The sequence below is a fragment of the Panthera tigris genome, chromosome B1 (assembly GCF_018350195.1).
Source record: "Panthera tigris isolate Pti1 chromosome B1, P.tigris_Pti1_mat1.1, whole genome shotgun sequence".
Taxonomy (NCBI): Eukaryota; Metazoa; Chordata; class Mammalia; order Carnivora; family Felidae; genus Panthera; species Panthera tigris.
The window spans coordinates 76,785,203-77,073,560 of NC_056663.1; the positions used below are offsets into that span (position 1 = coordinate 76,785,203).

A 288,358-nucleotide genomic window follows, 5' to 3' on the forward strand; every position below is an offset into this window, starting at 1 on the left:
ACCCCATATCAGGTGCTCTGTAGCACTTTGAAAACACACTGCCAGACTGTCTTGTTTTATTGCTTACATAAGGAGTAAGAAAGTGGCAGTGTGCTGTGCTTTGACTTTTTCAATTACAAGTATCTTTAATAAATAGTCATTCTACCCTTTCCTTACATGCAAGTACAGCTGTAAACAGGGGAAGGAGTTCACATCTAGTCAAATTAAAGACCTGTTAAAGCCAAAGTACTCCAAGATGTTACAATATTTCAAATATATGACATTTAAATTCTAATATTGCTTTCTTGTGACAAAAAGTTAAAAGGTAATAGATTGTCACAACATGAATCCATTCTCATGACAATGGATGTAATGAGATTGTCAGAAACACAAACCTAACTGTGGTGCAATCTGGAGACTGTAATCTAGTTTGGTCTTGTCCAAGAGCTAGAAAGCATGTTCTGAGAATTGTATGCTATTTTGAAATTGTAGTATGTTATTATTTTTCCCTCTAGGCAAAATTTCTTTTTGAGACATTGAATTTAGCTACCCACATTCTTCCAACAACTGGATATATTTTCCTGTTTTTTTTTTCAAATATTGTTATGTTTATGTTTAAAACTTTAAATTAAAGGTCAAATATTCTTGTCCTGGAATGCTTCTCCCTCAACCCAACCACCAGTATCACAGACCCTAGGATTTTTGTACATGTGTGGGTTTAGTAGGATTTTTTGTCTCTTCCTCTGTTGTTACAGCCAGCAATACAGGAATGCACAGGAGGCAAATCACTGACCTTTTAGACCAAAGCATTCAAGTCCATTCCCAGTGCTTTGTCATCACTTCGGACAACCGCTATATTCTCATCTGTGGCTTCTGGGATAAGAGTTTCCGAGTCTACTCTACAGACACAGGTAACTTATTTTCATCAGTGAACTAAAGTTAGCTACAAGTAGCATTGAGAGGCTAGAATGTTCTCTCATCTTCTTCCTTCCCCAAATTACAGAATTCTAAAATGTGTAACATAAGGAAGAGACACTGTTTTCCCCGTTTAAGTAAAAATCTATAATATAGTTCACTATTAAGTTAACTTCAGCATGTTTTTAAGAGGCAGTTTGTTATAGTAAGTCTGTCTTCCAAGCCTCATGCCTACGGAATGAATGATTCATTTGAAATCGTATCCTGGCATGTAAGTAACATAATCGTACAGCAGGTGTACATACCTATAGGTGTATTTTCCCACTTTTGTATTATATAAAGGGCTTTTTTTTTCCTTACTGGAATTTCTCATTAATTGTATTTCTTAGTAGTAGATATCTTGCCTCCACTTAATTCTGCATAGAACATTGTTGAAAGCTACACCATCATGAAGGACATTAGCTGACTACTGATTTCATATGTGACAGGGGCTCTTATTAAAATATAAAAGTTTAACTGTATATATTCATTTGCATGTATCTCACTAAGGGACAAACCAAGCTTAACTCATCATTATTACGGAAGATCTATAAATTTTTGTATATAGGAAATTCAGAAGTCTCTATAAAATATTTTAGAAACTGTTATAGGAGGAAATCAATTTATAGTAAATATGTAGTTGAATATTTGAAAGAATTAAAATTAGATATTAATATATCAGAATTTGATAATACCGTGGAAGTAGAAATTTCAACTAAAACAAGGATGTACAAATATCTTACTTGCATGTGAGAATAGGAAATTCTTTTTAATTTCTAGTTAAATGTTTTATAGTAAATCATTTTTCAGTCTTGTTTATAATCTTTATAGAATGTATGAATCCAAGTTTCTGCTTTAGTAAGTATAATATATTGAAAAACTAATTGTTGGTTATTCAAAAATTTTGTCCTAATGCATTTTGATGAATGTATTGTAATATAGCTATGAGAAAGTAGAGGAAAAATAGTTGAATATATACGGTTCATATAATAGACCCTAGAAGTTGTTTTTGCCATGATCTTACTTATTTTTTTATTGAACTGATGATAGTTTTCTTAAAATGTGTATCCTATGTTCTGTAGGTCCAGAAAGAAAATACCATTATTCTAGTCTTTTTCTTTAATTAGGCACTTACTGCATATTGAGGTCTATAAGGTTGATTACTATTGAGCCTAAAACTCCTCTAGAATTCTTAAAAAATCCAATGGAATTGATGTGTTCCTAAAATTATTTATTATTACAGTGACTTTTCTCTGATTTAATAATGGAATTTAAATTTTAACCTCTTCTTTCACTATTATGGTAATGACAACCTTATTAGAATCATTGACCTCAAATTGTGCTCCCCTTTTGCATAAACTTTCAGATTAAAATTGTTACATCCTCTCACAAAATTTTCTTCAACATTCTTTTAGATTGCATATCATTTTTTATACATTTAAAAAATTATTTTATAATTTACATACCATAAAATGAATTCTTTTTGGGTTACAGTTCTATAAGTTTAAGCAGTGTATAGAATTACATAACCACCACAATAAAGATGTAGAGCAGTTCTGTCACCCCCAAAATTCCCTGTGCCTCCCCTTTGCCATCAGCCTCTTCCCCCGCCTCAGCTTTGCACCACTGATCTATTCTTTATCTCTGTAATTTTGCATTTTCCAGAATGTTATATAAGTGGAATCATATATTATGTCAGTCTTTGATTTTGACATTTGAGTATTTTTGAATTTGCTAGCCTTTCATATCACTTTTCAAAAGCATTGACTATTAATATTTGTAATATAATTTGTAATAATCACTTTTATCTAATACTAATATTTAAAATAACTCTTACATTCACACAGAGTTCTTTAGAATTTATAAAATTCTTTCATATACATGATATTGTGTCAGCCTCATAACAGTCCTGTGAGAGACAAGACAGGTATCTTCATCCTTATTTTTCAGATGATGAAAACTGAGGTTTAGAAAGGTTAAGTAACTTTTTTGAAATTTGTATAGATAATGGTAATTGAACTTGGTATTGGAGCCAGCTCTTCTGACTTCAGATGTAGCATTCTTTATCATTACACCATGTTATCTCATATAGGCGTACCCATGAATATTGGTTAATTTTGGAAAATGCTATAATGTATGACACTAAGTTCCTCTGTGTCTGCCATGTTACATTAGACCTGATAAAGTAGACAACATGCCTTCTCTTCTTTCCAAAAACCTTCCACTTTACAGGGGTTTTTTTGGATATGTGAGTGTGTGTGTATGTAAAACATTTTCATAAGTGGTAGATTTATTCTAAGCTTCATTTTAGTGGTACTTACTTAGCTTGTACAATAAAAATATTTACATTTGCTAGAAAAGTTATGAAAAAATCCTGAAATGATAGTCCTAGTATGTTTCTTAATATCTTCTATACAAACAAACTCTGATGCTAGTTTTATTTAAAGTAACTTCAGTTAGAGTAAATATATATTTTATGACAATAGGGATATTAAATAGTTTCTCCTTTAAGTTTACCAGAAAAGCAAGGGGAAAATTATATGATCAATAATATATAATAGCAAAGCTATCACAAGTGTTGAATTCAATTATATTTTCACACATAAGCCAAAAAAAAAAAATCCTTCCGTTATTAGATTCAGGGTGGGGTGGGTGGGGGAGAGAAACTGGTTGTAACGGGAAATTCTTTAAACATAAATCATGTTTTCGGGACACAACCAGAACAGCAGAGGCAACAATAAAACCTTCCCTCGGCAGTGGGAATTATTTTCAGGCCACATTTTAGATTCAGTGGTGTAGAGTCCTGAGCTTGAATTTTTTTTATTTGTAGCACAGCTGTCAAATAAAACATTAACTAGAAAATTTGTTCTGTCAAAAAAAGGATATTCTAGTGCTTGTGGTAATATTTGATATTAGTGTGTGGAGAGGTGGACTGGTATTAAAGGAAACAAAAAATAAAGGTTGAGGAACACTTATGAGATTATCAGAAAATAATTTACCAAAAAGAGCAGCAGGTATTTATATGCTGTGATTTATTTAGGAGGAGTGAACCTCAACCTCATAGTAATAACAACTATTGCTGAGGAAGGCTGCCAGAACAGGAAAAAGTAAACTTAAAAAAATAATGTTTTCCAGAGTTGAGTCCAAAGTATAAATTGTAGAAAATAAAATTAATTGGTATTAAAATATGAAAGGCTTTAGATATAAATATGTAAATGTCACATCACTCCCTCATTTCAATCTTCCTTGATGCCCAATCTAAATTCATTCTACCTTATTATTCTCACTGATCCTACCTTGTTTTTTTCTTTTACAATACTTATCACTATTCATAATTACATATGTTTGTGTTTAATGTCTGTCTGCCCCACTAAACACTAAATATTATAAGGGCAGGCATCATGTCTATTTACCACCAATATACATGTAAGAAGGCCTAATGCTTAGCACTCAGCAAATATTGGTTGAATAAAAAATAATTGTGATAACTTTGGGGGCCAAAATTAAAACACAAGGAAGTTTTAATTAAAGAACCATAGTGACAGAGTATACATTTTTCTAACACTGACATTATAGATACAGAGTGATGACTTACCCTAGAATTAACAAATGGATCTGGGAAGATTCTGCCACTATAGTTAATTTATCCCACTTGTCCAGCGAAATCTTTACACTTTGTTCTCACATGAGTTGGAAATTAGGTAAATTATCAGGAGAATAGCTGCTTTTTTGCAAGGCTCCTGGAAGCACTTGGATTTCCCGTGCCCTGTGTTCCTCTTGTACCATTGATTGTTAATCGTAGTAACTCCTCCTCACTTCTACAACCCACTGGATTGATGGCCATTACATCTTAAATAGGCCTGCCCTAAATAATCTATTTAAATTACTCCTGTAGTTCACATGTTCTCAACATTTAGGTGTAGGCTGAGGCAGAAATAACTGTACATCCTGTTATCAAAAACATAACCAACACAGTATGTTCAGTTGTTTTCAGTGGTTACAACTCACTGACATTGCCTTCAGTTTTCCAATTAGTACTAAGAGTGCATTCAGCTGACTAACTTTGTCTTACCCTTTGTAAGGCCTGCCTTTACTCTGACACCACCCAGTTTACCACTAACCTTCTCCACTTTGTTCTTCATGTAAATTGGAAATGATGTGGAAATGATTATATCTTTTCATATTTAATTTGCTCTTTTCATTTCCATTTTTTTTATTCTAAGAAGGCTTGAATTCTTGATCTTTGTCGATACAATTAATTTTTAAATGAAATGTTTTGATATCCATTTAAAAAGTTGAAGAAATTCAGAAGTACACATTTTTAACTTTAGCAGTTAAAACACCAGCTTTAACTAAAGACTATTCACAGGAGAAAAAAATGCATTTTATTAATTGTGCAATTTGAGCCTGAGATGAATCTGAATTTAAAGTTACTAGTAGTAGGCTCTCTGCAAGAGTGAAAACACTGTATTTGATCTTATACCTGAGTTAAATAAATTATGTTTCAGCATTTTATTTTTAAATTTGCAGCCTTTTTAACAGGTATTAGACTTACTGGGGCGCCTGGGTGGCTCAGTTGGTTAAGCGTCCGACTCTGGCTCGGGTCATGATCTCATGGTTTGTGAGTTCAAGCCCTGCATTGGACTCTGTGCTGACAGCTCCGAGCCTGGAGCCTGCTTCAGATTCTGTGTCTTTCTCTCTCTGCCCCTCCAACCGCCCCCCCCCCCCCACCTCTCAAAAGCAAAATAAACATTAAAAACCTTAAAAAAGTAAGAGACCTATTAAAATGAAGAATTTAAAAAAGTTAACATAAGTACTTTTTTAGTTATATTTATGATTATCTTGAAAAGTTAAATATACTTAGATGCCAATACTTGAGACCTCAAACTTTTGAATAGGTTATGATGTGTTACAAATTAAACACAAACTTTTTAAGGCATATTAATCTTTTTTCAGCTTAGTGGTCTTTCTTCTTGAATATTTGAATTATATGACCCCACTGAAACATTTATTCAAAAATAAAAAAACTTATGCTGAATATTAGAGACAGATATTCTCTGACATTCAACTGTACATTCTGTAAGGATGTTTTTGAAAGGAAAATTTTAGCCAGAAACCATAGGGATGGAGTGGAAGGGCTACTATAGCTATTTAATTCTTTAGACAGTATGTATGAATTATAAATACCATCCTAATTTTTAAACAAAGGTTTTAAAAGTGGGGACTTTACTTTTTTTTCTGGCACTAAAAGTGGGGGCTTTACTCTTTTTTCTGGCACTGTTAGTGAACAAGTCATCCTGTGTCTGAAACCCTAGATCTGTAGTAAGTTTAGTTAGAGTTCCTCCTTTTCACCCCCCAGTCATTAATGTTAGATAAACTGCCATTATCTGAATTTCATCATGAGCCCCCAAGGAATTTTCATCATTCAGACAATTAAAACAGAGATGGAATGACCTGGCTCAAACTGCAATCATAATATATTAGTCTTTTTACCAAAATTTAGTTCATGTAATTCTAATTTGAAAAAAAAAAAAACACAGAAACTCTCCAGAGTGATTTATGTCGTCCTTGTATAGATCACTTAAAAAAAAATACATTAACTCTTTACTAATTCAGAGACAAGTTTGTATTAGTAAAGTCTAAGTTATAAAGTACTTAAAGAAAGGAACCTAAGTTTTATTTTGTTTTGAATCCTACAGAATAACTTAAGAAATTGCTGAAATTGTTGAATTCTCCTGGGTCTGTTTTAATCAGTAGACATGATTTATTTATTATTTATGGTAGCCATGGACATAATGCTATAAGGCATCATGGTCCTCAAATACTATTTGTTGAAACAGTTTTAATATATGTCTTTCAAAACTGTTACTATCACTGCTCAGTTGATTTTTTGTTGTTAATATTCAGAGAAAACTTTTAGGTTAAACCAGATCAAATTTTATTATAAATCCTGAATCATCAGAATCTGAGTTAATATGACTTCATTATCTTGTAAGTTAAATGGTCACTGGAATATTTTCTTATTTTTTTTCATTTCAGCTTTAAAGAAAATTGTTTTGTATTTCAGGAAAATTGATCCAAGTGGTATTTGGCCATTGGGATGTGGTTACTTGCCTCACTCGTTCTGAGTCCTATATCGGGGGAAATTGCTACATTCTCTCAGGGTCACGTGATGCAACCCTTCTGCTCTGGTACTGGAATGGAAAAAGCAGTGGGATTGGAGATAACCCGGGCAGTGAGTACAACTCATTTTATAAGTAAACTATTACAAGTGATGTATAATAACATTCTGCAGTGATGTTTGAAGTTACATTTTTCATCATGGTGAAAGTGAAACTGAATTATTGAGTCGTTTTAATTTCTTAGTTATCATTTAAGGAAGGTCTAGATAGGCTTTCAGTTATTAACAGTTTGTGAACATTGATAATTCACATCCAACTATGGATTTTTCATGTTACAGGTTATGATCTGAACATGGTAGTTCTTCTTTGGAAATGGCTGTCACCAAATAAAAGAGAGGTGTTTCATTCACGAACAAGACAAAACATAAAAGTGCAATCACATATTATCTTGTTTATTGAATTCATATTTTAAGAGGGCAAAAGAAAAATTATAATTTCATGGAAACAAACCAGTCTTTATAAAGAATATGCTTTCATTTACATATTAAAAGATAAAACAGGTCATAAAAGGCCAATATGGAATATTCAAATTGGCTCTTGGTTTTTCATATGGGAAATGAAAATGTTCACCAACAGCCTTAAACATCTTTATGAAACTATGCTGAAGGCAGTAAAACAAAAAATGTGTAACCATTTAAAATTGTAATTCACAGAAGGCAAAAAAGGAAGCAGCTACCATTAAAACCAATCGCACACAGCTGCAGAAAAGAAATGGCTTTAGAAAAACACATTAAGAAGTAGGAAAAAACAATTAAAGGGACCACCTGAAAAATGAGAATTTAATTAAAATGATTATGACAACACTGAAGAGTTCCTGCAAGAATAGCTTTAGATTTTTACTTCATAAAGTAGAGCATTTTAACTGCTCTTAAATATTTACAGTTTCTTAATTTAAAGCAAGCTGCACTACATTTGGTTAAAAGGAAGGACCATTTTGTCCTTGATTGCTTTACCTGAATGCTATGGCACTTACTTCTGTCCCTTAGCTCCAAATTAGGAGACAGTCTGAACATGCTTAATTCCGTCACATTTTGGATTGACTTCTTAAAGCTGTGCTTATTAAATGTTTAATATTTGATTGAAAGTGAAATATGTAAAAATAGTCAAAAGCCAGTGTATAATTTTAAAAGAAGTATATGGGAGATATTTTATCAAAGCTGTTTATGCTTTTCTGTTTTGTGTGATAGGTAGACACGATTTTTATTAAATCCTGTAATGTATATTTCTTATGTTAATTAAATCAGGGATAATTCCCTATACAAATAGAATATGAAAAATAACTTTAAGATTGTGATGCTTTAGATAATATGGTCTTTGTTATCAGGTCAAACTTTAGTGTTTATATGGGAGGGTAATGTGTTCATATGTGTATTTCACATATTTACGGAGACATCTGCATTTTATACATAATTACAATAAAATGTTTAAACATGTAAACTTAAGGGATTTTGTTTTTCACTTTCGTTTGAAAAGTACTTCATGTTCTTATTGGACCCTCACATTCTGCTCCTTCTTCATTTCTGGCCTTTTAGGAGTGTCTCCTTTCAATTTCTTTTTTTCCTGTGTTTATAAACTCAGTTACCGCGATTCAGTAAATTATCTTAGACAAACCTACGTTTAACATAAATAATAAATATATAATTTTTTATTTATCTGAAAATATACAGGAAGAACTTTCTCTTGCCTTAAAGTAATGTGTTTCATTCACATGTAGCAATCCAAACACAAGAAAAAAAAATTTATTTTTACTTCCATGGTCTAATTTGTGTTTTATATGTTATACATGGTCATTACCAGTGTGTACTCCAAGAAGTAGCTAGAGGCTTATTATCTATACTTATATGTAATTGCTGTTACATTTCAGAAATTAAAGTATATTTTCATACTAGAAATATTCAACATTTCCAGAAGGAAGAAATGTATAAATACCTTATAAATCATCCTAGAGATGGTTTTTACATGCATGTCTTCTAGAAAAAAATGAATCCAGTAGCATTGACCAAATCCTGGAGTTTGGAGTAAAACAAATCTAAGTTCTAAGCTTTTCTGTGGTCCTTCTGTCTTGTCTGTAAAATGAAAGCAACAATAGTCACTGACTTAAAGTGTTATCAGAAGCACAGAATGCTTAGAGCAAATAAATCACCATACAAACACCATCTTGTTGGCATTAGAGTATATATTATAATGTTATATTTTTCATAAGGCACTTCATCTATACCCTCTCATTGTCTGCAGTATGGTGGACATTAACTCCTAGTAACGCTGGTAATGAAAAGAAAAAAAAATAAAAGAATAACATAACAGCACATCTCATAAAAATTTTAGAAAATTGTAATGTATCTTGACTAAATTAAATTACCTTTCTCAAAGTGAACCTCATCCTTTCTGGCTCTTTTATAATCTCTGATGTCCCAATCTAATTTTGCTTTAGCTTTGAAGGATGAATCTGGGAGAAAGACAAATAGGCACTTTTTCATATAATGAGAATTTCCACACATTAGAATAGAAAAATGAACAAGCCAGTCTAAGCTTTTCAAAAGAAATGACAAACAAAAACAAAGACATTTTTACCGCGCGTGTAACTGTGTTTTACACATTCATGCAAGCTGGTTCGGATTTTATAAGCCTCTGGCTCCTTGATGGCTCCACGATGCAGCCGCTCAAGTCAGAGCTGTTCACATGAGGAATTTTAGGTTATGCTTATTCCTATATTGTATCTCTTGGATGCAATATACATGCCCTTTAAGAAATGGCCATGCTTTGTTTATACATAATTTCAATCTGGTCTATAAATGCATATAATGTCTCAACTTAAAATTTTGAATATAGACTTTTTCCTTTCATGAAAGGAAAATAGGTAAGTTAAAACTATGCTATGGCTTTTTCTGCATTTTTTAGGTCTCATTCAAGTATTTTGTTTTGTTTTCAAAAATCATGAGAATAAGCTCCCATTTTTACCTGCTAGGGTCATAAGCCTGCACCATTTTCTACAAATTAGTATTAGTGCTATATGTAAAGTTTATAGCTTTATTACTATCTTTTTAAAATCATGTTATCCAGTATTAAAATACACATTGCTTGGGCAAAATCCAGCTAATTCAAACTGGATAAAACCCATATATACTATAACTTGGGCTTTTAAAAGGATGCACATGTTTTATAAACTATGCCTAGATTATGTGCCAAAGGCCTCGTTTTCCTGAATAACAGATAGTTTCTCATCTTTGACTCTTTTGTGATGGTTAGCTCCTGTAGAATGCAGTTTTCTTACCAAGAAGAAAAATTAAGATTCAATTCCATTTAGTTGTAGATTTTTAAATAAAATGAACGAGAACATTTTAAAGAAAGGCATTTTCTACATGGAACCATATCTTCCTTTGCCCTAGTACTCTGTGTTTTAGAGCTGAATTTGTGCACCAGGATGCTTTTCCTGAAACACTCAATTTTCCTTCAGAATAATACTATACAAACTATCCACTTTCAAATTTTGGAGAAAATTACCCCCCCCTTCCCCGTGCACTCAATTGACATTTAAATACTTTAAACTTTGAAATGATCTTATAAGCAAGATGAAAATTTACAAAATAGTTCTTATCCACTATTTTTATATTGTATTACTAGATCATAAACTTTAAATGCTTATTAAGCATTTGAAAGTAAATACTTATTAAATATTTTCAGGTTTCTGAGTAATTTTTTAAAAGCCACAGTTGATTAGCTTTAGAAACAAATGTTTGCCGACTGTGAGGGTGTTGCATAGATTTGTGTATATAGTATTTCAGTAAACTAGTTTTCCATCCTCACATTCTGGTTTTGATTTGATTGAAAGGTGGCATTTTTTTTCCTCTTTGCAATCAGACATGCTAATCTATGTCAGCTTTCTCCTTTATGGGAATGGCGTCTACTGAAAAACGCGCGCGCTCACACACACACACACACACACACACACACACACACACACACACAACTATTTAAGTTTTTCTTCATAACAACAAGATTCTGTTCTTTAAGAATATTTCAGCACCATTAATTAGAAAGAAGGTTTTATTAACCATAAGGCTAGCACTAACAGACCACAGAGCTGTTTTTTAAAGTACTGTATGCCATAGCTGCCCTGCTTTTTCTCTGTCTAAAACTTCATTTTGTTATACTCTCATCAATCACTTAAGTCATTACCGTAAATCCCACTGTTGTTAATTTTACTAGTATCACCCTAATGAGACATTCCTGCTATAATTAAAAATGAATTCTAACTTTAAAGCATTCTAAATTTTTTTTTAATGAATTTAGAATGATCTTGCCATATGACTATAAATACCACTGATATACATAGACTACTCATCAGTCTATAAGAAAAGTAGTATCATTATATGTCCAGGTGTGAATTATTTACTGGTTGCTTCTGTGCACATGTGCTTATGCATATGTATATTTTTGTGCACATATTTAGGAATTATGTTCTTTCTATCATAAAGCCTAATATGTTTTACTGAAGCTACTGATAAATCCTTATTCTTTGTCTTGCCAAAATATAGGTGGATATAACACAAACAGTATTACTCTCTTTAAGTAGGTGTCCTAGAGCACCATCTGCTGGATGTATTTGGGGACTTAATTCGGTAAATTTGAAAATCAGTGTGTGATAAGACAGGTGTACGTTGTTTTTAATTGCCTGTGATATATTATTTATGGGTCACAAATGCCAAGGTATGTACGTTTGTGGTGAACCATATAAGTTTGTAAAAGAAATCACTTTCTTCCTTCTTTTCCTCTACCCTAATGTGGATTTGGAAATTTATAAAAAATACTTTGTTTAAGGAAAAAAAAGTAAGCTCAACGTATGCCTCATGAAACAAAGCATCAGTTTGTCATAAGATAAACTCTTACATTCTTGATTGCAGGTAAGCTGTAGTTGAAGAAAATTGTTCAGATATTTTGACCTTATGTTCACTAGATTCTGAATATGAAAGGAGTGCTTGGCCCAAGTAGCCTTCTTGCACCCGGCATATTTCTCTCGGTCTGATTCTTTGTCTAGAACATGACTTCTTATATTTACCTCATCAAGAGCTTTCCTTGTGGCCTGACTTTTGGCATACACTGTTGTACTAACACTGAGACTGCCCTGTATTTTTCTTTTTTTCTTGAATAATTCATCAAGTTGGGTTTGCAGCAGTATGTTGGCAGTGTTCAAGTTCAGGTGACATTAAACTATGTTTATGAAATTCTCCAGAAGGTCCAGGATGTTTAGTGCTCCATGATGTAATGCAGGCCCGCAAGTTCCAGCAAAACAACTCTGTATTTACTGCTTGTAACTAATAGTAGATGTGGTAAAAGGAATTATATTCATATGGCAAATGAATACAACCTTAATGTGCACCATATGCAGAGTGGTGGGGTGATGTGCCAATATATCACATTTATTTACCTTGTTTAGTTGCAGAGAAAAATGACTATACCATTCAGCCGTAGGCTGTAGTCATATAAATATGAGAAAAGAAGAACTGAAGATTTATGCCCTCAAATTGAAACTGAGTATCTTCATGTGTAGACTTTCATAGTACCACACCAAAGAAAGTTGCTTGTCTAATACTTTATGCTCAGATGGGAAATTTAATTTCAAACAATTGGTAGAACTAATGTAAGAAGAGACAAGTTCCCTCTGGTCAGCTAGGGTTCTCAAAGAAAATTTGGAATGTATCTTTCGTCATTTAATTGAAACTGAATATACCTTGAAATGGCAAGCTATTTCTTCCACCCTTTTTTAAACCTAAAAGCGAGATTCTTGTGCTTTTAGAGTATTGCACGTGTGTGTGTGTAACATTATTGGAGAACCATCATAAGGACACATTTAATCAAGGCCTCCTGGAACAAGCTATGAGACTGACTTTTATCACCTTCCAAAAAGTTCATTTCAGTAGAGAAACTGTATGACAGCTTTGTGCGTGTGTCCCTTATATTGTACTTTAATATTCCTAACAGTTTATTAAAAAAAAAACCATGAAATTAAGTACTTAAATTCCTCTAATGATTCCTTTTACAAAGCAACAATTGCCCTAGTTTTTAAAGTAATTTTGCTCATAAATAGGCTCGGTCAGACTTCAGATTCTAGATTTGAATTATTTCTAGGTAGGGGGGAAAATCTTAGAATTCTTTCTGCCTCCTATGGTGAAGTCTTTATGACTGCTGAACTTTTTAGCTTTTACTCTTGTAGCTTGTAATTTCCTACACCCGAGAGATTGCTATATTTCCCTGGGGTGAGTGGGATCAGGATGTGTCTTTCTTAATTGAGATAAAATGGACATATAACATACTAGCTTCAGGTGTACAACATGACTTGATATATGTATATACTGTGAAATGATCACCACAATTTATTTAGGTAATGTCCATCACCACACAGTTATACATTTTTTTTCCTGTGATGAGGATCTACTCTCTTAGCAACTTTCAAACCTACAATATAGTGTTATTAACTGTAGTCACCATGAGTATACTACGTCCCAGAACTGACTTACTTTGTAACTGAAAGTACCTTTTGACCACCTTTGCCATCTCCCCTACCCCCCAACTACCATGCCAGTCTGTTCTTTGTATCTCTGAGGTCAGTTTGTTTGTTTTGGTTTTTTTTTTTAATTCCACATATAAGTGAAATTAGAAAGTATTTGTCTTTCTCTGGCTTGTTTCACTTAGCATAATACCCTCAAGGTCCATCCATGTTGTGACACATGGCAGGATTTCCTCTTTTTTATTAATGAATAATAATCCACTGGTGTGTGTATACACACACATATACACAACACACACCACATTTTCTTATCCACTCATCCATTGATAGATACAGGATGCACTATATGCAATGCACTATGCATTGATAGATACATAGATACACTCATCCATTGATAGATACATTGATAGATTCCAAGTCTTGGCTATTATACATAATGCTGTCATGACCATGAGGGTGCAGATACCTTTTCAAGGTAGTGTTTTCATGTCCTTCAGATAAATACCCAGAAGTAGAATTGCTGTACCATATGTTTTTTTTTTAATTTTTTGAGGAACCTCATATTGCCTTCCACAGTTACTACCGCAGTCTACATCCCCACCAACAGTGCATGAGGGGTCCCTCTTCTCCACATCCTCTCCAACGCTTGTTATTTATTGTCTTTTTGATGACAGCCATTTGAACAATTGTGATATATTATTGTTGTTTTGATTTGTATTTCCCTGATGATGAGTGATGTTTAGCACCTTTTCACGTACCTGTTGCCCGTTTGTATGTCTTTTTTGGAAAAAAAAAATACCTACTCACATCCTCTGCCTATCGATCTATCTATTTATTGAAAATCAGATTGTTTTACATTTGTTTGTTTACTATTGAGTTGTATGAGCTCTTTATATATTTTGGATATTATCAGATATATGATTTGCAAGTATTTTCTCCCATTACCTAGGTTGCCTTTTGCTTTTGATGTTAAAAGCAGAATGTCTCCAATTAAGCTAAAGGTGTAAAATGTTTTTATCTGTATTCTTTTTTGGAGGCAAAATTTTATAATGTTTATGTTATTAGATACTAGATATACAGCTACAGGAGCTATGAATGAATTTGAGCCAAAAGCAAGCCCCTCTATGGGGGGAATCAACAAATGAAAAGTGTTAAGAAAGAAAAATATGTAATACATAAGTAGAGTCTTGTATGTTCACATAATGAAATACTCTGCAGCCATTACTGTATTACGAATTTGTGGTACTGACACGGATAAATAATGCTGTCTGTATCGTTAAGTGTAAGAGATCACCAAACTACGTGTATAATTTTTAGGTGTCTATGTCTATGTATATACTTTGTGTTCTGTGTATATTCATGCATAGAAAGAAGTCCAGAATGATAGCCAGCAAAATGATTTTTCTTATGTTAGCAATGGTTATTTATAGGTAGTGGAATTTAGAGGCAGTTTTTTCATTTCCTTCATAATTTACTACATTGTCTGAATGTTTTATAATGAGCACGTATTACTTTGATAATAGTAGTGTTATTACTGTACTATTACCTAATGATTATAATGTACCTTCACTTTCTTCTCTAGGCTTCTAGGTATTAGTAGTTTTATCAGAATTTATATGGATTGTTAGGGAAGACTGGAAAGTCTAAGAAAAGGAAGAATGGGAGAAGTCAAAGTTTAATTTTTAGAAGTTAAGAAATAAAAGAATGACAAACAAAAATAATCAGAACCATCTCTAATTTTCATTTATGAAGCATAGGATCAGATATTATACTTTGGCTGAAAGAGCGTCTACAACAGAGAGTGAACATCATTCTACTGTTGTTACTACTACCACTACTACTACTCGGTGATACTTGCTGGGTGCTCACTGCATGCTGAGCACCGCCAAAAGCACTTTACATGGTAACTCATTGAACCTTACAGTGGTCCTATGTGGTAACTACTATCATTATCCTTGTTTTATAGGTGAAGCACAGAGAGATTATAAATATGTCTTTACTTTCTGCCCTGGGCCTTGAAGCTCCTAGATCTTACTGTAAACTATGAGAACATGCCCAAGGAAGATCACATGGCTGGTATTCTAGGCCAGAGGCACCATTCTTGATCACTAAGCTGTACTGCATTTTTCATTTGAGTTAATTGGGCCATCACCTGTAGACGATTTGATGCAACCCTGTCACTAAAGCATGCTTTGTATTTGCAAAGGACAATACAGAGATGATTTTGCTAAACTGAATTCTTTTTTTTTTTAATTTTTTTAACATTTATTTATTTTTGAGACAGAGAGAGACAGAGCATAAATGGGGGAGGGGCAGAGAGAGAGGGAGACACAGAATCGGAAGCAGGCTCCAGGCTCTGAGCCATCAGCCCAGAGCCTGACGCGGGGCTCGAACTCACGGACCGCGAGATCGTGACCTGAGCCGAAGTCGGACGCTCAACCGACTGAGCCACCCAGGCGCCCCAATGAATTCTTATGACAGTATATATCATGTTAGGATTTTGTATTTTTTTAATATTATGACCCAACTTAGGGTTATACTTTATGCAATTGCAGGTACGTACTCACACACATTTTCTATTGTAGTTGTAAGAGAGAGATGCACACACAGAGACAAAGAGGAGGAAGAAGAAAGGTTACAAACCAAGAACCTATAGTTGATTTTTATACCAACATTATCTTGTTTTGCATTAGTAATTCTAATATTATTTACAAGAGGAAGCTATCAAAATTTACTATCTGATGGTTGTCCCACCCTAAATGCAGCTTTGGTTTATTTTCCATAGTCTATATATCTAACCAAATTAACATTTTTTTTTTCACCAAAGAGACTATGATGAGTGGAGAGAAGGAGAAGGGTTGGCGGAGATAGAAGGACTAGAACAAATTTCAAAGAATTCCTCTTTCATAATTAAAATGTAGTGACATTAGGAAGTTAATGGGAAAGGTTTAAGGAACATTTAGTAGCTAACCTCATTTCCGCTTCAGAAAGCCATTTCCTTTCTCGGTTTGCCATTATGGTGAGCCACATAAGAAAGTTCAGTGTACAGTTAACACGTGAATTTTTTTTTCTCAACAAATTGTTGTAGTAATCAAAATGTAATTAAAATGGGACAAAAGGCATGTGCAATACGGAACTTTCCTTCGTTAGGAAATGACTGGCATACGTTGTATAATACTTAGATTATAAAAAATCTCTATATACTTAATAACTTTTATATTTAGGTTCTTAAATATGTGTTTTCTTTCAAAGTGAATACTCTGTTGAAATGATTTTTTTTAACAAAGCCAGGTCTCATATTTTCTTTTACCTCTTGAAGAGGTCAGATGGTTATATTTTAATAATGTGGAAAATTATATCTGTTGTTTTTATTAAAGGACTTCATTAGTTGATGTGAAATACACATTTGGTATAAAAATTCCATTGTAACAGTTTGAACTTCAGTACAGCCTTTTGACCTTTCCCATTATAGGTATTCATAATTATACTTTGCAGGTTTATAGTAAGGTAACAGAACCTGATCCAGTGACCACTTAAAATCAAGTTATTTGACAATAGACTATATTTTATTCCCCTCCTTTTTCCACAGTGCATTGCATATATCCCATAAAGGCTATTAAGTAAATGAAGGAGTAAATGAATGAATGAGAAAGCAAATGGGAAATGTTAACTTTTTGGCCCAAGGAGTCATCTCAACTAAGTATTAATTGAAAGAACTAATTTCATTTCTACGAAACTAGAAATAGGTACATGTAGAACCAAACTTCATTATGAAATGAAGTTAAGTAGTAACTTGTGAAAAAAAAACAGGGAATGAATGAAGGAGATTATCTCTCTGCTAATAACATATTTAAACTGCTAATGAGAATTGTGCAGTACATTTTAAAGTAATTTAATTTTCATAAGACAGAGGAGATGATGCCAAAAATACCAAGAACTTTAGTGAAATTTTAAAATGTAACTCAAGTGTTTGCCAGAAATACACATCTAGTCTGTTTTTACCTGGATTATTAACCCCCCTTGCCTTAATGGAGACATATCTTTTGAAATATTTTTCTCATTGAATATTTATGAACAGGTACTAGAGAAATGACTGTTTTCTCTTCCGTGAGGTATAACTGTAAGTGGTTCAGGGTCCATTTGAGGAGAAATATACTCCGTTATGAGGGCACCAAAGAAACACATTTAACAAAAGCATTTGTTATTCTGCCTAATGGTGTAAAACACGTCACCTAATATTTTAAAACACAGGTCCAATATAAATGCTAAATGGGTACTACGGAGATCTTGTGCTGCTTTAATGCAAGTTGGGTTGTTAGAATAGTGTCTGTAAATTAGTACTGATATTTCCAGTATTATGTACTGAGAAAAGCACATCTGTAAAAACCGGTGTGTCCCGGTATAAGATCTTGGCAGGATTTGGGCTGTCTTTAATCTCCTTTGACTTGTTCATCTTCCTTTAAGGCCATCCATAAAGATGCACTGAGTATCCTTTTCAGCCTTTGGTTAGGATTTGCATCAGTAGTCATAAACCTGCTCTCCGGACAAAGACGCCCTTTCCTTTGAAGTAATTGCTCAAGCTTTTCAAAGCAGTCCAAGAAGTCTATCCTCTTTCTCTTTTTATTTTTCTTTAAGAAGAGTTTGAAGTGTAGCCCCTTAAACTAGCAGCAAGATAAATTTTTCTCTCAGCTTTATGGAAAGCCATGACAATTTTTCAAGCAGTAAGACTTTAAAAGGTTCTTAAAGGAATCTGTTCTGCTTTATGATCTAGCTTTTGGTAGATCCTCCTATCTCGGAAAGCCAAAGTAAAGATTTTTTGTAGCCATTTACTACTGCAAATTTTTATCAAAGAATTAACCTGATATTTTTCAGAAAACTTTTTTCTTCTACTCTTTATTTGGTTTAGAGACTTCAGTGAAAGATGGTGTTATTTGAGCTGATTTTCCCTCCTAAGTATTAACTCTCAGGGCTGGCAAGAGGTTGGGATATGAGTGCTACAATGGCACTGAGTTATATGGTTCCTAGATTTTGTTTCTAGACTTTCCAAACAAATATACACAGATATGTAGCAGTTTTTCCTTTCCTTTCCTTTCTATAGGATGTTATTGCTTGGGCTCTATGATCCAGAATGATGTATAACAGTGTAACTACAGAGAAATAAATAAATTCTGTGAGCCACATATTAAGCCTATGTTCTGCCTGCAGTTTTTCCCTCTGCCCTTAGTAATTTTATTCCAAGCGGTCCCCCAAATATCGGTTGAATTTAAACAGTTTGGACCTGTTGGATTTAAATCCCATATCATATAATTCTATTTGCTGAAGTGAAATTTTAATATTTAAAACATTTGGTTTATTGGAACTTATAAAACCCAACAGGTATTTACTGTGAACAGATTTTTTTGATGAGAAAATTTAAAGAACATGAAATCTGCATAGCAGATAATGAAACGAGAATGCACAGTTCAGGTTTTACACAAGACTGGAAAACAGCCTTTTTAAAGAGGATTTGATAGCTCCTCATATTCTTGTATGTGGATTTTTAGAGGATATTAATGTGCATTTCCTACAGGGGAGGGAAGTCAAATAGCACAGTCCTTTTACTGGAAATCCAATGAATATTTGTGAAACCAGTTACCTGAGAGCAACCCAATGATCATAAGTTTACCCTTATGTTTTTAATTTGTTTTTCTTTTCCTTTCCTTTTCTTTCTTTTTCTTTTTTTCTCCCCCCTGTATTTCCTGAACTGTCTAACCTGCTTCCTGGGTTTGAGGACATCTTGCCAAACTTGAGGCCAAATTCCTAGCATTGAACAGTTCTTTATTTAGAGATCAGGACCTGGGAAAAGAAAAATCTTTTTCAGTTTTGAAATCATTCAGTATGTGTGTGTCTTCTGACTTGTGGAGGGAGAAATGATTGGTATAGTGTGGATCAATGGAAACTCGTATTTTGTAAGTAAAGCATACTTTTGAAAAAAATCCTAAGCATGAGTTTACAAAAAAGAATGATTTTATCTTAACCAATTTTATGGGGTTACTTGTGAGGCTTCCTAAACTGTACAGTCCTAGAAAATTCTGAGTATTTCAACTCTTACGTTAAAGAAAGAAATACAGTTGACAGCAGTTTTCTTCCTTCCTTCCTATGTCCCTGACAAAAAATTCTTAGATCTAGAAAACAAAAAGCATTGCCATGCTCAAGTGACAATGTCTTCTGGATCCACCCTTATCCATCTGTCCTTTGTTTACTTTGGCTTACACTTTAGATTGCTTTCAGCGGCCATCAGTTCTCCTTCAAACTTTCATATCCCACTGAAGAATTCCAAGACAACCCAGGTTAAAACCCAAGTCTCCCCCTCCTCATTCCCCTCCATAAAATGGTAACGTATGAAAACAAAAAAGGAGCAATCACATTAAAAATGTATTCCTTAGATCTTAATTATTTTAATTCTTGATTTTAAAAGGTTGCCAAGTAGATATAATGAAATGTTAATTTCCAAAGTTGTATCTTGTACAGTATTTTTGTAGAATGTAGAACATCTCAGGGAAGGGGGAAACCATGAATCAGGGCTAATTATTGGTAACTTAAAAACATAGTTCTAATTTTAAGCCAAAGCTTATCTCTAATAGAAAGTTAAGTAGTTCAGATTGGCTTACATTATTTGCTGCTTTTCTTAAAATAATTTCCCAAATTTGTGTACTTTTTAAGGAAAAAATGTAGTTGCTCTTCTAACAAATTCTTTCTGGCTTGCAAAAGGTCAAGTGTGAACTTTGTAATTAAGGTGGCTTTCCCTCAGAGTTTACACACTTGGAATCAAAAGAAACCAAGCTCCCTCCTCATTCCACTTATCCTCTCGCCTTTCCATATGTCATTTGAGGTCTCCCTTTGTCATTAAGCATGTAGGCCAGTTCCTGTGTCTGGCTGCATGTGACACAGCCAATGTAGTACAACGTTTGCTACGATGCCCCTTTACTTAAATCTCATTCAGAAGTATATATAGTCACCAAAATCATGAAGGACTCTGTGGGGACACAGCTATGTATTATATACTACAATAAATGCATTGTAATAATTCTTTATAGTGGCTAGACATGAAGTAACTGCAGGCTCCAGCTGAAGTGGGGCAGGAAGCACAGAATCTAGGCCCCTGTCTTCATAGGAGAGACCCTCCTCTGCTTTTGGTCTGGATCTCTGTGCCTTCAGTAAAAGCTATTTTCCTTCCTCCCCTCCCCAACCCCCCCACCCCCCGCCCCCAGAAAAACATAAACAGGGACACTTATTTTGCATGAAATTTCAGAGAAGCCACTGATGCATTGCAAAAACCATTGCTTTGGAGGCTAGTTTAATTTTTTGGACAGCCAGTATTTGCCTTTCCAAGGACAGCAGGTTTCTGCTGGATTTTCCCTGACCGACATGATAGGATCTAACAAGTTGTTCTTTTCCATGAGTTCCACAGCTGGTGCTAGTGACCTTCTTCTGGGCACATGTGCCCCTTTTGGGCTACACAGGATCCTTTATCAATATTCCTGTGAAACCAATCCAAATCAAGGAAATCTAAGCATGCTAATAGAACACTGCCCTTCAGTTCCATTTATAAAGGCTTTTTGTGTCTTTGTCTTTAGAGGCTATAAAAGTAGAGGGCTAGTGTGGTCTTAAAATAGTGTTCTTCAGGCTAAATATGGAGTTCAGTTTATCCTTGCAGTTTGGCATGAATCAAGCCACAAATCAAGCCCATTACTGTCTTCGTTATCTAAGCTGGGGCCGTTTGTGGTGTGGGTTTCTTATTAACCAACTAGTTTTTTTCTTTTCAGTTTGGGACTAGAAAAAAGGATGACTTTTTCTAGTGAAAATATATAGAAGTATCTTCCATTATCTGGATACTGTTTCTCTGCTACCCCTTCCTCACCTTCTTCCCCTAATTTTCAGTCACTATCAGTAGAATTACATGTAAGAGTTTGCTTTATTCCCCCTCTGTTCTTTGAACCATAGAGAAATACACCCTGTGAGGTCTGTATTTCAGAAAAGTACGTAAGATTAGTAAATAGGCATTTAAGAGAGGGGCTGCTTTGAGGTATCAGGTCCTAGTTCAGACTGTCTGCATTATGACAGGGATCTCAGTGAACCACGGAATGGGGGGGGCGTCCTTTCTTTGAAATGGGCATCAAGCCAGAGTTGCTACTTTTATAATCATTAGTCTATAAATCATCTAATCAAGGGGCTTATATTTATATTTGGAAAGTATTCTGAGGCAGATTTTTGTCTTATTTTACTCTGTTTTTAACCATTGTTGTTTGATATAATCATGTAAAGATTCGAAATTTGGCAACTATGGTCCTCATACTCCAGCGTATAGTTTGGATCTAGTCCTAAAATAGAATTTTTGGACAGATTTCCAAACTGTGAACATTATAGGAATGCCTAGGTAGAGGGAGCTGAGTAGAGAGAGGTAATCCCCTGCGTGAACTTGAATTAATTTGTTGTTTTTATCTGTTTGTTCCTAAAGGTGAGCCCACCACTCCCCGGGCCATTTTGACAGGCCATGACTACGAGATCACTTGTGCTGCCGTTTGCGCTGAGCTAGGACTCGTGTTAAGTGGTTCCAAAGGTAAATCTGTGGCACCTTCATAAAGTCACGTGCGTTTTCTAGTGTCTCCTGGTAACGAATCGCCCAAGATGGATTTGGTACTTTTTTCTCTGAGCCATGCCGCCCGTTGTAGTAGCCATTAGCCACATAGGACTGTTTGACTAAAATGTGTAAGTTAACTACATAAAGTTTAAAATTCAGTTTCTTGGTGGTATAAGCCACTTCTCAGGTGTTCACTCTTCACGCATGACCAGTGGTACTGTACTGAACAGCATAAATACAGAACATTGACGTCATTGCAGAAAATTGTATTTCACAGAAGTTCTTTGAAGAGGGAGGCAGGAACAAGGAACATCTTTGTCTATTTATTCTTCTGGACTCTGGGCTGGGTTTCATCTCACACATCAAGAGTTTTCATAGAAACTCTTGACCTAGTCTGTTTTAACTTCCAAATCTTAGAACTAGGCAGGAGCCAGGATGACATTGAGAATGGAGTGGAAAGATACTTAAGTTGGTCTGCTTAGAGTCTGCCCTTGCAGCATCATCATGTATTTAGGCCTTCATGTAAGCGAGCCTTCAGAGAGCACACACAACAAATCAGGATCTGACCAGAAACGGAGTTGTTTCTAATTCATTGCTTATTCCATCTCTGAGGTTTATCTATCTCTTTGGATATGGACCTGAGCTGAGGTCTGAACACACAAAAAAGTACCGTAATCTTATGTCTTTGAAGGTTATCTGATGGGGAGGCATTGAGCATTTGACTCACCTTATCTGCGTCTCAAACTATAATACTTAGTCTAGCTAACAAGACTTATTAAATATTCAAAGGATTGTGTTTAAAAATTTAGTTGGTCAAAGCAATGAAATAATGATGGCAAGAATTCTATGCCTACTGGAGTTTTTCCTTTCTTATACCCAGGAATTTCATATATCCTGAGCAAACAAGTTCTTAGACACTACATGATCCAAATTAGACATAGGGGTGACTGGCTGGCTCAGTCTGTAGAAATGTGACTCTTGATCTTGGGGTTGTGAGTTTGAACCCCACATTGGGTATTGAGATTACTTAAAAATAAAATCTTCAAACAAAATTAGAGATCTAAAATAAACCTATCATATTAAAGGTTATCCTTGTTTTGCATGGTAGTGCAGAGTCATAAAAATGACCATGCAGGCTGAAACCATGAAAAGTGATCATAAGAGCCAATGGGAAAATTTGTGGTTGTTCCATGGCTTTTAAAAATTTTTTGTCACATTAAAAATTCTCATATACAGTTATATGTATATATATATAAGCATGAGAAAAACAGTAAAACTCAGTACACTGTAATTTAAAACATTAGAAACATTGAAAATTATTTTCTTTTTGAAAAACTTATAGTGTTTGCCTCTTTCTCTTGTATAATATAACTTAAGATAACAAGCAAGAATCTTGTCTTTGCCTCGACCAGTTGTCATGCTCCTTTCTAAGTTTGGGTAACTTTCCAACGTTTTATCTTCTGTGCATTCAATGTCATGAAACATCCCCTCAGGTTCCTTTATTTTTTTTTAATGTTTGTTTATATATTTTGAGTGGGGGAAGGGCAGAGAAAGAGGGAGAGGGAGAATCCCAAGCAGGCTCCACAGTGTGCAGAACCTGACACGGGCTCTAGGGCTCTATCTCACAAACCATGAGATCATGACCTGAGCCGAAACCAAGTGTCAGATGCTCAAATGCTCAAATGACTGGGCCACCCAGGCCCCCCACCCCCCAACCTACACTGCCCCCGGCTAGGGTTCCTTTAAAGTGAACGTTTTTGCTGGCATCACTTCTGGGACATAATTTTTGTTACAACCCCTTTTCTAATCTATGTCAATAAGTTCTTCTTCACTAATTTCCTCAGCAGTGTCAACATTTCCAGAATCAGTTCTTTCTTCTGTAACCCTCTTTATGTTCAGTATAAAGTTCACACTCAGGTTTATCACTTTTAATTTCCTTCGTGCAGTTTCACCTTTGTGGCCAGTGTTCTCTTTTAGATTATCCATTTTTGTAAAATGTCACATGGGTTTATCACCAGAGATGAGGAAGCAGCACAACCACAACCACAGTTTGCTCCCTGTGCACGAATGAGTAACAGACGTGCAGTGACCACTCACTGACAGACTTTAAAGGAAATGATGTGCTTGGTCATTCAGGACGCACATCTGTTATTTACATAGTGATTTGTGGACTGAAGAGCTGGTCACAGACGTGAACTTTATGCCATCACTGTGAAAACTGAAGTTTGAACTGTGGTGCTGAGGGACTGGTGTCATTTAGAATGACAATGGACATTCACGAGTGCTGCCGCTGTGTGAAGCAGAGGCTGCTGGTATGTATTTATGCTGAGAACACAGACAACTTACAAACTCCTGAGCGGTCAAGAGAAAACCAAGAACCTTATTTTCAAAAGGCCATGCCCTTAGTAGTCCTGTGGGAAACAGAGATCACAAGTCCCCATAGGCATGAGTAACTTAGCCTGGAGATCAGCAGGCCTTATGCTCATTACTCCTCTTGTCTGACTCACATCTCTTAGAACATACTCATCACACAGGTGGTTTCAGTTACCTACTCCTTCTTAGCTTTGCAGGTGACAGGCGCTCAATAAAAATACAAACTCTCTGCGAAGTATGCACTCACCTGCAGCTCCCGTCCTCCTCAGGCAGCTCAGCCTGGAGGTCAGCCTGGGGGTTGGGAGTGGTTGGTGCCACTCACAGTGGGGGCAGCAGGCAAGTGCACTTGGTTGCAGAAGGATCTCCGTGTGAATTTATGTGTGTGGGTGGCAGGGCGTGGGGAAGCGGAGGATGGGTAAGTGGACCACCAGGGACATTCTTTCATTGTGAAGCAGCAAGCAATGGGAAGGCAGAAGGCTGAGGCCTCCGGAAGCTGCCCTAATGAGCTCTCCCCACACTGGCCCACAGCGCGGCCACTGCTGCTGGGGCCCCTGTGACACACAGGCAAAGCATCACAGTGAGCTCGACGGCAGCCTGTGTTTAATTGTGGCCCAGCCTTCCCGGAAGCTCCTCGAGGAATTGAAATTTGTCCTGTTCCTTTCTGAATGCCTCCTGTTTTTATCATCTCTTAGCATAAATCATTTCATAAAGTAACTTCCTGTCGCTTGAGGAAAAGTGAACTTGAATGTGTATGAGTTGGCTTTCTCCTCTCCCAAGTAGGAGGTGAGATCTGGCCAGCACGCAGAGGACATTTTGTGAAATAACATACGTAAGATAAATAATTTTTAAAGGCTTGCTACAAGCAGCCTTTTGATCCTGTTTGTGCTCAAGATTCATTTTCACATTTGTCATCCTTAAAAAAATTTTGCCTGTTGTTTCTCCTCTTTTCTCAGAAGGACCATGTCTCATACATTCCATGAATGGAGACTTGTTAAGGACTTTGGAAGGTCCTGAAAACTGCCTGAAACCAAAACTCATTCAGGCTTCAAGAGAGGGTCATTGTGTCATATTCTATGAAAATGGCTGCTTCTGTACATTCAGTGTGAATGGGAAACTCCAGGCCACTATGGAAACAGACGATAACATAAGGGTGAGTATGCCACAGACTTTGTCACCATTGTAGATTTTGACCTCCAAGTGTGGCAGGTGAGGAGGGAGAGGGTTCGCTAGAGAGACCTCTGTTTTAGTCACCGAAGGCCTCTTTCCACACCAAAAGAAAATCATCAGGTAGCACGTGCATGAGGCTTATGTATCTCACAGACCACAGCACGTCCTGTTGTGCTGATCGCATTGCTCAGAGAGCCCTGTGCAAGAGATCCCTCTGTGAAGCCCAAGGCGAGCCTTCAGCAGAGAGTTTTCTTACGGTTCTGTGAAGCCAACCTGGGTGGCTTTCCGTGGCCTTGTTTAGCTTTTTTTAGTCTAAGAAAGTTAACTGTACATGGTTGTTGTTTGAGCATCAAAACTGCAGTGGTCCGGGGGCGCCTGGGTGGCGCAGTCGGCTAAGCGTCCGACTTCAGCCAGGTCACGATCTCGCGGTCCGTGAGTTCGAGCCCCGCGTCAGGCTCTGGGCTGATGGCTCAGAGCCTGGAGCCTGTTTCCGATTCTGTGTCTCCCTCTCTCTCTGCCCCTCCCCCGTTCATGCTCTGTCTCTCTCTGTGCCAAAAATAAATAAAAAAAAAAACGTTGAAAAAAAAAAAATTTAAAAAAATAAAAAATAAAAAAAACTGCAGTGGTCCGGTAGACCACACCTAAAACTGGCTCCTCTTCACACCTGGATAGGCTGCTGGCGGGAGTGGTAGGGGATTATGACTATCAGGATTAGTATCTCCTTTCAGACTTCTTTGTGAATAACAAGGCCAACACTTGCCAAGTTAAGGGAGTTGGCTTCCAATTAGGATGTGAGTTAGGCAGACAGTTTTCCCCTTTGGATATTCAAGGAAGGGTAATGTTAGTGGACCTTCTGGAGTCTTGCTTCATTTTCAGGACACGATTCCAAAAGTATTAGAGGTGGAAGGAAACACTGAGGACTGCTCTTTGGAGAGGCTATTTTTTCAAGGTTCTTCTTTTCTCACTCCCAACCTGCTGGTGCAGGTTAAAATAAAGTGAAGCTGAGGTATTCCTGTCATTTTCCGAGATGAGGTTGGAGGTATGTGTGACCTTGTACAGTGAGGGAACCTCAGACATGTTGGGAATGCCTCTGCCCCTGAGTGTGGCTTTTTAGGCTGGCTCTGGACATTTTATTCGTTGCTCCTCCTGACCCGGGGCAGCTTAGATGACATAAATTCTCCCAGTTGCCCACATCTAGCCTGATCACCCCCTTCTCAAGTAAACAGATATAGGATCAGGAAGTATTAAGAAACAACAACCCTAACTATAGATTACGTAGATGAAATGAAGGTCACTTGCTGCTTCTATATCATAGCACTGAATTTTAATTCAGTCAATGTCCTCTCCTTTTCTCTGAGTTTTCTTCATTGTATTTTGACTGCTTCTACCACAAAAGCACGCACTCATACTCAGCTTTTATTTTTCCCTACTTTCCCATAATACTTCATTTAAACCAAGTACACATCAGAGGATTTTCCTTTCCTTTTTTCTTTACAATAATAATGTTGATAATCTGTCACTTTGAGTTACGATTATACTGTCAGCTACACTAATAAATCTGTAAAATAATTTGAAATCCCTTGCTAGCTAAAACAATATCTGTGGCATTTCAGTTAGTACGAAAGGCTCTGGGAAGTTCCTTGAGGCAGTAGGAAGGAGGCTTTCTGCAGACTGTTCATACACACATGCTTTTTCCTCTCTGCCCTGTAGCTATTGTTGTTTTTTTCCCCTGTAATATTTCCCACTGGATTTTAGGCTTAAACAATCCGTTGCCTTTTTCCCAGCACTCCTGCACTTTATCATACTAACTTGGAAGTGGCAACTGTGTGATTAAAACAAGCCTGCCTAAAATGGGCACTACCTGCCCATGGCTCCGGAGACTGACACTTTCACAGCTAACTGCGTTGGGGAGGGAAGGAGGGAGAGAGAGAAAGAGTAAGAGACATCACAGAGCAAAAATCTCCAGCTCCATCCTGCAGGCCCTGCAGTCTGAGCCTTTATCAGGAAAGGAGACCATGGAAACAAATTAGTCATCAGCTCAGACCAGAAATTAAGTTTCTTTGAAATACTGAGAACCCTGCAGGCAGGCAGCCTGGGGAACCTCTGCACTAATCAAGGCTTCCCACCTGTTTTTATTTAGATGCCAGATTGTTCAGTGGCATTTGGTTAACATATCATAGCACATCAACTAGGCAGTGTTTAGATGTCTTAATGAGTAACTTAAATGAAGTGGGCAGCTTTTACAGAGCAGCAAAGTTATTTTACCCTAAACAAAGGACAGCCACCATTTCACCCACAGGAACTCATCTATTTTCTTTTGCTGTGGAAGCTGTGTTTTAGGATGTGATCATGCCCAGCAGACCACTCTGGCTGTAGACACCAGTTCAGCCGTGGCATTGTCCAAGGCACTCTGGATTGCAGAGGAGGATCTAAGCATGTCTCTGGGGTCCTCTTAAACTTGTTAGGCTCAACCCGGCCTGGGTACGGAGGGAGGCGTGTTAGAGTTAAGAACTATGTGAGGGCTGCTTTGAGTAGAAGACAGAGTGCCATTCAGTGAATGTTACCCTGACTCTTGCCTCCAGGGGAACTTGACAGGTTCCTCATGAGAAAGGCCAGCAAAATACTTTTTCACATTGGCAGGCCCCAGGCTCATTAAAATGTTTTGGATGCTGATAAATGTATAATCCTAAAAATCCAGGCTTTAAATTCCAGATAGACTAGGATTAGAGATTCTTTACTAGTGCAAAGAGTTAAAGATTAATAGTTTTAATTTGTATTTTAATATAGCACTTATCCAGCAAAAAGCCTCAAGTATAAAACTCAAATGAACCACAACCATAAGGTTAATGGATTTTCATCAGCTGAATTTTAGAAGTAGAGCAAATAATTGTTTGTCCTCGTTTTTACTGCAGCTCCCGGATACCCCCTAGAGATCGCTATTTGTAAAGTGAATGGGGGGAAAGGATATTGATTTTTACTTATATTGAAAAATCTTACTATTTGTATTAAGATTTAGAGAATATTTCTTACACGTAACTATCTTCCACACGTGGGTTTTTATTTCTTAGATGTATTTTTGTATTCTTGAGAAGAAGCTACATTTAAGAGACCAGTAAAAGTTGGCATTTGCATAAATATGAATTGAATGCCTATGAAACGGCCCTTACTTTTCTATGATTTTTTTAAAAATTTGTCAAAGGGTAGGTTAAAGACTTAAGGCAACTATACTAAAACTGAGTGTAGGACAGTGTAGATATGTTTTTCAGAAGTTAGATTTTTTTTCCTTTCTGGCTTGTTTGCACCATCTGTATTCCCACTTCACTCTCCAGGTGGACACAGGATTACAGGTGTTTACACTTTTTCTGTAAAGGGATAAGTAATAAATACTTTAGGCTTTGCAGGCTCTATATTCTGTTAGTCACTTGCGAAAGTAGCCATAAACAAATGGGCGTGGTTATGTTCCAGTAACCCTTGTTTATGGGTACTGAAATTTGAAATTCATGTAATTTTCACATCATGAAATATCCTGTTGATTTTTCTTCAACCATTAAAAATGTAAAACGTCCTATAAAAACAAGCAGTGGTCCACATTTGGCCCAATTTACGGGATCGAAGAGCAAATTCCATGTGTGTACTTCCTGTTCAGTACTGGCAGGAAGCAGTCAGTCCTGAGGCAAGAAGAAAATGCTTCACCCGGGGTTTAATCACCCTGGAAGCTGTAGTTCTCTACCAGCTTGTCTTCCTAACCTGCTATAAAAATCCAGCAGGCCCAGTGAAGGTACTACAACTGTTGGCCTTCTCCCGTGGGGCTGTAGCCCCAAAGGCAGCAGTGTTTTATTGGCGATATGAGGTCAGCTAGCACTGCCTGCATAGCGTTGGTACAAAATAGGCTTCTTAGCACGTCCACGGTACAAGTGGAGAGGTGCCATGAGGCTCCTCATTTTAGAGCACTGGTTCTAGTCCACCACATACACCATCTAAATAGTATTCACAGAACTGGAGGATTTGGGCACCTCGTCTTTAAAAATCAAAAATTAAAAACACAAAAACAAAGCGTCAGACATTGCCTAACTTTGTCCATTTGACTTTTGAAAAATGGCAGAAGTTTTCTGTAACTCATGATTTCCTAAAAACTCCTTAGGAACACATGCATACAATCTCTCCCTGCATTGCAGTGGCTTCGTGGTGTGGAAATTAAACGGGGTGGGAGGCGGAGTTCTCCTAGGACCACATCTCCACTGAATATTGCTGTGTCTCATAGGCCATCCAGCTGAGCCGAGACGGGCAGTACCTGCTCACAGGAGGAGACAATGGTGTGGTCATGGTCTGGCAGGTGTCTGACCTCAAGCACCTCTTCGCCTATCCGGGCTGTGACGCTGGAATCCGGGCCATGGCCCTGTCTTACGACCAGAGGTAACACTGAAATCATGGTCTACTGATGGTGATATTAAAAACTGGAGGGAATTTATTTAAATGGTCTGATGGACAGACTGGGTTATCGGGGTCACCATGGGTTGTGGGGGTCACCTGGGCAATCAAAAAATCCAGTAAATATTGGGGTTTCCAAGATACTTTTTAAAAAGTGTGATGTTTCTTTTTGATGGCATTGCCACTCTTAGACAAAGGCTGAATTCTCTAGTAATAGATAGGATTTAAGTAACAAAGGCTGTAATTATGTTGCCATAAAGCTTTTTATATTTCTGAGAGTACTTTTTCTTTAAAATAAAAACTAAAAACCGTAAACATGTATAATATAAAAGGCCTGTATGTCCACGAGGATTTTGTGGAGAGATTGGCCTTATTTCCTAAAACCTTCTAAGTGGTAAATTTGGGGAATGTAATCTTTGGCATCTTGCTGCTTCTACACTCATTTAAGTTCTGATTTTTTTTTTTATAGAGGTAACATATACATAAAATTTACCATCATTTTTTTGTGTACAATTCAGTGGCATTAAGTACATTCACACTGTTGTACAACTATGGCCACTGCCCATTTCCAGAAGTTTTTCATCATCCCAAACAGAAGCTCTGTCCCATGAAACACTAACCTCCCATTTTCCCTTCCAGAGCTCCAGCTCAATTCCAGTGTCTGTGAATTTGCTTCTTCTAGGTACTCTGTGTAAGGGGAATCATACAGTATTTGTCCTGTTGTAGCATGTTTCAGAACCTCATTCCTTTTTAAGGCTGAATAGTATATGCCACTTTGTTTATGCATTCATCTGACATTTTGGGTGTTTTCACCTTTTGGCTAATGTGAATAATGTTGCGATGAATATTCGCATACAAATATCTGTTCAGATCCTTGTTTTCACTTCTCTGGGGTGGATACCCAGGAGTGGAATGGTTGAGTCACATAGTAATTCTATGTTTAACTTTGTGACAAACTGCCAAACTCTTCTCTACAGTGGCTGTACCATTTTACATTCCCACCAGCCACACACAAGGGTTCCAGTTTTTCCACATCTTCACCAACACAGGTTATATTTTGGTTGTGGATTTTTTAATAATAGCCATCCTAATAGGTGTGAAGTAGTCTCTTACTGTGGTTTTGATTTGCATTTTCCTAATGACTAGTGGTGTTGACTCTGCACTCTTAATAATGTCCTTTGATGTACAAGTTTTTAATTTTCAACTTTTTTTCCTGTTGTTGTGAATGCTTTAGCAGTATCCAAGAAATTATTGCAAAATCCAATGTTATGAAGCTTTTCCTCTGTGAGTTTTATAGTTTTAACGCTTATGTTTATTTAGCTTTTGATCCAGTTTGAATATCTGTATGACAGTAGATAAGGATCCAGTTTCATTCTTTTGCATGTGGGTATCAAGTTTTCCCAAAACCATTTGTTGAAAAGACTGTCCTTTCTCCCACTGGATTGTCTTGACACCCTGTTAAAAACCATTTGACCATACATGTCAGAGTTTATTTGTGGGTTCTTCATTCTAGTTGTCTATATGTCAGTATCAGACTGTTTTGGTTACTGTAGCTTTGTGGGAAGTTTTGAAAATCATGAAATATAAAACATCTGATTTTGTTCTTTTTTTCAAGAATGTTTTTTGGCTATTTTGGGGTTCCTTGAGAATCCATTATGAATTTTGCAAAAAAAAAATGGATTTTGATAGGGATTGGGTTGACTCTGTTGATTGCTTAGGCTAGCATTATCACTTTAATAATATTAAATCTTCCAGTCCATTAACACAGATGTCTTTACATTTATTTATATTCCTTTCAGCGATATTTTGTGGTTTATAGTGTACAAGTCTTTTGCCTCCTGCATTAAATTATTCTGGAATATTTTATTCAGTTTTGTTGCTATTGTAAATAGAATTGTTAATTTCCTTTTCAGATTTTTCATTGTTCATGTACAGAAATGCAACTTATTTTTATGTGTTGATTTTATATCTTGCAACTTTGTTGCATTTGTTAACTTTTTGTGGACTCCTTAGGATTTCCTAAATATAAGATCTTGTCATCTGTAATAGAAATAATTTTACTTCTTCCTTTCCAATTTAGATGCTTATTTCTTTGCCTCGCCTAATTGGTCTGGCTGGTACTTCCAGTACCATATTGAACTGGTAAAAGTGATTAGCTGTGTCTTGTTTCTGATCACAAAAGATTTGAGTCTTCACCATGAAGTATGATGTTAGCTGTTTTTCATAAATGTCCTTTATTGTGTTTATGTCCTTTCCTTTTTTTTTCCTAGTTTTTTTTCTTTTACTATAAAAGGATGTTGAATTTTGTCAAATGCCTCTTGTGCGTCAATTGAGATGATTATGTAGTTTTTAATTCTATTAATGTGGTAGATTAATTTTTCTGTGTTGAACCATCCTTGCATTCCAGGAATTAATCCATCTTGGTCGTATCTAATGCTTTAAATATGTGCCTGTATTAGGTTTGCTAGCATTTATTGAAGATTTTTGTCAGTATTCATAAGGGATATTGGTAAGTTTTGTTTCTTGTAGCATCTTTCTCGGACTTTCGTATCAGGGTAATGCTGGCCTCATTGAATGACTTAGGAAGTGTTCTCTCCTCTCCTCTCCAGATTTTAGAAGAGTGAGAGTTAAATATTTGGTAGAATTCACCATTGAAGCATCTAGTCCAGGGCTTTTCTTTATTGGGAGGCTTTTGATTACTGACTCAGTCTCCTTAGTACTTGTAAGTCTATTCAGGTTGTCTATTTTTTCATGATTTGGTTTTGGTATAGTGTGTGTTTTTAAGAATTTTTCCATTTCACGGGCACCCGGCTGGCTCAGTTGGTGGAGTATGCAACTCTTGATCTTGGGGTTGTGAGTTCAGGCCCCACACTGGATATAGAGATTACTTAAAATCTTTTTTTTCATTTCCATTTCAATTTGTTTGTATATGATTGTCCCTAGTATTCTCTTACAATCCTCTTTTATTTCTGTAAAGTTGGAAGTAATAGATCTATGATTGTAGTAATTTGAGTCCTTTTTTCTTAATCTAGCTCAAAGTTTGTCAATTCTATTAATCTTTTTAAAGAACCAGGTTTTTGTTTTCTTGATTTTTCCCATGTTTTTCTATCCTTTTATCTCCACTCTAATCTTTATATAATCTCCTTCCTTCCATTAGCTTTGGGTTTAGTTTTCTCTTTTTCATGTTCCTCGAAGTATAGTATTAGGTTCCTGATAGAGATCTTTTTTAAATTCTGTATCTACAGCTATAAATTTCCCTCTTAGCATTGCATTACCTTTTGGTTTATTGTGTTTTAATTTTTCTCGGTGTTTTCTAATTTCTGTTAAGATTTCAACTCATTGGTTAATTTCTATGTGAATTTTCCAGTTTTCCTTCTGTTACTGATTTCTACTTCAGTTCTGTTGTGATTGGAAAAGATACTTTGTATGATTTTTAAATTTAAGACTAGTTTTGTGGCCTAACATGGTTCATCCTGGAGAATGTTCCATGCACACTTGAGAAAAATGTCTATTCTGCTGTTGTTGGGTGTTTGACATATGTATTAGGTCCACTTAGTTTTTCTCCCCCCCCCCCCCCCCTTAGAATTTAAGTAACTTCTACACCCAACACGGGGCATAAACTCATGACCCCAAGACCAAGAGTCACGTGCTCTAAAATCCCCTTGGATTTTAGTATTCTTTAGGTCCTCTTCTTTCTGGTCGTTCTACCCATCATTGAAAGTGGGGTATTGAAGGCTCCAACTATTGTTGTAGAACTGCTTATTTTTCCCTTCAGTTCTTTCAGTTTTGGCTATCTCTTGGGGGCTCAGATATTTGGTGTATTTAAGTTTCTACAGACAGACTTCATTTTATTGTGGTTTACAGATACTGTTTTTACAAATTGAAGTTTTGTGGCAATCCTGTGTTAGGTAAATACATCACTGCCATTTTTCCAACAGCATTCACCCAGTTCATGGTTCTGTCACATTTTGGTAATGCTCCCATTTTAAACGTTCTCCTTACATTTGTTATGGCGATCTGTGATGACAACTTGCAAAAAGCTCAGATAATGGTTAGCAATTTTTAGCATTTTTCATGTATATACACTTTTTTTATACATGCTGTTGTACACTTTAATAGACTACAGTATAGGGGCACCTGAAGTCGGTTAAGCATCTGACTTCAGCTCGGGTCATGATCTCACAGTTGGTGAGTTTGAGCCCTGCATCGGGCTCTGTACTGATAGCTCAGAGCCTGGAGCCTGCTTTGGATTCTGTGTCTCCCTCTCTCTCTGCCCCACCCCACTCACACTCTCTCAAAAATAAAACATACAAATTTTTTAAAAATAGAAATAGACTACAGTGTAAATGTAAACATAACTTTTACATGCACTGGGAAACCAAAAACTCATTTGACTTGCTTTATTGCAATTGTCTAGAACACAGTGTCTCCAAGGTATGCCTGCAATTGCTATATCTTCTTGATAAGTTGACCTTTTAATTGATGTAGTATCTTTGTCTCATAACAGATGTTGACTGATAGCCTATTTTGTCTGATATTAGTATAACCACTCCAGCTCTCATTAATGTATGCATGGAATATCTTCTTCTGTCACTTTCAACCTTTTTGTGTAAAGTGAGTCTCTTGTAGACAGCATATAGTTTGATCTTTTTTTTTTTAATCCATTCTGCCAGTCTCCTTTGATGGGAGAGTTCAGTGCCTTTATAATTAATTACTGATAAGTTTTCTGTATGTCTTAGAGCATTTTTTTGTCTTTCATTCCCTCATTACTGCGTTCTTTTGTGTTTGGTGTTTTGGTAGTGGCATATTTTAATTTCTAATTTTGATAGGAGACAGTAGGAAGGATATTGAAAATGACTTCTAAAGACTGGTTCTAACCAGACCATTCAGAGGAAGATCTAATAGACTCCCTCTAAACCATTCATCTTAGTGAGGCACCTGGGTGGTTCAGTCAGTTAAGCATCCAGCTTTGGCTCAGGTTGTGATCTCCTGGTTCATGAGGTCAAGCCCACATCGGGCTCTCTGCTGTCAGTGCAGAGCCTGCTTCAGATCCTGTGTACCCTGCCCCCTCTCTGCCCCTCCCCAGCTCATGTTCGATTTCTCTCAAAAGTTAAAAATAAACAGTCTTAGGGCTCTCCGTGTTCTCCCTGCACTACCTTCTCAGGGACAGGGAGCAAGTGGTGATAGCTCCTGTCCTCAGTGATCATCTCAGTGAGTTCACGGTTTTAAGAGGACTAAGCCCCTACCCAGATCTTCTGCAGAACATGGCCTGGTCCAAATTACAGTCAACACACTGCTTTCTCACTCTTCATTGACTTTGTACCTGTTAGAGAGCTCTCCATCACTTAACTATGTGCATCCTCCTCCACCAGCAATTACGTTTGAGTTTCTTTTGGTTCTGATACCTCATATAAAAGATAGGAGAAAGATACAGCAGAGGAACAGAGTCAGTGGTCCTGTACTAGCATCATATGGTGACAGATGGTGGCTCCACTTGTGAGAATGGTAATACAGTTGTGGAATGATGATGTACGTCTGAAACTAATGGATCGTCGTGTGTCAACTATGCTTCCATTTTATATATGTAAAAATAAACATCAGGGCTCACTAGCCAGCCCCACATTAGAAATTATCAAGTCTGTCCAGGTTTTAGTGACTTGTCATATTGATCATCAAAAAACATACCTTAATTCTCACAAATTGTTAGGTTTCACTGCCATCTTCTGTATTTACCTTGTAGATTTGGGGAGGGCAGTTATCTCTTTAGTAACAGATCCCTAGGGAAAAAATAGGTTTGTAAACCCCTCCTTCTCTCTGCTTCTCCCAGGTGCATCATTTCTGGCATGGCTTCAGGAAGCATCGTTCTGTTTTACAACGACTTTAACCGGTGGCATCACGAATACCAAACCCGCTACTGACGGTGACAGCTTTATCCACCCCGCCCTCAGCCGAGGCAGGGAAAGGAATGGGCAGCATCTTTCTCTTAGAAATAGCTATCACATCTGAATGTAACTTAAATTTGCTCGAAGAAGCAAAATATTTTTTAAAGTCAATTGCTATTTTTGTAGACTTTGCTTGACTTTTTTGGGGGGGGAATAGCAAAGCAGAAAATTGGCTGCTGGGTTCTGTAGTTTAAAAAAAATCTATATTTTTAGTCATAATGAGAAGTCTATTTTCACCAATTATGGAAACATATCCAGTGGAGCAAGTAAACCCACTTATTCTAGCTACATTATGAAAAAACACTTCCCCTTTATCTGTAATCTTGAGAAATACATGATTTTAAGAAATAGGGTAATGGGTATAGGGAATTTTATGCTGTACTTTGGGTCCTGTATTTTTCCAAGCAATTGTGCTTCTTCAGCACTGAAATTTCTGGGATTTACATAGTAATGTTTAAATTATGGTAAATGTAATTTAAAGCATCTCAGTGAATTATTTCTATCAATATTATTCTTCAGGCATGCTTTAGACCTAGAAAATTATGGTTTGGGGGAGGCTATTTTATTTTATTGTGTGTTTAACATAAAGGATCTCATGTTCTAGCAAGTGTGAAGTATTTACAATGTTTTTTATTTACAATTTTTTCCCGATTCGTCATCTTCATAGCACACCAAAATGACAGGATGGGAATGCTCGTGGGCTCACAACTTTTGCTTTTCTTCTGTAGTAAACACAGGTACCAAAGCTCACCCCTAAGGTTTGACCGTGCCCACTCACTGAGGCAGAGCCATCAGCGAGGGCTCCCCTCCCCCACCCCAGTCTGAGCGCAGAGGCCACCAGGTGCTGTATTAAGCAACACCCATTTCACCTTCTATTTGTTACTGAATATCTTCACCTTCCTTTGAGTAGCAATTTGTACTGAGAAACATGTTATTTTGGTGTATAGTTCTACTTTTCTAGTAGATTGCTGTGTGGAATTCTGTGAAAAATATTTGAGAAAAGGTCTGTATTGCATAAATAAATTCTTTGTAAGTTGTGAACTTTGAGTTGAAACCGACAATCCATCTCTATTTCCCTTGCAGCTTACCTAAAGGGGTCCCTTCCTATTTCCCAACACTCAGCTCTTCGCTAAAAGCAGAGATTTGGAATGGAACAACTCAGTTTGACAGAAAAAATAAAATGGCATTTGTGATTGAATTTTTGGAAAATACTATCTTTTCACTTCTACTTTAAAACAAGGATAATTCTTTGCCAAAAAAAAAAAAAAAAAAAAACCAAACTCTGGTTCAGTCCCAGATTTTGAACCATAACCAGTAAGAGACACTGTTGAATGAAAACAGGAACATGGGCCTTCTTTGGCTCCCTCTTACCAAGACTTCGCTGATGAAAACACTAGATCTATATCTAAGATCCACCACTGTTTTATAAACCATTAAGAAAGAAAGAAAAAAAAGTCAAATGTGAGTACATCATAGGTCAAAGAAATATGCAAATTACAGGTAAATTAAGCATCCTCACCGCCATTACCCTCTGATATTATACTTTAGAAACTTTAGAGAAAATGGTAGGAGAAAATCAGGAATACCTAAGTCCTTATGCCAAGCATTTGATACCTCAACTACCCTATTTTTATAAGCTTAAAGCAAAGTGAATAAAGCAGCTTCCTCTTGGACTCTAAGAGGAAAATTGGTGCCTCCACTGCCTATACTGCTTTTAAAACTTACAACTCTGGAAAAGTAACAGAAACACAAAGTAATACAGAAGCATGACTTAACATGTATCACTTCTGTGTTCCTTTACTCAAACCTAGTTCATGTCAACATAAGGGTTGCTTAATGACAGAATCTGTTTACCATATTTGTTTGGATTTATTCAGCATTCACCTACTTTATCCAGTATTAACTACTTTTTAAAGAAACCATTACACTCCAAATAAATATAAACCAATTAGGAGAAAAAGTCAAAGTTGAGGTGGTTTGGGATGAAAGTGGATGCCCTACAACAGACGGGAAGCGTGGTAAGACATTCGGTACGTGGACGTGGTTCAAAGTGTGGGGTGTTCAGTTTACATACGGTGATTTACAGCTCCTTTTTAAGTGCACTGCCTCAAGAAATTCAGATTTTCCTCCCTAATAGTATTGATTCTTACCGAAAAGTCACCAATCAAGTTCTTGAGGCTCTGTAATTTAAGAAATAGCACTAGGTCTCTGAGAGAAAGTGTACAGGCTTAGCGAATATAGGACATGAAAACTTGACAAGCACAGATACATGCTGATGAATGATTCACTCTTAGATGAGAATCTTATCCCCCAGAGTACACCAGACATCCATAAATAAATCTCATTAATTCAATAAAAAGGAATGATCTTGCCCCCTGGAATGACATCACACTTTAGTTCTACTTAGCATATAGGACATGAAGATTCAAAGGACCCTGCACAGGAACCCCAAGAAGCTGCATGTAGGACGTGAGGTAACATGGAACCTGGGCTCCCCTTTTCCGTTCAGATCCGACAGCAGAGCCCAGGGGCCTGACCATGCACACCTGGTGCCATGTGGCCCCCTCCTCCACCATGCTGGCAGACAGGGTGTGGGCCAAGTTTGCAGGTGATGGCTGGGAATCCCAGGAACAGCCAGACAGCACATCCACTTTGTACTCTTTTCAGCAACTAGAATTCAATTAAGTTAGCATACGACAGATCTACCAGATAGGAATTTTAGGAGAGAGATTTTCACTAGGTATCTGTGACATGTTTTTACTGGATATGATTTCAAGAGCTCCTGGCCATACAAATCACGGGCCTGGTTTGGTCCTTCTTACTGCATTAGTCCTGCCCCTGCTCCACCCCCCATCACTATGAAAGAACACAGCAGACCAAGGATACAGAATCCTTCTGCAACGACACAGTATGAAGGATCCCACCACTGAGCTTGGTGGAGAAGGTCTGCCGGTTTCTCGTATGCGTTATAGATCGTGGAGTAGCAGCCAGCCCCCCAGCCTCACGCCATCATGTGACATCACATCAGGACAGAGCATGTTCACAAATAAAAGAGGAGGAGGACAGGACGTAAATCCCAAAATCTGCATAAACCATGTGTATCAGCAAATATGCCAGGGCCCCAAACTTGGCTATTCTGCCCCACTGCTGGGCAAAGAGTTTTCTACTTCAGTTAGGAGAGCTATCAGCCTAGCTACTCCCCCTTTTTTGTAGCATAAGGAAGCTGGGAAGTTTCACAACTTCCTAAACTAAAAAATGGGAGGAAAAGACCATAAAAACAGCAAACCAATAAAATAAAATACAAAAAACATTTGTTACATTTCCTTTTGTCTCTCCTCTTTCCTCTCAGATGTATGGGAAAATCCTCATTTGTATTTTTCTTTCACACTGAAGAGCTGAATCCATCTTGCACTTTTTGGTCCCTCAAAGTCATAAGATCACTATTTACAAAAATCTAAGCCTATTATTAATGACACTGATACAACACTCCCAGCCCTCCCTGCTACAGACCAAAAATTCAAATTGTTCAAACCAAGGGACGTTTTTTTAATGAAACTGAGTGTGGTTTGGTCTTTCAGCAAGCTGTCTTCCAGAGACAGCCAGACTATCCAATAAGGGAAGACGGCCATCCACAAATGTTCCTATGAATTCTGAGACCTCAGCGGTCATATGCCAGAAACATGAAAAGAATTACTTTTCTGTCTCAAGTTCAGGAATATCTTTCCTTGCCAAAACCACAGTGGGGGGGGGGGGGGGCGGGGCAGCTGGGCAGGCTTGTAATTTCCTCATACCTGGCAGGAAGCAACTGGCTGCTTTGCAGCTTTGGACTTGGGACAATTTGAAAGACATTCCCCAGACTCGACTTCATCCTCGGCACAGACAGGTGCCCAAGCCTCAGAACCCACCAAACTCGGCCCACAGGGTTGAAACCATCCTGAGCACACAAATGAAAGAGGTTTGGGAAAGGGAAGGGCAGGAGCAAAATGCCTGTGTACCAAATACACCCTTTCCTTCCCCTCAGCTGTTCAATGAGAACAACCCCTTCCCACAGCTAACTGCCTTTGAGTTCAAGGCCGTAGGTTTTACCATAAGGTAGCCCTCTTAAAATCCACTGGCCAACGGGGCACCTGTTCATTGTCCAACTCTTGATCTTAGGTCACCATCTCCCAGCTCATGGGTTTGAGCACCGTGTCAGGCTCTGCACTGACAGCATGGAGCCAGCTTAGGATTCTCTCTCCCTCTCTGCCCATCCCCCACTCACACAGGCTCTCAAGCAAACTTAAAAAAAAAATCCACTGGCTATGACTAAGCTAAATTGCATGTATCAGCTTCCTTCTGGAAAAACTACTCTTTCCTCATCTAACAGAACTCACACCCCCCCCCCCCCCCCCCCCCCGCTTGTGATAACCTGTCAGGCCTCCTCAGTTTTCTACCACTTTGCCAGGTGTCTCTGCTAGACCATCCCACCTCTGCCTATGACATAGATGTCCCAGGTAAAGCATCTCTGAGCACCTAGACGACAGCCCAGTCGTAAGGATAGCTTCCTGGGGAACCGAGAGGAGCAAGTCCCAGCTCCAGCATGCCTGGATGAGCTCCTGGTCCTTCTGAGTTTCCTTACTGGTGGAATGTGGACATTAATATCTCTAACAGATGTGGTGTGGCTCAAATGATACAGGATGAAATACTCTGTACACTATAAACTTTTCTGGTGGTTATTAGCAGCTAAGCATTTTCAAGGACTGGCTTGTCACTCCTTCAGAAAGCAGCTAATTCTGTCACTGGACTGCCCTTTGGCTAGAGTCTTAGACTCTGCACTCACGTCTGGCCCTTCGTAACTCCTGCCTGCTAACCTTGGACCACCATCCCTGCTACGGAACAGTTCTTCATTCAGCCCAAGACATCTACCAGATGTGCCTCTGGTCTCCCCTAACTACCACTGTGTGGTGTTTCCCACCAGTCCCTGGCTGCCAGGGCTACGGTCCTCCTCACCTCTCTGGCTGCCCTCTTCCAGGTGATCATTGTTTTATGGGCGCCACCACACACTGGGAGGCCTTCACAACAGACCTACACACACACACACACACACGAGGGCTCAGCTCATGCTGCCCGCAATTTGCACAGACTTCTCACAACACAGTTTAAGGTTCTGACATTTCAGCAGCTCTGTCGGCACCTAATGAATGGTGACCACTGAAGTTCTCCGCTCTCGGGTCTTTCCCATGAAGTCATGGACATCAAGGCCTCAGGCAACAGAATGGCAGGGGCTTCACGCTCTGATTTCACACCACAGGTCCGATCAGTGTTCTCACCTGCTGAGAGAATTTGAAATCCAGCCCATCCCACTTAAAACATGGATAAGCATTCTTTCTAGATGGTTGTTCACATCATATGCAAAAACAAAACAAAAAAAGAACAGGAACAAAGACTGAGAGCTGTCTAGGGCTTTTCTCTCGAGCGGCACGATCCAGTGTGGCCGGTGGAGCCACATGGGCTGTGAAACACTCAACAGGTGCCAGGTCCAAACCAAGATGTGCTGTGCCTGTCAACACACACTAGATTTCAAAGATTAAAAAAAAAAAAATCTCAAAGATTTTTTTTTTTTTTTTACTTTGGTTACATGTGGAAATAATACTGTAGACACGCTGGGTTAAATAAAATATACTACAAAATTAATTTCACCCATTCCTTTTTAATGTGGCACCAGAAAATGTTAAATGAGGCAGCTTACACTGTGTTTCCAGGGGGCAGTGCTGCTCCAGAGGTCTTTCCCCACCAACATCATTAGCTCCCTTTCTCGTCCCATACGGTCTGCTCTCAACGATCCTATTTTCAAATTCACATTTCACAGTTGTATCCATGAAAATATTCTGGAAGTTTTACCGAATGTTTTTAATCCATGTATTCCATATACTTCCATAACACAGCAACCTTTTTGAAGAGAGAGACACGCACTCCCTGACCCCTGGGCAGTTGCTGAGCCCAGCAGGCACCCCATGGTGGCTTCAGCAGGTCACCACTTCTCTTTTTCTACCCCTTCACAGGTCAAATCCTTTAGACACAGATCCCCTGCTGGAGTAAGGGAATGAACATCAAACAAGCACATGCCATTCTCACTGTGCAGGAACAGAGAAACCTAGCAATTACATCCCTATAATTTGGACTCTGAGAACAGAAGAAGAGCTCAACAAATGTTTTCTAAACACGTGGGCAAATGAACAGTTTGCTTGTGGTGTCAGGGCCTTTATTTAGGATCATTACTTAGATGACCCTTCACACCCAGGCCTTGATTTGTCCCCGTGGGACAGGGTTCCTCCAAAGAGCACAGCTTTGGAGATGGAAGAACCTAAAACTGCACAGTGACTCTGTCTCCCACCAATTCTGTGACTTGCGTTGTTATGGTCAACGGCTTGGTTTGCTCCTTCACCGCCACACATCGTTTCTCCAGGTGTTTGTGGGATTCATGTAATTACAGGAGAGCTGCTAGGCTGTGCTGCCCCACCTGCTCATGCTACTTCGTGTCTCCAGGCCATCCTCCCCCACCATGTCCCAGGCCATCTGAGGGTGACACAGAGGATGGGAGCACGTGCTGTCCAGAAGACACTCCTTCGTCTTATCACCAGTGACCAGCACTTCCCTGGCAAATACTTGAAGTTGTCAGCAAATGCCTTTTAACCTCGTTCCAGAGAGGGACCCCGGTTTCAGGCTCTGATCACTGCCAGAGGCCATGCTCCATCACTATTTCCATGTTCTCTTTCCTTTACATTAGCTCTTCTCTTTCATTAACAAAAATATCTCCACTGGGAGCCATGAAAAAGCTTGCTCTTTAACTCATTAGTGAGGCCAGAGACAAGCAAAATGTTCTAGATCTATACATTACAGCTTTTTTGAAACTGCCCTCCTCCTGAAGCCTATACCTGCTGCCTTTGTAGGCCCAGGAGGCAAAATCTGCATTTTGTAACCAGCCGCTGGATCGAATCATGGGTCAGCACCAGCCCAGGGAGAAGGGCCAGTCAGATAGTCTCATTCCTTCAGCAGTGTGAATTAAGAGATCCAGAGTGGAAGTAGATGGTCTCAAGGCCTGGAGTTGGGACAGCCTTGAGAAGTTGGGGACAGAGCAGCACCAGGCTACATCAGAGCTACAGGCAAGCAGGAGTTACGAGAGAACAGAACCAAGAGCCAAAATGCACCCAGAGCAGCAGAGACAGGAGACTGCACAGTCTCGGAGTCAGAGACAGTGACAGACAGAAGGAGACTGGGGAACAGTTGCCCTGCTTCCTATTTCCTGTGAAGCCGGACCTTCCTGCCATTGGCTCCATAAGATTCCTCTGCCATACATTAACAATCCCTATTTATTCCTGAGCTTTTGTTGCAGGTGTGTGCACCTGTTAGCAAATACACTTTGACCAAGATCCATTTTCATGTGTTCTTCCCAAGCATCATTCTCCCTCCCCACTCCTCACCTAAAACTTCATAAAAGGACATGAACCTAGGCCAAGGAAGTGTGCTCTGATCACACATCCTTTGCAAAACAACACCACACAATCCTTTGCCCACCCCCATCACTTTTTTCCTCAAGAAGGGTTTATTGCAGGTTGGGTACACTTATAAGAGGCAAAAGTCTAACAATGAGAATGAACTACAGGGCCCCCCAGTTTAGAAGATGAGCAGGTAAAACAAATACATTGATTATGTACAATTATTAAAAAGGGCAGGGTAGTGGGGGAAAAAAGGAAAAACTGCCAGCAGCCTTCCAGAAGGTTAATAACAGAGGATGTTTGTGGAGCACTTTCCTGCCCCGGTCCTGACTGTGCCTCGGGCTATGTTTCCTCAGTTGTTTCCGGCCAGCTCCAGATGACAAGCAGATGATGAAAGAGACTGCGGTGGCTAGTCAGATGCCTAGTTTACCGTGCTCTGCTAGAAGCCGGCTTGCTGAAGAAGAAACCACTTGGCCTGGGGGGGTGCCGCATGCACCACGCCTTTCATGAAAAAGCCCAAAGGACGATTCCATTAATGTCTCCTAATACATATGTGGGAAGAGTTGGGGGAGAGCACACTGTCTAGGGAAGAAAGTGACATTCCCCTGTGGTCTGTATACAAATAAATATCCAGTGTTGTCTTAGGTGAGCCCAGCGCCCCAGGCTAACGGTGGACTGCTTCCTCGGGCACCTGGAACCACTTTTCAAAGTCTGAATTAGTGTCCGATGACCAGACTGTCCTCTCGGGTGCTCACTTCTTCCATCAGAACGCCAGTCCTCCGAACCCCCTCGGCAGAGGAAGGTGCTATGCCACCTCTCACAGGACACCCACAAAGGGACAAGTGCAGTTCTAAATTGTTTGTAAGAAAAAAAAGGAACGTTCCGAGTTTACTTAAATAGGGAGAGAGCTTGATTCATCCAAAGTGTTTCTATAAAAATGCATTAAATCCCAGATAAAAGTTGCACATTCTCCTGGTGACACTGCAAAAATGTCCACTGAACTGAAAACAATTTAAAACGAGCCGCTCCGAATATCTGTCACGGCAGCTAACACTGCATAGGACACCTCCAGGAACCGGTGGGCAGAGCCCAGATTATGAAAAGAAGCAAATCCCTGGCATCAAGCTCCTGGATCCTGGCAGCCCTCAGAGGTGCCAGCAAACTTCCCAACAGCAGTCAGCAGAGAAAGGCTCTTCAACGAGAGGGCCGCGGCCCAACAAGAGGGGCTTTCCAGCCGCGGCGGGCTCCAGCCTGTCCGCCTGTCTGCCCGGGGTCAGTCGCGGTGGCGGCGCCAGGTCCCTGCCCGCTCGCAGCTTTCGGCAGCAGGAGGACAAGGGGGTGTGGGAGACTCTGGAGGGGCGGGGGCCAGGTCTGCCGGTGCGGACACAGGGGGCTCCTCAGCTGAGGGAGGGACTGGAGAGGTCGGCTCCATCCCGGGTCGGCTGCTGCCCTGACAGTGCTTGCTGCAGAAAATCTGCCCCTCCTTATCTAGAGCCGTGTTCTAAGGAGAAACCAGTGGAGAAATAACACATTAGCCCGGCCCGGGCTTGGGTCATAGCTACCACGACAGGAGCGCACAAGAGCATGCACAGGGCTCAGAAACAGAAGAGGAGAAATAACATCGAGCTTCTCTTCCAATAGAAGCCTAAGAGAAAAGCAACGGCTGAGGATACCCTCTCCCCAACCCCCCAGGCGGTCAGCCACACTTGGCCCCTGCTCCTGGCTTAGTGTCAGCTGGCCCTGGATGGCAGCCTGAGGCAATTATTTTCTGGCTCTGAGCTTGCCTGAGTTCTGAGTGCTTCTTCCCATACCCAGATCTGGAGCCCAGAAGAATCCTGTGACAATGAGCAAACCCTACAAGAACACTAGGGCTTTGACAGCTTTTCTAAGGCAAGTTCTTCATCACAGGTTGAAAAGTTACTCACATGTCATATAAATAAGTAATCCCTATACAACCCAAGTGTCTGCATAATCTACAAAAGTCCTGCAATCTGATCGTGCACCATTACCCCTTTTGACATCCTGCATGGTCACCTGACCTGCTCTCTGGTCTTTCTGGACAGTTTTATCTTGTTATACCCCAAGTTTGTTTTTTTAAGTAAGCTCCATGCCCAACATGGGGCTTGAACTCATGACCCTGAGATCGAGTCGCGTGTTCTACCCAATAAGCCAGCCAGGTGCTTCACCCCTAAAGTTTTTAATCTGCTCAGCGCTTCAAGGAGCACAGAAACAGCCACAACCATGAGGAAATCACCTTGCTTTTCTGACCTTACACTGGGAGGTAAGACCTGATCTTCTTTTCTCCTCCTCTGACTCAGTTTGAACATTTCCTTGCTTGTCCAGTGAGACCCAGCCAAGCTGTCATCTCACTGGGTTTCCAAATGTGCTTTCAGTTCTCAGGCACCTTTAGCTCAAAGGCACAATAATCAGGAGGCGTTTTGTAATCTAACTACCCTGAGGGGAAATGTAGTACAGATTCATTATTTCTTAAAAAAAAAAAAAAAAAAAAGGTCTGGAGAAGATACGAATGAACAACACCTTTTAAGACGGACTTGTGTGGCTGGCTGGCTTGGTGTCAGCTGTAAAACAGGGTTCTCCACAGGCCCTTCCAAGCTCACGCTGAATAGCCAGCAATTTCCAAGGACAATTTCAATTACCTGGGGAGCAGGTAACTGTGGAAAAGCCCCCTCAGAAGCTTAGCATTGCTCTTTAACAAGCTTCCAACTTCCTAGTATGAGAGGAGGCCAAGCCACGCCTCGGTGAACACTCTGAAAATGGGGAGAGGCAGCATTCAACTTGGTTCTACCACAGAGCCCCTCCTGGGTAGCAGAGACAGTAACTCCCCAGTTATTGCTCCTCTTCTGTTCCTGTCAGGAGACCATGTGTGTGTGCAGCGGAACAAAGCATTGCGGTGCGGTTAGTACATACCATTGCCTTGGACCTAGTCAGAGGGAAGCAATGCAGGCAGCGGGAGAGGCAGGAGAAAGCAGGGACAGAAACTAGACTTACTTTAAACAGAAGCAACATGACTGAAACAGTTTTGTCTATCTCAAATTAAACCCAAATCATTCCCAAATTTCCCCCTGAAAGAAACATCATCCCCTCTGAGGGGGAAAGCCCTCCATGTGAATTCATCCTTTCTCAAGTTGGCTACAAGATGCAGCAAATGAGGGTTTCTTGTAATTCCCTTTCCTGCCACAAGATGGCCTCGTCCCTGAGGCTGGGATGTGCCCCCTGGGGGATAAACAAGGAGCCTGCCCCGCAGAGGCACTGTCCTTTAACTATACCAAGTGACAAGTCAAAGAAAATGCAAGTGCTATTCAGAACCACAGGCCTGTCTTAAACCAAAGCCTAATCCAATATAAATCTCTTCTCTTATCCCAAAGGCTCCACACCTGTATTACTGATAAAAATGTATCTTTGGACACGTAGCTGGAGAAAGAGAACAAAAGCCTTCACAGAGTTACTTGTCCTTTGCTGTTGTTCACAAAAAGTTGCTTTTTCACCAAGTGAAAAACAGCACTGAGCCGGAGAGCTGCTGGCGTCCTCCCGCTATGCACTCGCCAGCTCTTGATCTGGGATGACAGGCAGTGGGGCAAGCTGTAAAGTTTTAAGATAAAGTTTTCCAAGGGTATGCTCTGCTGGCTGAGAAGGATGTCAGTACGTACAGGAGACCCGCACCGATAAGAAGCTAAGAGCTGGACGCTGGTGTCAGAAAGTCTGAGACAAGCATGCAGATTTAAGATGGGCTGCAAATTAGAAGTTGCTCTGATTAAGCACAGCATGTTTGAATACCAGAATTCTGCTTCAGGATCCCCCATAGTCTCAACTGGGTTAAGAGTGAAACTCTGAAGTGTCTCTCAAACTGTCAAATCAAACTGTCAAATAAAATGCAGACAATAGCATCAACTTTACTTTCTTTTGCTGTTATTTTCATTCCTATCCTATAATTTTCTCACGGGAGCCTCAGGCACTGACTTTGGGGTGGGGGGCCAAGGCGGAGAGAATGCCAGGCGCAACAACAGACAGTAAGGTTGTATGGGTCACAGGACAGTTATCTGATGATTCGACCTTAGAGCACTGATACACTATTATTTCCACTTCTCTTTGTATCTGCAGGGAACGAGGTTACCCTCACATACTCTACTTATGAGAACGTATGAATACCAGGGAGAGTCATTTGTGGTTAATTGCTCTTAATATAAAAAACACTTAAAACTGTTCCCAAGGGCAGGACACACAGACACACAGTAGCGGTGATGAGGATGACAACACAGAAGCACCACCAGCTGCCCCCACACAACCATGCCCCAGGCCAGGTCCTCAGTTGGGTGAGGATTAGCATGGCGTCCCCATGGAGGCCTTCTTGCCACTGCTTTGGGGAACAAGCCCCGAATTCACAGGCCAGCTTTTTGGCCATTGAGAATCGGTACCTCCAGAGACAAGCTTTACTGATTTCTCCTGTAGGTACTGAATGTGATAATGCCACTCAGCAGCTCCTCAGACCTAACAACCTGCAGAGTTGTGTAGGGAACATGAGGTTAGACAGGACCCTGCCAACATGCTCAAAATCAACTGAACACACAAAAACACCACTTGCACAACCACCACTGGGATTACAGATATAATAAAGGTTGTTCACTCATACAACCATCCAGTTAAAGCTAAGGGGCTTGAAATTTGACTACTGATCTCCTTCATAGCAAATGGGAAATATCATTTGTAAGCCGGAAGATACAGCTTCTGAGAGGCTCTAAATGTCATTATCCAGAACAGAGCCTATACTGGGCCATAAGGTAAAGGGCTGGGTCATTCCAGAGCTTTAGCGGGCCACAGGCGTCGGCCCATGATTCCTGTGTGGGCGCTGAGTCCACAGGTAACCCAGGCAACGATGGCAGAACTCTCCTAAGCCCTGGGCACAGTCCCGTTAAAGGTCCTTCTTCTAGGAGACTCTGAAGCTTAATTAACCTAGCCATTAAATTTTGATCCTAAAAAACACTCTTAAGATTCTTCATTATGTGTCAAGTGTGCCAATTTTCTATGTTTTATTTCCTCTAAATTTTGCAGAAGCCTTACGGTGTCCATGCGACCAGTCTGTAATTTGCCATCCGTCCCACCCATCAGTGCCTGCTCTTGTAGGTGAATCGCTTAAAAATGTTCTCATGCTGTTGAGTCAATCAAGATGGCTCTTTTCAAAGTGTTTAAGCTCTGTGACAACTCTGACTTTCCCGGGCTTTCAGCAGAACGCTGCTAAAATGTTAGGAAAACCACAACTCAAGAGGCCTTCTCATTACTTTGGCACAGAGCACCCCAATGTCCTGTAACATGTCAAAAGACCGAGTCTGCAAGCTCAGGCCTTGTCTGGGGGAGGGAAGCAGTGTGAGAGCACGCTTTCTAGCAGGGAAAGAGTAAAGGAGTTCCGAGGACATACAGAGGGCTTCCAGGTAAATGCAGCCGCTCCAGGGGGAGAAAGGGGAATGGCAGACCATTAGTGGGGCTAAGGTGGTGGATACCCAACAACACATACCACAGTGTTCTGTATTCCCCGTGTTGAGGGTGGGGGTGGGGAGCAGGGAAGGGTTTCCTTCCAGCTTCTATATGGACCCAGAATCTTCTTGAGTAAAGGTTCCTAGACTACACTGTGCCAGAGAGTAAGCAACCGCTTTCCTTCTAGTTGGGTAGAAAACAAGTTGAACCTTTCCAGAGGGTGAGATGCTTGTCCTGAGATAAGAAAGCTGGAAATGTAGAGACAGCCCATCACTGGCTGTCAGGTTCCCAGGGGGCTGTCAGGGGTGGCCAAGCCGCTAACAACTCAGGCACCTGTCCCCTTAGAAAGTCTGATTCCAAAGCCACCCCAGGTCCTGGAGAAGGCAACCCCTCACCTGCTCCCAGATCATGTGAGCGGTATGGGCAGAACAGAGGTCATGGTCCCCAGTGTTGGTGCCACAACAGGAGGGGACATACTCACTGCTGGGCTTCAGGCCCGACTTCAGCAGGAACTCAGGCCAGGACAGCCGGTGTTGAGTGAGCTAACCGCACTTCTAGTTCAATTTTATTCTTTCTGCCTTTATTTACTCTTTTGCTAAATTTACCTTAACGTTTCTTTCCTTACTTTAATGCCACTGTTTATTTGTTGTGTTTATGCATTTAGATAAATTCCCTTAAAATCATTTTGAAAGAAGGGAGACCTAAAAAAAATTATGGGGATCATTGTTACTGACATCTCAAAATCTTTCTAACCCTGAAAACAAAAACACAAATATATATTTTTTGCATTGTTCTGTACTTTTAAAAGCCACAAAGCACGGATTTTTTAAAGGAATTTGTTTAACTTTAGCGGTTTCTTACCCCTGGTCTCAAAGAATAATTCATACCTCACACAGTGTGTTTGTGAAGCCTTGAATAGGCAGGGAGTTCCTTCCTTAGGCTGTAAATCCCAGCCGGGCTTGGGAGGCCCTCTCCGGATGAGAAACAGAGAGGAGAGCAGAAGCAGCTGCCAGGGAGGGCACCGAGCCCGGGAGAAGGGGCCAGCGGCTCCTTGGTGCCGGGACTCATCAGGCTGGCCTTGCTGGTACCTGCACAGCCCCCTACCCCAGAACTCGAGGCCTGGGAGTCGGCCAGATGGGTGCACTCCACGTGCCAAGCCAATCTTGAAAAGCAAAGAGGAACATGGAAGGTGCGGACTTCCATGTGAGGGAACCTCGGCTATTCACTTCTAAAGATTCAAATTCCACCGAGCAGTCAGGCCCGACACTTCAGCTTTCCAAGGGCAGAACAGAGTGCCTTCCACTTACCATGATAACCGAGACCCCGGTGGTGGTGCTGTTCTGTTTGGGGAGCGCATTATTAAAGTGCTGTTTGAGTTTACCTGTTACTTCAGCTTGCATATTATTCTCCTGGGAGGCATCATCCTACAGAAAAGAATCAAATACAATGATTTCAGATTCTCAGGTCTACGTTGGCTTTTCCTGAATAGTCACCCTCACCCCACCATCTCTTCCTAACAGGACTGATTTTCACCACAAGGTTAGGGGAACAATTACTGCTGTTTAGCAGTCCTATGTCCTCAGGAAGACCCCAAGCCATTCCCTTTGCTCCTTAAGCCTCAATCAGGCCAAGTAGAGAGCACCAGTCTCTGAGAACACGAAGAAAGACACTCTTCAGGCTTCTAAGACTCTGTCCCCAAGGCACAAATCCCACAGAGTTTAGTACAGATCCCTCCCATGGAAACACCAAAATTAATGAAGAGTTTATTATTTTGATCAAGAATTCACTTAGTTGTTAGTCTTTATCGCTCATAAAGAAATGTGGCATCTCAGCTACTTGGTCCAAGACCTAAGTCACTTGGCAGGATCCAGAGAGGCTGAACCCTCATGTCAGGATGTGTGGGACCCTGCAGAGATAGTGGAGGGGTGCAAGGAGCCACCACTCCCCCACATGCAGGCAAAAGCCCATGGCTAAGTACATTAACCTCACTCTCATGGAGTCTTTGGGAATAAGGTAAATGCAAACTCTCCCACCAGCACCACTTAATGGATCACATTTACCCTAAACCCAGAGGTACCACCAAGCCCAGACGAACTCTGGTCAACGTCACACCCCCTCTACTAGGCTCCAGAAGGGACTATGTCTCAGCCTCCTTACTCTCAGAAGGAGATCTCCTACTACCATGTGTCATAAAGACATGGGGATCAGCGTCTGAAACATGCTCATCTCTTGGGCAAATCCTGAAAACTCTCAAACCCCGTAAGTACAGAAGGCAAAAGCTGAAAGGCTCCTGAGAGCGCATCCCAACCAATCCTTTCATTTTGTAGATGAGGAAAGTGAGGGACAGAAAGGGACAGTGACTTGCCCAGGTCACTCACAGAGCAGGATCAAATACTCCGAGATCCTCATGCCAAGTGCCTTCTCCCAGAGAGCTACCTTTGTGCTACTTGCTCATGAGAGAAAACAGACATCTCATCTGCCATGGAACTTGGATGCAGAGCTCTGCATGTGCAAAAGCCACGGTGAAGAAGCAGGCTGGTGGTCACAGAACTTACAGATGTTCCTTCCCCAAGAACGTGGGTACTTACTGACACCCAGGGGTGGCTCAGGATTTCTCCCGCGGTACACCGAGCTTCAACGTTTACCTGAAGCATTTGACTGATTAATTCCTGGAACCAAATAAAGAAGAGTATAGAAGAGGCGAGGTGGGGGACTTCCAGCATAAACACAGATATCTGAGCTTGCACTAAGTACTTCAAAGAACCAGCCAACACAGCTGCTCAGCCATTTCACCTTAGAAGCTATTATCACCTACATTCCTACTGCCCTACCAGGCAATCACACAGACACGGCTGCCTCAGGGCAGCACCAGTGTGAGAGAAGAGAAGGTCTCTCCTGGGTCTACATTAAACCAAGATGTTCTCTCCTAAGAGTTCTGGTTATTATCATCATTCCGCAGTGTAAAAACTGCAGTATTGTTCCTTTTGGCAAGTCAGTATGTCTCATTCCCACATTCTGATGGGTGTCCAATACATATTTCTTAAATAAATGAAAGAACTCATGTTTAGGGCTTAGAGGAACGCAGGAGGGTGGCAGGGGCAAATTGGGAAGACAGCCAGTCCAGCTTTCAGAATGTGCCTATGAGTTCCAGAGACTATACTGTGGGATGAACTTAAAGAAGAAACACATTAAAAGTCAAGCCAGACCTGGAGCTCGATTCCAAGAGCTGCAACAGCCTCACACGGCAGACGAGGGCCCCTTGACACAATGTAACCCATGGAAACAAACCCAGATGGGTACCTTTGCTGAGTCTGTGATGTTATCCCAGTAGGGGGCTGGAAACTCTAGCTTCCCAGCCAAGATCTGGTCAAAGAGATCTTCCTGGAGATTGTTCTCACTAAGTCAGTGACAAAGAAATAGAAGAAAAATCAAAGTTACCATGCAGTTTTCAACAAAATGCTCACAGGAAGAATGGGGTGAGGAGTCCAGTCTCTTGGCTTGGGAATTTCATATCTCAATTGTATTTGTTATGACACATTTTTTCCTTTTAGATGATGAGCTAAAGAACATATCCATAGGCCTGGGTATCAGGGAAAGAGAGGACACAAGGTTCAAGAAACTTGTTTCAGCTTGAGAAAAGGCAGTAATTCTGGAGACGGACGGTGGTGATGGCTGCACAATACTATGAATGTACTTCATGCCATTAAAACTGTACATTGAGGGGCACCTGGGTGGCTCAGTCCGCTAAGCTTCCGATTTTGGCTTAGGTCATGATCTCACAGTTAGTGAGTTCAAGCCCCCGCATTGGGCCCTGCCCTGGCAGCTCAGAGCCTGGAGCCTGCTTCAGATTCTGTGTCTCCCTCTGCCCCTCTCCCCACTTGCACTGTTTCTGTCCCTCAAAAATAAGTAAATGTTAAAAAAAAATTGTAAATTTAAAAATGGTTAAAAGGTAATGTATATATTCTGCCAAAGAAAAAAGGACTCAAGAAAAATATGGAATCTACAAATAATGTAAATCCTCATTTCAGGAAAAAAAAAACAATCTCGGCATCTGCCCTCACTTAATCTCTCATGGTGATCAGAGTGGAAAAGTAACAAACCTGAGTCAGCTCTCCTTGCCCTTCCTCTTTCTACTTTTCCAATAAAAGAGCCAAGAGCAGTGAAACAGCCAAGATATGAAAGAGTCATAAGGAGTCCAGAATCTGGATAAAATATTCATGACATAATTAGCTCCCCATTGGAACCTGACTTTCACTTAAACTCAATCTGCAAAAAAAAAAAAAAAAAAAAAAAAAGAGCCCATCCAAGAAGAGCGACTAGAACCACACAGACTGAGGTGAACTGATGCTGCTGCCCTCCCAGGGTGGGCATCCTTCCTCAGCCCGTACCTAACTGTGCTACCCTCAGAGGTGCTCCTGCACATATAGCTGGTGCCTACTGAAACATAACGCCTTGACTTTTGAGAGAAGGTACACAGAAACGTAAAAACACTGCTGGGAAACATTCAGGAAGGTGGATGTCACTGTCTCCTAGAACGCAGAGCCACAGAGCCCCACCTCCCCCTTACTTGGTGGGTGCATCAACGGCTGAGCGAAAACAAAATCATTAGCCTTCTAGGCCACTCATTACAAAGCCCTAGTGGAAACCTCAGGATAAGCTGCTGGAGTCAAGATGAAAATCCAGGAGTGGAAGTCCAGTCTCAGTGTGCACCATCTGCCTTGGAGTTGCCAACAGGCCCCCTGCAGCCTGCTGTGCAGAGGACTCACATGAGACCCCACCCGGCCTTCTAGACGTAAGCCTAGTCATGCTAACTGCTCTCCCAGAGTGAGCAAGTGTGGTGTCCACAGAAACAGGTCACTTGGGGCAGTGCCTAGGGACAAATTCTGGGGCTGTGTGATGTGACTACCCTACACCTTTAATGAAAAAGAGGACAGGCAAACTTCGTTTTATTTCTGCTTCCCTTTACTGTACTTTGCAGATAACTGTACTCTTTTTTTACAAGGTGAAGGTTTGTGGCAACGCTGCAGGGATCACGTCCATCAGTACCATTTTCCAACAGCATCTGCTCACTTTGCGTCTGTTACATTTTGGTAATTCTCGCAATATTTCAAACTGTTTCATCATTAATCTGTTAGTTATGGTGATTTGTGATCCTTGGTTACAACTCACTAAAGCTCAAATGACGGTTAGCATTTTTTAGCAATAAAGTACTTTTTATTTTACTGTTATTATTATTAATTATTATTTTTAAGTAGGCTCCATGCCCAGCCTGGGGCTTAAACTCACAACCCTGAGATCAAGAGTCCCATGCCCCACTAACTGAGCCAGCCAGGGACCTCTACTATTTTTTTTTTTAATAAAGCATTTCTTAATTAACGTATGCACATTGTTTTTTTAGACATAATGCTGCTGCACGCTTAACAGACTACAGTACAGTGTGAACATAACCTTTATTTGTACTGGGAAACCAAAAAATTCATTGGACTTGCTTTTACTGTGGTATTTGCTTTATTGCGGTGGTCTGGAACCACTCTCACAACATCTCCAAGGTAGGCCTGCAGAGTCTGTGGGCTTTTGTGAATACTCAGGACATCTCAACAAGCCCAGCTGAATTGACACCTGCCAGTTCATAAAGTCTGAGTCAAGAGGCACATCGAATGAGTAGCAAAAGTCAGGCCAGACAACCAGGTAAGGCAAGCAATTCCCACCGCCCTCCTGGAAAGTGCTTTTCTATGAGCCTGCACAAACTCTCTCTAGGTTGTCTGATGTTTTCTTTTTCACTGTTATTTCCCTGCTGACTGAACTCAGCTCAACTCTCCAGGAGAAAATGTTAGAAAAAGATGTTAAAAATCACCCAATTCCAGAACCGTTGCTTTTAGCCACCCTGCTCTATTACTCATCATCTTTTTTTTTTCCTGGAATAGCAAATAGCTTATATTTTGTTAACATACAGGACTTTTATTTTGTTCATAAACAGCTAAAAAGTTGGAAGTGTAACTGCAGCAAGTAATTTAGGTTCTTGGCAAAATAGTCTGAGTCAACAAACAAAAGCCTAGGGGGTCCCAGCAATAAGAAGTCACCTAAAGGATCCATGCTGTGAACTGCAAGCACTTTGAGCATTTCAAGCTTCCCTCAGTAGAAGAACAGAAAGCTAATTTATCCTTCTAAGTAGTCACATAGTAAAAGCCACTCTGATTAAATCCACACTGGACTTATTTACACATTTATACTTCCACAATTGGGCTGAGATGTTCAGGGCACTTTAAAATCCTAAACCAATACAGCTCATGGATCAAGGTGCTGTAAGTTTAAAAATGTACATTAAGAAAAACCTGGAAAACAACAGGAGTTTGAGCACATTCCTTCTTTTCAATGCCAAGTTGTTAAACAGTTGTCTGATGAGGTAACATGAAAATGTTGTAAGCTACCTCACAAAATAATGTTTAAACATTTGGCTTATGGGAGGTATAAGTGCATCTTTCAGAAAAACAAAATTATCATGCAAATATTATGTTTTGTCAGTGGCCCCAAGATCAGACTTGCTTAGGCAATAACTAATATCGTGGTTGTAGGACCAGCTTCTGAATATAACATATAAGTCAACAGCTTTCAAAAGGTAGCTTTATTGCTTTTAATTAGCCACATACTTACCTCCAGTTCCCACAAAGAAGCTGCCATGCAGTGAGAAACAAGTCACAATAGATACATACTGTTCAATCTGAGTCTCAGTCTCGCTTTTGGTTAAAAGCAAAAAGCAAAATCAAATAACAAACCCACAGACTGCACTGGCATGTGGAAACACTAGAGGGAGTTGTGAGCACACATTCCTCTAAACTGATCCCTGATAACCCCTTTCCAACTGATCTCAACTTGGGTTAACCAAGGATGGAAACTCTGCTATAACAGGCCCCATGATCACTTGCCAACAAAACTACCCCCTTCACTTGACTAGTTCCCCAAACAAATCATCACTAAAACCAGCCAGAACACAATGGAACTGTAAAAATGACCACAAATTATTCCACTCCATGTACATACCTGCTTAATCTTCTCTCACATTTACTCTATTTGACTTCATTTGGTCAATGGGACATCAATCAGCAAATCTGTGTCAAGTGAACACTTGGAAAGTGGTTGAGCAAAGGAACTTGCCCTCTCTCTGGCTGCTTTTGGGGATCCTGTATCCACCATCATGTGAAACCAAGGTTAGCCCATTGAATGCTGAAAGGCACTTGACCAAGTCTTATCTGTTGTCCCAGCTGACCCTGAGCGAACTACCAGGCGTGTGAGTGATGCCACACTAAACCATCAAGTCCCAATTAGCCAGCCCAGATCAGAAGAACTGCCCCATAAATCCATAGAACTGGCTCTAACCTTTGGAGTAGTTAACTGTTCAGCAAAAGCTGGCCAATAGTGCAGTAATCCTATAGTCTGTGTAACCCACCTAAGCAATGACTTTGAAGGAAGACCATGATTTAATGGCCAGATGGCAAGAGCTTCCCACTTGCAGAAACCCAATCCTAGCCACAAGGACAAGGTCCCACTCAAATGCTCTACCTTTCACTTAAACTTTGTGATTTCCAGCCCTCAAATAAGCATACCCTCATACTCAATTTATTCTTGATCAATATTCTGGTGATGGGTGTCTTTACACCATAAGGCTCTCAAAAGTAGAAACTGACATCTCTGTGTCACTCTTGTATTTACTGTTATGTCAGTAAAAAGAAAACTTGTTCAAATCAATTGAAAATTATCGTTTAAAAAAGATATATCTTTCAACTTTTTTGTAGGTTTGAAAGCTTTATAATAAAATGTTGGGGGAGAGGCAGCAAATTAAATGTATTGAACTTACTGATGAAGTACAACACCATAAATAAGACATCAGAGAATATGCTTTACATTTGATCCCTGACACCTAGAATAGTGCCTGGCACACAGTAGCTACTCAACAGTAGTTGTAAAATGAACAATAACAGAGATTAAAGTGAAAAGAGAGCTCAAGAAGATACATAAGAAAATCAAAGTTGCATCATTAGATGAACTTCTATTCCCAAGTCATTCATTTGCTCCAAAGAGGGAGATGGGACAGATCAAAAGAGGCCCTGTGGCCAAAGCCCTGCACTCTCTCATGTTCACAGTACTGGGTATGCTCTATGCCCGCTGTCACACATTCTGACACCTGTGTGTGGCCACCTCTGCCCCCCCCACCGCCCCAGGTGAGATACGTGATTACCAAGAATCAGTCTCTGTTTGTTCCCAGGCCTATTTATGCTGAAAGAATTTGTAATATTACGTGAACAGATAGAATTAATTTAAATTTCATTAACTATTACGTGAAATATATGAACATATAGAATTAATTTAAATTTCATTAAATATTATGTGAAATACTATGTGAACAGATAGAATTAATTTAAAAAGAAAGAGTTCACTGTTTCTATGAGAACTAGGTTGAAAGCTTTGGAAAGTGAGTTGTTAAAAAAAAAAAAACCCTGCTGTCAAATTAAATAGGAGAAATGACTATTAAGAACTGGAAAAGGAGGCACGTCAGTGGCTCAGTCAGTTAAGTGTCCAACTTCAGCTCAGGTCATGATCTCACAGTTCATGTGTTCGAGCCCCGTGTTGGGCTCTGTGCTGACAGCTCAGAGCCTGGAGTCAGCTTCAGATTCTGTCTCCCTCTCTCTCTGCCCCTCCCGACTCCTGCTTGCTCGCTCGCTCTCAAAAATAAACATTAAAAAAATTGGAAGAAAAAAAAAAAACGGGAAAAGGTTTGTTTACCTAGAAGGATCAGACTGCTTCATAAAGATCTTTAAATCTCACTCCACTTGAAAAAGATTGAGAATGGATATTGTACACATTGGATGATTTGGTGTGTTTTACAGAAGGGTGACAAGAAATTCAGAGGACCATATACCAAGCAAAGGCCTTGACCTCACATCAGAAGTGTGGTCAAGGAATATCCATTAATAGGTTGTAAATTAAGAAAAAAAGTAAAAGGTATGTTTATATAATTTTTAACTGACATTTTTTTTTAGTTTTGTTTTTTTTTTTTTTTTTTTTTTTTTTTTTTAAGTTCATGACCTGAGCTGAAGTCAGCTGCCCAACCAACTGAGCCACCCAGGCACTCCTTAACTGACATTTTTATTGACCAGATTCTGGTCCTGATTGCCAGGATGAGAATGCCTGCTTCCTGACCAAAGGGAGAGTTTACAATTCAGATATTGTTACTCAAAGAGCCACTGACCTTCGGAATGGAGGGAATCCACAGAGAAGTATGTATGTGATCACGCCTGCCGCCCAAATATCCACCTTCAGGCCATAGCTGAGAAAACAAAGTGGGTGGAGGGGAGAAATAATGATATTACTCCCAGGAACCCTCCAAATTACTGGAGTAGTTGCCTTTGTTTGTTATGACGAAGGGCTTCCTCAGTGTCAAACCACTCATTTCACACAAAGGAATTAACTGCCCTTTGGACTGGGACATCTACTCTTCTCCGGAGCTAACCACAATATTGGGAACTGTTGCCATATTTCCAAGACTGGCCCTGGGACAAAAGTCCAGGCCTAGAGCTCTTGGACACAGAAGCACACACCTCAGTTCCTGAGATTAAAGTCATGGTGCAGGTAATAGACTCTCCCACCCTCCACGTTCCCAGGAGGAGTGTGAATACACAGCAGCCGGAGCAGCAAAACATACCTTTTTCCACCGAAGTTCAAGTACTAACCAAAGCCACCAGGAGTCTTACCCGGTTTCAGCAATTATTTCTGGAGCCACGTAAGTTGGTGTGCCACAGACTGTGTATAAAGGGCCTTCCACCACAGTGGCCAGACCAAAGTCTCCCAGCTTCAAGGACTTGGTTCCATCAGGATATTCACACACCTGGAACAGAAACCAGCCAATAATAAGAAGTAGTTTCTTTTCTCAATGATTCCAAAGGGGCCCTTGGAACTAGATAGAAACAACATTGATTAATAAATTAAAAAAAAAATCTCTCCTTGTTGATAATACCATTGTTTACTTCGGATGCTCTAAAGCTCTAAGTTTTCTTTAGAGATTTTGCATGATTGTGTGAAATACAGAAGACAGTATCTTCCATCTTTGTAAAAAGTTCCTTATCTTGGGGCATCTGGGTGGCTCAGTTGGTTAAGTGTCCAACTTCAGCTCAGGGCATGATCTCATGGTTCGTGATTTTGAGCCCTGTGTTGGGCTCTGTGCAGACAGTACAGAGCTTGCTTGGGATTCTCTCTCTCTCTCTCTCTCTCTGTCAAAATAAATAAATAACTTTTTTAAAAAGTTCCTTATCTAGGAGTATAATGAATATGTGTGCATGCTGCCACGGCAGTTAGGGGTGCAGGTAGCTGCTTACCCAGTGTGGCCTAGACAGTAGGAAACGGAACTTGACTACATCCTCACTGAGTGTGAAGTACTTGAGAGACTCCGAAATGGTGTTTATTAACTGTCCTGGAGTTAATCCTCCTAGACTGTGTCCTCCAAACTCCTCCTGGGAAGGTGGAGGGTGGGAGAGTCTATTACCTACACCATGACTTTAATCTCAGTCATGTTTAGAAAATAAAATCAAGACTTGTTCTCTGAACAGTCAAAGATGAATATAAATATCACATAATGAAAAACTTTGGAAGTTTGGAAAGAAAGTAAACTTTGGGATCAAACAGCCTGAGCCTGAATAACCTCTGCCATTTTCTGGTTGAGTGACCTTCAAAAACCACCCTATGCATGTTCTTCACCTGTGAAGTGGGATGAGACTAGTCCCAGGGGTGGTGTCAAGAGACCAAGCTCAGAGCAGGGCTCAGTGAAGGTTCCTTCCTTTTCCTGGAAGGACTGGCTGATGAAATCAACTAATTATACTGGAAACGGTTTAACAATGCTGGTGAAGACGTGCGTGCTTTTTGCTTAAATGGAAGCAATCTTCCTAGAAAACATTTCAGCAACATGTACATTTCTTTAAATTATTTATAAGCCTTGATCCAGTAACTCTACTTCTAAGAACCAACCCTAAGGGAATACAGATGAACCCAAAGGTTACACACAAAGCCACTAATCTCAGAATTTATCTATGTTTTTAAAAACTGGAAGGAACATAAATGGCTAACAGGACAATGACTTCATAAATCATGGAACATTCCTATGATAAAATACTATGCAGTCACTAATAAGCACATTTCAAATAAGTATTAATCCTACGGAAAATATTCACTATATTACATAAAAAGAACATTCAAAATTATATATTCAGTACAACACACCCAAATGTTCAGTTTATTTCTAGGTGGTAACACCAAAGATTACTTCAGCTTTGTTCTTTATACTTTTCACTGGTTTCTAAAATGTTTACAATGAACATGTGTTGGTTCTATAATCAGGAAATTTTATACATAAGCAAATTCTCCTTTGGGGATAAATGTCTGAGAGTCACATTCTAAATAGATGGTTTTTAGATTTAACTATGTAATCTTTAACCTATTCATCTCCTGGATGTCCATTCTGAAAAGAGTGAATTTCAGAGAAGAGCAACTGCAGAGAACTAATCTTTACTAACATAATATCTTTCTCTATTTTTATATTTTAGTCCTATTTAGTTTGCTTTTCTTCACATTTTACTATGAACTGAGGCAGATTCTCACCCAAGCCGCTTACTCACTAAAGGATGAAAAATTTAGAAAATTACGTTTTTTCAAGATAAGCATGTTAACAACATTGTCCATTAATCTGATACTCAATGAGGGGGAGTGATTTATATAGACATCATTAAAAAGCATCAAGCACGTCAGGGCTCCCCCTTGTCAGCGATACCCAATCTGTACAGGCATTTAAAAAGTATGGCACTTAAATACCTTCCTTACCTGTGATGCCCTCATCAGTGAAAGAAGAATGTTTTTCACCATAGTGTTTAATAACTGCTTCCACATTTATGTACTAAGTATACATCCCCAGCATACATCTTTATGACTTTCAAGTTTCATGGGAGTAATGGTGAGGCTCACGGATATTTATCATTCTGAGTCAGCCACAACTCAGCAGAGGCATATTCAAAGCTACTAATGATTTAGCCTAAAGCAACAGAAACCAAGTTCTCAGTCATGCCAGGGTCTAAGGACGACCTTCCATCCATTATGTTTAATGTAAACATTAACGAGAACAATCTGATATAGAGAATTACAGTTAGAATTTATGATGCATTTACTGAAACCCAGACTTCAGAAATTCCCTAAGTAATTGCAGTGATAAGAACATTCTAAGCAACATTATAATTTTAAATGTCTATATCATGAAAGTAAAAAAAAAAGTTTTATTAATGTCACTGTTATTTTGTTTTTGCAAATTCAAAATACACTCATTAGGTACATTTTTTTGAAAAATAGTGTTTACTTTCGACATGCAATTTAGGAATGCCTATGGGTATTTGAGGGTTGCTATAGACACTCAGAAGTCCCTGAAGCCCCATTTCTCATATCCCCTATAAGGAATTCAGAGTCAGATGCAGAAGCATAAACAGAAAGGTACTGAACAGTTTATAATCACTGAATTATGTCTGGGCAACTGGCATCCTATCCTCAGCTAAACATCTAAAGAGAAGTGTCATAAGGAGCAGACAAGCCTGAAAAATATTTCATCTGATTCATTTCTCCCCAATACTTGACACAGAGGCAAATATGTGAAAGATAATATGAGTAAATTTCAAATATTAGCTGGAGGTTCTCTTCAAAGCAGGAAAAAATATCTATAAATCTACACATATAGACACACATTTGTACATTGCTTTAAGAGAATGACACTGACATATAAACACATATGGCTTTCCTTTCAGAGAATGATTTTAAAAAAGAGGTGGACAAATGCATAGGGACCCCAGAGAAAGGCCTTCTGTTCTGGCAGTGTGCTTAGTTCTTTCCCCAGTTACTGACATCCTCACAGAACTCCAGAGATGCCAATATTTTCCCACACGTTATCTCACTGGACCTCAGAGTCACCCCCCTGGGTGATTAGGAAAATAACTGTTACCCGTGTTTTTCAGATGAGGAAACTGAGGCATAGAAAACTCAAGTTTTTAGTAGCTACCAAGTGGGAATTCCAACCAAAACCATTACCATCCCACTACACCATCCTGCAACAGATTCTGTGTCTGAAAGTGAGAGTAGGCCTGGCAGAACCCCGGCTGCAGCCTGCACCCCTATGCAGATTCTGAGTGAATTTAAGCAATCACAACTGTGAGAATTCTAGCCCTGTGGTGTTCAAATGCCCCACCACAAGCTGAGAGATGCTCTGTCAAAAGTTGCGCTCAGAATGCAAAAGTTAAAAATGTGAGGAATGTAGATCCCACATACGGAGTAAACGCTGCACGTTCTCTAAATAAAATGTCAACACAATGATTTAGAAGGGCTTCAAATAGGAGAAACCAACCCTCTTCTCTCCTCGGTCTCCAGAACTCCCGGAAAAGCGGAATTTATCACTGGTCTCTCATAGTTAAGTCTGACAGGGCACCACCAGGCTGTAACTCACAGCATTAATGGCCACCCCAGTGCTCCCTGACACGCCGACCCATACATCTCTGCTGGCAGGGTTTTAAATTATGACACCGCTACCAGAGAAGGGGATGCAAATCAGATGTCTGAATGCTCTGCTGTTTAAAAACAGAATTCATTTTTAGAGTAGGGAGAGGCCGATGGTCACTCTGTGTACTTACTTCTAGTGCCTCGATGGCACTTTCTCATCCTAGGGCAATTCTGACCTGCTGACTCAATCTAGAATCTGCAGAGTGGTCTAGTTCAATTTTCAATGGCAGGTACATATTTTACTTAGATATGTGCAGGTAAGGTTTCCAAAGCCTGACCCTTTTAGAGCACACATTAGCCTCATCCAGATATCCTCCTTCCCTTCCCTTTTGGGTAGCACACTGGGGCTGGTGCAGGTCTTGAAGAGGGGTGAAGACTCATCTAGAGCAAGTTAGACTAGACAACAAAGTTGATTCCAAGTTCTTGGTTATATTCTGAGACACATCATCTTGGAGACACCCATCTCCATCATATTCTCTTCCTTTGATGCGTGATAAAAGGATAAGGTATCAGATTCTGAAATGGTATACACATTGTGAGTAAACGAAGAGAAGACATGGGAGGGGAGAGTGGAATCAATGAGCTGGGAAATGCACATTCCCTGGTTTACAGGCAAGTTCACTAATGCCTCAGTTGCCTTCCTCACAGGGCCTTGACATTCAAAGCTACAGAATGGGCTGGTGCCACAGAAACCAATTGTCCCTAGAGACCTGCAGGTCTGTATTTTCAGAAAACATCAGTACATGCAGCCACCAGCGTGAGGTGGGCCATGGACAGAAGGGAGAAATAAAGGAGGCATCCTCATTAATACCATGGCATTTATGTCTGGCCGCTGCCAGAGAAAGCCCTGTCACCATTGCTTGTGAAGCCCCTGGCCAACCTTTGTCACCTGGGCCTGTAACAGGTGAGAAGGCTGTTTTGAGGGGAGAACACCATATTCTCACTTCTATCCTGAGGCCCAGTCCTCCTTAGAGATCGTAAAATGAAGTCCATCATACATCCTGTTTTACAGAGAAGGGATATTTATTTTCCTAAGAGGAAAATCTAGACATGGAACACAGTTCCTCAAGGTAGAAGACAGGAAGGAAAAAGCTCATATACTTTTAAATGGATACTCAGAAATCATCAAATGATATTACCAAAAGGGGAAAACGGATACTCTGGATTAGCAGAAAGCCCCCAGGATGGCCTTAAATCCTAAACATCAATGCATATTCCTTTCCACAATTATTTGTATAGTACAAGTATGAGACAAGTTATAAAGATCTGTGTTTGAGTGAGTGCTCACTGCTAGCTAAGTGACTGTCAATGGTTAGTCAACAACCATTTACTCCACATCCACCACAGCGTGCTTCCTTGAAACTGTCCAAGGCACTGACGACGTAAAAATAATTAAGATACATACCTTGCCCTTAATGGTGCTTACCTATAGAAGGAGACAGACAAGCACATGATAAACTCACCACATCAGGGCATGCAGAGCAAAACTAGAGGTGGCCATGACTGACTCGGTCCAGGGAGTCAGGAATGACGTCAGAGAGGACATGCCTTTTGCTCACTGCCTTATAAGATGAATACATTTGCTACATTGCTGGGAGAGGCAGCATTTCAAATGTAGACCAGTATGGAAATAAGCAATGATATGTAATGGTATTGATAAAGTTCAGTCTAATGAGTAAGGACAGGAAAACTTGGGTTTGTATTATCATGATATAAAATATTCAGATAACCTCACCTAAGCAGTAATGATGATGATACTCAGCCCTGAAAGGTAGAAAAAGAGGGGAAAAAATGGTCTTGTTTGTGTCTGGGGGGAATGTGTGAAGAAGTCCCTTATCAGCTTCTCTAAAATTTCTCTACAATGTGGACACAAAGATTAGCCCAATTAGTAAGCTGTGTTTATTAAGGCCACCATGGAGGTGTGCTAAATATGACATGAAGGTGAGTGTCACTCTGGCCAGATAGGTGGGGAAGGGTCGGTAACAGAAGAGACTAAAAAGGTAAACTGGGACCAGATTATGGGCCCTCCAAGTGCCACAGACTTTTCTTCTGTAGAACAGTGGGACAAATAAGACTTGTAAACAAGAAAAATCAACATCTGAGTCTCAATTTCTGTACCTGTAAAGCTGAGATAAATGGACTAAATTATTCCTAAGGTTCTGTTCTGCATGTAAACAAACCGTCATATTCTACTTCTACCTCCTATAAGCTTCTCATTCTCTGATTTATTCTTCAGAATTTTTACCTCAAAAATAATTTTCCTTCTCACCTTTCTTTAGTCAGTACCATCAATCAAAACATAGATGTACATGTGGGGTGCCTGGGTAGCTCAGTCCATTAAGCAACCAACACTTGGTTTTGGCTCAAGTCATGATCTCACAGTTCATGGGTTCAAGCCCCACATCAGGTTCTGTGCTGTCAGTGTGGAGCTTGCTTGGGATTCTCTGTCTTCCTCTCTCTCTGCCCCTTTCTTTCTCTCACTTTCTCTCTCAAAATAAATAAACTTAAAAAAAAAAAACGTAAATGGAAACGTGTTTTCTAATGTCTGATAAACAATAAATACAGAAATACATATCAATTCAAGAAATCCACTAATGCTTTATGGTCACTGGTCACTAACTTGAGTCATGCTGAGTCCCTTCATTTAAATTCTCTCAATCCCTTATTGCAGGATTCGTATAGACTCTGAAATGATACTGTTTGCATGAGATCATGTCATTTTAAAGGGAGAGAGGTATGAATTGGAACAAAAACAGCAGAGATGACTTACCAAGAGGTTCTCTGGCTTGATGTCTCTGTGCACAATGCTGAGGCCATGAAGATACCTGAGGGCGTTGGCCAGGTTGTACACCATCGCGCTGCCATCTCTCTCAGTGTACTTGGTTGAAGAGGTAATTGCATCAAAGAGATCCCCACCCTAATGGACACATAAAAAAGAACACAGCAAAATGTCAATAGTGACAATCCCGTGAAGGTAACAAAGAAGGTTCATCAGCCTGGAGCAGATGAAAAAATGACATAAGTGCCATGAAAAATGATGATAAATAATGAAAGTTTCAAGGTAGGAGATCATTTTTTCCAATTAGGTCCTTCAAGAACATGGTTAAGTCTTGGGATTTGGCACCAATGAAATCTCCTGAAATCTCTCCATCCTCTTACTTTGACCAATTCCATCACCAGAAAGAGCTCAGTAGCTGTTTCCATCTCTTCGACCAGCATGATGATATTTGGATGTTTCACCCTGCGCAGGATTGACACTTCATTCTCAATCAGGTGCTCCTGTCAAAGGAAGGGGTTAGAGAGGTGGATCAGACACCACAGAACCATCTGCCTGATTTCTATAACCTGGAGGGTGCATAGTCTGCTGACGGGAAGCATCCCCCTTGGCGCAAAGCAAACCAAACCCTGGCCAAGCTGGTTTCCATAGGGACAGGACAAGTCAGTGTGACGTGTCATTGTCACCAACAAAAAGGAACTGATTATCTTCAAAACGTCCCTTGAAAGGGCTCAATGGTGTTGTCCTGGCACATAAAACATACTGCCTTCTTATCTCTTCAACACCTTAAGAGGTCATGACACTGGCAGCTTGGGCACACAGCACTGTGCTTTGTGATTCATATGGAACCACTTTTTTAATGTGAATGTAACACTCAAAATTAAGATCAAGTATACAAGGAAATTTGCATGTGTATGGAATACAACTTGAGCATTAAATTTTTTGTTGTTTTTAAACCATTACTAATATGAATTTGAGTTTCATGTTGAAATTTACAAAGCGGAAAAAAAAAGTTTTTCCTCTATGGCTGGATATAAAATCATTCCCCAGAAGGATGTTCCTTATTATCTTGTATTTCAGAAATCAGAAAACAGAGTACCATAGGGACCACGGTTCTCATTTTATTTCTAACCACTTGCCTGAAAATACTACTTATCAATCCTTGTGAGTCATGCAGCCAGGATCAGCAACTGTAGCAAAAATGTTTACCCACAGCATTAAGGAATTATTCTCAATATACCAACCATGAATCATGTATAACTATTGCTCTACTTTATTATGAGACATGAAAATATTTCAGGAATATCACATTTGTTGATCCTCAGTAGCTATAATAATGAATTACTTTGAATTTAGGATATGCTCTGTGAAATTAACTAACTGCCCTCTGACACATTCTAGGTTTTCAAATGTAACTTACACCTAAAGCTTACTGTTTAAGAGATATCATTTGTTACCTACATGCACACATATGTATACACCCATATGTGTGTGTATGTCCCTCATATCGTCCCTTTTGCCTTTGCTATCACGAATCTCAGAACCAAATTTAGTGTCCACTGCAATAAGAGAATTATCTCTAGGTCAAGATATCATTTAGGTTCTTGTCTTATCTTCACACATCCATGTGTACATATCATTTTACTCTAAGCCACCTCAAATACTCTGACAATAGATGAAGTACACATTATAACAAAAGAATAGCATCCACAGAATATCTGTGCTAGCTCCCACACATGTGGAGCGTTTCCTGAGCATTGAATGCCCCGTGCTTGTCCAAGTAATCACTCAGTCCGTGTTGGCAAATGACAGTGCAAATGCTAAACAGAAGTAGGAAAAGAAGCAACATTTACTAGGAATCTAGTCACTATTTGTCAGTCGCTTTGCGAAGTACTTGTGTAATGTCTTAACGCTTTATCCTTAGAACAGCCTTTTGAGGTAAATGCAAACCTAGGTTTCTGACATCCAAGCTCACATTTTTTGTGCTACACAACATCACCTTGTTTTTTTTTTTTAATTATTATTATTATTTTAAGTAGACTTCATGCACAGTGCAGAGCCCAAGGTGGGGCTTGAACTCACAACCCTGAGATCAAGACCTGAGCTGAGATCAAGAGTCGGACACTCAACCCACTGAGCCACCCAGCTGCTCCACAATATCTAACCTTTTAAAGAGGAATCCTTCAGTAAAAAGAATTTTTCAAAGTGAAAATGACAGCTGCAAAGCTGAAAATACTTGATTTCTTGAAAAGATAGAAACTAGAGGTGTATTACACTGAGTTGCGGTGTAACTCAGAACCACGCTAGACTTTGTGCAGGGAGGAGAATCTATACCCCTTAATGAGCAGGGGTGGGAAGTCTATGCCCAGCCTGAGACTCAGCAAATGCTCCCAAATCTCCGGGAAGAGCGGCGGTTCTCAGACCCTAGCGCACCATGGCTGGGAGGCTGGGGACAGGGCCACCTACCTGTTTCCAAACTCCTATGTCTAAGTTACAGAGCCACAGCACAAAGCAGCAGACAGTGCCCTGGTCCCTCAGCCAACTCCTTGTGGACACAGAAACAAAGACTCAGCAAACCCTCCACATTTGTTCACTTACTTAGAAGCCTCCTGATCATCTATGCCAGGCTTGTCTTTTATTGCACTAACAAGCAGAGTTAGATGTACTTTTGTGAACATGCAAAGGCGAGCAAATGCACTTAATTCACTCTACATGAAGCCAAGATGACAGGAGTTACTACCACCGCAGTAAAAGAGGCATTTTGTTTTCAGGCTAAATGGATCTATCACTTCAGTTCTCCTCTGAAGTTGGAAGAGTCTGTAAATTTCCCTCTATTCAGAGGCTCTGTTAGTGATGCTAATTTAGAGTGACATATGTAAAGTAATCCCCACTACCAGTACCCCAGGAGCTCTCTCAAACTGGAGCTAAAGTAAGATGTCTACCACCTAAGGAGACTACACCTTCCAAAAGTTATCTTTTTCAGTAAAGGGCTCAAGAGAAAGTCTTCTTGGGAACTTTCTGCATCATGGAACTTCCCCCAGGACCACCGGCAGTGTTACACTGGAAACACTGAGCAGGTCCTGCAACATTTTCTCCACCACTGTGTGTTATCTCAGCTTCAGTACTCTCCTCCACAATGGCTTGTATTCTAAGCACACAGTGAATGTTTCTGTTGGAATGTGGGAGATGGCAGCCTTTGTCTTCCAACCTCTGAACTATGCCTGTAAAATTGTCTAGGAAGGAACAATCCACTTTTTAAACTAATCATTATCGGAAGCAAAACAAAAGTAGTCCATAAAAATCTTTCCAAATGTCATCTTCCTATTTCTTAGGCAACCCACATGTAATCTTTGTTTCTAATATGTAAACTCTATAGATTACATTTGTCAGAAAAAAAATCTCTGAATGCAATATGAACGTCACTTTTATCTTGAACTGCAGTGAACTTACATTATTCAGCCATCTACCATTATTCATGTTAAGTGATTCAGGATTCTAACTCCAAATAATTTACATATGAATCATTTCATGGCAGTGGTCCACGGTTCTGAGTGAGAGTAAATAACAAAGAAAACTGCTAACTTGGCAAAGGATACCACCTTATCTTTGGCTGTGGTGGTTTTTAATGTATAAAAGGGGTAGTGGGGGTGGAGAGAGAAATGGATTAGGGAATAAACAACTCTCCCAAACTACACTCATCATCTTGTCTCCACCCACCCCAGCCCCACAAAGCAGCCCTTTCCTCCTGGCCTTCTGTCTCACTGAATGAACTTGGCTGTCCAAGTCAGACAGGAATCCCCAAGCCCTTCCCTCATCTGCTACCAACAGCCCCTCAATCCCAAATCCCTGCCAGGAGACCTTCTCAACAGCCCCTGAATCCATCCTTTCACCTCTATCCCTATTACCAATCTCTCACTTGGACCTCTAGAAATTTGCAAAAGTTTTCTCTGTCTGGAATTCCCACCCACCTCCTCCACTCCTCGGGGGAACTCCTATGTATTCCTCAGGTCTAGATTGGACCTCTCCTCCTCTAAATAGACTCCCCTACTCAACCATGGCTGAGTGAGGCACTGTTCTTACTTTCCTCAATTCCCACTGTTCCAACCACTGCTCTCATCCTGCTGTCTGGAAGCTTCTGTTCAACCTTGCTCTCCAGCAACGAGCATAGTTGTGAAATGCCTGAGTGAATAAGCACATTGCACATTGCTCTTGGCCAATGGTGACTTTCCAGGTGGTATCCACACTGCTTAATGAGTACTGCTGAGGATAATACAGTAAGAGAGAGAAAATGTTCAGATCACCCCATGTGATTTCCGTGGTAGATGTATGGAGTGGATTGAATGATGGCCACCCACAGATACCAAGGCCTAACCCCTGGAACTTGTAAATAGTACCTTATTTGGAGAAAGGGTCTTTGCAGCTGTGATTAAGGATTCTGCAATGACAAAATAACTCTGGACTATCTGGGTACCATCACAATTGTCCTTATGAAGGGAAACAGAGGGAGATTTCACAAACAGAAGAGGTAAAATAAACACATAGAAGAGAAAGTGATGTGAAGACAAGAGGCAGAGGTTGGAGCGACGTGGCCACAAGCCAAGGAATGCCATCAGCCACCAGAAGCTACTCAAAGAACAGATTTTCCTCTAGAGCACCAAAGGGAGCATGGATTTCAGACTTCTGGCCTCCAGAACTGTGAGAGAATAAATTCCTGCTGTTATAAGCCACCAAGTTTGTGGTAATTTATTCCAACAGTCTCAGGAAGCTAATACAATATACATTTGGGTTTACGTTGCGCTAGGTTCCATTACATGTAGATAATGAATACATAACTGTGGGAAGTGAAGGATGCATCCCCAAGCGAAGGATGCGGCACCATAACAGAAAGCTCAGAGCTTCATACCCTGTGCAAATTTAATAAATAATCATTTAGAATGAGTATTATTTAGACCACTAGATATGGAAGAATTCTTAAATTTACACACATCACAGCCTTCTCAACAGCGTCCATAAATGTGGCCCCACAGCACGGCTTGCAATAACCTCCTACTTAGAAGCACCTAACACATTTTCTATCCTCTGGGCCCTTGCTCAGGCCATGCAGGCCACCTGGAAGGCTTTCCTTGCTTCCTTGCTTTCCTTGTTTTCCTTGCTGCCTATTGAAATCCTCCCCACTGCTCGAGGCCCAGCTCGACTGCTTGCTCTCTGGCATCTTCACCGGTCACCTAACTTCTCTCTCATGTGCTACCTCCAAACTCCCCTAACATTCTCTACAGAACTGGTATTAATTTATATGCTAAATTACACTCTTCCTAGCAGTTTCCTGCACACACGTTACATTTTAGGAACATGAGCAAACCAATCTAACAATGTATATGGAAATTACAGAAAAGCAAACAGAAGGCCAGAAAGGTTAAACACTTTTTTCCCAGGTTCTTATTAAGTGAACAAGTGAATAAATTGAACTTGGATAGGGAACATGGCAGACTGGCTAACGTAATAGGATATGGCACCAACTAGCACAAAATTCCAATCACTGTTCTGCCTCTGTGGGACTTTTGGGAAGCTATTTAATCTGAATCTCTTTTATCAGTGAAACTGGTATATCTTGTTGAGCAAGCCATTAAAGGTAATGTGCAAAATTTTTCTATGTCCAAGCCTGGATAGATTATACATTTTAGTAAAACACAAATATCATTGTCAGCATTATTAATTTTTCTGTGTACAACCCACAAAGCAGAGGTAACTGACAATACCACAGAATATAGCTAATTCCACTATAACACCCTCTAAATTTTGTTTTTAAAGACAAATTATTTATACCATTTTTTTTCTAAAAGTAATATTTAATGGAAAAAGCAACTTATTTGGAACAAAGCAAGGGCTAAAATTATAATTTTAGAGGTGCGTGGGTAGCTCAGTTGGTTAAGCATCTGACTCTTGATTTTGGCTCAGGTTATGATCTCACAGTTCATAGGATCAAGCCACACATTGGGCTCTGCGCTGACAGCATGGAGCCTACTTGGGATTCTCTCACTCTCTCTCTCAAAATAAACTTTTTAAAAAAGTCTAAATAAATAAATAAATAAAATTATAATTTTATATAGTCAATATTGAAATAGTTGCTCAAATAAGCAAAATGTAAGAATGCAAATAGGTATATGATCATGAATTATAAAAATAGAATGACATTTAATAACAAGGAAAAACAGATCCAAATGTTTAAAGTGACCTAATCATTTGCCTCAACACTTAGTGCACCAGATTAAAAGTTTTTGCATATAAAGAGCTTTTTCTCAACTACTAAAACAGCTGCTTAAAGTTTAATCAGGTAAACAATATCCCTACCATAGCAATTATTATTATTATTATCATTATTATTTTACTTTTTTGAGTAATACAGTTGTTTAGAACTGGGCTCCCAAAATTATGACACATTCTGCCTAAAGCACACCACACCAGAAAGAGCAACACTTGCATCTGGGGAAAAGGCTTTGCAGTTAAAAATTTAATAATATTGTTAGAACAAGTAAAAGCACACAGAATTACTTAACAAAAATTAACTGTAAAAAAAACCTTATTCTTCAAAGAAAAGGGGGGGGGGGCATTTTGGATAGCCTCAGCTTCATAAGCTGTCACAGTGTGGCAAAAAAAAAAAAAAAAAAAAAAAAAAAAGATATGACAAATGTGCCTTTTGCTTTTCTGAAACTTCACCATAATAATAATACTTTAAGTTTTTTGTTAAGAATTCACAATTTTATACAAATCCAATTAAGACTAGTTTACGAGTTTCATAAATATAACATTACTATTATCACTTCAAATTCTCCTAATTATAAATTCTGAATTCCTGTGGCATATTAATAATGTTAACAGTTAATATGTGTTAAATTCCTATATACTGATACTTCTCTACATTTTTTCCATATCTTCATTCAGTTAATACTCATGATGACCTTGTGTCTTAGATTTTATTAATAACCACATCTTAGGGATTAAGTAACTTTTCCATGATAACGGAACAAAAAGAGGCATGGAACCAAGACTCAACTTTATACAATATGGCACTAGAACAGCACTGTTCAACAGAAATATAATGTGATCCACACATATCTAAATTTTCTCATATCCCCATTAAGAAATGTAAAAGTAAGCAGATAAAATAACTTATGTAACCCAATTTTTCCAAAGTATTATTGTTTCAACATGCAGTCAAATACAAAAGACATTAATGAGGTACCACATTCTTTTTTTTAAGTCTTCAAAAGTCTACTGTGTATTTTACATCTACATTTCAGTTCAGACTAGCCACATTTCAGATAGCCACATGTGTTACTGAGTTCGAGAGACTTGCTCTCTTAAATGCTATGCTACCAGAAAGTAATCTAAAAAAGTCTTTGTCATCCCTGTTATAGAATATTTTTCAAACATAATTAACTTAGCAATACTCCAGAAGCACTTCATCATTTGATCTTTCCCAGCCCAGCTTGAGAGTGGGACAGGAGAAAAAAGTTCATCTGGTGTTGGGGGGCGGGGAGGACAATTCTTCATGGTGTTTCTGCACATCTTCATCAGCTTTTGTGACAAACTATCTTCCCAAGGGTAGAGTTAGGGTCTCCCTCAGAGGTAGAGGACAGATTTGGTTCCTGACCATGGTAATAAAAATAAAGTTCTCCTCTGGGGCAAGATTTGGACAGGTTTGGCCCCTTCATAAGACTGGGGGTTTATTAAGCTTGAGGACCCTCAACTGTGATGGAAACATCTTGTGTGCACAGCGATTGCCGCAACCCTTCCGCATCACTTTTGTGGGACTTGAGAGCTACGGGGAACCAAAGCCACCTCTTGTGCCATGAGGAATAAAGTCTTCTGTCACTGACCCAGCAACCTGGTATCTTCTGCTAGAATCCATAAAGCTAGCAGGCTGATTTGTTAGTTTGAAAGCAGGGTAAAGTCTTAGACCCATCACGGTTCTTGATATATCTTCTGGGGATTGCTGGGTTTGGAAATAGGCATCTCCCAAAGAAAAGAGCTTACATTTTTGATAGCTAAGACCACATGAACTCAATTTATTGTTTTATGATTAAATTTTTGAAACAATGACAAGACAAAACAAAAACAAACAAAAAACCCCAGCTTCATAGTGCTTCCCCCATTTTTGATCAGTGGCCTATTCCTGTTAAGGCCTTGTCAATGCCCACATAAATTCCAGCAAACACCTCACACCAAGGTTTCTCAGTTTCTTTTATACAACATTTATGTATACTGTACCTTTCCACAACATTTGGCTTTGTCTATAATCTTCAGGGCAAATTCCTTTCCAGTGGACCTATGAAACAAACAGAGAAAGGCAATTTAAAGATACAAATCAAAGATACAATCATTCTTGATTTTCTCTACAGTACAAATTCAGGGAAGAAGGACTGGCTTCCTCCTCTGTACATCAGGAACAATGTTGAGTGGGGTCAGGGAGAAAGGTACCCCCCCAAAAAAAAGAAAAATCCGAAGTCACCCTGTCAATCTTCTTTTATAAATATTAATTATAATATTATTAAATAACTCACATATTAAAAATACTTACATTGTATCAGAGTTGAACAAGGAACTTCTTCCATACTAAAATCTCAAAATAGTTTTCTTAGGAGGCAGAATAAAATTAAGAAAAATGAATCAAAGTAACTGAGAACTTTCTATTACCAATATATCTTTACATTAATCTATTAATGATTAAAAAGCCCTAGACTTTCAATATCTATTTCTCAGCAAAACTCCATCTGGTGTCACTTTATCCATAGCTTTCAAGGCTTATATCTGGTAGTAAAGAGATCAGTCATTTACTCGGACATACAAATGTTGATGTTGTTATTTCACTTTTAATCACCTTTAACATAATTTAATCTGAACACGCCAAAAAATTTCCTGTAGAATAGGAAAACACTTCAACAAAGAATATAGCAGTATTCTTGGAATATATTAGTTCTCTCAAGTCCAGCTGTTTTTGCCACATAGTCAAAGTACACACTGATGAAGCTGACCTTAAAAGAATAACATTTAAATTACTTCTCCATAACATAAACCAAACACGGATTCAGATTTCTTTTTTTTAATATATATTTTACTTATTTGAGAGTGAGAGAGCATGCACACTAGAGCATGTGCAGGGGAGGGGCAGATAGAGAGGGAGAGAAAGAATCCCAAGCAGGCTCCGTGCTGTCAGCGAGAGTCCAATGTGGGGCTCAAACTCAGAAACGACAAGATCATGACCTCAGCTAAAATCAAGACTCGGAGGCTTACCCAGCTGAGCCACCCAGGCGCCCTGGACTCATACTTCTAATGAGTCTTCAGAGGTCATATTTTAGCTGCTTAATTCGTTACCTGGGAGACAAGCTGTGCACCAGGGCTAAGTCAAACAACGTAGAGGGCAGGGAAGCGTCCTCTACAAGGGGCACTGAAGCTTCACTGGAGACTGGCGAAATGGAAAAGCTGTACTTACAACTTTCTGGAAAATTCCCCACAAATAAAAATTACCACTTACAACAGGTCAGACATTGGTCTATAAACAAAAAGACTCTAATCTGAGTCTTTTCCAGTTTTTATATTGTTTAAAAAAGGCCTGGAATTTAAAAGAATGGATTTCTTACCATTTGAGAATTTAGGACTTTAAACAAAATGAAGCTGAATAAGCAAAAATATAATTTTAATACAGGCAAAAGTTGGCTGACTCGGATCTTAATAGAGTCAGAGCTCATGTATCCTGAACTACTAGTATAAACAACTCAGTATTAACTGAGAACAGTGCCTGACACAGGTAAGTGCTATATACATTTATTTTTTAAATGATTAATCTCTCACCTCAACTGCATACAAAGCAACTTCATCTTCTGTGTATATACCTGTATTTTTTCTGGTCAAACTGCCTGTGGGCTTACAAAGCAGCTGATCCTAACAGCAGACTTTTCCAGAAAGGGGGAAATAGAGATTTCCCAGGAAGGTATTTTATTCATACATTCAGGTAAGAATAGACTCTAAGGAAGAAATGTATGTGTAGGTGAACAAATGATTATCCTCACCTGTCCATGCACTCCTTGACTACTGCAAAATTCCCATCACCAATAACCTTCCCAATTTTGTATTTCTCAAGAAGAGTTGATGATTCAGAGCACCTGTTTCCATTCACACCTGCACAAAAGGATAAATGCAAAGTCTAGCAAACACATCAGCATTCATCTAGATTCCTATGTATCTGGGCAATAATAAATTGCAATGCATTCATTTTTAAGTCCATGATGAATCATTAGAAAATTTCTAAGCATATCTTCTGAGAAGAACACCTGAATCACCAATTTGCTTTTAACCTTGCTGTGGAATCTGAAACAAACATAATCAATAAACCTAACAAATTCCCCAAACATCAGCTGAAATAAGTAAAAAGGAAGCTTAACCTAAGCTTTGTAAACTTTTCTGTTAACACTCAAGAAAGGGGAAGGGGACAATGGTGGGGATTTAATCTCATCTTATAAATTTTTAAGATTTCTCCTCAGGATTTTCTAGTAAAGAAAATTCCACCCAGCTGGGATACCTGTGAAGGCTAACTCCTGCCTCCAAGTCTTCTCAAAAAGGGGAAGGGGGAGAGGCAGAAGGACAAAGTGGTTAAAATGACTACTTTTACAATGCATCTCCAGTGCCCAGCACACAGCAGACAACCAATGAAGAAACACAGTTTTGCTACCTAATTGAGAGAAAGTCTGTGTGTAGGACTTGTGAGCAGACTGCCACTAAGGAGAAAAATACGTAAGCCCAAGTGTAAAATCTGAAATTGGGTTAGCTTAATTAGAAGCAAGGAAACTTTATCTATCTTGTAGTGACTCCCACCCACTATAGCTCAATAGGCTAATTGGTGACATGATTACATCCCTGTTTAGGAAGATTGTAATTTAGCATCAAGTGGGTTTGGGTGGCCACCAAGTTCACATGGATAACTTCCTGTATAAAAGAAATCATCAGATTGAGGACTACCTTCAGGACTCATGCAACGACCAAGTTCAGGTCCACCATTTACATTCGAAGAAGATCTGCCATGTGCAGAAATCTGCTGAAAGAAGAGAGTGACCATTACTTATCAGGATAATCCTTAAAGAAAAGAAGATGCTTATACTGTGCAAAAATATAATGATACAAGAAGAGAGGAGGCATCTCTTTCTCATCTCTTCCACACACACACACACACACACACACACACACCATTAACATATCTCTTCCTTAAAGTATTTTCAATTCAGATTGGATGTCAGGAAACTTGACAGTATGTTATTCTCTTTGATACTGTTTTGCTTGTGACCTCAGGGGAATAAAGTAAAGGAAACTATCATGACACCACCGCTGAACAAGGAACTATAGGTAATTCCAAGAAATGTCAGCACGGAGTCCCCAGATCCCACCACCGCCCTGTGGCCGACCCCAGGGGGGGCCCTAAGGGGGAGCCCTTTTCTGAACTCCAGCCCCATGCCCAGCACTGTACCACCTTCCACACCTTCCTGTGGCTTCAGGATCCAGAGTGTAGCCCTGGCTCAACCCTCTTCTTTACTGACCCCAAGACAGCAAGAATTCCTCCTAAGCATGTTAAAAACTTTTACTACTAGGAACCAGAGAGAAATAAAAGATAAAACTAAAAGACAGATTCCAACTCAGTGACACTGCAGTTCCCAGTCACAAAAATATCTGTAATCCTTAAAAGAATTAAAAAACTCATATTAGGGGCGCCTGGGTGGCTCAGTCGGTTAAGTGTCTGGTTTTTGAATATTGATTGGCCCAGGCCATGATCGGGCAGCTTCGTGGGCTCAAGCCCCGTGTCAGGCTCTGTGCCAACAGGCCAGAGCCTGCTTGGGATTTCCTTTCCCTCTCTGTCCCTCCCCTGCTCATGAGAACTGCCTCTCAAAATAAATAAAACTTAAAGAAAAAAAGAAAAACTCGTATTATTCATATCATGTTTACTATTACGTATGCTTAGGGAATTTTTTTCTTTTTTTCTTTATCCCTAAGGGCTCATAGGCTTTTAAACTCAAATTTTCCTCTTTGAACTTTGTCTTTCTTTCTTTAATGATTCCTTTCAGGAGCTTCCAAGGTCAAAGGACTTACCAGATACTGAGAAGCCTCTTTGACATCTTTTGTACTGCTGTGCATACCTGCTTGCCTCGATGCCCAAGCTGTCCTGGTACCTCTGTCCCATAAAGGCTGTGCCTTATTCATCACTGCATCTCCCGTATGCAGCACAGTGCCTGGTATACACAATCCTGATTTAATACTTGCTGATCAAAAACACAAATGACACAGGGCCCACTCCCTTCCTCTGGATGAAGTAAGAACCTTGCTGAGACGGAGTTTGGTTCGAAACCCAGGAAAGCCCAATACTGATTTATACACATTGCTTCGAATAGGATCATCCAGAAGGTCTTCTGGAATAAGATATGAGTCTCAAGAATAAGAGGCATTAAAAATTGGTCTGCTTTCTCAGATCCCATGTAGCCACACCTTGTGTGGACAGTAAAACCAGCAGCAGCATGTCCTGTTGGGAAACCTAAGGCCAAGGGAAGGCAGTTCTGAGAGTCAACCAGTCAGCTCCTGTCCTGAGTGGCAACCATGCTTCTCACAAGTTCTGCCTCCTTCACTCTGACATGGAGAATAACTGTAGCAACGTGTGTACGTGCAGGGTGCCTTTCAGGCCACCCTTTATCTTGAAAACGCTACAGTCAGCTCACACTTCACCATCCACAGACTCCTCGGAGTTCAATCATTTTGTTTCTCACAAGGTAAATGGAGGACAAAGTTTTTCACGTTAGCCTTTTTGTTTTCTCCTGGTTTTGTTTTTTTGTTTTTTTTCCTGCTGAAATGAAAAGCAACTCCAGAATCAGCAGTATTCTATGTTAGAATGTTTAAAAGGTAGATTGTTTAAAACTAAAGCCCAGAGAGGCGGCTTAAAGGGAAGCCGAAAAGAAAACTACAAGGTTCTTCAGTCAGTTCTGTTTCCACAGCTACCCAGCTGGTCCTGGTCCTCCTCGGGCTTCTCCTGGAGCCTCATCAAAAGCCTCCTTAGTTACTTTCAGTTTCAGCCACATTCCACACAGGATTGCCAGGAAACTTCTGCAAGCGTAGTTCTGGTATGACCCCTACGATTGATCTAAAACCTCAGTGGGTCTTTGTGACCAACAGAATAACACCAATAGGATAATCCCATGATTTGTCTCCCTACCTACCTATCCAATTTGTTTCCCACCACTTTTTATCATGCATTTTATACATTAAATGAATCTTTTTTTAAAGTTGCTTAAACTTCTTAAATCTTAATTTTCTACTTTGAATATAGGGGTAGTAGCAGCTCCTAGCTCAAAGATTTGCAAGTAAATTTAAATGAGCTCATACATGTAAACACATTTAGCATGTCAACTCACTGACATGTAATTAAGTCATTATTAGTTATTAGTATACCTTTCCTTAAAATATAGTAAGTACAAAATAATAAATTAGTCATTATTATATTACATATATGTGATATATATTATATATAAGTCATTATTAGTTATTAGTATACCTTTCCTTAAAATATCTAGCATAGAGCCTAGAATCCAGTGACTGAGAATTGTTTTCCAACTACTGAATGTACAATGGCTATAAGAGCTCTTTTGCTACATAATTCATTCCTCTTCTAATCTAACCCTTCGTAGACTGAAAACAGTCAGTCAAGTGAATAAGAGATCCAAATTAAATTCATATTAGCCAGGGGCGCCTGGGTGGCTCAGTCAGTTAGGCATCTGACTTCAGCTCAGGTCATGATCTCAGGGTTTGTGAGTTTAAGCCTCATGTCAGGGTCTGTGCTGACAGCTCAGCTTTGGATTCCGTGTCTCCCTCTCTCTTTCCACCCCTCCCCCACTTGCACACGCGCTGTCTCTCATAAGTGAATAAACATTAAAAAAAACTTTAAAAAATTCATATCAGCCAAATTCTTAATGGAATAAAGACAAGAAGAATGTCATTTTGGAGAAAGTATATCCCAAAAAATAAATGGAAAGATCCCTTTTTATTTTTAAAGTTTATTTATTGGGGTGCCTGGGTGGCTCGGTCAGTTAAATGCCCGACTTTGGCTCAGATCATGATTTCATGGTCTGTGAGTTGGAGCACTGCATCAGACTCTATGCTGACAGCTCAGAACCTTGGTCCTGCTCTGGATTCTGTGTCTCCTCTCTCTGCTCCTCCCCTGCTCGCACTCTGTGTCTTCCTTTCTCTCAAAAATAAACACTAAAAAATTTTTTTAAATGAAGTTTATTTTGAGAGAGACACAGACAGCATGAATGGGAGAGGGGCAGAGAGAGAGAGAGAGAGAGGCAGAGAGAGAATCCCAAGCAGGCTCCACACTTTCAGCACAGAGCCTGATGTGGGGCTCAAACTCACAAACCATGAAATCGTGACCTGAGCTGAAATCAAGAGTCTGACTGAGACACCCATGTGCCCTGGAAAGATCCCTTTTGATCACTGCTCACCCCCAGATTACAGTGATGGGGGAGGGGGACTGTTAATACCTGGAAACAGCAGGGGCAGTGACCATCTTATCTGCATGTCTAAATTTCACAGCCCAGAATGGGGCAGCCCCACACCCTCAGGCCACAGCTGGCTGAGTCAGGCCTGGGTGCTGAGCAGAAACCATCTCTCCTCCAAACACTCTGAGCCTATGGAGGTGTGCAGTATGTAGGCCTCATGGCCACTGCTGAAGTCCTCAGACTTGCCTTTGTGCCTGCCTTCCCCCCACCTGCTTGCTTGCTTAGCTCTCCTGGAAGCAGATAGCTTTCTTCTAATAAGCCCCTTTCTTGAGCTAATTTGAGTACATTTTGGTTCACTGAAAGCTGATGTGTTCTAACTCAAGGCTTCTCTAAGAGGGAACTCTTGGAAGGGACTAAAATGCAGGCATTTTTACCTCCATATACATTTTCACATGGATGAGTGACTCCTCAGAGTGTTTACTAATTGAGTTCCTGTGAAGCACTGTAACTTTCCCAGTGTTTGTTTTGATTAACCCCCCAACACTGACCTATTCTGAATCCCAGGAATTCAGTAACAGTCCAGCAACTGCAAACATGGTTTATGTTGGGATTCAGAGGCAGCAAAGAACAAGGAAAGAGACCAGGAGACAGAGCAGGTGTGGGAACTGGTTCCCTAGTAACTAAAGAGAGCAGGACCTAGGCTGAAGCCTGAGCAGGGGAAGTGCCCGGGGCGGGGGGGGGGGGGGGGGCAATGAAATGATACTTTCAGGAGTACCTGACAAAGGTTTCACTAAATCACCAGGAAGTGTAGACTTCTTAGCAAATACTGATGGCAAGAAGGGCATTTTTCAAAACTCTCAAACTGAAATTTTTTTAAGTGCTAAACCTCAAGCAATTACCAAAACAAAACCAAAAACCTCTGTAGAGTTAACAGGAGTGACATATCTAATTACCTATCCAAATAATGTTCCTTTATTTGAAAATAAAGCTTGGAAAATGAAACCACAAAGGGGAGTCATTTTATTACAGCACATCTGAATAGACAGGGACATGATTTGACACAGCAACAGCTTTCCTTTCCTCCCTCAGCAATAATCTAGGCTGAATTGTTAGAGAATATAAAGATGAAGGGACACGATCATTACCGCCCAGAGGTTTACAATCTTATAAGGAGACACATGTACATGCTTAAAACCTTTCTGGGAAACCTCTTCATTCCAAGAAATGGTTGCTAAGGTTCTGATGATTACAAAGGACTCTGAACACCTGTGAGAGGCAGCCATTTTACTAAGGCATGAATCTGGGCTTGTAATGCTTGAATCACACAGCTAGTGATTAAGTTCACTTGACCCCCCAGCAAAGAAGCTTGGTGCTCCAAGGGTACAAGAAAAGCTGGGTATTCACCAAGATCCCTGGACAGATCCCTGGCAAATGTGAAGTGTCTATTGTGCAGCATAAAGCAAAGCATTCCCAGTGCCCTGAGAGGCATGCAGACAAAGAGCAATGAAAATGCAGGGGATGAAGCTAGGACTACAAAATTCACAGTTTCCCAGGCACAATTTATGTATTTCCCTGTCCCTCTTAAGAATTATTCTCTTATTGAAGCAAGGATTGAATTAGCACCAGAGAGATTAAAATTTGGTGTTCTTGATTAAACCTGTCCCATTCCTATTGTCGAACTAACAATTTTTATTAAAATCTCTTAAAATGCTAATGAGCATTTATGCTTCCATCAGCAACTATGATGCTGAGACAGCACAAAGAAGTGCCTACACGCTTCATGTTAGCGAGATCCTCCTCAATAAAGCCTAAATGGATGGCAGCATCTGGGCTCTTTCAAGATTATCTTCTATAATTACTAACTGGTTCAAAAAGATGTGATTATATTTAGGGGTGGGGAGTCAGGGGGGGCATGTTTCCTAATGAGGCCCTGATTGGTCAAGGAGGGAAGGGGATGTAAAAGACCATGGAGATGTTTCTGAGAACATTATGTGACCAGGCTCCACGGCCCCATCTGGCAGCAGCAGGTCCATTTTTATGAGTAACCAAGGAAAGGAAACACATAAGAACCTGCTTCTGCTAAGAACATTTTTATTTTATTTTATTTTATTTTATCTTATTTTATTTTATTTATTTTTTATTCTATTCTATCTTATCTTTTTATTTTAAGAAAATTCAGTTCCTCAGTTGCACTAGCCATATTTCAGGTGCCTAACAGCCACACATGTCTGGTGACTACTGTATTGGACAATGCGGATACGGACATTTCCCATCATCTCCCATCATCTCAGAATGTTCTACTGAAAAGCACTAGGTTAAGCACTTTAAAGATATATATATGTATATTTATTTTCTTTCTTTTAACTGAAGTATAGTTGATGTGCAACATTACATTAGCTTTATGTGTACAACATAGTGATCTGACATTTATATACATTATAAAATGCTCAATACAATAAGTACAGTTACTATCTGTTATCATACAGAGTTATTACAATATTATTGACTATATTTCCTAGCTTATACTTTACCTCTTAATCTCCTTCACCTATTTCACCATCTCCCAATTCCCTTCCCTTCTGGCAACCACCAGTTTGTTCTCTGTACTTATGAGTCTATTTCTATTTTGTTCAGTTCTGCTGAAAACTTTAAAAGACTTGGGGTACCTCAGTGGCTCAGTTGGTTAAACATCCGACTTCGGCTCAGGTCATGATCTCATAATTCGTATGTTTGAGCCCCATGTCGGGCTCTGTGCTGACAGCTCAGAGCCTGAAGCCTGCTTTGCATTCTGTCTCCCTCTCTCTGCATTACTTCCCAACTTGCACTCTGTTTCTCTCTCTCTCTCTCTCAAACATAAAGATTTTTTTTAAAAATTTTTAAAAACTTGAAAAGACTTGAAAATAGAGCAGAAAAAGTCTAAGGTGTTCTCAACTGCTAGCACCATTAAAAAAAGCATTCATGGCTGACTGAGTAAATGCTAAATCAGTAACATTTCAGCTTTCTACATTTAGGTAAGAAATCAAGTCAGAGTGTCCTACGTTAAATTTCTTTGGTAAGTAGATTGTTACAACTTCCACAAAACTTAAAATTTAAAGAGAAACGTTAGGTACTACACTAAAAATGTAAAGCTTTATTCAAAAATGGGCAATTCTCAAAAAAAAGTAGAAATGACTATATCAATGGATTATAGCATATTGAGTTTCGAGTATAATGCTGGACACTATTTAATTCTGACTTTTAATAAAAGGAAACACTTGAGCAGAATCTAGGAGATATTGTATAATGAGTCGACTTTCTTGATGCATCTTGGGAAATGGCACCCTGATTCAATTTTTAATTGGCCTACTGCAGGGGTCAGATATATTTTCTGCAAAAGGCTAGAGAGTAGGGGTGCCTGGGTAGCTCCGTTGGTTGAGTGTCCAGCTCTTAGCTTTAGCTCAGGTCATGATCTCAAGATTCACAGGTTCAAGCCTCATGTCGAGCCCCACCGTGTCTGGCTCAGCACTGACAGCATGGAGCCTGCTTGGAATTCTCTGCCTTTCTCTCTCCCTGTCCTTCCCTGCTTGTGCATACTCTCTCTCAAAAATAAATAAACAATAAACAAACAAACTTTTAAAAATAAAGGCTACAGAGTAATATTTTAGGCTTTGTGGTATGGTCTGTATCACAATTACTCAGCTCTCCTATTGTAGAATGAAAGCAGCCCCAGACCACATGTAAACGGAGTGTGTGGCTGTGTTCCAGTAAAACTGAATTTAGAAAATCAGGCTGTGGGCCGAATTTAGCCAGCAATAAACTCTTTGTCCGCAAGAACCTTCTTAGGAATCTAATTCTTACACTTTCATACTCTAGAACAGAATAACCCTCAGGGTCTGTCTGTTGCTGTAAAGCAGTGTTTCTCTGGCCTTGGCTGTACATTAGGATCACCTGGGATGATCCAACATCTTCTATTGCTGGGTTGCAACCCAGAGTAAAGAATCCCTGGGGTAGAGTGTGGGTATCTGTATTTTTTTGAGCTCCACAGATGATCTAATGTGTGGCCAAGTTTGAGAACCTCTTTGGAGGAAGGTTCTGGCAGCAACTTTAATTCTTCAGCCACCTTAAGTTCTCTCTGTCACTCATCCAACAATCTAACCATTGCAAGTTATCTACTGCCAAAGAACAACTTTCTCTTTGTAAGAAAAGGAAAGAAGACACTTATTACAGTTTATTGAATGCCTACTTTGTGGCAAGTCCTAAAATGAGTACCTTATATGTTATGAATTAGGTATTATAATCTCCATTGATATGTGAAGAAACCAAAACTCAGAGAGGTTATATAACTTGCCCAAATGCCACAGCAAATGCAGAGTCAGAATCTAAACCCAGATCTGACTCCAGAGCCCAGGAGCTATTTGGCTATTCTCACAATGTCCCCTCCTCTGAGAACACAAAGTCCTCCAAGGCTATTAAATTAATATAGGGATGCCACCCAGTATAAGACCCACTCATTAAAATATTCATTGTGGTATATTTAGAATGTGCTTTCAGATTACAGAACTATAGTCACATCCTTATAATTTATTCAAATAATGTACCAATTCACAGCCTTTCCTCATATAAAGAGAACTTTAGAAAAATTTTTTTTCTTTAAAAAGATAACCTCTGAAATGTATTGAAGATTGTTTTAAGTCAGTATATTAGGTACTACTTGTAAATAGATTTACTTCCATTATCATTTTTGTGGATTTAATATTTTAAAAACATCAATTCCATTAAAAAAGAAAGCCAGTATGAATTACAATAAATGCTAAATTAAAAATGCATTTAATAACATAAATCTTCCAAAGAAGATATACAGATGGCCAATAGACACAAGAAAAGATGTTCAATGTCACTAATCATCAGGGAAATGCAAATCAAAACTGCAATGAAGTATCACCACACACCTATCAGAATGGCTAAAATAAAAAACACAAGAAACAAGTGTTGGTGAGGATGTGGAGAAAAAGTACCCCTCATTCACTGTTGGTAGAAATGCAAGCTGGTGCAGACACTGTGAAAAACAATATAGATATTCCTTAAAAAATTAAAAATAAGGGAACTTAGGTGGCTTAGTCGGTTGACCGCCCAACTTTTGATTTCAGCTGAGGTTGTGATCTCATGATTGTGGGATCAAGCCCTGCATCAGGCTCCACACTGAGCATACAACCTGCTTAATATTCCCTCTCTCTCCCTCTGCCCCTCTCTCCCACTGTCTCTAATAATAATAATAATAATAATAATAACAACAACAACAACAACAACAACAGAATTACTCCATGACCCATTAATTCCACTAGTGGGTATATACCCAAAGAAAACGAAAACACTAAGTCAAAAAGATATACGCATCCTTATGTTTACTGCAGCATTATTAACAACAGCCAAGATATGGAATTAACCCAAGTATCTATGATAAATGAATGGATAAAGAACATGTAGTGTATATATATATATATATACACAATGGAATATTATTCGGTCATAGAATGAAATATTGCCACTCGCAACAATATGGATGGATCTAGAGGGTAAAATGCTAAGTGAGATAAGTCAGAGAAAGACATACCATATGATTTCACTCATAAATGGAATTTAAGAAACAAAACAAATGGAGAAAGAAAGAGACAAAAAAAACCCAGACTCTCAAATAAAGAGAATTGGTGATTACCAAAGGGGAGGCTGGTAGAGGGATGGGTGAAACAGGTAAAGGGGATTAAGAGTAGACTTACTGTGATGAACATTGATTAATGTAATAGAATTATTGACTCATCATATTGTATGCCTGAAACTGATGTAACACCATGTTAATTACATTTGGATTTTAAGAATTAAAATAAAAACAAGAAATCTTTATCACTTTTATACTGGATTTGTGATAATTCACTCTGAAATACTTCATTATTAGTAATGAGATATGAGAACAATTAATGTGAATCAATACCTAAAAGCTAGTAATATACAAAATGTATTCTTATCTGTAGCCATACCTTAGACTTGTTTTCATTTGGCAAAATTAGTGGTGCTTGATATTTGTGATTGGTTAATAGTGGTAAATAGTGAATTGTCCAACTACAGAGAACACACAGCCTGTACATGTACAATTCAACAGTCTCTGAAAGGGGCTGTCTGTTCCTTTGAGTATCCCTGCTATCTCAGTCGACCACACGGTCCACCAAAACCAGCATAGATTCTCTGCATATCCTTACCAGTGAGCCTTTCATACCAATTGTTGCTTACTGGATTTTTAAGCAACAGACATGTGGTAAACCATGCCTACCTGCTAAAAATGTCTGTATGCTTTCACTGTGAGGTCTCACCAATTTCTAGGATGCCAGGGTGCTAGGAGAGGTGCCTGACTCTTCAGCTCAAACTATGGAAATTACCACAGTCAGTCACCAGCACAGACCAATTTAAATGCTACAACGTCTAAGTCTTAATTCCATCCAATTATCTTTAATATACTACCAAGAAGAGTTTCTGATGGCTCACTTTCATGAATAAGGGAGCATTTAAGATTAACACAGGAGTTGCTTATATTCAAATAAAATTCTTAAAATTGATCGTATTTATACACTGATTTGCTTGGCAAACTCTCCCTCCAGCCCCACAAAGGTGGGCTTCAGCCCAGTTGAGCGATTTACCCACCAAATTCCTCTATTTACTGAGCAACCACAATGTGCAAATCGCCGTCCTGAAACAGTGAGATTCTTAATGATGATTTATTTTGTTAGGCCACTGAAGTCTTCAAAACTGCTTAGTCCCTCTTCTGTTTTTGTTTCTGTCTACAAAATCAATTACATTCAGAGATGAAGTCACCACCCAGCATTTCGGGGTAATAAAAAGTATAAAAGTAGTCAGTCTCTCAGTACTGAAGATTATTAACTAGCTTTAAATACCAGAGAAAAACCAAAGCTCCAGGGAAAAGCAAAAACGTCTAAGGTCAGCAGCTACTGTGGATTTACATTTCACAGCTTCGAAAAGAAGTTTTGAAGTTCAGGAGGTCAGAGAGTTGCATTTTAGCTCTGCCAATCAGTATGAGATACTACCAGCCCTTTCATCACACTTCACAAATCTGGAAAATCTTTCACCACCAGCAGACCCAGGAGACATCATCAGATAAAATATCAGCACATCAGACGGTTTATAATCTCAAGATGTTGGATAGTGTTCCAAATGTACTTTTTTTTTTTTTTTCCTTTCTTCTTTCAACCAACAAGAATACTCACAGTAGACAGCCTCTGGGCATACACTTCAGCATCAAAATGTGAGACATTTTATCCCTCAGTGTCCACAGATGTGCCCCTGACTCTGAAGCCTTAAGTTACTACAGCCTTGAAAATCCTAAACTGGGACATGGGTGATGAATGAAATTCCAGGGAAATGCTTTCTTCATCCATCTGGCAGCTGATGACACATTTAGTACTCTTTATTGCCTATCTGTCCCAAAGAAAATGCTGTGATTTAAGCACAGAAAATATTCCCACAGGGAAAGTTATCAGCTAGATCGAAGGGACTGTGAGGAGCTTGGGCAGAGGAAACAGGAGATCATGGGCTGAGGACAAGAGGAAGATGAGGATTAAGAAGAAAACATCAGTGGTGGTGGGATTCTAGAATTTGAAGGGGAGATAAAAGAATGGGCAGGGAGTGATCAGTAGGAACAAAAGACTGGGAGAAGAGAAAAGCAGCAACATTGATACTGAGAGAGACTTTTGTGGCCCTCAAAAAGGAGAATGGACAGAACCTATTGAGGGAACAGGGGAAGCCTAAGAAAGAAATTTTGGGTGGCTGATAAAGAGATGAAAGCAGAGAGAATAGGTGTGGCCTCCAAAATGGTTCCCCTGAGCCTCACCTCCTGATTTTCATGCCCTAATACAGACCCTTCCCATGCAGAACTGAGCTGACAAGTGACTACTAAGCTCTTATGGAAATGATGGCGTCTGACTTCCAAGACTAGGTTAAAGACAGGAGGGCTTCTGCATGGCATTCTCTTTTAGATCATATGCTTTGAAGAAACCCAGCTGCCATGTTCTGAGGATACTCAAGCCAACTTATGGAGAGGTCCACATGGCGAGGAACTGAGGCATCCTGCCAACAGCCAGCACCAACCTGCCACCACATGAGTGAGTCACCTTGGAAGGAGGTCCTCCATTCCCAGCAGGGTCTTCAGGTAACTAGCTCTGGTGCACACCCTGACTACAAGCTCATCAAAGATCTTAAGCCAGAGCCACCTAGTTAAACTGTTCCTGGATTCCTGACCCACAAGAACTATGCAAGATGATAATTTATTTTAATTTTTTTAATGTTTATTTATTTTTGAGAGAGAGAAAGAGAGACACAGAATGTGAGTGGGGGGAAGGACAGAGAGAGAGGGAGACACAGAATCTGAAGCAAGCTCTAGGCTCTGAGCTGTCAGCACAGAGCCCAACATGGGGCTCGAACCCACAAACTGCGAGATCATGACCTGAGCCGAAGTTGACACTTACTTAACCAGTTGTGCCATCCAGGCACCCAGAGACAATAATTTTTTATGGCTATTTTAAGCTGCTAAATTTTGAGATAGCTTGTTACTAAGTTGCCTCACAGAGTACTAATGGAGTCAGACTATATAAAGAGGACAGGAAAACAGAGATGAAGGATAGAGTCAGGAAGGCAATTCATAAGAGAGAAAAGCAGAGGAGGTAATACAATCTGAAGTCTGACTTCTCACTTCTTCTTCCCTTCTTACATATTACTGCTTGTTAAATTTTTTCTTTGTAGGTAAAACTTCCTTCATATGAACGCTGAACCTGGAAATCCCAAGGCTTACAATAAGAAAGAACAGCAAAGCTATTCTAAGCGTTTTCCCTATATTTAATTAATGCCAACCCTGTGTTCTAGGTCCTATTAGTCCTTTTCTCACAGATAAGGGTGATATGACTTACTGGAGATCATACAGCTAGTGAGTGGCCAAGCCAAGATCAAACCCAGAAACTCTAGTTTCAGAGCTCATGCTTTAACCTCTATACTATCTTATGTCCTTCTCCAAATGGAGGCATCTAAGCACAAATGAGCTCTGGGCTTCATTCTTTGATACTGTCCTTCTATGTAACTACATACTATGGGTTGCCGCATCTGCCTTAATCCTCTGGCCTGAGTGGGCAAGAGATTTGTCTTGGTTCCCTTTAGCTTAACTGGTTCAAACTGAAACACTCACAGAAAATTTTAATTATTAAGGAGGACTAAAGAAGAACAAAAGCCTAGTACAACCTGGCATGAATTGGCCTTACTAAAAAGGCCTTTGGGCTTCCCCAAGTGTCTGACTGTAGTAGGTAGCCTGGGGTCAAGATAAAGCCTGATGTGTCATGAAGGCAGCTTGGTTCTGGCCTGCAGAACTACCTCCTTCCCAGGTGACCACCACCACCAGTGGTCTTGTCCTAGGAAAGCCAGTTTCCCTAAATCTATACAAAAGGAAAACCAAGTTCTATTACCTACAGACTAGGTTTTGGGGAAATGGTCTAATAGAGACCTCCTAAGTAGCCCTAGCAACTCATTTTATGACTTTTTGGTCTAACCACGTTGTTTCTAGTCATCTGTTTAATACACTGGCCTTGCTTTCTCACTGCGTCTTTTTAAAAAAAAAAAATTTTTTTTTTTAACATTTTTTATTTTATTTTTGAGACAGGGAGAGACAGAGCATGAATAGGGGAGGGGCAGAGAGAGAGGGAGACACAGAATCTGAAACAGGCTCCAGGCTCTGAGCTGTCAGCACAGAGCCTGACACAGGGCTCGAACTCACGGACTGCGAGATCATGACCTGAGCCGAAGTCGGACGCTTAACCGACTGAGCCACCCAGGCGCCCCTCTCACTGAGTCTTTAGAGGCTAGTAATGGTGATAAGCATGGGCTCTGTTTTCAAACCGCATTTACACTACTATCCTCGCAATGTGGCTTCCATGACAGGACCACCATGTAACATTATCTCATATCCAGGTACCCATGTGTTTGCTGGGCCTGGACTACACTATCTTGTTCCAGCCTATGTCAATCTTGACAATACTCAGCTCGATTTCTGGCTTAAAGAAAACCAATAACCCTAACCTCTTGTGAACTTTGTCATTTTACTACAGCTTCATGGGGTCAAGGTAGAAGTGCTAGGTACTTCTCTATCTTTCTACCTCCCTTCATCTACCTCTCCCCCACCCCAGGACTGCCTCTCCCTTTTCCCCAACCACCCCCACCCCCATTCCTTTTCTGATATCTCAACCCATTTTTATTCAGAGCATTTATGCATGTCTAAACCCAGATACTCAGTAAGAAAGTCATCCCCAGCACTAACCCCTCCTAAAAGACCTGTGCATAGCTTTTCCATAATAATCATACCAACTTCCTCCTGAGATGCCTGGGCTGCAGTCATTCAGGAGGATCCTCCAGTAATGGAGGGAAAGTCAGAGGTTAGAGACAGAGACCCTGAAAGGATCAGAGATCCCAAGGGGCCATTGAGACCCTGAGCATGTTACTTCACATCTCTGAATCTCAGTTTCCCCATCTATAAAATGAAGATGAAACTACAGATCTGAGATTATTTTGTTTTCACATTGTAAGTTTCAGGGAACTAGCAATACCAAAAAAGGATAATCGAAGTACAACTAGTTCTCAGTTACCCTAACATCTTTCAGTTTTAGGTTTAAAAGGACCTCAATTGCTTGGTTGCCACCCTATTTCTTACACTTCCATCCTGAAAAAAAAAATTCACAATTTGGAGAAAGCTTTGCTTCCTCTCTTGGCTTTGGTCCAGCCCTTCAAAGAGCATGATCTTTTATAAATGCACATGAATGGAGCAGAAATGTCTTCCTCAAAGAGTATTACAAGGAAACTGAATAGTTTTTTGTGGAGAGGTGGGTTGCTTCTGTATTTCTCTCCTCTTTTTCAATGAGCAAACAAAAAACAGCCAGGGACACTCTGTGGTCAGAGATTAAACATCACAATATGACTCTATTTTCATTTCCGGTTCATCCAAAGTCCCCACCAAAACACTAAAATGATTCTCAGAAACTGCATAAAGATGGGGAGGTTCTAAGAGAATATCAAATTCTGCTTATCTAGACTTGACTCTGCTTAATTCCCAACTTAGCAAAACCCAGATAAAAAAAAAAAAAAGTTCTGGCAAAAGCTTCATCCTGGCAGATAGAGAGATAGGAGTGACAGCTCCCGCACATGCTGTCCTGGTGTGGTTTGCTTGTTTTTGTCAATTCTGATTCTCTGGAAAAAGATTATCTATCCCCAAAGCCATTAAAGCCTCTAACCAGGATAAATAGTTCCTGCCTATGAAAAACAGTCCTCCATTGTCAGACAATCCCTCTTAATTGATCTTAATAAGCCTTTGTAAATGAAGAGGAAGAAAAAAGCAGAGCACTAACACATGGTAATTATCTGTAATTCTCCATTTGTAATGTCACTGAATAGAGAAAATGCAAACGTGGACAGATGCTGACTAGCGCTTACAGACATTAAAATCAGTGTATTTCGTACAGTAAGTAACATGACTAAGCTGCAGTATTTCAAAGGCAGGTCTTCATGCCTATGACAATATCCAGTACCATAGATCGCTGGGGACAGTCATGACGGAAGGTTTCCACAAGGAATGACCCAGGCGGCAGTTTGGCATTGTGGCCTAAAAGCTGGTCAGTGTGGCAGACACTCCTTTAGCTGCTAACATTTAATGTAAAATTTGGTAATTCTGTATCAGCTTTAAAGTCAGAAGAGAAAGACTCCCCAGCTTCCTAGGTGGGTTTCTTGCCAACTTAAAAGAACTATAATCCTAGCATTTTAGAGGGCATTTAAAATGAAATGTCCTTATTTAACAGATAGAAAGAAAACACAGGGGAGGTCTCAAAGCTGTGAGTGAAGCCCACAGGCCTCAAGTGTAGTGCGAAACAAAGTTGGTTTGGGAGGGATGGGGGTGGGATCATGAAAATGTTACAGAAAAGCCAGATCTGAACAGTGGAAGGAAGGCCAGGACAGAGTCCAAAGTCCTTGACCTGAAGGCAAGGATGGTGATAAACAGGTCACACATCAAAAGCCTGGGACACAACATCCTGACCTTGTGACTTCCAAGACCTTGGGGCTGACCGTTCAAGAGCCACAGGTACCAAGCATGGGCTCTCTTCTTCTGCTTCTGCTCCAGGGTAACCTCTAGACTCATTAAATGGATCTGCATTGCAGGTACTGCCCCCCTCCACAAGAAAGACTGCTATGACCATCCAGATACAAACCTTATAGGGTCAAAAACTCCCCCTCTCAACCTGTAGGAGGAATCCCCAAATGACTGGAAGCAGCCTCCACTAGAGATCACCCGACTGTACACGCCAGCTCTTCCCTGCCCAGAAAGACCCAATAATATCCAATCCCTAAGCAACCTAGGGGCTGGTTCCACCTCACAGAACATGCCTGCACTCTCCCACTTGAGTGTGCCTCCACCTTAATAAACTGCTTTGTGCCTGCTGCTTTCCTTCTGGCTGTGTTCACTGGAGTGCAGGTCCCCAGGTAAATCTCATGGGCAATCCAAGGACGGGGACCTCCTTTCACACAAGGCAGAGGCTCCCAGCAATAACAGAAAGACCACTACTCTTTATCTTACAGATAATCTCCTTTTCCATCTTGGCAGTAACCAATATTTCTCTTATTTTCTTTACCTCTTTAGGTACCAATAAGTAATCCTGAGCAGGGAGCTCTGTGCTAGGTGCTGGGGTTGCTATACCATTTCTGATACATTCAGAGAGATGAGAGCAACTTTAATGTCTCAGCAGAAAAACAACTATGTTTTTAAAATTCCACAAACCTCCACTTCAGAAGTACGAGTGATCTTGTGTGACTTTGTGTGCAAGTGCGTAGGGTGGGTGTGTACTCTGAGCATAAGTGGCACCAATGAAAAGGAACAACCTTAGGCTCACAGCTGAAGATGAGCCAAAAAGAAAGACGGGAGCAAAGGTTACCAACAGATAACAGAAAAAGGGAAATGAATGAAACTCCAGGGAAGCAGAGAATCAGGTACCTGCCAGAGGCTCTGCCCAGAGCCATGGTCTGGGGGAGGACATGACAGCCTTCACATGACTCACTGGAAGCTTGTGTGGGCTCTGCCCTAAGGCTAACAGTTACCAGCACTAGGAGCCACCTGCTTTTATTTTAACACATGACAAAATATGTGGAATTAGAAAAAAGGTGAAAGAACTTTGATTATTTTTACTTTAATTCTCTTGAAAGTTACTCAAATTAAAAACAGTGCACCTCCTATCTATTTGGGGGACAATAAATGGGGGGGGAGTTGAAAATACTTAGCTGATTAGTGATTTTTAATTTATACCACTTTCTCAATTATTAAGAATTCCACTGAAATCATATTATAAGCTGACCTCAGCCAGTTTAGCACCTCAGAATATGCCTGGTTCTTCTGATAAAGAGAAGGAGCTTCCACCACTTGGAGGCAGGTGACAGCTATGTACTCGCTGATCCCAAACTTACTGCTAGCCTTGGTCCAATTTCTGCCAACGCACATAGGCAAGCAGGCACAAAAACAGACAAGCTGTCCTTTTCCAGAAGGAATTTCTCTTTTTGATCTCTGTGACTTACACAAGAATCATGCAGGGTCACTTTGGGTGTTCACACATTCTCAGGGAAGGACAGACAAACCTTAGTTAGCATCAGGTGGAGAATGAGCCCTTCGAGAAGTAGGGGGCCCATGATCCTCACTGCCCTGAAGGCTCAGCAGGTTCTCACCCAGGGGTGGTGGGTGCTTACAATTCATTTTACTAATGAGAAAGATGTTTTCAACATCCTTAAAAGTAAAGAAAACCACTCAGACAATATTTGAAGTGTTTAGGCAAAACCATCTTTGGAGAATGTATTCCTAATGAAGATCTTCCCAATGTCACCAAAGCACCAAGAGAATTAAGTTCACATACGCATACATACAAGGCACTAGGTATACTTCAGTATTCTTAGAGTGCATTACCATGCAGATAATTTGATTGTTTCTACAAAAGGAAACTTTCAATCTTCAACCCAAGTTATTTACTGCTATTTTACCAGGCAAATTTTCTCTTATAAATTTAAATGATTGAAAACCACTAAGGGAAATCAATGTTGTTGAAATTTTGCAAATACGGTTTCATTTATCATTCTTCTCCCTCTCTATTAGACAAAATGTCTATTAACCCAACTGCTGATCATGTTAAGTTACCATTTATATTTTTAGGACCTCACAGTCAAAACCCAAGATTTGTTTCTAACTTCTCATCAAAATGAACGTATCTTTTTATGTTACTACATATGTATATAAGTACCATGCTAGTATTTCGTTCTATTTTAGACTTTTGCAAAGTCAAATTAGGTTAGCTAGCAATATTAAATTCATGATTCAAAATGAGATTGTTAGAAGAATTACAGTGTTCTCCAAGGCTTACCCATTGCAAACCATGTTGATAATAATGGGAAAACTACCATTTATTATACTTTACCACAATATATTCAACCCTAACCACAACCTTATTAGTCCCTTTCTAGTGATGGAAATACTTGAGCTCAGAAGAGTTAAGTGAGATGACCCAGATTACAAGATGAAAAACAAAGGATTCAAAACCTGATCTTCTGGGCTCCAAATCCTAAACTCTTTCCTTTTTGATTTGTTATTACACCCGAGCCCTTGAACACATTAAACTACCAAACTATGCATCTCAAAACAACAAAACCACACAAACATGCCATATATCCTATTTCATACCTTTAATCCTCTGAAACTTCCTGGGCTAGTTGGGGAAGAGCTGGAGGATTTCGTTGATTTAGGAGTAGACAGCTGGCTGCTGGGAGTTCCGTTAACTGACCATAAGACAACAGAGGAGACAGAGGTCATTAAAACCCAAAACAACCCAACTGTGTGCAAAAACACTAAGCACATGCACAACATAGCTCCAGTGAAGCTTTGATTCATTTAAAGCTCCAAGCAGATGGCAAATCAGCAAAAAGCAAAAGTAATGTGTCTTATTGCATTACAAAGTATCAGACAAATAAGGAGTGAAACTAAAATTGTTTTCAGTAATAGTTCTCCAAAAGTGACATAAACAAATATATAAAACATTATGGAATTAGAGATGTGAATGAGAACTTGTCCATACACCCTACCCACTAGCAAGGGTAGAGAAATGAAATGGACGGTATATTTGTAATGCTTTACTATGAAGGTTGCTCTCTAACTTCCAATATCCACTCTCTTGGTATATACCAACCTGAATAACCAAGAAGTTCTTACAGCTCTCCAAACCAATTCCATCATAATAATCCAAACACATTTTCTAAGTATATTATTAATAGAAAGGGAAAGTTACTGGTCATTTTTAACATCTGCTTATTTGTTTGAAGGCCATAAAAGGCACTCTTCATTTTTTCTAAACTAGTCATTTCTAAATTCCTTCTATTTTCTTGTCTTCACAGTTTAATTTCTCCCATTATTTAGTAAATCTTGATGATTTTTTATAGAACCCCCTCCAAACTTCCATACACTTCTTATTGTTGAAATTGCTGAAAGCTCAATTTAGAGCACACCTAGGAAAAGTATGACCACTGCTATTTTCTTTTCTTTTTAAAATGTTTATTTATTTATTTTTGAGAGTGAGAGAGCATGAGCAGGGGAGGGGCAGAGGGAGAGAGAGAGAATTTAGACAGGCTCCACTCTGCCCAGAGCCTGACACAGGGTTCGATTCCACCACCCTGGGATCATGACCTGAGCCAAAATCAAGAGTCGGACTCTTAACCTACTGAGTCACCCAGGCGCCCCTAACCACTGCTGTTTAGAGGAGAAGATAAATTTACGGATTTTATACTACAGAATGCTGGTCAAACATTTCAGCATGGCTCATGCTTATTCCTAATTGTATCAACTGGATCCATTTCTGCTGTAATTTCACAAAGTTGGTAGTAAATGTCTAGGACTGGTGTAATTATTTTTCTAAGAAATGTGTGTAACTTCTTTTATCATTAACCTTCAAAGCTTTGCCTAAAGATAAAAACTACCATTTATCTCTATGGAAAGAAAAACAAAGTCCATCTTTTTCTTTTCTTCTTCTTCATTTTTTAAATATGAGGAAGCAAACAACTATTTTAAATGAAGCTAATGAGTATAAAAAGCAAAATGTAGAGACAAAAGTCCTAAATAGGTGACTCAAAAAAGTGAGCACCCATCCTCGAGTAGGGGCAAAAGTCCTGGATCAACAAGTGTTTGTAATGGGATGTGTTATCTGTAAACCAGGACATCTAGGCCTATGAAGTCATGCTTGTTTGCTGCATTGCTCATTTTTATTTTTACAAATTTTTTTTTAACATTTATTCATTTTTGAGAGTGAGAGAGACAGAGCATGAGTGGGGGAGGGGCAGCAAGAGAGGCAGACATAGAAACCGAAGCAGGCTCCAGGCTCCGAGCTGTCAGCACACGGCTTGATGTGGGGCTTGAACTCACGGACTGTGAGATCATGACCTGAGCTGAGGTCGGATGCTTAACCAACTGAGCCACCCAGGAGCCCCTGCATTGCTCATTTTTAAAAATTGGGTATGGATGAAAAAATTTTCTAGTCACTTTTAACTGACCAAACTTTAATTTTTCTAATTCAAAACCCCTCATGCATAAATAACTATCAGTTATCTATAATTTCTTAATACATGTGCACCTTTAGAGTGCAAGTACAACACGAGGAACTGTGCAGTTAGAAACTTTTAAGAATATTCAGCAGTCCTAGTTATTTCTCAAGTTAAATTTCAATGTTGTTTGTTTTAAAAATTGTCTTTAAATAAAGGGAATAGGTGGCAGGAATTCACATAAAGTAGAGATTATTATGGGCAATGAATGAGTCAACTTGCTGTGAGCTGAGACTGAATTTTATTCCTTTTTTTCTTCATTCCATACAGCAACCTGTCAGGTCACCAATCCCTACTCAATGAGTGCTATTAGCTTCACAGATATTCAGACACCACACTGGTAACAAAGGCTACCTTGGAACGGTGACAGAAAAGGGACTAAAAGAGAAAAATCAATTCCTGCAAATGTAATCTTGACAGCAAACAATCTCCCTAAAAACACACCACCTCCTGCCTAGACATAGTTTCTTAATAAAACTCACTGCCAGGATTTTACTGGTGTTAGTAACTACATGTCTATATCTGTGCTCCCCCCAACTTCCCAGCCAAATAATCTCATTCTAAAGACATACTAAGTCATATGTGGGTCTCTAAGTTTCCCAGAGCATTTGAAAGGTCCTAAAAAGTGTTCCCTAATGAGAAGTCCTTAACTTCATTTATTTGCACATTTCTCCAGAGTCTTAGGGACGGTAAGTGGGACCCAAGACAGTCCCATGTTGTAGCCACGCCCCTCACACTGCTGCCACCAACTGGTAGGCAGGCAGCAAGCCGACAGCACCTTGGTCCTCTTCCTACTCCTTCACTACCCCAGACTCTCTTTCCCAACATAAGGCTATTTATCATGTGCCCTTCCCCTCAACTGTAAGGTAAGAAACAAACTTGAAGCTTTTTTGTTTGTTTGTTTTGAATACTTTCTATCTTGGTAGACTCTGAAAGATTTACAAGCAAGAAAACTAAAGTGAGAATTTTTAGGACTCAAATTATGGTAATATTTACTGAATTATGTTATCTGGATGAATTTCTCTGTTTATTACACACTATTTAACTATTCTGATAGAGTTTTCTTGAAGAATCCAGTCAACCAGAAGACTTCACTTCTGTCCCAACACAGAAAAAGTACAATATTAGGTCTATAAAGTTACTCTAGCTCTGTTTGACACTCCAATTAGTCCCATGGAATTTTCTAAATGTTAACAAGTATAACACAGCTAAAGAGGTCTATAAAAGTGAGTTGTACTTATGGGTACTTGGCTTTTAATAACATAAAGCTGTCAGGTTTCTGTAACTGCAGTATGTGCTAAACATAGTTTTGTTTTTTTTTTAGGATTTATTTTTGAGAGAGAGAGAGAGAGCGAGCGAGCGAGCACGAGCAGGGGAGGGACAGAGAGAGAGGGAGAGACAGAATCGGAAACAGGCTCCAGGCTCTGAGCTGTCAGCACAGAGCCTGACGCAGGGCTTGAACCCACAAGTTTTGAGATCATGACCTGAGCCAAAGTTGAACACTTAAATGACTGAGCCACCCAGGTGCCCTGTGCTGAACATACTTTTAAGTTTAATCTCTCATAAAGAAGCTGTTTGCCCTCTAAAACCTAATTTAAACATCTTACAATTTTTACTTATGAGTTTAAGATCTACTCTACTATCCCAAATGCACATATGGACTTAAACATTGAGGGTACTGCCATGTTAAGATTTTTTGAGTCAACTTGTAAGCATTCCAAATCCAAGTTAAAAAGATTTGAATAAATCTTTCTTTATACAAATATGATTATGAAACATGTTTTTAGTTTAGTATGTACTGGATTCATTATAATACCTGATTCCTGAATCACTCTCCTCACTTCTATTTATTTTACTGTTATGCTAAACCTCTGTAAACCTATGGCTAAAACAAAAGTTAAGAACCTGACAAAAATCTACATTTGACTCTATGGTAAGCTCAGGTAATTGTATTTATGCAAATTTCATGTTATATTAGCTTTCTTTGTGTCTGAGATACTTTACAGAAAGCATAATATGATTTGAAATAAGGTCCACGGTAGAGAAATGCTTTCAGTTAAAAATATTGATATTGTCAATACTTTTAGAAGAGCCTTGGGCCTATTAGCTGTAGGGTGGGGAGGAAGGTAAGACTAGAAGGGGAAGGAGAACAGAAGAATTTAATTGCTTCTATGGCCATTTTCATATTACTTTTTCAATAACAGAGTATTTTCCAAAATTAACTAGAAGATAGGCCCTTGGAGGTGGTGTGCTTCTTCATCGCTTTGTCCTACAAGTACATACAGAGGCATCTGGCAATCTGACAACGACCGGTTTTCTAATAAACATAGGAGGCTGAGGCATCCTAAGCACCGTGAAGCATTCCACAGTGCACACATGTACACTGGTACGAGCCAGATACGTTCATGGAAATGGAGCAAAAGGAAACAGAAATGTGGCAAAAAACAAAAACAAAAAAAACCCAGCAGAGCGACAAAGCCATATTAATCATGGCTCACCTGGGGATCTGGCTGCAGAGTAGGCACTGGAGTGATGGCCACCCCTCTTAACTGTACACATTCAGTGAATACAAGGAGGAGGAGACAGTAAGGAGAGCAGTTATTCAGCAGGTCTGAACACATATACAAAAAAAGGGTAAAACAACCTGACCTAAGTCAAGTGGGATGGGTGCTGAAGGGGAACCAGTGAAAAGCATAATGTCCAAAAAACTCAGTCTTTTATAAAGAGCCTTATGCTAGAGGTAGTTTTTATTGATACTACTTTCATAATGTTCTAGATTTCCCATACGTAAAATCAGGGTTTTTCACAATCCCTTCTTTAATAGTAAATGATATTACAAAATTATTTATAATTACTATAGACAAATCTTATAGAATATATCAAGATATTGATAGATGTTTTTAGCTTTTAAAAAAGTGCACCAAAGCATTCAAAATTAGGACAAATCTACAGGTTTAGAACCTGAAAGAAAATTAATTACAGGTAAATCCGACTCTTAAATAAGTACTAACTCCAATAATAATCTTTGCTACTATTTAATTGCTTAAAGAAGGAAACACCTGTGAAACTCTTCAAGTAAATCCATTTCTGTGTTAGATGTGTCTATGTATGTTTTAAACCAGTAAGAGAAGAAAATATTCACAATCAGATAGCACAAAGTTAAAAATATAGTATGCAGTGGGCACAATGTGAAGAAGCACTTCTAAGTAAATACTAGAAGATTCTAGATAATGACTGTTCTTAAGAAAATATGTCAGGACAAAACAAACAAGTGTCTTGGCACATTTATGACAACTCTGAGAAACAGACTTAAACGTTTGATTCTAAAAGTCATGTCACCTATATGTTGTTTTGGAACCAAGCTGCATACAAACATGGGAAAAACTAGGAGTTCATAATAATCAAAGAATACTGAAAGGAGAATGATTAACCACCTGAAGCTGGTGATTTGCTGCGTCGGGAGGGCCCAGGGCTTTTAGATCCAGAATACTTAACAGCTGAGGAGCGAGAATAAGATGACTTCAAGACACGGCATTCTAGAAAGGAAGGCAAGTGCATTAATTAAGTCTGGTTGAGATACTAACCAAGGGAAGATCACACGTGAACATAAGTCTACTGCTTAGACCCATTCCTGGATCATTTTCCTATTATTGTCAAACAATGTTAATATACAGAGCAACTGTCCCAAAAGTACACCTGAGGTTACCCTTAGTGAAGCACACATCTTGTAGACCACACCTCATTACAGTGGAGTTCTTAATGAACACAGAAATCCCAATGTCCTAACTTGATCACACGGACAGAACCTAATCCAAACATGTGCAACTTCTTTTTTTCGTCAGTAGCATTGAGAGCAAAAGGCTACAATCTTATTATTCTCTCCCAACTCTGATAATCTTATTTTGAAAGGGTATGGAACTCCTTACCATCTTGCTTTCCACTTTCCCTAAGTATGGAGCATCAAAAATGAGGAAATTAGCTAATTTAAACAATAACTTTGGTTTTTCCATAAATTACCCAATAAAATAGCATTTAGAGTACCAGAACTAATTACAGCTAAAATAATCACTGCTAATTTGAATAACTAACAACATGGGTTTTGGAGTCGTGCAGATTTTGAATGACTCACGGATTTGATTTTGCTAACTGGGGGACCTAGGTTAGGTTCTAAGCTTCAGGTTTTTCCCCTATGAGATTGGAATAAGAATAAAATCTGCTTCCTAAACTTGTTATAAAGATTAGATTAGATAACATATTGTCTGTAATTTATGTTAAAATACTTCAATTTATGCAGTAAGATTAAAATCTGGGTTGGGTTTAAATCTATACCTCAGGGGCAATAAATTAACATGTGAAGTACACTAATCAGGAAAATACACACCAGGGGAGGCTAGTTAGCATGTGAAAGACCCTAATCAAAACCTTACTCTGAAGGAGGCTGTGGCAACCTCAGTTTAGTTAATTAGCATTATGGATGTTAAAAAGTACTCCACTGTTGAAAGGAGTGGTGTGTGTGTGTTAGTCAGAATCACCTTAAAGGCACTGCCACTCTTTTATAAGCACAAATGCACATGTAGAGAACCAATAACTAGAACTTCAATGCTACACCCTCATTATAGGACTCTAAGCCCATCCCCGAAGCCAGCTCTTCAAAGGAGTATTTTGTTACTTGGCTAAGACAACATTAGCATTTTATTGAATCTTTAATGCAAGATGTCAGAATCCTAAAAGGAGAGTTAGGACTTTGTTAAGATTAAACACAATCTTTAATTAAGATTAAAATAACTGATTTTAAAAGCAACAACTTTGCCCCCTAATAAATACAACAGTGGCAGAATAGGTCTAATGTTATGGCCTGATGGTGGTGATACAATAATGACATTTACAACAACAGTTAACATAATAGTATGCAATTGTGCATACTATATTACAGGCACTAACTGCTTTACCTATATTAACTCATTTAATCCTCACAAAATCTTATCAAAAAGCCGATTACCCCCAGTATGCAGAAGGTTAAGTAACTGGCGAGGGAAGAAATCAGTAGCTCTCACCCACCTTTCACTATTGGAGGTCATCAGTAGCTAACAACAAAAACTATGAATGATAAAACTGGCTGCGGAAGTTTATAACATACACATAAAGCACAGAGAACAATGACTGCTACGTAGATAGTACGTGCTAAGTGTTTTGTTGTTGTTACCCAAATTAACTTTATAACCTAAAATATATAATGTATTAAAGTGTTTCAGCTTTCTAATTTACTAATATTGATATGAAAGAAATATTACGAAATGGAAATTAAGCTAAAATCAAGGAAGATGTAAAATACAGAGGATAATGCAAACACACAGTTTGTCAACCTTAGTCATCCCTGAGAACAGCGGAAAGTATTAGCACACATAATACAAAAGACATTCCTTGCACGTCTTTCCAGTGGTAGTACCAGTTTAAACCAGGGCCAGTCCAACAGAATATAAAACAGTACAGGAACCCTCAAAGAAATGTGGCAGCAGTGAAAAAATGGAACAAAAACAAAAAAGTATAGATAAATGAGGCCCAAGCACAAAGTAGATGAATTATCCCCAAGGTAACTGACACAGAGTAACAAGAAAGAATTACACAAGGAAATTTGGTACCACAAAATGTATCATCTCAAATTTTAACAAGTTTATGGATCACACTATTTATTTGGTAATACGTTTCTCCAGTTCTGGATGGTCAGAATCACTACAACTGGAAAGAGGATACCATCAGCCTAATTTTTGAAAAGCCAACTTTTCTGATTCATGAAATTCAAGAGTGTTATCTCTAACATCCCTCTCCTATGGGAAATGTTATGTCTGTATGATTTCATTTAAAGAGGAAACTGACTCTCAGCTAAAATAATTAGTATTACTGTAATAGGTTTAAATTAATTCAAGACAACAGGGTAAAGTAATTTTCCAGAATGAATACACTCGAACTCACTGGAGTTATTGCTAAAAAGTTGAAAACTGCATACTCTGGAGAAAGGGGTTTTCTTATTGTATCAATGAAAATAGCTTCATTTTTTTCCTGCAAATATGAACAATGCATGTCATTATTTTTTTTAAGTTGCAAACAGAACGAGATAAAAAAAGAACCTGAGACAATTATTATCAACAATTTAGTTATTATCCTTTTACGTATCCAATTATGCACATGGAAATTCTATCACTAACCATTTCAGATTCAATACAATCCATATATTTATGGTGGCAGAGCCAGCCCCTGTTCTGAAACAGGGCAGGAAATCCATTTCAGAGACAAAAGAATGCAGTAAAAAGAGAACTAAAATGGCTAAAAATTGAAAAGTACTTGAATTCAATTTTTTGTTTTTTACAACTAGGCAAATGCTTTCGTTAGTTCAAAAAGAATACGACCAATGTCCCCTTTCTTCAACATGCCAGACCACCCCAAGCCTCCATTTCAGAGTTATCAAGACAGTCAAAGAATTGCCTTACCACTGTGATCCAGGACAAAGTCATCTTGGGCATAACGGAATTTTTCAGGTCCACAAGCAATAAAAACATCATCATCACCAAAAAAGTCTTGCAGACAAGTAACCTAAAAATTAAAAAAAAAAAAAAATCACATCCAAGAAATAAATCAGAAACATCAGAAGTAAATTAGAAACCTTAGAACTAAAATAAAAAGTCAGCAAAATTCATAGCCTCCCCTATAATACTGAGTTGGAATGAAAATCGATTTCATGTCATACTACATTTCCAAGCACTCTACTCTTCACAAAGCACTTCCACACGCTTTCCCTGACCTCAGAACAACAGAACAAGGAGTTCAGAGCTGGCATCAATATGTCTGTTTCACAAGTCAAGTGGAGGACATACACGCAAGGTGAAGTTTTCCATGTCTCCCTGAATAACCGGTGGCAAGGCTGAGGTTGACGGAGGTCTCTGTTCTCAGTTTAATTTCTTCATTTCTCCCCTTCGTCATTCTTCTAACAACTCCACTTCCCAGCTGTGTGACCCTGGGCATGACTTCTCTGTACCTCTGGTACAGCGTGCCTTAGGTTGTCTTGGGGAATAATGTATGGAAACTGCCTGGAATAGTGCTCAAGGTGTAAATGCTCATCTCCATCACCAACATGATCATTAACATCAGAGGAGGCTTCAGGGCCCTTATCAGGCCCTATACCTAAATGTATAGTCTTAATTTCATATTCTTTTTTCACTCCCTGGCTCGCAACACACACTGTCTCATTTTGAGATTCCACAGAAACTGGATCCCCCACAGGGAGGACATTCATCCGCTGATCCCAGTGTCGAGGACAACTATCCTCCTAGACTTTGGACATAGGTAGGTTCCACTTTTACCTGTTTTTCAACTGGCTACATGAGGGCCTCTTTTTTTAAAAGTACTCTTTTCCCAGTAATAATTATAAAGTTAAAAAAAAAATCATTGCTGGGGCACCTGGATGACTCAGTCAGTTAAGTGTCCAACCTCGGCTCAGGTCAAGATCTCACAGTTCATGGGGTTCTTAGAAGGATTGAGCAATTGATTTTATTACAAGGAAATATTTTATCTGGTACTAAATGTGTTGGTATTTGACTGGAATAAATGCCAAAGTAGACCATTAAGTTCCTTATTATATGGAAAAGAAGTATTTAACAAGTCTAGGGACTATAAGAGATCAAAACAGTGGTTTTATATTATTTAGATCTTCCTAATCAATCTTCTAATGATTTCACCTGTCAGTGTTAAGTTTGGCTTTCCCAAACATGGTTTCCAAGAGATGCCTGCCTCTCTTTGACTCAGTTTCCAGGCAATGAATGCACATTTGGTTAAATAGTTAACCAAATTATATAACTAGCAATTAGGCTCCAATTTGCCTCAAATACTACTCTCAAGGAATGGTCATTATGAAATGAATAAGTGACACAACTGGTTTAAACAAACATGTATTTTGACTCAGGACACGACATACCTCCTAGAGTATTAAATTTGTTTTGAGCATTTATGATGTGCCAGGCACCATTCTAGATGCTATAGAAACATTAGTAAAGAAATAACAAGAGACAAAAATATCTGTCCTTCCAAAGCAAGTGTGAAAAGAAACACAATAAAAACATGTAAGTAAATTTATGCAGTATCAAAAGGCAGTAAGTGCTATGAAGAAAGATAAAGCAAAGAAGGAGAACAGTAAATACATGGATGGGTGTTGCAAAACTAAATAGGGTGGTTGGGGAAGGCCTCGGGCAAAGGTTACATTTGAACACAATATTAAAAGAGACCAAGGGACAAGCACATGGGAAAAGTGATCTAGGCAGACAGCACAGAATGTGTAAAGACCCTGCGGAGAGATCACACTTGGCACATTCACAAGAAAAGTCCTGGCATACAGTAAAAGAGGGGGAAGAGTGGATCAGAGAAGTAAGGGGACACAGAGCAGATGACATGGGGCCCTGTCAGCCATTGGTAAGGGCTCTGCTTTACTCTGAGACATAAAACCATTGGAGGCTTCAGAGCAGAGGACCATCACATGACTTCCCTTTTAATAGGATGACACCATGCTCAGACTAGACTGTAAAAGGGCAAGCATAGACAGCATAGTTGGAGGCTATTGCTACATCAGGCAACAGATGAGAATGGTTTGTGCAAAAGTGTTGGGAGTGGAGGTAGTGAGAAGGGGCTACACTACCCCTTGGATAAGGGGATATGAAAGAAGAGAGAATATGATAGCTCAGCGTTTTTGGTTTGAGCCACTAAGAAGTTGGGATTGTCATGAACTCTAATAGGAGAGAATACAAGATAATGGACAACTTTCATGGTGGAGAGGGTGCTCATGAATTCAGATTTGGAACATTACATGTCAAATGGCTATTAAACATCTAGGTGGAGGTGGTAGGCAGAAAGTTAGACATACACAAATCTGAATTTCATGGTGGAGATAAGGGCTGGAGGTAGAAATTTGGGACTCACCAGCATATGGATGGTATTTAAAATCTTGAGATCAATTATGGCAATGAATGCATCCACCTAAGGAAAAGATCTAAAGCCTGAGCTCTGAAGCACAGTAACATTGTAAGGTCAAACAGAAGAAGCAAAACCAGCAAAGAATATTGAGAAGGAGCAGCCAGAATGGGAGGAAGAAAAACAAGAGTCAGTAGTATGCTGGACAACAAGTCAAGAAAGTGTTTCAAGGATGAGGGAGGAGAGAGGAATCACCTGTGTCAATGTTACCAACAGCTAAGTAAGATGAACCTTGCAAAGTGACCACCAAATCAGCAACACAGAGATTGGTGGGCTCTTAAAGATGAAAACTAGTTTTAGTGGAATGGTTAAAGAGAAGGTCTAATTGCAGCACCTTTAAAAAAGAATAGCAGAGGGTCGTCTGGGTGCTCACTTGGTTAAGTGTCCAACTCTTGATTCTGGCTCAGGTCATGATCTCATAGTCATGAAATCCAGCCCCCCCTGTTGGGTTCTGTGCGGAGTGTGGAGCCTGCCTGAGATTCCTCTGTCTCCTTCTGCCTCTCTCTCCTGCTTGTGCTCTCTCAAAATAAAAAATTAAACATTTTTCTTGAAAAAAACAATAGCAGAAGAACTGGAGACACAGATATAGACAAGGAGCTTGGACTGGAAAAAATGGGAAGATTAGCAGAAGGAGGAAGTGGAGTCTGTGGTTAGCAGAATTTTTTTTTTCTAATTTTTTAAGAAAGAGAATGAGAATAAGAGGGAGAGGGGTTGAGAGAGACAGAGAGAGACAGAAAAAGAGAATCTCAAGCAGGCTCCACACCCAGTGTAGAGCCCAAAGCAGGGCTCAATCTCAAGACCGTGAGATCATAACCAGAGCCAAAATCAAGAGTTGGACACTCAACTGAGTGAGCCACCCAGGCATCGCTGAACTTGCTTTTTAAGATGAGAGAAATAACACAATACTATGCTATTGAAAGGATCTAGTAGGCAGGAGAAAGATGGTGGCACAAGCAAGAAAGGAGAGACCTGCTGGAGCTGTGTCCCTTTGTAAGAGAGAGGGGATGGGAACAGAGTGCAGAAGGGAATGGCCTTGCATGAGACCATGGTCAGTCTTCCCGGTAAAGGAATCCAGGTGGATGCTGCTAGGCGGGAACACATGGTGGGGCTGGCGCACATTTCCTGATTGCTTCCTACTTCACGGAGAAAACTGAAACAAAGTCATCACCTGAAAGTGAGGCTGAGAGAGGATGTACATACAGCAGGTTTGAGGAGGAAGAAAAGGTGTAAAATTGCAATCTGGGATTGTGGGGAATTACTCGTTATTAGTTTAATGAATACCTGTTGCCTCTACTCTGAAAGGGAAAAGGAACAGGTTGGATTTGCTATGTCCTCAGCAAAGGCTCTTATTTAAAGAAACAGTACAGTGTAGTGTCTCTAACTAAAAAAGGAGCCCTGCCCCCATCCGGGTCCTGACCCTAAACCCTCTGCCTACCAGCTCCCCATCACACCCGAATAATGTGGTGCACTGTCCCAAGAGGGAAACAATGATGGCCCCCAAGCAGCATTAAGGGTCCACTTACGATCCCACAGTCTGCATGACAGAAACTCTCGGTTCTGAAACAAAAGAAGTTATCCAGTCCATATATTGTTTTAGAAAAATCAAAACCTTTTTAAAGCTGGAATTCTTACAATTTCATGGGGTTGTATCTGACTAGTCAAGAGAAGAAAATTGATATAAACACAGATGATAGACTGCACTGATAATAAGTAAATAAGGAATGAATGGGAATATTCTCTCCCTCTACTGCTGCTGATTTAAAATACAAGTCTCCATGGGCACCTGAGGGGCTCAGTCAGTTAAGGTCTGACTCTTGATTTCAGCTCAGGTCATGATCCCAAGGTCATGGGATAGGGCCTCAAGATTCTCTCTCCCCTCTGCCTGTCTCCCCACTTTCTCCCTCCCTCCCTCTCCCCCACCTCTAAAAAAATACAAGTCTGTTCACATTTTCCACAATATAGATGTGGACTGTTTGGACTGTCATTACTATGATCAACAAAACTGTAAAGTTAAAACTCACTAGTAAGAGAACACCAGCAGAGAAGTTGATGAGTAAACCAAAACTAACATCCGTGGAAGGAGAATGAGCAGGTTTCAGTTGTTTTCACTTTCACTGTAGAGGAAACTCACCTTATGGTATTAACTAAAAACACAGGAAGCATTTGCTGAGGATAAGCTTTTGTATCATTACACTGCTGAGCCTGAACCTGACCACCTCACCTCCTTTTTTTTTTTTTTTAACATGCAGAAACCTTAAGCAAGATACCAATTTCATCTCATCTTTAAAGACTAAATGTGATCACATGTGAAAGCAGTGGTTATTTCTTCATTTTCATTAATTCATGGCCTCAAATACTGTTTGTTTGTTTTTTTTTAGTTTATTTTGTGGGGCTCCTGGGTGGCTCAGCTGGTTAAGCATCCAACTCTTGATTTTGGCTCAGGTCATGATCTCATAGTTCACGGGATCAAGTCCTCTGTTGGGCTCTGTGCTGACAGAGCAGAGCCTGCTTGGGATGCTCTCCCTCCCTCTTTGCACCTTCCCCACTCACACGTGTTCTCTCTCTCTCAATATAAATAAACATTAAAAATAAACTTTTAAGTTTATTTTGAGAGAGAGCAACTGCATGACAGAGTGCAGGGGAAGGGAGAGAGAGAGAGAGTGGGTGAGAGAATCCCAAACAGGCTCCATGCTGTCAGCACAGAGTCGGATGGGGGACTTGATCTCACTAACTGTGAGATCATGACCTGAATGGAAATCAGGAGTTGGACATTTAACTTACTGAGCCACCCAAGTGCTCCTCTTATTCCAGTAGGCTGATGGTAGAAACTATTCAATATGTACATATAAACATATTTATAAATATTTCACCAGTATATGTATACATGTGTGTATATGTACATTACATGAACCACATTTCTGTATGTAATTTCTGGGAGTTTAAGATATCTTAATTAAAAAAAAGGATATCTGAATTTTTTTGGCTCTAATTGGAGTCCCATGCAGGGCTTGATCCCATCACCCTGGGATCATGACCTGAATTGAAATCCAGGGTCAGGCAATCAACCAACCGAGACACCCAGGCACCGCAAGGTCAACATTTTTAGATAATGCAGAGGAAAAGAGACTGTGAGCATATCATTCCAATTTTATGCTAAAATTATATTTGTGTAATGCTAAGCCTCCATATAATACAGTCATTATTTGCCCATGCTTACATTTTACAAGCATATGGACTACATATTTAATTGTTCCTAGTAGTGTCCCAAACTCAGTCAATACTTTTCAAAGTGAAATATCTGACAAAATGCCAGGGTCGTATGTAAGCTAAAATAAATTTCTCATCAATGATGAAAAATGGTATTTCTCATCAACGGGAATCACATTAATTTATCACTGTACATTCAGTCTAACATTAACCAAGTACCTATAATATGCCAGGCATAAACAAAAGCCAAGAAGCATGCAGTCTACTGGTAGAAATGGACAAGAAAAGTAACAATTATCATTCAAATTACCGTTCAAAATGTTACAATAAGACAATACTATAATGGAAGAGCACCCTGACAGTTACAGGAATAAAGAAGCACAAAAAGAACATCTCATAAAATAAAATACCCAATGCCTTGAGAATATTTCATACATTTGAACACTTACATGATTCTTTTATGTTTTTCAACATATTTCTTGTTCTTTAGCTGTGGTGGTCTCATTCCTTTTATCATAAATTTTAAAAACTGGGATTTAACATTGAGTTATTGGCTGTGTCACTAAATGCGACTCTGAAAAGAACATATCAATACGACGAATAACATCTGAGAATCATTCTTAACAAGGGTGAGGAAAGTGTATCAGTTTAGAAGACCTCTTACTGTCTGCTTCTAAATTTTTCAATGCAAGAAGCTCTTCAGGAATAATGGATGTTATGTGGCTCATGAAAGAAGCTACATAAACCAGGGGGAAGTGATATTTCTGCTAAGGTACAAAATTAAAGCAATCAGTAGGATCTAATGGGGAAACATCCAACTGAGAAATAATATATCTATGGGAGCATATCTAAGCTTTCCAAAGGAATGTGGGCCATTTAAAAACAGTAATTTTTCCTATCCTTTAGGAGACAGATTAATTAGGTCAGGGTGACTGGGTAGCAGCCATAATTTTAGTGCTAGTTCTTAATAGATTACATAGACTAACAGATTCAACTATTTTTTTTTAATTTCCCTATTTGTTCTCCTTTGTTAAAGGAGATAGAAGCAGATACAAAGGCTTGAGGTCTGACAAAGATACGATGCATGTATTAGGAGAATAAAACCTTTCCTTAAAAGAAAAAAGGTAGAGGATACAGAGATGTAATCTTCCTTGAACACTCACTCACATTATGAATGAGAGGAGGTCTATTTATCCTGACCCATTGGCACACTTTGGGAATTTGCATTTCTTCTCCTTTCCAGAGTTACTAAGGTGCTGGTGGTAAAACAGGCTGGATTTCTATAAGATCTCTTCTTACTATAAAATTCTAAAATCCAAATATTTTAGTTTCTAAGAAAAGTTTAGGAGACTGTGTCCAAAAAGTTAAGTGCAGAAAAAAAGGAACCCTATTTTAAATGGGTAAATAGCAACGTCCACTGGGATTTCTGTTTCAGCTTCATACATCCTCAAAGAAATCTTCAACGAAATCTGTTGCTCCTTACAAATCCGGGTGTACCCTTAGTACTCTGTAATTCACCCAACATAGACATTATCATTGAAGTAATTGCCTGGTTTTGTGTCTGGACCTCTCACCAGACTGTGAGCTCCATACATTTAGGGACACAGTCTTGTTTACTTGTGCTATAATTCCAGCACAGTACATAACATCTAATATAAAAGGTTCGTTCAGTACATTTCTGTTGAATTAATGAAATGCCCTGAATCCCATTTCCTCCAAATAGCCCTTCTCTAGAGGCTCCACACTCCTTCAATCAGTCTCTATCAACTCATTATCATGCAAGGTAGTCCTTGTTCCCAGATTTATGATATTGGCTTTCTATGCCAAGATAATCTATAACCTCTTTGAATATACCAGTCAAATCCTATAACTCTTTAAAGAAAATATTCAGGGGTGCCTGGAGGGCTCAGTCTGTTGAGTGTCCGACTTCAGCTCAGGTCATCATCATCTCATGGTTTCTGAGATCAAGCCTTGTGTTGGGCTCTGTGTTGACAGTGTCCTGCTTGGGATTCTCTCTCTCCCTCTCTCTGCCCCTTCCCTGCTTGTGTGCTCTCTCTCAAAAATAAACATTATTTTATTTATTTTTTTTTAAGGGGGCACCTGGGTGGCACAGTTGGTTAAGCATCCAACTCTTGATCTCAGCTCAGGTCATGATCTCACAGTTCCTGAGTTCAAGCACTGCATCTGGCTCTGTGCTGATGGCGTGGAGCCTGATTCAGATTCTGTGTCTCCTTCTCTCTGCCCCTTCCCGGCTTGTGTTCTCTCTCAAAATAAATAAACTAAAAAAAAAAAAAAAAAAAAAAAAAAAAGAAAGAAAGAAAGAAAATATTCAGCTGTTGGTTCAAAACCTTCTTGAGATTGTCCCGGATGAAATCTGAAACTGGCCCCTTGTTTAGTGGTCAGGAAAAAAACAAAGAGGCAGACAACTCCAGGTTGGTCGATGGCAGTTTTAACCAGCAAAGGCAGCTTACACACGAAACTTGTCTTGGGTGGCAGCAAGACAACTGGATCCCCACACTTGCCTGTCAAACCTTCAAAGTTCACATAGAAGTCTTAACTGGATTCAGTCACGTATATCATGCAGATATTCTCAATGCACATAATCTCAAAGCTATGTCTTTGGAGCAGCCCCTGGGAGTGGAGAAGACAAGCAGAACCCACATTCCAAGAACAGGGGAAAGGGTATGGAGCCTCTGACCACCCACATCCCACTCACAGGTCAACCAGTAGTCACGTCTTGATGATCTCCCCCAACATCAGGAAATACTTCATCAAATTTTGGCTCTAGATACCTTAAAATAATTTTTAAAAACTCATTTTAGATCATGCAAGTTCTTTCAAAGAGTACATTCCTTACATCATTATTTCAGGGTTACCTGAGAAAAATTACTTATGAAACCTACTACTGCAACCATCTGGTAGAGGACATTTAAAGCAAAGCAATTTGCTATTAAATCTGCCATTTGGTGCTAGTCAGACTTGAGGATGTATTAAATAAGTGTCTCATGAGATACTTTCCAAAACTATTTTATTGAAAATTTCCAAGACCTGATAAGATAAAAATGCAAAAGAAACATCATTAGGTCTCAGTAAAGGAGTAGTTTAAACTGGCATTAACTTATCTAAATACAGTCCGGGTCACAAATCTCAGCTCCCATGAAATACTCATCTTGCAGAACAAGAACTACATTTCATAGAAGAAATGGGGTTGAGACAGGGAAACTGAGGGTCTCCATGAAACTCTGCTCTTTGCTTCCCTTCCTGTTTCTATTCTTGCTAGGATCTGCACCCCCTGCCATACACATGCCTTAATGTATATCCTCCTTGTAAGGGGTAAGGAGTTAATGATTTCTTTGGAGTCTTCCAGCACAACAGACAACATCTAAGGACTAAGAAGCCATTGTGTCCATATTCCAGATCACTGGCACTAAATATCTCAATGCCAAGACCCCCTGACTCCCAGGAGTGACACCTGGGTCCTTATCTTTGTTCTAACTACCAATTCCAGGATGCCTAAGAGAACACATACATCAGACCATGATCCTCAATAAAAACCCTCAGCCCCAAGCAAAGACAAGACTCCCTCCTTTCCTGAGTCTCCCAAATGCTCTGTACCTGCACTCTCTCTGTACCTTCAATAAACTCTGCTTTCACCTTTTGCTGGCTCGTGTTTGATTTCTTCTACTCTGCGTACAGACAGGGACCCTCTTGGCTGACCCTGTGGGATCCCACTCTGGGTCCTTGGACCTGGCCTGCCAGCACAAGGATGATGAACATCAGGCATATAAAACACGCATTGGAATTTTCTATAGATTGTCTTTAATTTTAACTGTGTGTATGAAAGACACAGAGCAAGATTAGGAACAAAGGTCCACATCTGTTAAAATTAAAGGCTTTCATTATAAGAGTGCAGTTTTAAAAGGCTGTCTCTACTAAAGAGTAAACAAAAAAAATTTTTTTTTCTAACTTACTTCTAAAGAGAATTTGAAAGAGCTCAGAAAAGAAGTCGAGGAAGTGGCTTATATTTGAAATTAAACTTATTATATCAGCTTTTAATGGAACTGCACTGATACCCTTGATTTCTTTCCTAAGAAATGAGCACAAGTCATAAATTGCCAGAAAGGAACTGCATTTAATTTTGAACCGCCAAAGACATTTCTACCATATATAATTTTTCTACCATGTAAACAAATGGAAATACAGGGTTTTTTTAATATGTAAAGAAAATCCAAATGATAATTTTAACATATAATAAAGGATAAACCTAATAACTGCCAAGCCATTATCTTTCTGTGTCTATTGCTAGCATGGGGCACTTTTTGTTGTTAAATACACTGCCTTCATAGATACTTGAAAGCTATAAATTCACCATAACTAATATTATCCCAGCCACAGACCACCACCTTTTGTTTTTTTAAAACCAGTTCTATACTTAGAATATAAATTCTGCTTAACATAAACAGGAAAACCCATATCTGAAATAAAGAAAAGGTAAATTATTTGGATCTTCCAAAATGCTAGGAACAATCACCACAAAAACAAATTCACAAGTCAGTAAGCAGGGACTGGGGTCTCCCCATTTCTTTACCTTCTACCCAGAATACAATCCGCATAAATAGTCTCCTTTGTTCCCAGTAAATGTTGGCTAGCCTACAGTAAGGGAAGGATCCCTTTGTACAGTATAAAGAAAGCTACTTAGAATAGCAATGTTTTTCAGCTTCCTGTAAAACCATTCAGCCAGGCACTAGAGACCCTGTGGTTGCCATGGAAACAGAACTGAAGCTAAGAGAAGACAGTACTTGACAGTAAAGGGCTTCTCAACTGCATCTACAGACAACTCCCGACATTTAGTTTGTTTCCATTAAAAAAAATACTGGACCTAACCTTTCCTTTCCCAGTGGGGCCTCTTCATAATAATGGCTATTCACCAATCACAACTAATCACAGAATCTTGAGATCAAAGATTTGGTTTCAGGAAATACCTCTGTTAACAGGATAAAAATATCTTGAAAAATTCATAGCTATTTGGCTACCAAATGTATTCTGGAGGAGAGACAATGATCACTCTTCCCAGAAATGAGGTAATTTTTAAGCTGATCCTCTGACTGCCCCCACTGAGGATCCCAGTGTTAATTCCTACAGGAAAAAAGTTTCAAATACACTCTAGAGCTTTCCGACACTGGAAGGAGGCTGCCGCAAGAATTTAAAAGAATTCAGGTAAGGAAGTCAGAGGAAACCTATTATGGCAACCATTATGAGCTTTCCTCAAATCCTGGGCAAGCTGGAGCTGCACATTTGCAAGCGGATGTGACTGGAACCAGAGTCCACACTCTCTAGGATTCTACCATCTTCAAATAATAAACACGGATATCAAACCACAGGCGTTACAGAAGGGGAAACTGAGACCCAAAGTAAAAGGAGGAAATTTTTTCATTAATGTTTATTTATACGAGAGAGAGAGAGAGAGAGAGAGAGAGAGAGAGAGAGAACGAACGAACACATCTGAAGCAGACTCTGCAGACAGCAGCAAGCCGTATGCAGGGCTCGAATTCATGAATCACAAGATCATGGCCTGAGCCAGGTCGGATGCTCAACCGACTGAACCACCCAGAGGCCCCAACGGTGACAATTTTCTAATTCAGATTTTTCTGTTTCCAACAGAAAGGAATAGGGAACAAGTATGAAACATCTAATTCTATATACTCTACACAGTGAGTCTCATCTACACATGAATTTCATTAAACCCCCAGAACAACCTTAAGTAGGCACGGGGATTACCATTTTCAACAAAAAGAAACAAAGGCTCAAAGAGGGTAAGTAACTGGCTCAAGGTCAAACAAGCAGAGGAGAAGGAGCTGAGTCTGACCTCTGCCTGTGTGACTCTTTGTACCTGACCACACACTGTGTCACAGCATGATCTACAATTTATGGAAAACAACGTAAGAGAGCTTACTGAGATGAGTCAGGAGAGCTTTTATACATGCCAAAATCCAAATAACCAGACCACTTTTCTAGGTCTTACTTTTATGAAGTAAATGAATGGCAAGCATGTAAACTTATGTTTAGGATTTATCTTTCTTTTTAAGGATCAATTTCTAAGTAATGTCATAAGGTCCATAAAAGTTCAGGCCAACTTTCTGTTATTTAGGGAATACTGAGTATGTTCTGAAATTGATAACTTCAAAAGAATTGGCCAACTCTCTAAAAACAAGTTATAAGCACAAGTTAGAATCATATGGTTTTAGAACAGGACTCCATTTGCTGCCAGACTGGACATGCTAAGGGTATAAACATGTATGAACAAATATTATGACCTTTAAATTTTTAACATGAAGGCAAAACCTGCAATATTTTCCAGAAATTTAGTCTCTGCATATAAAAATCCACCATCAGATTAGTCCACCCTCATGGCATCAGTTCAGCAAATGGTGAGTGCATCCAGGTAGTTAACACCTTTGGAATCAAAACAAAGAGATCCATTAGTTAAGATGGTGTGGAAAAACTTGGTCAGTTAATTCTAGACTTGTTCTGGAAAACACCAGCCACTCAGAACTATGACTACAAACACCATCACTATGCTGTAATATAGTAGGGCTATTTAGGTTTGTAGGAAAATCATCCCTATTAAAAATTTTTTTAAGGAATCGTGTCCACTTTTTATGTTGCTTTCATCTTAATAAAATTATTTTCCTCCTTCCTTGCCATTATGCTCTGAACTTTCACTTGTGTAATTAAAAAGACCACCCAATTTCCCTTTCAGCAGTCCCCCTGCCTACTTCTAGTTTGCTGCATTTAACATCAGTGGGCTGAGGGAGAGATTAGGTTTAGGAAACTGGGTAAGTGCTGGAGGCTTTGTGCCCTAATTTCACACTGTACCCAAACTTCCCTTTACATATTTCCTAGTTTTAAGCTGTTGGGTCCAGCCTGGTGAGTTGACCAGACCTGAGTCCAAAATAAGTGGGGCAGTTTTATGCTGCAGAAAACATAAGATTTTGGTTTCTACAGCTGCATCTATTTTCACATGACAAGGACTCAAAATTTTCATTTTCAAACCAACATAAATCCTACATGAAAAGCAATGAGAACATTTTTTCCCAGTGCAAGCTTCTTAGCAAATGAAAAGTCTCGCTTCCAGGCCAAAGAAATCCTCTGAATAAGTTACATGCCTGTGGCTATTGAGAAACGGAAAGCATGCCATCCATTCGAATTATTTATGACAACATTTTTTAAATGAAAGTGATATTGGCTGAGGCAAATACCACAATTAGATTTTCCTGTTTAAAAGGCACCTGTTCCTGAAACACAGCCAAAACTTGTTACACTAACATATACATAACTGATTTGCAAATTGTTAGAACAGTACTTAGTTTAGGAGAATTCAAAACAAGAGAGCTCAGCAGTTGGATTTATGTGTTTATCAAGACTCACTGTAAATATGCAAATACCCAGAGAGGGTTATATCTATTGATTGTGCACCGCTACTCTGATTTATGTGGAACTTAAGAATAAAGGTATAAAAAGTCTTTTTTTGAGGTTCCCTTTCAAGGTAATTTTATATATTTAAGTAATCTAGGACCAGACCAAAGACTATAGCAAATAATGCCCAGCTTCCAGAGTTAACAAAAGTTATTATGTCATGCTTGCCTCAGATCCCTTTAATATCTGCAAATAAAACATTATAAAGTTAAAATCTCTTTTGTTTCTGGTCCCCAAGCCTCACTGCTCCCTCCCTCCTTACCTTAGGTCTATGCCACCTCAGGAAAATACTGTCAAGTTATTTATCATGGGCCTTCTAAGCCATGTTTTTTGCCCTTATATTATAGATGAATATATCCACAGACAGCCAAAAATATTGTTTAGTATGTCTTTAAATTTTTATATAAGGTGTGATACAACTTGTAACTTATATAAGGTGTGAAACAATTTGTCTTTTGCCTAGCTTTGATTTTGAAACCTCACCAGGTCTTAGTGCTTCTTATTAATTCCCTTTTTCAACTCACTGATCCAGTCCTAAAATTCGATTTATAAGATTTTTTATCATTAACATTAGTCCTTTTGATAAACTGCAAAGAAATTCTGCATACCCTCAATACTTCCAAATTCTTTCAAATAAATGTCTGTTTTCTCAGAATATTCATTTTAGTTTAGATATTATAACCATTATAGTGCCCAAGTTCTCAGATGGCAGAAAAGATGTATGAGTCAATTCTTTCTTTGCCCACAACACTTCATCTCCAATTATGAGAAAGGAATGTACAAGAAATGCTTGACATCTAGGTCTAGAGATTTAGGCATAACTGTTATTCCAAAGAAGGGTTCCTTGACCCAAAGGAGTATAAACCCTGGAAAAAACAAACAATTTTTAAATTACTAAAACTTGAATTTAGCTACATGTAAGCTTTCAGAAGAAAAATCTACAAGGTGACTTCAAATTACTAATTCATAGAAATGGTTCCTTTCAAAAGACAAAGCTAAAGAAAAAAAAAACAACAAAATCACAGGTCAGATTTATTCTACACTATAACACAAGACAGGTTTTAAAGGCACAGGAAACTTCTGTTTCATAGGGAATGCATAAAAGGAATCCCTCCCTAAAGAATTCCATAAGCTGGAAAATACTGATGAACTGTATGCATGCACAATTTCTTATCTTTTTCTTGCATCCAGAGAAATAATATTCTTTCAAAGAAACATCTATTTATTTTTTGCAAATCTCCAGGGGTGTCAATTAAACTGAGACTGGAATCAGCAAGTAAGGGAAGTTGTCTGTAAGCATTTATCATCAAGTTATATGCCTTGCTTAGGGAGCCAGCTGTCTTGAATAACCATCCCCTCCCTGGGGCCACAAGTCTGGGCAAGAATGCTACTCATGTCAGAAACTCATGTCATTAGATTAGATTTGAATGGAAAAGCAAAGGGAACGTGGTCTCTTTGCTCCAGCTGGGATTGATTATTCCCTTCCCAACAAGGAGGCTGTTATTTAGCCTGAAAAGAAGAGCCTCCTTCCTTCTTGGATATTTTCCAATCCATCATGGCACCTGAGTGACTAGTAAGTACCCTGCCTTACAACAACCTTGAAGCCTCTCAGTTTCCCTCCAGGAAGACGTTTTAGTACATTATTTCCCCATCAGTATGAACAGGAGTTACCCTTGGATTCTTGCGATGTGGCAAGGTTAACTTGGGAACCTAAGCAGGTGAGTAAAACCAGAAGGAATATCAAGATGGAGGTTTAGGGAACCTAGGTCAGCACGAGTTTGTAGCAGCTGAGGAGGATGGGGAAAAAACATCCAGCACCTGGAGACTGTGTTCACCTTTTGCCATACTGTAGCCAGAGCACCCTGCACTGTGCCTGAGTGTAGAATACTCAGGGAATATTTACCCATGAATGAATGGATGAATAGCACACAGAAGGGGACTCCAGGTTCAGTGATTCAAAGTATTAGATTCATGGGGGGTAGCTTTTACTACCAGCATATGCAGAGACATGGCTATGGAGAATCAAAGGGCTTAGGCAGAAAACAGATGTGAGACGGAGAAATGGAGGCAGGTCAGCATAGCAGTAAGGATCTGAACACAAGCAGGATCCCAAATGTAAGTAAAGGTTATCACAATATGCCCCATCCACCTATCTTCTACCACAAAAGTGGGTTTGTTACTAGCAATTTAAATAACTTAAAAGGAATACTCCAGCTTACAGCAAGGATAAAGATAAATGGGACCCATGTAGACCTTGTATCAGAAGCACTATGGACAGGAAGGACATGCTTGAAGAATAGGGAAGGAGCTGAAAAGGGAAAGGGTTTCTCCCCCATGTTGAGAGGCAGGAATTCCACTTCACCTTCCTAAAACAAGAAGAAATGCTGAAGGGGGTTATCGTCATCATGATATATTATACACATAGTGCAAAAAATTATTTAAATGCATAGAAATTACAACAACTACATCAATTCATTAGGTAGTAATTTTTTTAAGTTCATTTAAATAAATGAATTAACTTAATTTCTGAGAGGGAGAGTCAGAGAGAGAGAGAGGAGGAAAGAGAATCCCAAGAGGGCTCCACGCTGTGGGGCTTGATCTCACGGTTCCAGAGATCATAACCTGAGTTAAAATCAAGAGTTAGATGCTTAACTGCCTGAGCCACCCAGGTGCCCCCATTAGGTGATAATTTTTAAAGAATAAATATGAATCCTTCATAAATGTGAGGTCTAGGCCAAATGGCCCACAAAGTCCTTGCCACCACCTCCACCAGTTGGTGATAAATCCTGGCAGGGGAAAAAGGATGAATTCCTCCTTCACAGCCTGGTAAAGGACGGCCCTGTTCCTTGTCTCCATTTCTGACATGTTCTGCCTTAGTCTGGCTTGAGTCCCAATTCCCCAGCACAGACATACTCATCTCACTCTCCTCCAGCTCCAGAAGGACTAGCTCATAAACCAAGAAATTAGTTCTATCCTTAATACCACATCTTGAAATGGCAGTTGCCGTTCCTGTTTAGTGTGTGGTGATTTTCTTCAGTACTTCCCAAAAAGTATTCAGAATGTCAGCCAGCGCTGTCTTGGGTAACAGTCTTTGGCTGAAAGACCCTTACAGGCTAAATAGTCTCACCAACAGAGGAATCTGATGAACAAAGTCTGCAGCATATTTTTTTAAGTGCTGTATTCACACTTAAAAACCACACACACACATTATTTCTTGATTTATTCAGAAGAATTGGGTTCTGAAATGATTAGGTTTCTATTTTAATAAACACTCAGGTCCCCCTTCTAAAACGAAGCATGGCCATATAAACAACTAAGAACAAAGTGGCTCATGATTGCATTAATTCACAAACGCGATCCTCAGCTTCTAACAAACACGACTGGGTATGGGTGTGGCATGGGACCCTGTTCTAAAAGAAGTAGTCTTCCCACATTCTCTTCTCCTTGAGAGACCACCCTGGAGATACCGAGGCCAATAAGAGCCTCTTCATGAAGAGGTCTGACAACGGGCACCAACTCCAATCCTTCCACCCCACGACAAACAGGATGCTGAGGGCTACTCAGAATGGGAAATGCCATGCACCTCTTGCCATGCAAGAGGGCTGATAGGAAAGACAACTTGAAAGTGGCTCTGTGGGTGCGCATGCACACACACACACACACACACACACACGCACACGTCTGCGCTTGTCCAGTGTGTCCTTGAGGGAAGCACTATCGTCTATGTAGTGGCCAATGTGGTTCCCGGGGCTCATTTCCTGGGTACTGAAGTGCAGTGTTTGAGGACGGCTACTGCTAACAAGTCATGTTTTGACATACCCACCTTCCTTGCCTTCAGTACAGTGGGATTAATAATCACGGAAGATTCATAACCCTTTCCACTTCACAAGAGTTCGGCAATCCTTCCCTCTTAAATCATCAACATCATTGTGGGATAAATAATTTGAATATAACTCTCATCACTGCCATGAGCTGTACATGTAGCAAACCCCCTTCTGCTCCTTTTGTTTGAATTGGCTTGGCTCTCTTTCCCCTCCCAACCTCACCCAGAAGCAGCACTCCTATTAAAATTCATGATGTTTCCCTCAATGCAAGTGTCTGATTGCAGCTGTCAGTTTCCCAGTTCAAGGATTTTCATACTGCCTGAGAGGACAATGTGAGGCTCGCACTGCTACGGAAATAGGTCAAGCTCAATTTTTCTATTTCAGCTCTGCTGCCAAAAGTGTAAGGCTTTGCCTTCTAGAAAAAAACGTGTCCTCTGGCTAGGCTCAGCACTTAAGAAGAGGTGAAGAGGGCACATTTCTTTCCCTCACCAGGGGGCACCGCCACAGTTTCCTTACACAATGCCTCGGAACCTTTGTTCCATCACTGGCGACTCTCTGGAAGAGCCTTTTTGTTCTTTGTGTTATCATGCTTCACAGACATTGAGACACCAAACGAAATGGACCACAACAAAGACGAACTGAAGATAGAGCATCAGACACCAAAAAGATTCATCCTGTTGAGTTGGTTGGTTTTTTCACCCTGTGCTACCTAGAGAATGAAGGATAGGCGAGTGGAAACCAGAAGGTCTGTTATACACAATAGAGCCCAGAGCCATCTCCCCAACTCCTTTACCCTCTCCTCACTCCTACTCATGCTTACACTCTTCTACGTGGGGCAAATGCTGTGGAAACACTATGTAACAGGGAAGGAAGAGGACAGAACATTCTTAAATTCTCAATAAGTTAATATAATCCAGGGCTACTGCTGAATTATTGGATGTACCTACAAGGGACATAGCAATTTATGTGGCACTAAACCCCAAGCCCACCCCATTTTACAGATGTGGAAACAGAAGCTGGTAAGTGAATTCTTTAAGATACAAATGCAGTGGCAGGGTTAGGAAGAAGCCAGGTACCCTTACTCCGAGGGGCTCTTTCTACTTTACTCCTAAAACAGGAAACAGAGACAGGCATGCCATAGAGAGACAGATAATGAAACATCCTGAATCCAGCTAACTTTTCTTGTACTGTGTAGTGAAGATGAGAAAGAACAAGGCATTCTAAAAAAAGAACACTCACTAGAGAGAGGAGACCTGGATTCTCACACCTACTAAACTTTTTCTGTTCACCTTAAGAAATTTATTAAACATTAGTTCTTTTACTCATAAAACTTATTTATTAACCATTAGTTCTTTTACTCATGAAACTAGGGGCTTGGAACACATGATCTGTAGATTCCTGCCAGTCACACATGAGCATGTCTCCCCACATATATTCGCCATGCTACACGGTCCTGGCACTACATCAAGCACAGAGGGGATTAAAAGAAATGAAAAAGAGAAGACCCCTTTCATCAAAGAGCATTCACATTTCTTTCCCACTATCTGTGAAGTTGAGCCAGGTCTTCAAGCATATAGAACAAAACAACTCGGAAGACATTATGTTTCTGAACACCTACCACTACAAGGCACAAGGCTTGCTACTGGAGGAACAACAACTAGGAATAACAAATGAATGGTCATCTCTTTAAGCAGGAAAGAAGATATATACCCTGTGAAAAGTGAAATAATTTAGCCCATTACAAAATGGACTCGTTTGCCAATTTATCTTCTATCCAGTCAGATCCAAGATGAGTCTGAAAGGCTTTCTTATGAGGTGAAATAAGCAGGCCAGACTAGCCAGAGTGAGGGGTTCAATTCCAATGGTAGAGAAACTGGGGACAAGAAGGGACAGGACAATGGAGATTGTGATAATGCTGACGCTATTTCCAAGCATGAATTATATGCTATAGCCAGTCTGGTCTTCTAGAACATTCCATAATCATTTTTACTTCTGTACCTTTCCATGGGCTTTTTTCCTACCTGCCCTCCCTGCAACCCCAGTTCTCAAACCCTTCTGCCCTCTCAAGGTTGAGATCAACTTCTATTCTTTAGGAAGTTTCACTTCAGTTAAACACTGCTATCCCTTTCTTTACCCCTGATAAGATTACTTTATACATCAAACATATTAAATTTTCATTTAACTTAACTAAGATTATTTTTTGACTAATGTTATAATGATCTATATTTTATTTTTAAAATGTTTTTTATTTTTAAATTTTTTTTTAATTTTATTTATTTTGAGAGAGACACAGAGAGAGCAAGCAGCAGAGGGGCAGAGAGAGAGGGAGAGAGAGAATCCTAAGCAGGCTCTGCGCTATCAGCGTGGAGTATGACATGGGGCTCAAACCCACGAACTGTGAGATCATAACCTGAGCCAAAGTCAGACACTTAACTGACTAAGCCACCCAGGTGCTCTGTTGTTTTATTTATTTTTGAGAAAGAGAGCATAAGTGGGGAGGGGCAGAAAGAAAGGGGGACAGAGGATCCCAAGCAGGCTCTGCACTGATAGCAGTGAGCCCCAAATTCATGAACCGTGAGATCATGGCTTGAGCCAAAGTCAGACACTCAATTAACTGAGCTACCCAGACACCCCGATCTCTATTTTATATGGGTATGTCATATCAACAGGACTGTAAATTCTTTATGAGGCATTCAGACAATACAGATTTTTGAGTCCTAGAGTTAGAAGTTACCAATGAAATCATTAAACCCAAATTCCCTTAGTTTATAGGCAGGGTAAACTGGGATGCTACCTACAAGACTCCAAATAAGTCAGAAATACATGCTGAGAACATTGTGAACCTAGCTACTGTAGAAGGGACAGTGTAGTTACTAAAAGTGGGTAACTGCTGTTTCAATTTCTGTAATAATCACTTTTACACATGAAAGCTCTCTTTAGAAGCCTCCATCATCAAAAGTATATGGTTTTGTTCGATCAGTTCTAAACTTATGGTATGTCAAAGCCAAGGTTCTGCCTCTAAATGATGATGAAAATGTGGTCAGGTAACAGCCTCTTAGTATTTCAGTTCCAAGTTCCTTCTAGAAGGAAAGAAGATACCAAGATTAAGTAATCTATAAAGAACCCTTCCACTGTAATATACAATTTTTCATTTCCCAATATGAGAGGAAACATCTTAGTCTTCTATGATCCATTCCTCTCCTACAGTCTGTGTATTTTCTACCCATTTCCTTCTCATTTTAGCCTAACTTTGAAAAACTCTAGTTTCAGATACACTGAACTGAGGTCAACTTTTCTCACAACTGCAGTTGTCAGAAAACATTTTTATTGATTTCCTCCTTTCCCCCCTCCAGATATAAGCAGAGTTATTTCTTTTCTCTAATTTTCTTCCGACATTACCTGCAACAAGGGTTGCCAGACAAAACACAAGACATCTAGTTAAATTTGAATTTAAGTAAATCAATTCGTAATAAAAGTATGTTCCACACAATTTATTTTCTAAATCTGACAAAACTCTGCTAGCATCCCTTAATGAATGATAGTGTTCTTCAGTCTTATGCAGGAATTTTTAGAAATTAATTTTTATGTTGGAAATATTTCAGTAATTTTCCAAAAGTAAAGACCCTACTTATGGCAGATGAAAAGTCTCTCCCATAAGAATTAGCACTCTTCACCTGCAAGGCCAAGAGTCTTTGCCTTAAGCCAAGAAGCTGAGAAGAAAAATGACAACAAAAGTGAAACCTGACCAACACAAATGCAACAACTTGCAGAAGTGGACCCTTCTGCTACCTTTGCGTAGTAATGGCCAAGCATGCACTTACTGAGCCCTAGGATGCTCCTAACACCTTTTAAACACCACATCTCCAGATCAAACCAGACCATTTCTCTTTGACTTTCAGAAGCAATGTCACCTTGGGGGAAATAAATACTTCGGCTTGGTAATCAGCTCAACAGAATAAACAAAAATCTACACTTGATCAGTGAGAAATGTTGATTAGACATTTCTAGAGCACAAACTGATTACATAAAAGGACACATGGAAACTAAGCTTCCATTAATGGAAGACCATTACAGTCTTAGGACTCCAATAGCTGCCACACACCCAGAGGTATGGATCTTGGTTCCTGTCCTAACAATCTAATGGTAGCACCACACAGAAGTACAGCCCCTTCCCTTTTTTGAGAGGATGAGGAAACCACAAGGTATAATGCTTTTCTAGATTTTCCACTCAAGTATTAAAGTCTTGAAAGTTAAATTCTATAGGTATTAACTGAAGTCTATAGTTTTATTTGACAAATAACTAGCAGACTGGTGCAAGGTCAGAAGGCAGAAGCAAACTACCTTCTGTAATTTTATAGGAAACCTTCCATGAATATTAAATACATGAAAGGAGGCTCCTTCATAGTGACGTGTGTAGCCACAAAGAAGAGTCTGCCCTTCATAAGCCAAGGAAATAACTCCTGCAAAGGCCCAAAGAGCTGCTGTCCACAGACCTGATGCCAGACTTCTGAGATGTTTATATGTCTGTCTCTCTTCCCTCCAGGTGAAATAGACAATTTGGGGGCATTTTTTTTCCTTGAAATGAGAAAAGCACATACTAAATTGCCTTTAACTAATAGTCCTCTGATGAGTGCAATTTATCTCCTGAATATGAAAGAGAATTCCCTCAACCCCACCCCAGTAATGTGCCTCCCAAGAGAATAATGTACCCAGGCAGGCCCACAGAGCTACTCTTTAATCAGAGGCTATTTTACATGATCACAGTCATCATTAGGCAGCGTTCCGCCCACCATTTATCCCTATGACAAGCAAGAACTCTGAAAAGGAGGCAAGGCTCCTGCCATTCAGGGGAATCTGAAAAAAGTCAGAAGCACTGCTCTTTGAAGGTTGTCTCCTAATCAGAAAAGGACCAGCAATCAGCTCAGCCAGGGCCCACCTCTTCTTGACAGTGCACAAAGATTACATGAGCAGAGAGGACTTTTAATCACTGCTTGGAGCAGTGCTTTAATTACAAACTCAGATAAAATATGCATTAACATTTGCATCTTGGGTAGTCATTTGTCACACACAAAAAAACAGGAAAGTGTTTAGTCCTCACACAAGTTGGCATCCAGACCTTCACCCCTTTGGGGATAAAACACCAGGGAAACACTCCATTTCACAAGCAAACAAGAAAGCAAGGAACAAATGGAACTTTGGTGAGATTTTTAAACAAATATTGTATTGGTATTAACATCTGAACTCTCTGCCATGATTAGAATCCAGACTCAAATGCTGGGTAGGCCACTTAAAAGTAACGTAGATAACACCATAAATGTAACTAAAGGATTCAGGGTCGCCTTTTGTTGGTTCTAAACAAGAGACTCAGATACAACATCCAAAGGTTTAAGGCTTCCACTCATGTTTTTACAGGTCAATTTATGTCCTCTCTGAAAAAGGTTTCTCTTCCAAGGAACATCCACTATTTCAACCATAACATGTTTACCATGTGTTCAAACTAATACACAGCATGCAGCTTGCTTATGGCAATAACTGTGGCTAACATGCTGCCCTTCTAGAAGCAATCGTTAGCAATATGCAGCAAATTCCCCAATCTAGCCACCTTTATGTGTGAAGCCAAAAAAAAAAAAAAAAAAAATCTCAATCCTGGGCAACCCAATCAGCAGTGACTGTATATAAAATTGCCACCTAATATGAGCAAACATCCACAGTATTTCTAACAGCTGCTAGACCTATAGAACAGAAATAGTGTTAATGCTCTTAAAGGCAGACAAAGATCAGAAGAAACCACAGAATTAAACACTCAAAGCTCAATGACTCTCCTTTAATTACAAAACCCCATACCCACACTTGTTAAAAGTTAAGTGTCTTTAAACAAGGAAGTTTGTGAAGTTCCTGAAAGTATATTCCATCATTAGAGACAGAAGGAATATTCATTCCCTCAGGGAATTTTTCCTAAAAGTGAAGAACGTGCTTTCTTAGGATGACTGAACCCATTTCTTATCTCCTAAATCAGAGATTACTCATGTAAACCACACAAGTGTTTTCAGAAATCAATATAATCAAAATCTTTAAAAGAGAACAATAGGATCTTAGAATGACAAGAAAAAAATTTTGTTTTCTCTATATAATGTTATTGCAACTCAAAATAAATCATTACCACCCAAAGAGACAGGTTATGGTTAATCTAAATGTGCTGTAGCCAGGTTTCAAATACTTTTAAACTGTATACACTCTTATTGCCTTTTAATTAATAGCTATAAATCTACAGGGTATCTAGAATCGCTGTGATTAGCTGTGAGTTATAGACTTTTAATTTAGGGGTGGGGCTGGGGTAAAGAAAGTCTGTACACTAAAAAGAGTATTTCTCATAGTGGTTTCCAACACGGCTCTTTGGGGTATGGGGTCAGGCATCTGTATTTCATCGATAGGATTCAAAATCCCCGCCACCTCGCCAACCCCCCCCCCACCCCAGGTGATCCTAACATACATCTGGGACTAAGATCCACTGTCTTAGAAAACAGACATTATATCCTAATTTCCAAGGCAAAACTGAAGGCTATCTTGATCTTTACTGAAATAAAACCCAAAAAGAAATGTCAGAATAAATATGACAAAGGGCTGGAAAGGTGGCTTAATGGTTTGGTACTGTCCTTAACAGTTGAGAAAAATTTTTTAAAAATAATCAACCTCCCACAATCGAGAACTCTGGTGATCCCTGACCTTAATCATGGATATTCATTCTTTTATTATAAGGTTCAAGTGGGAGTGCAAGCCAGGACATTTTAAAAACAGAAAAACTGGATACAAATTAAATAAGTTATTTAAATATGTCTCCAACACATTATAGTTGACCCTTGAACAAGATGGGTTTGAACTGTGTGGGTCCACTTATACTGGAGTTTTTATGGCACAGTACTGAGAATGTATTTTCTCTTCCTTTGGATCTTCTTAGCAACATTTTTTTTTTTTCTCTAGCTTACTTTATTGTAAGAATACAGTATTAATATATATAAACACATGTGTATTAATTGGCTGTTTATGTAATAAGGCTTCAGTCAACTGTAAGCTATGAGTAGTTAAGTTTGGAGGAGTCAAAAATTATATAAGGATTTTTCAACTTCAAGGGAGTGGGAGGGTCAGAACCCCTAATCCCCTATATTGTTTCAGGGTTAACTGTATAATCTACTTGAGCCAGCCTATACAATGCTTTGGTTTTTGTTTTGTTGTTTTTTTTTTTTTTTTAGGTAGTAAATATTCTTGACACAAAATTAATAAACCTTTTAGAATCTCTAATACCAACAATTTTATTTGAGCCCAACTTAGGACAGTTGCGCAGGAAACACACTCCTCACAGGGAAGAAAGTGTTCCTGAAAATGAACAGTTTTCACAGGGTTATATGCTTTTTTTTTACATCCTGTAAAAGCTGAAAAGATTTAGATTAGCATATAAGCTAAGAATCACAAATCTGAACATCGAGGAATACAGGGAGTAAGAGCACTGATTGGTATCTTAGGGACAAGATGGCTTTCCTTCAGGCTACTCAGTTGCAAAGCAGGTATACAATATACTTTTAGTGGGCCATGAATCAATCTTGTGATTTAAACAAAGTTTATGTACAGTCATGCCGACTTAGAAAAGTCAGAAAGAACCCTTCCTGAATGTTCTCTGATTTAATCCTCACAGCCAACCTTGAAAAGTGGGCACTGTAACTATCCTTATTGTATAGATAAGGAAAGAATCTCAAGGAAATTAAGTTCCATCGTCAAGTTGCACAGCACAAGAGTAGGAAGTGAGCTAGGATCCCAGGCTCTGAACTAGCATATGTTCTAGCTGTCACTGAATAAAAGAGAAAATTAATGATGATTAAATGGCTGATTTCTAAAGACAGGACTCCGTTTGAGGAGGTAACTGCCCTGTAGAATGATTAAACAATTGTTATTTTGCCAATATTGGAAGAAAGGAAGATGTGTCACACAGCCATAGTTCATTCTCAGACCTACTGCTCTTCAGACAATTCTACTGTCATAATAAATATTAAGGTGAATGATGGGAGCAGGAGGCAGAATACAGGAGTGAAAAAAATATTTTCTGAATTTGAGTCTAAGTTACTGCCGTTTGTGTTACATCTACATCCAGGTTAAACTTACATCAATATCCTAGGAATCAAGAGTATTCACAGCAAGGAAAGCCTTTAAAATAACAGCCCCAGGGAGAAAAAGCTCAGAAGACATTATTAAAAATTATCTGTGCATTTGATTGGAAATTATACCAACTAAAATACTTTGATGTCTAGATACTTACCATGTGTTTTTTTTTAATTTTCTTTTAACATTTATTTATTTTTGAGACAGAGAGAGACAGAGCATGAACGGGGGAGGGGCAGAGAGAGAGGGAGACACAGAATCGGAAGCAGGTTCCAGGTTCTGAGCCATCAGCCCAGAGCCTGATGCGGGGCTCGAACTCACAGACCGCGAGATCGTGACCTGAGCTGAAGTCGGACGCTTAAACGACTGAGCCACCCAGGCGCCCCTAGATACTTACCATGTTAATATTAGCATTCTAATTTTTCATAATATGGACCTGAAATTTAGGAGGGAGGCCACTCATATATGGAAGATAACGCTATTTAATAGATTTAGACCAGCCCTGAATCCCCATCTTTTAAAAAAAAAAAATGCAGCCTAGAGTTGCTCCTTTATCCCTAGTAATTCTACTTTTAATGTGTTTTTTAAAGTCTCAATCAATAAACAGAAGGTGGTGACAGTAAGAAAGTCACAGTAGGAAAAGTAAGGTCTGCTGAGGCTTACGTAAGCTAGGAAGAATCACAAACCATAAGCCCCTGCACAATACAGGACGCAACCTTGAGATACCACCCTACTGCAGAGATAAGGAGTCAGATGTAGTATCTTATTATTTTCAATTTAAATTCCCTAGACAATTCAGCTCTAAAATAACAATTTCACAAATCGAAATCTCTCATCTCCCACTCTCCCAGCCCTTTGTAATTTGCCAATGGAATAGAATACTTACAAATGGAGGTACCTCTCTGTGGATTCTAGGCGCATCTGTGGATACTTTCAAATGTATGTGATCTGGTTTCCTTCCTTTCCTCACCAACTGTTAATATATTAGAAAACCAAACTGATTCCAGAGATCTTTGGTGAGTTATTGTACTGAATTATGGGGCGTTACATTGTCTTTTATCAGTTTCACATCTTATAAATTATCTGATATAATCCAAAGAAGTGGAAAAGATCTTAGACCTTGGGGAACTAAAAAATTTGTTATTTTGTTTCTTTGTAATGCACATCCTAGATATATTACCCTTTGAAAGCACAAACACAGACTGATATCTAGCTCTTGAGGGAAGACCTATCAAGTGGCTCTCTAGGCTTCAGATTCACCAGTATCCATTAATATTTCTAATTTATAGAGGTTAGTTGAAACTGCAAATAGAAAGCACATTTATTACTGTTTTACAAGACCCTTATGAGTTCAAAGATAGCCTACATCTAGGCAATTCTATACTGATTTACATCACAAAAGGGAAACTCCCCTAGTTGCTCCTAAACTAACTTCCCTACATCCTCAGTGACTGATTTTTACAGACCAAGCTCACAATCTGTATAATTTAAAGCTCCTACAGATGTTTTACCTAAATATTGCTTCCCCTCTTTTTCTCATTTCCTTTTAATTCAAATGGTTTTAACTAGCTCAGTAAGGTCTGGATGCTTGTTTTTTAAGGAGTGGGTAGGATTTTTAAAAATAGTGAATTTGGAGTCAGAAGTCTTACCACCAAAATAGCTATGTTGTTTCAGTCAAAACACAGCCTCTCTGGGGGCTCAATTATCTCATCGATAAAACGAAAACACCTCAGTAGAGGATTTCTAGCGTTCCTCCCACCTATGATCACATAACACAAATGTTTCCTTTCCTTTTCCTTCTCTTAGAAATGAGTCCAGTGGGAATAAATGTTCCAGTTGGATGGAATGGTCTGCCCAATTGCACCTTGTCGAGATTCAACTTTGGAGTCTCTGAACACTGTTAGGAACATCAGTCTTGGCTCTATCCCAATTCACTGTGAAATAAAACAAGTCATTTACCTCTTTCATACAGCCATTTCTTCAGCTTTACAATACGCCTGCAGAAGCCTGAGCAAACTATTTAACCTCCTTGGGCTCTGGGTTTTTAATTCCCCAGGAATATCAAGAATCCTAAAATACCTGGATGAAGTTCATGGACATCTTCAGGGCTTCTGAATCAACAGGTGCTAGAATACTGAACATAGATAATCTTAAAAGCTGCAAAAGCAACGCAGGTGATTATCGGGGGTGGGGGGGGTGGGGGGGATATTACTCTTCAAGCACCCTCAATGATGCAAATCATCAGGGAGGGTCTGCAAACAAGAAGGGAAGGAAAAAGGAGACTACACTTGTTGACCATCTTTTTTTTATGTTGTACCACGATGAGTTTTACATGTTTCTCTCTCTCCTAAGTCTCATGCCCAGAGGTTCTTGCTCTTTCTAGTCAGGAAACAAAGAAACATGTTCCTCCTTTAGCCACCACCCTCTATATGTCCCAGTTGCTATCTAATTTAAATCCCATTATGCCACCAGGATTATTCCTCTAAAACACTTTCCTGAGTATATTACTTTCACTGTCATTATCCAATTTAACTTTGTGCAAGGTAGAAAAAGGTTCCCATTCTTCAGTGAAGCTTTTAATTTAGTGTATTATTCCATACTATGAAAGCTCTGTTCAGGGGAGCTGTCACTGGTCATAGCCATGCCTGCACATTTAGAAAACCCACAATCCCATCTGCTCACACCCAGTCCCCCAGATGCCAGGGCACACAAGCCAGAAGTGTACACATTCCATTGGCCCATGCCTCCAAGGTGAGGTGAGTGGATCATGTTCCAAATTGGTAAGAAATGAGTATTAAGTCCCTAAGAGTGGCAGATGTGCAAGAGAAGCCACCTTAGGGAAATTCCAGAATCTACTGCATCCAGTAGTGCAGGAGACACACAAGTGCACTGTTAAGCTTACACATGGATTGTGTATGTTCGTGGACATATGAGCTGGTGGGATTTATGCAGGAGGACCTCTCCTCTACAGCCCCAGGGCTCATCTAAGACCGGAATCTCCACACCAACCACTCTAGTGTTAGTCCATATCTAGGATGTGAACCGTAACTCCTTTGACATGATATCTTTCTAGAGGGCACAAGCATTTTATATGGCCTCCTTCCTGCTTACACTGTTAATTCTTCATTGCTCAAAAAAATAAAAGTCAAATCCCTTAGCCAACTTTTATTCAATATCCTTCAGACTCTGGCTAAACATCTCACCATTTCTTTTCCATCACATTCCGTAAGGTTTCCACAAACCAAAGTATTCACGAGTCCTTCAATAAGCCACGCTCTTTCACTCACTCATGCCGCTCACTGATTCAGCTATTCTTTTGGAATGCCATTTTCTATACTCAAAAATCCAATTCATCCTCCAAGATTCCCCTCAAATGTCACCTTTGCTATGAAGTCTCTCCTTTTTTCTTTCAGTGAAGTTAGTCACTAACACTTTGATTATGCATTCAGCAAACACTTATTTGACATCTTAGTCTGTTAGGAGTGTATCTATTATAGTATTTTAGTTTGTGTGTCTGAAAGTTCTCTGAAGACATATTTATTATATTCCTAGAGACTGGTAAGGTGCCTGACACATATTAGGTGCTCAATAAAGAAATACATCTTTACATCCCCATTACTCAATTTAGTAAGCAAAATCCAGAGTGTTACCAATTAGGATAAAGATTCTATGGGTTCTCAAAAGGGCAATAATGTCCCTAAGCAGGGATGGGAGGGATTATGTACTGATTTGTGTCCTCCCTCACAAATTCACCTGATTAAGCTCTAACCCCCTGTACTTCAGAATGTGACTGTATTTGAAGACAGGGCCTTTAAAGAGGTAAAGTTAAATGAGGTCATATGGATAGGCCCTACTTGAGTCTGACTGGTATTCTTACAAGAAGAAGAAATTTGGAAACACAAGAGACAACAGCCATGTGCATGCACAGAGGAAAGGCCATATGAGAACAAAGCCAGAAGATGGCATTTGCAAGCCAAGGAGAGAGGCCTGAGGAGCACTTGCCTCCAGAACTGTGAGAAAACAAATTTCTGTTATTTAAGCCACCAGACTGTGTAATTTGGTTACAGCAAATTAATACAGGGGGCAAAAGAATCTTAGGCATTATAATGATTAGTGGCCCTCAAAGTTCAACCCTACTTGACAAAACTGTATACCTTAGTATTATTTCACTAAGTAATATTAAAAGTATTTTGAATTAACTAATAAAGGGGTAAAAGGTTAATAATAAAAAAGAGCTGAGAAACACTGAAGCGGCTAATACAGAAATGCATCTATATTATAGTTTTAAAGTCCGGATGGATACATACACACTGGAAAATAGTTAAACTCCCCAGAATGTACATGCATACATATTCTTGGTACCTTCCTTCTTGTTGTAACAGGAGCAGTATCTGCCTCTGTGCTAGTCTAAAACCCACAGCCCTTCTGCCTTGTCAGTACCTGATCAGTTTTTACTTCTTTATGAGATAATTTGCCAGGGCATTTATGTATTTCTCAAGTCTTTCCCACTTCAAAAACAAAAATCTCTACAAATCCCACTTAATCTTCCCCATTTTCCCTCTCCCTTACAGTCAACATTCCTGGAGGACCGACTTCACACAATGTCTCCCTCTGCTGCCCATCTCCAATGTGGCTTCTACCATTTGCTTCACAGAGGCTTCTGATCACCAGCAACCGCCATGCAGCCAAACACAATGGGCATGTTTCAGTTCTCTCACCTCACAGCGACCTCCTGCCAGGATAGGTCCATTTACCTGGAAAGCCTCTACTCCACCTTGGCTTTTATTCCACTCTCATCTGTTTTTCCCCAGCCTCCCATGCTACTCCTCCCTCTGTCCATTACTGCTGGAATGCTTCAGGGCTCAGTCCTAAATCATCTTCCTTCTTCCGGCTCTATACTCTACACAGACGATTCCAGTTCAGCACATCACTACCTTCCTTCAGGGCTGCCACTCTTTCTGAATGCTCCTCTATTCATCCAGCTGCACAACCTTGACTCTACTCTCTTCCCATTATCCCTAGGGTAGAAACTCAAAAACCCTGAATACAGTGTGCAGTGCCCAGTGTAAGAGACTCCCATGGATCACTCAAGGTTTTTCTCCCTGATGCCTGGAAGCCTTGCTTGATATCTGCTGTCAGTAACCAGTCAGCTTCTCTATCTCCCCTTCCCCATTCCTGACCCTCCAGAGGGGCATCCCCATGGCCGTAGTCACCATCCCACACATTTTCAGACATGCTCTAAGTAAGTAAGTTTATTCACTTCTCAGATGCCAGCACAGCAATCCTCTTTCTTTCACAAAGTAGTGCTTTGTTGTATATAAAGACCAAGCCTCTTGAAAAACTATTCCAACCCTAAGAGGACCTGGGTGGATCAGTCAGTTGGTCGTCTGACTCTTGATTTTGGCTCTGGTTGTGGGATCGAGCCCCACATCAGGCTCCACACCGAGCATGGAGCCTTCTTGGGACTCTCTCTCTCTTGCTCCCACTGCCCCTCTCCCCTGCTCACACTTGCACACGCCCTCAAAAAAAAAAAACAACAACAAAAAAAAACTATTCCAAACCTAAAGTTGATATGAGCTAATTACATATCTCAGCTGGTATATAGAAGGAAAACAAATGTCCTGATCCATAAAAAAAAAATTACACAGCATATACTTATGTGTAGGTTGGTGATCCTGGTGAATTCAACCTTGTGAATTCACTTTCTCTTGAAGCACTGTTATTTAAATTAGAATGTGCATTTGCACACATTGTAATTTATGAAAATGAGTTTTCTGACACAACAAAGGCAAAATAAAAAAATAAAAACCCATCACTCCACTTCTGTTTCTGTACCCTTATCTAGTAGAGGTTTCTACAATTAGTTGATTAGCTTCCTTTACATGTTTAAAAACACACAGTAATAACATGAAATCTTGTTTCTACAAAATTCAAAACAAGGAGTACACCCCATTATTCCACATAAAAATTCAAGTTGCAGGGGAAAAAAAGAAAAAAATCAAGTTGTATCTGAAATTGAAATCTCTTTACAGAAATGAAGTGTCCTGATCTGAAGTCCCACCAGGAAAATGGGAGTATCTTCTGACCTCAGTCTCTCTTCAACATAAGTACCTTAAGAGAATAGAGTCCAAACTTGTTTATCTTTGCATCCTTAATACACAGCATGATTCTGATACAAAAAGGCTGTTAACACTAATGAACTGAATAAATACATCCTGGTTTCAAGGAGCTCATAGTCCAGTGGGGAGGGGGAATGTAATTAAAGGATACTTTAATCAGCGAGTATTAGCAAACAAAGAGAGTGACAAATGGATTACTGGAAAGACCCAAGACAAGGAGACCTTTGAACCAAGCCTATCTAGCAAGCTGGGTTTTCTTGCCCAGCATACATGTCTCCACTTTCTAGTAACAGAACATACTTTTCCTCTGGGGAACCATCTCTCTCCATTCCATCCAAGATGGGCTTTGACCAGCGCAATCAGAGCACTGAGTCTCCGGTCATAGTTTGATTCAGAAATTATACCATGGTGACAGAGTTCCTTCCAAGATGCTTACTGGAAGGATGGAGGGGAAACTAGAACTCTGTTAGAATAACCCTGAATAACCCTGAAGCCACAAAGAGAGAAGTACGCATGGCAATGGTGGACTCTTCAAGAGTTGCCAAATTCTCTTTTACTGCTTCACAGCTGAAGTCTTACTCATTCCACTGCCTTATTTAAATGTTCCAATCTTTGAGAGGAGGGAAGGCCTTCTCAGTCAGAATGAGTCATTCCTTTGTTCTCACAGTATTTTGTTTAATATCCTAAAGCATTTACCAAGCTTGTTACTCAACTCTTCTCACTGACAAATGGGTAATATTGGCCTTGAATTTACCCTGTGAACCTGTTCCATTTAAGCACCATTTTAAAGATTCAAATACCAGCAAGACAAGAGTCCCTTGCTCTCCTTCTTTTTTTTAAATAAAAGAGGTGGGTTTTATTTTTTGAATTAGACTTTAAGCAACAATAATGCATACTTTTGGTTTTACCTTAAGCATTAATTATAGTCACTTTCAAAAATTAAATCTAAATCCCAGTTTAGCTATTTTGAGAACAGCATATGGGGGAATTCATTGTTTTTGGTTATCAGGCTTTCATTTTCTTTGAGCTGCACATAGAATTTAAAAAAATCATTTATATCACACAAATGCTTTCAAATTATGTATGCATTTCCCACTCAATTTTGTTATTTAACCAAGGCTGAGATCCTGAAGATTCACAGGATCCAAATCATGTGGTTGCTATGCTCACCATTTCCTCAGATTTTTTTCACTGTTTTTTTTTTTTTAATATGAAATTTATTGCCCAATTGGTTTCCATACTGTTGGTGGGAATGCAAACTGGTGCAGCCACTCTGGAAAACAGTGTGGAAGTTCCTCCAAAAATTAAAAATAGATCTACCCTATGACCCAGCAATAGCACTGCTAGGAATTTACCCAAGGGATACAGGAGTGCTGATGCATAGGGGCACTTGTACCCCAATGTTTATAGCAGTACTTTCAATGATAGCCAAATTATGGAAAGAGCCTAAATGTCCATCAACTGATGAATAGATAAAAGAAATTGTGGTTTATATACACAATGGAACAGTACTTGGCAATGAGAAAGAATGAAATATGGCCTTGTGTAGCAACATGGATGGAACTGGAGAGTGTTATGCTAAGTGAAATAAGTCGTACAGAGAAAGACAGATACCATATGTTTTCACTCTTATGTGGATCCTGAGAAACTTAACCGAAGACCATGGGGGAGGGGAAGGAAAAAAAAAAAGTTAGAGAGGGAGAAAGCCAAACCATAAGAGACTCTTAAAAACTGAGAATTCACTCCTGTTCTTTTAAAATAATATATATGTATATTTGTATCTACATATCTATATATACAAATATTTATATAACTAAAATTTATGTAGATATAAAATATTTATATATACCTACAAAATGTTCTCCACTTCATTGAACAATTTGTGATACATGATTCAAATTGACATAAAATATGTCATTTAAAGAACCTGATATTACAGTAACAACACTAATATTACATATAGCACCTCATTTTATTATCTACATACGTTTTTGTTTTAATTTTTTTTTAACGTTTATTTATTATTGAGAGAGAGAGAGAGAGAGAGAGCGAGCGACACAGAGCATGAGCAGGGGAGGGGCAGAGAGAGGGGGAGACACAGAATCCGAAGCCGGCTCCAGGCTCCGAGCTGTCAGCACAGAGCCTGATGCAGAGCTCGAACTCACAAACTGCGAGATCATGACCTGAGCCGAAGTTGGTGGCTCAATCAGCTGAGCCACCCAGGCGCCCCAATTGTCCATATACATTTTGACCAGAACCACATTTAAAAAAAAAAAAACTTAATTACTGATAAAACTTCACTGGAGCTTTTTAGGTCTCATCTAGAGATACATTTTCCATTTCAAACTTCTTGAGGAATAAAACATTCAAAGTGCTGTTTTCCTGGACTTCCAAAGTAACTAATTCAATAGTCCTTATCTGCAGTAAAATGAAGAGGGAAGGCAGTGGCCTCAGCAAGGAGCTAGGCTGTCCTCATTCAAGTTCATCCCTTTCTGAGCATGCATAGTTTATATGGGACTGTCCAAACATCCAAGTTGAAGATCTTGACTCTTCCATGGAATCAGATATGTTGATTAGGATGCTTCTCCAGGGGTGCCTGGGTGGTTCAGTGGGTTGAGCGTCTGACTCTTGATTTCAGCTCAGATCATAATCCCACAGTCCTGAGATAGAGCCCCATGTCAGGCTCTGTGTTGGGTGTGGAGCCTGCTTGAAATTCTCTTGCTCTCCCTTTCCCTCTGTCCCTCCCCGCTTACACACGTGCTCTCAAAAAAAAAAAAAAAATGCTTCTCCAGATCCCCAAATCATTCAGTCCTCTGCAAATTCTTTACGTTGGCTACTCTTTCCAGAAAGAAAGGTTGCATAAATGTTAATGTTTTCCTTCCTTCCTGTATAGTTGGGGTATGATGTTGGCAAGATGAGAAAATATCAGCAGAGAAGAAACTGTTGGGAACAGTTTCTTCATGATATAGTTGCCCACACTAAAATCAGAACACAGGCAAAATAAAAACAACCTGGGGAGCAGGAGGAGAGCTGCAGACCAGCAGAGCAGCAGAGCAGCGGGTGCTGAGGCACTATGTACCCAAACAGCCCTTCCCCACAAGGGCAGGCACTGGCTACTAGGAGCAGGAAGACTGCAGCCACAATCTCCCTGCTGAGAAGGGTAGAGAGGGAAGGAAAAAGGCCTGGCCAATCTTTCCAGCACTGCCCTCCTTCGTTTTCTTTTTCTCTTTTTTCTTATTTCAATTTTTTACTTAATCTCTAGTTAGTTAACATATATGGTAAAATTGGTTCATGTGTAGAATTTAGTGATTCATCTCTTACGTAACACCCAGTGCTCACTATAACAAATGCCCACCTTAATGCCCATCACCCATCTAGTCCATCTCCCACTCACCACCCCTCCATCAACCCTCAGTTTATTCTCTATAGTTAAGAGTCTCTTATGGTTTGCCTCCTTCTCTTTTTTTCCCTTCCCCTATGCTCGGTTTCATTCCTTAAAGTCCACATATAAGTGAAATCATATGGTATTTGTCTTTCTCTGAGTTGTTTCACTTAACGTAATATACTCTAGCTCCACCCACATCATTGCAAATGGCAATATTTCATTATTTTTGATGGCTGAGTAATATTCCATTATATATACATACATACATACATACACACATACACCATATCTTCTTTATCTATACATCAGTCAATGGACATTTGGGCTCTTTTCATAATTTGGCTATTGTTGATAGTGCTGCTATAAACATTGGGGTGCATGTGCCCCTTTGAATCAGTATTTTTGTGTCTTTTGGGTAAATATCTAGTAGTTCAATTGCTAGGTCATGGGGGAGTTCTATTTTGGTGGGAGTGCAAACTGGTGCAGCCTCTCTGTAAAACAATTTGGAGGTTTGTCAAAAAGATAAAACTAGAACTGCCTTCCTTCGTTTTAGTTAGGAAAGTCCCCACATAGAGCTCCACAGGACTGGTGAGAAAGGTTCACATCTAATTAATGGCCAGCCAAAAAAAGGCCAAGATGAAGGCAACCGGTTATTAGTCTATCACTTAGAAGTTCAGTCTATTTTGGAGTATAAAGCAGGAGATGGGAGGAGACAGGCCTGAAGAATGTGTCCGGAAGTATTCCTACTCAGCAAGAGGGCATTAAACCCTACATAAACAGAAGTGCCAGGTTCAATGGTAAAGGCCTAGAGCAATTGCCTCTGGATTTTTGAAATGATAAATGCCACATTTTTCAAGCATTTACTCTGTACTGAACACAGTGCTAAATGCTTTTAATATGTTATATCTCACTTAATCCTGACACACCTTAGGAGTTGGTATAGTCATTCCCATTTTATGGATGAAAATGCCCTACTTCTATCATTTTACAGATAAAGAAACTAAGGAGTAAAGGCCCTTGCAGACATCACCCAGGCTAGGGGTTGAATTACAGCCTTCTGGCTTCAATTCTAGGGCTCTGTCAATCTACGGCATATCTCCTCTCCTTTAGAGAGTAAAAGAGTATCATATTGACCTTTCTCAAAAGGCGAGAATATGCATGAGTTACAGATATAAAATGTTCTTAAAAAAAAAAAAAAAACAACCAATCTCAAGCACACTTAGCTAAACCTCCCTTTAAACACTGGAACTCTAAGGGAGGGAAAAAACCTCCCTTTGATTATGAGAGGTCAGCATATTACATATACACTCATGTGTACTTCAACTACATTCTTTGTCAAAATGTTCTTTGAACAAAATGCAAAAAAACATTCATTTAAAAACACAAATTAAAAATGTTATTTTCTTCATACTAAAGTTGCATCCCTTGGTTTTACAAGAACTGGATGAACAATTTGGTAGCATTTTAAAAGTCACTAAACTATCTCGTTTCCATCCCCAACCAACCTGTCAAGATCTCTTGTACTGAAGTCCAGAATGAGTGCAGATTTTATGTATTAAACATAATTCCAAAGTGTACATCACAACAGCCCCATGAGAAAAGAAGCTTTTATGTTGTGAAACAGCACATGTTTGGATAACTGTAAGTTAGTCTTCACGAAACATTAAGCAAAAAAAATCCCCCCAAAACCAAAAACAAACACTTCATGCCAGGCATCTTACATCCAGTTGCCAAAATACATGCTACAATAAAAACTTGCTGATTTTCTTTCCATTATGTCCTCCGTTTCTTCTGTGAAACATTCTGGCTAAATGACACACTGAACATTTGGTGCTCACAGGCTACTTTCTGGTACCCCAAATTCATCAGCTTCCACCAGGCAAGATTAATACATAGTAAGTCAGTCCTATTTCTTCCCAAACCTGTTTACACCAGGTGTGCTTGTTAAAATTATATAATTTAATTAACTGTTACATAACTAGGAGAAATATCAGTATGAAAACAAAGCTTTTCAATGGAAATTAATTTGAATGATTTGGAAAAGCTCCATAAAGACAGGTTACTACTGGGGCACCTGGGTGGCTCAGTCGGTTAAGAGTCTGACTTCAGCTCAGGTCATGATCTCACAGTCCGTGAGTTCAAGCCCTGCATCAAGCTCTGTGCTGACAGCTCAGAGCCTGGAGCCTGCTTTGGATTCTGTGTCTCCCTCTCTCTCTGCCCCTCCCCTGATCATGGTCTGTCTCTATCTCAAAAAGAAATAAAAACATTTTAAAAAATTAAAGAAAAAAAAAAAGGGTTACTAAAGGGCACCTGGGTGCCTCATTGGTTAAGTGTCCGACTTTGGCTCAGGTCATGATCTCACGGTTCGTGGGTTTGAGCCCCGCGTTCAGCTCTGTGCTGACAGCTCAGAGCCTGGAGCCTGCTTTGGATTCTGTGTCTCCCTCTCTCTCTGCCCCTCTTCCACTTGTGTGTGCGCATTCTCCCTGTCTCTCTCAAAAATGAACAGTTTTTTTAATTTAAAAAAAAGGTTACTAAAATAAACTTCTATTGAATTAAATGTTCTCAAAACATCTTAGATTTGGGGGATGAGATCTGATAAATGTTTAAATGGATTCTGCCCTCAGATTGATTTACAGGTATCTAAGGTCTCCATCTTAAACCAAAGACCTTATACTAGCATTTACAAACTCTGCATTGTAGATGTGGTTTTATATAAGAGAGATGAGGTAGAACTTTATTCAGCTAATCACAGTCTAAGCAGAGGTTGGCTCTACATCAAGTATCTGGTGAATCAAAGTGTATTCACTTTTTTAAGTTAAAATCTACTATAAAAAGTACTTGTAATTTTTATATTATGGACTTAAGAGGTAAAATTTCCAGTTGTAAATAAGTCATGGGGATAAGAAGTACAGCATAAGGAATATAGTCAATAATATTATAATAACTTTGTATGGTGACAGATGATAATTACACTCACCATGGTGAGAAAAAAAAAGGTATGTGTAATTTATGATCTTTTCAGGTTAAGACTTTTGATTTACCAATAAACTACTAGACGAATTACATTAAAATAAGAGGATTTCTACTGCAGTTCTTATCATGAGCAACTTTTTAACACTGCCAGTTTACCTTCCAGGGCACCCTACTTCCACAACTACCCTACTCATCATTTGATAAAATATTTTTTCAATACTTCACCAATAAATATTGCCCACATTGCAGGGCGCCTGGGTGGCTCAGTCGGCTAAGCATCCGCTCATGATTTCAGCTCAGGGCACTATCTCGCACCTTCTGAGATGGAACCCACATCAGGCTCTGTGCTGACCGTGCGGAGCCTGCTTGGGATTCTCTCTCTGTCCTACTCTTGCTCATGCTCTCTCCCTCTCCCTCAAAATAAATAAACAAACATTAGGAAAAAGAAATAATTGCTTTTAATCTGTTCTTTCACCCAGTTTTACATAGATACGTCAGCTGTAGGTCCCTATACAAAAAGGGCCTTCAGAATATCAGTTCCTACTTTGCTGCCTTACAGTATACAACACAATTTTATATTTATTATTTCAGTTGACCTACAGGAAACTGTATCAGGTGGGCATGACACGTATCATTATCTCCATTTTGCAGATGGGGAAGCTGAGCCTTACATCACTTGCCCAAAGTTAGGCAGCAGATTGGTGGTGGTTAGAATCCAAGCCTTAAAACCCTAATTTCACTACATGACTAATTTTCCTTCCCCAAGACACCCAATCATGCCACATTCTAACCATGTGGACTTTAATCAAGTTAGACAACTCTTACACACACCTAAGGCTTCTTTGACAGTAAACAGCCACCACCTAGGGATGGCTCTCTCTATGGCAGGTATTATGCTGAGCACTAACCATGTATGGTAGCTTCATCATTCCATTGCTAGGGACTTGCCCAAGCTTACACATCTATGTAGGAGAACTGGGACTTGACTCAGGCCCACTCCAAGAAACCAGCTCTCAAATGAACAACTGAGCTTTCAGCTGCTACACCAGAGTGCTCGCTGAGTAGTTTATAAATTCATCTAGGTAAGCAACTATGTTTTTGTATTCTTCTCTTGGGAATTTATAATCAGTACAATGGGCAAAGTAATCTGTTGACAGTTTTCTCTTGCATCGCTTTCTAAAGCAGTGACTCTGAAATCTGTGTGTACAAAGCAGTTGGAGACTTTGGGAAAATGTAGATTCTGATGCAAGAGAGCGGAGGTTGAACCTGAGATTCCAGGTTTGTGAAAACTTCCAAGTGATGCTGATGTTGGTCTTGAAACACACTCTCAAACAAATACTGCTTTTCTCCCATAGGTTAGGCATCTCATCAGTTTTACCTCAGAATGGATCAAGGGCCCTTGGACATCAACTATGGCAGGTAACCAGGTGGCATTCACTAATTGAAGACGAACAGGAAGCTAGGAAGTAGGAATCTTTTTTGCTCAAAGTTTTATTTCCAAATATTTGAATAAATTAATTTTGCGTGTGAAGTTCGTACAAGCTCTTCAGGATCAGAAGTCTCAGAAACTTTGATACTTTCTGCATTTTTGATAGAATATTCTCTTTTGGTAGAATGTTTTGATACTCTGAATTGTTGAATTATTTTTTAAAATTTTATTTTTCATTGAAGTATAGTTAGCGATGTTACATTAGTTTCAGATGTACAACACAGTGACTCAAACAAGTCCACATGTCATGCTGTGCTCACAGGCATAGCTACCATCTGTCACCATACAATGCCACCATAATACCATTGTCTATACTCCCTATGCTTCATCCCTCATCCCTGTGACTTATTCATTCCATAACTGCAAGCCTGCAATACTGTGTATTTTTGAGTCATTTCATAGCTAACTTTGTAAGGTATTATAGAAGAAACTTGAGCTTTTGGAGCAAGAAAAGATGAGGATTTAGCATTCCAGCTCTAACTACGTATTAGCTGAGTGACCCAAGGGAAACTGATGCTCAAAGATGTTAAGTTACTTTGTTATCAATAAAACTGGGCTAAGGCTACCTATATCTCCGTATATGTCATAAGAATTAACTGCAATAACGTATCTAAAGACCACCTAGCCACATGGTAGGTATATCTGTTTTATCATCTCACTTCCCTTAGTATTAAAAAAAAAAATCATTTCCTACAATGCCAGTCTCTCCCGGTTGGCAAAAGTGAATGACAACAACAATTATGTTTGCTAATACTTGGGCTTTACAGGGAAAACAGTGTTAAAGCAATAACAGCTAACACTCCCTAAACACTTATTAGGGCACCACACACTCTCCCAGGATGTTTCCATTATCATCCCTCTTACAAGTAAAACACAGGTTCAGAAAGATTAAGTAACCAGCCCAAGATTTCAGTCCAACACCGCGACTCCCATAACCATAGTCTGTTCCCATAACCACTAACCATTTGCCTCCCAAGTAACCACATACTTGGTGACGCAAAGGAAATCAAAGGCAACCCCAAGGAGAGAGTGAAAATCTGAGTCAGTATGCCTTGAAATGTCTCATCTTAGTGTCTGGAATACTTCCTTCCAAGGCTCTTAAGAAAAACCTTACATAGAATTGGGGGATTTAGTCGTTCTTATTGATGCTGCCTCTTTATACTTATTTTGACAATTCAAACTTAAGTTTATTGAAGTTATGAACCACATCTTAGGGACTTTTGTGTCTGTTAACCATAGAGCTTTGAATCCAGGGGTGCTCAAATACTTGATTTAATAGATTATTTTCCCCTGGAGCTTGGCTCGCTGTTAACTCCAGCATAGATTCTGTAAATAAAATGCTTGAAGTCAATTCTGATGTTGACAAATACCAGAGCAAACGGACTTTCATCTGGAACATGAGTGAGGAAAATGAATGCTATACAAGTTTAGCATGCGAAATCACAATGAAAAGAAACTAAAAACATCCAGGAAGACACTATATTTCTTTCTTCTTTTTTTTTTCAATCTTACATTCTATACAACTGAAAGGGTGCAATGGCTTAGAAACCATTATCTACTATTACCCTTCAGAGAAGGAAGATCTGGGGTCAATTATGACATCTCAAATTACCCAATCATTATCCCTGTTGAGTAATTCAGATGACACCACCTAAGACACTGTGTTAATTATATACAAGATGATGACAGATGTGCTCCTGAAAATTGGTTGCAGATCTAAAGATGGAGTCAGAAGGGAGTGATGAAAGAGATTCAGAGAAGAATATTTGGCAATGCAGGCGATTAAATGGAAACTACACTAAATAATTACTGTGCTTCATTCATGACAGGTTCATAAACTTGTTTCATTACTAATGGGGAAAAAAAACCTCAGACCTTTCATGATCCTCTAAAAGAAAGATTCGAACATAGTTGAACTTAACATAGTATGATTTCATTGTTACAGAAATTTTCCTAAGAGAAGGCTGAAACATTTAACATGTCAAGCATTAAACCTCAAATGAGGGTTTGAGCCAATCCAGCGTGTTATAATTACAGCTGTATGGTTCACCACAATAACTATACTCCCGAGCATGAATTCAAGCTACTCTCTTAGGGAAAGAGTCCTTGTCTTGGAGAACAAAGTTAACAAATCACACAAACAAAAAATATTTCAAAGGCATCCTTCAGACCTTCATAAAGTAGTTTGCATTTGTTGTGATGTCATACTTTCTTTCACATCTTTCTGCCAATAAATGGATATGTATCTCAAATTTATCACTCTCTAAGCCTTAATGTCTTTAGAATTCTTCTTTGTGCCATGATCTGTCTAGATACATTCGATGAGAACTGTATGAAGAGACAATGAATATTCCCAGAGGACTGGTCTCGTAAAGATGCTGATAAAATGGTAAGAGCCAAATGCTAAGAAATGAACAAAACCCTATGCACCAGGTGTCTCGGAATGGTTTCCATCTCATAAGAACCAAAGGCTTATTCTTCTGTTTCAGCACTCCCTTCTAACCCCCTACTTAGATCTGCAAAATGAAACACCAACAGGAACACCTGAGAAATAAAATCTGACCCTGTCATCACACTCACTGCTGGCAGAGACCAAATGAGTATTCGGGGAAACAGCCAAGTGCCAAACTCTAAATATTTCACCTTAACTTACAAAAGCTTTTCCAATACAACTTTAAAAATGAGTCATGATCTGGAGAAGGAAGGCTAGCATGAATCATCCTAGGACTTTTATAAGATCAGATTTCAGAGAAGTTAGTGAAATACTGCCTAGTGTTAAGAATTGGAAATATTATGGAATTAAAATTCTCAGGCTAAGGAGATGCCATGCCAACTTCTGCCACCACAAAAACAGAACATCCAAAGCCACACACAGTTTGTAGTCTGGTTTCAAAACTAAAAATGAAATAGCTGATTAGCTGAATCTGCATGTTTTAAGGGAGAGAATGAGTTAGAGTGGGCATTATTCTTTCCCCTGACCAGGTAGAAGCTTTATAGATAAACACTTTAAAAATCTTAACAGTAAAGAAGTTTCCCATCCAATTTCTCTACACATTCTGCAAAAGTTCTGAAAACCCTTAGGGACACAAATATTACAATGCTTGCTATAATCTAGTATACTTATTTTATTTACTAGTCCTAATCATTTCATTGTTATTATCAATAAATTCTTCTAACCTCCAGGGGTGCCTGGGTGGCTCAGTCAGTTAAGTGTCTGACTCTTGATTTCAGCTCAGGTCATGATCTCCTCGTTTATGAGTACAAGCCCCAGGCTCTGTTAGTGTAGAGATTGCTTGGGATTCTCTGCCCCCTCCCCTGGCTCATGTGTGCTCTCTCAAAATAAATAAACTTAAAGAATATATTTAAAAAATTATTTTAACCTGTTTTAATCTCTTTACAGCATTCCCCATCTTACTATCTGAAAGGATACACTATAACAAAGAACATTAAAAAAAATAATAAAGCAACAGTGCCTTCATGGATTCCTGTGAAAAGCAAACAGGAAAGAACAGGAAGAATAAACAGAATATATTAAATTTCTAACGAGCACCTTATCTTCAACCCTTGAACATATGTCAGTACATATTGCATGGCTCCTGCAAAATCTTTTGTGAAAAAGTCCATTTCTCCCAAGCAGTGTCTTTGTGAGGGACTCTGCCACATTCTCCTGCCTGACACACAGCATTACCAATGCTGACCTCAACCATGTGGTCCCTTTCACTGGCATCGTCACAGTTGCTCTGAGTCCTGGAGACCCCTGGGATTACAGGAGGAGCCTCTATTCTTGCAGGGGGAGGCCTATTACATATTTATTTCCTCTTCAGTTCCAATCAGCTGGGGAGAGCAAGGTGAAAAAGTGGCTTATTTCTTCTGTCAGAGCTTGAATTCTAAGAAATAAAGTACAGCAATATAAAAAAATAGAGAAGATAAACTAACAAATCATCACTTTTCTGTTTAGTCTTAGAATTTGTTTTGAGTTACTTTAATATACTTCATGCAAAAATCTGTTATGTTTACATTTTTTTCTTACAAAGGGAAAATTATACTCTACATTCCTCTCTTTGACTTATTACTAGAGTCCTTGATTCTATTACATACACTAGTTCATTAAAGCTTCATTTTTTTTTTGCCATATTGAGATAAAGACCAATACCCACCTTTACAGTCTATATATGAGGCTAAGCTATAACTAAGCAATGACATTCTATGAGTATTTTCCCTGTTACATTTACCATAAATGTACATACAAGCCATATCACCTGGATAAGAAATAGGCAAACAAAATGAATCTCATATAAACTCTGAAATTACACTTTTAAAAAGACACATTGTGGGGCACCACAATCCATCAGTTGAGCACCTGAGTCTTGATTTCGGCTCAGGTCATGATCCCAGGGTCACGAGACTGAGCCTGGCGTCGGGCTCCACAGTGAGCATGGAGCCTACTTAGGATTCATTCTCCTGTACGCGTGCGTGTTTGGTCTCTCTCCCCTCCCTCTGCCTCTTCCCCTGCTCACACACATGTTCTGTCTCTCTCTCAAATTAAAAAAAAAAATTAAAAAGACAGACTGCAAAGACAGTAATTCTCAAATATAATGGAAAATGCTCTTGGCTCAAAACAGCATTAACTTTACAAATCAAAACCACATTGAGATACCACCTCACGTCGGTCAGGAATTAATAACTCAGGAAACAACAGATGTTGGTGAGGATGTGGAGAAAGGGGAACCCTCTTGCATTATTGGTGGGAATGCAAACTGGTGCAGCCACACTGGAAAACAGTATGGAGGTTCCTCAAAAAATTAAAGATAGAATCACCCTACAACCCAGCAATACGTCTACTAGGAATTTATCCAAAGGGTACAGGAGCGCTAACGCACAGGGGCACATGTACCCCGATGTTTACAGCAGTGCTTTCAACAATAGCCAAATTATGGAAAGAGCCCAAATGTCCACCAACTGATGAATGGATAAAGAAGATGTGGTTTATATATACAATGGAATACTACTTGGCAATGAGAAAGAATGAAATCTTGCCATCTGCAACAACATGGATGGAACTGGAGGATATTATGCTAAGTGAAACAAGTCAGAGAAAGATTCACATTTTCACTCATATGTGGAATTTGAGAAACTTAACAGAAGACCATGGGGGAAGGAAAGGGGAAAAAATAGTTTCAAATAAAGAGGGAGGCAAACCATAAGAGACTCTTAAATACAGAGAACAAATTGAGGGTTGATGGGGCGTGTGGGGGAGAGGGGAAAATGGGTGATGGGCATTGAGGAGGGCACTCCTCATCCATTGGGATGAGCAGTGGGTGTTGTATGTAAGCAATGAATCATGGGAATCTACTCCTGAAGCCAAGAGCACACTGAATACACTGTATGTTAGCTACCTTGACAAATTATATTAAAAATAATAAAAATCATTACCAAGAAAAAAAAAAGAAAATTCACATATAACTTTTGACTCCCCCCAAAACTTTACTTTAACCCACTCTTGACCAGAAGCCTTGCCGATAACATAAACAGTAGATTAACACATATTTTGTATATGTATTATACACTTCATTATACAGAAAAGAAAATGTTATTAAGAGAAAAAGAAAATGTTATTAACAAAGTCATAAGGAAGAGAAAATACATTTATAGTACTGTACTCTATTTTTTTAAAAATCCACGTATGAGTGAACCCGTGCAGTTCAAACCCGTGTTGCTCAACAGTCAGCTATAGGTTAAAAATGGGATGACCGCTGAATCACTGTATTGTACACCTGAAACTAATATTATACTGTATGTTAACTAATTTAAAGCTTAAAAAAAAAAACGGCATTAGCTTTGGCACTGCAGAGCCACCGTACCCTGAATAAGCCAGCTTCTGCCTCTCCCAGCAACAGCCAACACCACCTCGTTGTTAATGATGCATGACTACATTCACTCTGTAAGGAGACCCACAGCATATGCTGACTTAGCTTTTTTCTGCAATCTCCTGCAAAGAAGCCCTTTCAGAGTCTTCAGAAGCACTGTTAACATCAACTACAAAACTCCCCTTCTCCCTTTGCGGATTCTCATTTCCACTGCAAACACCTTGTAAAATCACCACTTAATTCTGCATCCCTGTGTAAGTTCCTACATAACCACACTCTGCTGTGGCTTGCCACTGAGCAGTTGTCTGAATACATGCTTATCAAGTTAAGGATACCATTTCACTGGCACCTGCCCAGTACTCTGGACAGACACTCCTTTTACACACCTAGTCTGCATTGTATCTCTCAGTGCTGGCACCACCTCAAATGTGATCATTTTTGTTTTTTCCAACTACTTGCTAGTTTTTTAAGGTGGAGACCATATCTGAAGTTATTTGCCAGATTTAACACATTCTGTACACGTGGCAGGTCCACCATAAATGTTTGATTTCTTTTTGCAAAATAATTCTCACACTTAAATAAGACTTGAAAAATCCAAAAACAGATACAACTCTTCAAACTTTTCCACTCAGATTCCTAAATTTACCACATATCTTATACTTGCTTTAAAATTGTTAAGCATTTAATTGGTCAAATAGCAACTTTATTTGTATTCCATTTACTGTAGCAAAAAAATATAACCTTTACTGAGCACTTACAATAGGGTCAGGCACAGCGCCCAGCTAAGAGGTTTACATACACCAGACTTCACTGAATCCTCACAATACCTTAGAAGGTAGGCAAGAGTCTTATTTGCTTTTCAAACAAGGAAGAACAGTCATAGGGAGATTACATATCTAGCCCTACATCCCACAACTAGGTGGCAAAGCCAGAAATCAAGCCAGATAATTTGGCTGTGGAGCCCAAAGCTTACTCTCTATGCTCTTAAAGAAACTACTCCTATTACTGGTTTATGATATTGGATAACCTTGAAGCTACTTTCACACACTTATTACGTCTGAAATCAATAATGAACTTGTGAAGGGTAGATATCATTACAAATGAAGAATGGGCAGAGATACAAATCTATTCCATGTTGCCCTAATCAAAGTATCATATATAGTACCCAATTCCTCTATGTTAAAATCCAATGTGCAAGGATTCCCACAGGTTTCCCTGGATATGAAACATCATAATTAGATGGTAGCTGAAAAGGATGTGGTTTAGGGGTTTAATAACACCATTTTATAACATTTTATTATGGAGTGTGACTTTAAGCAATATGGAAAATACAGGTGTTCACATTTTATGAATAGTTTTCCAAAACTCATTTGAAATCCTGTATAAATTTCCCTATGGGGAGGAAAGGTTATAAATGGAGATAAGTTTCCAAAATCCTGGCCCCTAAAATCTTATTTAACTCCTAGAATAACTAATAAATATAATTAATCCTTTTCTGTGGGTAATTCCCGGTCACTTTTCCTTGGCACTTTACCAGTTGAGCCTAAGGTAGAATAGGTCCTTCACAGGCATTTATTTTCATGTGCAGTCATTCAACATTCACTTAGGTCTCAGACTTCTGTGATAGACTGTCCTACATTCTCCATCCCTTGGCCATATGCCACTTTGGTCAACAGAATGAGGCAGATGTAATGTTCTGAATTTAAGCTTCAAGAGGCCATGTGTACTTCCACTTGCTCTCCTGTGCTTCTGGTATACCATGAGGTCGGGGCTAGTTGAAGAAGGATGAGAGACATGTGGAGGAAAGCTGTGGGCTGTTGTCCCGGCCAGTCTCAACCCATTCCCTGCTGTCTTGCAGCTCAGCTGGGATCAGCAGAGCTGCTGTGGCCAACATTTAAAGGGTGAGAAACAAATGCTTACTTCTGAATACCATCGAGTTTGGGGTGATTTATTATGCAACAAAAGATAACTAACACAAGTGTTGAATTTCAGTAACATGCGAGGCAATTTCACCAATTACCTTACCTAATCCCAACAGCTTTGGGAAGTTTTAATTATTAATCCTACCTTCTAACTTCACCAGTTCATGCACTTATTTATACATATTTTAAAATTATTTGTACAGGCCCTACCCCAGGCCTATAAATGAAAATCTCCTAGGGTATGAAGCCTATGAATATTTTTTTTAAGCTTCACAGATGCTTAGATGTGAAGATGCTTAGATCTTCACAGATGCTTGAGATGTAGCTATGGTTAAGAACCCTTAATTGACAGTCCCAAAAGATTAAGGGCCAGGCTATTTAAAGTCCAGATTTTGCCTCACTTTCCCTCTTAGGTAGGCCTTTAAAATCTGTATGAGACTGGGTCTTAAGGCATGTCAAGTTCACAGTGAAGAATGTCAAGAATCAATCTACTCCTGCTGGGATAACAGATTCCAAATATCCCTCCCCACCAAACCCAGTCAATTCCAGGTGCATTTTACAATGACGGTTCCCAGAACCTATGGAAATGCTAATGAGAACCACTACAATTTGTCAGTCAAGTACCATGTGTTAGCCCTGTGCTAAATACTTTAACATAAATCTTCATTCACATTCAGAAAAGAAAACAATAAGGTTAATAAGTACTTTGATGAAGGTCACGCCATTAATAAAAAGTGGCTCCAGGAATCAAATTCATGTCTGTCCAACTACAAAGCCCTCTTTCTTTCTTTCCTTCCTTCTATTGGAGAGGGAGAGAGGGAGAGAGGGGGAGAGAGAGGGAGAGAGAGGGAGAGAGAGGGAGAGAGAGGGAGAGAGAGGGAGAGAGGGAGAGAGAGGGAGAGAGAGGGAGAGAGAGGGAGAGAGAGGGAGAGAGAGGGAGAGAGAGGGAGAGAGAGGGAGAGAGAGGGAGAGAGAGGGAGAGAGAGGGAGAGAGAGGGAGAGAGAGGGAGAGAGAGGGAGAGAGAGAGAGGGAGAGAGAGGGAACGAGCATGAGTGGGGCAGAGAGAAAGAGAGAGAGAGAGAGAGAGAGAGAGAGAGAGAGAGAGAGAATATGAATATCCCAAGCAGGCTACCCTGAGTGTGAGGCTCGATCCTACAACCCTGGAATCATGACCTGAGCAGAAATCAAGAGTTGATTGCTTAACTGAGCCACCCAAGTGCCCCCAAAGCCCTCACTCTTAATCTCTAAAGTACCCAGGTGCCCCCAAAGCCCTCATTCTTAATCTCTAAATTAAACCACTCCAGCACCAGTATCTCTCAGAATGACTCAAAGGAAAATGTATTTGAAGCAATGACCTCTCAAAGGTCTCCACGGGTGAGGTATAGGCTTGGGTTTCCTGCAAAACTTCTAGCCATTGTCAGGACCAAGGCAGGATGGAAGGGACAAGAGGAACCTGACAGGAGTATGGGAACAGGGGGTGGGGAGGTAAACGTGGTCACAGATGGAGATCTGGGAACAATCATTTGGTGAATAAGTTAACTTTTCAAATATAAGATGTCCATAATTCAAAAACTATCTGCATGAAAATCCAGAAGCTTGGTTCATTATGTACTCAACTCCACACAGTAGATACAGTACCAAAAGCACTCATGAAAGAAGTATTTCTTTGGCTGCTTGATGTATTTGTGATTACTTTTTATCTTGTAGCTTTTACATCTCGGCACCTAAGATAAAATGCACTAAGATAAAGTGGCATAGTCAGAAGATTAAGTTTGGTGTCTACCAGTTGCTAACTACATGGAAAAGTCACAGCCTCTTTAGAAACAAGGTCGATCTGTGAAACCACATTCCAGGATCCCTGGAGGCTGCTCCTTGCCCTAGACCCCATTTCCTCTGAGTCAGAGTAAGAAGGAAGCATCTGCTACTGCCCACTCACAGTAACTTTTCCAATCACGTCTCTACCCTTATTTTTTGTCATGCCCTATTCCTTTGAGTCTCTCATCACCTAGTTACACCACTTTGTATTTTCCAGTTCTGGCATTCCTTTGTTCCTCCAAAGGTTTTAGACCTGGGTTCATGGCATCTCCATCCCAAGTATTTCTATTTTCTTGGGTGATATCATGACTAAATTGACAGGACAACCTATTCAGCTCCATTGTGGCCAGTACTGCCACAGTTCTTTGGCCACCCTAGACCACTGCCACATCTTGGACGTTATCATTCAGAGGGACCCACTTATGAATCCTTAAAACATCTCCCATGACCACAAACTTCCTGTTCTTCTCTCCCAGTCCTACTACATGTATCCATTGATCTCTGGAATGTTAGTCCCTTAACCACACTCCTTCCACCTTCTATGGGATTCTTCTAGACTTGGCTTCCTTCCTCATCCAGCTTCTATGGTCCCTGATTGATGGGGTGGGGTCAAAACTCAATGACTCAATTGTTCTCTCAGTGCCCACAAGTGAGAAAACCCAAATTTCTTGTCAACCCAACTTCAGCTACCTTCTTCATCTTCGTCAGAGCACTTTTCAGTATCAAAAATTTTAATTTACTTATTATCTGCCTTCCTCCAATGGTATTCAACCTTCATGAGAACAGAGACCTGATCTTATTCACAGCTGTATCCTCCATTCTAGAAGACATTTTCACAAAATGAATGAACCCTAATGCTTCCTTCAAGTGGCTTTCCCTGCCACATGTGGGTTGGGTACCCCTCTTACATTCTTTCACAGCACCTCATACTTACTCTATCACATTATATTTCATTATTCTTCGCTGCTCTTTTTGAGGACACTGTCACCTGTTGTATGCCTTCCACTTATCCCAGAGACATAGTTAGATACTAACTATATTTGACTAAGTGATAACATCTAAGCGATTGTCTTTAGGGCAGCATTTTATAGAACATTAGTCTAAGGGGATATTAATAGGGTATTCTGCATGAAAAGGTTCCATGACCAAACAATTTGAGAAATGTTCTAGCAGGTTTCTTCACGGCAGGACTTTTCAAATACATTAATGTAATAATATGCACCATGAATCTCCAAGAATTTAGCTTCTCCTAAATATACCCTGAAACTCTGATAGACACATACACACACATACACACACAGTGTGAGTGTATATGGGAGAAGGAGGGAGAGAGGGAGATCGATTTTGATTTTTTTTTCAAACAAATGCTCCAGAAATAAAGAAAAACAGTAGTTTATATAAAACAATCTTCTAAATGAGTCCATAAATTGCTTAAAAGCATTATAAGCAGCCATTTCATTAAAATGAAACTGAGATTTCCTCATAATCAGCAGTCCTACATTATCCTTCAGCTTAGGCAAGTCAGTAAACAATTATTTAGAAAGAGGTACTCACTTAAAGGGCAAAACAGTATCTAAAGGGAGAAGGGGGGTTTTGTTAACCTAGTCTCCTTAGTGAAATGGAAGGCTGCAAGGAGAAAGAACACACTTTCAGGAAACTTCTGTGATGAACAACTACAAACCAATAGCACACCAGGCTGCAAAACACAGTAGAGGTTTTTAGAAGGGAGAAAAAAAAAAGTAAATATTTTAGGGGCACCTGGGTGGCTCAGTTGGTTAAGCATCCGACTTCAGCTCAGGTCATGATCTTGCAGTGAGTTCGAGCCCCGCGTGGGGCTCTGTGCTGACAGCTCACAGCCTGGAGCCTGTTTTGGATTCTGTGTCTCCCTCTCTCTCTGACCCTCCCCCGCTCATGCTCTGTCTCAAAAATAAATAAAACTTAAAAAAAAGTTTTTTAAAAAAAGTAAATATTTTAAACCTTTGCTGAAAGATACCAATAAAACAAAGAACACTGACACACAATCCCTCCCTACACACACACAAAGACAAACTGCTTCTTACAAGTGACTGAAATTTTCATCAGACATTTTCAGTTATCTCGTCAATGTATCAAGCACTGCCTTATCTTATTTCTTTCACACAACTGTCCCTACCACAGGAATGTCTCAAAATATTTTGAACACAATAGTGAAATTCAGAAGAGAATGCTTTGAAAATGTGTGACCTCATTTTGTGAATTTCAACACTGTATCACAAATACTCACTAAATTCTGCTTTCCAATGCAATTCTTTTAATTGTGGAATAGAGAATAAACACTATTTGGGGCCATATCAGTCTCTGCTAACAGCATGCAAAACCCCTTTCCTGTCTGAATTCCTCTCATCTCCTCACCTTGTTACAACCCTTGTTTCAACCCTTGTTTATAGGAGATGACTCAAGAACTGAAACTAATGCAACCTACTATCAGACATTTTATTTCTACACACTGTAATTAGCTGACACTTAATAATTGTTATCAGCACAATCAGTTATCAAGCCCATGACACCTTCTTCACATTCTCTTATAAGAAGCATATGCATTTTAGGTTTAATTTGGGAATGTCTGACACGGAATAACTTTTTCCCCCCATCCTCTGATTCAGCCTTCCCAAATTTTTAAAAACATTGCCTTGGGTTCTCATAGACAAATGTATTACATCCTACTATATCATCCCCTAAAAAATAGAGTAAACTCTTTCTGCCACGTTAATAAATGTTTTTACAACACAGACCTGCTCTCTGTGAGGAATAGCTGAAATTCAAAGTATATTTGATCCTTATCACTCACAGACTCCGTATTTGCAAATCTGCCTACTTCCTAAAATTTATCTTTAGCCCCCAAATCAATACACATGCTGTTTTTGTGGTCATTTGTTGACATGCACACAGTGGTGAAAATTTTCAATTGCCCAACACACACATTCCCGGCTGGGGCTGAACGAAGTGGTGATTTGCCATCTTGTTTCAGTTCGTGCACTTTTTGTCATCTGTTTAGTCCCATGAGTTTGCATTTTTGAGCTTTTTGTTGGTTTTCTGCTTAAAATGGTCCCCAAGCACAGTGCTCAAGTGCCATCTAGCATTCCTAAGTTCAAGAAGGTTGCGATGTGTTTCACAGAGAAAATACAAGTGCTAGATACACTTTACTCAGACATGAATTACAGTGCTGCTGATGGGGAGTTCAACGCACAAGAATCAATAATACATATGTTAAACAAGGTGTCTTTAAACAGAGATATATGTAAAACAAGAGTATGTATTAAATGGTTGACGAAAATTGTGACCATAGGCTCACAGGAACCTGACCTTGTACTTCCCCTAGGGGCAATAGACCAGTATTTGCTAACTGTTCGCAGCAACTTTAGTAATGACAGTGAAAAGCAAATATCAACTCTACCACCCTTGGCACTCATCTTGCTATTGTTCCTTAAAACAAAACCTCTACTTTCCCAGCACTGCTCCCTACATAATGTTCAGCACACAGCCTAGCACTCAAATGCCAGGGCAGTCAACCAGTCATGTAGGAACAATGCTCCTACTAACAAAACCAATCTGATTGAAGAGGGCATGGAGAAGCTACCACTCTCCTTAACACTGGATCATGTGCAGAGGTGTGTGAAGAGAAGGTAGAAGCAGCAGCCAGACTCCTGTGTACTTTCTTCTATCCAGACAGAAAGCTGGACAAGCTTTTCCTATGCCTCACAAGACCCTGAGAGAAGGCCAGGATACTACAGCTTATGCCCACACACAGGGCTGGCTCTATGGGCATGTGACCTGTACAGGTACACAAAGCCTAGGCTTGCTTTAATAGTCTGATGTTGAAATCTTAAATTCTTTATTTTTATTCGGGAGAGAGAGAGAGAGACAGTAAGGGACAGGGGTAGGGGGTGGGGGAGAGGGAGAGGGAGAGAAGGAGGGAGAGGGAGGGAGAGGGGGAGGGAGAGGGAGGGAGAGGGGGAGGAGGAGGGAGAGGGGGAGGAGGAGGGAGAGGGGGAAGAGGAGGGAGAGGGGGAGGGAGAGGGAGGGAGAGGGGGAGGAGGAGGGGGAGGGGGAGGGGGAGGGAGAGGGGGAGGGAGAGGGAGAGAGAGAGAGGGGGAGAGAGAGGGGGAGGGAGAGGGGGAGAGAGAGGGGGAGGGAGAGGGAGAGGGGGAGGGGGAGGGAGAGGGAGAGGGGGAGGGGGAGGGAGAGGGGGAGGGAGAGGGAGAGGGGGAGGGAGAGGGGGAGGGAGAGGGAGAGGGGGAGGGAGAGGGGGAGGGAGAGGGGGAGGGAGAGGGAGAGGGAGAGGGGGAGGGGAGGGGGAGGGGGGAGAGGGGGAGGAGGGGGAGGAGGGGGACGGAGAGGGGGAGGAGGGGGAGGGAGAGGGAGAGGAGGAGGGAGAGGGGGAGGAGGGAGAGGGAGAGGAGGAGGGAGGGAGGGAGGGGGAGGGAGGGAGAGAGGGAGGGAGAGGGAGGGAGGAAGGGAGGGAGAGGGAGGGAGGGAGGGAGGGAGGGAATATCTCAAGCAGGGCTAAGATCCATGACCCTGGGATCATGACCCAAGCCGAAATCAAGAGTCGGACACTAAACCAACTGAGCCACCCAGGCGCCGCAAAGTCTTAAAATTCTTAAATTTTGAACAAGGAGCTTTGAATTGTCACTTTGCACTGGGCCCCACAAATTAAGTAGCTGGTCCTGCCTCCTGGAGTTCCACACCACTACTCAGTGGGTTAGTTCCAAGAAAGGGAGGCTCACTTCTGCCCAGGAGGAGAGGTCATACAAGTTACCTAGAGAAGGGACAGAGAGGTCTCTTAAGGTGCAACAGGGTGACCAGGGTGTAGGAGTGTCCCCCAGCACTCCTACAGCATTTCTATCTCTAATAAAAAGTTTTCTGATGAGAAACAGTGACTCTAGGACCCAGTGCCTCTGGTAACCTAGGATAGTCATAGGCTCAGATAAGGGACCCAGGTAACATTAAAACGGGACCTCAGCTATTTTCTCACAGGATACCTCACAAGCTTATACATATCTTGCAAAATGTGCTCCAGTCACAATATAGTTGTCACTTTTTCTGGAGTCATATCAGCCTAACAGCAAACCAAGGATATATGCTACATAAACTAGGTTTAAGTTTTACTCAGGTAAAAATAATAGTTTATTTTTCTTCACATAATATTTTTTTAAACTTCCACACAAGTGATTTGTGACATGTAATTCCAAAAAAAGAAAAAAACCACATTATTTCTCCCTCAGCCCCAACTTTACAGTGGTTATTTTTTAAAATGAATTTAATTTACTCCTAGATGAAAATGTATCGGACTTTTTCTACCTCAAATATCATAACAAGCTGCCATGCCCCCTTAAACAAAAGATAAAGTTACTGTATAAACCATACTCCCGGTCTTTAATATTTCTGATATTTCTTGATATTTCTTTCTGAATTTATTCCATGCTCTTCAGAGTAAACTTTAAACCTTTAGTGGTCCCTTAGGAAACCAAGAATTTGAAGAGTTTCTGCGGTAGTACTTCATGCCAACTCTATGGTTTGGCAATTGCATAAAGGGCACTGGGGTAGCTCTTCAAATTCTGTGTTGTTCTTAGCACTCTCCAATTTTCCCAGCAGTCCAAGTTAGGGATCTTACACCCAGTCTGTTATCTCTGCTTCACATCTTCTGCCCTTGTCTCCCTTCTACCACGCTACTCTGGACCAGACGGAGACTGTTGATGGGGTTATACAACCCTCCTTCCACCTGAGCATCAGTCCAGAGGCAGACTGACTCCAAAGCACAGTCTTATTACATGGCTGCTTCATCAAAAGCGGACATTCTCCCTCCACACAGGCCTCTGTGCAAACCTTTATCCACTCCCCACTCTAAGTTTCTCCAAATTCATTTCCTACTCTGTCCTGACATTCACCCCATTGCCCTTGGTACTGCCATTTGTTTTCATTCTCGCTTTGCCTGCTGCTGTGTGTGGTTAGTGAGAATAGTCTCTCTAAATGTCTCCCCAGTTAAAGAGCATTTTGCATTCTATTTCTTCATGAACTCTTCCCAATTCCTCTGGTTCCCACTTCTGTCCTTTAGCTGAAAAGCAATATCTATTGGCCTTTTGTCATTGTCTAATTATGGCATGTGTTTTCAATTTCTTTGCCAAATAGAGCAAAAGCACCTCAAGAGTTGGGGCTTTACCTCACCTGCATTCTAGATGAGCTGGCAGTCAGAGGCTCTCAGTGAATACGTGTTAAGCACTTCTGAGCACCACAGATTTGCTTTAGCATTAAAGATTGATTAAGTATAGACTAGCACAGTGGATGTTGACTTAACAAGGAAATTTTTACATATTTTTAATATACATAAAATTTACAGATGACCTATCTATATTTTATATATCTCATTTCCCTATATCAATGTCTAAACTGCTTTAAACATAGTTTGAGGAAGTCGTTAACCAGGAACCATTATACAACATAAATGACACAGAATTTTATGTGTCACTCAATTAATCTAAATATATCAGTACGAAAATTGCAAACACAACTGCATGAAAAGCCAAATCATTAATGGAGATTAGGCACTCCGTCAAAGCAATTTTTTTTTCTTTTAATTTTTTTTTTTTTTAACATTTATTTATTTTTGAGACAGAGAGAGACAGAGCATGAACGGGGGAGGGTCAGAGAGAGGGAGACACAGAATCTGAAACAGGCTCCAGCTTCTGAGAAAGCAATTTCTATTTCCATGAGTAAAGTAGAAAACTTTTTTAAAATGTTTATTTTGAAAGAGTATGCTCAAGAGAGAGCAGGGGAGGGGCAGAGAGACAGAGAGAGAAGGAGAGAGAGAACCCCAAGCAGGCTCCAGGCTGTCAGCACAGAGCCCAACGTGGGGCTCAAACTCATGAACTATGAGATCATGACCTGAGCTGAAATCAAAAGTCAGATGCTTGACTGACTGAGCTGCCAAGGTGCCCCTAAAGAAAATTTTGATTTTAGGAAGAAACATTTTTTATTTTTTCCCCTGTTAAGTGTTTAGGTTTTTTATTAAAAAGTGAAATAGATGGACTTAACCACACAGGTTTTCGAACTTCAGAAAAAGATGACCTCTTCCACTTAATATTTTGGACAAGAAGGGATTTTTTTTTTAGTATAAAATCATCAACTTCATTGCAATACTCTAATCATTACTTTTATTTTTATTTTTTGTTTCAAATTAATTTTTTTTTAATTCCAGTTAACATAGAGTGTAATAATAGTTCAGGAGAATTTAGTGATTCATCACTTACATACAACACCCAATGCTAATCACAAGTGCCCTCCTTAGTACCCATCACCCATCTAGCCCATCTTCCACCCACCTCCCTTCATCAACTCTGTTTGTTCTCTACCATTAAGAGTCTCACGTGGTTTGTTTCCCCTCTCTTCTCTTTTTACCCCTTCCCGTATGTTCATCCATTTTGTTTCATAAATTCCATATGTAAGTGAAGTCATACAGTATTTGTCTTTCTCTGACTTATTTGGCTTAGCATAATATACTTTAGCACCATCCACATGGTTGCAAATGGCAAGATTTCATTCTTTTTGATGGCTAATACTCCATTGTATGTGTGTGTGTGTATGTGTGTATGTATATATATATATATATATATAGATATAGATATAGATATAGATATATAGACATATATATACATACATACACACACACACACACACACACCCCACATCTTCTTTATCCATTCATCAGTCAATGAACATTTGGGCTTTCTCCATAATTTGCTATTGTTGATAATGCTGCTATAAACATCAGGGTGCATGTGCCCCTTCCAAACAGTATTTTTGTATCCTTTAGGTAAATACCTGGTGGTGATTGCTGGATAACAGGGTAGGTCTATTTTTAAGTTTCTGAGGAACCCCCATACTGTTTTCCAGAGTGGTAGAACACTATTGATTTTTAAAATAAAGTAGGGATAATTCTTCAATAAATTACTTTGAACAATATAATTCTGATAACATCTTATTAGCCAAAGCACATGAGCATTTACATTTTTGAAGCTATTAAAATTTATAAAGTATTCCATTAGATCACATCATAATTGACTAATGAAGACTGGACCATTTGTTTTCTATCCCACTATAATAATTTTAAGGAAAAGTATTCTTCTCTTTTTTTCTTTTTAACCAAGAAGCACTTTTGTATTCAGGTTTCCTAGTTATCATAGTGACTATATTTTTAAGTCATTCACAATAAATGTGTTACTGGAGATAGAATACTGCAGAACTTTTCATACTACAACAGATTTTCTCAAATATAAATTTACCTTGTGGTCACAGATCACCTGATCATATCAGGTGTATACTGTGAAAGGAAGGGAAAAAGTAGTCAAAATTCCAGTAAAAATAAGAAAAGGCAGTATTACCTACATTCAGCATTTCTTCTGAATAACAATACTGATATCCATCCTGCCACAAACATCTGAAATGATTTGACAGCATAAAAAACAAAGGAAAATTAATGAATTGCAGTAAAATACCACTTTTTCACACTGTGAAGATTTTCTATAATCTCCAAACACTTTCTGTCCATGGATTTAAGAAACTCCACTACACCAATTTTCCCATTTGCTGCTAAAACCAAACCTTTACTCTCTGAAACTACATAAATTTCTTTAGGAATGTCTGCTTCTTATCTGGAATACAGTTTAGGAACAACCTCCCATGGGCATAAAACATATTACAACAATGAAATAATATTACCTTAAACAACTTCCCACATCCTGGGACAGGGAATCCTTTAGGATTCATCATCTTTCTTAACTCATTTCACACTCTCCAAGTGAACTTTCTAAAATGCAAATCTGATCCTCTTCCAATTCGTCAATGTAGATCCATAGCCCAATTTTTGAGGTTCCCATCCTTTGGAAATACAGTGTATGCTGTGCATAATCTTGCCCTTGACCTAATTTCAAAAACCTATACTCAACCATATATACCTACCTACATCTCTTACACTGGCCACTCCAAAACAACTTGCATTTCCCTCTCAAAATCCCCATATCCTTATATCCCCCTCCTTATATCCATTAAATTAGGCTATCACTTCTTAATCTCTGCACTACTGATGTTTTGAACCAGCTCATTCTTTGCTGTGGAGGGAAGTCCTGTGCACTGTAAGATATGTAGCAGCATCCCTAGCCTCTACCCATTAGATACCAGTACACATTCTACCAGACAGTCACTGGATCTCTAGATGCCTCAATACTCACAAGCCCCTTAAGAACAAAGTTCTCTCAGGGCACCTGGGTGGCTCAGTCAGTTAAGCGTTTGACTTTAGCTCAGGTCATGATCTCACACCTCATGAGTTCAACCCCAGCATTGGGCTCTGTGCTGACAGGTCAGAGTCTGGAGCCTGCTTCAGATTCTGTCTCCATCTCTCTCTGCCCCTCCCTGACTCATGCTGTCTCTCAAAAATGAGTAAAAACATTAAAAAAAAAAAAAAAAAAAAGAGGACACCTGAGAACAGGAGACCTGGAGTAATCACTGGGATACAGAATTGTTATGGTGTTTTTGTTTGCCACAAAGTCTAATCATGACCCTTACTCTCCTATGTATCCTTAAATATGTCAAAAAGACATAGGATCTAACTTGCAAACGGTTCCATAGACCAAATCTAGGACATCTTGAGTTACTAAATGAAAATAAACTCTTCATCATGTGAAGGTGAACAGAAGTTTTGAGAAAAGTCTAAGAAGCTCTTTGGAGCTAAGTCTAAAGATTAAAGTAAATAATCATGCTACATAACTGATTCTGGAAAATCATTAAAAATGATTATACAGTGATAAATCTGATCTTCCTTTGAATCTTGATAACAAGTTCTGAGAGTAAATAGAAAAATGTCTGGAGCAAAGGCAGACATAAATGCTCTATCATATGCAAGATGTCTAACTGACATCAAAGGACTAGAGTTCGTTGGGTATGCAATATAGCATTCCTTGCAGAGATATCACCATATGCCTCCCTCAGGGTGATCACAGAATTAAATGACAACATGTGTAAATAGTCTGCCACAATATTTGGCACTAAGGGTTAGTCCCATCGTTAAAAAAAATCTTTAATGACATTCCCCATTGCTTAAGTGTGAAATTTGTGTCATTCAATATTAGAGTGTGACTGTGTGTCATAGGAAATGAGTATGTTTAAATCAAATTTCAATTTTCATTTTCTGACTCTGATGCACACAATCAGCTCCTCAGGGCACAATCACACTGACCACAACCCTCTTAAATCCTAGAGGCTAAACTAGTGATTAAGACATTGACTGGTGCCGCCTGGGCAGGAATGATCTGGTGGTGAAAATCAATTTTAAAACTTCTAGAAAAGTTTCAAAATTTTATTTTTTATCTACATGTAAAAATCTTGGCTACTATATTAAGTGAAAATGTTAAAATCTGGATTAAGTTGCCTAATGAGACTTCCACAAGTATCCATTTGCACAACTTTTGCTTTCCATTTCACAATGATGTGTCAACCATATTTTACTTCTAAAAATATATACCATAAGTGATACTACAGACTAGGTGTTTAATAAACTTAATCCTTCAGAAACACAACCATGTAACCTAATGTCAGTTTCAATAAGTACCCAGACACAGATATTTAAATACCTTCCATAACTCATATCTTAAATGGCATTTTAATGACTTAGTATGTGGGCAAACAAAGAATGATATTTTCAAATATAATCAAACGTCTTCATGCTCATATTTAGCAAAACTTGCCATAAACCATCACAAAACAAAGAAAATTTTAAATAAAACTTGTATTATTTCAAGTCTTGGGAAAAGCCTGAAATGCGCAAGGAAAAGCAGAATGCTCCTTCTGGGTAAACGCTGCTTCATTGCAACAGTCCTTGGGCTCTGAAAATTAAACTTCTGTGGAGGCGAACCTCTAATGACTATGGAGCTTTCCAACACTCTGTGCTGCGAGTCTGGCAGCTGCATCACACTACAATTAAAATATTCTAAAAATACAACGAGAGAATATTCATGAAAGCTAGTCTTACTGAAGTATGGTGCTCTTCCTTACTTAAAAAAATATTGTAAGAGGTTAACTTTTAAGTCCAGAAAATTGCACAGGATTACAAAACAAGCAAATACAGACTCTAGCCCTATTTTTCTCCATGAAGCAATTTTTAAATTAGATTCAATTAGTTCCTCTTCTATAAGGCATCATCCTAAGAATATGGATGACCAGGGTCAAGCCTAACTTTTGCTCTCTAGAAAAATCCATGGCCATAAGGCTGAAAATAAAAACTTCCCTAAAGTGAAGAGAGTAAAACAGGCCAAAGTAGAGGTTTATGAACTGCTCTGTGGTCTGTAAACAAGCGGATTACAAAGAAAATGTTGATGAGGCTTTAACTGGGAGAGAAGAACCCAAGATTCCAACTGGTTCTCAAAAGGTATCACAAGCCCCCAAAGATTTCTCATCTATAAAATTAGCAGGCTGGACTAAATAATTTCCTAAATAAGCTACACATTCTAACACACTACACTGACTTTGCACCTGTCTTTGTTTTTACCAAAAGGCACGATGAATGACCCTTTGTCAGAATCTAATCAACTGGTAATCATTGGTAGAAATTGTGATTAGCAGATATTCATGATAAATTACAAAAACAACAAAACAAATGCAAAAGTTATCGATGACCACCAAAAGCCAACAATTAACTTTACAAAGCATCTATTTCAAATAATCTCCTTGAGTTAATTCTGAATCAAAATATCACAAAGCAAAAAGTTACATGAATTCACTAAATACTAGAAACATATCCATGGGATTTTTGGCATCTATGCAAAGGTTATAAAGCAAACATTGAATGAAGTGATAGATTTTTTAGTTCAAGATTAAGACAACATAGTACCAAAATAAGGGTTATTAGATTAAAAAGAATAATCTCTCCCTACTAAACTTAACATTTTCCGGACTAGTTGGCCAGCACCTGCCTCTGGTATAAAACTTTATACACAAGTCAACTGGCTTTTCTTGTTAAACTACTTTCCAGAACAGAAAGTATACAAGTTGGAGGTGGAGGCTTTTCCAAGGAATTTGGAAGAACGTGCGTTTTCCATGCAACAAATTAAGTATGTGCATTCAGCTTGGCTGTCATGTCTGGTCTTTTTATAAGTCTCTCCCAGCTACAGAAATACTGGGGCACATGCTGGTGGCATTGCCAACTAGGACAACTGTTTGTCTACAGTTTTGATAGTATCGCGGTCTCTCAAACCCCAAAATACTTGAGCCTCTTCCAGTAACCTACCTCGAGGAATCTACACCAAGGAAAGGAAATGATCCAGAACATGTTAAATCTATAAACAGCAAGATGACTAGAGGATAAAAGAATGAGAAACTGGAAATGATCCAAATGCCTAGCAACAGGTTAAATAAATTATGGTATGTCTAGCCAATTGAATATAATTTAGTCATTTATGTATGAAATATGAAGATTATGTAGCAACATAGAAGAGTATGATCAATAAGTGAAAAAAGCAGGATACATGATTACACGTAAAAAACATGTTATGTAAAAAGTATGTGTACATATGTATTTAAATTGCATTAACAAAACTGGTATTAGTAGTTCGCTTTAGGAAGTAGAGTGAGGCTGGGCAAGAAGGGCAAATGTGAAAAGAAAAGAAACTTTCACTCTGCATTTCTTTCAATTGTTTGTAAAGGAGTTCAAACAAATCACCCCAAAATGTACAACTTTGGCATGAAGATTATTTCCAGCTGAAAACAATCAAGCCCTAAAAGGCTCAGGAAGAAACTTTGACCTTCCCTCCAACATCTGCCTGAAAAAAAATGTAGACCTAGGACCTGCACCAGGAAGGGAATTATCACCCTATGTAACGACAGCATAATATGAACTAGGTATGGTACACAGGAAGGAACCCAGCAAGGCCTGCTTGATCAAAGTCCTCTATATGCCACTGTTTCTAGGTGGCCCAGCAAACATTTGTTTACCAAGCATTGACTCTTTCCATTCTTCCTGTGAATTGCCTTCCTTCCGTTTGAAGCTTGGACTCCTATTCCCTTCTCCTCAGGTCCAGAATGACATTATATATCTCATGTTGCCTGTTTTTGGAATCACATTTTTTTCTTCTTTTTTCTCCCTTTTTTTTTTTAAATTGAGGCGTAAGTTACATAAAGTACAAAAATATTAAGCAAACAACCTGATAAATATTTCCATTTGTGTATCCCTCTGTAACTACCATTCAGATCAAGCTATAAAGCATTTCTAACACCACAGCAGACTCACTTACCCATCCCACTAGCAATAACATCCTGAAAAATAACTATTATTCTCATCTCTATCACAATGGATTAATGTGGGGTTTTTTGGAAGGTAATTTTTTTTTTATTGAAGTATCATTAACATACAGTGTTATATTTCTTAAATTTTTTAATGTTTGTTTATTTTTGAGAGACAGACCATGAGCAGGGGAGGGGCAGAGAGAGAGAGACAGGACAGAATCTGAAGCAGGCTCCAGGCTCTGAGCTGTCAGCACAGACACAGGGCTTGAACTCATGAGCCGTGAGATCATGATCTGAGCCACCCAGGCACCCCAGCATAAAGTGTTAAATTAGTTTCAAGTGTACAACACAATGATTCAACAATTCCATACAGCACTTAGTGCTCATCAAGATAAGCATATTCTTGATTTCCTTTATCTATTGCATCCCTGCCCCCAACTACCTCCTCCCTCCTCTGGCCACCATCAGGTTTGTTCTCTATATTTAACAGTCTGTTTCTTATATTTCTCTTGTTTTAAGTCCCACATAAGAGTGAAGTCATACTGTGTTTGTCTTTCTCTGACTTATTTCATTTAGCCTTATACCCTCTAGGTCCATCCTGAAATCTCATGTCTAAGTGAACTGTCTATATGTACAAAATTAAACATGATTTTCTCCTCCTGTTAATTTGTCTCATGTAAATTTTATTCTTAGAGCAGCCAGAAGAACATTAAAAGAGAAAATTTTTTTCCTCCCCAACATCTGAATTTTCCAATAGAAATGTATGGACTTTACTTGGGTAATTTTCTCTTAAGAAAAAAAAAATGTATATAAAAATATGGGTAGGATACTCAAGGCATTAAAAATAATGTTAAAATGTAAGATTGTACATTTACTTTTCCTATTTTTTCTATATTTTCAGCAATGTCATATTCTTTAATTAAAAAAATTAAATCTATGAAATAACTCTAGAAGTCATCTTTTTGTCAAGCATATAATTATTCCTTAACCTTTTTTTCCATTTTTCAGATCCTATTCAAAGAATAATCTTGTCATATAATCTATAATTACACAGAATGCATTGCAGATAAACCCCAGGTAAAAGTGTATCACTCTAAAACCTAAAAAAAAATTTTTTTAAATCTGAAATAACCTGATTATAGCTTATCAGTTCTTTGTCTTATCCCTCATCTTTATCACTAAAGCCTTTCACAGAGCTTGACCATGGAGGCTTACAGCACAGCAGTGAAGTGTGTATGTTTATGTTGGTGGGGAGGGGCTGGAACATACTTCCTGGGTGTGAATTCTAGCTCCACCACCAGCTGCGTGATTTTGAATGGTTACTTTGTTTTAATTTCTCCAATGTAAAATGGGAATTGTAATACCAAACTCTCAAGGTTGTTGTGAGGACTAGTGGAGAAGACTAATATAAAGCACTAATGCCTGCTGTAGTAAGCTACTAGCTTTAATCTATTAGCTAATTAAGCTGTTAGCTATTATTCTAAGCATTCTAAAATACGAAACAAAATCTATTTTTAACAATTATTATAACCATTGCAAAATACATTTATAACAAAAACACAATGAATCTAACACAATTTTATGATCCATGCATTACTCCAGCTTAGACATCCAAGGATAAAGAAGGAAAGAAAAGAGTTTGCAATGATGACATTTTTATCTCAGCTACACTTTACATTGCATAATTGATTGCAAGCTGAAATTGTTTTCCTTAAACATCTCTTCTTCTCCTGATTTGCAACTGCAGTGACTACTAACAGGATTTTAGTGTTTTCCTCCAGCTTTCCATTAAAAGGGAGAAAATATTATTTAAGGTCAGGGGAAACTGTTTATACAAAGGATACCAGAATGGTAAAACACAAACTTTACTTCAACAAAAAAATAAGAGGGATATCTAAGTGCTTCTTTCTTTCTTCCCGCTGTTTATATCACTCTTTGAAAAGAGGGTTCATTAAATCAAAAACTAAGATTAACCCCCCCGCCCCTCCTTAAAATCTGCTTAGATTCAGGGATCAAAGAACAAATGAATGTTTTCTCTTCCTATGCCTAGACTTCCTCCAGTTCTGGAAAATCCTCCTAGTTACTCTTACTCTATTGATTCCTGATTGGGCTAAATTAAATCAGGGCTACTCACACTGTAGAGATAAAGATGTATCTAATAAGACAAAACACAGTCATCTAGATTTCTATTATCTACAAAAAGAAATGCATGCAGTGGGAGAATTAATACCAAACTCTGTCCTCATCTACTTCAAGGAAAAAATATACCAGGATTAAATGAAGCACAGAAAATATTTAAAAACAGATATCAACCATTTGATTTTTATGTAGCAATTTTTGAGGGAAAAAATGCTGTAAATAAGAATGGTCAGGTTTATTACAAAGAAGTGAACTTTCACTAGAAGCTGTCATGCCAGAAAGGGTACAAAAAGAAGTTATTATTCATATAACTGCATCCATGAAATAATTAAACTTTTTAAAAAGTGATGGCGGAAATCTTCATAAACCCTAAGATGAGTGATAAGAGGAAGGTACTCCAAGGGGTTGTCATGATCCCCAAAGAGGATCTACTGCATGTGTGTAATCCTGACTGGCAGTGGTCCCAAAGTCTGGAAGTATTTTACCCCCAAGCATCAACTGCTAGCAATTTCTGAGTCTGCTTTGCCTCTGCCCATGACAAGAATCAACTTGTTCCAAAATTCTACTAAATATGTTTCTTTTATGTTAAAACTCTGCTGTTTCTGGGAAAGCTAAAAGCTAGAATTTTTTACACATGTGGACAAAAGCTATATTTGGACCTTTCATTCTCTTAACAGAATAAAAACAGTTATAAAGAACTCCCCCCTGCTGCAGTTTATTATAAGAAAGTAACTCTTTTGAAAAAATGTTAAAAGTAAACCTTATTCTCCTATTCAATTCTTTTAACTTAAAAGTTCAAGGTTTTATTTAAAAAATAAGAGTAAAGCATTTAATCTAAATTAACTGCAAGTTTAAAAAAAAACTACTTAAGAGGAAAATAGTCATGACTTCTATTTACAGATAATTTTTTCTAGTCACTTCATCTATAAGCACATACATTGTGCATTTCTTCAAAAAAATCGATAACATCACTTTTAAGTATTAAATACTTAAAATCCCACAAGACTAAATCATTATTTCTTAGATTTCTCTTGAAATACATGTAAAACCATTTGGGACATCTTTATTTAATCCCCTGTGAAACTGTAGTGCCCAACTGCATGTTAGCATCATACAACAAAGACTATAAACCTTATCATGCTGACACACGTGCCTCAACTAGATAAGAAGTAGACAGACTAGCTATGAGAACACCTCTAAGTTCTGAAATAAAGTTTAGCATGTGGCCTAAATGGTAACAAAGGTAACAATCCAACAAGTCTTTCTTTTTGAATCATTTCACTTACTTGACACCATGATTTTTGAATCTTAGCACTATTGACCTCTTGGACCCCAGCAAATTATGCTGTGTGTGTGTGTTCTGTGCAGTGTAAGATGGTTAGCAGCATTCCTGGCCTCTCCCTACTTACTACACGCCAGGGGAATCCTCATCCCCAGGCATGGCATCAAAAAAGGATTCCCATTCAATGAATGGGTGACAGATGGTAATCACTTATTCTGGCGAGTACTGTGTAATGTACTCAATTATCAAATCCCTATGCTGTACACCTGAAACTAATATAAGATTGTACATCAACAGTACTTCAATAGTAAAAATTAAAAAGAAGAAAAGATTCCAGACAGTCTAAATGTCCCCTAGATGAAATTGTATCCAGTTGAGAACTACCAAGAGTTAACATGGATAAAATCCTAAAATATTACTTTATTTGAAGTGATTTTATAAGGAGATATAAAATGCATGAGTTATATGTACTAATCAAGTCTACCTTGTAAATGAAATCACTACTACTAGGAAGATGTGATAATCCATTTTGATGGAAGAGAAGATCCAAGGGACACTGTTTTAACAATAATGCTACTGGCACATGACGCTTTAATCAAGAAAGCCTTCAAGCCCACAAAAGATAACCAGGGCCCGTTAAGACTCTAGCATAGGTATCAGGATGAGATCAGTGGCTGTTCATGATGAACTGCCTATAAATTGTTACTCTATCCTTGTGTTAAATATCAGATCAATGTAAGAAGAAAAAAAACCGCACCTGAGCAGAAGTAACCAGATAAGGCAGACAGCCTAAAATTAAAATTTTGTGTGGGGACAACTTATTAACAGATCTAGGTTCTTTCTCATTCCTTTCCTTTCACCTAAATGAAGCTGTCCTCTTCTTGAAAATGTTCAGAGAACAGATTGTTTTACATGCCCACAGAGAAATCATTTTATCGGTGTGTCTGGGTGGCTCAGTAGGTTAAGCGTCTGACACTGGATTTCAGCTCAGGTCATGATCTTGCTGTTCATGAGATCAAGCCCCATGTCAGGCTCTGTGATGACAGCACGGAGCCTGCTTAGGATTCTCTCTCTTCCTCTCTCTCTGCTCCTTCCCCCTCTCCCCTCTCTTTCAAAATACATACATTTTTAAAAAAGAAATCATTTTATAAAATCAAATCAAAATGAACACTGATCAAAGATTTGCATTAACCTTAAGCGTAAGACAAATTTCCTATGCTATTTCAAAGCAAGAAATAAAAGTTCTCATTATAACACATATCAGCCAAAAATCAGACTTCAAGTTTTAAATAGCAAGTCAACCTATAGCACAGGTGTTGGATCAGCATACCAAGAAAACTATAGCTTTTAAGGATACCTGGAATTCTGAAAATATGACACCTAAAAATTGTGTCTATCAAAAGTAAAATCTATAATTTTTCCAGAGAAGTACTTTATTTGAAAGTTTAAAGATATCTTCTTTCTTTGCACATGGGAAGTAATGTTGTAAGTTCTATATAGTGACAAAAGTGATTCATGTAACATTTTATAGTCATATGCTAAAATTTCAAAGATTAACTCATAATGTTTTCATTTTACAACTGATTGAAATCAGTCTTTGTTTTCCTTCTCAGTGCTTAAGTTTTTGCTTCTAAGCAGACATGAGAAAGTCTGCTTAGAAATCAGAACATCATATACTGGATTTCTGAGGGCAACTATAATCATGTTTCCTTCTGAATTAGTTTTTTAAAAATCTCCCTCTACTTTTCTTTCTTACACAAAATTGAAAACATACTACAGAGGTTTTTTTTCTTGCTTTTTCCACTCAACATTTTCCCAGGTCTTTATAAATATTCCCCCAAATATAATTTTCAATGGCTGCTACATACGAATTCTATGGTATTATTATTTAGCTCTTTTCTACATTAGGGATCTGAAGTTGTTTTGAATCCTTTGCTTTTATTGCTGAAATGAAAATTCTTATGCATAATCATGTTTGCATCTCAGGTTATTTTGGATAAATTCCTAGAAGTTAATTTATTAATTCAAATAGTAAGAACATTGTAAAGTTGTACAAAACAAATTGCCTTCCATAAAGATTATAAAATTTATACTTCCAACATTCTTTGAAAATGCCAATTCACTCCATATTCAAAAAAAGTAAATTTTCTTTTTTAAAAACCTGTCCATTTTAAATATCAAAAATACTATCTCAGTGCTTTAATTCATTTTTTAGTGAGACTGAACTCTTTTATACTCAGTATTTATAATTCTATCTTTTCAAGTTGTTGTCTTTTATCTATCTTGCCATTGCAGTGTTGTTTTTTTCCTATTCAACTACTATAACTCAATACAAAGGATCTAAATCTTGCTAATGACATCTATAAATTTTTATTTTATAAGTTGTCTAGCCAACCTTTCCCCTTGTGATTTTCCCGCAATTTTTATGCTTAGGAACTCCTTTCTCATTTCAACCTAACTATTGACATATTTTCTTTTAGTTCTTTTGTTTCATTTGATGTCTATATTTTTAAAACACTTGGAATTTATTTTTGGTATGGAATCAGGATGATGACTTAATATCTGGTAGCATAAGAGCCCATTAATCATTATTTACAAAATTTTCTGCCTCTTTTTCCAGATTAGCTATTGAAATCACTTGGGTAGTCCTCCCCCCACCAGAAAAAAAATCTCATTTAGGTTCTTACTGAAATTGCAATTAAATTATAAATAAAAAATAGGGAGAATACATAGAAGAATGTTGAATACTGGGGCTGTCAGGCAATTACCTCATACCTATTATAGAAATACTTCCAATATCTCATTTGTTTACCACTACATAAGCTTTTTGTGTCAGGTGGTAGTTTTTAGAAGTGTATTAGAGATTTCACTGTCCATTTTTATTACTGATTTTTTTTATAAGTATTTATTTTTGAGAGAGAGAGAACATGTGGGTATGCATGCAGAGTGGGCAGAGAGAGAGGGATCAGAGGTTCTGAAGCCAGCTCCCCACTTATAGCAGACAGCCCGACACAGGGCTTGAACTCATGAACTGCGAGATCATGACCTGAGCTGAAGTTGGATGCTCAACCAACTGAGCCACCCAGGTGCCCCTATTACTAAATCTTTAGCTAAATATTAATTTTGTATTTTGTCAAATACCTTTACAACCATTTTGGGATTACATGTGCCTTTATGCTTTATCCTCTAGATCTCATGTATAAACAGGTTTCTTAACAGTGATCCATTCTTTAATTCCTGTCATTAAGTCCAGCTCTTAGTAGTGTAGTATTTTTTAATATGTGGGTAATTTGGGGTTGCTTGTGCTTTAGTTAACATTTTTACATACTGATATATCTAGTCTGGAGCCTCTTTGAAGGTAATTTTTTAGATAATTATTAACATTTCAATGATCACCCATTTCAATTAGATGTTCAACTTCCGTATTTCACTTCCATTTTCCCTGAAAAACGTTCATTTGGAGATTTTCAATCTCAATTTTTAAAATCTCATCTGCATTTACTGTTTATATGCCATTCAGGTTTTTTAATTTTGCACATTTATGGTTTTCATTTTTCTTTTTGTTAGGGGTCTTAAATGTTTGTCTCTGTTTCCTGTCTTCCTGTGTCAACCAAGAATTAATTATTTAACTTGCCACATCTTTATTTTACTTTAATTAATTTTCACTCACTTGCAGAATGAGTCTTGTCTTGTGCCATGCTATTAACTCAATTTGTAAAGTGTCTGTTGCCATTCATACTATGAACCTTGGGCAGGCTGCTATGAAAGGTCATGTCTTCTAATCGCCAATTTAATTAATTAGAAAAGTCACTATTAACTCACTATAATCTACTGGAATTTTTAGAACTAGTTTTTAAATTCTGTTAATGTTTCAAGAAAAAAATCAGCTAACTAGGTGTTAGGAATCTGGTGTTAGGAAATTAGAAAACTACCTTCTCACATTTTTTCTAGAAGGCACTGCTCCAATGTTTCATTTTCAGCACTATATGAGCTAAACACTTCAGAATAAATTAAGTGTGCTATAGGGAAAAAACAAAAGGGAAGAAACAAATTTAATGCTGGAAACTATAATGTTCAATAAAATGTAAATACAAACAATTTACCTTTATTGAAATTAGGAAAAAAATATACTTCAGAAGCCACATGTTTCTTTTTAGGAATGATAATCTGATTGTGGCAAAACTCAGTATTCATGCATTCTTCAGATTTGCCCAATTTTTCTTCTTTTTTTAAGTTTATTTATTTTGCGAGAGAGAGCATGCACAGGCAAGAGATGGGCAGAGAGAGAGGAAGAAAGAGAATCCCAAGCTGGCTCCACGCGGTCAGATCCTGATCTCACAAACCATGAGATCATGGCCTGAGCTGAAGAGCTGGATGCTTAACCAACTGAGCCACTTGGGCACCATGCCTAATTTTTCTTCCTTAGCCCATTAGATTTTCTGATATATTGTTACCATAATTTGGCTTTCATTTTCCTGTGTAATTTTTGTTTATTTTTCAGAAATGCTGATTAACTACCTCCATGGTGCTCTATGAAACTCACATAGACATTCCTATCAAAATACTTTTTTGAAATGCATTTTCAACATTATATATAGGTGAGGAGAAAAGGTTTCTCCTTTCTAGGCTTTTCTAACATTTCTAAAAATGTTAAATATCTTTAATTTGGACTCCTACAATTTACCAAACCCATAAATGACTCTACTAGTCAACAGGTGTTCTTATTCTTAGAAAACCTTCCACTTAATATAGGAAGCCTCTTCAACTTCTACTCTTCCCTCAGAAGTTTACATTTCCCTAGCCCCCCAAAAATGATTAATCCAATTAAAAAATGGGCAGAAGACATGAACAGATAACTTTTCCAAAGAAGATGTATAAATGACCAACGGACACATGAAAAAATGCTCAACATCACTCATCATCAGCGAAATACAAATCAAGACCACAATGAGATACCACCTCATACCTGTCAGAATGGCTAAAATTAACAGCACAAGAAACAACAGGTATTGGTAAGGATGCAGAGAAAGAGGAACCTTCCTGCACTGTTGGTGGGAATGCAAACTGGTGCAGCCACTCTGGAAAATAGTATGAAGGGTCCTCATAAAGTTAAAAATAGAACTACCCTATGATTCAGCAATTGTACTACTAGGTATTTACCCAAATACAAAAATACTAATTCAAAGGAATACATGCACCCTGATGTTTAGAGCAGCATTATCAACAGCAGCCAAATACGGAAACAGCTCGTGTCTGTCAATAAATGAATGAATAAAGAAGATATGGTATAAGTATACATATACTTATATACAAATATATATATACATGTAGACATATATATATATACACACACACACAATAAAATATCATTCCACCATAAAAAAGAATGAAATCTTGCCATTTGCAATAACATGGTTAAAGCTAGAGAGTATTATGCTAAGTGAAATAAGCCAGTCAGTGAAAGAAATACCATATGACTCCACATGAGTGAAATCAGAGTCTTCTAGAAGACTCTGGACTACTTATTGTCAAATATGTAACTACCATGATACAGGGAGACTTTAAAAGTAAGACAGAGAGCTGGGGGGGGCTAGTAAACATCTTACCTGCTTTCCGTCCAGCGTGCAGAGCCTCTTGACCACTCCTGAATCTAGTTTAATGGCTTCGGTGATATCTGTCAAGACCTGTTCAAATGAATGAGCAGTCTTCTTATTTAGAAGGATCCTCACGGCTTTTCTAGGCTTCACTCCACTTCGAATCACGGTCACCAATTTCGGTTTGATGAAATCTTTACTTTCCTTCACTTCACTTTTCACCGAGGGGGGAGCAGCCAAGGCTCGGGATGTCCCACCCTTGATGTTCACAGACCAGTTCGGATTAATATTTTTGGTGTAATCAACTTTACGAAATGGTTCATTTGATGCACACACGTAACTCTCACCTAAAAAAGCAAAAACCAGTTTTATTAGCATCATTATCCTCACCACAGAAGCACTGTATCTTAAGAACAAATGGAGACCCATTACGTGAACTCTGAAACCTAACAGGTTCGCTGGAAGGGGATTCACATCCTTTTCCTTTGGCATTCTGTCCACCCTTTCTCTCTATTTAAACATCTAGATTGGTTTTGAGAGAGAGAATAACACACATTACGAAGTGAAAAGCACAGGACAAATGAAACAAGAGAGACTTGGGCTTTATTCTGATCAAATATGTCACCCCGAATAACTCCTCTGCACTTTGGTTCTCAAGATCACTGTCTATAAATTCAAGTTGTTGAATCAAATGAATTCTAGAGTACTTTCTAACTCCAAAAGCTATTAACCATTTTAATTTTTTTTAAATCTCATTCTGGAAGAAATAATATATTCACACAAAGAAATAAAACTATTTTTCTCCTTCCAATTACAGATTTCAGTCTTAACTGAAGAATGATTACTCCATCCTCATATAGCTGTCTAAAATATATTTAGTCATAAGATCATTTACTCAATTAATGAAGTACTGCAAAAACGAAGGAAGAGTTTTGACAGCTCAAAGAAATATACTTCAGGCATTTTTTTTCTTAACTAAAGAATGTGAATTTAGAATAATTAGTTCAAATAGACAGGCTTTTCTATATTCACTTACATGGGAAAGGATATTAAGCATTTTAAAATGATGTGTTCCTTATTCATGCAGCCTTCTGCCTAATTCTTATTAAGTAAAATATAAAAACTATAATATTTGTTGATTAGCTTACCAAGTCAATGTTCATTAATTTTAAGTTCCAAAATTACAGGTTGAAAAATAATTTTTATAATTATATGTTGAAAACCGTAATTCATAATTATATGTTTAAAATCATAATTTTTCTTTCAGGAAACCCAGAAGTCACCCAATCCTTTTATGCTCACCTTTCTGGCATACAAGAGGACTACACTGTAAAATTTTCTCCAATATACCTTCTAACTCAAAAAGAATCCAGTATTTTTTCACATTTTCAGTGTAACAGTCTCACTCTTAAAAATTATATGACATCAGTCTTAACATTCATGCTTAAAACAAAAATAGTCAAAATAGTGAAAGGGAATTCCTGAGAAAAACCTACTAATATAAATATTTAACATCCTATTATTTAGGATGTTCTTAAAATCCTGATTAATGGAGAACTTGAAGACTCCCAAAGGCACACAAACAATTCAGGAACAGATCAGGCATATAAGAAGGGTCTAAAAAGAGGAGTAACATCTTCTATCTAACGGTATAACGAGGCCACTGTCCAACTAGGGAACCAGCGACAGGCTTTAATGCTGCTTCCACACCAGTAGTCTGAAAGCCAGCCCAACCATCTCCATTCAGTTAGAGATTTTTCATCTCTGTAGGTTTATCTAAATCACTTTTCACAGTGTAATCATCTGGGGAAGTGGTATGTAATTTCAAATACACGCATAAATCTCATAAAATAGAACTATATATCACATGCATGTATTTATGAGCAAAAATACTTATGATTTTGCTTTAATTTTGTAGAGAACACAAGTCTCACATTGAAAAGCTCTATTTTTACCAACAATAAAAACTTAATTGTATGTTCTGATTCAAAATATTAAGACGAAGAAAAGGAAATTTCAGCAAGAGACTGTTTTTTTTTTTTTTTTTAAGGGCAGGGAGAAGTCAGCTGGGGAAAAGCCTTTCCCAGTATAAATGAAAAAAACAATGGCAAAGAGAAACAAAACAAGAGCATGTTTAGTATGTCAGATTTCCTTGATCAACCTAGTCCCTGCACAGTTGATGTATCAACCAGGCAAACTGCCTTTGAAATTCGTCTGTATTTTGCCTCTTTACATAGGTTCAGGATGCCAGAATGAAAACAGGTAGAGGAAGTCTGTCTTTTAATTTGTGTATGTGTGGTTACACATACATTTTAATTCCCTCCTTCTCTCCCTTTTTTGCTTCATAATGTTTCAATTAAAAACTTGTAGGGGTACCTGAGTGGCTCAGTCAGTTAAGGGTCTGACTTCAGCTCAGGTCATGATCTCATGGTTTGTGAATTTGAACTCCACATCAGACTCTGCACTGACAGCGCAAAGCCTGCTTTGAATACTGTCTCCCTCTCTCTGCCTCGGTCTCTCTCTCAAAAATAAACATTAAAAAAAACAAAACAAAACTTGTAGATCAGGGGCACCTGGGAGGCTCAGTCAGTCAAGTGTCTGATTCAAGCTCAGCTCAGATCTTGATCTTGAGGTTGTGAGTTCAGGCCCCACATTGGGCTCCACACTGGGCATAGAGCCTATTTAAAAAACAAAGACTTGTAGATCAGTTCTATAATATATAAAGTTTTAAACCAGCAAACGCCTGCTAGACAGAGCCTCATCCCTTCCTTGTACGCATGGCAGACAAATAACAGTCCACAGAGTGTTCTTCAGTTAGGCCTGGACTCTTCCTCATAATATGCAAGGAGTACCTACTATGCACTAGCTCACATGCTAAATGCTGACATAATAAGATACCCACTTTGGCATTCTTGGTATACAACATTTCAGCAGCAAGGTTTAAGACAGGTAAACCTGTGTTTCTGTATACTGGGCACATAAAGCCCTATAGTACAAATGTCATACTTTGATAACAATAGCCACCAAGATACCTAGGCTAGCTTCCCTTGCTATGTCCCCACCCTGATTAAACAATCTCTGATTGTAATTTTTTCACTTCCATATTTGTCTATCAGGAGAGAATATGGTGACAAAAGAATTTAAGATTTTGGCTCCTTGGCCAGTTAGAGCTCTTGCTGTTAACCAAACAATAAATTATGATTCTGTTAGGTACTAAGCACCCACAAGATTGCTTAGAAGCAATCAGCCTCCCCTCAACCAGATTCATGCTACTGTAGAGATTCTGGTTTAAGATTTGTTACCTTCCTGCCAACTTGTCACTTCCCCCTACCTCCCCATCCTGGCAAGGAATATCACTTCCTGCCAAAAGTACTTAGTTAGAAACCTACACACCATTCTTCACTCTTCTGGTTTCCCTACATGTTACATTCTGACATCAAGTTCTGTCCTATTTTCTAAATATTTCTTAAAATGTCCACTCTCTGTGTCCTGACCACCACCTACTTTCTACTTGGATCAGTTCAAGAATCTTGTGTTTTCTGCTGACTCCCCAATAATGTAACAAATGGCAGTACATCTTATGCTATTGATACACCTGAAAAAGTATATCCTGAAATAATGAGTTTTGATATACTGATAAAATACATATTCTGAAAAGGTTTTTTAAAATTTGCCAATACATACTAAAACCACACTTACCCAAACAAGGAAAAGATAAGCATAAGAGTTAAACTAAGATATAAATGTGTATGTATACATATATCATATATGGATATATGAAAAATAAAGAAGTCCCTGAAGTCCACAACAGATGTGACATTAACAGCGACCTTGACATTATTATAAGCTGGTCTGATGCTCACAGACAGACCTATGTTCTTCCCTGGGATATAAGCTCACAGAATATATCAAAGTCACTCAGGCTATGGTAAAGTGACACAAAAACAAGGTCGCTGTGCAACCCACAAAATATGAGACATCCTCCTCTCAACTCAACGAATGACTGCCACTTCTTTACCAATTATAGCTTTTTCCTCAATATACTCTGTGCTCCCTATAAGATTTAATGAATTGATAATAGAATTGAATAGAATATAATGAATAATAGAATTGTCCTTCCTTCTAACAGCACCCAATACAGAGCAAGTCCCTGCTTCTGCAGATGCTCCCTGAGATTATCCGACCTAAGCCCAAATTCTATGATAGGTCTAACACCTTCTTACCAAGATGCCCCATGGTATACTCCAATGTCCATTCTCCTTACTGCAGTGAGTAATAAACTCAACTTGTTTGACTACAGGTATGTTCTTGGTGGACTCTGGTGGTTCTCTCGGAGAACTGAGATACACACACACACACACACACACACAAACACATGCACGCTCTCTCTCTCTCTCTCTCAATTTCTTTCTCTCCCTCCTTCCAATAATAGTTCTGTGACCATAAGAGTTTGGGGGAAAATCATTTTGGAAACTATAATCACGTGAATACTACATACAAAGAAAATTTGCTTTATGTATAGAAAGAAGATGGATAGAAGCATAAGGTGGTTTACAAAACTTAACTGTTTTCAGGTACAAAGAGAAAGTCTTTGAATATCCTTTAAGACTCCACAGTGGCATGGTTATGGCTTCTTACCACTGACATTTGTTCCAAGTCACTTTACTTCATAGTTAGCAGGCTGATAAATTGTCTACAATTGTGTAATACAACCTGGGTATTAACCATTAACTTTCATCCTTACTCAACCCAAGATACAGCCTCTTTAAGAGGCAAGAGGATAGGGGCACCTGGGTGTCAGCTGGTTAAGCATTGGACTCTTCATTTCAGCTCAAGTTATGATCCCAGGATTGTGAGATTGAGCCCCACAGGGGGCTCCACACTGAATTGGAATTCTTTCACTCTCCTCTCTCCCCTTCTGTCCTTCTCCCCCACCCCCCCGCCTCGCTCTAAAAATAACATAAATCTTAAAAAAAAAAAAAAAAAGAGGCAAGAGGATATTACAAGCCAGGAACTCCCCAATTTCTTGTCTCTGAAAACTTTCATTGCCACAAACATATTTCAGACTGTGACAATTTTTCCCACCTTCTCTCCCTTTTCAGTAATAGGACAGCCACCTCCTATTCGATGTTGAGTCGTTCCACCAGGATTTAGATCTTTCTGTCTCCTCACGCTGCAGTTGCAGGGACATTGTTCTTCTCTTCTCCATTTAACTAGGCAGCCCTCTCTCCAGAATTAGATACAAATACCTCCCACCTTAAACACACACAAATCCTCCCTCTCTTCATTCCTCATCCCACTCTACCTAATGTGCTTCTGGCTTCCATTCACCGCTGAGTTAAAAAGCACTCCTCAAATGTTTTTTCACCCACTGTTTGTTCTTCAGCCACTGTGGCATTACTTTTGCTCCCTGCATTCCCCTGGCTGGAACACGCTGATCCCCAAACAGGTCTTTGCCAAATGCAAAGTACACCTTCCAAATCCACTTGGTATCTTCTGAGGGCACTGGACACTAGTCATGGTTCTCTTCTGGAAATCCTTTTTTCCTTAGCTTCCACAACCTGGTATCTTTTGGTTTACACCTCTTACTTCTTTGGTTACTCTTCCTTGGTCTGCTCTTCAGGATCCTCTTCTCCCACGCATCTACTTCATCCTCCTTAGACTGTCTGTGGGCAATTGCATTCACCTCCACAGCTTCAAACACCACCTATATCCTGAGGACATCTCCAGCCTACTCCTGCTAGATAATCTATGGATATTTCACATGCTACTGCCTAAAACTAACTCCACTCTCCATTATGGCCACTCTGACCTCAAACTCTCTTCCTGAATTCCCCAACTTACTGAATGAAATTACTATCTATATGGACACCTACCCAAAAATCAAGACTCCTGCCTCTCTTTTCCCTTTCCCACATTCAACAGAATTGGCAAAACTGTCGACCTTGGTCTAAGTATCTCTGGAATCTATCCTCTTTGACTCTGCCTCCTCTCATTTCTCCTTGGATTAGAGTAGTTAAGTTCTCTATGGGGCCTCATTCCATCTTCCACATAGTTGTCAAGGCAAATTTTTAAAAATGTAGATCTGATATCATCTGCTTGCTTCACTGCCTTTGAAATAAAGACCAAACTCCTTAGTACATCACACACTTCCACCCTCATCTCCCACCACTTTCCCACAGGTTCCTAAGTCAGTGTCATACCAGTATATTTGCAACTTCCTTCCAAACCCATCATACCCTCTTATTTTCTTTGCTTCTTGTATGTCTGAAATAACCTTCCTCCTTCTCCCATCTTGCCTCTTTTTAACTGACCAGTCAAGATTAGACACTCTTGGCAAAGAGGTAAAGCAATAGGAACTATCATATATTGCTGGAAAGATTTTAAATTGGTTCAATTACCTAGGAAAAACACTATCTAATACTAGGTTTACAATATACACATCATATGACCCAGGAATCCACCCCAGAAAAATATCCCAGAAAAACTCATGCACATGGGCACCAGCATGTGTATGTGGAAGTATCGCTCAACAGCCACAGATGAAAAATCAATCCACATGTCCAACAGGAGAATATGCAGATTGTGGTATGGTCATGTCTACCAATAATATAGTAATGAAAATGAACAAGAGCCATATTAACAACCTGGATGGATTTTACAAACAATGGTCAGAAAAAAAGATGACAAAAGAATACACGTAGTAGGATTCAATTTCTCTCCAGTCCACAACAGACAAAACTAACTTGTATCAATTAGGGATGCCCTCATTGGTGGTCGAAATATAGATAAAAGAGTCAGGCTACTGTTACCTTGGGAAGAATTTTAACTAGGAAGGGACACAGGGAGGGCTTCTCAGATTCTGGAAATATTCTGTTTCTTGAAATGGCTGGTAGTCACAAAGGTGCTCACTTCATAACAACTCACTGAGCTGTACATGTATATGAATTTTCCTGAGCTCAGAATGCATCAATTTCTCATAATTATCTATTCTTTCTTTCTCTCTTCCAATGGTTCTTAGTGGAGAATTTTTTTAATCAGGTGACTTTGTTGTATAAGTACAGATGCTCAGATCTCACCACTGTTCCAACTGAATCACTGGAAGGTAGGACCAGAACAAGTAGGCAAGGGTTTTTAATTTCACAAGTGACTATGAAAACAACCTCTCATTACAAACCATTGCCTAGACTGGAAGCTCTTAAAAATACTATCTTTTTTATACTACCCACATCTAGCACAGTACCTGGTATATAACAGGCACTGAAAACATGTTTGTCAAAGTAATGATGGAAATGCAAACTCACACATCTCACAGTTTGGAGTTGCATTAGGTCTGGGTAAAACATTTGCACAGTGTAGCTGTTTATACAGAATGACGCTGGGAGGCTCAGGGTCAGGTTCCTGAAAGACGTTGTACATGACTGGAGACATTCTTAGGTCACGTCAGTCCATTGAAAGGCAACCTAAGGCATATATATGAAGGCTGTCTAGTATCTACCAACATTCCTAATTCATTTCAGACCAAAGCATCAAGAATCCAGGGCACACACTTATTTTTAAAAATTCAAGAATAATTAACATACAGTGGTATACAAATTTCAAGTGTACAGGGCACTTTTTTAGTCTAATAAATGTAATGTGTCTTTCAATCAATGGAATATGCATGTGTGTGTGTATATATATATGTACATGGGTGTGTGTACACATGAATATTTTTAATGGCTAAGTCACAGTAATCTCTCAACACTTAAATGTCAATTTACTGTTAGAAATTACAAATAGTTACTTTGCAAACTTACAGTTGGAAATTCAACAACAGTATGTTTAATTTTTTTTAATGTTTATTTATTTTTGAGAGAGAGAGACAGAGCGTGAGCAGGGGCAGAGAGAAAGGGAGACACAGAATCTGAAGCCGGCTCCAGGCTCTGAGGTGTCAGCACAGAACCCAGTGTGGGGCTCGAACTCACAAACCATGAGATCATGACCTGAGCTGAAGTCAGATGCTTAACTTACTGAGCCACCCAGGCGCCCCTCAACAACAGTAGGTTTAGCTTACTTTTATATCACTTCCTGTAAAGTCTCTCATTCACTTCTGTGAAAATATTTAGATTAACTGCGTAATGCTACTAATTAGTTTGTAATTATAAACTATTTTGATATTCATGGCAGAAAATCAATTCTACAAAATTTGGACATTGAGAGTACACATACCTTGGAATGAAGCAAGCACTGAACTTTATGATACAAGTCTAAAGTGAAAGGGCTCTTCAAGCTTAGAAAAAAGCCCAGCTCCCCCTACACAGATTTAAATATGGTAACATAAAAATAGAAAGACAAAAGGAAAAGATAGCTTGGCTGACTGACACTTTAGGTCTAATATCAGCAATAATCTTAGGAACCTTAATTCTTTGCTAACTTTCAAAACTGAGAAAAAAAAATTGCTCCAAAGGCATATAACCAAGGAAGATAAATCTGGGTATACTGCATCTACAAAATGGTTTGATGTCCTTCATCAAATACAGCCTTTGTGAGACTGTCCTGGGTGAATTAAAATGTGTGCATCTAGGGGCGCCTCGGTGGCTCAGTCGGTTGGGCGTCCGACTTCAGCTCAGGTCACGATCTCGCGGTTCGCGAGTTCGAGCCCCGCATCAGGCTCTGGGCTGATGGCTCAGAGCCTGGAGCCTGCTTCCGATTCTGTGTCTCCCTCTCTCTCTGCTCCTCCCCCGTTCATGCTGTGTTTCTCTCTGTCTCAAAAATAAATAAACGTTAAAATGTGTGCATCTAAAGCACATCAGACATGAGTTCCCACGCCCATCTGGTTAAGAAAAATACAGGCTGAGGAAAAGTAAGGTTGATTTATTATTCTGTTGTGGCAAACAACTTAGTCAGGTTTTTTCACCCTAACTGTACAGTGCCCAGAACTTACGGGGCTCAGCAGAGTTACACACAGTGCACTTCTCTGGCCTGGAAACCTATCCGACTCTGCACTCCTTTGCTGTGTCATGGCGGATTGCTGTTGCATTCGCAAAACAAATATAATGGCATTTCCTGCAGGGCAGGTTGGAGGACACAAAATGGGATATTCCATCTCTAAAACCAATGCTCTTTCAACACATCTGAAGGCAACTGGTTGAACCAAGCCGCATCCTAAAGTCACATCTAGCGGTACAGGCTGTGATACGTTCCACTGAGAAAGGGGTACAAAAGCTACTGTGAACATCTGCATATCTATGAGTAAGTATGCCCAGAAATCCATGCTTCAGCATTGAAATTTCAGAGAAGTTTCACTGAATACCAAAAAAATTAGGTAAAAGTAGAAGAAATAATCCTACCAAAAAAAAAACAAAAACAAAAACAAAAAAAAACAAAAAAACAGCCTACTCACTAGCCAAAAAGCTTTAACACTTTTCTCTAGTCTTCTGGTAGGATGGAACCTACAGATCACATTCACTACCTTTTTGTGCCTTACACCTAGGACAAGCATGTTCCGCGATCTACAAGAGTTCACTATGACAATTTTTTTTTAAATATGAAATTTATTGTCAAATTGGTTTCCATACAACACCCAGTGCTCATCCCAAAAGGTGCCCTCCTCAATACCCATCACCCACCCTGCCCTCCCTCCCCCCCGCCCCCATCAACCCTCAGTTTGTTCTCAGTTTTTAAGAGTCTCTTATGCTTTGGCTCTCTCCCTCTCTAACCTGTTCACTATGACAATTTTAATTCTGTGTTTATTCTGACAAAATTTTAAATGTTTTTATCATTCTATTCTGGAATATGTGAACAACTGCTTCTGAATAAAGTACAGTCAGACCACTCTGTCCACAGTTTTAACTCTTTTGACACCAAGTGGTATAACTATGCTGGGAGCTCATGAGGAAAAAGAGAAGTGGACTTTACATAAAAGATGTGTTTGAAGCAAGTTAAGGCCAGAAGACATAACTGTACTCTGCAGGAATGGAGGCTTGCTAACAGTGCAAGACTGACTCATTACATGGCATTTTGAAATACAGCACACTGAACTCAGCTTTCAGTGCCACGGTCACATTTGGGAACAATTTAGCTTGAACAAATAGTATCTATCTGCAGCTTCATATTTCTATTTTACATTTTTATCGATTATACAGTTCCGTTGGTATTTACGTTATCAAATTGTTTAGGTTGTATTGGTGTATAAGACCTATGGTACAAGTATACCTACCTTTCTATGTATTTAAGTGATGATGTAATTAAAGTAATTAAGGCAATACTGGACTTCTACAAGTTAGCTGTTACATTTTCACATTGTTTTGCATTTTTAAGTGGCCAAAATATTGTAAAAGTTTAAGAAACATACAATGGTTTTCTTTTTTAAAGTTTATTTTGAAAGAGAGCAGGGGGAGGGGCAGAGAAAGAGGGGGACAGAGATCATCCCAAGCAGGCTCCATGCTATCAGCCCGACATGGGGCTCGATCCCACGAAACGTGAGGTCATGACCTGACCTAAAATCAAGAGTCAGATGCTTAACCCACTGAGCCACCCAGGTGCCCTGAGAAATACTATAATCTTAAGGATGCTGAGAAAGAGAGAAAACGTCAAACCACAATGTGCCCAGCTAATACTTCTAAAGCAACTGGGGCATAATGGATCAAGGGTCAGTCCTTCAACTGGCTCACCATCTGAGCAGAGATAAAACTTTCCTTGACAGAGTTTCCCCAACTTCTGGAGAGCTTTGCTTATCACCTTCCTCCTTCATCCCTTAAATCTCACTGTGAGTCTAAGAGGGAGACTTGGCCCCAGTTTTAAGCAAGTGATTGATAGTAACGATGGCTCACAAAGATACAATGCAAGTGATGAAAAACTCAGAAGCCAGATGTTTGCCCCCAAAATAGGTGATGTCTGCAGGACAGAAAGGAAGGTAAATAGTAAAGTATGACCACTGTCTCAAGATGTCTGAAGAACTGCCATGTAAAAGTAGGATAAGTCGTATGTAGCTCCAAAGGGTGTCTCTAGAATACAGCAGGCAAGTTATAAGGGCATAAAATTTGGTTTAAGATGTTAAGGACCACTACCATTTACCAAAGAGCCACTGAATGCTAGGACTCTGCTAAGTGTTTTATATACATCATAGGGTTCACGTGGAGCCTTTCAACTATTGACCTTGATCACTAAACTAGTACGAGATGAGTTCACAGGCTATTTCTCAAGTTCTTTCCTCACAGAGGCTTGATGAACATGAATGTAAACACTAAAATTCCATAACTCCTTTTTTCTTTCCTTGATTCTCTGCCAATGAGGCAAAATACCATTAAGTAAAAAGACCAATATAATGGACAAAGGTACTGGGAAGAAAGCAACAGTCATTACCTTTAAGAAATAATTATATTGTTATTATTCAAACTTAAAGTAATCTTTTTTATTTTAGAGAGCGAGAGAGAGAGCCCAGGGGAGAGGGGCAGAAGGAGACAGAATCTTAAGCAGGCTCCATGCTCAGCCCAGAGCCTGATGTGGGGCTCACCGTCAACTGCAAGATCATGACCTGGTCCCAAATCAAGAGTCAGACACTTAACCGACTAAGCCACCTGGGTGCTGCAAAACTTAAAGTAATCTTAAGTCTGTAAAATATACACAGTGAAGACAGAGATAAATCAGTGAAGATATGTTAAAACTTTTATTGAGAGTATAATTTAATCAACATGTAAACAGCAGATAACGTAGCAGGTCATAATTGTAGATTATTTTAGTCACTTTGAGATGCTTGCAAAGGTTATAGTGTAATCAAAATTACTTAAGTTGATCTCAGAAGTCAATTTTTCCTATTCTTTCAGTCTCTAAAGTAGAGCTTCTGACAAATTACAGTATGCCTACTCTACTGCTTTATTCTACTTCTACAAATCTAGCCAACTGTCTGGCTGGCTGTGGTAACTAAGAAAGGTTTCAAAAACACCTATATCCACCTATTCCCACCTACTAAAAGCTCTTATATATAGCACAAGAGTTAAATAAATCATCAAATATCTTGTGCCCAAAGGTATTTGTTGCATGGGATAAAGAAATGAATAAAATAACTGTGGTCCCAGTCCTCAATAGGTTTGTAATTTTCCCTTTCCTGAGAATGTTTTGTGGAGAAGAGCCTCCAGCAGGTTATTAGGGTTCTAAGAACTCCTTCTAAACATGACCAACATTTTTGTTTTGTTTTTTAAGATTTTATTTTTTAAGTAATCTCTACACCCAACATGGAACTCAAACTCACCACCTCAAGACAACGCTCTACCAACTGAACCAGCCAAGTGCCCCTAAAGCTGGCCACCTTTTAAAAAGTGACATAGAGCCAGATAGAGCCAAGATCATTTCTCTTTCCCACTCCCTAAAGGATTTCCCAAGATCACTGAACTTTAAAGGGGAAAGGGCCTTAGCAATTACCTAACATGTCTTTCATTTTACTGGGGTCAAGCAAGGCAACTATGCAGAACTATGCACAGATCTTACTTTGCAGGTATGTAGCATAGTGCATTTTATTCAGGACCCATACATGAAACATCCTAAATTGTCTTTACACCTACAGTGACTAATGAACTACTGTGATCTTCATTTTCTAAACATAAGTGATTAACATGTTTGGAGTTCTAGACTGCTCATACGCTGCGATCTATGTAAACCTGGGGGGTTGGAATAGACCCCATTTCCTCACAGGTGGTAGTTCAGAATACAGTTCAAAAGCGAAGGACAAAGACTTTGAGCTTCAGCCCCACCTTTTACTCATGGCGTGAGAGGGCAATTTCTTTATCCTCTCTGAGCCTCCCCATCTGTAAAATGGAAAGACAGTGCAGCATATTTCACAAGATATCATAAAAGTTAAATGAGACGAAACATGTAAAGGACTTCACACAATGACTGTAAATAAAACATCTCACATGTACATCAAATGATAAATGGATAAAGACATATACACATTTATATATAGATATATACACATAGATATATACACACACAATGGAATATTGTTCCTGAATATTATTCATTCATAAAAAAGAATGAACTCTGGGGGGCCTAGGTGGCTCAGCCGGTTGAGCGTCTGACTTCGGCTCAGGTCATGATCTCAGGCTCAGGTCATGATCTCATGGTTCGTGAGTTCGAGTCTCGTGTTGGGCTCTGTGCTGACGGCTCAGAGCCTGGAGCCTGCTTTGGATTCTGTGTCTCCCTCTCTCTCTGCTCCTCCCCCGCTCATGCCTGAGGGTTCTCTTTCTCTCAAAAATAAATAAAAAACATTAAATAAAAAAGTTCAGAAAAAAAAAAAGGAATGAAATCTTGCCATTTGCAATGACATGGATGGAGCTAGAGAGTATTATGGTAAATGAAATAAGTCAGAGAAAGACAAACACCATATGATTTCACTCATATGTGGAATTTAAAAAACAAAACAGATGAACACAGCAGAGGGGGGAAAGCAGCAAACCAGAAAACAGACTCTTAACTATAAAGAAAAAACTGCGCTTTGCTAGAGGGGAGGTGGGCAGTGGGATAGGTTAAATGGGTGATGGGTATTAAGGAGGGCACTTGTGATGAGCACTGGGTTTTACATGTAAGTGATAAAATCACTAAGTTCTACCCCTGAATCAAATATTATACTGTATGTTAACTAAATGGAATTTTTTAAAATTTATTTATTCTGAGAGATAGAAAGAGAGAGAGAAAATGTGAGTGGGGGAGGGCAGAGAAAGAGAGAGGGAGAGAGAATCCCAAGTAGGCTCAGCACAGAGCCTGACAGGGGGCTCGAATCCACGAACTGTGAGATCATGACCTGAGCCAAAGTCAGACACTGAACCGACTGAGCCACCCCGGTGCCCCAACTAACTGGAATTTAAATAAAAACTTGAAAAAGGAATGAATGAATGAATGAATGAATGAAATAAAATATCTCACGTGTTTATGGTGAGATGGTGTTAATGTAAGAATCCTGAATCCTCAGAGTAGTGGTTTTTACTACTAGTAGTAAAAACCACTACTAGTAGTGGTTTATCAATAGAAGAAATAAAAAACAGAAGTGGTGGGAGTATAGGCAGGTGGAAATGAGGGGGAAGAGATCCAGACAGGCAGTAGAGACCCACAGCAACTCCTTTAGCCTTCCCAGCAGTGAAGAAAGCAGTCTGACAACCACTGCCCAAGGGAATCTAGTTTATTTTATATCACAAGATCATAAACTATTTCCATAGCTGAAAACCTTATGAAATATTGATATTTTCTTTTAACTACTCAAGTATCACTGTGTCATACTTGAATTCATATGTGGTCTCCTAAATATTCCATTTCTTCCCCTCAACCTTAATAATTCTTTATTCTTCAAATGAAAACTTCTCTTCCCATTACTTCTGGAAAGAACTTATTAGGTGGCTATATTATAGCATATCCAAATTTCCCTATTTTAGGAAATGAGAGGAAGAAAATAATCAGATTTGTAGAAGCAGGTATTCTGGAAAAGTCACTTTCTCCACAATGATGAGTGAGCACAGAATCTTTAATGTATCTAAACATAATCCAATTTTTCAAAGTATGTATTTTTTCACAAATATAGAGGAACAACTCAATTCATACAAAACTTCCCTTGACAACCAAGGGACTTAGAGGTACAATCACTTTCTGGCCTACTTATTCAATGAATTTATTGTGTGTGCAAGAGATCTGACCTCACCATGCTCCCAACCTGATACACCACTAATTACAAAGATCAGTGTTACAATAATAGTGCTAAGGAAAAATGCTGTGAGGTAAGAAAAGGGAAGAGTTCTAAGCTTCACCTCAGACTTTAACTCCAACATCTGTTTCTCAGGAAAGATGTTTTCATCATCCTGCCCCCACCTCATTTCTACTTCATTTACAGCATATGAGCTGGGACCAACTTTGTGTGTGTGTGTGTGTGTGTGTGTGTGTGTGTGTGTGTGTGTACGTTCATTATCTCTCTTCCTCTATGAGCATCTTGAGGAAAGAGACTGTACCCTGGAACAGCACCTGGAACAACAACAAATATACTCTCGATCAACAACTATCTGAGACCAATATCCCTAAGGTCTAGAAAGAGACTTCATAGAGAAGCAGTATTTGAAATGAGTCTTGAAGAACCTAGGAGTCTGCCAGAGAAGGCTTGCACACATAAAATTCAATGTTAAACTGCCACATCTGATCATCATAAATGCCTTAGTGTACTACTTTTGACTTCTATGTGCAAATATCTTATAACTCACAGAGTTTATGTTTCTTTCCTCACCATAACAAGTTTTGAAGAACTCGATTTCTATTATTACTATAAAAAATCTATCTTTGGTCGAGGGGAACCCTTACCCTATAATCTAGGTTCTTATTGAGACTCATTTTTACTTACAAACTCTCTCAGTAACTGTATTTTGGTTTAACACCTTCAAAGAGGTTGACCTAACCAAACAGATTCAATAAAGTAGGCTTACTAGGAGAACCTCAGGAACATCAAGTGCTTGATCACTTTAGAACCTTATTTTTCTTAAATTCAAAAGAATTCAACCTAATTTTCAAGTTCATTTAATGGAAGAATGGAAGTATCACTTACCAAAACAATCAAAATTCTCTCACCAAAAAAAATTCAATGTTTGTTGTTACTGAGGAGTAAAAGATCAAAACAACATAAAACAACATTTTATTTTGGAATGAGAGAGGCAGAGACAGGTGGCTATTAATATTTTTGACTCCTGGCAAATACTTCATCAGACCCTTATACCCACTACTTGCTTGGTAGTAGGACATCTGCAGCCTTAGTAATTTCCTAGAAGACAGGTTCTGGGTAGGGAAAGGCAGCCCAGGGCATCATACACTCAGTAATCACTCAGGAAGGGGAAGGGTATATACTTTCAGTCTAGAAAGGATATTCTTTAGATAATCTGCCAACCTTTCATGCAATAGGAAAAGACCCTAATGCCCAGAGAACAGAGGTGATTTTTCCTTAAATCCAGTCACTAGAACCCAGGGATCCTGACTCAATCAGGCATTGTTTCTACTATCCATGAATCTACTATCCCTCTCTCTTTAGGACATCAAAACTTCACAAATATAGCCAAAATGTTCAGAAGGGGAAAACAGTCATGAAACAAAAACTAAGACTAGAGGAGTGCTTGGCTGGCTCAGTCAGAGGAACATATGACTCTTGATCTATAGGTCATGAGTTCGAGCCCCAGGTTGGCTGTAGAGATTACTTAAATAAACTTAAACACCTAAGATTAGGAATTCTGACTCTTAGCCACAGACATGAGAACTTAAGAACAAGTCATCTGAACATCCTCAGTTGTCTACCATAGATGCTGTAAGTTTGGCTGGATCATGGCTTCAGACAACTGAAACAGATTTTCCCAGGGCTGACTGTTATGACTCACAGTCCTCCTCTGAGAGAATGTGCCCATCTAGTTTCAAAGACTAAACGTAGTACAGGGATGCACAGCACCAACTCAGTGAAATTAATCCAGCAAGGGGAAGTAAACCAAAAGGCTGAAGATGCCTGCTGGTTTAGCATAGTACAGGAGGAGTGCCAGCCAACACCTGAACACTGTTTTCAGTCTCCAGAGACATTCAAGGTCAAAGGCAGAAGAAAAAATCTGGGCCATGCAAATTTCTTTTGTCATCTGAGTTCAACAGGATTGGGGCTCTAAATGAGTGTTCATGCCCAGCTGTCTTGAATCATCACTTTCTATTCTCCACTAAAAGCGTTTTAGAAAAACATTCTAGAAAAGCAGTATCTCCTTGAAACTGGCTCAGGTCATGATCTCATGGTTTCTGGGATTAAGCCCTGCATGGGGTTCTGCACTGATAGCATGGAGACTTCTTGGGATTCCCACTCTCCACCCCTCCCCCACCCACACTCCCCCCCCTTCTCAAAATAAATAAACGTTAAAAAAGAAAACAAATGAACCAGGGGCACCTGTGTGGTTCAGTCAGTTGAGTGTCTCTTGATTTCAGCTCAGGTGATGATCCCAGAGTCATGGGATCAAGTCCCAAGTAGGGCTGTGCGTTGAGCATGGAGCCTGCTTGGGATTCTCTCCCTCCCTCCCTCCCTCTCCCCCCCACCCCCTCCCGCCACTCTCCCCTACCTGCACTCAAAACAGGGAGAGGGAGGGGTACTTGGGTGGCTCACTCAGTCCAACCTTGATTTTAGCTCAGGTCTTGATTTTGGGGTCATGAGTTCAAGCCCCATTTTGGGCTCCTCACTGGGTTCTGCACTGGGCCTGAAGCCTACTTAAAAATAAATAAATAAATAAAATGGCCAAGGGTGCCTGGATGATTCAGCTGGAAAAGCATAGGACCCTCAATCTCAGAATAAGTTCAAGCCCCATGTTGGGTGTAGATATTACTAAAATAATAATACAATTTAAAAATAGTTTTTTAAAAATGATCTAAAATAGTCAATTTTGACTCTATGGGCAACACTATACAGTCTGTGCTCATTTTTACTGATGCAAATAGTAATTTTGCAGATAGCTGGTTAGTTCTTCCTCATGATAAATCTGAACATCTGAGCACACAATTTTAACTAAAAATTTAAACTATTTAAATTCACAAATGACTGATATTAAGCATTTATTTTTTTTCTTGCAAACAGCCTTGAAACAGGGTATTCCACTCATTTTGTTGGAAATTCAAGACCTAGACAAAGATCCATTGTGAGAGAGAATGTCACTATGACAAAAGAAGGGCACAAATTTTCTTCTTTTGCAGTAATTTTATTATATTAAATACTGCTTGAAACAAGTAGGCAATTGGCTAGACCAGGGAAACGCTTCCGTTGTGCAAATTATTTATGTTAATCATTATTTATCCTACGGTAGTAAAATTTGGACTCTACACATTCTTATGGTTCCCCATCCTCCAAATATCAATGAGTACATAATCAGAAGTAAACTTGTCAACTTTCAACTTACAGCTGAAACTATACAGTTTCAGTGGACCATGCAACACCTGGGCAATGACAAACTCAGGGTAAAATATGTGCTTTCATTAACTCATATGCATAATGGTCATCTTGACCACCCCCCCGCCATGATGATATTTATCTTTGGAATACACTAATTTCATGTAGCAAATACACTGTTAAAATTACTTGAGAGTATATTAAAATTTTTGTCCTTCCTCAGACACTATGCACGGTATCCCAAGGGAAGGTGAGAAATGGGTACTTAAGCAATAGGCATTGCCTTCATTTTTCCACAGGGCTGCTAATCTGGCTTGGGTCAGTCAGAAAATGTTACTCAGTTTTGAAATATCTAGGCAAATGCTGCCTTTAAGTATTTCACATGATAAATCAATAAAGCTCTTTTAACAATGTATCACTTTATTTAAACTCCTCTGGCTGTCATCACCTCCTCAGGAGTACTTTAAAACCAAAACGCACAAATGACCAAGTGAACGTGTGAAGTCAAGAATACACACACAAAGGCTGAAGAGACAACTTAATTTGGGCAGGGTCCTCATCTAGCCAAGACAGGGAAAACCTCTGGTAACAATGACGAAGTAGAGAAACTCAACCACTTTCACTACTCCTCAGTATGGCTACATCAATTTATTAGCGGTGAACTGGCGACGAAAGGGCATTATATGCAGGCACTGTGTAACAGGCATGTTGCTCAAGTTTCCTAATGTGTAAGATGGTCAAACTGTCTTCAAACCATAACATAAGAACACGATGAGATAATATAAGAAAAATAGTTGGCTCAAAGTTCAGTTTCCTTTCTGTGCTAAGCCAATATTGTTATCACTACATGGAATGTACCATCTGCATTAAGAAAAATGCATGAGAGGGGTGCCTGGGTGGCTCAGTGGGTTAAGCATCTGACTCTTGATTTCAGCTCAGGTCATGATCTCACAGGTTGTGGGATCAAGCCCCGAGTCGGACTCCAAGCTGACAGTGCAGAGCCTGCTTGGGATTCTCTCTCTCACTCTCTCTGCCCCTCCCCCATCCAAGAATAAGTTTTTTGTTTTTTGCTTTTTTTGTTAAGATGCATGAGAGCAGACAGTATGCAAACATGCAGTCTGCATACACTTGAGTTCTGTCATCTTTATAGGTACTGTTTAGATCTGGAAAGAAGTTCTTAACTACTAGTGATGCCTTTTCCCCTTGAAAGGAAAGAATACATTATTGCAAGAATTCAAGGATGACACAACATACAGCCAAGCAGTCCCTCTGAGTGAAGCATGGTTAACATTCTAGGATTACTAATTCATAATAGGCCCCAACTGCTGACTCCAACAGACTCTATCATCTTAACTAGTTACTTTCAGGAGGGGAGGAGGCAGGAGAGACTGACCTTGATTCACCTCATTACCAGCCAAATGTAGAAAACCCTGTAGCACAGTGGTTTTCAATCTTGTCTGTACATTGCAACCACCTGGGGAGCTTTTAAAACTCCAACTGCCCAGATCACACCCCAAACATCTGAATATCTGGGGGCAGGGTACAGCCATTCATAATTTTTTAAAGTCCCTAGTGATCCAAGATGCTCCCAAGGTTGAGAGCCACTGTCTAGGATCATGCCTTCTGACCTTAAATTACACGCTGAAAGCCAAACTAGGAAAGTCAGCCTAGAGCGTTTCACAACCACAACTTCTGAGTAGAGCAGGTACAACAGGGTCCCAAACGCTGGATCACAGGTGCCTGCACCGAGGTCCACACAGAGGGCCAAACAGAAAGCTTATCATCAAAGCTTATCATCATCAGATCCTCAGCTCAGAGCCACCTTTTTAAACAATTTGCACTAAAAACAAAAACTCCAAGTTCACCAATATTAAGAGATGGCACGAAAGGCCACTGAGATTTCTTTTTTTTTTTTTTTTTTTTTCCTTTTTTAAAGACAAATCTCCGGGAAAGGACACTGTATATGGGAGCGCGCCCCACACACAAAATCTATAAAAAAGCAGGCAGAAACGTACAATTCCCATTGCGGCCTAGAAAACACCCCGTAAACTCCCCTCTGCGCAGCGCAAGCGGGCGCGCGCCGGCCCATGGCCACTGCACCTGCTGTCGCGCTGGGCCGCACCTGCCGCGCGGGGCCCTCTTCTCCTACCTTCCAGCAGCTCGTCCAGGCTGGAGATCTTCCGACTGCCATCGATGGTATAGATGGTGCGGACGCCCTGGGGCAGGTTCACGTTGTCCGACAGGGAGCGGGTGAGCTCGATGAGCAGGGCATCGAAGGACCGGAAGCGGTCGCTGGAGATGGCAAACACCAGGCCCTTGAAGTAGCGGTCCCCATTCCGGTAGAAGCGTGCCTTCTTGGCCTTCTTCTCCGAGCTCAGAGCCTGCAGGGTCCGCGTGCGGTAGAAGCTGCAGTGGGCACTGTGCGCCGGGCTGGGAATGAGCCCGTTCCCCTTGGGGCCCGAACTGCTGCTGCCTCCCGAGGAGCTGGGCGCCCCTCTCCGCGACCCTGGTCGCGGCCTTTTGTCCCGTTCCTCAAAGTGCTCCAGCTCAATACTCCTGGTGCTGGCCATCGCGGCTGCTCCAAGGGCTCCCCACAAAAAACGTCCCAGCCACAACCTCTCTGTAGCCTAACGTCAATGCGAGAATCAAGTACAGGGACGTCTGACCGTGAGGGGCCTCACGGCGCCGGGACACCTGGCTCTGGCATCCCGCCCTCTCCTCGCAGGTGGGGGCCTCTGAGCAGCCGAGGCGCCGACCGGCCCGCGCCCCCACTAAAAGTGGCCACAGCGTCGAGCTGCCCAGCTCATTGTCCAGAGCGGCTCGCTGGATCCCTCCCGCCTACCCGGGAGCCTCACGCCCCCCCGCCCCCCAACCCCGGTTGCCTTCTCCACCAAGCCACGCCTCACAACTCCCGCCTGGGAGCCGGCCAGGAGCCGCAAAGTTGGACCGCCCCAGGCTCGCCCCGGGCCCGCGGGCGCACACAAAGCTCGGGCGCCCGCCGCGGCTCGCGTCCGCCGGCAGCTCCCGGGAGGCTGAGGGGAAGGAAGAGGAGGGGGAGGAGCTGGGAGCGTGGGAGAGGCGCCGCGGGCCCGCAGGGGCGTCGCGCCCGGCCTCGGCCCGCCCACGCGCCCAGCCAGAGGCCGGGGATGCGGCGCCGCCGCCTCGCTCCTCCGCAGGCCCTGCCCTGGGGCGGCGCGCGCGGACTCAGGCTGGGAAGGCAGTGCGGGGCCCCTTCCTCCCCCAGAGCCCGGCCCTAGCGGGAAATAATGCAGCCCGCCTCCCTCTCTGCCGGCCGGCCCAGTCCACCCGCGAGCATCCGCACCCCGACTCCGCGGGGTTGGGAGGGGGCGTTCCTGCCCCCAAAGGGCTGCCAAAACCCGGGAGGGAAGTGGGTGCGCCAGGAGAAGGGGGACGCACGGGTCGGCGCGGAGGCTCTGCGGCGCGAGAGGAGCGGCTCCTCCCGGGTCCTAGGCAGCCCCGCCCGCCTGACAGCTACAAACCCGCGCAGCGCGCTAATGGGCGCAGCCGCGGCGCGCGCTCCTCCGCCTGGGAAACGTAAACGCGCAGGCCAAAAAAACTACAAAGGAAGGAGATTCAAGGGCAGAGATCACATCCCTAACTAATCTCCAAAGGAGGAACCGAGGCCAAACTAGGGCAGAAATTCGAAACATGCCATTGGATTTGGGCACAAAATTTACTTTTTAAGAGGAAATTTGAAGCTTTATTTTAAAAACCTTTAATAAAACAGTTTCCATTGCAGATTTGCTAACATAGGATGCTGAATAACTTTGAATGAATCATCAGAAGTTACTGGGTTTTGAGGGATTTATGTCAACAATTATTTCTTAAGAGCATGCCATGTGCTAGGCATTGTTTCCATCACTGGGGATGCATTAGTAAGGGAAACAAACACCTCCCCTCCCCCACTTGCACTCAAGTGGTATTAAATGTTGTAAATTTAAGCTTCTTATTAAGCAATATGTCTAACATTTGTAAGCACCCATCACATTGGAAATCTTAATTTACTAGCGCTTGGTCAACAGTAAAAACATATCTCCTAAAGGCTTGTGAGAAACATTAGTTACTTCCATTTTGCCATTAGGGAAATATAAAACTAAAAGATGTTTGTTCCTAATCCAGCAGGTTACCCAACCTACCCTGAAACCTTATTTATTCAGCACCTGGTTCTCTGGCCCTAGAAAACAAATCCAAATCGACCTGTAAGTTAGGAAAGCACGGATACTTCTCTTGGAATGATCTGAGTCCTGGAAGAACATGAATATGAGAAGGCAGAAAAATCCGCAGTAGTTCTTAAGCAGGTGTGAAGTTGCCTTGGCCTGGCAATGCCCCAGAAGAATCCTGTTCAGTGCAGCATTGTAGCCCCAGAGCAATCTCAGGGACAGACCCGGACATAGCTGACTTCTAGAATCAGGCCTGGAGCAGGCCAGGAAGTCAGCTGATCTGAGGTTTCAGTGTAGTTTTCAAGGGGAAAATTTCTAAAATAGACCTCAGGGGCGCCTGGGTGGCTTGGTCGGTTAAGCATCCGACTTCGCTCAAGTCATGATCTCACGGTCCGTGGGTTCGAGCCCCGCGTCGGGCTCTGTGCTGACAGCTCAGAGCCTGGAGCCTGTTTCGGATTCTGTGTCTCCCTCTCTCTCTGCTCCTCCCCTGTTCATGCTCTGTCTGTCTCAAAAATAAATAAACGTTAAAAAAATTAAAAAAAAAATATTATAAAATAGACCTCAATCCAGGCCAATTAAATCACAATTTACTGTTGGGCTTCTCCAACAGTAGTTTCTGAAAGTGCTCTTAATGTACATAGCCAGGGTTTCCAACTACAGGCTGTAACATTATCAAACACATAAGTGTTCTCAAACTTCAATGTACTTACATGCAGTGGGGGAATCTCATAAAATGTAGCTTCTGATTCAGTAGGTCTGGGATAGAATTTGAAATTCTACATTCCTAACAAGCTCCCAGGTAATGCCAATGCTGCTGGTCTCGGCACAGCACTTTCAAAAAAAAGGAACTAAATGGCAAATTCCTTGAGATAAGGCCTCATAAGTCCAAGTAATTGCAGAACCAATCAGCTTTGTAAATGACTTAAATGACTTAAAATGTTTTGCTATTACTATTTCTTGGAGGGGGGAAACACACACTTTCTAATCTATTGCTGTAGTAACAAATTATCCCAAATCTTGTGATTTACAGCAATAAGTATTGCTGTAAATTTCTTTATTAACTCAGCAGTTTCTGTGATTCGGAAATCTAGGGGCAGTTTCCCTTGAGTTCTCATTTGATTGCAGTCAAGATGTTGATTGGGGCTGCAGTCCTGTGAAGGTTTGACTGGCACCGGAAGACCCATTTCCAACCTGGCTCACTCACATGGTTGGTAGGAGCTCTCAGTTCCTTGCCATGAACACCTCTCTGTAGGGTCGCTTGAGTGTTGTAACATCTCAGCTGGCTTCCTCTAGAACAAGCATTCATGAGAGAACAAGGTAAAAACCATTATGTCATTCTCATAGCATCCTGTGAGTTACATGGGTCAGCCCTGTTAATGTGGGACAGAAGGGTATGACTACCAGGGGTCAGGGATCATTGGGGTCATCTTGCAGGCTGGTAGTGCAGGCTTCAATCACTCGAGCTTTAGAACACCAAGTACACACATTTTCTCACTCAAAGATCCCTGACAAAAGATTTGGCCTTCTTTCATAGTAAATACAATTATGTAATATGCCATTATTTTAACGTTATTCCCTAACATTATATCCCTAAATTGAAAAAAGATTACTGTTTCTCAACAAGAGTGAAGGGAGAAGAGAAAGAATTTCCACAGCTGTTAGTTAAAATTATTTTGCTTATGCTCTTTGCATTAATTTGTGTAAAGAATTTTATTCCTAACCCTCATATAAGAATTAAGATGTAATCACTTTTCATAAGTTATTTACTTAATATGTGGTATGTATCAAAACCCAGTTTGCCAAAATTTGAATTTTTATTGCGATGGCAAAAAATTAGTTTCAGCATTACAATCTTAATGCAAACAAAATTTGGGGGTCCTAGGTGAGCAACTATTAATTAATTAGGGTTAATTCATAGTAGAAGCAAAGCAAATTCTCTCCTTTTAAGCCACTGCAGAATTTGAAGAGTAGAATGTTTCAACTGGTATTTACTTTGTTGAGATAACTCCTTTTTTTCTAACCAAGAAACACTATCTTTGCTAATCATTCGTCATTACAGAGATGGGTCTAATTCTCCTTGGTGGTTGCAGTTTCTACCAATTCTGTCTGCCAGGTCCTGATTGAAGAGGGCTTCATTAGGCCAGCCCTTGTGTGGAAGCCAGCCTTGACCTTAGCTCTCTGTTGGTGGTGGATTCTCTGTACCTTTTCTCACACCTCTTAATCTAACATTTGTCTGAATAAAAACTTTTGTGCAGACTGCTTTTATTTATTTTTTTTAACGTTTATTCATTTTTAGAGACAGAGAGAGACAGAGCATGAATGGGGGAAGGTCAGAGAGAGAGGCAGACACAGAATCTGAAACAGGCTCCAGGCTCTGAGCTGTCAGCACAGAGCCTGATGCGGGGCTCAAACTCACGGACCGCGAGATCATGACCTGAGCCGAAGTCGCTTGCCCAACCGACTGAGCCACCCAGGCGCCCCAGACTGCTTTTAAAAAAGACTTCATGTCTATGCTACAGAGAATCTAAGAATTTTAATCCAAAAGCTCTTCTCCATTTTTCGCATGATTACAAATGGCCCTTTTCTGCTCTTGATAAACAATAATTTTAAATCACGAAGTATCTGGATGTGAACATTTTCTTGATGATATCCAGGAGGAGTCTTTTAAAAACCATTTGGGGCAGAAAAGCTCAACTGGGCCTGAAGGGAAGGTAATTGTTTTTTGTTCTCAACACTTGTCCTTAGATCACACAGATTAGCAACACGATTTTAGAATTTTGGAGCTGCCTTTTTGCCAAGTGGTAACTCCCTTCCCTCAACCACCTCACCTGCCTACCTCTACCTTGACTAACAAATACAATGCAAATTTTTCTTTAGCATTATTTGTTTAAATGAGTTTTCGTGCCATACTTCTTTATGGAGTTTTACATAATAAAAGTTGCCTTGAACATCTGCTGATTTTGCTTCATGCTACTTTACTTTTCAAATGCGTTGGCTAGTCTTCACTTCTGGCCAGAAACTTTAGCTCTTACAGGCAGTTTTCCAGCTCCATTATTTATTACCTAAAGATGCTTACAAGCCTTTTAGACCGCACTGTGCTAAGACTTTCTGCTGTCTCATGTTTTCATTCCTGTTCACTACGTGCCAAACATTGCTCCCAGAAGCAAAAATGATGAAATGACTATTTTCAGTGAAAGGGCCCGGTGACTATAGACTTGAATTTTTGAAACTGAGCATTATTTTTAATTTCATAATCTTTAATGACTATACATTTTGGTATTTTTGTCTAGTTCTAATAACAAAGGACAAAAAGCAAAATGGTTCAGGGAGAGACTGCCTCCATTTACTCCATAACCTGAACCTAGACCAGAAAAAAGATTCATATAAACTGTTCTCTTATTTGTTGTTTCACCTTGGGAGCCTTGCTGCCCTTTCTGCCATGATTCTTACAGCTTTTTACAAATATATTAATGGCTTCTTTGCAAATGTACACGAGGGAATTATTAAAACTACTTTTTCAGGTTCAGAAAATTCAAACTCAGCTTATTGGTTAAGTCTTTAAAAAATTCCAAGTTTCAGATGCCAGGATGGCTCAGTGGGTTTGTTGAGCATCTGACTCTTGACTTCAGCTCAGGTCATGATCTCCCAGCTGTGGTATTGAGACCTGAGTCCTCCCTGAGTGTGGAGCCTGCTTCGGATTCTCTCTCTCTCTCTCTCTCTCTCTCTCTCTCTCTCTCTCCCTCTGCCGCTCTCCCCTGCTTGTGCTCTCTCTCAAATAAAGTAATTTTTTTAAAACGTGTATTTATTTTTGAGAGAAAGAGCATGAGCAGGGGAGGGGCAGAGAGAGAGGGAGACACAGAATCTGAAGCAGGCTCCAGGCTCTGAGATGTCAGCACAGAGCCTGACACGGGGTTCGAACTCACAAACCGTGAGATCATGACCTGAGCTGCAGTTGGAAGCTTAACCGACTGAACCACCCAGGCACCGCTCAAAATAATTATTTTTAAATTCTAAGGTTAATTTTTTTATAAAAATATCATGAAGAAAATTCAAATATGCATGCTTTAAATGTATATAGCAAACAAATTCTTTCTTTTTTTCTAAGAGAAACTGTGGTTATTATTTCCTCCTATTGGTACATTTCACTTCCACAAAGTGTCTGGGACAAAGATTCTCACTTTTTATGTAAATTCCATCTACATATTCAAAATTATGCTCAGTTATTTCGTGATTTACTAGTTCAGCTACAATAATCGTTCAGATGAAGTAAAAACATTAAAATTATACAGCAACTCTCTTCTTAGAAATTTGAACTTTTTCTCTGAAAGCTTCCTAAGAAACCAATCTGGGCAGGTAGTAGTGTTCCTACTTTCCAGATAAGGGAATGGAGGCACAGACAGTGATTTTCAACAATTATTTTAATAATATCAAAAGTGAAAGACCATGGAAAAGTACCACAGTAGTCTCATTTTGTTTCTATAGAATCAAATTTCCTAAACCCAGTATAAAATTTACTCTTCAAATCTAAGCTTTTTGCTGCATTTAAATTCAAAAAGAATTATCTTAAAATCGATCATGTTTCTAGTGGTTTCCTCTTCTCAGTAGCACATTCCATGTTTATATTAATACTGAATGTGACAAACTGTGTTCATGCACTTGAGAGTAAAATAATGATGTTCATGAGTACTTAAAGGGTAATAAAGCTTTTGTGATGATTAATCAGTAGTTATGACCTAGTTAAAGAAACAGATTATAGATGAGGAAATAAGAAAGATTAAGCAGCAGAGATAGAAATTGACTCCAGGGTATGCTAACTCTAGAAAATGTTCATCTCAAGCTTTCAAAATTCATTAATCATAAAGAAGTCTGTCTCTTTAGGAAGTTATAATTAAAAATTAATGATTTTTATACCTACAGTAGGTTTACAATGCAAATTAGCTGGTTATTTTAAGACAGGTGTTGTGTATCCTGTACACATATTTGAAATATTCAAGAGTAAAAAAAATATGTTTATCATATATATGTTAATAATAATACTACCCACACTTTACCTTTAGTAAATCTATATTCATTTGGCTACAGATTTAGGGTCAAGGGCTTTTCCTTGGTATTTCCCAGAGTCCTATCTGAGACACCTGATATTGACCATGATTTATTGTTTATACAAAAGATCAGATATATGTGTGTGCAATAAGATTACACATATTTTTATTTATTTATTTATTTACTTCAATTTAAAAAAAAAATTTTTTAATGTTTATTTGGTTTCTTAAGAGAAGGAGACAGAGCGTGAGCAGGGGAGGGGCAGAGAGAGAGAGAGAGAGGGAGAAACAGAATCTGAATCAGGCTCCAGGCTCTGAGCTGTCAGCACAGAGCCTGATGCAGGGCTCGAACTCACAAAGCCCAAGATCATGACCTGAGCTGAAGTCGGACGCTTAAACCAACTGAGCCACCCAAGCACCCCATAGTTTATTTATTTACTTTGAGAGAGAGAGAGAAAGAGAGAGACTATGAGCAGGGGAGGGGCAGAGAAAGGGAGAGAGAGAATCCCAACCAGGCTCTGTGCTGTGAGCACAGAGCTAGGTGTGGTGCCCCAATATTATACATCCTAATGTAACCCATATGTTCATTTTTAATTGTTTGCTAACATTATAAAAATTACATTTATTTCAGTACTTAAATTAATTAAAATTAGTTACTATTTATTATTATTACTGTAATAATAATAGTATTTTTTCCCCTATAATTCCTCCCTCTAGTGGTAAGCCCTGAATTCCTGAGGTCTTACCTGGTTCAAAAGCTTAGTCCCATGTCTTCATGAATAGACATCTATGAAATGACTCAGCCCTCCAGGGCCCTCTGTCCCAGCTGTCATTGCTGTGTCAGCGCCTAGCACTGTTTCCTACCTTCTGATGACCCACGTATGAGCTACAACTCTGGGCCTAGCAACAGATTCCAAAAGCATAGAGAAGAACAAATAAAGAAGGAAAAATGTGTTCTCTTGAAACAAAGTCTTGGTGCTAACTTGGAAGAAAGATCTGTTCCAAGGTGACATATTCTTTTCATTAAGACATAAAATGCTTGACTAAATCTAGGTATATAGTTACAAATATGTAGAAAATGGGGTTTGCCCAAGTAATTACAAATAATTTTCCTTTAAATTCTTATTTTTTAACAAGGACTGTCTTAATCTCTTCAGCTTTCTCAGATTCCTTTAATAGACCTGGCAAGGCCTGAATATGTACATGACAGGCCTTGTAACATGATGGAAATTCTGCAAACCACTATAAATTGCCCAATTGTTTCTCTTGAAATGATTCTGAAGCCACCTACCACGTATCATGTAGTTTACCAGTTTGTCACATTTGGTCAGAAATTCTTAAAGTAACTTAGAATGTTAAGAGAAAGGCAGCAGAGAAATGCAGTATGGCGGTCCTGGTATGTGTCTGCACACGACTGCTTCGTTTGTTCATTTTTATTGAGGTAAAATTGACATACAACATTGCAATGTACAATTGCTTTATTTATTTATTTATTTATTTATTTATTTATTTATTTATTTATTTTTCCTTTGAGAGAGAGAGAGACTGAGAGGAGGGGAGGGAGCAGAAGGAGAGAGAGAGAGACAGAGACAGAGAGAGAGAGAGAGAGAGAGAGAGAATCCCAAGCAGGCTCCATGTTGGGAGCTTCCCACGACCCTGGGATCATGACCTGAGTCAGACACTCAACCAACAGAGCCACCCAGACACCCCAACAATCACTTTATATTTTAATGAATCTTAATTCAAACAATGTGTAAGCTTTATATTTTTGAGCTGTTGTTTGAATAGGTGGATAACATTGATCACCTTTTCTTTTATTACTAGTTTGGTCAAAGACTTTCCCTGGGGCAAAAGTTTTACCCCAATGTAAGTTTTGTAAGAGGTGGTATAAACTTGTTTGCTGGGGACACCTGGCTGGCTCAGTCCATGGAGCATGTGACTCTTAATCTCAGGGTTGTGAGTTCAAGCCCCACACTGAGTGTAGAGATTACTCGGAAATGAAATTTTTAAAAAGACAAAACATATATAAATAAACATGTTTGCTACAGTTACTTTGAAGGCCATCACCAAGAAACTGTAAATTCCCAGATTCATTACGGTCTATGTGCCAATGTCAAGATTTTCAGGCAGAAAAGATAAATTTATCCACATTCTATATCAGAAAAATCTTTTATAAAAATTGAAGAAAGTCTTAAAGAGTTACTAATAAGGTTGCTGCTGATATATAATTTTTTAAAACACTGCTTTAGGGGCACCGGGTTGGCTCAGTCAGTTAAGCGTCTGACTCTTGATTTCGGCTCAGGCCATGATCTCATGGTTTGTGAAATCAAGCCCTGCATTGGGTTCAGCACTTTTAGTGCAGAGCCTGCTTGGGATTCTCTAAACAAACAAACAAACAAACAAACATTTTTTTTTTAAATCCTTCTTTTAAAAAAATAAAAAGAAAAGAAAAATAAAACACTGCTTTATTTGGAGCAAATGAGTGATTAAAAAAAAAAAAAACCTCTGAATTATATCACAGACTAAATGGTATCAGCTAGCTCGAAATTATTTTTTCATATTTTAGTTATAATTCTCTCTGGTAGATACAAAATAATCTTTAAGTTTGTGTCATTAAAAAAATTTTTAACAACCTCACAGAAAAGGTACAAATTCAGTACAAAGCATTTTTTTTCTGAATCATTTGAAAATAAATGTTAATTTATTGATAATATAATGTCTTATTATCCTTAAATATTCATCATATTTTTTTTTAATTTTTTTTCAACGTTTTTTATTTATTTTTTTGGGACAGAGAGAGACAGAGCATGAACGGGGGAGGGGCAGAGAGAGAGGGAGACACAGAATCGGAAACAGGCTCCAGGCTCCGAGCCATCAGCCCAGAGCCTGACGCGGGGCTCGAACTCACGGACCGCGAGATCGTGACCTGGCTGAAGTCGGACGCTTAACCGACTGCGCCACCCAGGCGCCCCTCATCATATATTTTTTATAAACAAAAACATTTTCCTACACAGCACAACTCAAGTATCAAAGTTAGGATATTAACTGATAAGTTGCAGCTTCTAATTTTCAGAACCCATTCACATTTTGCCAGATCTCCTGATGATACCCTTTTAAGTAAAAGGATCCAGTTCAGAACCACACCATGTGCTTTGCTGTCATGTCTCTTTAGTCTCCTTTGGCCTAGAACATTTCCACAGTCTTCTCTAGCCTTTCATGACCTTCATACTTGGAAGATTACAGACTAGTTATTTTGTACAGTTCCCCAGTTTGGGGTTTGATTTTTCCTCAGGACTAGAGTTAGACTATGCATTTTGGGCAGGCAGAGAAGTGGTGCTATGCTCTTCTTATTATATCATATCAGATGGGGCTCAGTTTCAATTTGTCTCATCACCCATGATACTCCCTTTGATCACCTGATTGAAGTGGTACCTGCCAATCTTCTTCACTAGAAACTTTTCCCCCCTTTGTAATTAATAAATATTTTGTGAGAAGGCGCTTTGAAGCTCACATAAATATCTTATTCTTCCCTGAACTTTCCATTTATTCATTTATTTTATCAATTTGGACTCATAGTGATAGGATTCAATTACTATCATTTTTTTAAAGTTTATTTATTTTGAGAGAGAGAGAGAGTGTGAGCGCACAACAGGAGGAGGGGCAGAGAGACAGGGAAAGAGAGAGAATCCCAGGCAGGCTCTGAGCCATTAGTGCAGATGCCCGATGCAGGGCTTGAACTCACAAACCACAAGACCATGACCTGACCCAAGATCTAAAGTCAGATGCTTAACTGACTGCACCACCCAGGTGCCCCAATTACTATCATCATTTCCTTTAATTCTCAAGTGACTCCCACTTTGGCCAATGCATTCAAGCTGATTTCTATGTCCTTTTGCTGTCCCCATCCTTTTTGAGGACTTCCTTTCTTTCAGTTATATATTCTGGACTCATGTGGTACTTTCTCTGCCCTAGCCCTGGAATCAGTCATTTTTCTTCCTTTCAGTGGAGAATGATATTTAGGGGAAAAGATCTGTGTAATAGGGGTTTTCATTGCTATGGGTTTTAGCTGCTCCTGGGCCTCTCAGTGGACAGATCTAGGGAGTATAAAATGTGTATGTATACATACATACATGTACCTTGATGGCCATCAGTTCACATGGCACACAGATGTCCTCCTCACCCCACTCAGACCTCAGTGCCCCTTGATGGGCCACCTCCTGCATGTGTGTTCTCCTCTTCCCACTTGGACCTGGATACCCCACACTGGATGGCCTTCCTATACAGATGCTCCTCTTAGGCTCTGACACTCCTCACAGGCCAGTCCTCGTATGTGTTACCCTTCTCACTCCACTCAAGCTCCAACATACAGCACTTGGCTACCACTGCTGTCTCCTTACCTGAATGTCTTTCTCGCCCTTCTCAGGGTGTAACACCCTGCTTTGGTCCACCATGGCTACGCCCTTGGCCCCACCTCATGGCTTTAGTTCTGATTTGTTTGGGAAGGTAAAAAAGAAGAAGAAGAGCTCTTTTTTTTTTTTCTTGAAGTTTTACTCCATAAGTGTCCTCTAGAATATAACCAACAGACCTCGAATGAGCCAGTATCCTTAGTCACCCAGCATCTCTTACCCTTGCTTTTGGTGGCATGTCCTGATTTTTTTCTCTGGTGAAGTACCCTCTTCCACTCTCAGTACATGTGTTTTAGGCAAGATTGACTTCACCCTTTGCTTCAGCGATGAGATGGGCATGTGACTCCGTCCTGGTCAGTTGACACCATTGTCTTCGTCCTAGTGGCTAGCAGTCCATTTTGCTTAAACCAACCCACCAGACAAACAAAACAAAAACAAACAAAAATCACGTATTCATCCACAACTTCTTTTTCTTTCTCATATTCCACCTACAATTAATAATTGTCTTCTTTCAAAACATACACCAGCTATAACCACTGCCATGTACAGAGGTACCCTACCCCAAACCATTTTCATCTCTCACCTGATATCCCACCTCCACCTCTACCGTAGAGTAATCTTCACACAGTAGCCAAAATGGTCTTTTAAAACTTGAGAAAGATTATGTCACTTCTCAGCTCAACAGGCATCATGAGCTTGTCCTTACACTCAGAACGATACCTAATATTCTCACAGTATTGCCAACCAGGGTTTCCATCAAGATATATTCCACCTGAGGAACTGATAAAACTATGGATGCCTGTGCCCACCTCAAGAGATTCTGATTTCATCCAGTGGCGGGGCCTGAATATTGGTTTCTTCTAAAAGCTCCCCAGTGATTCTAACATGCAGCCGGAGCTGAGAACCACTGCCTACATGATCTGTTGCAGGCCACCTGTCAGATCTCATATGTATCACACTGTTACCAACACTCACTCCAGCCATCTGGGCCTCTCTGCTGTTCCTTGAGCATTCCAAGCAGGATCTCACCTCAGGATCTTTGCATTGCTGGATGCAATGACTTCTGACACTAGTTGCCCAGAGTTAAGCCAAACTTCACAGGTTAAGGGCATAGTCCTCCATAACACCACCCTCGCTTCAAGCTCAGAAGTTCCCAGGGTATCTACACTGCTGACCAATGGCTACAAATTCAGTGCTCACAATACCCCTTCAGGTTTGATAATTCATTAGAACGACTCACAGAACTCAGGCAATCATATACCTATGATTCCAACTTTACTATAGCAAAAAATAACCAACCAAATTGGGTCCAGTGGAAAGAAGGCAGGGTAGGGTCTGAGAGGGTCTCAAATGCAAAGCTTCTATGTCCTCTCCCTACAGACTCCAGATGCATTGACTGTCCAGCACACTGCATGTAACAATACCCACATAATGTTGCTAATCTAGGATGGTCACTCAAACTTTCTCCTCTGGGGTTTTCACTGGGATTTCATTGATTCGTTGATTGAATCATTAGCCATATGATTGAACTCAATTTCCAGATTGAGCTCCTCCCCTCTGTGGTGGTCAGGCTTTATATCATATGGCTTATATCCATAATCCTCTAATCATACAGTTGATCTTTTTGGCATGGCCAGCCTCCATCCTAAGTCATCTCCTTAGTATAAACTATTTAGAGACCCATTAGGAGTCACTTCATTAGCATAAACTATCAGGCTCTACTGTAAATAACAGAAATACTCTTATTACTCAGGGAATCCCAAGGATTTAGAGGTTACCTTCTAGGAGCCTGGGGACAAAGGCCAGCCAAATTCTCTATTATACAACACTGGGTAAAGACATACCCGGTCCAATCTACCCTGGACGTTTTGGTTACATGATCTAATAAAACTCTTATTTGTTCAAGCCAGATTGAGTTGCATTTTCTGTCACTATTAAGAGTTCTTAGTGACACACAAATCAATTGGTTTTCCTCACTCCTATGTCTTCCCTCTAGTTTGTATCGCAAGTAATTGCCGGGTGGATCAATCTTCCTAAACAACAGTTCTGATCTTGTCATTCCATTGCTGAAAATTCCATTCCTCCATCAGTAAGTTACTTGAAGTGCCTTTTCTTTATCTGCTCATCTGAAATATTTAGTCTGACAGTCAAGGTTTACATCATCTGGCTCTAATTTTCTTGATCTCCCACAATTGATCTTTAGATGTACACTTTATTATTTTTTTCAAGTAACATCTTTTTCTTTAAGTTTTTATTTAAATTCTAGTTAGTTAACATACTGTGTAATATTAGTTTCAGGTGTATAATATAGTGATTCACGCTTTCATATAACACACAGCCCTTATCACAACAAGGGCACTCGTTAATCTCCATCACCTATTTAACCCATCCCCCACCCACCTCCCCTCTGGTGACCATGGGTTTGTTTCCATGGTAAAAGTGTCTGTTTCTTGGTAGATAGACACTTTGACCAAAATGGACTGACTCTTTCCCTTTTCTGGAATGCTTTTTGCATTTTCAAATTCTGTGCCTTTGTTAGATCATCTTGTGTGTTTGGAATATGCAGGCTCTTCTTTCTACTTGTCAAATTGTACTTGCCTCCCATGAATTCTTCTCTAATAATCCCAGCTGGAAGCAATTTCTCGCTATAAATTCTTCAGCAGTGAGCACTGTGTGCTTCTCTAATGACACCCATCACATCTTCCTTGTTACTAATATTTGTCTTTTACTGATATATGTACACTTAACATTATATTAATTAAACCAATATTTAATGAGTTCTAACAATTATCTAAGAATATAAATATGAATAATTAGTTTATGTCCCAAAGCCACTAATTATCTAGTAAAATAGTAATCTTCTAGTAAAAGAAGAAAATATATCTTTTGTCAGTTGACTTTATTAGCCAACCATTATCTCTTGAAATGTTTTATCTTCCATGTCCTGTCTATTCTCTCCTTCTGGAATTCCTGTTAGATGGAAATTAGACCTTTAAGTTTATTCTCCAAGCCTTTTCATATTTTCTATTTCTTTATTTATGTCCTATATTCAGGAAAATTTGCTTAAATCTACTTTCCAGTTTACTAATTCCTTCTTCAGTTGGTTCTAATCTGCTGCTTAACCCGTTTGTTTAGTAGTAAATCTAAATGACTATTCATTTCTAAGAGTTTTAACATGTTCTTTTAAAATTTGTGTTTTTTTCCCACAGTGAATTGCCATTTCTAAATTTTTTTCAATGCCTTTTCGATTTTCAAAATGTAAAATATATTTATATTATGGTTTCTTTTAGATCATTTTTCTATTGAAAACAATTGAATTTTGAGATGAAAATATTGTATTCTATCTGATTATTTTTTTAATTAAACAAAATTGTTTTTAACATTTGGAGAGACAGAGCATGATCAGGGAAGGGACAGAGAGAGAGAGGGATACACAAAATCTGAAGTGGGTTCCAGGCTCTGAACTGTCAGCATAGAGCCTGACACAGGGCCCGAATCCATGAACCATGAGATCATGACCTGAGCGGAAGTCAGACACTTAACCAATTGAGCCATCCAGGCGCCCCTATTACTCTGGCTTTTAATTTCCTCGTATGTCTGGCACTTGAAGATTCCATTTCTGTCAGCTAAAATTAGCATTTTTTGGTTCTTTTTCTTTTTTTTCTTCAAGTTTATTTATTAGAGAGAGAGAGAACAAGGTGGGGAGAGGCTGAGAGAAGGAGGGAGAGAGAGAATCCTAAGGAGGTTCCACACTGCCAGCATGGAGACCAATGCAGGGCTTGAACTCATGAACCATGAGTTCATGACCTGAGCTGAAATCTACAGTCAGACACTTAACTGAGCCACCCAGGCAGCCCTTTTTGTTATTTTTCTATCCAGTGTTCCTAAGGGCTTATAGCTAGAAGGCTTCTATGTTATCTAGTTCACCAAATTGCTAGAACAACAACAAAAATTGATATGTATCCAACTACATACTATCTACCCCTTCAGAAGGCAGCCTGATACATGCCATAATAGAGAAGTAAAGAAAATCCCATGGAAATTCTTAAAAGGTAGTAATGAATTGATTGCAGGGTTTGAGAAAGTCTTGATTGAGTAACTATCTTAGTCCATTCAGGCTGCTATAACAAAATACCACAGATTGGGTCGCTTATGAACAACAGACATTTATTGTTCACAGTTTTGGAGGCTGGAAGTCTGAGATCAGGCGGCCAGCATGGTCAAGTGAGACCTTTAGATTTATTCTCAAAGCTGCTGCTCTTGGGCTAAATAAAGAGCCATTGCCTAGAAGTTCCCTTTTGAGATTCCAGTTTTCAAAAGCTTTCTCTGTATGAAAGCTTCAGTTTCTAAAAATAAAATAGGAAGACTTCTCCTTGAAGGAAACCTTTAGCAAAAACAACCACAAAAGTTTGAGAAGGAAACTCATTGTCCAATAAAAGGAAGGACAAAAATCTAGCTTTCTTCTAATTTTTAAAAATACATTTTACTTGCCGAGTTTTTCAAAAGTTACTTAGGTAAAAAACAAAAGGGAAATGAAACAGTCAAGAGTATTTCAGTTTATATTTTAAATAAAAGAACAACTAACCAACACTGAGTCATCTGAGAATTTTGTTTGTTTGTTTTTAAAGAGTAAAAGCAAAAAGCTATTAGGACGCCTGGCTGGTTTTGTAGGTAGAGCTGGGGACTCTTGATCTTGGGGCAGTGAATTTGATCCCCATGTTCAGTATAGAGATCACTTAGAAATATAAAATCTTAAAAAAAAAAGGACAAAAGCCATTATGGTTCATTTTTATGATATCCACAATGCATTCATTCATTGATTCATTCTTTTCTTTATTAAATATTTGTTGAGCATCTGTGTCAGACATCCTAGTAGGCACTAAACTGGAGATGTGACTTAACTAGTAACTAGAAATGATCAGTTGACTTGGTGAATTCAGTCTTTCCTTCTGTGTTTGGCATTGTGGATGGGCTAATTCAATTTTTTATTTGATCATCCTTGTAGTACGTGTTTTTCTACTGTAGAGTTTGGAATGCTGAAAATTTCATTTTTCATGATAGGTTCCTCCAGTTTGGTGCACCTGCATGAGATTTGAGAGGCAGAAGTGAAGTGAAAGCCATTTTCCCGACTTTTGCTTTATCCCATTGGCAAACTAGACCATGAAATGTGAAGTTTCTGGTAGTAATGTTTCCAAGTCCATTATCTAGCATTCTGTGTATTGAGAGGAGTTGCTGGGGAGAGGAAACCATGTTTAGCTTGTTCATTCCCACTTCCTAATTTCTCCACTACAGCCATGACCATGTGTTCTTGAACTCTATCTTTAAAATGATAGCCTCAGAGGAATAGCATCCCATTGAGTCAGTTCTAAGGAGTGGCTCTAGCATTCATTTCTAGATCTCTAGATCTCTAGATCTCTAGACTAAGATCAGCTAAGCATTTTTATTAGCACCTAATTCCATGCATTAAATCCTTGTCTGTTTAACATATGAAGAGTTGTTTCTGTTTCTTGCCCTGAATCATGCCCATCACACCGTTCAATGTTGTTTAGGGATAATATTAGAACTATTAGAGATGCAGCATTTGGAGTTATGTATGTTATAACCAATTCCTGTATATTTAGTTTCTCTTTTCTTATCAACTATTTCAATGAAAATTAGGAGATACACTCTCAAGGTTAAAAGCACAGGCCTCAAGTCAGATAATCTGAAGTTCTCCAAGAGAATATGAGCTTCTTGAAAGCTGGAACTTTGGTTCACCATGGATTCCTCAGGTTCTAGAATAGCACCTGGCACACCCATTTGTATTCACCTGTGGGGCATGAACAGTCAGGTATACAGTTCAAGAAAAACACAATGTTCTCATTCTTTGGTGAGAGTGGTGATTATATATCTACTGATGATCACCTGATTGCCATTGGCCCACCACCAACATTATTCCAAAGAGGTTTTTTTTATTTATTACAAAGTACTTTTTCATCAGCTAAAATAGCTTCCCAGCATGATGTGGAATAAAGATTTGGCATATGACAAGTAAATGGGTCTCCTATTAGCCATGTGACCTCAGCAAGTTGTCACCCTTCTCTAAACTTTGGTTCCCTATGTGTCAAAGGCAGAAAGTAATGGTCACCAGGTAGTTGTGAGGATTAAATTTGTGTATGCAAAACATAGGTTCTACCCTGACTTTTCCACCTTATAAATGAACCCAGTAGTTTGTGCTCTCCTCCACCTCCTCTCTGGACATCTTTAATCACTCCTGAACCTCATGGCACTGCTTTGTGCAGTATGCCATTCATGTGAAATTTCTGTGCATTATTCATTGAGCACCAAGTATTGCAAAATATCACAGTAGAGGCTATGGGGCACCCAAAGATGAACAATACATAATTATTTATTCATAATACAATAATAAATATAATAGTATTTAGTTGCATTTTATGAATTTTTTTGTAAGTCAAAAATGGTCAAATTGTTCCAACATCACATGGCTGATCTTATCTGCCCTGAAGTGCTCACAATCCACTGATACACACATAAGTCCTTTAGGAAGGGCTACAACAGAAGTACACACAAAGTGTTATGTGGATAAAAGAGACAAGAAGTACTTACGGGGAAGTTACTGTCGCAGACTATGAGTCTGGAGTTCTCTCTTGTCCAGCAAGAGAGTGGACACAGAATTGAATATGAGAGAGGCTAATGTCTGGGAGGAGGCAAGAGCCCTGAACAGGGGTTTCGTTTCTGTATTTGTTGAGCGCACAAGATAGTCTCTCCTTGGTGAACATGAAGAAAACAAGATCTTACACATGTGGCGAATGTGAAGAAAACAATCAGACAGTAATCATTAACTTGTGTGTGTAAGCAAAGGCTCTGGAGGGGGGGGGGCAAATGGAGTTTGTGATCAAGGTACATTGGTGCCAGATGGAAAGTAATTTCCTGCAGGTGATATAACAAGTTACTCGTGATCCATTACAATATCCCATTAATTAGCCTCAGGCTTTTGCCCCATGGTGGCGGCTTTCCACTCTAAGCTTTTTTCTAACCCATTTATGTAAGTAGAACCTATTTCCCCATAGTTGTGAGAAAAATTTGTGGAATAGGTGGCACTCACCAGGGCCTAAAATTACCAAGAAAGGGACATGTCAGTCTCATGAAGTATAAGCCTGTAGGAGGCATCATCCAGTGTTATGGCCCAGTGACCAAATCCACTGTTCATTGATTCAGAAGAGCAGCTGCCAAAAATGAACTCAGTGGGTTTATTTTAGAAGAGCCATTGAAATGTCAGTGGGGTTAAGGAGACAGAGCCAATTTTCCTACAAGGAAGAGTGACACATGCTTGTCTGTGATGAGAACAGTGAGGCCCCCAAAGAATACTTAGGTCTCTTATTCATTTACAGCTTACTTTGAATAAAAGTTTAATATACTAAGGGCACCTGGGTGGCTCAGTCGGTTAAGCATCACTTCAGCTCAGGTCATGATCTCATGGCTTGTGGGTTTGAGCCCTATGTCGGGCTCTGTGCTGACAGCTCAGAGCCTGGACCCTGCTTTGGATTCTGTGTCTCACTCTCTCTGCCCCCCCCTTCTCTCACTCTGTCTCCCCCTCTCTCTCTCTCTCTCTCAAAAATAAACATTAAAAAATTAATATACTAATGAGAAGATAGGGTGAAGAAACTCACTTTAACCTTAACAATTAAGGCTTGTAAATTACATATCTACTTTTAAAAATTCGTGGTAAAATATACATTTAAAAATTTACTATTTTAGGGGTGTTTGGGTGGCTCAGTTGGTTAAGTGTCCTACTTCAGCTCAGGTCATGATGTCATTGTTCCCAAGTTTGAGCCCACATTGGGCTCTGTGCTGACAGCTCAGAACCTAGAGCCTGCTTCACATTCTGTGTCTCCCTCTCTCTCTCTGCCCCTACCCCACTCATGCTCTGTCTTTATTTCTCAAAAATAAATAAACTTTTAAAAGTTTACCATTTTAGTCATTTTTTAAGTGTACATTTCAGGGGCATTCAATGTATTTACTTTGTTTTGCAACTATCACGACCAATTCTCCAGAACTTTTTCCATCATTTCAAACCAAAACACTGTACCAATTAAACAATAACTCCTCTTTCTCCTTTCTCCCCAGTCCTTGGCAACCACCATTCTACTTTCTGTCTCGATGAATTTGACTGCTCTAGGTACCTCGTATAAGTGGAATCATAAAACACTTGTCATTTTCTGTCTACTTATTATATTTAGTATGGCTTTAAAGTTCATCCATGTTGTAGCATATGTCAGAATGTCTTTCCTTTCTAAGGCTGAATACATTCCATTGTTTGTATATACCATACTTTGCTTACCCATTGCTCTATCAATGGCCATTTGGATTGTTTCCTCTTTTTGTCAGGAGCTACGTTGAAGCCAATTTGGGCAGCATAAACTAAGCTGGCTTCAGAGAACTCTTCACCTGCTAGCCCTGGCTGGGAGGATGAGATAGAAACACCCCAACTACCAGTGCCCTGAGAAACTGCGGGAGAGATCACTAGGTATGCCTTGTCCCAGTCAGGGATATGGCCAGCCAGGGAGGGCCTGAGACTCTGGGCCCTAACCTATGTCTCCATGTCCTTGGTGGGGCAGGGAGAAAGACTGACCTTGGAGACAATATTCCACCAACCTCATCACATCCCACCCTCCACAGCAGACCACAGAATTCTTTTTTTTTTTTTTATAGTTTTTTGGTTTTTTTTTTTTTTTTTTTTTGGCAGGGGGCACAAGCTTTATTTCTTGTGAAATAAAGCACAAGCTTTATTTCCTGTGAGTCTGCCTAAAAATCCCTTTTACAAATTAGGCCTCCAGGACAATGGCTTTCTTTCAAATTAGTAATAAGTGGCAGTTCATTAACTCCTCCTGCTTGCCTCATTCCTTGTTGTCTGTTTTTCCTGGTGCCATCAGGCAGTCAGTCTCAGGAAGGGAAAGTCACCAGAACTGCACTCCAGGGGCCCACAAAGTGAGAAAGACATTTGCTTTTCTTGTTTATTCCTAACACCTCTTATTATTTTTTTAAATTTCTTGTAGCTAAGACATTTTTTTTAAGTTTATCTATTTATTTATTTATTTATTTTGAGAGAGAGAGAGAGAACAAGCAGGGGAGGAACAGTGAGAGAAGTGGGGGAGGGGGGCAGAGGATCTGAAGTGGGCTCTGTGCTGACAGTGGAGAGCCTGATGCAGGGCTTGAACTCACAAACTGTGAGATCATGACCTGAGCCTAAGTTGGATGCTTAACCATCTCTAAGCCACCCAGGTGCCCCAACACGTCTTAATTTTTTTTAACACCTCTTAATTTTTGACATCGTGGGTAAAGTCCTCTTACACTTTCCCCCAGAGGAAAAGAAGGGTAAGGTTTTTCATTTTGTTTTGCAAAAATGTGTTGATACGACACATCTTCTAATTACAACTTCACTATCAGGGTATCATAATGGTTGCTTCGAAGACCAAGCAATAATAGATTTTGAGGAGTATAACTAACACCCATGCTCTCTTAGTACATCTATAATTATTTGTACATTCTAATTACAATGTGCTTCTTACCTAGATATTCTTGCTCAAGGAAAACAACAACAACAACAGCAATAACAACCAAAACAAAACAAAAAACCCAACTGTGCTTCTATTTTCAGTCAGTCTCTTATACTCTTAGGCCCAAACCTGCCTAGTGCTACCTGGGCTCTGCCATCAATAGTCTTTCTAGCAGCCACACACAGGTGACTTCAGTAAGCAAATGGACAGCACAGTATAATTGCAACCTGAAATTAGATAAGATTTTTCATGCAAGACCTCAAATGTTAGAGTCTTAGCCCTGTAATTCTTGAGCAAAGAAACACCCCACCCATCTGAGCTAATTTTTACCTTTGCTGCTTAGCCTATTTCTCTGGAGCGTGTGTGGGCGGAGGGTGGAGAAAAAAGTCCCACGGGAGTCAAATACTCTCCACAATAAGTTGTTTCCATCTAATTAGAATTGAGTAATCTCATTGGCTAAGTTTTCAAAAAATATGCAACAAAAACCATTGTTTTGAAAATTGCTTCCATATTTTAATGTTTGCCTCATGAAAAGTATAGAATTTATTAAAAAAAACCCAACAACCTCTAGTAAAAACTGGCAACATCCACACTCCCTAACATTTTTGATACCTCAAGTACTGTTCAAAAGTATGGGAATGATTGATTAGAAGTAGAGTTAATAAATTTAGAGTCATTATTTTGTTTCATGTCTTGTCAAACATAAATTGTAGGAAGGATGTGGAAAAAGGAATCAGAAGAAGAAAAGCATAACCCTGGCTCTGCCATTTATTGTCTCTCAAGGAAATCATCTAAGCATTCTGAACTGCAGTTCCTTTATTTTAAAAAAATGCAGATGATCACTTTCTCAGTGATATAGTTTAGCATTCTGAAACAATTGTCTAGGTATTCTAGGCATGAGCAAAGAGGTCAATATATCAAAAGAAGAGGGAACTACCAAAATGGAAAAGGACAAACAAGAATGATCCCTGCAATGTTGGATTGGAACGGGGGTATCAGAATGAACTCATAGCTTTTAGGTGAGGGAAGGAGCGGGGAGGGGTGGGGGGAAGAAAAAGGGAGGAGGGAGAAGAAAGAAAGAAAGAGAAAAAGAAAGAAAGAGTAAAGGAGAAGGAGAAGAGGAGGAGGAGGAGAAGGAAGAGGAAAAAAAGGAGGAGGAGGAAAGGAAGAGGGAGAAGAGGAAATAAAAGGGGTGGGGGAGAAAGAGGGAAGGAGGAATGGAGGAAAAAGGGAGGAAGGAAAGAAGCTAAGTTAAGGCCAATTCAAGGGTTAGGGTAGGAAAAGTACAAAATGTGCCTAGAATATTTTATGTTTCAGAGTGACCAGGCACACTGAAGTACTTGACAACCTGCATAAATCTTGGAAGATTGGACTATGTGGGTTGGGTGTCTAGAAATAATTGTAGCTGAATTTCAAAGGACCACATTTGAATCTAGACTAAATATAAGGAGTCAAACCAAAGCATTCTGATGAAATTATTTTCCTTAAATTGTAGATCTGATGGGACCAAGACCTTTTGATCTTCCTCTGTTTTATACTTATTATCATGAAGTGTAATGTAAAGCAAAAGAAAAAAGGATTCATTCATATCACTTCTTATGTTGTAGATAATTCTAACTTGGAAGTCAGTGGGGCTAACTTGACCCTTAATTTTCATTGCATCTACTCCCTGAGCAATTTTAAGATTTAGTGATAACTTTTCATTACTCCTAGAATGAGAATAAAAGTCCACACCCATAGTCTGTGAAGCCTTGTACAGTTTGGGTCCAGCCCTGGTATGCATATCCACTCCTCTGTGCTCTGGCCATGCCACCCTGCACTGACCTGTCATTAAGTGCACCTACAGGCCAAGCTTTGTCCTACCTCAGGGCCTTTGCATATACTGTTCCTCTGCTTGAGATGCTCCTTTCTATCCTCTTTGTCAAATTAACTCCTACTCTTTTAATATCAGCTTAAAATTACTTCCTAAAATTACTTGCCCTCTCCCCTCTCTAACCTAGTCTAGGTTCCTGGGTCTTTTCCTTTATAGTATTTAACAAAATTGACATTTAAATATTTGGTTCATAATTATTTGTTTTGTTTCTGACTCCCCACAAAATTATATAAGCTCCATAAGGTCAGGGATGGTAAAACAATGCCTTACATAAAATAGGGACTCAATATATATTTGTGGAAGGAAAGAAGGAAAGGAATAAAAGTCAAGAGATAAATAATTCATTAGTGCTGTGTCCTATATTACTTTTTTTGAAAAATGTTAAAATGTTTCTAAAACTATTCATTTTTTTCTTTGAAAATTATTTTATATTTAAATAAGTATACATGGAAATATTTAAAATTAGTATTCATCCATAATTTTAGGTTACTAGTTGCTTTTTTATAATCATGAACTGTAGTTTTACATGCACACAAAGTATTGTACTGTTAAATGTTTAAAAATTGGCACTTTAAGTATGGGTCTGACATGAACACTGGTTGATATTTTCATTTGCATTATTATTTAAAATAAAAGAAAGAGGGGAGCCTGGGTGGCGCAGTCGGTTAAGCGTCCGACTTCAGCCAGGTCACAATCTCGCGGTCCGTGAGTTCGAGCCCCGCGTCAGGCTCTGGGCTGATGGCTCAGAGCCTGGAGCCTGCTTCCGATTCTGTGTCTCCCTCTCTCTCTGCCCCTCCCCCGTTCATGCTCTGTCTCTCTCTGTCCCAAAAATAAATTAAAAAAAAAAAAAACGTTGAAAAAAATAAAATAAAAGAAAGAAAATGAAAATGTATTGCAAGACCTTCACTTAAATTTGTCAGTAAGAGGAGCAAATTTTTTGCTAAGCTGGACAATAGTCTTCGAAGACTGGAGAAACACTCCTTAAATTTTTAATGCCACTCACAATGTAATAGCAACAGATAGGACACATTTTGAAGTTTAATCGGCATTATTAACATATTCTCTACTGCTTTCTTAAGTCTAGACAATCAACGAAGTAAAGAAATCAACCCTGATTTGTAGCATTTGTCAGATTCCTTGGTGTAAACACTCCCATCATGGCAAATTTAAATCAAGAGACACCAAACAAGATGGAGTTAGGAAAACATGTGCAGTAGTGCGGCATGATGTAGTATTCCTACTATACAAGTATTTGTTTAATTTACTATTTATTTATTTATTTATTTATTAAATGTTTATTTATTTTTGAGAAAGAGAGAGAGAGAGAGACAGAGTGTGAGCAGGGGAGGGACAGAGAGAGAGGGAGACACAGACCCCGAAGCAGGATCCAGCACAGAGCCCGATATGAGGCTCAAACTCACAAACTGCGAGATCATGACCCGAGCCAAAGTCGGATGCTTAACCGACTGAGCCACCCAGGTGCCCCTGTTTAATTTAGTTTTTAATAATGGCTGGGTTTCACAACTCGCTTGCAAAATTCCTGAAAATGTGACAGTTGGCTCTCACAAACCTGTGATACAGGCCCGTTCCAGCACATCGCTGTATGTCCATCCACACGTGTACAGACACAGTTTGTACATATGCACAGTTTTAGTGTAGACACAACTTGTGTTCCACAATTTGTTTTCTAGTTGGTTATATTTCATTTTCCCATTATTATATTTAATAGTCATTCTTTGATATACCAGAAATATATTTAAACATATCTCTTTTATTAGAAATTTAATTGATTTCCAATTTAAAATTATTATAAAATCTATATTAAATAGATTCATACATTTAAATTTTTTCCTCTGTAGAAATACTTACGAAGAATACACTTCTGGGAATGGGATTGTGGATAAAAATATTTTTTAAGTTTATTTATTTATTTTGAGAGAGAGAGACAGAGAGGCAGAGAGAGAAGGACAGAGAGAATCCCAAAGAGGCTCCTCCCCGTCAGCACAGAGCCCAACACAGGGCTCAATCTTCAACACTTAAGGCCACCCAGGCACCCCTGGGTAAAGATATTTTTATGACTCTTGCTCTTTTAATGACTTAGAAAGATCTAAGTTTACATTGTTTAGTTTACATTCCCACATGCAGAAATGTTTTCAAGTGCCCCAGTATTTATTTATAAGCCAGTAGCATTTTAGGACTCTATCCATCTATGATATCAAACTTACCCTAAGAAATAAAGGTTAGTTACACTGGTGAAAAAGTTCCAGGGTGTTTTTATTTGTTCCAGGGAAAGAGTGCATTAGTATTTTCAGGAGGCATGGAGGAGGCCTTTTACACACTTGGCAGCAATGGGGTCACTTAACCAGTTTCAGTGTATCCATTGTCACATGACCTAAATTGGCTAATTGGCACCATCTGTCCAATGCATAAATGTCTCTTCTTCCCAGAGATTCTTTCTTCTGGATCCTGACTCCTCTCTAATTCCTATAAGAAATTGCCCCGCTCTTGTCCCATACCCCAGAATTCACACAATAGGAGAACTTTAACACACCCGAGCTGTTCATGGCTTGGTTTTGAACCACTTACCACAACTTTTCCCTTTGAATTCACTCCATCCCATTCTACATCTGCTTGGCTTCTGACCTAACTGGTCATTTTCCTATTTCCAGCCTTTCCTAATGTCTGGAACTGCCTTATTGGTTCAGACCGTGGGGCCTACTGGACCCAATTTTGTTTCTCCTTAACTTACGCTGTGTTGGAGTGGCTTGCATGGAAGCCACTTCTGATGTGACTGGAGTCTCTCCTCGTCCTCCTCGTGCTCTTACATGCCGTACTCCCACCCAGTTCTTCATGCAAACATGCATGTGTTCAACTAACAAATATGTATCCTAGACACAGCTGGGATAGAGTGAAAAAAATACAGAGAAACTTCATGTTGCAGTGGAGCTTACATCTCATTTGGAGAAAAACAAGAGACAATTAACAAGCAAATATGTAAATACTTACGACTTTCAGACGGGGTAAGGGCTATTAAAAAAATACAAAATAAAAGAGGAAGCATGTAGGGAAAGAGAGGCCCAGGTGGGTAAGTGAGTACGATGCTAGAAGAGGTGATAAAGCGAGAGGCTCTGAGGTGGTGGCATAGACACACATGAGTGGTGGAAGGGGCCAACCAGGTGATGCCTGGAGGGGATAATACTACAGATGGCAGGAACAGCAAATGCAAGGGATATGAGACAAAAAGGAGCCTGGCGTATTGAAGGCACAGAAAGTAAACCAGTGGGGCTAAGTGTAGCTAGGGAAGGAGAGAGAAGTATGAGCTTTGGGCAGAGAGGCAGGGAGGGTCTATGTCACAAAGAGCCTATGGGTCATTTGATTTACTTCTTAGTAAAATTGTAAGGGTCTTATGCTGGCTTATCTTTTTTTTTTTTAAGTTTATTTATTTTTAGAGCGAGAGAGCGCATGCTGGCAGACAGAGGGAGAGAGAGAGAATCCCAGTGCAGGGCTCAAACTCACAATTCGTGAGCTCATGACTTGAGCTGAAATCAAGAGTCCCTCACTCAACTGACTGAACCCCCCAGGCACCCCCTGCTGGCTTATCTTTTTAACAGGGGAGTGGGGGAATACGGAAGCAGGTAAATCAGGCGTCTAGATCTATAGTCCAGGTAAGAAATGAGGTTGGTTTGGAATTTTACACTGTGGTGGCAACAGTGAGGCAGGAGAAAGTGGGCTGGCTTGGTATATGTTTTAGAACCGGAGTTAACAACACTATATTTGTGAATTGAATGTTTGGGGACAAAAGGAGGACCAGAACCAAGGACTACTGGTATCTGAGTTTGAACAGCTCCATGTGGATGGTTATTCATTCATGGAGTTAGGAAATCAGAGTCACGGTTGTTTATTCTTTCAAATTTAGAAATCAAGGGTGTCATGTTGGATATGCTGCATTTGAGGTGCAAAGTGCATATGTGAAGTAGACATTTATCAACATAATTATGGAACTTAGAGAAGTCAGGACTGGGGATATAATTTCAGGAGTCATTAGAATATAGGTGGTATTTAAAACTGGACTGTATGCATTCCCTTAGAGGGAGTGTGTTGTCCGAGAAGAGGGAGGAAGACGTGGCAGGGAGACCCGGGGGGCATGGGTAATGGAGGCCAAGAGCAGTGACTCAAGAGGGAAGGGTTGGTAAATGGTGCCACATACTGGTTGCAAAGCCAAAAAATACCAAGCTCAAAACATTTCACTAGCTGTGGCAATTTGGAAGTTGGTGGTTTTGACAAGAACAGCTTCAGGGGAGTTGGAGGTGGTAGAATACTGGGTGGAGGACGGTGTGAGGAATGTGAATATAAACCACTCTTTTGGGTTTTTTGGACAAATTTTGCTGTGAACATGTGGCAGAAACACTAGCTGCCTTCCTGGAATGCATTTTCCTCTTTGATTTTAGAAGCAGAGCCTCACATTTTACCTAGACTTTGCTCCCTGGGATAAGGAATTTGCTAGTCTCCCCGCAGCTGGGGATGGAGGCGTGGCCATATGACAAGGCTCTTCACATAATATTTCAGAGCAGGCTTCTTAAAAGAAAGTTTCTTACAAGGAAGCTGGAAGGAGCACCACTTTGCCCTTTCCTCCTCCCTTTTTTCTGCTGCTTGGGATGTGGGATGTAATGATTGACACCTCAAGAGCCATCCTGGACCATGAGGTAACTCAGAGCATGACATCAAAATCCAGTGCAGTGACAAAAGAGGAGGAGAATGGTCTCTGATGATTCAATGAATTGCCTACTTTTGTACTTCTTTAATGAGAGAGAGAAAAAAAACCCACCTGCATGGTAAAATCGTTATCCCCCCCCCTTGTTATGGTAACTAAATCTTTTCCTAATTGATGTGGAATCTAAGCAGATAAATGAGTGGTAGGTTGGAGATAGACATGAGGTCAATAGATGTTTTCTTTGTTTCTAAGTGGAATGATTTACTGGGTAGGAAATTAGATACTCTGATCAATTTTTTGGAAAAAGTTCTACAGTTATTCAACATACTTGGTATAAAATGCCATTCAAATTTTTGTTTCCATATTTAGATTTAGTGTATCAGTCAGGAATTTTGTTTGCAAGCAATAGACACTGACTCTGGCTGATTTAAGAGGAAAAGGAAATGATTGAAGGCAATCAGTGCCTAACCAAATTGTGGATGGCTGGAGAGCCAGGCTTGGACAATAGGCACAATGAGGGTGTACATGAGACCACACACACATTCATGCCACAGAATCAGTCTGTCAGGGACACCGTTGCCATTACTGATGAGCTCTGAATGCCTCTTCTATCCATGCTACTTCTGGAAGATCAATGCTTTGCCAAATAGATTCTCCACCACACTTCCCTCCTTCTTTGTGTCCTAAGAGCCTTATTCAAAATCTCTGATGGGGTAACTGATTGGTTGACCTACCCATTTGCCCACCTCCTAGCTGCATGGGAGGCTGGGAAGCAACAATCAGGTCTTTTTAGACTTCTAGAGTGAGAGGCGCCTCCCACAAGAAGTCATATGGGTGTTCAGATGCTAGGTGGACAAAAGCAATAATTAAAAATGCTAGTAAATATCTACAATGATTAATTCTCAAATATACCTTTTTATTTCAGGTTTTATTAAAAATTTTTTTTACATTTATTTATTTTTGAGAAACAGAGTGAGACAGAGTGCAAGCAGGGGAGGGGCAGAGAGAGAAGGAGACACAGAATCCAAAGCAGGCTTCAGGCTTTCAGCAAGCTGTCAGCACAGAGCCTGGCACAGGGCTCAAACCCACAAACCGTGAGATCATGACCTGAGCCGAGGTTGGACACTCAACCAACTGAGCCACCCAGGCACCCCTTAAGATTTTATTTTTAAGTAATTTTGACACCCACCATGGGGTGGTATCGAACTCACAACCCCAAGACCATGAGTTGCAGGCTCCACCGACCGACCCAGAGAGGTGCTCTCAAATATAACTTCTAATATTCATTTAAAAAATTAATAGGCGAGGTGCCCATGTGGCTCAGTCAGTTGAGCATCTGACTCTTGGTTTCAGCTCAGGTCATGATCTCAGAGTTCATAGGCTGAAGCCCCACATTGAGCTCTGTGCTGACAGTGCATAGCCTGCTTGGGATTCTCTGTCTCCTTCTCTCTGTCCCTCTCCCCCTCTTTCTCTCTCTCTCTCTCAAAATAAATAAATAACCATTTAAAAAAGTTGATAGGTAAGTGACCTGTACTGTGGTAATTCCAATGTGGATTTAAAAAAAAACAACAACTTTGTTTTTAAGTTTATTTATCTACCTTGGGCGGGAGGGTGGGGGGCGGTACAGAGAGAAGGGAGAGAGAATCCCAAGCAGTCTCCGCATCATCAGTGTGGAGCTCGATGCGGGGCTCTAACTCACAAACCGTGAGACCATGACCTGAGCAGAAGTCAAGAGTTGGACACTCAACCTACTGAGCCACCCAGGTGCTCCCCAATGTGGATTTTTGAGTATATTTGGATTATGTACAAAAATATAAAATATTTAAAACTTCAGACTTACTAATATATGTAGAAACAATAGAAGATACATTTGAATAGTAAGATCAGCTTCTAGATCATAAAAGCTATTGCCAAGATAAGCCAGGGAAATGTGTCAAATACAAATAAGTTTTTTCAGTACCACTCTTACCTTTTTTTAGTTTGAATATTAACTTTTTAGTTTGATAAGACTAGAGTGTATTTGTACGTCTTTTGAGTGCAGGGTAATGTTCATAGCCAAGAGGAACAATTGGCAAATTCATCTATTATTTTTGTAAACCCTTTTGGTATTAACAATTTACCATTTATTATTTACTATGTGCTTGGCATTGTATGGGGAATATACATTTTCTTATCTAGACCTCACAACAAATTTTCAAGTCATCCCCACTCTACAAGCAAGAAAATTGAGGCTCAGAGAAGCCAGGTAACTTGGTAAAGTTCATACCGCCAGTAAATGCCATGACTAAAATTTTAACGGAGGCAAATTTGGGTACAATTTAGCAATGAGTGCTAAAAGGCACTGAAGGAGCTCCAAAACCTTATCCAGGTCAATTCACTTCAAGAATGATCCCAATTTAGGGGCGCCTGGGTGGTTCAGTTGGTTGGGTGGCCGACTACAGCTCAAGTCATGATCTCACGGTCTGTGATTTCGAGCCCTGTGTTGGGCTCTGTGCTGACAGCTCAGAGCCTGGAGCTTGCTTCCGATTCTGTGTCTCCCTCTCTCTCTGCCCCTTCCCTGATTACTCTCTCTCAAAAATAATAAACAATAAAAAATTAAAAAAAAAGAATGATCCCAATTTATATGCTAAGTTGGGAAAATCTAGATGCTATAGCTAGATTTCTCCATGAGTTGGGTTAATGTCCATATGATTAGCCTGCTAGATGAAATATGATAATCAACAAAAAAATATGACTTGACAGTTTGTCCTTAGTTACTGAAATATCTCCAGCTCTATGTTGATAGATGTAACAGTTTCCATATACCTTAAGCTGAAGATCTACTTGTGAAAAGTGGGTTTGGCCCAAATTATCTAGATTTCATGTTTATGGCCATCAAATTTACCCACTTGGCTTATTAGTGGGTCAAACAATTAGTAGAATAAATAATCAAGTGTCTAGTTTAATTAGAATACTGTCCCAACATACTATGACCAGAACTGACTAGAAATGAGTCATATCAAGCACAAATTGAGTGGACATGTTGACATCTTGTTTTGCCTGTATACTTCTGATTATAAATATGATATAATCTTCATGTTCAGATTTTGGTGTCTTCTAGCAGAACCTGGTAGGATGAATCATCATCATATTGGATAGTGTTAACCCTCATGAATTAAAAAAAAAAACAAAACATTTTCTACTAAAGGAAATAAAGACAAGAAGTGCATTAATTCCCATTCCATAATGACACAAGGGGAAATGCTTGCTGTTTGATAAATTGAAAAGGAAATGGTCTTTGGAGAGATGAAAATGGAATTTGTAACCTTTTTAGAGGATTTAGTTCCTTTTTTCCTCTGCCTCTGCCTCTGATTTTCTGCTCTTATTCGATTTGTGACAGTGAAATCTATTGAAAATGACTTTTTCTTGCCTAAATGGAGAGAAGAGTTACACATTAGTAAGTCTCTGAGCATGCTGTGTCCTGGGCTAGAGAAGAGGTTCTTTACCTGGCACCTATGGGGGTTTCTTTGGGACTGTGGAGCCCCCAAAATCATGTACAAAATGTTGCACTTAGGAATTTGAGAGTGTGTTTATAGGAAGAAATTTTGTAGTTTTCATCGTTGGCTCAGAGGGCGTCATGCCCCTCAAAGTGTAACCAACTCTGCTCCTCAGTGGTGGTCCTGTTACCCGAGCACCAAAGCTGACATTTTGGCTCTAAGTCAAAGGGGTGTTTGGGAGTGGGTGTAGAGTTGGTGTCCACATGGCATTATTTCTTATTATAAATAACAAACATACTGCTTTCAAGTGCTTTAATATAAATAATCCATTTAAAGAGAATTTTACAATTTCCATGTCACTTTTATCTATATTTGCTCATTTAAAAATCACAGTAATCCTGTGCTAAGCCTGGATAATGATTATCTTCTTTTTACAGCTAAGCAAATAAAACCTCAGAGGGGACTAAAGCAACAGCTTGTTCTGGATGATTGAAAGACTCACAGGGATGAATTCCCTTCCCATAAGAAATTGGCCTTACTGGGTGAATCAGAGGTCCTCCATGAAAATTTGGAAGTGTGGCCAAAGATCAAAGTGTTTGCCCAATTGGGTTCTGGGGTGTTTGTCTTCTGCCTATCATCAATAGCAAGCAGGGGGAGGGATGAGAGGGGAGAAGAGGGGGAGGGATGAGAGGGGAAGGAGGGAGGGGCGGGGAAAAGAGTGGGGATATGGAGGAGAACTTTTTTGAAGTGTTGACTTCAGGCTGTCTGTCTGCCACAGGGTCCCTGAGACAGTCTTGCATCTGTGACAGCACTTGCAGCAGAAATTGGATAGACTAGAGAAAGATACTTTTAATTTTTATTGGAATATAGTACTTGAAAGTGAAGCAAAGAACTTATCAAACATGACAGACAGAAATAGGAATCCTACTTGGTCCAGTGCTTGCAAGAATCATAAGATAACACACAAAAGATAATTTAAAGGGAATTCCCGGGGCAATGGGTGTCTCCATCGGTGGAGCATCTGATTCTTAATTTTGGCTCAGGTCATGATCTCACAGTTCGTGGGTACAAGCCCCATGTTGGGGTCTGCATTGACAGCATGGACCCTGCTTGGGATTCTCTGTCTCCCTCTCTCCCTCAAAAATAAATAAATAAACATTTTAATAAAGAGGACATTCCAATCTCATCTTGGGTCTCTTGAGGATTGGTTTACAACCAATAAGAACATTTTTTTAAAAAGCCATTTTCGGGGTGCCTGGGTGGCTCAGTCAGTTAAACGTCTGACTTCAGGTCATGATGTCGCGGTTTGTGGGTTTGAGCCCCACATCAGGCTCTGTGCTGACAGCTTAGAGCCTGGAGACTGCTTCAGATTCTGTGTCTCCTTCTCTCTTTGCCCCTCCTCTGCTTGTTCTCTCTCTCTCTCTCTCTCAAAAAGAAATGAATGTTAAAAAAATTTTTTTAAGCTATTTTCATCTGACTCCTGGTTTTCCATGCCTGTTTTGAAACTACTCACATGACAAATTAAAATACTCTCCCTTACATTTCAACATGTATGGATTTATACCTCATTGTTCTCACTGCCGCCCCATCTTTCCTCTCTTGTTCTTTCTTTTCGTTATCTTTATTGCTCATCACAATAAATAAAAATAATAAATAATGCCCTCCCTGGAAACTTGGGAGGGGGTTAGGAGGGAATAGGAGAAATTTGGAAAAAATTGATAATATTTAAATACTAAGAAATATCACTCCTGACACATATGTTTATAATAATTTTCATTTTTGTGTGTGTGTGTTTTTGCCTAAACTGATATGAACCAGTTTATATTATTTCTAAAACAGAGTTCTAAGTAATATGTTCATGGAGAGAGTGGCAGAATTGAGGGGAGAACTCTGGCCTTTTGATTTAACATCTGTTGTTCTTTTTACTTACCTGGTTGTGTCTGCCAGGCTGTGACATAGACTTCTATTGTCAGAGAATTGAGGATTAAAGACTGGGTACTTCCTAAACATTTTGATACCAGTCTGTGAGTTCTAGTAGGGCAGGTACGTCCAGCACATTGTTGTTGTGTGAAAAATTGTTGATGCTAACGAAGTGAATGAATGAATCAAAGGCTGAATGAAGCCTTAATCTTCAATCATATATTATAATCTCAGGGCGCCTGGCTGGCTCAGTCAGAGTAATATTCAACTCTTGATCTCAGGGTCATGAGTTTGAGCCCCATGTTGGGTGTAGACATTACTTAAGTAAATTTAAAAAATACAATCTTATTTAAATTTGTGGAGTATCTTGACAGAAAAAAATGTAATAAATATAAATTGTATAATTATCATTGCTGTTAAACTTATGCTGCCTTACAAAATAAAATACTAAATTTCTGTTAATTTTTCATTGTTATTCCTGTTTTTTCTCCCCTGTGGTTTATATCTCAAGGGAAACTTTTCCAATTAACTGTGATTTCTGTTGAAAGCTCTTTACTCAAAGAGGGCAATCAGTCTTATCTTCAATTTAAGGCTTTTGTGTTACATGTTAACACAAAAGGGAGTGGAAGCTAATTTTGCTAATCAGAAACAGCTCTAGTTACATAGCTCAGGCCTGAAAATATGGGCTGGACTATAGATATGGGGAAAGATTGATGAAACAATATTTCAAGCCATGTTTTCTACATATGTTGCAATGAATCTCTATTTGTATTATGATGAATATAAATCATAATTGACTTGGTTGAAAGCCCAATGAGTGTGTTATGTCATAGTGATAATTGCTTTGGACTGTGGAAAAAAAAAACCTTCCTTAGGGTTTGAAAAACCTTGACTTCCTGCTCTTATAGCCCAACATTTGTAGCAAAAGCTACTTAACTTTAATATCTACTTTATTCTAAGAAACATCTTCCTAACCTGTACTCCCAAAGGACCTGAACTTTTTCCCTCAGGGACTCAGGGCTTCCTGCTTCTCTCCTCAACCATCCTTAGATGTTATATTCAGAAGGAGGCAGACACAATATTCCAGAGGCAAGAAGGGGTCACAATAGGCATAGTTTTCTTCTTGATATATCACACTGGGTGAAGTTGTCAGTTTGGAGCAAAGAACGCTCTGGATTGCTTTCAAAATTTATCTCTGGTACTTCCTCACTTTGTGACCTTTTGCAAGTTAATTACCTCTTCTGATCCTAAATTTACTCTACTGTAAAATAGGAAAAAGGGCCCCTGTACAGATTTATTATTGAATGCAGTAATATGTTAAATACCTGGCACATGGTAGACCCCCAAGAAGAGTGCTTCCTCCTTTTCCTCCCTAGTGTCTTTTCTTCACTCAATTTTATCTCCCCATGAAGGAAAGCTTACGAATTTCCCTAAACCTTCTGAGATTTTCCTCTGGAAAAATACTTTCCTTTGCCTCTTGGAAAGAACTGCAGAAACTACAGAGGCTTACCTCTTCTGTGTACCTGTGTCTCCAGAGCACTGGGACTCCAAAGCCTAATGAGCTTGTAGGGAAATCTCAGAAATCTCTAACCACTTTTTTTTACTCAAGCCCTTGAATACTAAGGTATAAACAGTCAAAGATTTTGATACCTATTCTACTTTTATTGTATCAGGAGTTCATAAGCTACCATAAGATAATTGGTTACAACAGGTGATGATATAGTCAACGGGTAAAAAGATTATATTTTAGATACTTTAATAATAATTTAGACTTGCATGTTAATTTGCCCGAACCAGGATAAAATTTTAATAGAGAGTGTGGGTATTAGACCAATGAAAACTTTGCATTGTGCTAAAAAACTTCATTTAGCTCATTTTCAAAATATAGGAAAATTACTTTATTGATGACTATGGTTTACTATATCTGCTGAGATACAAGCAAAAAGTTCTAACTTTAATTTGGGCTATAGTCAATAATTCTCTCAGATTCTATGATTCTTTGTATGGGAGGGGGAGAAAATAAAGCCTCCTTTAATATCTGCAATATTTTGTTTTCTGTTTTAATCTTTTTTCTGTCTTGGATAATACAGCCAAACATCTCAGTTTGCCAGGGATGATCTTGTTTGGAGACTGTTTTTCTGGTATCATCAGTAACAGAATCCTTTCCCCACCTAAAGTGGATTGGACAATGAAATTTTATGAGTACACTGATCTTAGGGCATTTGATATACTTTTCCTCTGGAATTTCAGAAGAAAAACTTGTAGTCTCAGTTTTCTCTTTAGAACAAGAGTTGTGTGGATGGAAGTCATAATTTGGGGGAATAGAAGAGAAAAAAATGTATGCCTTTGTTGTATGTCACTCTCATTGCCTTTCAATTACGGATATAGGTAACAAATCAAGGGGTAGTAGTACTCCTGTGACTTTGTTACCAAGAAAAACCACAGACGCTTTCATATCACATTACAGTTATTGCAGGTATTGCAAAAGATCACTCCTCACTATTACTTTTATTATTTTTTTTAAAGATTTTATATTTAAGTAATCTCTATAGCCAATGTGAGGCTGGAATTTACAATCTCTAGATCAAAAGTTGCATGCTCCACTGACTAAGCCAGCCAGGTGCCCCACTGATTATTACTTTTAAATTAGATCACATGAGGTCATAATCTTTGCGTCTACAGATATTGTGCAATGTTGTAAGTCAGTTATTGGTCAACTCTGTACCTTCACCAAACATGAAGTCACATATTCTTATAGCGGCATCACCCTATAATATGCTGGCAGACATTTATGCTACTTTATAGGATTGCCCATCTACAATTGTTTGCTATTCAATACAAGGAATTACTTCTTAAAATTTTGCAAAACTAGACAGTTTAAATAAGAATTCTTAATTCTCTGTAAAGCAGCAGGGCCTTTTGAACACAGCACATGAGTCTTAATGTCACCTTAATGGATACTCTTGGAAATCTACAACATTTCCTGCCTGAGCTGCTAATGTGGAACATCTTTGCCAACTGTCAATGCTAGAGGGAATGCTTTACCCCATGAAGATGAGATACAAAGTTCTTTGCCAATCTCTGTGAAAAGAGAAACATCTGGAAACATTTTGGAAAGTTTTACAAGTTATTTTATCTTGATGGCATCAAAGTTCAACTGTGGACCATCATTCCTTTTTCTTTCTGATATAAAGTATGTTAAGATGAGCATCTAGCCAAGGAGAAATTCATTAGTCTTAGGTCAAAACACACACACACACACACACACACACACACGCTACGATTGTAGTTTAATTTTAAAACCCTTGGAAAATTCAGGTGGTTTTTGAAAGACACTATCTTTGTCTTGTAAAGTAGCTATAAAAGCTTTAATCTGTTTGTAAGAACTTATCTTTACAAATCAGCATTTTCAACACCTGTAAGAAATAATAACAACAAATTGAAATCAGTTGTTTATCCGAGACATGCCTATAGCTTTTTCAAAGACTTCTCTTTTTTTTAATGTTTATTTATTTTTGAGAGAGAGAGTGTGAGTGGGGGAAGGGCAGAGAGAGGGGGACACAGAATCCAAAGCAGGCTCCAGGCTCCCGGCTCCCGGCTCCCGGCTGTCAGCACAGAGCCCCATGTGGGGCTCCAACTCAGGAACTGTGAAATCATGATCTGAGCTGAAGTTGGACACTCACCCAACTGAACCACCCAGGTGCCCCAAGACTTCTCCATCTTAATGTTCTTATTCAGCCTACCAACAACAGCCTTTTCACTAAATTTTTATTTTTTTATTAGAAAATTTTTTAAGAAAGTTAAAAACATGGGGCTTGAACTCATGAAATCAAGAGTCACATGCTCTACCAACGGTGCCAGGCAGGTGTCCCCTACTAAAATTTTAAAAATAAATTTATTTTCAATTTGTTTATATTTTAATGTATTTTCTTGTCCTTATTTAATGTATTTCTTATTCTTATTTAATGGATTTTCTTGTCTATATTTTAATGTATTTTCTTAGGTTCTTATTAATATGCATTAATAAAAACGCATAGTATTATATTATGCATTTGTGTTTCAAAACTATTTTGATAACTATACACTTGGTTTCTCTTGTAATTCTGTGTATTTTATTCTTCATATTTATTTATTTTTTTTTTAATGTTTATTTATTTTTGAGACAGAGAGAGACAGAGCATGAACGGGGGAGGGGCAGAGAGAGAGGGAGACACAGAATCGGAAACAGGCTCCAGGCTCCGAGCCGTCAGCCCAGAGCCCGACGCGGGGCTCGAACTCACGGACCGTGAGATCGTGACCTGGCTGAAGTCGGACGCTTAACCGACTGCGCCACCCAGGCGCCCCTATTCTTCATATTTAAAAGCGTTATGATGAAAGGAATCCATAGCTTTATCAGATTGTCACTACATTGCCAGCAGGGTCCATGACGCACATGCAAAAGATTAAGAAACTGGCTTTGGAATTACATCTCAAAGTAGAAACCTCTAGGAGGCACAGTAGACAATCTTCCATTTATTTGCTGTACAGAATTATAAGGCTTTAGATACGGAAAAGACTTTGAATAGAAGGCCTACTATATAGGTCACATAGGCATTCTGTCAGCAAATGATTAGAAATGACAAGTACCACAGAGAAATATAGGTCAAGTTCTAAGGATGGTCAGAAGAAAGAGAGACCACTATCTATTAGGGGACACATGGAAGAAGTGTTATTTTTGTTGATTTTGGAAGGATGGGTAAGATCTGAATATTTTTAGTTGGGAAAATTCATGCTAAGGTCATCCATAGACTTACCCAAAACAGAGATTTTGACTTCTTCTTACCCATGTTTCTGTGATCAAGTCTTATCATTTATGCCTCCTTCCTATTTCTTACATCCACCCCTTCCTACTCATCCTCCTTGATCTTGCCTGGCTTATTACTAGCACTACTGGAATAGTCTCCTACCTGAAGTTCCATCCCTTCTCCTGCGGATGCAGGAGACTTCCACACAGACTATCCTAACCACAATGACACTAATAGATTGTTTGCAGCAGTAATGTTAAAGAAGTGTTGAGTTTTAGTATTATATACATGATATAAGCCCCACATTAAGATGTTGAATGTTCATATACAATATGTATGTTAAAACTGAGGATGCACCAGAGAAGTAGCTATCAATCTTGGCAACACATTATAATCACTTACAGAGCTATTAAAAGGTCCTGATATAGGAGCCTTGCCCCCACAATTCTGATCATTGCCAACCAGACAGAGCTCTTTAACTGCCACCCCTGTGCCTTCCTACCTCTGTAGTTTTCACATGGATCATGCCCCACCTTATACTCTATCCAAGTGTTGGTGGTTCCTCAAATTCCCATGATGGTTGCATGACACTCTACATGCAAGGTACTTTTCCTCCTTATCCATTCATTTTTTAATTTTCAGCTCACCTTTCCTGGGAAGCATTTTCAGTCTTCTCCAGGTAAAATTGTCCATTCTCTCTTCTTTTTGTCCCTTCTTTGATCTGTATTCTTGTATCACAGCAGCGTGCATAATTTACATGTGTTCCTCCCTACCTGTCACTAACAATGACATTGTAAAGGAAGGCATCTCCCTCATGTCACTTATGTAAATATATTTTTAATGATTTTAAAACCTTGCATGCACAGCTACTGCTATGTAGAAATATGACTTAAACTGGAGTAAAATCTGGCTTTTATCTATATTTGCTTATATAGTATCTTATTTACCAATCCCATTTTATAGTAGTATAAGTAATAAGGTCCTGTTTTTCTGACAGACATATTTGTAATAAAACATGTATGAGAATTCAACAGGGAATTTTGAAAAAATGGGTCCTTCAAAAAACAAAAACAAACAAAAAAACGTTGGAATCATTACAAACATAGCATTAAAGTTTCTATCAAAGTAGCAGTAACCCCAGATGCCAATCTTTTATTTTGCTCCGGAGTTTCATATCAACATAAATCAGAGAAGTGGCAGTTGCTGGTTTTACAAGTGGTAGAATCCTCCGACACATGGGACCAGCTCAGCTTTGGACCCTTTGGAAACTGTGGGAGTAGTACTTTCCGAGCTCGCATTTGCAATGTGGGCAAAATTTGCAAAATGGCTTCTCAGCAAGGAGTCCCTATTTGCGGACTCAAGTTGGATCAGTACAAATATGAATGCTTCCAACTTGGTTCCCTTGTCAAATCATCACCCTCTGACAAAACTGATCTATCTTGATTATTTATTATAACCTACACCTTTGAAAGTTTAAGCTTAACTTTAGTTATTTCCTCTTTCTTTATGATTTTCAAGTCATTAATCCTAGTCATGAGAAAATTAAGTTCCCACTGAATTCTCTTATATACTCTAAAGGATATAGACCCCTCAAATAATTAAACTTGCGGGAAATACTTTTTTTTTTTAAAGTTCATTTATTTATTTCGAGAGAGACGGAGACAGTGTGAGTGGGGTAGGGGAAGAGAGCAAGAGAAAGAGAATCCCAAGCAGGCTCCACGCTGTCAGTGCAGAGCCCTACCCGGGGCTGGGCTTGAACCCACAAAACTGTGAGATCATGACCTGAGCCACCTGGGTGCCCCAGGGGAAATACTTTTAAAGGGACTTATTTCCCATGTAAAAGTTTCCCTGAATCTTTATCTCAGTGCTATCACTATTAGATTAGGTAGTCGAGCTGTAATGAAAAATCACAATTATGTAAGAATTCCTACTTCCCATATGCTACTTTAAAAATGTAATCAGAAGACAACTTACATCAGAATAAAATGCAGATTCTTGCTCCATCCCTAATGAGGAATTTGGACTCTGTGTGATTTCTATGAACCATGAAGTTTGAGAACTTCAGTTCTAAGTCATTTTGAAAACTGCATACTCCAGATAAAAGGGTTCTTTGAAAATCCCTTTTCATACTCTGCTGAGTGCAACTCCAGCTTCCGCTGGCATTTTTAATTCTCATATCGGGTTGGCCATATTTGTGCCTCAAGATCTAGTATGGATAGGGATTTCATTCTAGGTGGCCAAAGACAGAATCCAATTATTATTAACCTCCTAACTGGCTGTTTTTCTTTTGTTATTTCTTTTGCATTTGACATCTTTAACTTCAAATCTTAGGTTCTTAAAATATGGTTATTCTCTTGCTTAGTCAGCTGTAAGTATTCTTTTAGAAACAGCAAGAACTCTTTAAAAAAAGTCCTTATGTTTTAATGTTAGTGTTTTAATATCTGTTCAATCACCATCCAGATTCCATTAGAAGACCTTTGGATAATAGTGATAAATGCCAGCAAGAGCTATGACCACTATTCAGTACAGAAATCCTTCACTATCCCCACTTTTGTAATTTTAATTCACTTCTGTCTTTAATTCCAAATGTATATCCATTACATATTCATAAAAATATTCATTTTTATCATTGTTGCCAAGTAGTTTATAACAAGTGTCATAAGGCTGTGGAGCGTTTCGATGACCACAACTTTTTAAACAGTGTTTCTCTCTTCTTTTCTTAGTTAACATGCCTGGAATTACTTCTACATTATACTTTCATATATGCTCTGAAGAGAAACCAGAGTATAGCTACCTTGCAAAAGAGCACTCAATAACAATTTAACATTTCCTGCCAAAAACCCTAGGTTGTGGTAATTTTCAAACATTGTATAAAATGACACACATTCCATATATGAGGTGTGATTAAAACATAAGACAAGTCGCACATGAAAATGGCTCTCATTACTTTATGGTCACACCTCATACATAATCTTAAGCAATCAGTCATGGAATATAATTTTTAAAACCCTCACCTTATTGCCCACCTACCTCTAATCCAACTTCCCCTCTGGCCACCCCGAGGTGAGAGAAAGTAGATTGCCATCCAAAGACATCTGGTTTGGAATATAGGGGGGTAATCAAACATCCTCCAGTGGGATGTCAGCGGGGGATCTGCCACCACTAAAAACTCAGCACTTATGTGGTCTTGAAATTATTTCTGGCTGTTTCATGTAGGGGCAGCTGTAGGCAAAATCCCGTAGTCAGTGAAGTCTGGTTCCTGCACTTCTCCCATAGCTTCCAGACCTGTGCTGCTGTTCCCTGCACCTGAGGGTCCTCCTCTGCGGTTTGTGCTTCCCAGGCAGTTCTGAATCAGCCTTTCTCATCTCAATTCCCTACTGATCAACATGTAGCCATCTTCTGTCCTGTCCCATCATTTGATTCCTTTCTTTTCACAAAGATTTATGCTGAGCAACTATTATGTGCCAGGCACTGTGCTTGGTGCTCCAGGTACACATTGACAAAACCATGGCTTGGCTTCGTGGAATGTGTGATTTAGCTGGACAGGACAAATAAATTTGATTACATAAAGTTAAGATGGTTTATTTTTTATTTTTTTTAAGATGGTTTATTTAGGTAACTGATGTATTCTAAGAGTTGACACAGTGCTCTCAGTAAGTATTTGTTCATGAAATAGAAATACCCTAAGTGCTTAGCTAGAGGCATACACTAGGTACCATGGGGTAGGATGGTTCAAGGAACGTATCCTAAAAAGATCACAGCTGAGCTAAGTCTGAAAAGGATGAGTAAGTTATTCAGGATAAGATAGGCTGCAAAGGCACTCTTGGCAAAGGGAAAAGTATGAGCAAGGTATGGGGGTTTTAAATAACGCAGTGTGAGGACATTTTAACAACGGGTTTTATAAGACTTTACAATATGAAACAAGGAGGGGCGCCTGGGTGGCTCAGTTGGTTAAATGTCCGACTTCAGGTCAGGTCATGATCTTGCGGTTTGTGGGTTCGAGTTTCGTGGGTTCGAGCCCCACATTGGGCTCTGTGCTGACAGCTCAGAGCCTGGAACCTGCTTCAGATTCTGTGTCTCCCTCTCTCTCTGCCCCTCCCCTGCTCATGCACGCTCTCTCTCTCTCTGCCAAAACATTAATAAGCATTAAAAAATTTTAAAAAGAAAAAGATATGAAGAAAGAAAAGGTAGGAGATAAGGCCAGAGAGGTATATAAGGATGAGATTAAAAAGTATCTTTTTTGCCATACTACAACAGGGTATATTTTATTTGTAGTCAACAGCAAGTCATTGCCATATTTGCTTTCTTCCCCGCCCCCCCCCCCTCAAATCTTTCTGTAAGTTGAGGAATAGATTGGAGGGAGACAAGAATAGAGGCAGAGTACACATTTTGGAGGTCACTGCAATCAGTGAAGCTAGAGATTGGTGGTACAGATGAGAGCCTGAGCTAGTGTGAAGGTGATAGCTAGCAAATCTGATGTATTTATCCTTGCTCATGAGGTAACAAGCCTTTATATGTCAAATACCTTTTCTCTTATGTAAAATATAGATCTTCCCTTGACCTTGGTTCCCAGGAAGCTCAGAGCTGAATGTTTGCCTACTATTGTACATGCAGGTTAAAATGGTAACGATCCCAACTGTCCCATTTGGTTTCAGCAACAGTATGGCCCCTGGCTTGCGATGGTTCGATGTAACAATTTTTCAACTTCATAATGGTGCGATTGATATGAATTCAGTAGAAACTGTACTTCAAATTTTGACTTCTGAGTTCTGCTCTTTCCCCAGGCTAGCGATGTGTGGTGTGACACTCTCGTGTGACGCTGGGCAGCAGCCTCTGTGGCTCCCAGGATGCCATGTGGTCAGAAATGTACACACGTGATACTCTTATAACCATTCTGTACCCATACAACAATTCTGTTTTTCACTTTCAGTACAGTATTCAATAAATTACATGAAATATTCAATACTTCATTATAAAGGAGGTTTTGTGTTAGATGACTTTGCCCAACTGTAGACTAATATAAGGGTTCTGAGCACCAGCTTCTCTGTCTCATCAAAACGGTGAGTCTTGAGACAGTGAAAGAAATGTGGGTTCTGGTCAGCCTCTGTGGGTTCTGGTTTGTTTCTGTTCTCCCTCACTTCCTATCCATCTTCTCTACCTCATTTCCTGCCCTGCTTACCTCAGGATCCAGCACCAGATGCAAAGCCAACAGCTTCACATAAACTGTTTAACCAGATCCCATAATTGTTTGTGGTCCAATCCCTATAATAAATCCCTTAATGCTTATTTAACTCCTAGTTGTTTGTTCCTCTGATCAAACCCTGATACACGAAACTTCTCTCCATACCCTATAACTGAGAAACGGCTAAACAGTTAAGAAAAATTTTGCCCCAATGCTGGGGAATAATAAAAGGAGACTAAAACTACAGCAATATGAATCTGATTAACTTGGGTAAACTATGATCCTTTATCTCTAGTTCTGATTTTCCCCGCACAACCTCCTTCCTAAATCGCATTTCAAAGACTCTATTCCCTTCTACTGGGAGGACTGTATTAGCTACATTTATTCATCAAAATATAGGACAAGAAAAGCAAGCTTGAATCCCCCTTCCAATCTGCTTACAGCCTGCTCCTCTGTCCCTAAGTCCTCCTGAGGATCTGCCTTCTTTCCTGCTTGACATCAGGAGTTCCAGTATCTTTCAAGAGGGAAATGGTCTACCACCCAGTTGTGACCTAGGTTTAGAGAATACAATAGGATAACTGAAGCCATGCAAACCTACCGCAGTCAAATAGCAAAACCCATACCTCCAGCAGCAAATTTTCTTTGCCACAAATATGCTATAAGAACGCAATCCATTATCAAGGTAAATTATATGAGTCAGCCCTTCTTCCTCAGGACAAATGATATCCTTACTCTTTTGTGATCTCTTTCTGCCCTTGATCGTTTTAACTTAGATTTACTGGTGTAAGATTATTGGGGGTTGGGAAGAACATGCTGTGATTTCTCAGGTTCTTTGTGCCCTCCATTGATGGATGTTTTGGTAGGGGAGATATTTTGAGTCGAGACAGCTTATAGTTCTGCCATACACATGCTATGGAGAAAATGGCTTACTCCTCCCAAATCTTTGGGAAGCCCTAGGCTGCCACCAATGTTTTATCTTCCCTCTCTAGCTCAGTTTTATTTGGTGCTTGCACAAGGTAGAAACTTAACAAATAATACCCAGAATTCAGACAGATATAATCACAGAACTAGGTGAGATTATAGAGTACCTATAGACCAACACAGCCATTTTATAGATGAGAAAAATGACTCAAGGAAGTTAAGTCATGGCATGTAGCTATTTGTGGAATAGTAGCAGCGAACAGGGTTGACAGTGGGTATTGGCTAGCCAACCCCTAGTGTCCACCACAAACACTGTGTTCACTTTTACACATCACTGATGTGCCTGGCACATTGTAGGTGCTCAAAGACATTTGGTGACTGTCTGAATGAGTAAACGAATATGTGAAATGTGCTGAGAGGTAACTTACCTAACGCCACAGGTCTAGTAGATTACAGAGCCAGGATACACATTAAGGCCTAATGCCTTAACCTCCATTCTTGGCAAAAAAATGATTGGTTGGTTTGACTCTGCAGACCTTCTGGAGTTCCCTGTAGAGGAAGAATAGTATAGGATCTGCCAGTGGGAAGCCATGGCAGGAAATGTGAGGAGCTGACCTTTACTGTGGCAGTTCTATTTTTCCCTTGTGGTGACAAGGGTTCCAGGTGTTTGTGGCCATATAATAGCAGAATCTTGCCTCAAAATCTATAAGTCTGGATCTGTGGTTCTAAATGGTTTTGACAGAAGGACCCCACATCTTTAAAAAAATATTTGGCCCCCTCACTCATTATAAATGGACAGCTGTATCATTAAAGAAAATATTTTCTCAGTGTCATAGATTTTGAATAAATATTGTTATGGATTCAAATTTATTTCACTTGAACTTGGAAACACCAGTTGTTGATTTTTGTTTACCATACACTTTACTTTTTTTTTTTTTTTAAGTAGGCTTCATGCCCAGCACAGAGCCCAACATGGGGTTGAACTCACGACCCTGAGATCAAGACCTGAGCTGAGATCAAGAGTCAGCCGTTTAACTGACTGAGTCACCCAGGCGCCCCAATTTGCCACATACTTTCAAAACAAACTTTAAAGTCCTGAATCACTTCCAAATAACAATTATAGTGTTTTCAGAATCATAGAGCAAAGGAAACCATTATCTTGGGAACTCTTCTAGTTTAAGGATTTTTTTCTCTCTATAGATGTTCTTAATCTAAGGCCAAGAATTTTTTTATTTCTTCTTTAACTGACTCCGATTCTCATGTTCTCTCTCTTTTACTCTCTCTCCCTCTTGGTCTTGCTCCTTCACTCTTTCTCTTTTCAGTATGCATTATTCTATTGCAATTTTAAAAATATACACAAAAAAAGGAAAAAGCAATTTCTGAAAAATTATTCTGTGACTTTGGATGAATTTAAATAAAAGAAAATTATTTCAAAATCTTTGTTAACATTTGTGCTAGCTTCTGTAATGGATAAAAAAGAAGACTTTGTCCTAGTCCTTTAAAAAATAATTTGAGTCAAGCTGTAGGCATACGCTTAGTGGACAGCTGCCTAGTCGGGTGATTTTGGAAACCCCAGAAGGGAAAATAAGAAGCCAGAATCTACTTAATGGTGTTTCAGAAAAAGCATAAATATCAGGACGGACCTTCTTAAAACTAATGATAATTAAAGTCATGATAGCTAATAATAATTATTACTAAGCTCTTTCTTACGTGTTGGTTCTGTGCTAATAAGATACTTTTAGTATGTCCACTTTATAGGTGAAGAAACAGAGGTTTGCTACTGAGTAAAGGGCTACCTAACTGCTTGCTGTCCCAGAAAAGAATTCATCTTGGATGCAGATAGGGAGGCAGATTTTTTTTTTTTAAGTAGGCTTCACTTCCAATGCGGAGCCCGATGTGGGACCTGAACTCATACCCTAAGATCAAGACCTGAGCTGATATCAAGAGTTGGATGCTTAACGAACTGAGCCACCCAGGTGCCCCCAGGCTGATGAATTTGTAAACCCAATCATAACAGATAATGGGTCCTGGAACTGAAGAAAGGGTGGGGGAAGGGACCAGGAGTGAAAAGAAACAAGAGTCTCAATACACCTGAGCCTTTGTAGTGTCAGCTAATATTAGGATATAATGATGCTGAAATTAATGCACTTAAAACTAACAGAGTAGCATCTGGCATAAGCCTTGACAGTACTTACTTGTGAATGTTATTTTTCACTTCAGAATCTCATTTGGATTTAAGTTTCTGCCTACAGAAAGGGCAGAACAAATCATTCTAATTGTGATGAAAATAAATGTTAAGTTCACTTGCTTCTAAAATTAGGTCATCCTGAACACTGGGTTTAAGCAAAAGAAATGGCAAAACCTACATTAAAAAATACTTTTAAAATGTAGGTTTTTTCTCCCTCCCCAACACTGTATATTTGGATATTTTAACAGTGTGGCATTACCCTAGGAAATTGGATAGTATTAACTGGTAAGAACTTTCAGGAAATGAATGACAACAACAACAACAACAACAACAATAATACGAGATATATATCATTAGCACTTAAAGTATGTTAAGCATTGTGCTAAAAGCTTTACATTGGTTAGCTCAGTAACTCAGACTTGGGCAGGATATAAATGGCTTTGAGGAAACAGTATTTTACATCTTCAAGAAAATTTCAAATGCCACAATCTGACTTTTTAAAAATATTTTGTATTTTATTTTTATTTTATATATTTTCCCCAGCTCCCTGAAGCCAACATTCATTAGGTGAGAGAAAAACCTGCCTTCTTCCTGTGGGATTCTTCTGTGGAACTCTCAGTGTGACAGATTTTCTACCATGTGTGCGCAGTTTACCATCTCCTTCTCTGCCCTCCCAGTTACGGCAGAGCTTTCCAAACCAAAATTTCTCAAAATATGCTCATCTATTCTATTCTATTTCATTTTACATGATGCTGGTCAACATCTACTTGAGTGATTGACGAAACTGATTTTATGCCTCACCTATGGGTCAAGCCCATTTCGAAAACACTGGTTTAGAATCTAACACTTGATTAGAGAGGGTCAACTGGAGATGGATGTGGGGTCATTTGAAAATGTTGTCCTTATTCTTTATTGTACACTGGGACTAGATCTTTGCATGAAGATGTCTGATATGATTTTCCTATTGTCCTCAAATTGTGACTCAGATCAAAAGCTGAGGACAGGGGCGCCTGGGTGGCTCGGTAGGTTAAGTGTCCGACTTCGGCTCAGGTCATGATCTCACTGCCCGTGGGTTCGAGCCCCGCGTCGGGCTCTGTGCTGACCGCTCAGAGCCTGGAGCCTGTTTCAGATTCTGTGTCTCCCTCTCTCTGTGCCCCTCCCTGTTCATGCTCTGTCTCTCTCTGTCTCAAAAATAAATAAATGTTGAAAAAAAAATTTAAAAAGCTGAGGACAAAAGGTATCCAGTATCCCATATTCTATATTCAATAATTAGGAACAGCCTTTTCACCACAAGTTTTCCCAGCATGCTCCAGGACTGGCCCTTCTACCATTTGAGTTCCCACACTCTGAATCAATAGAAGAGAGGAAGTAATTTTTATGAGGGGGAGCACAATGTGCACTAAATGCCACTCCCATCCCCATGGAGGATAGGACGAGATGTTTCTTCCCCTTATCTGAGACAAAGGAAAAGTTCCAGAGAACCACTTATAAAGATTTCGGGTGTGTGCAAAAAAGGGGGGACTAGTATCCTCTTCCATTATTGATCAATTTCTTAGAAGCAGACTTGATGACCTGTTCCTGTGGTACTGGAACTGGGGAAAAGAGACACTGGGAGGGAGGGCATTTAGGATGGCTCACCAGAGGATTTCCATCTGTCCTCCCATCCCCAGTTCTTAGCTGCTGAGACGTATGGAGGATGGAACCCATAGGTCTGAAATTGGCCATGGAGGTTAGATGAGATTGGGGCCTATGTTTAGGGATTGTGGCAGCAGTAGCATGGGAAAAGAGGCATGATAATCAGAGGAATTTGCCTTGATGTTCCCAACTGGCAGGTGTCAGCTGGAAGATGTGGTCAATTTTGCAAGAGGTGATCAATGCTTAGGGGAGATGTGTGTTTCTCTGGATCTCAGGGACCCCTTTTTTGGTCTTCTAGTCAGACACTTGGCTTCTCTTGGGGTTTTTGCCACTTGCATCCACTAAATAGTTCCCTGATTTAGCCTGTTCTCTGGTCAAAGTCAGGCGATAATAAGGGAAAATGAGAGGGGGGAAAATCATGAAATTCACTGCTATTCACTTTGTTTTTTAAGTTTTGACTTTCCTCCTGAATCTTCCTGCTATTGTTTACTTTTCAAGGTCTTTAGGCAGGGTTTTTGTTTTGTTTTGTTTTGTTTTGTTTTGTTTTTGTTTTTGTTTGTTTGCTTTTGTATCTTGTCCAGAGTTTTAAGTTTAGTTGTGGGAGACATAAGCTCTCTACAGAGACACACTGTATATTGGACAAAATGAGAAATCTTCATGCCTCCAAACCCTCCGTTTTAATACTGTTGTTCTCACTGAAGGATCCAAAAAATCATGGGACAGTTTCTCAGGGTCATTTGATTTAAAATCTGCATTGGAGAGGTCTGTCTCTTTTCTCTTTGGGTCCTGAGAGCTATCATCCTGGTGCAGGAAGAGTCCCACCCTAACATCCTGCTATTATGTTTGGGAACATCTGACAAACACCGGTGGCATAGGGTTGATATTGTCACGAAAGGCTGGGCACTGCTGTGGGATCTCCACATGGCTTTGCACGTAGTAAACTTGGACAAATAGGTTGGGCATTGGAGCTGGGTGGAAGAATGGGGCTAAAGGAAGGGGTATGAGAAGGGATTTCATGTCGTGGAATCAAATGTTTAGGTTCACATATTCTCACATAATCTGTGATGTGTTTCTTCTTGAAGGATCCATTTCTCGGTCTCTAAAGTGAGAACAACTCATTTCATAGGTAATTGTTAAGATTAAATGCTTACATGTGAACTGGTTATCAAAATGATCAGCACAGAGTAAACACTCAACAGTATTTAATGAATGTTAGCTATTTTTATTCTTGTTTTGCTAAGTGCTATTTGTAGCAGACAAATTGCTTTGTGGGTGTCTGTGAAGCACCCCCTTTGGATGTGTCCAGAATCATTGGGAAGAGGTGGGATTCTGACTTGTGGCTGAGCTCCTGCTTTTCTGTAGTTACAAAGCCAACAGGGAGTTGTTTTAACTTCAGACAAATGGTATAGACTTTGCCCTTGGAGAGTTTATAGTCTAATGTGGGAAACAGATAAAGTATCCTCATGATAGCTCAGGATCATGGTTACCTCTTGAGAAGTAATAAGGGGAGTGAAACTATAAGGAGGGCTTCACTATAAGGGTAAAAATAGAAAGAGCTCTGAAGCAAATGGAGCAAAATGTTAAGATTTGCAAAACCTAGGTACTGATGTAAGGTTGTTCTTTATATTATACTTTACATCTTTTTATGCTTGAAATAATTAATTAAACTTAAAAGTTCCTTTTGGGGCACCTGGTGGCTCAGTCAGTTAAGTGTCCGACTTCGGCTCGTGTCATGATCTCACAGTTTGTGAGTTCAAGCCCTGCACTGGGCTCTCTGCTAACAGCTCAGAGCCTGGAGCCTGCTTCAGATTCTGTGTCTCCCTCTCTCTCTGCCCCTCCCCTGCTCGCACTGTCTTTCTCTGTCTCTCAAAAAAAATGAATAAATGTTTAAAAAAATTTTTTTAATAAAAAAAGTAAAAGTTCCTTTCAAAATGCCCATACTCCCCAAAGCAATCTAGAGATTTAATGCAATTCCTACCAAAATACCAGCAGCATTGTTCACAGAACTAGAACAAATAATCCTAAGGTTTGTATGGAGCTACAAAAGACCCTGAATAGCCAAAGCAAGTTGAAAGCATCACAATTCTGGGCTGCAAATTATATTACCAACCTGTAGTAATTAAAACAGTGTGGTACTTACACAAAAATAGGCACATAGATCAATAGAATAGAGAACCCAGAAATAAACCCACAATTATATGTGTATTAATCTTCAACAAAGGAGGCAAGAATATGCAATGGGAAAAAGTCTCTTCAACAAACAGTGTTGGGAAAACTAGACAGCTACATGCAAAAGAATGAAGCTTGACCATCTTTGTACACCATACAAAAATAAACTCAAAATGCATTAGGACCTAAATCTAAAACCTGAAACCATAAAAACCCTAGAAGAGAGCATAGGCAGTAATTTCTCCGATATTGACAGTAACAACATCTTTCTAAATATGTCTCCTGAGGTAAGGGAAACAAAAACAAAAATAATACTGGGACTTTATTAAAATAAAATCTGCACAGCACAGGAAATAACAAAATTAAAAGACAAGCTACTGAATGGGAGAAGATATTTGCAAATGACATATCTGATAAAGGGTTAGTATCCATAACGTACAAAGAACATATACAACAGCTTAAAAACAAATAATATAATTAAAAAATGAGCAGAAGACATGAACAGACATTTATCCAAAGAAGCATGCAGATGACCAACAGACACGTGAAATGATGCTCCACATCACTCGTCCCCCATGCAAATGAAAACCACAATTAGATATCACCTCACGCCTGTCAGAATGACTAAAATAAAAAACACAAGGAACAACAAGTGTTAGTGAGGATGTGGAGAAAAAGGAATCCTTATGCACTGTTGGTGGGAATGCAAACCAGTGTAGCCACTGTGGAAACAGTATGGAAGTTTCTCAAAAATTTGAAATAGAACTACCATATGATCTAGTAATTCCACTACTTGGGTATTTATTCAAAGAATACAAAAACACTAATTTGAAAAGGTATGTGCACTCCCAGGTTTATAGCAACATTTTTTTGTAATAGCCAAATTATGTAAGAACCCAAGTGTCTATTAATAGATGAGTGGATAAAGAAGATGGGGTATATACATACAATGGAATATTACTCGGCCATAAAAAAGAAAGAAATCTTGCCATTTGTAACAATATGGATGGATCTAGAGAGTATAATGCTAAAGAAATAAGTCAGTCAGAGAAAGACAAATACTATATAATTTCACTCATATGTGGGATTTAAGAAACAAAACAAATGAACAAAGAAAGAAAGAAAGAGCCAATAAAGAAACCAGACTGTTAACTAGAGAAAATAAACTGGCGGTTAGCAGAGGGGAGATTGGTGGGAGGACGGGTGAAATAAGTGAAGGGGATTAAGAGTACACTTATGATGAGCATTAATGTATAGAATTGTTGAACCACTATATTGCACACCTGAAACTAATATAACACTGAATGTTAACTATACTGAAATTAAATTTTTTTTAAGTTTCTTTCTTCCATTTGCCTCCTGCCACCTTCCATGGACTCACAGAGCCAATGCTGTATTGGCAAATGAGTTCTGTACAAAATAATATATATGTTGGGGAGGTAGAAGATCTTCCAGTCTCTTTAGGAAATGGGGCTTGGCTGATTCATCAATAATAGCTCTAGAAGGACAGATAAGTAAGATTTGGAGAAAGATGATATCCTCTTTTTCCCCTCCCCAAGAAAAGATAAAGAATTATAAACACTTCTTTTAATTTTTAAGGACACTGAAAAGGCACATTTAGGGGCCTCATTTTCCTGTTCAGAAGGTGCGTTTATTTTTTTAAAGCCAGAAAGGGTCAAGGCTGGCTTCTGGGGAATGCAAGGGGAGACAAGAGCTGGAAGGACCCTGGCTTTAAGGGCTGGAGATGGAGGTGATCTTTTACTGCCGAGCCTGCCTGGCTGCCTCACAAGCTGGCAGAGACCCAGGGCAGAAGCCCCTCACTCAGCAACAAGGTGGGAGATGCTCCTCAACCTATAGCGGCAGGAAAGAACCCCAACAACTTGTCTGTGATGGGGCCAAATTTTAGCTGTAGGTGAGTGTTCTTTTGTCCTCTACCTATATAGGTTCTTGTCTTTATTTGGAATCCAAAAACAATTCTAATTTTTCTTGGTTTGTTTTGTTTTCAATTGGGTCTGTAATGTTTTGTGATATAGAATCTGGATAAATGAGTTGGTGGGGGGAAACTTGCTGAGCTCAGAAGTTGATTCAACCAACATAATAAAGAGACTTACAATAGGTAACAGAAGAAAGAAAAGAAAAAGAAGGGAAACCTGAAATTTGGTAGTCTGGAAGAACTTCTTTGGAGGGCATTGTCGAACGAGAAGTTTAGGAACAACTGTTGCATGTGAGAAAATTGGGGAGAAGAGAGGATGTGGAAAATGTGGAAAATGAGTTTCAACCTCTCTAAATGTTCCTCAAGAGCACAAATGAAGAGTAGAATCTTTTTTTTTTTAAATGAGAGAAAGCGAGAGAGAGAGAGAGAGAGAGAGAGAGAGAAAGTGAGCACCAGGGAGGGGCAGAGAGAAAGGGATAGAATCCCAAGCAGGCTCTGAGCTGTCAGTGCAGCGCCTGATGCAGGGCTCTATCCCACGAACTGTGAGATCATGACCTGAGCTGAAATCAAGAGTTCGATGCCTAACTGACTGAGTCACTCAGGTGCCCCTAATTCTCTTTAATTTTACTCTGCATTAGACTGTGTATCTTTATATATGCCAGCAAGCTGAGTCACGTGGGGCTCCAGGAATTATTTGGGGTATAGCTGTGCACTTACAGTGTACATCAACTCTAAATACCCTAATCTCTCATGTGAAAATGAGTCTATGGTGAACAAAATTACCCTTGTTGCAAATACTATGCTGTCCATGTGGGAAAATGTAATTATAACTGCATTAGCTCCTATGAACTAAAAAGATAAGTCTAGCAAAAATGTTGAAACACTGAAGTTAGAAGACTGTAAAAAGTGCAGGAGTATAAGGACCATTTTGGAAAGGCCCTTGGAATAGAGTTGAAGGAACTGTTGACATTACGAATTAGGAAGAACAGATGCCATGTGGTGAAGCAAGTTGGCAATGAAGTAAGTGCAAGTACCCTGGAGAGGTAAGCAGGGAGCATGTCCCTGAGAATTATGGAGGTTAGTAGAATGCTCGGTCTGGCTTTCTGCCCCAACAACTGTTCACCTTCACACCTGGGGGTGTGTAGTTCCTCCCGAGGCTTGGCATGGACCAGTAAATTGCCATCAGAAAACCGAAAGAATTCTGAACTGGTACTTCATCATTTATAATAATGATTATAACTAACACATATTGAGCAAATATATCTATACTGTATCTAGAAATGTAGGTACACTTATTTATTTATATATCACTGTGCTACACACTTTCGATACAACGTCTAATTCCCATAATATATCACTTAGTCAGATATTACTGCCCTAATTTTATATGAGAAGAGGCTGAAGTTTGGGAAGTTAAGTAAGAAATCACATAAGCTGGTGTTCAGAATAGGAAATAGAAATGACTCGGATGGTTTCAAATAGAAAGGATCCAGTTTTCTATACTTTCATTATAAAGACTCCTTTTTTTCAGGTATTTATTCTGCTTCATGTTTTCTGAGGTTCCTAGACCTGTGGCTGGTATTAATTTTAGAAAATTTTCAGCCTTAAAAAATGAAAAAAGGAGAATCCTCAGCCATTATTTCCTCAAATATTTCTTCCATTCACCTTTCTTTCTTTTCCTTCTGGTATTCCATTATGTATATCTTTTGTGATTGTCTCTCAGTTCCTGGATATTCTGTTTTATCTTTTTTATTGTTTTCTCTTTTTGGATTCAGTTTTAGAAGTTTCTATTGACATTTCTTAAAAGCTTACTGATTCTTTCCTCAGCTCATCAATTGTATTGATGAGCCCATTACGGTATTCTTTATTTCAGTTATGGTGGGATATTTATTTATTTATTTATTTTTAGAGAGAGAGAGAGAAGCAGAAAGAGAGGGAGAGAGAGAGAGAGAAAGAATCCCAAGCAGGCTCCTTGCTGTCATCATGAAGGATGACAAGGGGCTCCATTTCACGAACTGGGAGATCATAACCTGAGCCGAAATAAGTGTCAGACACTTAACTGCCTGAGCCACCCCAGGAACCCCCCCACCCGCCCCCTGCCCCAGTTTGGGGTTTTTGATTCCTAGCATTTCTTTTAGATTCTTAGAATTTCCACCTTTTTGCTTATATTACCCATCTGTTCTTGTATGTCGTTTACTTCTTCCATTAGAATCTTTAGGATATTAATCATAGTTATTTTAGATTCCTGGTCTGATAATTCCAAAATCCCCACTATATTTGAGTCTGGTTCTAATGCATGTTTTGAGTCCTTTGACTGTGTTTCTGCCTTTTAACATACGTTTTGAAAAAGTTTTTTGAAAGACAGACGTGATGTATCAAGTCAAAAGAACTGAGGTAAACAGGTTTTGAAAAAATTCAGCTTTATTGAGGTATAATTGACAAATAAAGTTGTAGGATATTTAAAGTGTACATAGTGATGACTTGATATATGTATGCATAAATAGGCTTTGGGTGTGAGTTTTATGTTAATTTTGTTAGGAGTTAAATGAGATTTACCGTTTGCTGTAGCTGTAGCATCAGAGGCTGAAATTTCCTCTAGTCTTTGTTTTTTGTCCTATTTGTCTTCGTGTTTTCCCAGAGACCTCTTAAATAGGGTCTGAGGCTTGCAATTGTGTCAGCTGTAATCCCGTTTTTATACAGAAGCTCTATTGATGTTGGTGACGTCTGGGGGGAAAGAATCATTCTATAGTCCTGTGATTAGGTTTGTCTTTTAATGAGCCTTTATCCCTGGGCTGTGACCTTCACGCATGCTTCTCAGTTCCCCCTCCTCCGCCTTAAGTGAGACAACAAAGGGAAAGGGGCTGGAGATGGGTATTTGCCTTCCCTCAGATCAGTTTTGTTAGGTTTTGTGAAAGAGTTTCCTTTGAGGGCAAGCCTTATCAAGGGTAACAGAGGTCTCCACGCATATTTCAAAATGGTTACTTTTCTTTTCCTCCTGTGGGAAGCATGATAGGATTTTTCTCTAATCATCACAGTGAGAAACCTTGTAGAGCTCCTGGAGATAAAACTTGTGAATGTGTGGGAGCGCCCCCACAAGCCTGGGGCCCCTTAGAATTCTTAACTCTCAAGTTAGTCTACACTGAGCCTCCAGCAATTCCTCCATTACAGTTTGAAGTGTTCCTACCAATACTGGCTCCAGGGTGGGCTTCTGTTCCTACCTAGCAAACTGTGGCTTTCTGTATCCACCTGTTCTCCAGTTTTTGGATCTAAGAAGAGATGTTGATTTTCAGTTTGTTTAGCATTTCTCCTTTTGTGAAGACACGGTGACAACTTCCAAGTTCTTTCCATGCCTAGCTGGAAATCACAAGTCTCCCGTAAAGAGACTTAATATAAGCAACTAGATGTTTATGGGATCTAGGGAAGGATGAAAGAGTGTAAGTTGGGGGCTGGCATTGACCTTTTAGTTTCAAGTTCTCACCACCATAATTGAAGTCTAATGGTCAGGAAGATGCTGCTGACCCCACCATAACTCTGCCTCCAGCCAGCCCCAAGCTAAGCGACACTGCAGTGTGGGGTCTGTTTGTCAGTCTGACCTGCCTGACCAGTCCGACACCTCAGGACAATTTGTCACTAGTCTCAAGTCTAGTTACTGTACTCTTTTTCATTTATTGTGTTTGCTCTTTGTTCCAATTTACCAAGTCTCTACCTTGCTCCCATCTTGTTTCGTGATGTCTGATTCCCTCTCCATCTTGCAATCCTGGCCCATATTTCTGCTCATCTTGCACGGAGTCCTGTCTTCCCCTGGCCATTCCTCCCAGTCCTTTGAGAAGATTCCCCCAACCCATAGTCTGTTTTCCAGGATCTCCACCTATTTCTTTCCTTCAAGATTTGTCTGTGGATTCATGATATCTTAAGTGAAAACAGTATATTATCAAATAGAATTTGATATGTGTATGCATATTTATTTGTATGTGTGTGTGTGTACATGGGGTGCATGAAGACTAGAATTATACACATCAAAATATTAACAGTGAATATTTCCATGTCGTTGCATTAATTTTATTTTATTTTTGATATGGAAAATATTTTTCTAAATATCCATACTGGATATGCATTACTTATGTGCAAAGGACTGTCTTTGAAGCATATTGAAGATTTTAATGTTGGGGAGCCTGGTGGCTCAGTTGGTTAAGCATCCGACTTTAGCTCATCTGACTTCAGCTCATGATCTTACGGTTCATGGTTTTAGGCCCCATATTAAGCTCTGTGCTGACAGTTCGGAGCCTGGAGCCTGCTTCGGATTCTGTGTCTCCGTCTTTCTCTCTGCTCCTCCCCTGCTCGTGCTCTGTCTCTCTCTCTCTCTCTCAAAACTAAATAAACATTGAACACAAAAGTTAAAAAAAAAAAGATTTTTATGTTGATCAGCTTATTTTCTGTGGCTGAAAGCCTTTCACTTTTTCTGTAAGTAAACCAAATAAGACTAAGGACAGAAATATGCTGTGCCCTTGGCAACCTCTGTGTGCAAATTTCAAAGCATAATAAGATCCATCTCTACTCCCACTTCACCTAAAATATGTAAAATAGAACTGTGGGAAAAGTCTTGCAAGATAATTGGAGGCGTAGCTCTTAGAGCACCACCAGTCATTCTTCAAAGATTTCAATTTCATAAATTAAATAACCAAACTGGTGAGGATATCTGTTTTACTTCATAAAACTGCATTATCTTGTGCATTCCAGTTTTGAGAAATTCTTTTTTTTAACTTTTTAATGTTTATTTTTGAGAGAGAGAGAGAGAGAGAGAGAGACAGAGAGAGAGAATGAGAGGGGGAGGGGCAGAGACACACACACACACACACACACACACACACACAGAATCGGAAGCTGTTTCCAGACTCTGAGCTGTCCGCACAGAGCCCAATGCGGGGCTCAAACTCACAAACTCAGGAGATCATGACTTGTACTAAAGTGCGACGCTTAACCGACTGAGCCACCTAGGCGCCCCACAGTTTTGAGAATTTCTTAAATGACACGAAGTTGTCGGCAGATTTCTCAAGAATGAGAAACTTAGAAACAGTTTCTCAGAAGAACTAGAGAGACCCAGGAAGTTTGCTTTTCGTAAACTATTCCCTCACTTCACTTGAAAGTCAGAAAAAAATACAACAGTCACCATTTGCTGAGCATTTGCTGTGTACCAGGAACTGTTCTAAGCATTTTGCAGGGATGGTAGAGCTATTATTATTATCCCCAGTTTTATAGATGAAGAAACTGAAGTGTAGGAAAGTTCAGTATTGTATACAATGTAAGATCCTCAACGTACAGGCCTGTGTTTCCCATACAGTTTCACAAGACCAGGGCCCTATAATCGGTTATGCTAGTACCAAAGTCACATAAGCAAAGACTGCGTTTGAATAAGCCCCTAAGTAGCACCCATACTTGTGGTTGCTCTCAATAGATTCTTTTCCTCCCTGAGGTGGAGGCCTTTGCAAAACGTAACCTTCATAGTTATCAACAGTGGCTCCTCAACAATGCCACCAAAGCTAACAAATTGTTCAACAAGGAGCCACTGGAGTCAGATACCAGCAACCTCTGTTGTATCTGGAATATTATATTGTTTTTTTTAAAAAAATCCGATTGTAGATTCTAGAATCCCAAGAATTATTTCTACTTTTGTTTGCAGTATTGAACATGGATAGGTATCAGCGGAAGATGAACTCTTGGGAAGTTTTAATTTCAATAAAGTGATGAAAGGAAATATGCTTCTTGGCGACTGTGGAAATGACTTCAGTGCCCTACTCAAGAAAAACCATGTAAAACCTAGCATGCTCTATCTCAAAAAAGGAAAGCTTCCAAATTTTTAGGAAAAATTGGTTTCTAACACTTTTTTTCTCTTCCCTTCTAAAAGGTGCTATCTTATCATACACTCTACAAAGACTCTCTATGGTGTTGGACTTCCGGCAGAAGGACATCATCCATAATTTCAAGTTATTAGTGTGTGTGTTAAAATTTTTTAACGTTTATTTTATTTTTGAGAGAGACAGAGAGAAAGTGCGGGGAGGGGCAGAGAGAGAGGGAGACACAGGATCTGAAGCAGGCTCCAGGTTCTGAGCTGTCAGCACAGAGCCTGATGTGGGGCTAGAACTCAGGAACCACGAGATCATGACCTGAGCTGAAGTCAGACGCTTAACTGACTGAGCCCCCCAGGCACCCCGTTATTAGTGGTTTTTGAATCAAAGATAGTACACTAGTACGTTATTTGATGAGCATAACCCTGTTTCGTATTACTGCTGCTCTCCCAACAGAGTTAGAACAGTGCTAAAGCATGACATGTGCAAGGGCATTAAATTCTCAGTTGCTTACTAATCAAAACCTGTTTCATCCATAGAACATAAAGTCAACAAAGAAATTCTTGCTGTTATCAGCAGGGTCAAGAAGTTGTACAACCACAGCTATAGTCATGCCTTTTAGTTTGTATTGATCAAATGCCTCTATGGTGACCCTTCCATACTCTTAATTAGGTCACCATGTAAGGAGCTCTGGAGTTTTTTGTTGAGTTCATATGTCCTTGGGTTTGTCTGTGGGCTGGGAAGATTTACTTCAAATATTAACTCCTTGGTCCTTTCACCACAGGGGAAGTTGCATTGGGCTTTTCTATCCTGGCTAGAATTTTGATGTTTTATAACTACTCTGACTCATCTTTTCTAGATGACTAAATAGATGATTGTCAGTTTTTCACACTATCTCTTGTCTTATATTGGGCATAAGTGGCATGCCAAAGGAGTTTAAGGAATTTAAACAACCATAAGCAATGAGTTCTCTGTTCTTGGAACATGCCTTGTGTGGGAAAATTACATTGTTTTTCAGCATGTATGAAGATGCAATAATAGTTGACTAAATGGATTCTAGAAGGGGACCTTCATATTACTTTAACCATATGATAAGATGCATGTCAAAGAAATTATTTCTATGAAAGCAGTGGTTCGAACCAATGTCTAGTAGCCTAGCATAGTATCAGACTGTGAAATGAATGGTAAGCTAATGCAATTCACTTATTCAATGTTTACCAAACTACCATTATGTGTCAGGCTGCTTGACATAGGTCATCAATGCCTTTCGTTTAGGCAGTAGAAGACCAGCCTTTTGATTACTGTAGGGGAAAGACTTTATTGGGCTTTGGTTATAACTGATAAAAAAGACATAAAGTACTGCTAGTTACACTTCAGATCTATCGAACAAAACCACGTTCCGAGCCACGTATGTCAGATACTTCTGTTTCTCATAATTCTGTATATTTTATCCTAGTTCAATCGTTTTCAAGCAAATAGTCCACAGATTCTTTATTTTCAAGTTTATTTATTTTGAAAGCGTGAAACAGAGCATACAAGTCGGGGAGAAGCATATGAGAGAGGGAGGGGGGACAGAATCCCAAGAGGCTCTGCACTGTCAGCGCAGAGCCCAGTGTGGGGCTCGAATTCATGAACTGTGAGATCATGACCTGAACCAAAGTCAAGAGCCAGACACTTAACTGACTGAGCCACCCAGGCACCCCTTTTCCACAGATTCTTAAGGTTTGTTTGAATTAAACTCATTAGGTATTTTTTGTTCAGCATGCCCTCATGAGTTTTTTCCACAGGATTCAGCAGAATTGTCTTGGATTTGAATTCTGGCTCTGTCACCTAATCTGGGCTGACCACTTAACCCCCCTGAGCCTCAGTTTCCTCATTCACAAAATGATTAAATTAATACTGCCACGGGTAATGCCCATAAGTCAGTAAGAATTAGTTAAATAAGAGGCAAAATTTAAACTCGGTTTTAAAGGAAGATTAGCCTCTCTAGACAAAGAAGAAAGAACACTGAAGTAGAGGAAATGTCATGTTGTTATGTACATAGACTGTGTAATATTTGTTACAATTATAAGGTGTTATCAGTTTATCTAATTTGGTGCACATCCAAGGGCTGTGTATACTGGCATTTAACCACTCTAGAGGAGGCTATGGCAAGAGCTTCAGCTAGTTTTATCTCTGATCACCACTAAAGGGGTTTAAATAATCATAATAAGTGTTAGCAATGTGACTTTCATTGGTGAAATTAGTGGCTGGTTTATTAGCATAAATGATATTAGAAATGGGCTTTTAGTTGTCAGATTAGTGGTATTCAAGATATGGGATGGGGCACCTGTGTGGCTCAATCAGTTGAACACCCGACTCTTGATTTCGGCTCAGGTCATGATCCCAGGGGCATGGCATTGAGCCTCGTGTCAGGCTCCATGCTGAGCATAGAGCCTGCTTAGGATTCTCTCTCTCTCTCTCTCTCTCTCTCTCTCCCCTCCCCGACCCCCGCCCTTCTCCCCCACTCTCTCTATCTCTCAAAAATAAAATTAAAAAAAAATTAAAAAAGAAAAAAAGAATTGTGGATTGGTGAAAATATTTGGGAGACATTCTCATCTTGCATGAATGGGGTATAGAAATTTAGCAAGGTCTCTTTTACTTTTAAGAATGGCACCCCCTCACCTGGCTGGCTCTGTTGATGGAGTATGCGACTTTTATCTGAGTGTGTAGTTAGCTGAATCCTGCGACGAGAATACTGCCTCATTTGCCTCAGGGGACTACTGAAGTGAGGCAATGCAGACAAATTGCTCAAACTTCACCGAAGTTTGAGTTAAATACGTTGTTTCACTGTTTTGTGCCAGTTTGCTAATAAATGTGAGAAAGAATTTGGTCTGAGAGTTACTTTCATTATAACTAAGTAGGAAATGAGAGTGGCTGGCTCACTTCCTTCACATGTTGTCTGGGACTTTACATATCTACCAAAAAGCACCTGAGAGTTGAGCCTGACCAAACTGGCTTAGGTCAGTTTGGACCTGATATAAGGGCATAGAGGCATTAGAGAAAGAAAGGAGTTTAGAAAGTAAGTTTTGGGGCCACCTGGTGGAAGAGCCTTGTATGTCAGTCTTATCAGTGTGTTTGTAAAGGAGACATCAGAGATTTTTAAGAAGGCACGTTCCATACGTACAGACTTGTATTTAGAGAGTCATCTCTGGCTGCCATGTAGAGAGAGAGACCATTTAGACTAGGGGTTCCAAACTATACCCATGGACCAAACTCTGCCGGCCACCTGTTTTGGCACAGCTGAGAGCTAAGAATGGCTTTTACATTTTTAATTGGGGGCGGGGGGGGGGAGTATTTCATGATATTATACGAAATTCAAATTCTAGTATCTATAAATAAAGTTTTGTTGGATCACAGTAATGTTCACTCATCTACATATCGTCCATTGCTGCTTTTGCACTATAACAGTGAAGTTGAACATTTGTCATAGGAACTATTATAGCTCATGAAGACTAAAGTATTTGCTCTCTGGCCCTTTACAGAAAATGTTTGCTGTTATATAATGATTGTCATAGTCCATGTGAGATATAATAGGTGTGGTGGTGAAGGAGTAGGGAGAGGTGCTTTCTGCGATGAATTATAAGGACTTAGAGATTAAATTTTGGTGATGAGAAAAAGGTTTCCCTTCTCCCTCATCTTGTGGTGCTATTAAATGAGGAAGAGTATTCAGGCAAAGAAATAATGTGGTGAGACAGAAGAGTAGATAATAAGTTGGGTTAGGTTAATTGAGTCTGAGCTACCTGCGGAAAATCTAGGTAGAGGAATCTCATATGTATGTCCTGAGGGAAGTTGGAGCTAGGGATATAGATTTGGGATTTATAAACTTAAGACCCCGTTTGCAAAGGCAGAACTGAAGAGTGAGTTGGTGAAGACAGAAAGAATGTAAATAAGAAGAGATAAGGACTGTGGCAATTCCTCTGAAAATCTCGAACATTTTAAGGTTCTGACTGCTGCAGAGAGCTCAAGCTAGCTGAATACCGAAATGGGCTTATTACATTCAGCAGTTGGCTTATTATTGGCATTATTAAGCAGTTTTACTAATGTTAAAGATTGCCTACTTAGTATTTCCACTTGGAAGTCTTATGTGCACCTCAAAGTCAATGTGTTCTAATTGGAACTAATCATTTTCCTGATTCTGACATCCCACCACTGAATCAGTATTTCCTTTTTCAGTGATGACAACATCATCTATCCAGCTGTCTAGCCAAAAACCTGGGATCAGTCTGGACATGCCCTATTTCTCACCCCAGATAGCCAATTAATCACCAAGTCATGTTGATTCTATCTACTTAATATTTCCCCGGCATGTCCAGGATTCTTATTTCCTCTGTCATGACTATAATGCAGTGAGAGAGTCTCTCCGCTAGACTCCTATAACAGCACTTTACTTGTTCTTTCCCATCTGTCCTTTCTTCTCCAATGTATTCTCCACTTACAGCCAGAGTGATCCTTTTAAAATCAAGTTTGATCAGGGGTGCCTGGGTTGCTCAGTCAGTTAAGCATCCAACTCTTGATTTTGGCTCAGATCATGATCTCACAGTATGGTTTGTGAGATTGAGCTAAGAGTCTGGCTCCATGCTGGCTCAAGTCACATCCCTGTTTAAAGCTCTTTTCCCATTTCCCTTAAAGTCAAGTTCAAATCCTCAATATGTTCCATAAGACCCTCATGACTTGTCCATTGAGGGTCCCACAAACACCGAATTCTCTATTACAAATACCACATCAGTCCTCTTCCAGTTTCTTAAAAACACCACATTTCTTTCTACCCCAGGGTCTTCCCACCCATTAATCCCCTCACCTGGAATCCCACCCTGCCTTATGTAGCTAATTCCTCTGATTTCTTGCTTGATTAGGTTATGCTACTTCTTCAGGAAAACCCCCAATTCCACATTCTAGGCTGGTCTCTTTACCTTGCACTCTCTGGTCTCCTTATCATGCAAGCTCTGGAGTTTCTCTATGGAGACATGTAGGTATTGTTTGGTGTTTGTTTTCTCTTCTTGAAATCAGGAGCAACATCTGTCTGGCTTTACTGCTGTGACTCCCATGCCAGGGACAGACAGTGCCTCTTCACTCAGTGATTCCTTGTAGAATGAACACATGTGGTAGGAATGCAGAGACGGTGGGTTCCATAAGTTTTGGGTTCATTAAGTTTTCCATAAACCTGGATCTCCAAGGGAAGGAGAATAACTTAGTAATGGCAAAAATAGGTTCAAAATAGAAAGAAAGATTCAAAATAAAGTGTTTTTTAAATAGATTGGGAAGGTTTGAACAGGCAGCTGATGTTCGAACAACACAGGTTTGAACTGCATGGGTCCACTTATAAGCAGATTTTTTTTTTAATTTTATAAATACAGTACATTACTGTAAATGTCTTATTTTCTGTATCATTTTCTGGATGACATTCTCTTTTCTCTAGCTTACTTTATTGTAGAAATACAGTATATAATACATAAACATACAAAATACATGTTGACTGACTGTTAATATTATCAATAAGGTTTCCAGTCAACAGAGGCTATTAGGTTTTTGGGGAGTCAAAAGCAATATGGATTTTTAACTTGGAGGGGGTTGGTGCCCACGCCCTCTTCATTGTTTAAGGGTCAACTGTATTTGCGGAATACAGCAATGAAATTCAGTAGGAGAAGTGAAGTTCTGAGGCGAACGCTGAGAGAGGGGCAATTGGTGAAGTGGGAAGGAGATGGAGCCTACAGCTGAGGTGGAAGGTCCAGCAACACAAAGGAGAGAACCGTCTTCTGGTACTGCAGGGAAGTCCTAAGTGTTGAAGTCACAATAAATAATTGTGGATATTTAATTTTTTTGAAGTTTATTTATTTGCATTGAAAGAGAGAGAGAGAGCAAGTTAGGGAGGGGCGGGGGGGGGGGGGAGAGAGAGAGAGAGACAGAGAGAGAGAATCCCAAGCAGGCTCCACACTGCAGTCAGAGCCTTACATGGGGCTCAAACCCACGAACCATGAGATCATGACCTGAGCTGAAATCAAGAGTCTGAGGCTTAACCAACTGAGCCACCCAGGCACCCCAATGACTGTAGATATTTTAGAAGAAAAATACCAGTTTTGTCTGAGAAACAGAAAGTTACTATGGTTTGAGATGTGTTTCCACCAAAAGGTTTATTGAAGTCTGAACTCTTGATACCTGTTAATGTGACCTAATTTGGAAATAGGATCTTTGTAGATGTAATCAGGTTAAGATGGGGTCATTGAGGTGGGTCCTAATCTAAAATGACTAGTGTCCTTACAAGAAGAGGAAAAATAGCATGTGACTACAGAGGCAGAGACTGGAGTAAGGCAGCCATAAGCCATGGGATGCCAAGAATTGGTGGCTACCACAAGAAGCTAGGAAAAAACAAGGAAAAATTCTATCCAGAGTCCCAGAGGAAGAAGGAGGGCCCTGTTGGCACCTTGGTCTTGGATGTTTGGCCTCCAGAACTGTGAGAAAATAAATTTCTGTCCTTTTAGGCCACCAAGTTTTTGGTACTTTGTTACAGCTCTAGGAATATGGTACAGATTTATGATCATTGTTTTTGAGTGGTGGAGGATAGTGTTGGCTTCAGGACAGAGATGAAGGTGTAGAAAAGTCACTGTGGGGAAAGACAAAGGGAGCTGATTAAAATAAAGCAAAAAGCTAGCTGAATGTTTCCTGAACCCTCAAAGCCAAGATACGGTGATTAAATAATAGAAAATAAAAAAGACCATGTGGAAAAATGAAAAATACTTAGGTATATAGAATGTTTTAAGCCTTAAATTTAGCTACACTTTTCTTATCAGCCAAGTCTAAAAAGGTACAAGTTGGATACATTTTTTTTATCTTTTATTTTTATTTATTTATTTATTTATTTATTTAGAGGAAAAGGGTGCAAGTGAGCAAGGGGCAGAGAGAGAGAGAGAGAGAGAGAGAGAAGCGGGGCTCCCCCAAAGCGGGGCTCTTGTTCACCCAATGAGGGACTCAAACTCATGAACCATGAGATCATGACCTGAGCTGATGTCAGATGCTTAACTGGCTGAACCATCCAGGTGACCATCTTTTTTATCTTTTAAAAAGAAGTATAATGATTCTCAATAAGAATGATTACTTTCTTGGTCAGGGTTTCTTATTTGAGAGACTGTGAGCAACATAATAGCAACAAATTTCATACAAGATGTAGATTCAGTTCGTATTTAGCATCTGCTCTGTGTCAGATCTCTATGTTATCTCATTTACTTTAAGAATTACTAAATCTAGGTATTTTTTTCTCTTATTAATATGAGAAAATTGAACTTTAGTGATATGACCCAGTTGGTATGGGAGCACCACTGAGCATTAAATGAAGGTCCCTAAGTCCTAATTTCTAACACCTTCTAATTCTTCTTTCCACCATATCAGATTACTAGAAATGTTTTTAGGTAGGCACTCCTTAAACTGACCTTTAATAACTGCCAAGTGCATAACAAAATGTAAATTCAGTGGAGATAGTTTTTCAAAGGTCTAAATCTATGCAATCCAAGTAAATAGCTTTCTGGAGATCTATTTTGATAAAGAAGACAGTTTAGAATACCTAAAGAGATGAATGTATAAACTGTCTTGCTCAAACATCACTTCTCTCTGCTGCCTTTTGACAGAAGCTGTGGAGCAGTCTGTTCAAGTTAAATTCTGGCAAAAATCCAAAGTAAAAATATCAGACATTATTACTTGAAAGAAGACACACATGATTTAGATATCAGAATGCACAAGGCAAGCTTAACATTCTACTGAAAGTTGAAAAGGCTGACTTGTGTTCTTGCCTGGATAGAGGGTCATCCCACCTCTATGTCCTAATTAAAAATTCATTGAGTGAATAAGTTAATTTAAAAATTCTATATTAGCAAAATTAGCTCAGAAATCATATAATGGATGCTCCATTGTGGCTATTTAGAGAAGCATAAACTTTCCTAGCCTTGCTGCTGTTGAACATTCTAATTTCATTGCCTGATCTGAAGGTCAAGGGCATGAACTTGATGAAGAAAACCCTCCTTTGGGGAATCATTAGAGGAAGTGTGCCCCAGTTCATCACCAGTGATCACAGAGGAAGGTGGTATAAATGGTGCACAAAGCATACTTGCCCTTCAGTGACCCTCAATGCACCCTGTGGCTCCATGTGTCTTTGACCAAGTTTACAGCCTTCCATTGCCCTTTGTGGTTATCGTGAAGCACCCAGGGGAGAAAGATGATCTCAGGTAGCCAGGACCCAAACTGTGCAAAATTCTTGAGATCACAATCACCAGTACTGATTATTTACATGCAGTACCAAGCGTGTGATCTTTATCGGTGGGATCAGGAACCACACTGACATAGATCATCTGGTGCTGCTTTGGTACTACATCTCCTGGGCATTAAGATGGGAAGTGATAGGAACTCCACAGAGGACATGGATTGTATAACCACGTATTTTCTTCCTCACATCTGAAAAGCAGTATAAGCTCAACATTTGATTAAATCAGAATATGTAATGAATTATTAAAATAAAAAAAAACACCACATGCAGCTTTCTTGAAGGTTCTAAAATCTCAGCTGGAATATAAATATCCCCTCAGTACTCACAATGCTTTAACAGTCAGAATCATGCTATCAACTACTTGTTCACTGTAACTCTTTTCCAATAGCAGTAAGTTATACTTGAGATTTAAAAGAGAGAGCTTTGACATTTACTTTACAAGTTCATATAACTTTTTGTTGTTGTTGTTGTTGTTGTTGTTGTTCTAGATATTTTCTCTCTTCGTTGGTGCTAGGGATAGGGCAGAACATAAATTAATGGTGAAGAGAATAAAGAGTGTGGGATTTTTTGCTGGTATTTTATCCTAAAATGCCAAATATATGTATTTACTCTTGCATGAAATTCTTGAGATGGAATAAAGAGTAGGCATGTAACAAAAAAAAAGTGAGAGAGACAAATGAGCATGACAAGTTTCTATGTGAATCAAAGACAAGGATATATTCACTTGGGGATGGAAATTATACAAATGAAACAACAGAATGAGAATACCAACGCTGTTTACTTGATATAGATCACAGAAAATAACCATCAAGAGATGGAATTATTCAAGCAAGAGTTGTTATCGGAATTACTAGAAACTTTCATAAAGGAAATTGAATCACAATTTAGTGAAAACTAATTAGGTTTTCTGTTAACAACATGAAAAATCAGTGAAAGAGAAGCAGTTCCATGGCAATTTAAGGTAAATCTGTTACATTTTTCACAATGAGAAGTAGGGTAATCACTAAAGAAAAATATCAAAGGTAGATAGATTTTTCAGCATAATCCACTGTGAAAAAAAATTTAATTCAGAGTACATAGCCTTTTGACCTCAATTCCCCTGACTGGGTTAAAAAAAACATAAGCAGGCTAGACTGTCCAGCTGATGACTTGGGGAAGGAATGCTGTTATTTTTAACTAGGCAAATACTTACAGAGTCATCTGTTTTGAACAAAGAAGACTGATAGTCCTGTTCTGCATTTTCCCTGTGTCTGGAGTCTGAACTTGGCTGACTCCAAATTAGGAAGAAACACCCTTGACTTCAACACAACTTTAGAATCAGTTAAGAGTCTCTATCAGCTATAACATTTAAGTGTTCACTTATAATATTAAGGCATTGACAAATTTTCTAAGAACAAATGAAGGAATAAGAACCCAAAGAGTTGTCTGATGAAAGGGGTTCATACACTGAGTAAGAATCTTCAGTAAACCATTAAGTGATGTCACAAATAACAGCCCCAGAAGCCTCAAATTGAGCAAACAATTAGTTCTGCAGAAAGAACCACCCTGCACTAAGGGTTGACATTTAAAAGATGTTGACATTGTGGCTTATTTCTTATTGTTTATGTTTTACTGTCAGAGATCTACAGCTTGAGGTAGTGGGCTCAGACAGAGAAAAAAATATTCAACTAATTTTTTTTTGCAGGTAGTTCACACTTAAAGTCTAAATTCATTCAAAAACAGGCTATAACTCTCAGTTAACATTGCTAAGAAATACTTTTTATTTTACTTTACCACATTTCAGTATGTTGAGGCCAGGCTACATTTTGATAAGTGCTATAGACGGAATTGTGTCACCCAAAATTCATATGTTGAAGTCTTAACCCCCAATGTGACTATCTTTGGAAGATAGGGTCTTCAGGGTGTAATTATGGTTAAATAAGAGCCTAAAAGTAGGGCCCTAATTCTATAGGACTGTGACTTTATAAGAGGTTGTAGTGAGAAGGCTGCCATCTGTAGGCCAGGAAAGGAGCTCTCACCAGAAACCAATTCAGCCTGCAGCTTTGATCTTGGACCTCCCAGCATCTTGAACTTTGAGGATAAAGAAATATCTGTTACTTAGGCTGCCCAGTCTCTGGTATTTTGTTATGGCAGCCCAAGCTGATTAAGACAGTAAGGTTCAGTCTACTTCTGATTGTCCCTTTTTCTAGAGCATGGCCCTTCCAGGGCTTTAATTCAGAGCTTGCCAAGTTTTTGTTTCCTCAGCCACAAGAGAGATCATGGAAAAGTCAGCTCTGCTTATCAGAGACTTTAGATTTAGATTTTTAAGTTCTTTCCTCATTTTGGAGGAAATTTTGGAATTAATCAAGTCTTAGATGGTAAACTGTGTGTTTGAGGCTCCTGAAGTCTCCAATTTTTGTCATTCAAACCCTGGAGCAACTGCCAATAGTTTGCCGTTTTCTCTGCCCACATATAGATTCTGCTGGGCCAAACCCCAAATGTCAGTGTCTAGCCCCATCCAGAATTGGGTAAATTCCCCCAAGAGAAAAAAAAAGATGCTTGGATCCTCAGCTCACTTCTAAGAGGCTTTCCTCTCTCCAGAATTTCAGTCCTTGAATTCCTCTTACTTCTAAAGATCTTGGACACTTAAAAAAAAATAAATGAGTTTTGTATTTTATGTCAATTTTCTGGTTATTCTTGGTAGAAGCATTGGCCTAGCTCAAACTATTCATTCTATTCCATCCATGCAGTTCCTTTTCAATCTCATCTCATTAAGGGTTCAAAAAAATCATGGAGTACAGCTTCTCCATGGTCATCAGGCATACAGCAGAGATAGGGGAAGGAGAATCTGGTAGAAAAAGTAGGGAATTTCAAGTCAGACAAACTGAAGTCCTCATCTGGGTCTCCTACCCATCACTGGGACTACAGATAACTGTCAGTTAGTGGTCAGAGGTACCTGCTCAGGAAGCAGATGGCCTGGGCTGTATACTGGTTCCACAGCTAGCTATGTGAAAATTGCAACATTTATTTGAACTCTCTCACTCCCTGTTTCCACATAATAGAATAGGAACACTATAGTACATACCTACCATCTAGGATTTGTATGAAGATTAAATGAAATTTAATGTACAGTACTTGTATCAATAAAGACTAGCTCTGGTTATTATTATTAATTTGGAAATGTTACATATTCTCACTAAGTTGATTTCCTCATGACCAACACCAAAAATTAATATAATACCTGTCTCATAGGGTAGGTATAAGGATTAAATGAAAATGAACATTAGTGTATGTGACAATATAGTACTTTTTAGTACTCTGGTCATGGAGGCTACTCAATAGTTTATTTTCCATCTGACAAACTTTCTCTGAGACAAGATGAGATTGTTTGCCTTTCAGATTCAGTTGGTTTATTTTATATGGATTCAGATTTTTGAAGCACAGATCGTATCTTATTCGTCTTTGTATCCCTAGCACGAGGCCCAGAGCCTGTCATGCCAATGCATATTTGTTGAAAGAATAAATCGGTGAGTACTAACCTACAATTCACAGTTCATTATTCACTCTAGCTCCCAGCACTTCTCCTGGTTCAAAGTAAGAGCCAAATAAATGTTTGTTGAGTAAACGAATTATCCAGTCATAAAAAGCTTATTCAGGGATAATATCAATCTTTTTCTCAACCTCAATTTAAGAGACAATTTTCAACTGGACAATGATCTACTTGGTTCTGATAAAGGGGGCCTGAGGGTTATATAGGAAGTGGGGCCAAGAATATTTCCTCATCAAATACAAGATCTTGACTTCTATTTATAAGTTTTGGTCACCAAATACATTTTCATATTATCCCTGATTATAGGGTCATGCAGCAGGAATGTAAATTAAGATGATGGGGTCATGTATAGCTGGATTCAGAGTGGAAGCCAGATGGCTTTAATCCTAAAGGATTAAAACCTAAAACAATAATTAAAAACTTTCTTTTTAAAGTGTACATACTGCACATACTCTTAATCATAATATGAAAGTTTAATATTCAGAGGATAGATACAAGTATGCTTTGCCTGACTAGGAAAATAATCTCTAAAGCATTGTCAGTTGTCACTTTGTTAAAATAATAAAATACCATTTAGTGAATTTTTATAATGTGCTTGGTATTGCACTACAGGCTCTCTGAACATTATCTCAGTTAATCCTCAAAGAAGCAACAGTACTTTCATGAGATAGGTTTTTGGTGTCCCATTACATAGATTATGACACTGAAATAATAAGTGTTTTAAGAATTTGCACAAGGAGACACAGGCAATAAGTGACAGGCAGGTTTTTAACTCCGGTCTGGTCATCTCCTGGTTTCTTAACTATTACGCTCTGTTGCAGTGGCTCTCCTCACGAGAACCAATGTCTTCTTACCACCCTGGAATGAAATTCATAGATAATGTAATTTCCCTACACACATAATAAAAAGAAAATAAAGTTCTCTGGCTTTGACATACAGGGGAAATTCAAGGAAAGTAATTTTTTAATGAAATGACATGTATTTTAATGTGCAAATAGTGTGACTTGACTATACTAGAGAAATTATGACATGGTCAGATGCTTACACCCATCTGTAGAATCGTTATGAATGTATCGCCTATAAAAAGCAGAATGGTACTAGTGTGTCAAATAGGCAACTCAAATACCAGCTGTGGCACTGCCATTAGTGAAAGGTTTTTCCCAAAATGATTAAGAATTTTTGGTAAAGTTTCAAACTAAACATAGTACGGCCTTCCTTCTATTTACAGTCATGTTGCATTCCTGGAAAATTCAGTTTACATGAAAACCATGCAAAAGATTTTGTGTTTACATGTAAGTCATGAGATAATTATAAGCAGGCTGTTTATGTACATAAATGACCAGTGGGATGTTGGAAAGTAATGAGGGATAAAGAGTAAATTTTCCTTGTGCAGGATGGTTTTTACTCCTGGCGGGATGCCTACAATTCCTGGCCCTCATTCATTAATTCCAGAAGCACCCTCCAAATCATTGCGAAATCCACAAAAAAACCTCCACAAGTTTCTAAATGGCCCACTATGGTGGTCCTGGCCCAGGTAAAAACTACTGCTCTATTGAATGCTCAAAAAAACTAGCACTGCAAAACCAAGGGAAATTACATAATGCCAGACAAGCTAATGGAATATGGGACAGAACTTTAATCATGTAATTAATTATTAAGTGGTTTTTAAAAGTAGAAATAGAAACAGGGTCTAGAAAGAATTACATTTTAGGAATGAAGAATAAGCACTTTCAGGAAGGATTCAAGGAAGAGCTCTTGCCCTGCCCCCACAACTGGATCAGGCTCTCTTTTAATATCCTATCATAGCATCCTGTGCATCAGCTTAATAATACAACAATTGTCATTAAGTATGTAGTTGCCTATGGCTTATTTAATATGCATGTCTCCCATTAGAAGGTAAGTTTCAATATTTTTATTGTGTTTGGAGTATTACTAATATATATATTTTTATAAATAAATTTTATAAATTTTGTGTCACTAAATACTTGTAAAATGAATATTTTGTGATGCTTGTTTGAAGGTTTTGGAGGAGGATTCTGAGAAGTTAATGGCCTTAATGCTGGTAAATATATTTCAAGTGCACACACTGATTTGTATATATTGTGATTCCCATTCTAGTGAGCTGTTCGAAGGCTGCTAATTAAATACTGTCAATATTTAGCAGTGGTTTTGCAAGCATAACTCTAGTGCCACCTTCTGCCAGGAGAGAAATACGCTGAGATCATTTGCATTCTGAGAATCTGGATTTGATGCTCAGCTCTTCATGCTGTAGAACTAGATTTTTTTAAATGTTAAAATAATGGAAGCCTATAAGCTTCCATTTAAAAATGCAAATTTTGGGCAATCTATAAATAATGCTGACTGGAATGAACAAAACTCCTATTTCAGTGGTTGAGATAGAGAGTTTTCTTAGGGAAAAAGAGAAGATTTATGACTTTGGTCTTACTGATTCAATGTCACTGGCATAGGTTTAAAAATTATTACAAAATGCCCCAATTACTATGAAAGCATATACATAGGCACTTGCTTCAGGAAAACAGCTTTATGAATAGAATTCTCACTGAAGTTCTCTAGATATTATGGAGAAAACAGTTTGAACACTAGTATCTCTGAAAATATTTGATCACAAGGGCTGCAAATTAATGAAGTTTTTTGTTTATCATAAAAATAAAATCCATGGTTTTTTTATATTCATGGGTAACTAAGCAACTTGAAATGGCCGTTTTCTCTGGCAAGATAGTATTTTCTCTTTGTATGGCACTTTTTGTAATCGGTATGCTATTGCCCATTACATGAATAAACAATAATATCCCCAGACTCTGATGGTGTTAGGTAATAGATGTGACACTGTTATGGAGCAGGTGGCTTTGTGCTGCACAAATAGGAAAATTTTTTTCAATTTTCACTTCAAACCGTAAGGAAGAGCCTATTTCAATGGAAGGAGGATCAAAACCTTCTTAGGGCTCCCAGGTGGCTCAGTCGGTTGAGCTTCTGACTCTTGGTTTCAGCTTAGGTCATGATCTTGCAGTTCATGGGTTCAGGCCGTGTCAGGCTCTGTGCTGAGATAGCACAGAGTCTGACTGGAATTCTTTCTCTCTCCCCCTTTCTCTGTCCCTCCTCCGCTTGCACTCTGTTTCTCTCAAAATAAATAAATAAACTTAAAAAAAAACAACAACAACAACCCTTCTTATATAGAAGCATAGAGCAAAGGTAAGCAATTTTTTCTTTAAAATATCAGTTGGGGGCCGGGGTGCCTGGGTGGCTCAGTCGGTTAGCATCCAACTTCGGCTCAGGTCACAATCTCCTGGTTTGTGGGTTCGAGCCCCACGTTGGGCTCTGTGCTGACAGCTCAGAGCTTGGAGACTGCTTTGGATTCTGTGTCTCCCTCTTTCTCTGCCCCTCCCCTGCTCATGGTCTGTCTCTCTCTGTCTCTCAATAATAAATAAACGTTAAAAAAATTTTTTTTGTTTTAAATATCAGTTAGGGGGTGCCTGGGTGGTTCAGTTGGCTTAGTGTCAGACTCTTGGTTTCAGCTCAGGTCATGATCTCACATTTTGTGAGTTCAAGCCCTGCATCAGGCTCTGCACTGACATCACACAGAGCCTTGTTGGGATTTCTCTCTCCCTCTCTCTCTGCCCCTCCCTGGCTTGCTTTCTCTCTCTCTCAAAAAATAAATATATAAACATAATAAAAAGTTTTTAATAAAAAAATTAAAAAGTTATCAGTAAATATTTTATTAAAAATCTTTTTAAAAAAATTCAGCTCTGAAGTTGTAACTTGAAAGCAGCCATAGACATTGTATAAACAAACGAACATGTCTGTGTTCCAATAAAACTTTATTTACAAAAAGAAACAGTGGGCTAGATTTGGCTTGCAGTTAGTAGTTGCCAACTTCTGGCACAGAGCTTTGATGATGCAGCTTCAGAATAGACAGCTCTGTTCTCCTAGGCATCTCCTGGGCAGAACTGTAGAGCTTGCTTAGGAAGAGATGCAGAACTGCAGATTCTGGCGTGTCAGAGTGGAGGGAAGCAGGGTTTTTCTGAGTCAGCAGCTACAGATTGCACTGTGATGGAGTAGTTAAGCAAAGACTAAGATACCACTGGATTCAAAACTGCAAGAGACACAGAAAAACAAATATGGAATCCAGTAGCCAAAGAGTCTGCAACAAAGTGCTAACAGGACTACTGTTAAACGAAGCCCACAAACCTCTGTAGCAGCAGGGACAAGGAGGCTTCCCTGTTGTTAGTCTCTAGGGTCAGTCTCATGTTCCTGGAGACATGCCACTATCAGGTCTCATTTAAGACTTTCCACCGGAATCGGTGTCTGGTTGGTTCAGAAAATATGGTCATCACACATTCATTTAGCACATACCGTGGTCAACTACGTTGGCAGTGTCAGGCAGTTCTGGGCACTGATGACATGGCAGGAAGTAAACACTTGTCCTATCTGGAGTGCATGTGTAGGCAATAAGCAAATAAGCAAGCAAATATATAGTATAGCTATTCTAAGCCTTTTTTTAACTGTTTTTTTTTAAGTCTATTTATTTATTTTGAGAGAGAGCGTGAGCAGGAGAGGGACAGAGAGAGAGGGAGAGAGAGAATCCCAAGCAGACTCCTCACTGTCAGTGTAGAACCTGTCACTGGGCTTGAACTTACAAACCCGGACATCATGACCTGAGCTGAAATCAAGAGTCAGAGGCTTCACCAACTGAGCCAGTCAGGTGCCCCACCATTCTCAATCTTTTTATCTGAATGAACCCTTGAAATAATTTTCAAGTCTCAGAGAACCTCTGCCTAAAAATGATTATATCTGCAGCTCATGGTATGTTAGCAGGTTCGGTAACTTCTAGATATGATAATCCAAGAAGCATTTTCTTTTATTTTTTCTTTTTTTTTTATTTTGAGAAAGTTTATTGTTACATTTTTGCAATAACAGAATGAGGCACGACTATCTCCTGCTTCTCCAACAACTCAATAAAAAAGACAATAATCAAGGATAACAGTGTAATTAAAAAAATACAAAAGCCAAAGGTTTTGGAGACAAAAACGACTAGTCTATGTGTAGGAAAGCCGTGAATGGTTTTAGTTGAGCCTTGTAAACAGTTTCTTCTCCGATCCCCCTCGAAGCCCTGAACTTGGAACCGGGAACTTTAGAGACCTCCCCACGTGCCCCGAGGTCAGCAAGAGGGGAAGCCCTGGCCCGGAAGACAGGGGAGGCTGGGGCCCTGCGGGTCGGGGACCGGGCCTGGCGCCCTCCCTGACTTCCAGGCAGCTCTGCACAGCCCCACCCCTTGCGCTTGTGCGGAAGAAGCATTTTCAATGATCTTTTGATAGAGTATGTTGTTTTCCTATAGATCTATTTTGGCTAGTATACTATTATTTTTGTTTGGTTCCCCCTCCCCACCAAGCATATAAACCCCACAAAACAAATCAGTAGTTGTAGGAAGAGGAAACTCAGGTTTTTTTTCTGTTTAAAAAAATTACCTGTTCATTGTGTATGTGTGTTTAAAACCTTATCCCGTTAGCCTATGTATTGGTTTCCTACTGCAGCTATATGTATAACAAATTACCACAAATTTAGTGGCTTGAAACAATACAAATTTATTAGCTTATTGTTCTGGAGATCAGAAGTCCACAATGGTTTCGTAGAGCTGTTTTCCTTCTGGAGGTTCTAGGAGTGAATCCATTTCCTTGCCTTTTTGAGCTTCTAGAGGCTGGCTGTGTTCCTTCACTGATGGCCCTTTTCTCCTTATTCAAAGCTAGCAGCTTAACATCTTCAACTCTTTCTCTCTCTCTGACTCTCATGCTTTCCTCTTATAAAAACCCTTTTCAATACACTGGGCCTACCTGGATAATCTAGTATAATCTCCCTATTTTAAGACCCTAAGCTTAACTGATCTGTTAAATCTCTTTTGCCATGTAAGGTAACACATTAACAGATTTCAGAGATTAGAATGTGGACATCTTTAGCGGCCAATATTCGGTTTACCACAGCCTAGAAGTGTTATTACAAATTTCTACGATACGAAATATAAATAGAGTATGTGAAAAAGTAGATTTTTCCTATTTAGAACAACAATAAAGAAGGCTTTTAAGCCAAATTTTCTTGAAAAATGTAGGCAGTTAAGCTTACTCTACTTAAAATTTATTTTCTTACCATTCATAAAATTTAAAAACTTATGTGACCAACATAATAAATTTGTTAAATAACTGTCTTAAGCTAAAATGGGATTAATTTCCTAAAGGCAGGTTTTACAGATTTAAATAGAAGTTGTAAATTGATTTTAATTAATGCTATTTTCAACATGAAAATTTATTTACAATGTTGGATGGTAACACTACCAATACCATAACCCAAAGCAATATGAATAAAAATATAGACTAAGACACAGTTTTATTCAAGATTTAGAAGAAACAATTTATTTCTTGACAAATTCAGGCTTCAGTATAGTTATTAATTATTAGGCACATATAGACTTATAAAATTACACTTGTTAGTTTCCCAGTTTCTTTTGTAGGCATGTACATGTACAAAACATTATTTTTGAAATCCAAAGTAAAGAATGTTATGTACCTTTTAATATTATATTTGTGCCCCCTCCCTTTTTTTTTTTTTTTCTGCATAAACAATCAGTTTTGGGTCAAGTGAGATAAGCTACAAATTTTATATTCAACTGAAATAAAACAATTTCCGTTTTTGCTTCTGATGCTTATATGTCTGTCTGTTTATCTGTGTTTCTTTCTTCCTCTCTCTCTCCTTTCTTCTCTCTCTAGCCCCATCTCTTTCTCTTATTCTATCACTTGTTGCAACAGGACAGTGAAATATCTCAAAAGATTATACTTCTTCATTACTAACCTTATGAAAATTGTTCCTAAGCCTGGGACAAGAATTCTCTTCTCCCATCTCTCATCCACTTTCAAATATCACTATGTTGGAGATCAGTCATTTTTTAAAGCAAATGATAATAAAATAGAAAACAAGAGATCACAACAAACAAACTAGAAAGGAACAAAGACTATGAAAACATCCAACACAATTCTTTTCTAATATGCACAATCTATGCAGTATCTACAACAACAGGAAATTGACAGAGGAGAAGCTGAGTCATGGTGCATAAAAGTTTCTTCTTCAGAATAAAAATTTCCTTTAGATTTTCTGCTGTACTGGAAGAGTTTTTGTTTGTTTTTTGTTTTTCCGTAGGTCAACGTGGTATGTGCAAGGAGTGTTTGGGGATGTAATTTGGAAGAGAAAGGTAGACATCATTAGTCTACTGTCCTCCATTCTGGGCAATTCTGTGCTCAACAATTATCAATAACCTTCTATATTTCATACCAAAAATTGACAAAGAACCTAATTGAATGAAATGGTCCTACTGCACTGTCATAAGGGGCAGAAAGACTTCTTTTTTTTTTTTAATTTTAAATGTTTATTTATTTTTGAGAGAGAGAGAGCAAGCTGGGGAGGGCAGAGAGAGAGGGAGACACAGCATCTGAAGCAGGATCCAGGCTCTGAGCTGTCAGTACAGAACCTGATACAGGGCTTGAATACATAAGCCATGAGATCATGACCTGAGCTGAAGTTGGATGCTTAACCAACTGAGCCATCCAGGCACCCCATGGGCAGAAAGACTTCTAAAGAAATTATTTTTTTTTAAAGTTTATGTCTTTATTTTGAGAGAGAGAGAGAATGCATGAGCAGGGGAGGGGCAGAGAGAGAGGGAGAGAGAGAGAATCCCAAGCTAACAGCACAGAGCCAGATGCGGGTCTCAAACTCATGAACTGTGAGATCATGACCTGAGCCGAAATCAAGAGTTGGACACTTAATAGCTGAGCCACTCTGGTGCCACTAAAGAAATTTCTAACAGGGCTGCTTGGTCATTATCCATTACTATGAGTGCTAGAATTACATGGCATGCAAAATTCAAAAATTAATGTTTATATTTTTCATCACTTCTCCTATAGAATCCTTAATAACATATCACAGATATTCTAGGATTCTGTGGAACCTCAGTGAAGAATCCCTGATAAGTGCTGAAAAATATAGCAGGATAAAGGGGATAGAGAATGCTGGGGAATAGTGGAAGTTGTGATTGATATCTAGATCAAATATAAATCAGAGAAACAGTGACAAGCAAAGGAGAATGAGTACATCTTGTTTCTATAAAAATGGCCTTCGATTTGCAAGCAAAAGTAGACCTTGGTTTCACAGCTGAGGTTTGTACTGAACTCATAATAAGACATTCGAATATACATGCTTATCTTACCTCTTTCCTGAAACCCACTAAAATGGCAGTTAAGAAATAATAAGGCCAATAAGAATGGGAGAGAATATCATACCAAATGGAAACTGGCACTGAAAATATGAAAGATAGAGCTCTGTAGCTGACTTGGCAGAGCCTAGGAAGCTGAAATCTAATGGCATACAAAGGGAGCAATCAATAAGAATAAAATAACTAAAACCACAGATTCCCAGGAACTGTACACAAGAGATATCTCTGAAGAAGATGAGGGTGGAAATGAAAAAAAAAAGATTGGTTAAAAGTCTACATAAAGAACTGTGTATTATTTGGGTATTGCTGTATAACAAACCACTAAAACATGGTGTTTTAAAATAACAAGCATTAAGCTCATAGGTATTCTGGTCACCAGGGGGCTGCACATAGGACAGTCTTGCTCATGTACCTGTAGTCATCTGACAGGTTGGGTAATTAGTTTTGCTAATTGTGGCTGGGTTTTCTCACATCTCTGGGGCTTTGGCTGGTGTAGTTAGGCTGACTCAGCTGTCGTCTGTGGGGTCTCTCATCTTCCAACAGGCTTTTTCATTAGGCAGAGGCATGGCCTCAAGAAAATGAGTAGAAGCATGTGAAACTCCCTGATGCCTAGGCTCTACCTAGTACATCATCATTTCTTCCACATTCCAGTGGCCAAAGCAAGTCAGAAGACCAGCTCAGATTCAAGAGTGGGGTAAATAACTTTACATCTTCATGAAAGTGGTTGCAAAATCATATTTCAAAGGGTATGGATATAGAGAAGAGAGAAGTATTGTGGCTAGTTTTTGTTATCTATTATAAAGAAGTCCTCAGAATATTTCTCTTGCCTTCTATAATGAACTGGACACTACTGACATTTTTAAAGCATTGAAAGAAAAAAAAAGGAACTATTGGAAATGAAACGTGATAGAAATTTTAAACTTTTAATTAAAAAGTTGGAAAATAAAGTTGAGAAAATTATCCTAGTGTTATTTGTTTTCGATTGTTGTGTAACAAATTATCACAAATCTAGTGGCCTACACAATAAACACCTTCATATTATAGTTGTGTGTGTGTGTGTGTGTGTGTGTGTGTGTGTTAAAAGTTCATGCATGGGTTAGTAAGGTTCTCTCCTTTGGAGTCACCCAGGGCTACAATCCAGATTTCAAAGGGGTTGCGGTCTCATCAGAGGCTCACCTGGAGAAATTTCCAACTTGAAGCACAGCTAAGTTCTTGGCAGAATTCATTTTCTTGCTGCTGTATGAGTCCAGGATTCACCATTTTTTCCTCTTTTCCTGGATATTGACTGCCTTCAAATCCTACAGGCCACCTAGAGATCACTTGCTGTTCCTTGCCACATGATGTTTTCAACATGCTTGCTCACTTCATCAAGCCAGCAAGGATAATCTCTCATTAGTTTGCTAAGGCCGTCTTATATAACATAATGGTTCATGGGAGTGACATCCCATCAACTTTGCCAAGTAATGGGGCCTAATCAAAGGAGTAATATACCATCAAATTAGAACAAAAAATACTAGGATAAGAACATGAAAGGATCAAATCTGGTGATCTAATATCTGATTAATAGTCTCAAAAATAAGGAAGTGAAAAATATGAGATGAGGAAATTTTTTAAAAAAGCAAGAAATAAAGCTTCCCAGAATAGAGGGATGTAAAGTTCCAGGATGAAATTATATACTGAATACCCAACATATTATTGGGAAAGAAACTTAAAACAAAGCATATCTTTTTGAAACTGAGGGTAAATAGACAATCTTCAAAATGCCTAGAAAAAACCTTGAGTCATATATAAAGGATCAGTCTTCAAAATGATATTTAATTTCTGAACACTAATCCCTAAATCTAGGGAACAATGCAAAGTGGCTTCAACATTCTGAGTAAAAGTTATTTCCAATATTGAATTCAAGAGTCAGCTACTTATGTTTTTCAATAAGGGTTATAATAAGGTCATTATTTTACAAGGACATTTTAAGAAAATTAAATTCCAATGTGTCCTTCCCCACCCCCCCCTCCAGGAAGCTTCCAGAAATGTGTTTAGCCAAAAGAAAGAAGTAAATTAAGGGAAAAAAAATAAAAAAAAGATGTGAGATCTGAGAAAAAGCAACAAAAACATAGAATCCTGGAGATAAAAGTACGTCCTAGGACGACAGTGAATAGATGTCCTAATATGACAGCTGTGCAGTAGACTGAGCCTAAAAGTCCAGATTGGAGTGGGAAGACAGTGGGTTCTAGGACAAATATCTCTAAGAAAAAAAACCTCACGTATTGCTTAATATTTTTATTATATTGAAAAAAATTTAAAGTTCTTTTGGAGATTTTGAGAGAGGAATAAAAAGAATTACATACATAAAAGAATTACATAGAAAAATAATCCACCCTTCCCAAACCCAAAACTGTGAAGTGATTATTAACTCTAGGAAATACAAAAGGTTGTACATAAATGGGAGTATAATCATTGTACACTAGAAGGCTTATGTCTGAACAACATTCAGATACTCATGATAAAATACTGATTTAGTAAAAATTTTGCCACCTGTCTGTGGAATGTGGTAGGGGATAAGTGGAGTGTATATATGTATGTGTATGTTTATGTGTGTGTATATGTGCACAGTTGTGTAAATATAACATAAAATCTAGTATTTTGACCATGTTTGAATGTACAATTCAGGGGCATTAAGTACATTCACATTGTGCAAGTATCACTACCATCCATTTCCAGAACTTTTTCATCTTCCTGAACTGAAATTCTGTATGTGTTAAACAATAATTCCCCATTCTTCCCTACCCTCTGCTCTGACAGCCATCATTCTATTACTCTAGATACCTCATATAAGTGGAATCATACTTATATTTGTCCTTTTGTGTCTGGCTTATACTTAGCATAATTTCTTCAAGGTTCATCCATGTTATAGCATGTGTCAGAATTTCCTTCCTTTTCTTTTTAAAGTTTTTATTTATCTTGAGAAAGACAGAGAGAGACAGAGAAAAAGAGAGCACAGGGGAGGAGCAGAGAGAGAATCCTAAGCAGGCTCCGTGCTGTCAGTGCAGAGGCTGATGTAGGTTTGATCTCACAAATGAAAGACCATGACCTTAGCCAAAAATCAAGAGTCAGATGCTTAACTGGCTCAGCCACCCAGGTGCCCCAAGAATTTCCTTCCTTTTTAAAGCAGAGTAATATTCAATACTACCACACTTTGTTTATCCATTTATTCATTGTTTGGCCATTTAAGACATTTGGGTTGATTTCACCTCCTGGTTATTGTGAATAATGCTGCTGTGAACGTAAATGTACAAATATCTCTTTGAGTCCTTGCTTACAGTTCTTTGGGTATATACCCAGAAGTGATATTGCTGGGTCATATGGTAATTCTATTTTTAATTTTTTGAGGAATTGCTATATTGTTTTCCACGGTGGCTACACCATTTTATATTCCCACCAATGGTGTACAAGAGTTTCAGTTGCTTTATATCCTTGCCAACGTTTCTTATTTTGTTTATTTTTATTTTTGTTTTTAATTGTTTAGCCATCCTAAGGGATATGAGGTGGTACCTCATTGTGGTTTTGATCTGCATTTTCCTAATGAATAGTAATGTTTAATACTTTTTCATATGCTTGTTGGCAATTTGTATCTCTTCTTTGGAGAAATGTCCATTCAAGTTCTTTGCCCATGTTTAATTATTTTTGTTATTGTTGATATGTAGAAGTTCTTTATATATTCTGGATAGTAACACCTCTGAGCTATCACTGGTAAGTATTTTCTCCCATTCCCAAGGGTTGCCTTTTCACTTTGATGTGTCCTTTGATGCACAGAAGCTTTTAATTTTGATGTAGTTCATTTTATCTATTTTTCCTTTTGTTGTCTATGCTTTTGGTGTCATATCAAAGAAATCATTGCCAAATCCAATGTCATGAAAATTTCCCCTTATGTTTTCTTCTAAGGGTTTAATAGTTTTAGGTTCTTACATTTATATCTTGGATACTTTTTTGAGTTAATTTTTGTATATGGTATAAGGTAAGGGCCCAACTTCATTATTTTGCATGTGTTATTTCACTTTTTAAAGCATGGATATGTATTACTTTAATAGATACAAAAATCATAAATTATATAAATTATATAAAATTATATAAATTATATAAAAAAGAGTCTTGTTTTTAATCAGCATATAGAAATATGTCATGATTTGAAACTCTGGGTTATTTGCAATTACTTTATCTTGTATAGTCCTTAGATTATTGTGGAACTGGTGGTAGTCAAGTTTTAAGCGAGGTATTTCATATTTGATGATTTTATCTTAAATATTTTGTCATTAAAAAAATTAACAATTCAAAACTTTTCTGTTTTAGAAATAAAGGCACTTAAGAAAAACAAAAACTACACCAAAACTGTTCCCTATACCTCACTCTCAAAAAGTGTTTATAGATTTTCCTTAGGCCCTTGACATAATTTCATCACTGTGAAAATAAATGAATGAAAATGGATTATAAAACTTGTTACAGCAAAAAGAGATCAAATACTATTTTGCTAATGAAAAAAATTGAACAAGTTTTGTTTTGTTTTGTTTTATAAATTATTAATATTACTCCCCCCTGTATAATTATAATTCTCTAATAAGTCAGTGGAATGGGGAATTGAGAAAGAGGAGGAGGAAGAAAGTTGGAGGGAATTAAATGCTTTGGATATAGAAATCACTATTCCCTGTACTTCCAGGAAGGATGAAGTTCTTTTCCTTAAATGATTTTCCAGAAATGATATCCTAAATATTATTTAAAATTTGTTTGCAAAAGGAACTCTAGTTTTTCTGAATGTAACTGCCTATCGAAAAGCCAATGAAATGTCTATTTTAGGCCGGAAGAAAATTGGTATTATTTCTACTATGTTGGTGGCAGAACTCAGGAAATTTCAAATAAATCTTTTTTTTAATGCAAAATTTTATTGCAAAGCTTTATGCTTCAAATCTAGACAATTATACTGCAGGATTCCAACTAATGAATACCACATGTTAGACTCAATAACTTCAGCTGCAGGGTGGAGAAGGCTGTGTTAAAGCTGCTCAGATAATAAATAGCTATCTAGGCCCATTTCAGCTAGAGCAAGTCAACTGTATTGAATGTGAGTGAAACATTAATTCTTTATAAGAGCATACCCAATTGGCAGACACTTTGACATGTAATATACATTAGTTTGCCATTCAACCCCCATTGAATCATTTTATCCTTTGCTTGAGTCTGCACTTACATTCATACCTATCTCTGATCTCCTCAGTCCTTCTTAGGGGTATCGCTTGCATATACTTACAAAACATACATTTTTAAACAGACACATAAATGAGAAAGGTTCTAGTTTCTCAAAAGTGTTAGTTTGTCATTATTTCTGTTTGTTCTGCAAATATCACATGGCTCTCTTCTTCCCTCTGGGACTATTTCTGGGTTCTCCCTCCCTGTCCTTGGGACTTTGACAACTTTCTAGCCTTTCGTTTCTGAAGTCTTGTAAAAACAGAGGAAAGAGAATATTACATGTTAGTATTGGACACAAAGGGCACCTGGGGCTTGTTTTGGCTCCAGAATTAAAAAAAAAAATTAAGAAATGAAATGGGAGAGACAGATCTTTCTCAGAAAGGGCTGCCTCACTGTAGAGGTTATTCTCATGGGACAAAGTCTTGCTTTTGAAAGCCAGTCTTGGGAAGCAGCAACAGGAAATGCAGAAAGGAATAAATCTGTCAGACTCATTTTCCTTTCTATTTTACAGTGGAGTTGTTTTTGTTTTCTTCCCTCTCCTCTTGGATGGAAGCCAAATCTCCCTGTGGCTGGTATGAATTCCTTAAACAGAAACAGTGAGGGGTAGGTGGGGGCAGTGGTGGAGAATGTAACACTCTCCAAGTTCTGGCTGAGACACTTAATTTTCTCTAACCATAGTGATGAGGGAAACTGCAGACTTTTATAACATAGTTACTTCCTTCTACAGCATTCCTATCATACTTTTTATCATGTTACTATATGCTAACTTCATTTTGTTCAAATTTTGAAATATATATAGTATGTCAAGAATTGAATAAAATGAAATTATATATATATATATATATATATATATATATATACATATATATATATTTGATATGTATATACAAATGAAGAACATTCTTTATGGCCATATATACATTACTTTATATGCATCAACACAGGTCTTAAACACAGTTCTAAAAGATAGGTAGACCGTCTTTTTTAAAGCTCAGGAAATTGTGGTTTAAAGAGGGAATGGGACTTACTTAAGCTCATAAAGGATTCTATGGAGCCCCTCAAGATCCAAGTCCATTTCTTTTCTCTCCACCAGTGGGGTTTTTCCCCCCTTCTAAAAGATTTTATTTTTAAGTAATCTTTATACCCAACATGGAGATTGAATTTATAACCCTGAGATCAAGAGTCACACGCTCTACCAACTGAGCCAGCCAGGAGCCCCCTGTCCATCAGTGGTTTTTAAATGGTCCCCATGGACCTCTTGGGGCTGCTCTGCTTGGAGGAGGTCAAATAAGGGAGGGGTTTCAGCTCAACCCATCTTGCTCCTTCCCCTCCAGAACCACACTAGGATTTACTTGTTTTATTTGTTTATGATTCTGTGTGACATTTGAGGGTCTTAGACTTCAAGTTCTCTTTCTTTCCCTGTTGCAAGACCTTTATGCTATACCATGCTTGGCAATAATTTAGTTGTTTCAATCCGGAATAGATCTTTGCCTTTCACAGAATGAGTCTTGGATGTCTGTCTCATTTGTGAGTGACCATTTGTGGTCATCTGAAGTTTTGCTGAAGCACAGATTTGAATTTTAAGTGCTGAGAGGCTGCTTGGGAGCAGTCAATTAGCTAGTGAGAGAGCCTACTTTATTTTATTTTATTTTTTTAATGTTTATTTAATTTTGAATGAGAGAGAGAGAGAGAGAGAGAGAGAGAGAGAGAACAAGTGGGGGAGGGGCAGAGAGAGAGGGAGACACAGAGTCTGGAATAAGCTTCGGGCTCTGAGCTGTCAGTCTAGAGCCCAATGTGGGGCTTGAACTCATGAACCATGAGATCATGACCTGAGCTAAGTCTGACGCTTAGCCAACTGAGCCACCTAGGTGCCCCTTTAGAGAGACTGCTTTAAAATATGGATTTTGGGGGCACCTGGGTAGCTGAGTCGGTTAAGCACCCAACTCTTTTTGTTTGTTTGTTTGTTTGTTTTTAGTTTATTTATTTATTTAGAGAGAGATAGAGACAGCACGAGCAGGAGAGGGGCAGAGAGAGAGGGAGAGAGGGAGAACCCCAAGCAGGCTGTGCACTGCCAGCACACAGCTAGATATGGGGTCTGAACTCAGGAAACCGTGAGATCATAACCTGACCTGATATCAAGAGGCAGATGCTTAACTGACTGAGCCACCCAGGCACCATAAAGGTCCAACTCTTGATTTCAGTTTGGGTCATGATCTCATGGTTTGGAAGATAGAGCCCCCCCATTGGGCTCTGTGCTAACAGCATGGAGCCTGCTTAGGATTCCCTCTCGCCTCTCTCTCTCTCTCTGCCCCTCCTCCCACTTATGTACTTTTTCTTTCTCTCTAAAATAAATAAACATTAAAAAAAATATGGATTCTGCAGCTCATCTTGCCTGTGTTGTTTATGATAAGCTAGACAGATGGTATCATCTTGGTTTTAGGTCAGAGATTAGTAAATTTTTTCTGTGAAGGGCCAGATAGTAAATATTTCAGGTTTTGCAGCCTACATAGGATCGCTACTGAATTTTCTTCCTCTTCTCTCTTTCCAACCTCTAAAAAAATGTAAAAATTCTTATCTGGAAGGAAGACTTTAAAAACAGTCTAAGGGGCTGGATTTGGCCTGTGGTCATGGCTCATCCATCCCTATTTTAGGTAATCCTATCCTTACATTAAAGATTAGCACATATCTCAGAGACGGGAAGTGATTAATCTAGGTTATGCAGCTCACAATGAGGCAAAACTTGGCATGTTTGGCTCCTAGTGCATTTGTTTTTCACTATACCTTTTGTTATAGTCTATTTCCTAAAAGGTTTCCTTTCACAATCCTCAGAAAAGTAGAGACACCAGTTTTTTTTTTTTAATTCTCATTTTCCTGGAACTTCTGATGACAAGAAACACATCCAAGGGAATGGCCCCATTTCTCAGAATTGTGATGAAAAACTAATATGAAACAGACATAGAACCCAGGTTAGTTACCAGAATTCTGGTTTTGAGCTGTCAAGCAAAGAAGATGACTCTAATAAACATCTCATACCTGGGAATAAAGTAAGTTTCAAGTAAATCACATTCGATTAATGCATACTTTTATTCACTGATTTTTTTTTAATGTTTATTTATTTATTTTGAGAGAGACAGAGACAGTGCAAGTTGGGGAGGGGCAGAGAGAGAGGGAGACAGAGAATCCCAAGCAGGGTCTGCACTGTCAGCCAGTGTGGAGCCTGATGTGGGGCTCCAACTCATGAACTGTGAGATCATGACCTGGGCTGAAACCAAGAGTCGGAGGCTTAACCGATTGAGTCACCCAGGCGCCCCATTATTCACTGATTTTTAAAAACAAATACAACAACAGTAAACCAAAATTCTGGACAAGCAGGCTCAGGAAGGAGCAGGAAAGGACACCTGCGGAGACTGGTCTAAGTCTAAGCTTTGAAGCTTTTGTAGGTCACTTGTTCCTTCCCCTGGAAGCACGGGATGAGATGATAAGGAACTGAAGCACCTTCCCAAAACTGCCTGCTTAGTCTGTTCTCTGAAAGTGGGAGACAGTATTGCTTGGTGGTTTGAAACCTGCCTGGTCTGGGCCTGCTTCCTGGCTCTATATCACTCCCCTGCAGTGTCTTTGGGCAAGTTACTTAACTAGGTCTTCTATGTAAACGGAGACAACGGTAGTATATGCATCATATGCTATGTGGACCACATGAGGTAAAATACATAAAGCATTGAGCGGCAAGTATGAAAAATACCAGTTCTTTATTGTGCTATTGCCTTTTTCCTAACACATACACAAGTGCTGGCCTCATGAGCCAGCACAGTCTGGACAGGCTTTCCAGTTATGCCGTCTGCTTGACCTCCAGATATGGTTTCATCCCTTTATTATCATTGTTTTGTTATTATTTTTAGATTTTCATAACCTCCCCTCCATGTTCTGCGGTCTGAAGACCAGACTGACCCCCTCTGTGCCCAGTCCCAGAGGGGAGGAGAAGATAAACAAGAACACATCAATCAAACAACTTAATAACATGTTAGTCAGTCTATGGTAGGCAGCACAGAATGGTCTGATGGATATAGGAAGTGGGAAGATTATTCTAGAAATAGTATTGTGATGGACTGGAACTGGGTGAAATTCTAAGACTGACAATAAGAGGCCATCTTAGTCAGATTCTAGAGCAGGGTGTCCCAACCTGCCAAATCATAAGAATCACCTGGGGTGCTTCTGAACGTACAGATTCGTAGGCTGCAGTACAGACCCACTGAATTGGAGCCTAGTGGGGGAGAGCTTGGAATTGCTAGTTTTAACAAGTCTGTCTGGTGATTCTTAAGATTGTACGTTTTGGAACTACTGTCCTAAAGTAAATGGTAATGTAATCAGACAGAGACGTGGGGATGAAAACTGTTCTCGTCAACTCTCAGGATTAACAGCTGCCACATCAGTAGTCTTCAAGTGAAGCGTGCGCCTCGGAGGCCTTGGAGTGTCTGGAAGCGACAAGACCTGAAGGGGTATCTTTGCTCTTCTGCTGTCTGGGTGGATATAATCTCTTTCTCTGCATATTAGTAATACTGTGGTTATCAACCCCCACTGCACATCAGAATCACCTGGGGAACTTAAAAAATAATAATTCCTGGATTCTATTCTAGACCAATTAAATCAGAACATATTTAGGTGGGTCCTCCCCACCTTTTTTTTTTTTTTTTTTAAGTTCTCCAGTGATTCGTATGTGTGACCGGGGTAAAGGGTTACTGCACCAAACACCTTGTGTGTACCTCTTGTATTCTAGGTATAACTCTTGTTTTCAAAATAAAATTTACCAGGATATTTTACATACAATCTGTTCTAGTTGTTTTTATACCCCTGTTATCTTCTGGGGGTTCAAACAGATGATCCTAGTTCGCACTGGCTTGGGGAAGGAGTAGAACCATGAGAATAGGTGCTTGTGTTTTCTTCTCTGTATTGTGATCATACACTGAGGCTTTAAGGTAGTGGGTTTAGAACTGTTTTCTGTTTAAAATTTTTAAATGTTTATTTTATTTTTGAGACAGCACAAGCGGGGGAGGGGCAGAGAGAGAGGAAGACACAGGATCTGACACAGGCTCCAGGCTCTGAGCTGTCAGCACAGAGCCCTGGGTGGGGCTCCAACTCATGGACCGTGAGATCATGAACTGAGCCAAAGTTGGACACTAAACTGACTGAGCCACCCAAGCACCCCTAGATCTGTTTTTGGTGCTTATTTACTTTTAAGAGAGAGAGAGACAGAGTGCAAGTAGGGGAAGGGCAGAGAGGGAGACACAGAATCCAAAGCAGGCTCCAGGCTCCGAGCCGTCAGCACAGAGCCCATCATAGGGCTCAAACTCACGAAGCAAGAGAGCATGACCTTCGCTGAAGCCAGATGCTTAACTTGTTGAGTCACCCAGGAGCCCCTAGAACTGTTTCTGGAAACAGAAAAGCCCTTTCCTCAGAATAAATGGAAGCCCACTACATAAGCCTAGCTCTTCTGAATCCTCATCGCAGCTGCTGAGGCACTGGAGAACCTCTGGGCCTTGTGGAGCATGCCTTGGAAACCACCTTGAACAGTCAGAGACATAGACCCCACCAGAAATCTCGTTTTGTGAAGGGACGTGACTATGGGGAATAGCACCCCTTATATATTTCGCCTGATTCAAGGGGAGAGTCTCGCAGATGATGAATTACCACCCATTGCCATTCTCCTGCATCCTGTTTTATACTTTGTGGCTGCCAGAAGCCTTGAGAGGAGTTTCAGGTGTGTTAAGTGATGACTAACGATGTCACAACAATTAAACCATGAGGGCTTTTATGAAATCCAAACCTTGAAAAAGCAGGCCCTAAAATGGTTATGTCATTTAAAAATGATAAAACCTTTGAAATATTTAAATGGCTGGATACTATGCTTTTTTCCCTCCTAATATTAGTGATTTTGTTTTTTACTTCAATCTTATACATTTGGATGGTCTTATTGATTTTCTAGGATACTAGGTGCTTTCTTCCAAAGAATGTAATTATTCTCAAAGGTTAGGTGGCACCTATAAGCATGTCCCTTAGAAGGCTGGAAATATTAACACCAAATGCACATTAACTGAAAAAACAAGAGCCCCTGGGTGAGAAAACCAATGTCAAAGAGGTTAATATAGCTTCGCCCAGCAGATTCACACACAGGCCTGTCTGCTTAATGGACCAGGGCTCACAACTGTCACAGTGAGAGAAAACAGAAACAACATGTACGTTTCAACTTGAAAGTTTTGACCATAAAACTTATAAGTGAAGCAACTTTGTATTAATTGTCATTAACAGCGTCTGTCCCACCAGAATGGGCTACCTCTAGGAGTCAATTATTTCCTTTCAATAATTTTCTTTTACAACAATTGTAGTTGTAGTTACCTTCTTGTTGTAGTTACTTTCACATCCTTTATATAACCATATTGGCCCTCATTTTCTGAGGTGATGAGGCAACCGACTACTTTGTTTATTCTGATTTGGGAAAAGTTAGGACATACGTTGGTATGATTAAGTACAACATTCATTCACCATCTAATCAAAATCAAAATAGGAGGTTACTGTTTTCAGATGTTGAATCAGGCAATCAACTTTCTTCACAAACAGTGCAAATTATATTCTGATTTAACGCTTAACATTTTCCTCACTTCCTCTATCTTTAACATTTTTAAAAAAATGATTACTTATTTATTTTGAGACAGAGACAGGCAGAGAGAAAGGGAGAGAGAGAGGATCCCAAGCAGGCTCCAAGCTGTCAGCACGGAGCCAGATGCGGGGCTGGAACACACAAACTGTGAGATCGTGACCTGAACTGAGATCAAGAGGTGGACACTTCACTGACTGAGCCACCCAGGCATCCCCTATCTTTTAACATTTTTAAAAATTGAAATTCAAAAGGTATTTTGTGTCACAGTTATTAGTTTTTATAATAGTCCCAACATGACAATTTGCTTTCTTATCTCTGGTATCAAGCCTGCTTTCACTTTCCATTCAGTAATAATATTGATAATGGTAATCACTCTGCCTCTGTGCCAAGTCTTACTTAAACACTTTACACATGGAGCTCCTATAATAGTGATAATATTTATAATATTTGAAAATGATTTATTTTCATTTGTTCCTTAAATCTTATTCCCTTTTAACTTCAACCCAAAGGGTGGGCTAAACTGTGAAGTTTCTTGCCCCAGGGAAGGAAAAGGTGATATCAGACAGAACAAAAAGGTAACAGTAAATTTCCTGACTTTTTTAGGTTGGGAGAAAGGGTCTTGAAAATAAGATTTTTGGATAGAGAGGGAGGGGCGCCTCGGTGGCTCAGCCGGTTAAGCGTCCCACTTTGGCTCAGGTCATGATCTCATGGTTTGTGAGTTTGAGCCCTGTGTTGGGCTCTATGCTGACTACTCAGAGCCTGGAGCCTGCTTCAGATTCTGTGTCTCCCTCTCTCTCTGTCCCTCCCCCCTGCTTGCACACACACTCTCTCTCTGTCTCTCTCAAAATTAAACATTAAAAAAATTTTTAAGGTTTTTGGACAGAGATATGAGATTTCTAAATTCCAAGGACTTTTATATATCAAGATTCAAGTTTAGTAGTAGTTCCTAAAATCATAATTATTATTTTTTTTTTAATTTTTTTTTCAACGTTTTTTATTTATTTTTGGGACAGAGAGAGACAGAGCATGAACGGGGGAGGGGCAGAGAGAGAGGGAGACACAGAATCGGAAACAGGCTCCAGGCTCTGAGCTGTCAGCACAGAGCCCTGCGTGGGGCTCGAACTCATGGACCGTGAGATCATGACCTGAGCCAAAGTCAAACGCTTAACTGAATGAGCCCACCCAGGGGCCCCCCTAAAGTCATAATTAGACCTAATGACTGAGCATTGAGGCTTACTGGCCCCAGAATTGAATGACACTGGGAAGTCCAAGGTAGGGGAAAAGAGGAAGTGTGAGCCCATCCCTTTACATGTGGTGGCTGGACAATGAGGAGAGACCAGGAGGAAGGGAGGTGATTAGACATCCAGAACGTGTAATGGGCTTCTCTGCCTTGCGCTAAAATCCCAGAATGTGTGTGTGTGTGTGTGTGTGTGTGTGTGTGCACAAATACTACAGAGGTTTAAGCCAAATACTGAGGGATTCTTGCCTTCTTTCCCATTTGGTACCCCAAGAGCAGCCATACCCTGGTAAACTTCAGAGTGTAACTGGGTTAGGCAGAGGAAGAGCCTGACTGGCTTGGGGGAATCTCCCTTACCTCCAATGTGGGATGCAAGGCATCTAGAAGTTCTCGCTTGTCCTGGGGAGGTTAAGGAAGGCTGGTAATCTTATCAAGAATGTAGGTGCAATGGGGATGAAAGCAAAGGTGGCAGAGTGGATCATGTGGCCTCAGAATCAAAGCCCCATCTCAGGAGGGATGTTCAGCTGAGAAAAGAGCTGAGGCTGGTATTACTACGTCAGCAGTGAGGGCTGCAAGGCCCAGAAAGAGAATAGGATGTCAGCTGTGAATATCAGGGTGTGGGACCATCTGGTGCATAAAATTCCCCTTACTGCCCAGGCCACCAAGGGCTTGGGGAATACCACAACGTCTCCAGGAAGAATAAAGTTTTATTTACCCTACCATTAGATGCCAGCTTTGGAGAGGGGAAGTGGTGATAGTGGGGGTTTCTAAAAGCCTGAGCTTTTTACCTGAAAAAAAAAAAAAACAAAAAAAACAACTATAACAAACTGAAAGCAGACTGCTTAACATGAAGTGACTGGGTATTACTTCTCAGCAAGTTTAAATTTTTCTTTTACCCATAACGGGGGTGGGTGGGTGGGAGGTTGGTAAGCTAGATTAGCAAGACAATAGGAAAATAAAGAAGCTGTATTTGCTTTGCATATCTCGGTGTAGTGTGAATAAATTGTGTGCCACTCTAGCTCCATGCTATAACAAATGGAGAGAAGCAACCTTATGCATTTGTTCCAAGAACAGATAAAGATCAATATTACTCAAAGTTGATGACTTAGAGAGTCAAGAGAGATTGGAACTTCTTAAGATGCAGTATTTTTGTACCTTTCAATTTATGTATTCATTTTAGAGATTGTAACAGATGTTAAGACATGGAATGTATTATCCAGACCCTTCCTTTTGCTCCTTCTCATATCTCTCCAAGTGTTCTTCATCTTTGTCCTTTACCCAGAGAGTGGTATGTCATTAAGTATGGGAAACAGGCTTTCCACTGCAGTGACCGCATTGTGGGGCCTCAAAGGAAAAATTTCCTTTTGAACACACTTAATAAATGACTTTCTGAGGCAGGACATCAGGAAAGATCCCACATATGTAACAGCAGATGATAAATTCTGGTAATTTACATCCCTAGGTCACTCTAAGGACATTTCTGATTTATGACTTTGAACTGAAAAAATCTAACTCAATTCAGAATCTTATGAAGGCAGAAAGATGAAGTTGAGCTCATGTCTGCCATCTGGTGTAAATAAAAGGTAAATACAGCCATACCTTAGGGCTGAATGCAATTACTTTGTCACCTTGTAAATACTGTCTTTCTGATGACTTTTGTTAAAATTCTTAAATCCATGCAAAAACATTTCTTTGAATTATAAGTTTTATAATATAAGAATTTCCCTAATAGGGATTTTCTTTGCAGTTGGGATTAAAAAAATCATATTTGCTACTTGAAAATAGGAGGGGCTGGAGTTTATAAAATGAGGGTGGGAATGATCCCTTATGCTGTTATTTTCTTCTTTATGATTAAATTCTCTTTTGATTGGAATACATATGTGTAAGGGAAGCAGAAAAATTAAAGAAACAGAAATTTCCTTGAAACTTTATTTTATTTTGTTTTATTTTGAGAGAGAGCGCCAGTGTGAGTGCGAGAAGGGCAGAGAGAGAAGGAGAGAGAGAATCCCAAGCAGGCTTCACAAAGCAGGCTCCATGCTTTGGAATCAGGCATGGGGCCCGACTTGGGGCTTGACTCCATGAACTTTGAGATCATGACCTGAGCCGAAATCAAGAGTTGGATGCTTAACTGACTGAGCCACCCAGGCACTCCTCCTAGAGAGTTTAGAATAAGGTTTTGGTTTAGAGGACAATGAAATTCAGGGTTAGACAGGGTGACCATCATTCTGGTTTTCCTGGGGTTTCAGTGCCACAATGGGGAAAGTCCTGGGTGAACTGGGATGGATGGCTGTTCACCCAAGGTCAGAATCTCAAATAAGGTACCGTTTACTAAAGCACACACCAAAGAAGCTGTATGGAAGTGTTGGTTTCAAACTGGATAAGTTAAAGTGGGCAGATGTTATTTGCAAATATTTTCTATTTTTTCTGTTCCCTTAATCTATGTTTACTTTCAGCAGATCTGTGCTTTTGTAAGAGTTTGAGAGAGCCACTTTCTGAAACATTGGGAAGCTGGAGGCAGACTCTGTTTAGGGACATCTGGTGCTGACTCTACATTCCTCTATTTTCTGGAAGAGTTTATATAGGATTGATATGATTTCTTCCTTAACTGTTTGATAGACTTAATTGGTGAAGCAATCTGTGCTACTGAGCTTTGCTACATCAATGAACTTTGGTAGTTTGTATCTTTCAAGGGATTTGTCCTTCTCACCTAAGTTGTTGAATTTATTGGTGTAAGTTGTTACAAATATTCCCTTGTAAACTAATATTATTTGTTTAATGTCTGTAGAACATTTAATTTCTGATATTGGTAATTTGTGCTTTCTCTCTTTCTTTTTCTTGAACAGTTTAGCTAGAAGTTTATTAACTTTTATTGATTTTTTTTCCTGAAGAACTAAAATTTAGTTTTATTGACTTTTCCCCATTGTTTTTCTTTTTTCTAGATCTGATTTCTACTTTTATTTCCTTCCTTCTACCTACTTTGGAATTAATATGTTCTTCTTTTTCTAGTGTCCTCAGATGGACTCTTAATTAATTTTATGCTTTGCTACTTTTCTTCTGTTTCTAATATAAATATTTAAACCTATAACTTTTCCTTTAAGCAGTACTTTAGCTGCCTACCACAAATTTTGATATATTATGTTTTCATTTTTATTCAGTTAAAAATATTTTCTAATTCCCCTTGTGATTTCTTCTTTGTC

At 39.2% G+C, this 288,358-nt stretch overlaps 2 protein-coding genes and 1 long non-coding RNA gene across 11 annotated transcripts in view; 1 reads left to right on the top strand and 2 right to left on the bottom strand.

Annotated features, from left to right (window-relative positions):
• LRBA (LPS responsive beige-like anchor protein) overlaps positions 1-37,348 on the top strand; it is a 781,201-nt gene extending 743,853 nt beyond the window's left edge. For all 3 annotated transcript variants that reach the window (XM_042983782.1, XM_042983784.1, XM_042983783.1), the window contains 6 exons: positions 735-890; positions 7,001-7,168; positions 22,118-22,219; positions 25,567-25,763; positions 30,042-30,193; positions 36,036-37,348. In XM_042983782.1, coding sequence (XP_042839716.1) covers positions 735-890; positions 7,001-7,168; positions 22,118-22,219; positions 25,567-25,763; positions 30,042-30,193; positions 36,036-36,126 — 866 coding nt within the window. In that variant the 3' untranslated portion in view covers positions 36,127-37,348. The remainder of the gene's footprint in view (positions 1-734; positions 891-7,000; positions 7,169-22,117; positions 22,220-25,566; positions 25,764-30,041; positions 30,194-36,035) is intronic.
• Positions 37,349-43,709: 6,361 nt separating this feature from the next.
• Positions 43,710-194,881, bottom strand: DCLK2 (doublecortin like kinase 2). Of its 7 annotated transcripts, none has more exons than XM_042983789.1 (17): positions 194,281-194,881; positions 174,242-174,576; positions 103,154-103,256; positions 100,103-100,204; positions 99,167-99,217; positions 94,765-94,859; positions 76,474-76,546; positions 75,528-75,636; positions 73,729-73,786; positions 65,844-65,963; positions 65,455-65,601; positions 58,859-58,992; positions 58,357-58,434; positions 52,413-52,509; positions 51,701-51,781; positions 50,420-50,536; positions 43,710-45,126 (listed from the first exon to the last, which is right to left on the bottom strand). In XM_042983789.1, the coding sequence occupies exons 1-17, from the start codon at positions 194,699-194,701 to the stop codon at positions 44,899-44,901; spliced, it is 2,349 nt and encodes a 782-aa protein (XP_042839723.1). In that variant the 5' UTR covers positions 194,702-194,881; the 3' UTR covers positions 43,710-44,898. The 7 variants fall into 7 exon arrangements, 5 of the variants coding, with proteins under 5 accessions (XP_042839723.1, XP_042839722.1, XP_042839720.1 ...); XM_042983788.1 differs by having other exon boundaries at positions 76,474-76,549; XR_006216735.1 differs by lacking the exon at positions 99,167-99,217 and adding an exon at positions 47,421-47,503 and having other exon boundaries at positions 45,047-45,126.
• A 55,558-nt stretch (positions 194,882-250,439) lies between these two features.
• On the bottom strand, positions 250,440-261,671 carry LOC122237653. Its single transcript, XR_006216245.1, has 3 exons — positions 261,435-261,671; positions 256,905-257,161; positions 250,440-250,479 (listed from the first exon to the last, which is right to left on the bottom strand). It is a non-coding gene; the product is annotated as an uncharacterized LOC122237653 (long non-coding RNA).
• Positions 261,672-288,358: the final 26,687 nt, after the last annotated feature.

Coding starts and splice junctions, on each gene's coding strand:
- DCLK2 (XM_042983788.1), bottom strand. CDS start 194,701: ATGGCCAGCACCAGGAGTATTGAGCTGGAGCACTTTGAGGAACGGGAC. Junction 94,860..99,166: donor CTCTGCAGCCAGATCCCCAG/GTGAGCCATGAT, acceptor TCTTATGGTCAG/TTAACGGAACTCCCAGCAGC. Junction 52,510..58,356: donor GGATTCCCTCCATTCCGAAG/GTCAGTGGCTCT, acceptor TCACTGACTTAG/TGAGAACAATCTCCAGGAAG.